Source organism: Podarcis liolepis (assembly GCF_965112155.1).
Source record: "Podarcis liolepis genome assembly, chromosome: 6".
NCBI classification, from domain to species: Eukaryota; Metazoa; Chordata; class Lepidosauria; order Squamata; family Lacertidae; genus Podarcis; species Podarcis liolepis.
Window position 1 is genome coordinate 20,814,635 of NC_139559.1, and position 288,358 is coordinate 21,102,992.

General features: G+C 44.0%; 1 protein-coding gene and 1 long non-coding RNA gene across 2 annotated transcripts; one reads left to right on the top strand and one right to left on the bottom strand.

Moving 5' to 3' along the window:
* Nucleotides 1-4,147: 4,147 nt before the first annotated feature.
* On the top strand, nucleotides 4,148-224,765 carry PREX1 (phosphatidylinositol-3,4,5-trisphosphate dependent Rac exchange factor 1). Its single transcript, XM_083507877.1, has 40 exons — nucleotides 4,148-4,639; nucleotides 99,007-99,078; nucleotides 104,223-104,345; nucleotides 109,977-110,081; nucleotides 115,469-115,570; nucleotides 128,720-128,881; nucleotides 135,652-135,785; nucleotides 139,270-139,385; nucleotides 140,524-140,673; nucleotides 144,902-145,049; nucleotides 150,888-150,988; nucleotides 152,131-152,234; nucleotides 153,166-153,215; nucleotides 155,961-156,036; nucleotides 163,563-163,635; nucleotides 168,143-168,285; nucleotides 176,418-176,510; nucleotides 185,806-185,954; nucleotides 186,508-186,593; nucleotides 188,044-188,180; nucleotides 190,831-190,996; nucleotides 194,560-194,747; nucleotides 196,137-196,298; nucleotides 197,480-197,690; nucleotides 198,504-198,780; nucleotides 199,074-199,277; nucleotides 206,502-206,590; nucleotides 207,027-207,109; nucleotides 207,953-208,043; nucleotides 208,493-208,621; nucleotides 211,516-211,557; nucleotides 212,002-212,219; nucleotides 215,751-215,850; nucleotides 216,890-217,033; nucleotides 217,587-217,701; nucleotides 218,487-218,553; nucleotides 219,791-219,978; nucleotides 221,036-221,138; nucleotides 221,734-221,801; nucleotides 223,260-224,765. Exons 1-40 carry the CDS (start codon nucleotides 4,457-4,459, stop codon nucleotides 223,300-223,302), a joined length of 4,995 nt encoding a protein of 1,664 aa, XP_083364003.1. The 5' UTR covers nucleotides 4,148-4,456; the 3' UTR covers nucleotides 223,303-224,765.
* Nucleotides 135,756-143,373, bottom strand: LOC310709156. Its single transcript, XR_014527367.1, has 3 exons — nucleotides 143,083-143,373; nucleotides 135,931-136,184; nucleotides 135,756-135,829 (listed from the first exon to the last, which is right to left on the bottom strand). It is a non-coding gene; the product is annotated as an uncharacterized lncRNA (long non-coding RNA).
* Nucleotides 224,766-288,358: the final 63,593 nt, after the last annotated feature.

Genomic DNA, 288,358 nt, shown 5'->3' on the forward strand with positions numbered 1-288,358 from the left:
CCACAGTGAGCATGACGTTTACTGACCTCGGCCCAATCAATATCTCTCAGTTTAACCCACCTCATAGGGCCTTCTCGGTAGTGGCACCCACCCTGGGGAACGCCCTCCCATCAGATGTCAAGGAAACTATCCGACTTTTAGAAGACATCTGAAGGCAGCCCTGTTTAGTGATGTTTTTAATGTTTGAAGTTTTATTCTGTTTTTAATGTTCTGTTGAAAGCCGCCTAGAGTGGCTGGGGAAACCCAGCCAGACGGATGGGGTAGAAATAAATAATAATAAGGATAAGGATAAAAGGGGGGGGCACAATGTATGTCACCCTCAGGTCTTTGGAGAAAGGATTAGAAAGAGAAAAAGGACAGTGCAAGTACTTTTCCACAGAAACTTACACTTAAGGACTTTTTTTGTTATAAGTTAATATAAATTCCAGAATGAAAGCATACTTCTGCTGACACTTGACACTTCCAGACACCGATGACAGCACTTCAGCAATATTAATGGATTCCCAAGACGAAACCACCATAGTGCCAGGACACTGCTCCTAATTCTGGAACTGAAAATCATAAAAGGCCTTTTTTTGGGAGCTACTCAGCAGCAACGTTAACAGAAAAGGTATCCACATGAAATGGTAATGTACGGGATGCTCAAGAAGCATTGACTGAGTGGCTTTATTCCTGCATCATCATTTCCTAAGTTGCATCTCTCCCCCTACCCTACTTTCATCCAGGCAAAGCTGATAAAGTAAGCTACATCTGCTTTAGAAGACACAGGTTTCTGGTTCAGTAACAGGGCGGAGGTATACTCTGGGGTGGATGGATCTAAGAAACAGAAGCCAAATCTGCAAAGGCTCTGTCTGAAATTATGCCAGAATCTCACAGCAGCTGATACCTGGCACTTGGCCCAAATAGGGGAGAAAAACAAATCTGGGTGCCTGCTTTGTTTTTTAACCCGAGGCAAAGATGAAATGAATTAATTTTGAATGCTGCAGCGTCACTGAGAATGCAACAAAAAGTTAAATGAAATCAAACGCAAAGGAAATGAACAATTACATTGAGAGCCCAATTAGACCTGTTCTTCAGGGTTTACTCATAGCCTTCTCCTACTTGCTTGGGCCTGCTGCCAAAACGCTCTCCCAAGTACCTGGCAGGTGTTTATAGTGCAGTAGTAAAGGCAAAATTAAGTGTGGAGAACGAAAAAAAACAGGCCCCATCTTTGCTATATGTATAGTCATACCTCATGTTACGTCCGCTTCAAGTTACGTTCTTTCAGATTACGTCCTATGGTGGCCCAGAGGTACCGGAAAGGGTTACTTCCGGGTTTCGCCGCTTGTGCATGCGCAGAAGCGCTGCTGCAGGTTGCGCTCTTTTCATGTTGCGAATGGGCCTCCGGAATGGATCCCGTTTGCAACCAGAGGTACCACTGTACATTTAAAGCAGTATCATACCACTTTGAACAGCCATGGCATCCCGCAAAGCATCCTGGGAATGGTAGGAGTCGAGAGGAAAGCCCTGGAAAGCTACTATTCCCAATGGAAAGAGGGATTGACTTGTTTATGTTGTTGTTGTTTAGTTGTTTAGTCGTGTCCGACTCTTCGTGACCCCATGGACCAGAGCACTCCAGGCACTTCTGTCTTCCACTGCCTCCCGGTTTAGTCAAACTCATGCTGGTAGCTTCGAGAACACTGTCCAACCATCTCGTCCTCTGTCGTCCCCTTCTCCTTGTGCCCTCCATCTTTCCCAACATCAGGGTCTTTTCCAGGGAGTCTTCTCTTCTCATGAGGTGGCCAAAGTATTGAAGCCTCAGCCTCAGGATCTGTCCTTCCAGTGAGCACTCAGGGCTGATTTCCTTAAGAATGGATAGGTTTGATCTTCATGCAGTCCATGGGACTCTCAAGAGTCTCCTCCAGCACCATAATTCAAAAGCATCAATTCTTCGGCGATCAGCCTTCTTTATGGTCCAGCTCTCACTTCCATACATCACTACTGGGAAAACCATAGCTTTAACTATACGGACCTTTGTTGGCAAGGTGATGTCTCCGCTTTTTAAGATGCTGTCTAGGTTTGTCATTGCTTTTCTCCCAAGGAGCAGGCGTCTTTTAATTTCGTGGCTGCTGTCACCAAGTGCAGTGATCATGGAGCCCAAGAAAGTAAAATCTCTCACTGCCTCCATTTCTTCCCCTTCTATTTGCCAGGAGGTGATGGGCCCAGTGGCCATGATCTTAGTTTTTTTGATGTTGAGCTTCAGCCCATATTTTGCGCTCTCCTCTTTCACCCTCATTAAAAGGTTCTTTAATTCCTCCTCACTTTCTGCCATCAAGGTTGTGTCATCTACCACTCTGGAAATTGTAGCTCTGAGAAGGGAACATGATCTGGGTAGGGGAATGGAGGCATCACCACCCAAGGATGCTCTGGAGCTCTGTCTGTTGGTGGAGGGACTGGGTACCTTGATAATGAGTGTGTGCTGCCTCTAACGTGTCTAGCCCAGATACAGAGCAAGAAGCTGGCTCATGCTTGATGGGGCCCTTAATGGGGAACCTGTGGCCTTCCAGTTCTTAAGAACCTAGGAAGAGCCTGCTGGATCCGGGCAATGGCCTACCTAGTCCAGCATCAGGTTCTCACAGTGGCCACCCAGATGCCCTACCTGCATAGGACCGGAGCACAAGAGCACTGCCCTCCTGTGGCTCCCAGCAACTGGTATTCAGAAGTGAGGCAGAGCCTCACTGTCATGGCCAGTAGCCATTGACAGCCGTATCCTTCATGAGTTTGCCCAGTCCTCTTTAAAGCCATCAAAGTTGAGGGAGAAGAGTCGGTGAAAGAAGACTGGAAGAAATTTAAGGACTATTTAAAGAAATATTGTAAAATGAATGAATGTTAGAAAGATGTTGGATAGAAACTAAGTGGTTTCCAGCTGTAATGCTTTAGGAGACATGAAAAAAGGATTATAAATGGGTAAAAGTTTAATGGTAAGGATTTGCTGAACTAACAAATTGAACTGGAATACAAAGAAGGGAAGTATGAGGAGGTCGGAGGAAATAAGGGTATGGAAGTTATGTCATTGAAAGTTAATGTGTGCTTTTAATTGTTTATTATTTTGTATGTTTATTTTTCATTTTTTTCTTATATCCAAAATTTTTTAATAAATATTTTATAAAAAAAATAAAGCCATCAAAGTTGGTGGACATCACTGCCCCCAGTGAAAGCAAGCTCCGTAGTTCAACTATGTGTGAAAGTACTTGCTGTTGGACTCCAACTGCCATCAGCCCCAACCAGCACCAGGAGCCAGGGGGTGATGGGAGTTGTAGTCCAGCACCGTCTTATGTCAATGGTGCTGGAGACTCCATCTCCAAACCCTTCTGCCAGCCATAATAAAAGATCTCTGTGGGTTGCAGGTGTGCCGAATCGCTACGCCTGACTTCGTAAAGCAACAACAAACTCCACCTGGGAGCACCTCCAGGAATATTCTTTCTGCGTAGCGAGTTTTTGGCACACACCATGGCTGGCTGGCGTACAATTCCGCGGCTTGCGCACACCCACCCGTGGGAACACCCCTGTCGGGAAGGGCTTCCCCCGCCCCACCGCGTGCAGCAGGCGAGGCAGTGTTTTCGCATCGCAAAATGGGATTCTGCCGCAGGAGCAAGCGCCGGCTGCTGGCCGCTGCTTCTCACGATGCGTGGGCAGAACCAAACAAAACCCAACCAAACAAGCGCGCACGGGCTCAATCGGGGGTGGGGTGGATGTGGGACTCTCTCCCCGACGGGTTGCATCCAGCAGCCGTTTCCCCGAGGTGGCGGAGCGGCAACAGGGCGCTTGATCACAGCCCAAGTTTGCGCGCCGCTCGCTCGCTCTTGCTGCAGGGATTTGGGAACGGGCTGGCTGCGTGCAAAGCAGCTCCGGGTGACGCGCGCAGGCCACGCTCAGGAGTCTTCCTCGCTGCCTTTGTTTCTCCCGCGCCGCCTGCCGCAGTCTCCCAAGTCCTGTTTTTGCACTTGGGCTTGTCCCGCCAAGGCGCCCCGCCCCCTGCCTCGGAGCGCCGCCCTCGCCTCGGGGGCCGGCGTCGCCTGGCCGCGCGACCCCCCGCCCCCTCCCGCTGGCTGCCCTCGCCACGCCCCCAGCCCTCGCGCTCTCCCCCCCCTCTCTCGGGCGCCGGGACTTCCCTTCCCCGCTCGCGCTCCATTCAGTGCCCCTGGCGCTGCGCTGCGCTTGTCGCCGCCGCTGCCGCTGTCTTCGGCATGTCCCTGAGCGGCGCTCCGGCTGCCAGTGGGAGCTCGTAGGCGGCGGGCTGGGGAAGCCCTCGCCTTGCCGTGCGTCTCGCGTGCCTCGGGGATGGAGGGCGCCGGAGGCGGGCGCCGAGCGTGAAGAGAGCGTGGTGCGCGGGGGAGCAGCAGCAGCAGCCGGCTCGGAAAGTCCGTCAAGTCAGTCGGCCAGGCAGGCAGGCAGGCGAGGAGGCAGCCACCCCGCCATGGAAGCGCAGCCGGCAGCGGCCCCCGCGGCAGCGGCCCCCCAGGTCGCGGCGGCCCCCGGCGCGGCGCCCTCGGAGCCTGCCAAGGATACGGACCGGCAGCTGCGCCTTCGGCTCTGCGTCCTCAACGAGATCCTGGGCACGGAGAGGGACTACGTGTGCACCCTGCGCTTCTTGCAGTCGGTGAGTGGCGCGGGCAAGGGCGGGAGGGGGGCATCGGGGGCAGAGGAAAGGTCGCGCCGAGGGGCGCGAGGACGAGGGTCAGCTGAGCGACTGCGGCGCGCCGTGGACGCGCTCGGGCCGAACCGGACGGTTAGGTCGTGGAAAGGGTCGTTTCCACCCTGCACGGCGCGGACACACTTGAGAAGAGTCTCCGTGAGGATTGGAACTTTGCAGGGTTGCGTTGCTGCCTCGCGAGTTGGAGGATCGACTCCCTCTGGGTGGGCAGAAGGGATCGGTGGCTCCCCAAGGAGTTGGGGGTGTTGAGAGTTGGCCCCATCCTGCACACCGGCGGCTTGGAGTTGGGGGTAGTGGGTTCAGGCGCGCGCGGAGGGGGGAACCCAGCTCAGGATTGGTGTTTTTTTTGGGGGGGGGGGAGGGTGCCGTGCCTTGGACAGTCACATTGCCCGAAGGCAGTACCGTATGCATGCCCCCACTGCTTTTGCGCACTGAGATGGGGTTGCATGTTCTGTTTTGAGAAGGAGCTGAGTGTTGGGAACTGTGGTGGATACCGGCATGCAACGAGAGGACGCAGCGGAGCCTTCCTGCGCTAGTGGAAAACGAGTGGATGTTTTTGCAAGCTGAGCTTGTCAAAGACAGGAGAGCGCTTCCGTCCCGCGGAACGGGAACTGAGGTGGTTGCTTGCTAGCCGTGGGGTTCCCGGTGGGTGGCTAGTGGCAACAGCCCATGCTGGGAAAACTGAGCCTTGTTGGCAGACGCTAGGTGTGGTTTTTAAATCCTCCCTTTCAATATCCAAAGGCTTTCAAGATGTTTACACAGATGATCGTTCCTGAGATAGTTCAGAAGGTGCCTGAGCTGGCAAAAGAGGGAGCCCTTTGCAAACAACAGTGACCTAGTACTAGTACGATTTTTTTTAAAAAGAACAAAGTGATAAAATTACTTCCTGTCTTAAGCTTAAGCCTAAGGGTGGCTGCTATTTTTTGAAGCTTCTATTGACATCATTCATTTGGAAGCTGTTGAATAGGATGTTGTGTGCGCTTTATACTTTGCATTTTCTGTATTCCCCCACCAAACAATAATTGGCTCTCTCAGAGACCCTTTTGCTTTTAATTTGAAAGTTATTTTTTCTTCTCACTCTTGCAACCTGGCTTCCAGCAGCCTTCCTTGCTTGAGTGTGGTTTCTCCCTGAGAACGTATATCTATTGCTTCAAAATAGTAAATATAGATATGTTATTGCCGTGGGAGGCTGTGGGGGTAATTTGTTTCCCCATGCAAATTGAAAAGTTTCAGGAAATGACTTTCCCATCTGGGTAGTTCTCATTTATTTTGCTGCCATGGCACTTGGAACTCATTAGCATTGCACCACACTTCTCCCTTTGCACAAAACACAACCCCTTTGTGGCTAACACTATCCTCCCACTGTTCCAAAGCTCTGAGAAAGAACAGTGGATTGTGAGCATTGCCTGCAAACATCCGCAGTTGTGCTAGCTTTCTAGCTTCTTTGTTAGTAGCACAGCAAGCATGCACTGGGATAGCTTTTCTGTGAGTGCATCGTGCCCATTCTGCACTGACATCATATGCTGTTCAGGCTTGAAGAGTCAGTACCCTGGTGTGTTTATGCACAATGGCTACATCTAGATAAGACAATTGTATTGTTTTCTACGTAGGGTTGCCTTCAAACACAGTTGGGAAACTTTAAAGCAGTGCAAAATTTGGCTGCCAGAATTCAACGTCAGCGAGGCTTGGCAGTTGCACTGATTTGGATCAGTTGCATTTGTTACCCGTTTGTTTCATTTTAAGTGTTAGTGCTAATTTTTGGTCTAGGGATGGAGACCCTGTGACCTTCCAGATATTGCTGGATTACAACTCCCATAATCCCTGATCTTTGTGCATCCTGGGTCTGATGGGAGTGGCACTTCAAGAACATCTGGATGCCCTGAGATTCCCCATCCTTGGGTGCCTTAGAACCCAGTGTATTTGAAGAACCACATATTGCCATATGAATTTGCCTGGGCTCTAAGTACTACTGGAGCTGATTGGTGCCAGGGAACAGGGCCTGTTCAGTAGTGGCACCACAATTCCCTCTGCTAGGAACTCTGGTTGGCACTGTTTCTTGCAACCAGATGGTAAAGATTTGTTTATTCTGCCAAGGCTTTTGTCACTTCTGTTGCTATATGTTTAATTTTTTAACTACTGTACGCGTTTTATATCCCATTGTTTTGTTTTGAATATTTTCACTGCAATTCTGTGGGATAGAAATAAAATATTCTGGGTTATATGCAACATACTCGAGGTACACCCACTGAAATCAATGGACTTAAGGAACATCAGGAAATGTGCATCTTTTAGAGGGTTATTGTTTATTGGAAGCATTTTTTACTCTGCTTTTCAGCAATAATAAAATAATAAAATTTACTAGAGGGGCATGCAAAGTCATAAGACAGTCCCTGCCCTCAGGCTGACAGTCTAAAAAGCATGACACGAAAGAAAAAGGGAGTAGGAAAGAGGAGAAAAGTAAATTCAGCCACTGGTACTTCTTTACAGAGTTCTTTAGTGATCTCTGCAGACTGTTCTTGCTTCAGGTAACACGTATAACCATTGTTCACAAGTTCTGCTTTTCACTCCTTAAAACAGAGATGGGGATCTGTGGCCGTTTAGCTGTTGTTGGACTCCAACTCCCATCAGTCCCAGCCAGCATAGCCAGTGGTCAGGGATGATGAGTGTTGTAGTCCAGCAACATCTGAAAGGCCATAGATCCCCTATCGGTGCCCTAAAATGTCACTACACACATTTACTAGCTGGTAGTCTGAAGACACCACTTCCTCACTTGTCTACCATGGATCCTGCCCTGTGACAAAACGTAGATACTACCACATCATGGTACACGTAGTGCCACCCTGCTACAGTCCATTTACTTTTCCAACATCTTTCATGTCTCTCAGTGAAACTGACATCCTGGTGGTAGGGAAAGGTATGCCAATTTTGTAAGTGCATCAGGGTGTTACTTTAAAAATTAATACAGGTACATATTAAACATAGTACCGTTCTTTCTGATACACATGCACTGCACATGCAATACACATGCAATACAGGGCCGGCCCTTTCATTTGTCAAAGTGAGGTAGCTGACTCAGGGTGGATAATAATAATACGGTAATAATAATAATAATAATAATAATAATAATAATAATAATTTATTTATACCCGCCCATCTGGCTGGGTTTCCCTAGCCACTCTGGGTGGCTTCCAGAAGAATATTTTGATTCATCAAAAATTAAAAGCTTCCCTAAACAGGGCTGCCTTCAGTTGTCTTCTAAAAGTCTGATAGTTGTTTATTTCTTTGGCATCTGGAAGACAGGACCACGTGTGTCAGCCACAGCCTGCTCTGCGCTCACTGAGCTAACCGTCACCCTTGGATGTAGCGGAGGATGCTAACCCATCCCCAACGTTCAGATAACATTCAACTGCCAGACCAGTCACCTTTTGTACAGGGAATGGTGGACATGATATCCCCTTTGCTTCAGGCTGCAAAATGTCTTGAGCTGGTCTTGGTAGGGTGGTGGAGAAAATAGCCTTGCTAGATGGCCGTGGTCATTGAAGAGAAATAAGGTCGTGACACACTGTGACGGAAATAGAAAACAAAATCGCAGGAAGGCTGAAAAGCAGTTGTAAGTCCACTTTCCTCCTTGGTAGGGGTGGGGTTGTTGGGATCCCAATTCCCATCACACCCAGCCAGCATGCAAAATGGTCAGGAATGTTGGGAGTTGTATTCCTACCAACATCTGGAGGGCCATAAGTTCCTCCTTCAGCTTTATGGCCTCAGTCAATTTAGAAATGGGGCCAGTAAATTTAAAACTGCATTAATGCCATTCACACATGCGCACTAACAGGCAAAGAGTAATACATCTGATGTTGGATGAAGTTGCCCCTTACAGTAGGTAGCCTCTTCTGTTTTCCTCAGATTGTTTGTAAGACCAGGTCTGCTACGGGTTGCTGTGCAGAAAAGGATTTTCTTCCTATCTGTCCCCACTGTCTACCACCATGAACTCACTGACATAACAGTTGATTGGAAAAGTTATAGTTGCTTTAAGGACTGACACCAACTTCAGTCCTGGTTTCTCTCTCTCTATCTATGGTTGAACACAAAGAGTATGTAATCTTCTAAACCTCCCAATTACAGAGGCTGCTGGCTTTGTGTTCTTGAAGTTCTGTTTTTGTGGAATGTGCTGCTATAAAAAGCGCATGTCGCTCAACCATCAAGACTGCTGTCCCGCCCCAGACAAACCAAACCCAAGTTTTTCTGTCCCAAGTATTGAGTGGTTTTTGTCATCCGCAGGCTAGGCTACTGGTTATTGGTTGTTTGCCAGGAATGAGCTGAGCACATTTAACTTTGACATGTCACAGTTTGATAGATACTTGTAGGATCATTCTTCTAACTGGGAGGATGCTTCTCGTGTTCATCTGTGTGTGTATGTGCATGCTAGGATGTCTCGGGAGAGAGTTGTTAAATAATCTGGATGTTTATTGGGTCAACAGTGCTGAACTAGATGGAGCAATGGTCTGATATGGTATAAAGAAAGTTCCTATGTACCTGTGTAGGTATTGTTATGGATATAGGATATATAAAAATGCCACACTTACTGCATGAGCCGGCTGATTAACATGTAGGACGACCGTGTCAGAAATCAGTGTCTTGGTTGTTGTACTGATGACTTGCTAACTCTACATGCAGAGGAACAGCTCCTGTGGCAAGTGGGGTTATGCATAATGATGTGCATGCAGAACAGTTTCACAGACAAGTACTGTTGTGCTGGTTTCTGCTCTGAACATCTCACCTTAGCTTTCATTCCTGTGAGGCTCCAACTGCAGCCCGAATGGTTCATCTTAAACCTAGGTGACGGTCATCACAATGGAATGTCTATTCACCGAAGGTTGGAGTAACTGACCTATGGGGATCCCCTTCAGGTGCTATGATTCTTTGATCTCAACTACATTGCTTGACTGTAGCTTGGTGGTGTTACAACGATTCACTTGTCCCAGTATGCAAGAAGGAGAAACACACACCGTGGAAATGGAATTAACTATGGACTAAGGCAGAGGTTTTTAAACTGTGGCTGCCAGCCTGGCACCCAGGAATTTCCATGTAGTCGCAATTGAACCCATACCAGTAGTAAACACGCCCTGCACCTGGGGGATTTCAAACTGCTCTTAGGCAGCTTGGCTTAGGAGGGATACTCTATTGCCTTAAGTGGGAAAAGTATGCTAGTTGTGAACAGCCCACAATCTCTTGTCAACTTTTGGGAATTGTAGAGTTGGAAGAGACCCTGAGGATCATCTAAGTCCAACTGCTTGCAATGCAGGAATATGCAGCTGGCCCATATGGGGATTGAACCTGCAAACTTGGCGTTATCAGCAACACGCTCTAACCAACTTGGCTAACTCCCTGGAGTGTACTAGTGCAGGAACAGGACTGGGGTGTGTGCCCCCCCCCACTACACTCTAGTCAACATCTCTGAGTGTTTTATTTACATAGGCCATGTCTTTTGGTAAGCATCTGATAGAAGAAATGTGGCGTAACACATAGAGTGGACCATTGGAAAAGGACCATTTGTAATTCAAAGCAGCTTCCGGATACCTGCATACAACTGTGCAAGAGCATCAATGAGGTCCAAATAGCTATATAGAGTGCCATACTTTGACTAGAGCTCTCTGGATTCAGACTCCACTGAGCCAGAAGTCTGTTGGGTGCCCTTAGGCCAGTTGCTGTCTCTCATTACAACCCCTACATTACAGAGTTGTTGTGTTGATAGAATGTGATAACCACACGTGTGACATTTTTGGAAGAAGGCTAGGAGACAAAGGTAATAAATAACTCTACTGAAGCCTTCACTAAGGTGGCCTTCAAATGCTGTTGGGCCACATCTCCCACCGTCCCACTGGCTGGAGCCGTGGTTTAGTGGCTTAGTGGTTTAGTGGCTGGAAGACAGCTGGTTGGGGAATGATGCTCCATCCTACATAACAACTCAGTCAGACATAAACCTTGTGAATGGCCGAATTCTTCTTTTCACTCCTATTGTACTCAGTTTAAATCTCTTAACGTCAGTGCTTTTTTCCTGGGGGGTACACAGGGGTACGCATACCCCTAAACATTTTGTGAATCTTTGTACTTTTGTCCATTTGCTGTGTTTATTTTTCCCAATTTGAACTATAAAATGGTGATTTTCTTGAGTCAACATGAGAGTACCTCTAAACATTGTTTTTAAAAAAGCACTGCTTAACTAACGTAAAGCTTATAGATGAACACAGTGCAAGGAAGCTTTTCTTTACTCGTGCAAGCCTGCCATCCTCGTGTGAACTGCAGGCTTTCCGTGTAAGTGCTGGTGATGTGTGTCTGGATTTTGTGGTTTGGGCTGGTGCCCCCTTGTTAAATATTTACCATTCAAGCTCCAGACTTCACTTAGTGCTCTCCATAAATAATGCTAAAAGGAGCAAACAGCCAAATTCAATGCGTAGTGAGGCAAGAGCTTTGCAGGGGCTTCCGGGCTTCCGTGGTAATGTAAAAGAATCCTCTTCTGTGTTTGATGCTGTAGGCTTGCTTATAAATCAGACTGTGTTACTGAGAGCATTTTTCTTTTCTTTCTTTTTTAAGGAGGGAACTTTCCTTGGAAGACTAGCATGTGGTTATGGAGCAGTTAAGGGAAAGGTTTTCTTTTGTGTGTGCCTACAGACCTTTCCCCTGTGCTTGGTGGGGGTTCTGCCCCTCACACACAGAGGCCCCGTTTTTTATTTGCTTTGTATAAAGGATTCCACAGCCTTTATTTTACTTCTGTGGGTCAAAAGGGGGGAGTGAGAGAGGAGGGGCTGGAGGAGAGAGAGCATCTTGGAAATTACAGAATAGGACATTTTTTTAACCCCCCCCCAAAGCCACAGTACTTGTCACAATGCTTTCCTGAACAGTGCAGTGAAATGCTATTAAAGCCTCTTTTGTTTTATTTACAATAAAATATTTGATAGGCTTATTTGCAGAGCGATCAACAGTTTACAGTGCTGAGAAGCAGGTCCGTGCTAGATTGTTTTGGACTGTAAAATTTTGAGTTTTGAAAGGCTGTATCGTGGTTTTAATCCTTGATGTGCTTCACTGAATGCCTGTTGCTGAATTCTCAGCAGCTGGATGGATGGCATCCAAACAGAAGGATGCATGAGTGAGAAGCAGTTCTGGGTGCTCTTGGGAAGGCAGGGGGTTACTGCTGTTCCCCACCCCAAACCCTCTCCAGTCTTCTCAGGCTGCACTGTCTGTTGCTTCAGAGGGGTCTCCTGACTCTTGGGAGTTTTTCAGCAGGTGCAAGGCTGCAGTGGAAGGAAGGGTGAGGAAAGCTCTCCATAGGGATGTAAGGACTCTGTGAATCCTAACCTGTATGTTAGAAAGGGAAATTTTGTTCTAACAAAAATATTGCCTGTTACTCAGTGCAAGCAGAACCTGCAATAAAAATGCTGCAGTGTGGAGGTGCTCCTGTTCTTGACGCCAGCCAGTCATGCTCTCTTCCTGGATACTCCATTTCTCTCTGTCTCTCTCGCTCAATGTTTTTCAATTCCATATGCCTTGAGCATGCTCAGTCCTCATCGATCTATTTTTTTGTACCCCCTTGCCCTCTTTTATTATTATTTTTAAATCTGCTAATATTGGGGTTTCCCAGCCCTTCTGTTAACCTCTCTCTTGTCCATGGATGGTTCAGTTTAGGCTATGTAAGGATATATAGTGCATAAAAATAAGTGCACAATTAGTATATAGGACTTGATAGAAATTATACTTTAAAGTTTATTTTACTGAATAGATTTTTTTTAAAAAGCACACCATTTTTTAACCCCACCCCCCACATTGTTAAAATGCTGTGCATGGCTAGGACTGCAGATTAACAGCCCCATTTTAGCCCTGTATACTTGAGAGGGGGTCTTTTTATTACAGTGGGATCTCCTTCCCAGTAGGCATGTTTAGGATCGTGACCCAAGTGTGTTTTGTGTATCCCGGGGCTCAGCATGTCAGATAGAAAGTACAGTGGGCTAGAAAGACAAGTTTTATTGTAGTAGCACATTTGGAAAAACAGAAGAGGATTTTTCTGCCACCAGTCAAGCTGGCTAAGCATTTTTGCCCTGAATGGTATATGCAGACCTCTTTGTCAGCCCCATTCCTACAAGAAGAGAGGAGATATTACATTCATGAGGATTTCAGCTAAGGCCCCTTTCCTCTATAATACAAAACATGTGTGGGAAGAACTTTATTATTAAGCCTGAGCATAGCCCTATAGGTGATGCTTCTGGTTGAAAACGTTCCATTAACACACCAAAATCTTTTATATAGTCGGTTTAAAATACTGAAGGAGAAGCAGCAGCCCCAGATGCTGACGCAGATAAAGAAATCTGTGAAACAAGGAAGAGATAAAAAAGAAAACAAGGCAAACGTCTTAATGTCAACATTAGCGGGGAAATAAGATGCTTTTCAGTTAGATGTGGGATAGTAATTATTGCAATGGAAACATCTGGTGACATCCTAAATCACAAAGCCTAGAGAATGTTACGAACCTCTTACCTTTTTTTTTTTGGTTTTCTTTGGACAATCAACCAGGATTGAGTTTTACCGCATTGTTTAAGATTAAGGTTTCTGGACGTCTCTTACATTTTACTGTGATCTTTGCAACCCTGACTTAGGATGTGCTTACCTAGGAGGGAGTCCCATTGAACTACCTTTGAGTTAGACATGTATAGGATTGTGTTGTCAGGGGCCTTGTTTTCACGTAATGCTGCCAAACTGTGACTTGCCATGAAGGAGCAAGTGTGCTGGTGCACAGGGAGAAAACTGCAGTTGGTTTGCTGACTCCCTCACCTGTTGTACCACTGGGAGCTAAGCTATGGTTTGGCTTAGCATAATGTCCAAACTCAGGCTTGTCGCTTGTTCCTCACCTCCCTGGCGACTTGCTGTATGTTGACTAGAGAATCTATATTGTGAGGCGACTAATACATATAAACAACAACAACAAATAAATAAATAAATAAATAAATAAATAATAGTATTGTTTTCTTAAAAGCTGAGTCGAACAACACAGGAAGAGAGTTTTAGTTGTAGGTGCATCCTTGTCTAATTATTATGGTGGGGCGTCTTTTTGTGGTAGAATCTGCTGTTCTTTCACTACCTATTGTGTAGCACACATGCTGCCATCAGATAAAATATACCCACATCCTTTTGGCATATATCTATCTTTCTATCTATCTATCTCCAGGCACTCTGCTAAATATTTAGCTTCTTGGTATCTGTGACAACATCTGCATGTTTGAATCTCTTTTCAGAAACTTCACCCGGGTCTGTGATTGGTTCCTGTGGCTGCTAAAAGAAATCTTTGGCCCGGCTGCTTTTGGGCGATGGTTTCCTGGGCCTTGCTCTGCCCTGTGTCTCTTTTTAGGTTCCGGAGGTGCTGATAATAAAGCTTCAGCTTGCCGGGGAAGGTTGAACCATCTGTTTTGTGTAAAAACAAGTTGTTTCTTTTCCTGCAAGGCGGAGGAAGGGAGGGAGGTGGTGAAAGAAAGAGAAGGGCAGACCTAAACGAGCCTTCCTGTTTTCGTCGCTGTTGTCGGTCAGATGCATTTGCTTGGCAATTGCCACAAGGTGTCTGTCTGAAAGGCAGCTGGGCTGGTGTATTCTCATTCTGAAAGCCGGTGCTTGTTATCTTAGTTCAAGATGTTTCCTTCTGCAACAGCATCCTCCTCCCTTCCAGCGCTCCCTTGTGTCTAGCGGCACGGGGAAAGAGACACAGCCAAAGGGAGGGAATGTCTCTAGGAAGCAGTTTAGCCATGGGAGGCCAGTCATACATTTCCCCTGCGGAAAGCAACCTGGATGTAGGAAATGAAGGGAAAAGGCAGGCAATTTACTCCTTTGAAACATCTGATTGCTATTCTTCAATCAGCCCCAAAGCTAATTCATTCCTGCACATGCAGATGATGGCCATGGCTGCATAACTCTGTGCTTGCTGAGCATTTGGATCCTATTTGGTTTTTTGAGCAGAAATCCACAAAAGACTAGGGGTGCCACACACTTATTGGGAAGCGGGTCCCCGTGAACATGATGGGGTTAACGCCCAAGTCAACGTGAATTCCAAGTAAGTGCTCATAATTAAACAATGGAATTCGATTCCACCAGAAACAGTGATGTGATGTGTAAAGCCAGCTTGGGTGGCTTTAAAAGAGGTTTAGAGAAATTCCTGGAGGATAAGGCTACTAGCTACAATTGCTGCTAGCCACAATGGCTATACCTCCACTGTCAGAGGCAGCGTGACTCTGAATACCAGTTGCTGTCAAATCATAGCTTGGGAAGGTATTGTTGTGCCCGGGTCCTATGGCCACAGTACGAACAGGATGCTGGACTAAATGGGCTCCAGCTGGACTCTTATGCTGTTTGGATTGAGCTACAGGCGAAGGTTAGGGAATCGTGCAAAAACAACCAGATGCACAGATATTTTATTTTTAAAGGAGGGTGTGAATGAGGAAGTCAAAGACAAAGCAAGTGTGAGAACTTTATAAAATCTAGCATTTCCCCCTACCCAAGGCCTACCAGCTGCAGACCACCTCTAGTTCCCAGATTGGAAATGGTTCCTTCCCCTTGATATTTTTATTCCTTTTATTTTTTGGATTCTCCCTGCTAGGGAAATCATCTTTTGCAGTTCCGAGCATGATGGCTTTAATTTTCCTTTATGCAGCAAATAGTGTCTGTGGATGTTAATAGCCCTGACCTCTCAAGCCCCACAGAGCTTGCAGAGCTCTGTGTTTTGGGGACTGATAAGGCCTCCTTAGCTTTATAGTAACCACCACAGGCCTAGTTTATGATGCTTTCCATGCTCTTCCATTCACCACATTGGCCCAAATGGGCACAGGAGTGCTTTGATCATGGAAGGATGTACAGCTTCGGACTCCTGGGTGGTGTTGCCAAGGGCCTAGGCTAGATTTCCCCCTCCCCACCTGCCAAATGGGGCAGATAATAATCCCTACCTCATGCCGTGTTACGAGCTTTTGTTAATTAAGTTTTTGTGAAAAAAAAGTCCTGCAGGTTTCTCAGATTAAAGGGGAGCTGAGTAATGACTGCTCTGTAATAAAGTCGGCTCTAACGGCCTCTCGTCTCGATGGCTATAAAAGCAAAGGCCCGCTTTCGAAAGGGAGATAATGATCAGTGTTGCTGTGTGATGTGTCCTGTGGTTTTTACGGTCGCCTGCTCAGAGCTGATATTGGGCTGTTCGGCTCGTGCCTCAGGAGACCTCTTGTGTGTACCCTCCCCAAACCACATAGAGTGCCCCCCTCCCCAGTTAAGACTGGAATGAGGGACGCTGAGCTTCAGCTTAATTGTTTTTGTGTTTAACAATGGCAACGAGGATGGGAGCCATGTAGAGAAATTCTACAACTTTCTCTTGGCGGGGCCGGTCCAGTTCAGACGTTTTATTTTGGCAAAAATGCTCACTCTCCTATCTCCCTCACCCCAATACTACAAATCAGTTTGGTCAGTTGTTTTACAAGGATTATGTTACTGTTCTAAATTTGAGTTCTTGTAAGGTTCCTTCAGGTCTACATGGAACCACGAAAAATTGATAAATATGACTAAAGCACTGAGTTTGAAATGCCATTCCTTGTCCTAGTTTTGGGGGGAAAGTATAATTTTGTCCGGAGTGTGCATTTAAGCATTCATTCCAGTATCTCAGTCTTCATGGGAAGAAAGAACCATGCTACAGTAGAACCAAGGAGGAAACCGATGTTGAGGCCTAGCATCATGACCAAAGAGAAATGAGATGCCAATATTAAAGTGGACAGCTGTGATTGGAGATAGTGGGTTGGATCCAGTGTTAGTTCTGCTCAGAGTAGAATTATTGAAATTAATGGACACGACTAACTTATGTTCGTTAATTTCAATCCTCAAGTCTTCTTTCAGTTGGATGCAGCTTAGGTAGATACAACCAAATACATTGTGTTGTGTTTTTCATTATTTATGGCCCCAGTGAAATTGGGTACAGGACAGGGGCAACCTGAGGGTCATCCTTCAATCTTTCATTTCAGGTCCTTGAGAGGGCTTGACTTAGAAGTATTCTGTATTTTGTATTCTGTATTTTGAATCCTCCTACCTCACATTGCAAGGCTTGAGCTGGTTGCTTGAATTAGACATCTAAGGTCATGTTTAATGGAGTTAAACCACTTTACAAACTTAGAAATGGAATCTCAAAGGTGCCAGTAGTTGATACAAAGCCCCTCCTTACCTTCGCTTGGCCAATAAATAAACTAACAAGAGCACAATTCATGGTGAAGTTGGACGTTGGTCATGAGCACTTGCACCAGTATAGTGTTGTCTCACTTGTCAATTTTCCTTGGTCAAGTTGCTAGACTGCAACATTTTGCTTCTGTTTGCTTCTTGCTTGTTTTGCAGCATGGCTGTTTGCTTGGCCTTTTCACTGGCTCAGGTTCAGTTTGAAACAGAGCTCCCCCAAAGACGTAATGGTAGAAAAACCTTTCTCAGTCTGGCACCCTCCCAATCTTTTGGACCACAACTCCCATCAGCCTAAGTCCAAAACACCTGGGGGTTGCCAGGTTGGGGAAGGCCATTCCAAAATTTGCCTGGGATATCAGGGCTCAGACCTGGCACAGTTGACAGGGGACACAGGTGGCGTTGTGGTCTAAACCACTGCACTCTGGTTTCCATCATGGTGTTCCATTGCACAAGTAGCTGTTTAGTCATGCTGGCCACATGACCTGGAAAGCTGTCTGTGGACAAACACTGATTCCCTCGGCCTGAAAAGCAAGATGAGTGCCGCACCCCATAGTTGCCTTTAACTCGACTTAACCGTCCAGGGGTCCTTTACCTTTTTTACCTTTACAGGTGACATACAGTGGTACCTCGGTTACGTACTTAATTCATTCTGGAGGTTCGTTCTTAACCTGAAACTGTTCTTAACCTGAAGCACCACTTTATCTAATGGGGCCTCCCGCTGCTGCTGCACCGCCGCTGCACGATTTCTGTTCTCATCCTGAAGCAAAGTTCTTAACCCGAGGTACTATTTCTGGGTTAGAGGAGTCTGTAACCTGAAGCGTATGTAACCTGAAGAGTATGTTACCCGAGGTACCACTGTATAAGAATCAAGACTATTTGTAAGCCCTCCACCCCAGTTCCTCCTCTGTATCTGATCAGGACCTCCTCCAATGCCCATTAGGAAGTCTTGCACTGCTGAGGCAACTCATTTTCAATAGCAGCCTGCCTTTTGCCATTTGTTCCTGCTGCTCCTGCAGCAGCCCGGCCACCTCTAAGTACCTCAGGAGTGCCAGTTGTCTGACCATGTGTCATCATCAGCTTTGACCCTGGCAAGGGATTGGTGGAGCAGGGTGTGAGTTTGTGTGCGGTTCTTTTGCAGGCTCTCTGGTGCCTTTGCGGCTGATCTCCTTTGCAGAAGCCTTGCAGCAGCTGGAGGGAGTGCAAAGGAAGTGCAAAGACCCACATTAAAGAACCTTTACAGAGTTAAGAGAACAAAAACAAGCAGAAACACTGAACCAATGGTGCTGCTGGCTCCTTTCCTAGGGAAATGATTTGAAAGACTCCTCTGTAGTTTTTGCACAGTTCCTGCACAGTGGCTTGACAGTTCCTGACAGTTCTCTGAAATGCAGTACTCACACACAGTCCTGAATTTAAGTAGCATTTTTAATCTGTCGTAAGCAACGATAAAACCCTCCCTATTGTTGTCACTGAGTGCACTTTGCGGAGTGCATAACTCGGTGTGTTAAATTGGTTAGCATTGCTGAGTGTGGTAAAATGTGGAGGGTAAGCCAGATTTTAATCTTCAGGCTAAAAGAACAGTGTGGAACTGTGGCCTTTCTTTTTTGCAATAAAGTATTGACTAATGTGCTCCATTTCAACAGTATTACAGCTTGGCAGACCAAGAACATTTACAGTAGTTTTAAGTGCATGGATTTCTGTGGGATTCCAAAACAGAGAGATCCAAAGGGTAGAATTTGGTACTGAGTGTGTTCATCTGAACAGAGAGACTGCCAGAGTTTTGGCTAAAAAAAAGTAAGAAACTGTGCTGCTTGTATGGTCTGTGTGTTCTTTGAGCCTTTCCCTCCATCAGCAGGTGTCACCATTCTCTTTTTCCACACTTTTCCCATGCCTTGTTTTGATTTGCATTCTGGAATCAAATTACTACAAACATAAAAGAAACTTCCAGCCAATCTCAACATTGGCAGGAAAATACACTAATACACAAACTTTCTAACACTAAAATAAGGGCCCACAGCATATAGACAAACTAAATAATTTGGGTGGTAGCCAACGTTTGCCCTACTTAGAGTAGACCCATGGAAATTAATGATGCAACTTTTTGTATCCAGAGAGCTATCCTAAGACTTCCTCCGTGTTATCTAGTACCCATCTGGTTTAATATAGAATAACAAAATCTTTATACCCTTACAGTGCACATTCTAAAAGTACTTACAGATTGGATGTAACCCTAAAAGCATTTACCTGTTCTATACAGTCTCTTTTTCTAACGCCCCCCCCTTTACACACAAATACAGAGTTTATGCTTCCATTTCATGAATGTCCTAACCCTTGGGTAGTTGTTCTTACCCACACATTCACAGCAGGTATGTTAAACGATAGGTGCCATCTATTATTTTACAATGTTAAAGGCAAATAAAAGGTTTGGGAAGCCATATGACACCTGTGTGCTTTGGGGAAGGGACCACAACTCACTGGTAGGACAGCTGTTTTGCCTGCACAAGGTTCCCAGGTTCAGTCCCTGGGATCTCCTGTTAAAGGAGTCAGGGATCAGGTGACCTTAGACTGGCAACCTGTTGCCAGTAATATGAGACCACACTGGCCTACAGGAACAGATAATCTGACCTGGTCTAAGGCATATTCTGGGTCCTTTATTAAGTAGGGTCTTCAGGTTCAGCTATCCATATGCTTTGTTTAGTCCCCTTCTTAAGAAGCTTTCAAAATATATCACCAAATATACAGCTCCCCTCCTTGTCGATTTCCTTTTATTCCCGGAGCATATTTGCAAAGCGCCATTATTTCTTGCTACGAAACCATTCACTGTCATGATGCTAAAACTCTGGCTGAGGCCGTTTCCTGCTCTCCTATTGGAGGCTTGTCAGGTTCCTCCACTGCTGCCTTTTTAGCAGTGTAGAATCCAGAGTCTTTTGTTTGGGGCTTTGGATGACAGGAAAGAATGTGCAGTTCATTAGTGCTGGTCATTTACTTCCAACCACTTTTGTATTGGGGTTGGACACTTAATCCGTGTTTGCACAGCAGTCTTTTCTGTTCTGTGCCCTGAATTGGCTGAGGATCTCTTGACGGATGTAGTCTTCTGGTTGGTACTATTTCAGGGCACACGAGAGGTTTAAAATGCTGAAATGCCACCTCAAGCTTTACACTGTTTCCTCCCCTTTGGCGGTCACGGTTCCTTCCCCCTTCTCTCCCCTTTGCAACTTCTTCCTGTGATTCACGTCTCCTCCCCATCACTTGCATTGATGTGCACGCATCTCCAAAACCTGGCTTTTGCTAGTTGAATGTAAACAAGGCGAAAGTCTGGCTTGGGCAAGCTGTGGCTGTTGCATGTCTCGTTGCTAAGAGACTTGATCACAAGGGTGGGGAACCCTTTTCTACCTAAGGGACATACTCTTTCTGGGGCAACCGTGGGTGCTACGTTCAGGGATGGGCAGGACTAGAGGCAAGAGCGGGCAGCTCTTTCCGTAGGCTGTATGTACAGTCCTCTCAGTAGGCTCTCGTTCTAGGGCTGGAGATATGAGATACAAGCTGATACTGAGCTAGACGCTGCAGTGGAGTGACTGATGCAAAAGTGAGGGGCGGGGGAACAGCGCCAGGGCTCCCTCCTCTGGGAAATGAGAAGCTTTTCTAAGTAGGAACCAATCCCTCCCACCCCACAGCTGATGGCCAGATGTCAAGATGCTGATAGCAGCTGATTGGCAGCTTTTGGGATGGCAAAGAAATAGGGGGTGGACCAATCTGGCCTTTGCACTTGTTCATGTGTGAAAATTGCATGCACCTCTGCAGCATTTACAAGCCATCTGGAAGCTCGATCCATTGGGAGGTAGTGATGGGCTCGGCTTTTAGTTTCTGTATCCCTTGAGCTTCGGAGAAAAGCAAAAGCCTTCTAGGTGTTTGGGTGGCTAAGGTGACATTGGGAATGCCAGTTCTGTGGAACGACTTGTGTTCACAGCAGCACAAGCAGAGTCCTGACTTGTAGGTGAGTGTGGGACAGGCAAAGCTGTGGCAGGTTTTGCAATCCTGACCAACAGCCAGAAGCGTGGTTAGGTTGGGGAGGGGGATTAGTCACTTGGCATGCATATGAATTTGTCTTGTTTTGAGTCTAGTCAGTGGTCCATGGTTCTTCACAGGGTCTCTGGTACAGGCCTTTCTACCCATGCTACGAGGGATCATTTAACCAAAGATGCCAAGAATAGAACCTGGGACTTTTGGGATGCGGAGCTTGCATATGCTTCAGGCAGCTGTTTGTCTGTTCTAGTGTTTATTAAGAACAGGAAGGTGCACAGGAAGAGACTTCTGTTCAACAAGGCACTCCCCCCTTCCTTGTATGACAGTGAAGTCAACTGTGCTGATTTCATGGCCAGTGCAGATGCCAGCTGATGTCATGCTTTGGCACAGAAGCTGCTAGGAACAGTCCAGCATGGACCTTTCTAGTTAAAAAGGGTCAGGTAGCAGATGATGAGTAACATCCCTGCCTGAGATCGAGGAGAGCTGCTGCCAGTCAGAGCGGATCATATTGGGCTAGATGGGCCAAAGTCGTGACCTAGAATAAGGCAGTTTCTTATGTTTCTATGTTCCAGGTTTGGGGAGCAATGCGGCAGCAGCACTGACGTGCAAGGATGCTGTAGGGTCTGGAGTGGCAATGCATTTCACAGTCTTACAGAGGCTGTGTGTGCATGCGCGTGTGTGCATGTGCAGCCGAAGTGAAGCTTAGAATCTCCAGGTAGAGAAATTCAAATGCAGATGCCTGAATTGTATTCCAACATATATCTTTCTGTAAAAAGGTAAAGGGACCCTTGACCATTAGGTCCAGTCATGGCCGACTCTGGGGTTGCGGCGCTCATCTCGCTTTATTGGCCGAGGGAGCCAGCGTACAGCTTCCGGGTCATGTGGCCAGCATGACTAAGCTGCTTCTGGCGAACCAGAGCAGTGCACAGAAACGCCTTTTACCTTCCCACCGGAGTGGTACCTATTTATCTACTTGCACTTTGACGTGCTTTCGAACTGCTAGGTTGGCAGGAGCAGGGACTGAGCAACGGGAGCTCACCCCGTCGCGGGGATTTGAACCACCGACCTTCTGATCGGCAAGTCCTAGACTCTGTGGTTTAACCCAAAGCGCCACCCGCATCCCTATCTTTCTGTAGGCAAATTTAATAAGAGCTGGTATAGCGAAATGTCTAAGGTTGGAACCCTTAGCACACTTAATTGAGTAGAGCTTATAGGAACATAGGAGTATAGGAATCTGCCTTATACTGAACCAGACCTCCTGGTCTATCTAGCTTAGTAATGTCTACACTGACTGGAAGTGGCTCTCCAGGGTTTCAGGCAGGAAGTCTCTCTCAGACCTACCTGGAGATGCCAGGGTTTGGACCTGGGACCTTCTGCATGCTGAGCAGATGTGCTACCACTGAGCTACGACCCTTCAAGGTTCTTGTAGTTCCTTCTGAGCTTAGGATTCGTTTGCATGAGTGTGAGCTATGAGCCAGGAAGTCCTGGGTCCAAACACTGATTCAGCCATGAATTTACTCATGATCTTTGACAAACCGTTCTCTTAGCTTCAGCTGCCCCATCTTTGCAATAGGGGAAATATTCTTTACAGGTTTGCCGTAAGCATTACTGAGATAACGTATATGAAACATTCAGAACACCCCTCGAAAAACTATGCAAATAGTAAGTATTGTCAACAGCACCTAATATTAAAGCTGAGATGAGGATTGTGCATGGGTTTTAAACAGAAAGGAAACGCCTGGTCCTTAGCATCCGGCCCAATAACCTTTCCCTTGAACCTTTGTCACAATTCTCTGCTTTGGCGTGCCAGCGCTTGAGCTCTGCTTGGCATCTGTCTGCTCCACCTGCTAGAGACAGTGTTTTGTGCTGTGCTCAATGAGTTCAACAGCTGTTTCACCAGGCAGCTGGAGCAGAATTAGTAGCATGACTGAGTAGTTAAGCTTTGGAGCTCCCATGCTGGAGACTGGAGTTGCTGTGGCCTCATGTCACCTCTCCACCGACTAGTTCACACAATAAACAGCACCTCCTGTGCATCTAATCTTCTTCCACCCCTAAAGCAGGGATGGGGAGCTTCTGGCCTTTCAGATGGTGTTGGGCTTCATCAGCTCCAGCCAGCATGGCTAGTGGTCAGGGATGGTGGGAGTTACGGTCCAGTGACATGTGGAGCTTCCCCACCTCTGCTTTAAAACCACGTGCAGCCATGCTTCCAGCCACTGGTGTTTTCTGTGTAAGCTGCTCTTGCAGTTTCCCTCTCATCTCAAAAACCAAGAGGCTGTGAATTCATGGAGCTTGTTTCTTCGCCACCTCTTTGGAGGCATTAATTTAAGATGTGCTTTTTTTTTTTTTTTACTTTGAGGTTCCATCTCTTTTCCTTTGAAAACAGCAATGTGAAATTGTCAGGTTTGTTAAAACGCTGCTCTTTGCCCTAAAGCTTGTGCCACAATTGATTTCTAAAAGCTCTTTTTATGTTCTTCTCTTTATCAAAAATGTCTTTTAGAAAGAATTCGGAGGACGGTGGAGAGTTAAATCCATAAATGAAATCGATAATAGTAGTGGGTAGGCAAATTGCTTTAGTGAAACTTTCCCCCAGGCTCTTTGGCTTAGTTGAGCTGCCATGGCAAAACTATAGGATAATGATCGCCTATACACAACTGCCTTTGCGAAGGAGGCCAGTCATTATTATTTGTGCAACCACTTTTCCTTTCTAACTCTGGCCAGGAAGGGAATCCAGAACCTGGGCAAGGTAGCCCCCATTAGCATCTTCTTGTCTCTAAAGGCTGGGGCAGCCTGCTGTCCCCATCTTTCCCCTAAGGCACAAGCAGGTAGCATAACTCTGAGCAGCTTGGCAGGTAGGTAGTAAAGGATTGAAGCCTAAGGTGGCAGTCATATGTATGGACAATTATCTGGTCTTACTTCTGAGTGGACGTGTGTAGGATTGTACTGAATAAAAAAATAGTCCAGTAGCACATTAGAGACCAACTATGTATGTTCTGGATATAAGCTTTCCTGTGCATGAACACGAAAGCTTATACCCAGATCATACTTAGTTGGTCTCTAAGGTGCTACTGGACAGTTTTTTTTATGTATTTCGACTGCGTCAGACCAACACAGCTACCTACCTGAATCTAGGATTGTACTGTCAAAGAAACACACTGTGCCTGCAAATTTCTCTTGGAGCTTGCCCCCACCTACCTGAACGAAAGTAGCTATTTATATTTCCATTTCCGCTTTAATTGAATACTTTGGTCCACTTCAGCTGTCATGATTGGAGTATCTTTGCCAGGCTGGAGAGATGCGTGTTCCCAAATGCCATTTGGTTCAATTGATAACCCTTATCCACAATGGTTGTCCCTTGCTCTGGACTATCACAGCACCAAAGAGCGTGATAAATGGCACTCACTATATGACAATATAGTGGAACAGTCTTCCTCGGGAGGTTGCGGACTCTCCTTCCTTGGAGGTTTTTAAGCAGCGGTTGGATGGCCATCTGCCATGGATGCTTTAGCCAAGGTTCCTGCATTGCAGGCGATTGGACTAGATAACCCCTGGGTCCCTTCCAACTCTAAGATTCTATGATTCTAAGGCACTTTGTCTTTTGTGGCACACACCACTGCGATATGCAGAACAAGGCAGCCTTAACTGCCCTCTTATCCATTTTGCAATTTCCAGACACCATTTGGGTATGTATCTCTCCTGTAAGGCATGGATATTTGTGCAATGAAATGAAGCACTTTAAAAATATTATCAGAATGTGCTCTTATTCGTTAGCGAAGCTCGGAACTGTTTGCAGCTTTTCTGAAGCTTGCATTAACTGGCATTTTTTTGTTTTTGTTTTAGGGCTTGTGCAAAGTTTCATTTAGCACCTATGCCCACCACGTTTGTTTATGTAAACCACAAATATTATAAGCAACGCTGTATACAAGAGGCAGTTTCAGTCCTAACCGCAGCTTATCTGTATCTTACTGTATGACATAGAATCTTTATTGCTTAAAGAGTAAAGAAGACGAGGACCCATCACTGATGGTTAGTCGTTGCACACTGGAAAATTGTAGCTGTCTAAAGTTTTATCATATGTGTTTCAATGGGGGTGGGACGGGACAGAAAAGTAATTTTAAAAAATGTCCTAAATGAATAATTCTGTCTGAAGCTGCTATTATGAAACCTTGAACCGTTCATGGTATCTCTTTGATGCTTGTTGCCACGCTTGCAAAGAAGTGAGCCTCGTTGACTCCAGGAAGACCTAGGCTAGCACAGAAGGTGAATGGTTGTCTCCGAAACTAACACCTCCCAGTCTCCTCTTCCTCCTGCAACAATATGTGAAGGTGATGATGACACCATGTTGTGACTTTCCACTTCTCGAGGAGAAGCAGCAGACAAAGTGAAGTGGGCGGGGAAACTCTTGGTGCATGGAGGTCACAACATAACAAGTATCTTTGCCTGGAAGTTATATGGGGAGCTGAGCAGGAGGTAGGACCTTGCTGTTTTGAGTAGAAGCCACACATCCTATGTAACATCTAATATCAGCTAAGTATCTATTGCAGTACTAGACATTCTACCCTGCATACCCTGATTGCATTGCCAAAGAGTTGGGTAGAAATGTACAATACACACACACACACACACACACACACACACACACAAAAGTATGTAGGCTCCCTAGCTCTGCAGTTGGTCTTTCCTCAGCTCAAGGGCTTCATTCTTTTCTAAACAACTTGCTGGGGGCCACAGGAGAGCCAGCGTAGTGGTAAGAGTGTTGGACTAGGACCTGGGAGAACAGGATTCAAATCCCCGTTTGGCCATGAAGCTCCTGGGGTGACCTTGGGCCATTCACTCCTCATCAGCCTAACCTGCTGCAAACGGTTCTTGTGGGGATTAAATGAGTCAGAGGAGAACCCTACATGCTGATTTGAGCTCCTTGGAGAAAAAGTAGTGTATAAATGCAATAAATAAATGACTGTGGTGGTCAAGCCAGAAGCAAATGTGGGCAGAGCAGTGAATGTTAATTTTACTGTTGTGCAGTGCACAGCATTTCCCCGCGCATATACACCCCTTTTATCCTCCATCCAGACAAGCGAGAAGTATTACTAGAGTTCAATGAGATTTTCTAGCCATGCAAAAACACCGAAGCAAAGCGGGTCTGGTGAGGAGTGTGGCTTCTGAAGGGAGTGTGGCTCAGGGAGAGTCCTGAGGTCCAGATAGAAAGGGCTGGAGGGCCAATTCAGCCCCCTGGGTGTGAGGTTTGCCATCTGTGCTCTATTGAAATCGAAGGAACTTGTTTCTGAGGAAGGATCAGTCTACAGGTTTGATTTAACGTGAAAGTATCACTGGGGAATGTTGAACCTTATAATGGTAGATCCATATCCAGGAGGCCCCCAATCAGGAAACTGAAAAAAAGAAAAGAACTGCCTCTTTAAATGTTCAGATCTTTTTCAGTGCATCTGATGCCTGGATTTCCCCTGACTTCCCCTTGCAAAGTCCTTGCTTCTGAGTAGTTATGAAAACATTGCGACTCATTGCAACTATGCCCTCCCATGTATTTCTCCACAACATCTCATCTTTTCCCAGTAGTGTTGGAGAAAAGACCTACCCCCCTGCTCATTTTCTCTTCAGCTGTGGGTCCTGAAGAATAACAGGCCTATCATGCTTCCCTCCCCACCATATCTTATCAAATTCCTTAACAATATTTCCCAATCATTCACTCCAGTGCAAGTTTTCCCTGTTTCGGTTCCAGTGAAGTCAATGGGAATGAGATAGTCATGAAGATTCTTTCTCAAGCTTCAAGCAACACATGATGTTTAGCACATCTCTTTAAGTTCCCTGAAGATTTTTGAAAGCTGAAAATAGCAGACGTGGGGAATTCCTGTCAGTATTGGGGTGGTGTGGGGTTGTGTGTGTTGCGGAGAACGTTCACTGCTTCCTCCCCATTGCGGCTGGATCCTGAAAGCTATCTGGTTGGCCGCTGGGAGAACAGAAGGCTGGACTAGATGGAGTTTTGGCCTGATCCAAAATGCTGTATTGTGTTGTATTCCTGATGGCTATTTCCCATTTGAAGCTTATATTTACAGTAGGATGCAAATAGCAATGTGTGGTCCCATGAGGACCAGGGCATGGGTGGAAGGAATAAAGCCCCATCTTTAGTCCTGATCAGCCCCCTCCCCAAGCTGTTGTTTACATTTGTAAAAGCATGCATGGAACTGAAAAGTGAGACACTTGGTGTCACGTATAGCATCAGGACTAGCAAAATGACCCAGGAAGCGGCAGCATACCAAATGAATGAGTTGAATGATACCAAGGAATACACCTTGATATATAGGAACACTCAATCAGATAGGAGATTCCTGGGCACTGAGCAGGAATTAGCAATGTTTTGTCGAAGATAAGCTGCTTCTTAGATTACTCTTATACTGGTGTTTCAGCCACCGTTCAGGATAAATACTCTCAAGGCAGCTTGTGGAAAATAGTAGTAAAATAATAAAGAATAAATAACACCACAATGCAATAATACAAAAAATAAATGTTGAAACAATGGATAAAACTGCAGTGTTGTTTTTATTATTGTTATTGTTATTGTTATTGTTATTTTATTAATCACCTTCTACACAAGTGTCTCAAGGAGATACATAATGAAACCAACACAAAACTCCCCAGATACATTTCAGAAACCAAACAATGCAAAATAGATGCTCATGACAGAGACCCATTTGTCTTGCTTTGAAAGCCTGCCACCATCTTCACATGTTAGGAAGGAAAAGTCCATTGAAGAAGAATATTGCCTGTTGATTGGCATTGACTTTCCAAAGTCTCAGTCATGGGCCTGGTTCTCATGGTACATTAAGCCAAACTGTGGCTTACTGGGACCACGTAAACATGTAAACTCCCGTAGAGGATCTCATGGCCACTCCCAGTCCTTTTTACTGCCATGCTCTGCTGAGCTAAGTCAAGGCTTAGCCTAGGGCATCATCCAAACTCAGCTCTCTCCTTGCTGACCATGAACTGTAACCAAGAACAAACCACGAACAGTGTTTCCTAGCCCTGTGCAGTGAGGTCTTGGAGATACTGGAATATTCAACCTGCATCCAAAGCTTTCGCTGTACATTTCATGATTTCTGTTAAGGTTGTCTTGCAAGCAGTACAGGGTGAAGAGTTAGAGCACAGTTTGCTTTAGCCTTCTGGGACAGAGTTGCTCTGACCTACTCTGCTTTCTTTCTCGGCCAGTTCACACATAGATGCTCATCACTTTATGACTGCAGTTTCAAGGGGTGAATGAGACACTAAAGATCAAAGACTACAGAGAGCTTTCATATCAAGCGTATAATCCCAAACACACTGAAGACAGTTCAGACATTCGGCTGAGAGCCAGCTGGTGATGATAAGTCAAGTAGTTTGTGAACCAGCTATTTGATTTGAGTCCTGAAGTATATTACACACACACAAACAGAAGCATATGAGGCAGCTCAATGGTTCCTAGGTGTCACCTGTCTGCATCTATTGCTAAACACCCATAAGTGCTGAATATGTCCTACAAAGAGGTTCAACATCTGTCTTGGTATTGCTGTCTGGATTTGGGCTTTTAGAAACTATTACTGCAGTTTTCAAAGAGTGAACTGGGGCTGTTAAGGCAGCCTTGTAAATAAGTCCACGAAAGTTACTAGCCTGCCTTTAAAAAAACAACAAAAAAAAAACTACCGGTACCTGCTAGTGGTTGGCAGAGAAAGGATTCTCCCCACAGCATCATTCTGTGCTGGGCATTCTCTGGTAGCTCACTTGGTTTCTGCACTGGGTGCAGAGAAGAGACAGAGCATTTCATTCCTCCTTTACCAGCCCATTCACAGGCCTGTATGCAATACCTTGTTAACTATGCCTGCTAGCCTAGTGTTTAAGTACAAGGCTGACTTAAGCTGGCTCAGGAAACTATGAGTACTTTTATCCTGCATCAACATGGATCTTTTGAATGGGGGAAGCATGATTTAGCCAGGATACGTAATCTGACTGTTTTACAAAGTCACTCTGATGTTTGCGTGGCGAGGCCCCGGGCCCCACAGTTCCCACAGAAATAAACACACAGACACAAATATGTTGGGTTAATGGGATAAATAAGGCCACAGCTATATTGGTTACAGATGTGAGTGGTTTGGCTTAGGTAATTGGGTGAAGCAAGACTATATCCTGACTCCGGCCCATCTGCAGGAAGTCTTGAAAGGGTCAACCACCGATAGGGGGAGCCCTATGATATCCATCAATTAAGAGCTCCCCCAGGGTCGCCGATGGGGTTGTGGCATAGCCCTAGCCCACGCCCAGGCTTCGGACAAGAACCACACCCCCGGATCCCTTTAACGGGATACCCTTAGCGTGGAGGGGCAGGTGGAGGCAACAGCCTCTCCTCCCACAACAAGGCTTACCCAATGCCTAACTTTACAAAGCTGTGATGATTGATACTAGGTAGGCGGAAACCAAACAGCTGGTGCCAATTTGCCAAGTGGAAAAATTCCAACAACCAGGCGACCGGCATTAGTCATAGCAAAGCCATAGTCAAGCAACGCAAGCAAAGAGGGTGGGCAGGCTGAGAGATCCAAAGAAGGAGGCCGCTCCTCAGCTGTTTTAACGACAAGTTGCCACGCCCCCTGGCTAACCCGATTGGTCAACCAGTGGGAGCGTGATGCGGCTGGGATTCCAGTGACATGGGCAGCATCCCTCCGCCCACTGCCAGGTCACTGGGAGGTCCCGTATCTCCTCCCGCAACGCAGCCCCCATGAGCTGTCTTCTTGCTCATGGCTCGCAGAGGCTCCTTTCCCTGCCTCTGCTTATCTCTGAGACCTGCCAGATCTGCCACCCAATTTTTACCTGGGCCAGCATTTCCCACATGAAGTGCTGGGATGCACTCACGTATATTCAGAACCACTACCGACCTGTCTATGAAGAGGTAGTCTGCTGCATCCCTGCATGATTATTTGTTCTGGTTTTGCTTTTTTCAAATGAACTCCACTGCGGCAGTGTCTGCTCCCGCCCCGCTCTGCACCAAATGTGGCATCGAATGGAGGGATGCTGGATAGTTAGGAGGATGCCATCGCATCCTTGCATAAAAAACTGGAGACATGCCCAGATCATGCAGGAAAAAGCTCTTCTGAAAGCTGGTTGTTGCTGCTTTCCTAAACTGTATAAGTAAACATTTTTTTGCGTGTAGCAGTGAAATGTGCCTCTATTTATAATTCTGGGGGGGAAATATTTATCAACTGGTATAAGCTTAACCGGATGTTGAAGAGACTTAGCAGGGAAATTTACACTTAGGTTTGCTCTGTTCCCATTTGTTTCTTCATTCTTATTTTTAAATTTAAATGGCTTATTGCGAATCTTGACCTTGCAGCAAGACTATAGAAGGCTGTTTGAATGAGATTGTCTCCTGGGCTCTGCTTCTATCCTGGAAGGAGGCTGGGTGGAGTTAATCTTTTGCTCGACAAAGAAACTTTACATCTTTCTCAAGCCATTGCACAATGAAAGCCCCAACCTTTGGTCTGCAAAGCAGGAATCAAAGCTTTACTGGATGCTGTCAGAGGAAGTGAAATTTGCAGCAAACTTGCGGAAATCTACTTGCTGCAGCAGCACTTGGAAGTCTCAGTGTCCAGGTGGGTCTGGTATGTGGACATTGAATCAGCATGTGGTGCCAGGAAGCAGTTTAATTCTGCTGGAAAACAAAACCTTGGGATTTCTTGGACTTGACATGAACTTCAGAGAGCATTACCACTTTGCAAACCACTTTGAGTGCCTTGGCAGGAAACTGGTATATAAATCTAGTGAATGAATTATATGTGCAGCTCTTCAAGCTGGAAAGGCAAAAAGTGGGTGGAATAACAGGTGTGACCTTTCCTTTGGTACAGCAGCCCACATTGGTTTTGTAAACCGTTTTGAGGTTTTGTTACAATCCAGCGGTGCATCAGTTTTGTGAAATAAAATAGATAAATAAATTCCAGCCATGCAAGAGTTGGAGGTTTGTTCACCCCCCCAATCTCTTCATCAAAGGAAAAGGCATTATCGTAGCTGAAGGACACATTCCAGGAAGGCAAAGGCATCTGAGGAGGATGCAGAGCAGGGCCGGTGAGGGAATATGGCCTGCAGGAGAGAAGCCAGGGGCCTAATTCTTCCTCTAGATTGAACCAATGGCTCAATGCCATTGGCGCTGCTCCCATTCATGGAAAACGAAACCAAGGAAATGGCATTGTATGCAGGCAAAGTCTTATTTAGCAGAAGGGGAAGTATAAAGGGTAGCTTTATACGTGTCTACTCAGAGGTAAGCCCCACTGGGTTCAACGGGACTTATTCCCATATATGTGTGTATAGGATTGCAGCCTTAATTCTGACAGCTGTTTGGCAGTCTGTGAGAAACAAATTGGTGGTCTCTGCCAAATTCCCATGGGCTATGTGTGGATATAACTGTTGGCATTAAATAACAGAGACTTGATTGCGTTTGCAGTAAAGAGGCCAACAAATGATTGGAATACACACACACACACACTTCTTGGAATGGTTTGTCCTTGTTCAGAGTTGTTAAAGCTTGCTTGGACAATAGTGTTGTGTTTCTTTCCTTCTGCCCCCTATCCGGTCTCAAGAGTTATGGTTTCCCAATTCCAACTTAGAATGTGAAATGTTGAAGAGTACCACAATGCCTGAGGTTTGCTTTCTTTTGCTGGTGTGAGCATCCATTTCCATGCCTGCCCCTGCAAATCGTGCATGCAGGTTTTGCAGAAGTTTGCTGAAGTGAGCATGTTCATTTCTCTGTTGCATTCAAAAAATATATTTACTATGTTTTAATCACACCCTTTCTCCAAGGAATTCAGATACGTGGTTCCCCTTAGCCAAGTTTATCCTCACAATGATCCTGTGAGGTAGGAGAGGCTAAAGGTGAATTCATCAAGGGGATTATTGTGTTAGTTTTCCTGGTTACAATGCATGTGAAATTTCATTCACAATGTTGGGTGTGGCAGGGACATGTCCTCCCCCTTTATGCACATGAATCACCCATGAAGAAACTGTATGCTGGAATACCGCCCCAAATTTCATCACTTGAAAACTTTCATGAGAAATTTCACAAAGATGGAACAAAGTGCTCTCTGAACCCTTTTCACAACAACCTCAGAAATGAACCTAATAGGTTCAGGAAACTTGCAGGTTTAACTAAAAGAAAACAACCGACTTACAAATGCCTCTTTGTAGCCCTCCAGTAAGAACTGAAGTGAACTTTTAAGAAAATGGATTATAGCTACTCCCAACCACCCTTTCTTTTTAATGAAGCTTTCCTTCCCTCTGGAAAAGGGTGTTGAAAGCATCTTCTTTTCCCTCCACATTTACACATCAATCAATGCCTGCAACCTTTCTGCAGCTCTTCTCTCTAATCCTGTTACTGTTCTTGATGCAATCCTTTCAATCTTCTCTGCCTCTCTGGGGGATAGGTCTGATTTTAAGAAAGGGGCCCAACTGCACAAGGTAATTGCTTAAAGTGGCGCCTAGGCACACCTAGGGGAGTTACTGTTAGTTATTAAATTTATATCCCACTCTTCCTCCCAAAGGTATCACATCTTGACTGAAGATCTTTGAGTTGGAGACTTTCCATAGCTTAGGTCCCTTCTAGGCACCCGTATTATTGCAAATCCATGATGATTTGGGCTCATGATGATACTAGTGCAATCACACACGATCCTGCTTTTAATACTGTTCGTGCCTGCAGAATTTTGGAGCAGTCAGACTGCTTCATCTCCAGTCAGTGCATATATACCCTGTAACTTCCTGATAAAATCCTGTTAAGTTTTTGTAACGCAAATGTTCTGGTTTGTTTTTGTCCTGCTTTTGTTGTGCTGTAGTCTCTCCGGACTGCAACAACATACAGTGTTGCATTAGGGAAGCATCGCAGAACACATTAAAGCCAAATAAATCCCTGTTATTGTGTCAAGAACATGTTGCAGAGTGCAACACAAGGCTGGAAGTTCTCTTAGTCAAGGATCCTGCTCTCAGCGTCAGAACACAGCTCACGAATACGTGAAATGCTCCCGCACAGTACTTTAAATGCAGGATCACATTTTTAAAAACGCACGCTGTACCTGCTTCTGTCTTATAACATATAGAGTAGCTATGCTAGTTGGTTTTTTTTTTACCAGATATATTTCACACCAAAAATTGACCTATCCTTTGCTCAGATTATCTAACATGGATGATTTTACTTTTGTTTTATTTAACCATATTCATATAACACTTTACCATCAACATCTCTTAAGTTGTTTACATAAAATATACATTAAAGCTACCAGTAATACCAGGTATAAAAAATAAATGCTAGCTTGTTCTTTCCACCAAAATTTGACATTTTTTAAAAAAAATATACATTATAAATATACATTATAAATATTGCTTCTCGGCCTTTTGGTGAAGATCGGGTGTCATACTGATACATTATAAATAAAGCTACATATTCGAATGTGCATGTCAAATGTACCTGTCTCGGTCGGCTTGCTTAAATTAAATGAAAGAGTTTTCATTGGGTGCTGAAAAAAGCAAAAGCTCCTGCCCAATATCAATGGCCATGGCGCTCCAAATTGCAGGTGCTGCTACACTGAAGGGTCAGTTCCTTAAAGTATATGTTGCCTGGGAAAACACTCCAAAACATGTGGGATTAAATAAAAGTCTGTGGTGCAGGGAGAAAGGCTAACCCTTTTCTCCCTGCATTCTGCATTCCTTTTGCTGATTGAGGGCTTCCCAGAACAGTTATTTTTAAAGAACAAGTTTTGATAGGTCATTTAGTTTTTGGTCCTTGGGCCTAGATGTAAGAAACTTACTTCCCTTGGGATTTTGGCAGGACAGATATGCCCCAAAGTCACTTTGGCTGCAACCCCGTGTGAAATTACTGGGCAGTAACTCCCACTCGGATCAGTGGGACTTACCTCCAGGAAACCACAGGTAGGATTGGGTTGCACAACTAGCTGGGGAACCATTTTGGCTGAAGGATGGGTACGTAAGACTATAAAGCAAACAATAAATCAACAAGAGCACTCAGACCCACTCCTGCGCTGATGATCTCAATATGCTTCTTTCTCTCTCCTGCTAGGATCTTGTCTGCTGCGACAAATTAGTAATGCTGCTTATTCTTACTGCTCTCCTCAGTGGAGAAATTTTCATTGGGCGAGGCCAGAATATTTATAATTGAAATAAATATTCAAACTCCTCTCTCTCTCTCTCTCTTTTAAAAAGACTGTCTCAGATTCTGATGAGAAGCACAACTTTACAGCAAGTTCTCTTGCCACATCTTTCTTTAATCAGCGCTGAAATGAGATCTTCGTTAGATGGGCATATTCCTGCATTCCAGACCTCCCAACTTAGCCAACACACTCTCAACTAGTTTGAAGCAAAACAAGTCAGGAGTGAGGAAACTGTAAAGCTGAGAAATAGCTGCTGTTTTAGGCGGGATGATTTCTTTTGGTTTTGGAAAGATACCTAACGTCATACATGTATTTTTCAACTCGCGTGATTCCAGATGCGGCAATACTCAAAGGTCAGCTCTGAGTTACAAGGCGCCTGAAGTATACCTGCATTTTCCAACAGCTGGATAATCAAACTCTGTTTCTCCCCTCCACCCCCGTATTAACAGAAGAGAGAAAGACAAACTGTTAAAAGGAAGTGTAGTAACATCCTGCTGACAAGCTCATAGTGTGTTGTTCGCTACCAGGATGAAACTAACGGAACATGGGGTCATAACAAGAGACCTGCTGGATCAGACCAAAGGTTCATCCACTCAGGGATCTTGTTTCCTACAGATGCCAACCAGATGCCACTGGAAAACTAGGACACTGCCCTTTTCCACTACTGCACCCTGGCAGATGCTGTTCAGGGACATACTAGGAAGCTGCCTTATACCAGCTTAGACCATTTGGTCCATCTGACTGGCAGCAGGTGCCCAGAATTTCAGATACGAGGTCTCTCCCAGCCGATTGTGGATTTTTGAGGGGATATTTACTGAGACCTTTTATGGAGGTACTGATGGAGATATTAACACCTGGGGGCTCCATGTTGGGGACCCCTGCAATAAGGTGTAGGGCCTAGGGAAATGATTCAAAGGCTTCCTGGGTGAGGTAGGTTTTGAGGAGGGGCATAAGTGAAGAAGGGAGCTGGTTGCATGGAGTTGCACCATGAGGCAGTTTCAGTCACAAGGGACAACAAGGGGAAATGAGAGAAGTCATTTTAGGTGGCTGTAGATTTTTGGGTATCTGTACAATGGGATGCATTACAATTTGCCTGCAGCTGGTTCCATAATATATTGCTGCCCCAGTCACTGCCTCAAGCCCGCAGTAGACCCCAGAACTGTCCTCTTATTTGAGATTTCTCAATCTGTAAACATATATTCTGTTTAAATTCCTGTTTTTTCCCCTTCTTCAACTTTATGGCTTAGGTTCTATAGGAATATCCATTACTAAGGTACTGAATTACTCGGGACTTTTGCCAGCTATTAATATTCGTCTCTGCTGGATTTACATTGTCGCCATAGCATTAGATGTATAGTCCATTGATGTGCAGCTCCAACTATGAAAGCAGAGGCCAGTTTCCTGGGCCTGGAACGAATTATGAAGGGCAACCATGCGTACTTTGTCTGGAGCTAATAATATACATGCTGCTACCACTCAGCCACTTCTTACTTACCGTATTTTTCGCTCTATAACACGCAGATTTTTTCTCCTGAAAAGGAAGGGGAAATGTCTGTGCGTGTTATGGAGCGAATGTGTGGTCCCTGGAGCCGAAAAATCAGACAAAAATCAAATCGGGCTTCACGATTGCTGAAACGGAACAAAGAGCAGGGAAAGCCCCTCCCCTCCAGGCAAGAAGAGGAAGTGGTTGCTTTCCTGCATTCTGCCTCAGGGTCTTACTGCCCACCCTCTCTGTTTCGTTGCTGTGTTTGCTGAAACGGAACAAAGAGCAGGGAAAGCCCCTCCTCTCCAGGCAAGAAGAGGAAGTGGTTGCTTTCCTCTCTGTGCTCCGGAGGGAACAATGTTTGTGAAGGGAGAGAGATTACAGGTTCAGCTTAAAATTCTGATTTGACTTCCTGCTTTTTGTTTTTGGGGACACACAGCATTCAAATATGCTTTCTTCCATTTAAAAGGATGAAATCCTTAAACAGTGTTTTGCCTGTAAATTCATGCGATCTGGAAGATTACAGTGTTGTGTACCTCTTAAGGGATGGCAAAGCTTAGGTTTCGCTGCTAAATAGTTCTTAATGCAGTTAAAATGCTTTCTTCTGTCAAGGCAATTTAAAAAAATAAATATCAGGCAGCCGGAAAACATGCAGATGGGAGGGAGGGAGAGAGAGAGAGAGAGAGAGAGTGCTGGCTGGCTTGTGTGGGTGGGTGGGGGGACTTTTACCCTCCTTTCCTCACGTTATAGCCCTCTCCTGCATTCTTAGCCTTCTGTGTTTTTCCTTCCCTCCCCACTTAAAATGTGGTTACAAAGCATGGGTCCACATGGATCCTCAGGATCTTTGCATTGGGTCACCCCAAATTCACCATCAGAGCACACAGCATGTCCATGGCTACAGCCTGCCCCCCCAAAATCACGCACCCACTGTTGCCTGGGGCTGCAATGGTGCAAAAACGTGGTTACAAAGCATGGATCCACATGGATCCTCAGGATCTTTGCATTGGGTCAGCCAAAATTCACCATCAGAGCACATAGCATGTCCATGGCTACAGCCTGCCCCCCAAAAATCACGCCTGGGGCTGCAATGGTGCAAAAAAGTGGTTACAGGGATTCTCAGGATTTTTGCATTGGGTCACCCCAAATTCACCATCAGATCACATGTCTGTGGCCACAGCATGAAGCACAAAAATGATACGTCCACTGTTTCATTCAGAATATTTTTTCCCTTGTTTTCCTCCTCTAAAAACGATGTGCGTGTTATGGTCAGGTGCGTGTTATAGAGCGAAAAATACGGTATTTTCTTAGGATCTTGCTCTGCATGTGCAGGGAAGCTTTGAATTCAATCATGTGCCCCATCCAGAGTTAAGATGTCTCTTAGTCTTGTGTGCACAGGCAAGGGAGTGTCTCGGGTGGGACATGGTCAACACAGTTGGAGAGATGTTATTGGGTAGAGTGCTGTTTTGCTGAAGCAGCTGATATCCCACCTTTCCTTCAAAGAGATCACAGTGGCTTTTATGGGTCTCCCCCTTCCCATTTTATCCTCACAGCGACCCTGTGAGGTAGGCTAGGCTAAGGGACAGTGACTGGCCCCAAGTTGTGGAGTGAGCTTTACAGCTGAGGAGGGGATCTGAGTGCTGGTCTCCCAGGTTCTAATCCGACATGGCTAACTACTATACCATTTTTGCATTTTTAAGAGACAGGCTATATAAAAATAATTCCAAGATGAGGAAAGCATATATAACAGCTATTGCATTACCACTGTCTTCATTACTAATCTATCTTCCAACAGTCTGACTTCCTGCAGATTCTCAGGAGAGCATCTCTAGCCCTCCAAGAGCCAGTGCAAGCAAAGCTGAGAGCTTTAAAAGCTCTTTTCACACCAAGTGAACCCAGCACCAAAGAGCTTTTAAGCTCTCGGTCTTACTTGGGACTTGACTTGCGCCACTTCAACCAGCCTGCCCTCAGCCACCAATGATCGATCATGAAGGTGAAGGTGAAGGACCCATGACAGTTATGTCCAGTTGCAGATGACTCTGGGGTTGTGGCACTCGCTTTATAGGCTGAGGGAGCTGGCATTTGTCCACAGACAGTTTTTCCAGGTCATGTGGCCAGCATGACTAAGCTGCTTCTGGCACAACGGAACACCGAAACCAGAGCAGCGCACGGAAACGCCGTTTACCTTCCCGCCAGAGTGGTACCTATTTATCTACTTGCACTTTGGGGTGTGCTTTCGAACTGCTAGATTGGCAGGAGCTGGGACCGAGCAACGGGAGCTCACTCCGTCGCAGGGATTCAAACTGCCGACCTTCTGATCAGCCAGCCCTAGGCTCTGCGGTTTAACCCACAGCGCCACCCGCGTCCCCATGTCAGATCATAGATTCGTGCAATTGTATTGTTGGAAGGGATGTGAAGGATCTTCTAGTCTAACCCCCTGCAATGCAGGAATATGCAGCTGCCCCATATGGGGATCGAACCTTCAACCTTGTCATTTATCAGCACCATGCTCTTACCAACTGAGCTATCAATTCCCTTTTAAGATGAGGTTACTGCATTGTCCCGATTTACAGTTGTTAGTAAAATGCCTTGACCTGTCCCACACCACTGGGGGTGGAGCAGAGTGTTTATAAGGAATTCTGGATCTTGTAGGATCTTCACTGCATTTCTCTCAGCTGTCAATTCCATATGGGGAGGCGAGGTGACAGATCTGTAGCTTCAATAGCAAACCATTATTTGTCACCCAGTGTACCGTATTTTTCGCTCTATAGGACGCACTTTTCCCCCTTCAAAAATGAAGGGGAAATGTGTGTGCGCCCTATGGCTGGAGAGGTGACGCGCGGCTTTAGAGGCTCCTGCTATAGCCGTGCGTCACCTCTCCAGCCGGGAGAGCGCGTGCAGGGCTAAAGCAGCCCCCCGCGACCCTCTCCCGGCTGGAGAGGTGACGCGTGGCTATGGCAGGAGCCTCTCCGCTGCGCCTTTCCGCTGCTCCCTGACCTGCTCTTTGGGGCTGGTGGTGGGCTTCCCCCCGCCAGCCCCAAAGAGCAGGTCGAAAGGAACCTGAAGCCTGGAGAGCGAGAGGGGTCAGTGCACACCGACCCCTCTCGCTCTCCAGGCTTCCAAGGTAGCCGCCTGAACGCACCTTAAACGGCACCTTGTTTTAGAGCGGGAAAACAAGAGGGGGAAAGTTCTCCCCCTCTCTGTGCAGCGCCTCCTGCCGCTTCACTGAAGGGGCGCTGGGCAGAGAGGGGAAAATTTTTTTTCTTCTTGTTCTCCCCCCTCTAAAACAAAGTGTGTCCTATTGTCCGGTGCGTCCTATGGAGCGAAAAATACGGTATTTCTTCCCCTTCTCCCCTCCCAGCAGTGGCTGAAGATGGGGTGTCCTGATGCATCCTGGTGTCACCCATGGACATTCTTTGGACAGGTGTTTGAGGTGTCCCACTGCTCTTTTAACTAGAGGAAAATGAGCAGACCCAAAGAGCACGCAGCAGTTTCTCAAAACAAACAGGAAAACTGTGCTGATGTTGTTGGCAAATAAACCACAAAATCCAATAATAACCTAAATCTAACCCTCTTAAGTTAACGGGACACCTGCCATGGTGTTGTTGTTTTTTAGAACAAAAACTTGTGGCATTAATAAAACTAATCACCTTGCTAACACATGTAAAACATCAGCCCTCACCAACCTGGTGCCCCCCAGATGTTTGGGATATGATTCCCATCAGCCCCATCTAGCTGCCTGTAATACGTTATTTAGTAATAAATGGTTGGCTGTGTCTGCTTCATGTGTTGCCACAAAATGCTGCCATATGCTGCTTCTTCCTGTCTTTCACCATATTAATTATGTGGCAAACCACTTTTTTTTTGCAGGCTCCCCCTCCCCACTTCCCTTAATCCTTCCATGAGGTCTATAAAGTGCACCACACGAGAGTTGTGCCTGCTCATTTATAGAATCATAGCATCATTGGAAGGGACCGCAAGGGTCATCCAGTCCCAACCCCCTGCAATGGAAGGAATCTTCCTTTGATTTGCTTGGCCCTGCAGTTTAGGGATCACTGAAAATCACAAGCCTGGCAGACTGCTTGTCTTGAGTCTCGTAGTTCAACCTGGAGTGGCTCAATCATCCCCACCCCCATTTTATAGAGAGGCCCAAGGTGAAACTACCAGTTCCTCCCATCACTTGGAAATTTCTACACAGCACTTTTGGGCCATTGCAGTGTAGCTGTACTAGAAATTGCCAGGAACAAATCCTTGCTTCCCTGCCAGTGTTTGCTTCAGAATACACCTGTGCCCCCGTTTCATCTTGAAGCCCAGTAATTTCCAGTTTCCACCTATGCTCTGATCTTTTTGGATGATGAATGGCTGCCCGATGGATCAAATGTTGAAAAAGGAGCGTGCTTGGTGAAGGTGGGAACTGAAAAACTGTGTTTCTACTAAGCATTCAGAATAGGCTTTCTGTGAGTTACATTTGCAGTTTGAAACTTAAGAATGGTTTGAAGATGTAGAACAGGGATCAGAAATTTTTTTCAGCAGGGGGCTGGTCCACTGTCCCTCAGACCTTGTGGGGGCCAGACTATATTTTTTGGGGGGAAATGAACGAATTCCTATCCCCCCCAAAAATAACCCAGAGATACATTTTAAATAAAAGTACGCATTCTACTCATGTAAAAACATGCTGATTCCCGGACCGTCCGCAGGCTGGATTTAGAAGGCGATCTGGTCCCCGGGTCTTAGTTTGTCTACCCAAGATGTAGAAGATCTGCATGTTATCGATGAATTGGTCTACACAGCAACAAGATCAGCTGTTGTAGCTCCATTCAAGCATTGTAATCCCTCACGTTATAACCAGTGAAGTTGGGAGCCTTTTCTAGTCGTCGCCAGACTCCCAGCTCCCATCAACCTTGACCAGACTGGAGATGATGGGAGTTGGAATCCATCAGCATCTGGGGACCCAAGGCTGACGATCACTTGCTAGGCTGCCTATGCTATTTTAGAATCCTGATCTTTGAGGGGTTCTAAATCAAGAGTGCAACAGGCTCCCCGCTGCAGACTCCAAGTTGTGCAGAGCTAAAAAAAATAGTGATTGGGGTGAGGACAGAGCTACTCCTCGCCCTTGCTCTTTATCATGCTGTTCTAATCACACGGGGGAATTAGAATCCCCAAATATGGCTCATCTGTCTGATAAAATCAATTTTTATTATGTTGCAAAATTGATCAGCCAAACGACACAAGGTTTTTTGGTTGTTGTTGTTTTTTTAAATTAACAACCCTGCCTTCTGTCAAGGGAATATGCCATAATTCCATTCACATAATTTTGCTCTTATACCAGTTTATATTTTTGTGTGTGTGTGCTTGTAAGATTCCTCTGACTTTGGGCCACATGACCGGAGAGATACTACAGATAGATTGAGCAGGGAGTGTGGAGGCTGATTAGTGCTGTTACGGGAAAAGAGAGAGACCCTCTTAATGTTCTTTGAAGGGAGATGTGTTGCACACACAGCTAAGTGGGTCATGCTAGCTAGCATATATTATCTATTGCCTTCTAATTGGTAGTAACAGAGGCCATTTATTTTAGGGAACTGTTGGTTAAAGACAAATACAGAAGTGCTTGTTTTCCTCCTCTGAACAGGCACTTCTGCTAATGCTGAGTTAGCAGACCATGAGTATGGGTCTACCTTCGCCCCTTGATGCATTTCTTCATATATTGATTTATTGTCCTGCTGCTGGTTCTCATGCACTTCCCATACCTATGTTCTTACCTGCCTTAATATTATGAGCTGAATTTTGGCTCAGATTAATTTGGGGAGGAGGTGATATATGGACAGCTTGTTAGATCAGATTGTTAGATAGTTTGCCAAAAATGAATTATACTTTTACAATAGCAGTATAATGGCAGGATTCTGTATTGGATTTGGGGACATCATGTAGTGACTATGCAGAGTGGAGCCCCCCTGTCCCTCCTCCAGAGTGGAGGGACAGAGTTCAGGATGAGGCCTGGGTTTCCCAGACAGTTTGTGGCATGTACTGATATATTGGAGGATATCAGCATCCTCTTAAAGGCACAGGTACGTGCTAATGTAATGTGTAGTTTGGCCTTCTGACAGAGACATCCACCATCCCATCCAAGGCTTGTCAGACGAAGATGGGGAATACTTCACCTGCTGAGAGATCATATCTTTCCCTAGATCTTTGTGACCCCTGCACCTGGTGTCCTGTAGCCACCACATTTTGAAAACTACTACATTAGAGGGAGGTTGAACACCTTGAGAATATTAGCTTACACCATGAGAACTCTCATTTTCCTGCTAGGGACATTTCTTTCTTTCTTTTTTCTTTTTCTTTTGCAGTGTTGATACCCACCAGTCCACTTATGTCAACCACAGGCATTTCCTATAAAAGACCACAACCCTATAATTGGTTGCTAACCAGTTGCAGGAGGAACATGTTCTCTTTAGAATACTGCTTCTTTTTGATTTGATTGATGGGTTATATTTTACTTTATTACACAGTCCTTCTTCACTGGCCGGTTGGCTCATGATGACAGTCTGGTAAAAATCAAATTGCAAATCAATGCATACCATAGAGTAGAAATGGGGAGCATGTGTTGACGAACTTTAAGGTTGATGGTAGTTGGAGTCAATGAACATTTGAAGGGCTGTAGGTTTCCCAGCCCTGCCATAAAGTATTATTTTATGGAAAATCAGTGTGATCTAAACATCAGGTGTAGAACTAGGCAGGTGTTGGTTCAAATCAGGCTATGGGTTTTACTGAATATTTGGAAAGATTTAAGTCTCTGTTTGGTTCCAGTTGATTGATTCAGCGTATCAGTTTTCCAAGTCTGCAGTATTATACATATTTGCTTGGGAGTATATCCCATTTAACTAATAAGTTTTAACTTTTGAGTAAGCATGCATAGGATCCCAATGCTAAATGTGGTAAGTGTCACAACAGATATTGGTGGAAGGATGAAGGAAATGTTTTAGACTCTGTTTTCTTGATTTATTAAGCATTAGTTTAGGAGATATTCTGATTGCCTCTGTAAAGAGTTGAATGGTGATTCAGATGCTGAGCCAACATATTACAAGCTAGTGAAGAGGAGGTTAGATAAAGTACTTGGTAGAATTGCTTGGAAGTGATAGTTTAATTAGGTCAGGCAAGGTGGTACAGTGGTACCCTGCAAGATGAACGCCTCGCGAGACGAAAAACTCGCAAAACGAAAGGTTTTTTCGTTTTCGAGTTGCCTCGCAAGACGAATTTCCCTATGGGCTTGCTTCGCAAAACGAAGCTTGCCCTGGGGACAGCGGGTCTTCTCTTTTGAAGCAAGGGGCGGTGGGGAGATCGCTTCTCCCCACCGCCCCTTGTTTCAAAAGAGGTCCGGGGGCAGCGGGAAGCGCTTCCCACTGCCCCCGGACCTCTTTTGAAACAAGCGGCTGCGCTTCTCTCCACAGCCGCTTGCTTCAAAAGAGGTCCCGGACCTCTTTTGAAGCAAGCGGCTGCGGGGAGATCGCTTCTCCCGGTGCTCCGAAGCGGGGTGGGGGGGTGGGAACACCTGCCCCAGCCACCCCGCTTCGGAACACTGCTCCGAAGCGGGGTGGGGGGGCGGGAACACCTGCCCCAGCCGCCGGGCTTCCTAGTGCTGCTGCGAAGCCGGGCGGGGGGCGGGAACACCTGCCCCAGCCACCCCGCTTCGGAACGCTGCTCCGAAGCGGGGTGGGGGGGCGGGAACACCTGCCCCAGCCGCCGGGCTTCGTAGCGCTGCTGCGAAGCCGGGCGGGGGGGCGGGAACACCTGCCCCAGCCGCCGGGCTTCGTAGCGCTGCTGCGAAGCCGGGCGGGGGGGGCGGGAACACCTGCCCCAGCCACCCCACTTCGGAACGCTGCTCCGAAGCGGGGTGGGGGGGGGCGGGAACACCTGCCCCAGCCGCCGGGCTTCGTAGCGCTGCTGCGAAGCCGGGCGTGGGGGCGGGAACACCTGCCCCAGCCGCCGGGCTTCGTAGCGCTGCTGCGAAGCCGGGCGGGGGGGCGGGAACACCTTCTGAAGGCGGGCGGGGGGCGAAAGTCTTTGTCCCCCCTGCCTGCCTTCCCAGGGGCTTTTAAATCGCCCCGGACAGTGGAGAAGTCCTCCGCTGTCCCGGGGCGATTTTAAAATGCCGCCCGCCAGCATTTTAAGATCGCCCGGACAGCGGAGAAGTCCTCCGCTGTCCCAGGGTTTTTTAAAATGCTGGGGGTGGGAAGAAAAGCCCTTGTCCCCCCCCCCCAGCCTTCAGAAGAGGTCCGGGGACAGACTTCCCCGGACCTGGTCTGAAGGCGGTTTCCCTAGGAACGCATTAATTGATTTTCAATGCATTCCTATGGGAAACCGTGCATCGCAGGACGAAAAAACCGCAAGACGAAGAGACTTGCGGAACGAATTAATTTCGTCTTGCGAGGCACCACTGTATAAGGGGCTTATTTTGCTTTGGTTGGTACTGATACAAAAGTATTTCTAGCTTATGGTGGGCATTTGCTCTAGGGCCATAAGGCTTTGATTTAATACTCCCGTATTTAGGCATAATTTTATATTCCATGCATTATTAAATAGCAATTAAAAATAGATGTTTTTCTTGCTGCCATATAAAGGATTTTATCATGACGCATTTCCACAATGCGGGGAAAGTAATCTGTACTGTAATACCTTGCTTTGTTTACTAGAGGCATACAGCATTCCATGTCCCATCAGCTGTTGCTGAGCCATTTGAATGCACGTGCCATTGCAGCACGAAATAGGTAGGCTGATTCTCTTTTAGTGACCCAAATACTCCTGGAGTAATATGTTGTTTACAACTTTTAAGTGGGCTCCACAGCTTCTGTGTCTGTGATCATGGTTTGCAAAGCCGTCACACTTGGCTCTGCTCCGACAGAAGACAGTCACCTCCCTTTCTCAGGGACCCACAAAGCTACTGTTATGAAGTAGGCATTCTATGCGCTTGCGAACCTCTCATATCCTCTAAAGGATGAAGTGCCATTCCCCCCCCCCCCCATGCATGCACTATAGCTGATGTGTACTGTATTTTCTGCATTAGCAAGTGCAAGTGGAACCTACAACTAAATGATGCAGTGCACCCTTGCCTCCTCGCTGGAGTGCTCCAGTCAGCTAGCAGTGTCCCTCTTTCCTCCAGGATACTATAAACCAGGGGTAGCCAATGCGGTGCTCTCCAGATGTTAGCCTGCAATACCCACCAGTCCAAGATAGTAGAGACAATGTTCAGGGATGCTGGGAGTTGTAGTTCAGCAACATCTGGAGGACACCATGTTGGCTAATCCAGCTGTGACCTGTAAGGAGCACATATAGGGTATCCCACTCCATCTTCATGACTGACCGTTCCCCCCCCCCAAACTAATGCTCAGTATTCATTGGCTTGTCCACTCCTCATTGTCTTGTTTTGGAACTTATTGCCCCCTCGGTTGCTTTGTTCATGTAAACACTTTTTAATTATGCAAGCCTCAGAGTTCACATTGTTTTTCATCCATTTCTGGAGCCACCTGAGTGCTATTTGAGTAAGGATGACACCATTATTTTTCTTTAGCAATTATTTCTTAAATATCAGTGAAAAGAGGGATGCCACCTGGTTAATGGAACCTGCTGTTCGACAAAAACTCTGCTGTACTTTTGCTTTGCCATAGGGCAGGAGGGCAGGACCTTTTTCGCGTCAAGGGCCACATTTCATCAGGAAAAATTCTCAGGGGCCATATGGCTAAAGTGAGTGGGGACAGAGCCTAGTGGCGGGCCACCTTTTCTTTCTTTCTTTCTTTCTTTCTTTCTTTCTTTCTTTCTTTCTTTCTTTCTTTCTTTCTTTCTCACCCAGAACTGTTAGGAAAGAAAGTTCTATTTGTGCAGATCAGTCTTTTCTTCTAACCTGAATTGTCACTGGGGAGTCTTAAGGGTGCGAGGGGGTGACAGCAGGGGAGGGAAAGGTTATAGGGTTACATTGCAGTAGAATAAAATTAATGAACCAACACTTTGATGTCCACCCAAAGCCTGGCTAGAAGTCCTGCGTTCTCAAACTTCCCAGAGCTGGCGGGGATGTTACCGCAACTGACTATTTAGGAGAATAAATAATAGTTCCTGCAAGTGGTCTGCTCATGTGAGCGATGTTTTGTCAGGAGAGCAAGCTCACACAATATCGCCCCTTCTACTCCACGAACAGGAAAACCACAAATTGCATCCCCCCCCCCCTGCACACTGTTTTCCCTCTGTCTGATACCCCCACCAACTTTATAAATACATCTGTAGCATTTCCATCAGCCAGCCTTCCTGGATGGGGTTGCAAAGCTGATCCAGATGGTGCTGCTTTCTACAGTCTGTTTCTGAAATCTGCTAGCATGATATGATCTGGTGCAGCAGATGCCTGGTCATTGGCTTTTGAGAGCATCTCACATTTCGGACCTGTGGGTAGTGGTACATTGTCAAATTCACACTTCTTCAGGGTAGGATCCTCCTTGTTATTCATGTTTTTATACTGTATTTTATGCTGCTTTTACAATTAAGTGTTTTAAATTTGTTGTTAGCCGCCCTGAGCCCAGTTTTAGAACCAGGAAGGGTGGGGTATAAATAAATAATAATTATTATTATATTATAATTACATCTACTTTGATTGCTTTGTTATTTTCCAGAATTCCTTTACTGATGCATTTACCCACAATAATTTTCAAGTGTTTTCAAAATGATACTCACAGGAATTATTGGAAATAGCAATGAGTAGCTATCCGTACATCTCAGAATCCTGTGATTCCAAGAAATTCCCCTGTGCAGTTGGTCAAACTGAATTTTAGTAAGCCTCTTTTTCAATGTCAGTATCTTGATATAATAAATAATAAATACAAACCTTTATTTTCACTATACCACCTGTGTGCAGTGGAATTAAATGAGCCTCCCCCAATACACTCAGTCTTGTTCGCGCTCTGTGTGCTTGTTGGAAGTCAATAGCAGAACTATTTTTTTTCCATTCAGCAGCCCAACAGCCCATGGGTAAAAACTGTTCTTTAACCTGTTGGTGAGGCTGACTGTACTTCTGTATCTCCTGCCTGAAGGTAGGAGATTAAAGAGGTGCTGGCCAGGGTGTGAGTCGTCCCTAAGAATTTTCCTCGCTAGCGATCTCCCGCGATGTCATCTAGCGAACTCCAGGGACAGCCCATGATATCATGTGCTGTATTCACCACCCTCCGTAGGGACTTCCTGTCCGTGGCTGTCAAACCAGCGTACCACGCTGTAATACATTCTGTTTCCATATAGTCACAGTGCAGCAGTCACAATAGCAATGAACCCATTTGCTGGAGGGAGAATTGCACATTCCCAGGTGCAGAATTTCGGAGCTAGGAAAACAGGACACCCCCACAGGAGGAACGCAACCCTGAGGGAAGATGGGCAGATTTTGCACAACAAATAAGAAGGCACTGTGCAGTCAATAAACCGATTGCACCAAAGGGCTTTTGCAAGCTATATAGAGAAACAAATAGAATCTCGATTTTCAGACAGTCTTGAATGTCACTTCCAAAATGAAAGTAATTTCTTTAACAATGCATGCACTGGGGCTGAATGTCATTATGTCACTCTGAGATCTCTTGCCCTGGACTCTCTGTGCCTGCTATCAGCTCACACCATATCCATTTCAGTCCCCTATGCCAACCTCTCTCCAAAGCCAACTCGGTGTCTCTTTGCCATTCTCAATATCCCATTCCAGCTCTCTTGTTTTGTTCCTGCTGTCACGCTTTTTTATTCTGGAAGAGTGCTTAGTTCACTTGGCAGCTCCTAGCCACCAGGTTTGGCTTTCCTTGATAGAAACGTAGGAAGCTGCCTTAGACTAGTGCTGACTATTTGTTGTTTTAGCCTGGTATCATCTGCTCTGACTGGCCGTGACTCTGCAAGGTCTCAGGTAGAGGGCTTCCCCATCAGATGCTGCCTAACCCTGGAGATGCCAGAGATCGAATCAGAGACTTTGGGCATACAAAGCATGTACGCTCCATAAGAGCATAAGGTCCCTTCTGTATCAAGCTAAAGGATTATCTACTAGACCAGCACCCCGTTTTTCCAAAGTGGTCAACCAGAAGCCAACAAGGCAGCAACTCATTCATTGTTGCTCCCCAGTGGGCGGCATTTAGAGGTTATGCTGCCTCTGATTCTGAGCCATGGGCCCCTTTCTTAAGCATCCTCCACCATCCTATACCAATCCTCACTGCTCTTGGGTCATTCCTTGAGCTTTTGTTTGCTTTTGAGAAAACATCTGCAGGATTGCTCAACTAAATGGTAAAGTCCTGGGCAGTGAAAAAGGATACATTTGCGAGATCTTTGGATTTACACAGAAGAAAAAGTCTTGTTTTTTTGGGGGGGGGGAGCTGCGCGCCACCAGCCAGCTCGTTGGCAGGAGTGCAACTTCCCCCGATATCGCTGCACATGGGGGGCACTTCCTGGGCCGTTTCCCATGTGCAGGGGCATCGGGGGAAGTTGTGCTTCTGCCAACCGGATGACTGACGAGAGCGCAACTTCCCCTGATGCCATTGCGCGCAGGAAACTATTTAGGGAGTGTTTCCTGCCCGCAGCTGCATGAGGGGAGAGGCTCAACAACTTTGGGCCATCTCCCCTTATTTTCTTAAAATTGAGTCCCCCAAAATGGGGTGGGGGTCTTATACATGGGGACTGAAAAGTACAGTATATTTTTAAGTTAAGTAGATTCTTCAGGGCAGTACATGCCTCTGCTATAAGTTCTTCCTGGAAGCATATTTTATCTGTATACAGATTTCAGCCATATAAATTTGGGAGCAAGGAACATGAGCCAGACAGGAACAGGGCATGCCATTTATGACTGTAGCCATATTTCTGGTGGTGTGGAGCGCTCCAGATTGACCAAGTAATTGAGGTGCCTTCCTGGGCTTTACTCCTCCTGAGACTGTCAGTTGCAAATAATGGATTTGCCAAGGAAGGATGCAGGAGAAAAGACAAATGTTACTTCTATGTTTAAAATATTGCTATGCATTATGGTTGGAGGATATATATAACCTGCCTGGTTTATTTCAGTGGGAGAAAAAGAAGAAAAAGAACCAGAGAGGATAGATGGTGTTGGAATGTATCCCAGACGTCTGCTTCCTACTATTATTGCTACAATTATGAAAATTATTACTTGCCCTATGCCAAAGCCTCTAGGTGACACACAAGAATAATTCAATTAAAATACCTGCTGTAGTCACGTATAGCTAATAAATGTATGTGCAAACCAAGCAAAACTAAAAAAGCTACAGAGTCTTCCCTCCAGCACGCAATACCCCCGACAAATTACCTTCAGGTTAATCACAAACAAGTAAATGATGTCAAATTATTTAAATTAAAGACCCTGGGGGAAAAGAAGTGCCTTCACCAGGCAACACATAGATATTGGTGGTGGTGGGGAACCAGATGAACCTCTCTGGGAGAGCATTTCACAAGCAAGAAGCCATTACAGTGGTACCTCGTGTTACATACACTTCAGGTTGCATATACTTCAGGTTACAGACTCTGCTAACCCAGAAATAGTACCTCAGGTTAAGAACTTTGCTTCAGGATGAGAACAGAAATCGCGTGGCGGCGGCACGGCAGCAGCGGGAGGCCCCATTAGCTAAAGTGGTTCTTCAGGTTAAGAACAGTTTCAGGTTAAGAACGGACCTCTGGAACGAAATAAGTACGTAACCAGAGGTACCACTGTACTGAAAAAGGTCCTCTCTTGTTTCCTCTCCCATACTTTAGAAAAAGGAACCACCTTTAAAAGGGCCTGTATGGATGATCTTAGGGTCTAGGAACATGTGTTTATTGAAGTTCTAAGCCATTTCAAGATTGGCTAAAACCAACAATTTGAATTGGGTCTGGAAATACGCTCAGAGCCAGTTCAAGAATGTTCCAGCCTGAATCCTGGTGCTGTGCTTTATGAGAGATGCTCCCATATATAGTTTTTGTTATTTATTATGATTCTTTGCTGGTAGAAGAGCTTTTGTGCACTAGAGAGCATTCAATAGCAAATGTTCCAGGAGTGAGAATTTCTGCAGAATTCCTCGTTTCTTTAGTGACACGTAAAGCGACGCCATGAAGTATCTCCTGTAATGCTCTTGGTAGGATAGTCCTACATCAGTTTCTGAAAGCGTCTTTTCATATCATGATTTCTGCACTCTGAATTCTATATAACTGTCTAGGAGATGTATTGCATGAAATATCCTCTGTTCATCCAGACCAAAGACAAATCTCATCAGTGGCATAGCACCTGCCCTGGCATCTCCAGGAAGGCCTGGGAAAGACCCTTGTCTGAGCTGCAGCCAGTCAGCACAGGCCGGCTTGCCACAATGTGGAGTCCTCCAGATATTTCGGACTGCAATTTTCAATCATGACAGTTCGGAATGCTGGCTGCAGCTGATGTGAACTGTAGCCCAAAACAGTTGGAAGGCACCAGGGTGCTGAAAGCTGGTGCAGACAATACTGAGCAAGGTGAGCTAGTGGTCTGCCTCAAGAATGGCCTATTTTCCTACATAACGATCCTTGCAATGAATTCATGGGGGTTGCCTTCAAACCAGTTGCATGTGCTGTGCTTTAGGCAGTATATCTGCATTTATTTTTCTGTATGGGTGGGAGTATCTTGCAACAGTACTCTTGAAATTGCAATATGAGATGCATCCCTTTAGAAGTTTCCCTGCCTTTTACTCTTAACTTAGCATTCCGCCAAGGCTCAAAAAGGCCTTTCCTTGATCTCTGCTCCTTTGTGGGGAATGCATTGTTGTCCAATTCACGTCTGAGCTGCCGAACCACTGAATTACTGTTTGGCACATAAGCATGCACTGGGGCAATGTTTGATAATTGCTTTGTTCCAAATCTCTGCACAGGGGGGAAGAGCATTCCAGCAGAAGCCTGGAACAAAGCTTTTTGTTCCTCTCTCTCTTTCTTTTTTTTTGAGACAAGTGGTTAATTTTCTAAGCCCCGATATGCCTTGTATAATCGACAGTTTCAGCAAATGCATCTTTTGCCTTAACAAGACAGATTAAATTAATAACGGACATTTGGAGGGGGGCAGGGAGAGAAAGAGGGACAAGGGAGGGGACGAAGAGATTGGAGAGAGAGGATGGGGGACGCTTGCCTCCATGCCCAGAGAAAGACAGGGAGTCGAAATGTGGACAGAGGAAGAGCTGTTTGACTTTCTAAGGAAAGGAAGCCTTCAAGTGAAGATTACTAAGTTCAGCTATACAGGGCAGCTAATACCCATGAACTTGCAATTAAATGCGGAAGTAGCAGACAAGAGGCGAGGTAAAAGAAGATATTGTCAAATGCTCTGTAGCTGAGGATGCAGGCAGAAACTGGGGGGGAATCTGCAGAGCCAGAGTCATGAATAAACACTCAGTTTTCCTGGGATTTACTGTTGGTGAGATTTGGGGGTGGGGTAGTCGGAGGACTCTTGTCATTCAGAAACTTGCAGCAGCCGCAGAGGCCCTTTTGTCCTTCCCTGCTGGACAGGGCCACAAAGGGAAGCTTTATTCGGTTTCCATGCTGCCAAGCCGGCCGGCCTTTTTTCTACCAGAGGGGGTTACTTCCCCAGGCCAAACTCTTGAGAGAGAGCCTCTGTGAAGTCTGATTGTTGTTTGGCTTGGAAGTGCATTGTCTGCCGCTTGAATTTTTCTTGATCTCTTGCCTAGATAGGCTCAGCTGGTTCTTTTTATTAATTTTTTAAAATTGAAAATTACGTGCACAGTGTGATGTGGGTTGTTCTCTCCCGTCCCCCCATCACCGATCCCCCCAACCCCATTCTCCCCCCACCCCTCATGTGATGGAGACACTTGGAAATAATCAGTCTTGTTTCTTAGCTGGGTTGCCACAGGCCCCCTTCAATGTTGTTGTATTTTGATTTAGGTCAGAGGGTGAAAGTTCAGGGTTTCTGCCTCCCATCGCAATTGGCTCAACACTGTATGTGTCCATAGTAACTTCTGCTGATGGGGAGTGGGGTGAAATTCTCAAGCATTTTCTTCAGGCTCTGCCTACCAGAACAGATACGTTCATTGTTTTTCCATTGGGCAAAAATGGGCACTTCTTCTTCTTCTTCTTCTTCTTCTTCTTCTTCTTCTTCTTCTTCTTCTTCTTCTTCATACAATTCATTGGGGTGAAAAGGCACTATATGCACTTCAGGCCTTTGTCAACCAAGTTCTGAATTTCCCAAAACTCCGGACAAAGAAGAATTTTAGATTTATCCTGTCTCTTGCAAAACATAATTTGTTCAAAATGGAATGAAAATGTTAAAAATCTAACATTCAGGGTTATAATTCTCTGCCAAGTTTTAAAGTACTTTTTTCTAGGAAATTTAGAAATAGATTTTTCAATTTCAGGGTAATCCTGTCTCCCCGACATTAGTATCTATGGGAACAACTATTAATACAGTGGTGCCCCGCAAGACGAATGCCTCGCAAGACGAAAAACTCGCTAGACGAAAGGGTTTTGCGGTTTTTGAGCTGCTTCGCAAGACGAATTTCCCTATGGGCTTGCTTTGCAAGACGAAAATGTCTTGCAAGTTTGTTTCCTTTTTCTTAACACCGTTAATACAGTTGCGACTTGACTTCGAGGAGCAACTCATAGAACGCGGTGTGGTAGCCTTTTTTGAGGTTTTTGGTGATTTTTGAAGCTTTTCCAAAACTTTTCCGACACCGTGCTTTGCAAGACGAAAAATTCGCTAGATGAAAAAACTCGCGGAACGAATTAATTTCGTCTTGCGAGGCACCACTGTAATATGAAAATTCACCAACATCACCTTGTGTTCTGTAGCATCCTTACAGCACAATCCTTTGCCTGTTAACTCAGAAATAAGTCCCACTGCTATCACCAAAATTGCATGAGATTTGTTGAAGAGGAGCAAAGGCACTATTTCCCTGGCTTTTATCTCTGGTTTTCATTATCCACTTTATCAGTTTTCCTGCCAAATAACCCCTCTTAACCCTACCTTGTTCCTTTTGTGGGGTGCAGCGGAGGTGGAATTTAGCAGGTGGCTTATTTTCCCTGTTTGCCTTTTGAACTGCAATAAGGAAATAGTGTTCTGCTGTTTTTGCTTTTGAGGTGGTCACTGTCCTTGTTCTAGAGAGGAGTTGCAGGAAGGAGCTACCTTATCAATAGGATTTTTGCTGTGACAGTCCCATTTAGGTTACTCATTGCTGCAAAGGAGACTCCCTGCTTAGAGTACTCATTGCTGAGAAGGAGACTCTTAGCTGCCTGTTAACAATTGTCAGTGAGTTATTTGCATAATGTAAGCTGCTGTCTGTCAGTGTTGCTAACTTGTGATGGAGCCAAAGCATGCAATCTGCAGTTAATTTTTTTTAAATAAAAAAAACTAGCTTCAATTATCAAAGCAAGCATACCAAATGGTTAGAAAATTATATTAAAGGAGATGAGAGTTTAGTTGTTGATTAAATGATGCTGGAGTGTAAAGCAAACAAACATTTAGGACTGCACCGTTGCTGGATATACATATCCCATTGTAATTTCCTACTAAGCCCTGTAAGCAATTTGGAAATTTAATGAATGCATTTTTGGGGGGAAACCCACTCAGTGGTGGATGAATGTCCAATGCTTTGAGTGTCCAAACCTTGCCAGTCTTTGGCATCGCTAGTTGAAGGAAGCACCTTGCAGGTGATGGCAAAGACCTTTGCCTGAGATCCTGGATAACCACAGCCAGTGAGAGCTGACAGTACAGTATTAGATAGTGCTTCAAAATGTAATGTAATTGCTGAAGCAAATTACAATGAAGGGTAAGAGGATGGCCGGATAAAGTTAACAATGTGTGTGTGTGTGTGTGTGTGTGTGTGTGTGTGTGTGTGTGTTTATAGTGCTAAGGCAAAAGCACTGAACAGTTCTTGTTGTTTAGTCGTTTAGTTGTGTCTGACTCTTCGTGACCCCATGGACCAGAGCACGCCAGACACTCCTGTCTTCCACTGCCTCCTGCAGTTTGGTCAAACTCATGTTAGTAGCTTCGTAAGCCTAGTAAAACAATTCATCATGTGCTTCGGGATATTGTCAGCAAGTCACACAGAACTGCATCTTGAGTTGTCCCATTGAGACGCCCGCCCTCCCACGTCACTGGTCAGTCACAGCTGAGCAAGTTGTTATGAAACCAGAGCCTGAAACTCTAGCAAAGAAGGAAGAGATAGTGGAGGAAGGAAGGTGACAGCGAATCCACTTCTTTCTCTGAAAAGTGGAAGTGAAGAGTTCCAACCACTTGGTACCAATGAATACCTGCTGCTGTTGCCTTTTGCCTTTCTTGTGGTCTTCCCAGAAGCATCTAGATGGCCGCCGCTGCTGGAGACGGTGGTCTCCAAAGTGCTATTATATCACTTCAACAGTGATGGAGAATCCGGGAACTGTAGTATGTTAACACTGCTGGGAATTGTAGCTCTAAGGCCAGCTTCCTTAAATTGTCAATGACTGTGGTATAGCAGTGGTATAAATGCAATGGTTGACCAGTATGTCAGCATAGAATTTTGATCTGTTTCACTAAGGAAGGCTGCTCTTAACGTTCTTAACTTGCATTGCTGGCCACTCAGGCACCATATCAAGGTAGGCATGGGAAAAGGCCTCCCCAGCCTTTTACTGCTGTTTTTCAAAGGCCACTTTTGTTTTGACGCTGGTGCCAAGCAGTTACGAAGCCATCACAATCGCCCCTGGTGTTTGCTGCAGTCCAGGAGATCTGCCTCGCAAGGACAGAGTATTATGCCATCCCTTACAGAGTTCTCAACAAAAATAAGCTTGTTGGTGGGAAACCTCATAGCTGAATAGTTCTAATATCTTCCACTAAATCCATATGGGAACAATGTATACAAGCCAGGGCAATATTTCAAAGCAGCCTTTTATGTTTGGTGGGTTTGCAACAGAATCCACTGTCTCCATAATCTGGTTAGCTGCATAGATCAGTGGTGGGAAACTTCTGGCTCTCCAGATGTTCAGAGTCCAGCTCCCATTAGCCCCAGTCAAAGAGGAATCATGGTCAGGGACTGTGGGTGGGAGAAATCAGTTCGCATTTAATGGCATATTATCTATTTTGCACTTTTTGAAACAACACAGTAGTACCTCGGTCTACGAACAGCCCTGTTAACGAACTATTCAGTATACGAACTCCGCAAAACCAGAAGTAGGTATTCTGGTTAGCAAACTTTACTTTGTTCTACGAACAGAAGCTGAGTAGTAGAAGGGCAACTGGCGGTGGGAGGTCTCATTAGGGAAAGCTCACCTCGGTTTAAGAATGGCTTTGGTTTAAGAACGGACTTCCGGAATGGATTAAATTCGTAAAACGAGTTACCACTGTACATGAATTGAAACACAGCCACCCTCCAAAATTTGCACCCTCCAGATTTTGCAGTTGTGTTCTCCAGCTAAGTAACCAGCAAAAAGTGCATATAGTAGGGTAAAGTATGCATAAAAATGCACATATTGGTGAAAATAACATGCAAAAATATTGGAGCAAATTGCTTTGCAGAAATGTGCATGTTAGACAAAATTTGCATAAACAACTGTACATGTTAGGAGAAAATTAAGGGTTAAGCTATATGAGATGCTAAATGCATTTTAAACCCAGTGTTTGGGATTCCCTTTTTCTTTTTTAAAATAACAGCTGCCAGAGGGACTTGATCCAAACTGAGACTGTGGGGTGGAAGATGGGGTGTTTACCCTTGTACTACTTTTCTTTAAAACCACCTCTCCAAAGCTGCTATTTGTCCCTTAATATGGCATTTGCTGCTGTTAGCAGCTTGCATATCCTGCATTGCTTCTCCATATAATTTCTTAATCCAGGTCCACATTCATCCTGGAAGTAGCCTTATCTAGCCTACGCCGGGGGCGAATTTGACCTCACTGTGCCTGGGCAGTGACAGGTGGTCGTGCATCCTCAGCAGAAGTGAGGCTATATCGTTTTACCTCCTCCGGTGGCTTATAGAAATTGATAACCGCACATTACATCGTTTGTGCGTCTGATGAATTAATGGCCCCTGTGCTTATTGGCAGATTTTGCACAATTAGGAGAGTTCTCATTATGCAGTCTTGTCACTGTAGAGAAAGCTTGATTGCAGGTTGGTGTTGGTTTTTTGTTTTTTTGTTTAAGAAGTCCTACGTTTGGCATAGCTGCTGTCACTTGAGGCTGTGACGATGCCAGTGTTACCTCCGTTGTGAAGCAAAGTAGTAATTATTTCGTATGGCTTGTCTTTGACAGACAACTGTGCAACTGCTCTCTAGGAACACATGCCCTATCCTCCTGCCCTCTCCTGATTAGGAACTATGCAAATGGTGTTACTTGAAGATCTGAACCAGTCATTCCCAAACTGTATGCTCAATAGTGTACTGTAAGATGACTGCTAGTATTCCAGGATATGCAAATCCATTAGATAAGAAGCATGTTCATTTAGTTTTGTAGTTCTGTATAAGGCACCCCCCACCCCCCAGCTTAAACACATTCCACTCTGCGTGACCGAAATCAAAGCTGTACAGATTTCTCTAGCCAGTTAGGCATATTTTGGAGACATGTTAGGAGATCCCTCACAGAGCTACCATTCCTAGCACTAATAATCAACTACAGTTCCCAGGATTCTTTGGGGGAAACCATGACTGTTAATGTAGCATGCTACGCATTGTGACCAGTTGTGACTGCTTACAGCTTTTAGCGATAAAGATTTCATTCATTCATTCATTCATTCATTCATTCATTCATTCAATGTGGTATGAGAGTATTTGAAATGTATGGCTTGGATGTGATCTGTTTGTGCACTGTGTGTTGTCTGCTCCCATCATCTATTACCTGAACACATCCCCTGGAAACACCCAAGAGTAAATGCAGTATTTGGAGGCTAGATCATGGGTAGGCAAACTTAGGCCTGGGGGCTGGATCTGGCCCAATCGCCTTCTAAATCTGGCCCGCAGATGGTCCGGGAATCGGCGTGTTTTTACATGAGTAGAATGTGTGCTTTTATTTAAAATGCACCTCTGGGTTATTTGTGGGGCATAGGGATTTGTTCATTCCCCCCCCAAAAAAATAATAGTCCGGCCCCCCACAAAGACTGAGAGACAGTGGACCGGCCCCCTGCTGAAAAAGTTTACTGACCCCTTGGCTAGATCTTTGACCACCACCCCTAAGTTGATTTCAGTGGGTGTATATCAAAGTAGGGCTCAAGTCAATGTGACATAGCAATTGGATACCCCAATATTCTTCCACCACCCCAAGATAACTGAGGAGGCTTATGTTAATTTAATCACAGCAGCAATGTTGAGGAAGCAAGAGGTTAACCTTTAGCCCTGCCTTGTTGCTCCAACTCCACCCTTCTATTAGAAGTTCCTATTAGACCTACCTGCATGATAAAGGCACTTGACCCCCTTTTAAAAAACAAAAAACTGGTTTTGCAGGAACAGAGCTGTAATTATGGAAGCCTAGAAAGCAAGCGCTAACCTTTCCTAGGTATTCTGGTCTTGGCAAGGAGGTAAAGGTGTTGCAAGGTACGGAGCAGAAGAATTTAGGAATCCAGTGGTGCTACATAAGAATAAATGAGTTAGAACATCACAGCTTTGGTTTCAAGCCTTGCAAATTCATCCCAAACGTGCCCACGAAGCAGCTAATTAAATATATACAAGGATGGATATGGAGGAAAATGACTAATGTGGAAGGATTGGGGTGGGGAAGGGTGTGTGTGAGGGAGAAGCAGAGAAGACCAAATGAGCCTTGAGTGGCTTGTGAAAGCCGTGTTATTTTTCCACCTTTCTCATTATACAGCTTAAAAAAGGGTTGCAGACTGGATATTGTTGGCACATTTTTCTTAGGAATGCAAAATTTGATTATTCAAGCCTTTCATGTAAAACCTCTGTGTAGTTCTAATGCTCTAGATTTTAGAGTGACACGCAAGTCTTGTTGAATATAGTCAGATATTTGCCCATCTGCTTTCAAATAATCTGAAAGGAGACCCCCCCCCCCCGCACACCTACACTTGCAGCCAGTGAAAATGAATAAAGTGGTACAGATCGGCAGGAGGAAGAAGCTGCTGTCTCTTTCAAGGAACCAATCAGTACCAGTCAGAATTGCTAAACTAGGTTACACAAAAGGTGTGAACATAACTTGGTTGCAAGGATGCAATGGTGGCTAGAAATTGGTGTGTGTTCTTCTGTTGCTATGCTGTATTTTACATTTTAGACAACTGCTCTGCCCATCACAGGAAAGGGGTTGATCTTTATCTGGTCCGTCTTGCTGGGGCTGTTCAGAATAAGAAGTTTTTAAAAATTGCTTCCAAGTTGCAAAGTTCTTACTGTCTAATGCAAACTTTTTCAGCAGGGACCCAGTCCACTGTCTCTCAGACCTTGTGGGGGGCCGGACTATATTTGGGGGGGGGAATGATGCAATGATGCACCATGAGCCCCAGTGACTGCTTACCTGTGTCTTGCGAGTGGCAGGGGCTGGCGGTGGTGGCGGGACAATGAACGGCGCATGAAAGGGCTCTGGAGAGGGGCTGCTTAAAATGGTGGCTGCTGCTGCTGGCACTGACAAAGCCCTGCCCCCTTCCTCCCCTAGGCAGGGCGGGGAGAAGCCAGGAGGAGGGAGGGAAGAGCCGCCACCGCCACCGTGAGAGGGAGAGGGAGAGGGGGATAACGCACACATCCATGCGGTGATTCCCGGACCATCCGTGGGCCGGATCCAGATGGCAATTGGGCCTGATCCGGCCCACTGACCTTAGTTTGCCTACCCATGGTCTAATGTAATGTAAAGAAATCTTTGCTGACCACATTTGGCATGAAACAGATGCACCAGCCATGCCAACTGAAGAGGAGCCCACTCACTAGACCCAAAATATACAAGAAGGATTTTAAAAGACAAGGTAGAAAAAGAGAACAATTCATCTTCTTTCTTGAGAAGTGGCGCAGTGTAATGGCCAAATACGCGAGGTCCCTTGTTAAAGTTTCACCCTCTGTTATGAACTCACTGAAGTACCTTTAGCACAAGCTAATTTGTTCCATCATCTACATTGCAGGGATAATGGTATCGGCCTACTTTAGGGGCTGTCGTAAGGATTACTGATATTACTTGTTTGAAGCCCTTGCTTAACCCTCAAAGGTGCTATGTAAAGAGTCTAAACTACATGTTACCAAAGCAGATCTGTATTAGAATGCACTTCATAATAGACTGTGCAATAGAATGTAAATTAGCTTTGAAGCTGAAGCAGGGAGATAATTTTGCACAGAGAAGCAGAGGGCAGGGAAGGACCAAACCCTTTTGCTGCCCTCAACAACCCCTTCCTCTGGCTGTTTACCTTGTGGCAGGGCTTATTTTCAGCAAGCCTGGAGCCAGTGCTTGGCATGGTTAGACAAATGCTATGGCTTATCCAGGCTATTGCCATTTCCTGACATCACCTTTCCCTTTGTTTTTTTGCATGTTGGGTAAAGTGTATAGCAATGTGCTGTCTGAGGCTGCAGCACAACACCCCACCCCCTCAAGGGCTTAATTTCCCCAGAATGCCCCGGTCCTGCTACATCATGATTTCGTACAGGCAACAACCATTTTACGCACATTCGGTATGTGCGCAACAGCGCACAGCCACAAACCCAGAAGTGACTAGAAAAACGGGCAAAAACGGCCCTAAAAGAGTGCAGAAAGGGCAAAGCCAGCGTGAAAACAGCGCCTAGCAATCCCACAAGCCTTTGCAAGTGCAATCTCAGGAGCCATTGCACCGACCATTGAGGCCTGGAGGGAGTGATTGCTACCATTTATGCCCATCTGGTAAGCACTGCTGGTTTTCAGAGGTTTCAGAGGTACAGAGGTTGTTTTCAGGCTTTTGAAATGGGTGTTTCCAGTATATGTGATTTCACTTAAAGATGCGGTGCCTCAGAACGTAATCCCCCGTGAGCTAGGAAAAACAGAAGGAAGGAAAGAAGAGGTACGTGTTGCCATCTCGGAAGCTTCATGGTGTGATGGGTACTTTTCTGTGGTGGCACCCAACCTATGAAATACCTTGCCTAGCATCCTGATGCTGCTTCAGGTGGTTGGTGAAGACCGCGCTCTTTAAAAAAGGCCCTAGATTAATCACCACCCCCCCCCCGGGACTGGCTAAGTCCTTTGTTACTTTTGCGCCTGTTGGATCTGTTAAACAGGCAGAAAATGGGTAATTTATCAATTTGACTGTATATTGTATATATATTTTACTGTATATATATATTTTTTAAGGTATTATGTTTGTTTTATTCTGTTTTTATTGCTTGCCTTGAGCATCCTTGCAGAAAGTGGCAGAACAGAAAACTTTAAAATTAAAGTATTTATTTGGAAATCAGTCTAAACATAATAAATGCAGCATACCACCAAGTAATGGTGCCTAGGAGGCAGGCTTACACCCAAAGTATTCTTAGAGTTGTGTGTGTTTCTAACATGCCGCAGAGGGATTCTTGATGTATGGGATGAACAGGAATAATAATGCTCTCATTTTTGTCATTTCTGCAGCTGGTATACAAGGGGCAGGGATATCCTTTAAGATCTGAACTAATAACACTGAAGCCATTTTTTACACCCAGTGTGCATGTGTGCATGTAGGAGTTGCCTGGCTCACTTTCTTAGATCAGCTCTTCCTGTCGCCCAGAGTGCTATTGCCACAGGTAGAATTTAATTGCCATTAAATTTCACAGATCTCAGAGCTGCTCGAAGGGTGGGACTGGAGCCAAGGCCCCGGGCTCTCCACCAGGACCTTTGCTCCCCTATTCCTTATGTAAGCATGCAGCACAAAGCAGAGCAGGTCTAATTGCCGAAGCAGATGTAGTGGCTTGTGCTGTCCTCAAATGTGCTTGTGCTTTGGGTACTCATGAGTATATTTAAGGCCACGTCAAAAGCTCAGTCGTAAATAGAAGGGGTTCTGGTGCCAAGAGAGCCTCTGGAGCTAACCTTAAATTAGAGGTGTGGCAGCTTCCAAAACATTGCAGAACCATTTCCAGGGGAAAGGAATGCCTTAGTAGTACTATACGGGATACCACCAGTCGTGCCTGCATAATATATGCAAACCAGAGACAACAAGGAGGTGTGCGAATGCTTTCTAATACAGTGGTACCTTGGGTTAAGTACTTAATTCGTTCCGGAGGTCCGTACTTAACCTGAAACTGTTCTTAACCTGAAGCACCACTTTAGCTAATGGGGCCTCCCACTGCTGCCACGCCACCGGAGCATGATTTCTGTTCTCATCCTGAAGCAAAGTTCTTAACCTGAAGCACTATTTCTGGGTTAGTGGAGTCTGTAACCTGAAGCGTATGTAACCTGGAGCGTCTGTAACCCGAGGTACCACTGTATAGGAAGTGCAATTTTTTAAGTAGACTGTGGATTTCACAGATTGTGGTGGTTGCTCTCTGTAAGATGCCAAGAGTGTGTCTGTACGGGGGCAATGTGTAAATTGGCACCAAGGGAACATGTCGGCAATGGCTCTGGGCATAATGTGGTTTTGCCATTTATTTCTTGCCAATTTTTCTTCCTTAGAAACTCAAGGCAACATGCATGGTTCTTCCTCTCTTTTTGTCATCACAGCCACTCTGTGAGTTAGGTTAGACTGACTCAAGATCTCCCATTGATCCAAATGGGCCAATGACTTGACCCAGTTTAAGGCAGCTTCCCTTTCTCTATCCATGCCACTGTGGTATCTCTTGGCTAACCAGAAAGGCAGTCACTCAGTTGTTAGGGTGACGGAACCAAGAAGCCACTCTGGGCGAATTTGTGTGCGCAGCACTTTAAGCACCTTTGATCCAAAGCACGATAGTTTTCACCTCCATCCTTTCTGTGGGATGGCATCTTGCCCTTCGTGGTTTCCCCAGCTTCCTCTGGAAACAAGTTCCCACGCTCAGCCTGCTGCCGCTAGCTAAACTGGAGAGAAGGTCCAGAAAAGAAATGCTTATGAAATAGATAAGTGAAACAGGAGTAAAACAAAATTATGAGATGATGCAGGCAAATGCGAGCGCTGTCTCAAGTGTTTCTACAAGGTTTTCTTAATTTTTTAGTAGCACTGGATTTTTGTTTGGGAGGCCATTTCCAAAGACTGTTGAGAATGAATGAAAACAGACTGCATGGTGAGGTGATGGAGCTAATGTGACCTCTTCGAAGTGGAGTTCACTACTGTTTACTGGGAGAGAGAGAGAGAGAGAGACAGAGAGAGGGAGAGAAGAAGGAGCAAGGTAAAAAAAAGGTAAAGGACCCCTGGACAATTAAGTCCAGTCAAAGGTGACTATGGGGTTGCGGCGCTCATCTCGTTTTCAGGCCGAGGGTACTGGTGTTTGTCCACAGACAGCTCTCTGGGTCATATGGCCAGCATGACTAAACCGCTTCTGGCGCAATGGAACACCGTGACGGAAACCAGAGCGTGTGGAAATGCCATCTACCTTCCAGCCGCAGTGGTACCTATTTATCTACTTGCACCGGTGTGCTTTCAAACTGCTAGGTTGGCAGGAACTGGGACAGAGCAATGGGAGCTCACCCCGCTGCGGGGATTCAAACCGCCGTCCTTCCGATTGGCAAGCCCAAGAGGCTCAGTGGTTTAGACCGCAGTGCCACCCGCATCCCCTCCGGAGGAGCAAAGTAGCAGGAGGTTAGCACCAAAGTGTCTTGGGTGCCATTTGAAGAAGTGGTCTGCAGTGATTTGAAATGGTGGGCCAATCTACACTTCTAAATAACAATTTATATCTATATCATACCAGTTTAATTGCCCTGGCCTTCTAGGCATCGAGAGCAAGAGATACCTAGGTCCCTTCCCCTTCTCTGAACTGTAGTTTCCTAGGAATAATAATAATAAAAATACTTCATGTCTATAGTGACATTCCCAGAACATATTCCCAGGCAAAGGAATTCAGTGGAAGAGCATCTGCTTTGCAAACGAAAGATCCCAGGTTTAATCCCTGGGATCTCCAGGAAAATTGGGAGAGACTCCTGTCTGAAATCCTGGAGAGCTTCTGCCAGTCAGACAATACTGTGCTAGATAGATCAATGGTATGGCTCAGTATAAAGCAGCTATTTGTTCCCTTTACATCCTCTTCCCCGCCACCAATGCAAGCTTCTCTACTGATGTAATTGCAGGTCGGAATAAGGATTTTTAATGGGACTACAGTAAGGGGGAAAGGGTTAAATTCTCCTTTGTCATCCCTTGCATTTTGGATACTGCTTGGACTCCCCAAAGCTGGGTTTGTTTTCTAAAAAATGTTAAAAAAACAAAAACCATGCGCCTGTTAATTGCATTAGCATGTTTAATGCCACAACTAGTTTGGTTCTTTCCCTGATTCCCTGATCATGTTGCATAAAAGAGGATGCTGTTCTCTTTACCTCTGTGCAACACCCCTCCTCCCTTCGTGTATCTTTTGGGGGACAGTTTCCTGTTCTGGAACAGGCTTGGCAACAAATCTCTGCTTCTTCTTCTTCTTTTTTAATACACGTAAGTGTTCAAGACTAACCTCATTGTTCGGCTCCGCTTGTAGCCTACTGAGACCTGTGGGCCATTGTCAAGGGCAGCTGCATTTGCTCATTACAAGAACCCCAGTCATTAGTGCATCAATTCAAAGCTCTTAATACAATCCCTAGTTCGCAATTATAAATCAATCTAAATATCTTTTCAAGTGAAACTGCAGCACCACTCGCCTGGGTGTATTCGCCCGGAGGGGATGCTGTGGCTTCCAGTCAATGAATATATTTGTAACAGCATTTTTTCTCCACCCCCCACCCTCCCCTGCTCTCAAAAAGCACTACAGTACTGTACTAGTTTTTTTCAGGCTAAACTGTGGCAAGATTGCACATCTTTCCAATTAAGGGTTTTCAGCGCTAAATAAAGCAAAACTATGAAATACATGTTTTAACCTGCTGCTTCCCGTGGAATTATTTGATTTCCTTCAGACAACCTCTTGACTGAGCAGTCATCCTCATTTGCTTGCACAAAGCTTATGCGGTGGTTAGACTGTGTCCAGTCTTTTTTGAACATTTGTTCATGGGGAGGTTATACAACAATGAGTGTTTGTCCTGTGTTCATCCTGATTTTCTGGCAGGGTGTTTATACATCTTCCTGGTAGTCACTTGTCCACTCCACACTTTCCAAACCATATAGAGTCTAATTCTTATTCTAAAGTGGATTTCTTGTGCTAGAGCAACAGCTTGCTTTAATCCCCTTTAATTGCAGAAACCTAAATTTTATGGTGTGAGTTTTAATCTCTTCTGCAAAACAGTAACCAGTCTGGAGATATTCTTAGTGAGTTTTATATGTAGAAATCTTTGCAGTTAAGTATATTTATATACTTGAGTCTGAGAGAATGAGCAACCCCAAAATTAAAGCACACCAGTACCAACTCTTTAAAGTGAAGGTTTTGTTTATTTTTAGGAACTGAAAAACTGAGCAGCAATAAATCCCCACTTTGGCCTGTCCTTGGGCTTTTCAAAGGAGCTTGATCAGCAGCTCTCCATGACATGGCCATAAACAAACATCATAATCAGCTGAAGACTGCCGATTGAGCTGCTGTTTAAGGCAGAGGAGCAGAGCCTGCTAAAAAAGTTGGCAGCAAAAAGTATCTGTCTACATGTTCATTCCACATTGTTATTAAGCCTGCACTTGTTTTTGTACTGTTCCTAAAATTATTTAGCTGTTTATAAGGATATGTTTGTAAATTACTTTGGAAGATGAGTTACAAATTAATAAATAAAACTATAATAATAAGAGCATGTCTTCCAGCTTGGTAGCTACAATATGTTACACAAAAATCTTGATGGCGCTTGGCACATGATCAATTTATGCTAAGCCGTGCTTAGAGTCAACCCAGTGTGATCAATGGAGTTATAAGTTATTGATGACTGACTGTTCTCCGTTTGATTTTAAAAGGTCTACTCTGAGCATGGCTAAGCTTGGATCCAAACCATTATTTCCAGTATTTCTGCCATACTTTTCCATTTGCAGCACAGCTAAGGAAACTTACAAACCGTAAAAACGTTAAATCAAACAGCAATGCCTTGACAATTAAAATAATCAAAACACAATTACGACACAATATTTAAAGCAGCAGTTAGCAATTAAAAGCCATTTAAGAAAAGGAATACCCTGAAAACACCCCCTGGAAATTTCAGTGATTGTCTGGGAGCAAGCAGTTGTGGGTGTTTGGGTGGCCAAATGTGAAAGAGGACAAGGTTCCTATGCATTTAATAATTCGGTAAAAGGGGAAATCTCAGCAGGGGTAGCTCACTATGCTGAAATTTCCTGTTCCACACAATTATTGAAGTTGAAGGGGCAGCTGGCACAGTGAGGTGGTGACACGACCCTCCACACAGCAGAATTGGGGCTGAACACAGGCGAACTGGCAGAGCCAATTCAGTGCCCCCATCAGTGCAGCCCTGCCCTTACCACAACAATAAGTGGCAGTAATAGTGTTGTTGGGAGGGGAGCAACGTGGCGCTGCCCATTCCTACAGGAGCCCTGTCCTCCTAGCGGCCATTACTTAGGAAGGAAATTTGACCGGTCCTCCCCATCTTTCCAGGATGTACACTCACAGATAAAACAGGTAAGAGGAAAGTTAGCGCTGGCTCTCTCTTCACCAGCCGCACTACTGTGATTTCTCTTTTAAGTGGAGTGATCCCGGGCTGATGTTTCTGGAAAAGCAAGTGTTTCAGGAACTACTCAGGGCGATGGCTTTCCTCTGGACCTTGAGGACCTGCCATCTGAAATGTTTATATCCACTCCCTGTAACATTTCATATTAATTCCAAGGATCTTTTCATTATACTAGGCTGCAGTGATTAAGCCTCTCACATGCATCTTGTCATCTCAAGTGCTGCCTCGTGCGTTTTGATTAGATTCACCGTGGTGAGCCCTGGTGACGACCTTGAAAAGAGTCGCAAGCAGAGCATTTGCTTACAAATGCAGAGAATTCAGAACTGTATTTGTAGGAGTTGATTGGTTTGGCCCTCGCTCATATGCTTGACCAGGGTATGGTCTGGAGACACATGGGGCTACCACCTTGCTGAAGCTAAGCAGGTCTGGGTCTGGTCAGAGCCTGGATGGGAGACTTCCTGGGAAAGGACCGAATACTGCCTTGAGTTCCATGATGGAAGAAAGGTGGGTTATAAAAGTGAAAAATAAAATGTAAAGATAACTAATAAAATAACTATCTTGAGCAAACGTTACTGTAGTGGTGATCTATGAGCAGTTTTGTTCACTCAGTCTCGGAAGACATATATGACAAAGCATGATAGGAGGCCAACATTAAAAGCTCTAGTTAGGTAGAAAGTGTTTGTGCTAATCCCTAGTTGTAATCTAATTGCTGTGAGTCTTCTAATCCCCCTTCCCCAGAATTCAATTTACAGCTGGCATGCGTGAGGGATGTTATCGGGCCTGAGCTGATGTGAGTGATTGATTCTCCTTTCAAGTTTGCCTCTTTTTTTTGAGATTTATAATACTCCATTCTCTGCCAATAAACAATGTACAACATGGGAAAAAATCGATTGATTGAAAATGGATCAAACCCCCTAAATCACAGTAACAGTTTAGAACAAAGCAAAAAAAAACCCAAAACAAATAAAAACCCTTTTATAGTTAAATCACTAACTATAAAATCAAAATAAAAAAATTCCTTCCAGTAGCACCTTAAAGACCAACTAAGTTAGTTCTTGGTATGAGCTTTCGTGTGCATGCACACTTCTTCAGATACACAAAATCAAGCAACTTATAATAAAAACACAGCTGCAGAAATGATAATAAAATTCAAGCAGTAAAAGATAAGCTATTTTTTAAATATTTCCCTAGCGCTACATGAGTCTGCCTAGTTTTCTAGTCCATTTACCTAGAGTGAATAAAAAGAGCCTGCCGACAACCAGACATGGAATCTCTTGAGAGAAACTGAGTGTATTGGATACTGTATTGGATGAATGGGTTCAAAGCCCACCCAGTCATTATCAGCATCGACAGATGTATTATGAAAAGAGATAGGACTGTAGTGTGAACCAGCAGACCAAAAGCTGATTTATCATTCTTGACCTTCCATGCTTGCCCATTTGGTTTCTGCTGCCATGACTGCAGGGTTGCCCACCTGGGAGAAGAGGCAGGAGAAAATGTAAGTCGAGATGGCAAGGCTCACCCACTTGTCTTCAATGTTGTCTCTGGAAAAGAAGAAGCTGCCAGCTTGTTCTCAGGGCTTTTAGCTCTTTCTTTTTATATTACATTGGTCTTCAGCCTGAGTGGCCTTTCTCAAAGTTTTTGAGCGAACATGCAGATAATAATATTTTCCAGCTTTGGGAGACTCTCTTTAGAGCTGTATGGTTACTGTTTTGCAAAAATTGATGCTTCCAGGTCACCTAAAGCTAATGTTCCTTTGGCAAAAAAGCATTTCTTTCTTTGTCAAGAGGATATGAGCTTCTGGCATTCCCCTAAGCTGGTGGATACTTTGCAGGAGTGGAGTAGTTAGGCTCATTCCTTCACCTGGCAGATCTTTTAAAAAAGCTCATAGTTGTCCTCTCCAGTGCTTCAGGAATCTGATGGTCTGGATCTCATTGGCTGCAATCCTTTCTTTGCACATTTACTTTGTAGTAAGCCCCGTTAAACCGAGTGAGACTTGTATCTGAGTAAAGATGCATAATATTTTACTGTTGGAAGTATCTGTCAGTGGTGGAATTGCCCCACTTGGAGACATGTTTGGGGAAGAGCTGTAAGCTCAGTGCACCTCAAGCATCCCCTGGTCAGCTGAGGACAGGGAAAGCAGGCCTGCGTTTTCCTGGGCTCTGTAGGAAGGAAAGCCTTCCTTGATGGTGTTTCATGTGGACACATTGGCCAATAAAACAACACCCCTTCTTTATCAATTAGTGACTCATATACAAGAGCTGTTGGTGAACCTCTTTCTCATTCCCATCTACCCTAAATAATTCAGTTACCATCAGAGAATGCCATAACGAAACACTGAGTTTGACTCAGATCATACATTGAAAGGACAGGCAGTAATGATGCAGAAGGGAGTGATAAAGTTTTAAACGTCTGTTGAACTTAAGTGATTGAGGTTTGTACAAGTGACGCCCTAGGATCAGTTGGAGGTAGAATCTGCTTTAACCCCCCCCAAAAAAAACCTGGCCCAACTCTATTAATTCAACAAGATGTATAGTCCCTACTTCTTTTATTGTTGAATCATAAAAAGACTGTGCCTCAGTCGTCTACTTTTTATATTTTTAATTGCAAACATACTACATGTTATTTTCCCTTTCACTCATTTCATTTCATTTTAAAGAACAGTTGTGTTTAAAGCTCAAAACTGTTTCAGGGATTTTTTTCTTTGGGAGGGGGGGTAGAAGGGGAGCCAATTCCATGCACCAATTCTTGGTGACAGCCAATTCCATGCACAAACTGCAGCTTTTGGTCCAAAACTGCAGAAGTGTTTTTTGGGGGGTTCTTTTTCTACAGAACTCGCCCTTGGAAAGGAGAACTCCCAGCCCCCACCCTGATGCACACATCTTGCACATTTTATAAAATAAAGGTTTGCTATGAGATTTGGTTAAAGGGCTCTGACTTTGTGTCATCGTCATCATTTTATTATTTTATCCCGTTTCAAGCATTTCTCTGTTTTGCTGGGCTAGGGAACCTCCCTTTGTAGCTCTCGCCAGTTCTTGGCTAAAGTGCAGTTGTAAGCAAAGTTTGTTTTCCTGACATGTTGGTTTCTTTTTGGCGTTATTAAAGCTACATCAGAGGTTATTTCCCCGCTCTAAGCTCATCAAAGAGATTGTACATTTTCATTTATTTCTTTTTTTAAAAGCTGTATCTTGACATTGGAGAGAAAAATTAAACTGTTTAGAAGTTATGAAATCCAACCCTTTAAACATTATGAAAGCTTTACAGTATATCTTAAAACATTTTCTTTCTTGTTAGAGAGGGGATGGACTCTATGAGGCCTGTTTGGCTTCACTACCAACTTCTTACAATTATAAGAGTTAGATTAATTGAAGCAGTGCTGTTTTAGAAGAGTAATTCTGCCTACTCTCTCTCTCACAGAATAGGGGATGCCAACTCCAAGATGGCGCCTGCAGAGATACATGCAAGCATTGCTGAAAAACAAAGAATTTCCCCCTTCTAAATTCTTTTTCAAAGTCATATTTCAGCCAATTAATTAACTGAACTAATTAATTCTGTGTACTACTACCATGAACCTAATATTGTGCAGGTTTAGAAAAACTTCTATTGTCCCATTGAAAAGGTTGCCACACAAACAGACCCAGATGCTTTTGGAAATACAGTGAGTTAAGAATTATAGACTTGAGTAATGAATATGAATTAGTGGCTTTAGTATCTTTTGTGTTCTCTGGGCCCATAAATCTTGGTTGGTTGTGATGACATTGTCTAGGGTGGGATTTTTTTTTTTGAATTGTGTTTCATCCAGGAATGCACAGAGGCCTGCCAAATCTCTGTCAGTGGTGGAGCCAGCACAGGAGCAAGGCATCAGCTCTTTTTCTTCTTCAAAATTTTAGAATATGGGACTTTACTTATTTATCTTTAAAATGTACAAGCTGCTTCTCTTTGAGAAATATCTGAATCTATGTACCAAAGATAAAAGAGATACCTACAGGACTCAAGTAGTCAACTAAAAACAATCACAAACCAAGAGCCGAAATACCACAAGAAAAACAACAACCCATCAGCACTGGAGAGGGCCCAAGACCTGAGGCAGGAAATCAAAATGGCCACCCTCCAGGTTCTGTAAATATAGAATCAACAGATTACAGTGCTGTAGCTGACTATTTGTTTTCCCCTGATGGAGTCCCCAGCTGGTGGATTGACACTGGTTTTTTCATGCTGCCTAACAGTATGACCTCCTCTGTACTGTATTTCGAAAAGCCTCCCCCTCAAAAAATAGTGTTTAGTTGGTACTGAAATGCTTAAAATGATGGCACCATTTTAATATCTAAAATGGCTGTTGCCCCAACTGAAAAGGCTCTGACCTGTTGCTTTGTAATTATCACCTCAGTAAATGAGGAAGGCCTTACATGCTAACCTGAAGGAGAGGCAGACATATCTTGTTACAGATAGGTAGCCGTGTTGGTCTGCCATAGTCAAAATAAAAAAATCCCTTCCAGTAGCACCTTAAAGACCAACTAAGTTAGTTCTTGGTATAAGCTTTCGTGTGCATGCACACTTGTGTATCTGAAGAAGTGTGCATGCACACGAAAGCTCATACCAATAACTAACTTAGTTGGTCTTTAAGGTGCTACTGGAAGGGATTTTTTTATTTAGACATATCTTGGAGAATGATAAAATAAATTCTTCATCATTGCGCTGCTTTGCCTTTCTGAAAAAGGGGACCTGTGATCTCATCATCTGGAGACTTTTTAGGGCTGACATTTTGAAATGGGACAGGATGTAGGGATGACCCTCTTGCTTGCTTTTCTCCTGGTGACAGTCATGATAGGGTCAGTTCAGCAAATACCCAGGGTATGCCACTGCCAAATCATAATGGGGTTGACGGGAATTTGGGTGATGTTTGGTTCCCAGCAATCATACAAATGAGAAAGGCAACGATAACTAGAGTTGACTGGGAGAAAACTAAAAACCACACTGTAGCGCCAAAATACAATAAAATTCTAATGTAGTCGAAAATACTCTGTCTGAACAGCCTGGGGGTATTCAAATAACTGATGAGTAATTCGTTTCAAGTGGTTTTGGCATGCGGATTTATGTACTTGGGAGAGATTGTTTCAGGAAGCAGTACGAAATAAAGAAATGGGGTCTATAAGTAAGCAATCTTGATTTGAGAATATTGGTGGGGGGGGGTTCATGAGGAGACACCAAATCCCTGACATTCTCTGTACGGTTTAGTCCCTAATTAAAGTCATTGTATACAATTAAAAACAAAAGATTGGCTGTAAATGTGAAGCTCCCTAAAGGCTGCCGATTTGCTTATTTCTTGCTTAGAGGCGTACCTAGCTGCAGGGAAGCTCTATTGGGTTAAGAGGTGTGGCAAAATAGCATTATTGAAATCTGTCCCTCTTTTGTTCTTGATTTTAAAATCCTAAAATTTGGAGTTTTGCTATTACGTTAACTTATAAGGCCTTTCAGCAGCATCAGTTGTAAGGGATCGAATAGCAAAGAGCAGCTCCCAGCCTACCTGAAATGTTCAATAATTGACTAAGTAGCGGAAGCGACACGATGAAACGCTGTGTAAATTAACACTATGATAATAAGCATCTGGCACTGTCAAAGGGGAAGGAATAGTTACCTCTGCGGTTTGAGGTCAAAGCTGTCTGAGATCTCCAGCACTGGCCTAGTTCACTCTGCAGGTTTTAAATATTGATCCAGCATTTAATTATTGGTAGAAAGAGAGAACATCCAAGCTAGTGACCAGTATTGATAGGAGGACTTCTGTGTTGGATAAACATTTGCATAGGTAACCATTGGGGAAGGCAAAAATGAATCCCATTGAGAGTAATTTCAGCATTACAAAAACAAAACTGTATTTGTTAAGAAGAGCCCAGTAATTACTTTGTATAATTGCAGCTGTGTGTAATTATATAATTGGGTGAGCATGTAACAAACGGATGGTGACAAATTAAGTGAGTTCTTTAAAACACTCTTTAAAAATGCTGAAACGTGCATATAGAGATTATATGTGAAAAGCACACATTTGGAAATGTCTGCTACAAAAATCCCTGTTTTCGATCCTGCAGCATTTGTTGCTCTCACATACTCAAACTTACTTCTGCAGCTCTTGAGAGCCAGAAACATAAAACAAAAATAGGGCTTTCAGAAGTCTAACAAGACTTAATCGACTGCTTAGAAGTACCTCTTGTTTCTAATAAGTTTTCATGCCAGATTCTGTAATTCTGAGGAATGCAGTGTTTTGGTTTCTTTTCACAGAATTATAAAATGGCAGAGTTGGAAGGGATCCTGCAGGTCATCTATTCCAATCCCTTGCAACATAAAGCCTGATGCATAATTCTGCAGAGTGCAGCATAGTCATTTTATTTCTGTTGTGATCCTACGAGTTCCGCATAGCCAATCCACACAGGCTATATAGATAGAGGAGGGCTGGGAGGGAAAAGCAAAAGTGTGCTGTCCCCACCCCCACTTTTTTCTTCTTTTTTGAAGGACTATATATACACACCAGACACAGAGAGGGATAGCATGACTTTCATTTCCTGTCTTATAGGGACCTTGTTCAATTTCACTTCTGCTATCAAAAGTAGGGAAGTAGAGTGACAAGGCTCTTTGCACACATCTGTACGGTGGAAAAAAACCTGGAGAAGCCTCTTAAATGGGGTGGGGGGGTTTTGCACAAGGGAACCCAAGGATATGTCTTTCACCTCCCACCGCCCCAATTTTGCCTTCGTACGTAAGAGAATTTAAGTAATGTGGATGGTTTCAATTTCTGCTGCAGAACTGGCTGCCATGAAAAATGGTATTCAGGGAAAATATGGAGAAGGTCTTTTCATTCTGAAACTTTTTAATAACCTGCAATTTCTTAAAAGAGAGGGGAGGGGAAGAACAAGTCATGAACTGGCAAAGGCAACAAGGGAGTTGTTGCATCTCTCATCGCTTGCCATGTTGTGTATGCGATAACTGGGGAAGTGTCCTCTTCCTTAACTGTTAAAGTAAGACACACTCAATCCTGCTTTATATCTGAACAGAGTAGCATGTGAAAATAAGCACATATTTACCACTGTCCCATCTAGCTCAGCCCTGAACATAAGGCCAGAAATAGGGAGCTGAGCATATAGCATGCAGGCTATTCTCCCTCCTATCCCAGTGTTTACTACTATATGACTCCCCAGGGTCTCAAGTAAAGGTCTTCCCCATAATCTGCAACCAGATCCTTTTAACCTGTGATGCAAGGGATAGAGCCTGGCACTGGCTGTATGAGAAACAGGTGACCTTCCACTGAGCTAATGAGCCTCCCAACAAGAGTTATAGCCAGTGCTTTTTTTTCCTGGGGGGATGAAGGGGTACGCATACCCCTAAACATTTTGTGAATCTTTGTACTTTTGTCCATTTATTTATTTCCCCCGATTTGAACTATAAAATGGTGATTTTATTGAGTCAAAATGAGAGTACCCCCAAACATTTATTTTTATTTTGGAAAAAAGCACTGGTTATAGCATACCTGCATTTTCCACCTTAACCATTGCGCTCTAGAATTACCGGGAGAGATAAGGCAATTGGAGACAGGAAGGTTTCAAAGAGGCAGAAACTGTGTTCAGGATGCTGTTATGAAACAGCTTTTGCAGAGTTCATAGGTAGAGCTTTGCAGCTAGATCAGGGAGCATCGTGTCATTGGCGCTGTACATACTCAGTCAAGGCTTCCGATAGCCTCCAGAGAAAAATGGGTCTGGCTATTGTTTTGTTTGCTTGTAAACTTTTTGTTTTCATTCTGTTTCTGCTTTGATATACACGCATACAGAACTAGGGGAAGATTAATTTTATTCCTCGACATAATTAGAGAAAGTCAGATGGAGGGTGGAGGAATTTTCAAAGGGAATATATTTTTAAAGGGGGAGAAAATAGGGTGGCCTTTTTTTTTTTGGTTCGCTTTGAAATGTTCTCCAAGTTTGAAACTTCATAACAGGGCCAGTAAGTGTGATCTTTTTTATTTTTGTTTTTCTCCCTCGGATCCCTATTTATAGCTTTCAGATGTTGGCAGGGTGGAACAAGTTATCTCCTCCAGGACGTTCGTTACAGGTCTGTAACGAGAACCAGTCAAGCCTGCACTGACCTTTAAGATTGTGTGGCATTGCATCGCCTTGCAAACTCCACTCTCTTTAATAAATAAAGAAGCACTATAGGGCTATTTGTGCATCTTGCAAAGAGGGACAAAAGGGTCTACAGTTTAAAGTACTCTTTCTGCTCCAGTTGCTGAAATTCATAAGGGTGCATGTGGTCATCTTCTGAAAGTGATCATTGCTGTGTCGTGGTTTGATTTCAGAAGCTTTATATCTGACAAAGAAAATGGCACTATGCTCCTCAGTAGAAGTACAGTGGTACCTCGGGTTACATACGCTTCAGGTTACAGACTCCGCTAACCAAGAAATAGTGCTTCAGGTTAAGAACTTTGCTTCAGGATAAGAACAGAAATCGGGCTCTGGTGGCGTGGCGGCAGCAGCAGGAGGCCCCATTAGCTAAAGTGGTGCTTCAGGTTAAGAACAGTTTCAGGTTAAGTACGGACCTCCGGAATGAATTAAGTACTTAAGCCGAGGTACCACTGTAAATGGGAAATGTTTTCTAGCAAATGATTATATATACATATTTGAGACCTTGCATCCAAAGTGTAAGTTACTTGTTTATTATCACAGTGGGTTACAACAATAGAATATAGAGTGGCAAATACAGTTAAAACCATTACAATTAGAAAACAAGTAAAACCGCTCAGAATGGATTGGGACAAGTTAAATTCAGCAAAAGAGGTGGGTTCTACAAAACAAAATGCCTTAACTGATACAAACCAGTGTGCTGAAACACACATGCACACAGAAGAAGGATACTGACAAGCTGGAATGTGTGCAGAAGAGGACAACAAAGATTATCAAGGATCTGGAAACCAAGCCTTGTGAGGAACAGTTGAAGGGGCTGGGTATGTTTAGCTTGGAAAAGAGGAGATTGAGAGGAGATATGATCGCCATCTTCAAATATCTCAAGGGGTGTCTCATGGAAAAGGGAACAAGCTTGTTTTCTCCTGCTCTGGAGTGTAGGATTCGAACCAATAGCTTCAAGTTACAAGGATGGAGATTCTGACAGTAAGAGCTGTTCGACAGTGGAATGGTCTCCTTTGGGAGGTTGTGGACTTTCCTTCCTTGGAGGTTTTAAAGCAGAGACTGGTTGACCATCTGTCTTGGAAGCTTTAGTTGAGATTCCTGCATTGCAGGGGGTTGGACTAGACAACCCTTGGGGTTCCCTTCCAACTCTACCATTCTATGATTCTGTCATATATGCCTGTAAAGGGATTTATTATATCCTGCCCTTCCTCCCCAAGGAGAAGATATACAATATGAAAGAAAAACAATGCAAAAAATTATGTAAAATATTTTTAAAACAATTACAATTAAACAAACAAACAAAAAGCAGTTACAGTTAAAAACACACTTTCATCCAATGATCTCGAGGTTGCCAGGAATGGTATTCGTCAACCACTAAACCCCTGGGTAAACAGAAATATTTTCAAATTCCTCCTGAAAGTTGAAAATGATGGAGACAGGCGCAACTCACTAGGGAAGACATTCCACAACTGGAAAACTGCCACTGAAGAGGCCTTGTGTGGGGTCAGTGTGGGGAAGCGTAGTTCCAACGGTTGAAGTGCTCCTCCTGGCCTCTTTTGACAATCTTAGGACTTGCCCTCGGCCACATCCCTCACTAGCCCTGATCTGCACCCTCCTCAAGTACTTTTGTCTGGCTGAAATGTGTCCAGCCCAGCCTCTTTACCTGCCTGGATGGGGTAAAGGCAAAGGACCCCTGGTCGCTTAAGTCCAGTCAAAGGTGACTATGGGGTTGCGGCACTCATCTCGCTTACAGGCTGAGGGAGCTGGCATTTGTCCACAGACAGCTCTCTGGGTCATATGGTCAGCATAACTAAACCGCTTCTAGTGCAATGGAACACAGTGACGGAAACCAGAGCGCACGGAAACGCCGTTTACCTTCCCACCCATTTATCTACTTGCACTGGTGTGCTTTTGAACTGCTAGGTTGGCAGGAGCTGGGACAGAGCAACGGGAGCTCACCCCGTTGCGGGGATTCGAACCACCAACCTTCTGATCGGCAAGCCCAAGAGGCTCATTGGTTTAGAACACAGCGCCACCTGCATCCCCCTGAATGAAGTATAGGGAGACAGAGAGAGGCACGCGAGAGAGGCACCCAGCTTTTGCATGGCTAGAATGTCGCCATCCATTTTATGCCTCTGGGCCTCCCAGTCTCTGGCATATAGGCTCAGAGACTTCCCACAAAGAAGGTCCTCCACCTTTGATATACGTGAACTAGCTGCTAGCTGCTGTACCTGAAATCTGCTGGAACTTATTTATCCCCCAAAATTATACACCACTTGATTGTAATAAAACCTCTAAGTAAAACCTCTAATACTTTAACCAATAGGTTCATTGAGAGTCCTCTAGAGAGGAGCATAGTCATGGGGAAACTTTCCAAAGGAGGTGAGGAAGCCACAGCAAAACAGAGCAGGTAATTCAGCTTAGGTTTTATTCTTTCCCGTCTTGCCTGTCGCGAGGCATAGAATGAAATACATGAGCTATAAAATGAGCTCTGCTCTAATTGTCCAGCCTTGGTCCTGCTTCATGCTCACTTTGGGAGGTGGGAAGGGAACCAGCTGGTGGAGAAGGGTCCCTCGAGTGCTGCAATGCGATGCCAGATGTGCATGCAGCAAGCAGGAGTTGGGGATAGCATCTTTTTGCTCATTTGTTGCAGCTTCAAAGCATTGCTTGTTTCTGCCCTGTTTCCTCTCTGCTTTGGGATGCCAATTTCCGGTGTCTGGTTTGTGGTCACTCAGTGGTAGATAACGGCAAGCTTTTGTTTGCATATTTGTGGCGTGGTATCTGTTCTGCAGAGCAAAGGCCTGAGCAAGTCTTGCTTTCCGAGATTCCCCCACCCTTTCCCCAATCTTCCGCCTGCTTCTGTTTGGCAGGGCTTCCTTCAATGCAGTGCACCTATTCAACTGAGCCTATATCATTTGTATCACTGTAGCTTATCCTAGATCAGGGGTCAGCAACCAGAGGCCCATGGGCCAGAAGCGGCCCGCAGAGGTCGTTTGACCGGCCCACAAGCCGCTCCCGAACTGAGCGGCCTGCTCGCGCGCTGTGCTAAACCAGCTCAGCGCGGCATGGGGACTCGCTTTTGTGGTGCTGGAAATCGCATCTGCATATGCGCAGATGACGAAAATCTCAGGCGCCCACGCTCACACAATCCAGCCCACGGAGGGATCTCCGTGGGACCGATCCGGCCCAGGCAAGATAAACTTGCTGACCCCTGTCCTAGATAACTATTCAGCTCATCACAGGCAGGATAAATAAGCAGAGAGTTGAAATACAACCCCCATGAAATTAGGAAGGTGCTAGCAATTTGTTATTTTAATCACCTCCCTAAGTCTTTTTAAAACTATTATTCAGCCAGGCTTTTTAAGCTTAGCATTTTTTTGTTATTCTTTATGCTGCTTTTACTGATGGATTTAATGCACTTTCACCATCTTAACCTTGTACAGTGGCACCTCAGGTTACATACGCTTCAGCTTACATACGCTTCAGGTTACAGACTCCGCTAACCCAGAAATAGCGCTTCAGGTTAAGAACTTTGCTTCAGGATGAGAATAGAAATCGGGCTCTGGCGGCGCGGCAGCAGCAGGAGGCCCCATTAGCTAAAGTGGTGCTTCAGGTTAAGAACAGTTTCAGGTTAAGTACGGACCTCCGGAACGAATTAAGTACTTAACCTGAGGTACCACTGTATTCTATTTCTTTTTTTTTTTTTTTTGTACACTGCCACAATGTTTCTGAATGGTAGATGGCTTATACATTCTTTAAATAAAGTAAACCAAACCAACTATGGTTTGAGTGTATGTGTCCTGCTGAACAAGGGGCTCCAGCAGCCAGCCTTTAGTGTGTTGTCTCTTGCACAAGAGCTCTGAGTCTTTGACCAGGCTAGGTTCTATAGGTCAGTGAGGTCCTGCCCTGTTTGACAAATAGAGGGTGCTGACTTAACTGCATGGTTGCCAAGTGTGAAGGTGATCCATAGATTTAGACTTGTAGTTAATTTACAGTAGCTAAGCTGTTCTAACAACACATGTTTAATCTTCGTTGTAATACCTTCTCTGGTAAGGCACCATTGCTAATCTATATGACAAAAGAAGGTGCTAATTGAAAGAGAAGGTCACACAAACAAGGAGTAAGTGGCTAGGGATTAATGCTATACTTGGAAAAATACTAATCAAGTGTGGAATTCTTTCAGGACTTGCACCTTCCAGTTGCAACAAAGTCTGAGGTAAATTAAACATTTGACCCTCCCAGGTGCGCTGGTGCCCTGAGTAGTGTGGAATGACCTAGTGGAAGGCGATCAGCTGACCTCACAAAACAACAAGGATGTCATACCCTATAACATCCTTTCTTGTAGGCTAGTGTGGCAGCCTCAGTGTCTAGCCTTCCCATGGTTTATCTGTCCAGTCTGGCATCTGACCACCAGCCTGTTCGTGACCAAACCTCCTGCCTCCATGACTGTTGACTTACCTGTGTCACACCTGGATGTTGTGGCAACCAGTTGCAAGCTGGTATGATGGTAGGGGAGCCTGATGTGACCAGGTGTCCTGAAAGTGCTACACAGGCTGCCAGTGAGCTACTGGGCCTGAGTTCAAGGTGTTAGCACTAGCATATAAAGCCCTAAAAGCATTTAAATATCGAAAAGAGCACCTTCCCCAGTATTAACCATCTCTGACCCTGTGATCGGCAGGTGAGGCCTTGTTGGTTGTGCTGCAGCGGGAGACTGCTTGATTGGCATTGCTTTGTGACAATGCCTTTTAAGTGGCAGTTCCTCACTTGTGGAATGCCCTCCCTTGCGGGGGGTGTCTGTCTCCTCTGTTGTTGACTTTGAGGAGGAATTTTAAAACATTCCTGTAAACCCAGTCTTTTGATGGCAGAAAGATGCAGTTCTTGCCAACCATCAAATCGTTGTTTCTATCCTTAATTAGATTGCTTTTTAAAATGTTGTAGTACTGATGTGCTTGCCACCCTAGGCTCTTTCAGGAGGAAGGGTGGTATATAAATTGAATTAATAATAGTAGTAGTAGTAGTAGTAGTAGTAAAAATGAATGAATGGGTATTGGAGTAATGGAAAGATATGGAGAAGAGAACTTCCATTTTCTCAGCTAAAATGATCAGTCATGACTCAGGTAGCTTTTAGAGGCAAACAGTTCTTCTGTGTCCACCTTAGTCACTAAGGAGATGACAATGGGAAAGCGGATGTAGACATTTCTCCACAGTTCCTGTCCTTGGCTGGTCCTTTGTGCTGCAGATAAAGTTCTGGTTTTGATCTGAGAGTGCAAATAATTGGTAGATTGCACATTGACTTGCAGTAGTTGCTCACTGATGGCAGATTTCACAAATCTGTGAGATAGCCAGTACGTTTCCAGTTTAATTGTGGGAAGTGATATTAAATCAATCTATACACTGCTCTCTGAACCTCATAGACCAGGGATGAGGAATATGTGACTCTCTGGATGCAGTTGGACTCTAGTTCACATCAGCACCAGCCAGCTTAGCCAATGGGCAGGGATGCTGGGAATTGAAGTCTAGCAACATTTTTTTAAGATCACAGGTCCCTCCACTCTATTAGCAGGGGTTTAAAAACATCCTCCTCCTTTTTATACCATAAGACTGGGTAAAAGGAATATTTAGTATGCAAAGTGTATTATATCAGAAATAATTAGGACTCCTACACCACAGTTAGAATTCAAACATTAGGATTTCCCAGTAATTACACTGATTTTTTTAAAAAGATAAATTGTCTTCCACAGACTGGAATAGATCAAACTTAAAGAACAGAAACACAAAAGCTTTCATTCAACAGAAAGCCATGTGCATTTGACCTCAAGTATTGGTGGATAGGGAATATAAAATTCCCTAAAGAATTCCACACTTGCTAAGCATTTTTCTAATTATGGCATCAATCCCCAGCCACTTACTCCTTGAATGTGTGGCCTTCCCTTTCAGTTAGCACTTTTTTTTGGCCTATAGACTAGCAACTGTGCCTTGCAGGAAATGTATTACAGTCAGATGTCTTTCCTAGAAAAAGTACTGAAAATGGGTTCTTAGAATAACTTAGATAGCTGCTGTAAATTAACTAGAAGACTAGTTCTAGCTGCAGCCGCACCTCCAGGAATTAATGCCCTGCGCTTAAATTAGAATCCTCTGTTCTGCAAATGGAGCAGAACCCCACTGACCATATGTCCTCCTTCTTTACAGTTAAGGGAGTGCAAGCCCTGCTAGAATTGGTTCCACTTGGAAGCTCCAGACCAGAGCTCTTGAGTGGAGCTGATTCCTGCAGAAAGTGGGGCTTGCAGTCGGCAGTAAGTTCAGCCCAGCTTTAAAATCGTTAAATCCCCCATGCAAACACACACACACCAAGCTCTTTGAAAACACTATTACACTCAATTGATAGCTGGCCTCTATTGCAATTAGAAGCAGTTCATTGCTTCCATCTATTCTGGAATCTTAGCAGAACTGTGATGTGTGAACCAAGCCAAAGAAAAAAAGCCGATGTGTGTGAAGGGGATATTAGTGGAAGGGAGACCTTGTTTGGGTTTAAAATATGAACATTGCAAAACATTGCATGAACATTTATAGAGGCTCTGTGATAGGATACACTCTTTTTCTACAACTTTTTATCTTCCCCCTCCTCTTCCAACTGCCTTGCAGTAAAGCATGGTAAGGAACGACTTCAGCAATTCAAGGCTGTTTAGGCACACAGGAAATAGGAAAAAGGGTTGGTCATGATGAAAGGACTCCTCTTGGGCAGCTGTACCTGCAAAATGGAAAATAAGTCTGTGTCCTTTTGAAGGGAAGCATCTAGACCATTCCTGGCTCCAGGTCTTATCTAAACTGACCTGCCAGGATTTCCTGCAATAGCACAGGCAAAAGCAGTTCCAGGCTACCAATACTGTGTTTATGTAAGAGTCATTCAGACAGCAGGGTAGATTTCTCTTCATATTGTAGGATGGCTGTGCCATTTTTTTAAAATAAAAAAAATCACCTTAGTTGTCATTTGAGCCTACTGGTTAGATCTTCAGACTAGCTGCATCGTATACAATGCATTCCTCTCCCCCTGAAAACACACTGTGATTTTATTTTTTAAAGCCATCCTTCCTTTTGACCATATGAGTCAAAAGGAAGCTTAGGATAATTGTTTAAACAGGATTATCATAAAAATAATGACGTATTGTTTTTAAAGATCATGTAGCAAAAGGCAGCGCAGAAAGCGGCTGCAGTCAAATGCAGGCATACTTTGTTTTATCACACCGCAGATATTGCACCTTACGAGGATGCGGGTAAAGATACAGGCAGCCCTGCCGCCGCCACCCCTTTTCTAGCAACGGGAGAGGAGCTGGCTAGGTCTAAAGCCGGGTTTTCCCCCTCCTGGAGCCAGGAGTGCCTGGCTTAATAGACTGCAGTATACTGCAAACATAACTTTTATATGCACTGGGAAACAAAAATATTTGTGTGACTCACTTTATTTGCAGTATTCAATTTATTGCTGTGGTCTGGAACCGAACCCACAACATCTCCAAGGTATTCCTTTAAAATACTATTAAATGCTCCCTTCCTCCCTCTCCTCCTCCACGCCTAGGTGTCAGGACTCGGAAAGGGAGTTAATTTATTTTCTACTTTTGTTGCCTGCCTTTTCTGCAAGGAGCCCACGGTATGCAGTTCTACCTCTGACTTCAGTTTATCCTCACAACCAGCCTGTTAGGCTGAGAGATAGGGACTGGCCCAAGGCCACCCAGTGAGTTTGTAACTGAGTGCAGGTGCATCCTAGCCTGGTACTCTGCCCACCACCCCACACTGTTCCATAGATGGGGCACCACCACTGAGAAGGCTGCCACTCACCTTTCCTCAAAAGGAGCACCTAGAGCAGGGGCTCAGTTCAAAATCGTAACTGTGGGAAGGCTTTCATTGAAACAGGTACTCCTTCAGATATAAGGATGAATGTCTTTTTATGACTTTATAGGTTAAAAAAGCACTTTGGATTGCACCTGGAGTGGGGGAAATATGGTACAGACAGTAGAGCACTGGCAAAATAGGATCAGTTCTAGCTGGCTCCGTTAACATGCCATTTTTGCCATTTTTCTAAGCTAGCTGAAGTTTCCATTGCAAAAATATAACTTCTGTCTTATCGGCAATCAAGTAGTAATGACATTCTCTGAAATTAAGAATCAGTAAGCAGCGTTCTCTGAAAGAGATTAATAATCTATCAACAGTTGGGACCTTTAATCAAAAGGAAGAGCAAAAGAGAGATAACTTTTCGAAGAGTTCCTTGATCCCTAGACATGTACCCACTCCCCTCCATCCTGCACAAATGCAGTTTTAAGGACCCTGCTTTGGGCTCTAGTTCTGCCTTCCCTCTGCTTCTGCTGTGCTTTGGCCCTGTTTTCAATTCAAAAAAAGGAAGCGATTGGTAAGCTCCCTAACCACCTGGAAGTGGCTGAAGAGCTCGTCTAGTGGTTGCAAAGGCAGCTACCCATTCCTCTTGCATCCTCTCAAAACAGAGACACCCTGTTCTGGAATTGTGACCTGTGTAGGTTCTGTGTGTACACTTGCTGCATGTGTGAGCCATCCAGCAGACGGCTGGGATAGCTCAGTAGTAGAGCATGGGTTCGAGCCCCACATTGGCAAAAGGGTCCTGCACTGCAGGTGATTAGACTAGATGACCCTCGTGGTCCTTTTACAACTCAAAAATTATGTGATTCTATGAAATAATAATAATAATAATAATAATAATAAATAATTTCTTGCTCAGCTGAGTTGGGGAAGGGCAGTGGCTTAGTGGTATAGAGCATCTGCTTTGCATGCAAAAGTTTCCAGGTTCAATTCCTGGCATCTCCAGGTATGGCTGGTAAGGAGAGCTGCTGCCAGTCAGTGTGGACAGTAATGAGCTAGATGGAGCAGTGGTCTATACAAGTCTATACAAAGGAGCTTCCCAGGCCCCTGTGTGAAGTTCTTTTTCAAAGTCTATCAGAGAAGCAACTATATACAGTGGTACCTTGGGTTACATACGCTTCAGGTTACATATGCTTCAGGTTACAGACTCCGCTAACCCAGAAATAGTGCTTCAGGTTAAGAACTTTGCTTCAGGATGAGAACAGAAATCGTGCTCCGGCGGTGCAGCGGCAGCAGGAGGCCCCATTAGCTAAAGTGGTGCTTCAGGTTAAGAACAGTTTCAGGTTAAGTACGGACCTCTGGAACAAATTAAGTATTTAACCCGAGGTACCACTCTACTGCCCTCCCAATTCCTGGCACCCTTCCACAACACTGGTGTCATGGAACATGTTTCCCTCGTAGTCCAGTGTCAGGTCTAACCACCTTCAAATGTGTTTCAGTCAGTTGAACAAATTAATTCAGGCATTACACTGAAAATGTCGGGACTTAATTGGAGCTGTCCACTGGGAAAGGTTCCACAGTGCTGACGGCTCAGGGGCAAACAAGCTTTATAGCATCATTCATCACTCCAAAATTCTTCTCGCTACAGAATCATTAATATCTTCGGTCCAGACTGGGGACCTGTGAAATTGCTCCAGCTTGGATTGCTGCTGCTTGTGAATTACAAATTAGCTCAGACCAAGTTGTTAGCTTTCTTTTAGAGGAATCTTATTTGATTAATCATGTGAATATTAATTAATGAGCTGATCAGTTAAAGAAATACAAATAATCCTAAGGGACAATGAATGCTTTTGTTTTTAGATGATGGAAACATTATTATTTTTTAATAGTACATTTATATCCCAAAGTTCTTCTAAGGAGTTTAAACTTCTCCCCCCCCCCCCAATTTTATTATCACAACAATCTAGTGAGGTGAGTCAAGGGGGACTGTCTCAAGGCCACCTAGTAAACTTCATGGCTGAGCAGGAATTTTAACCTCCCAGGTCCTCTAGCTGCTACCACAGACTGGCTTTCAGTAAGCAGCATCTTGAGGCCAAAGTAGATGCGACATTAATTGTGTCATTTGCTGTTTTGCAAATTTTTTTTAAAATAACAATAGTAGGCACTGGGGCGGGGGGGGGTGAGGTGGGGATCTGGGTTGGGACAACAGCAGGCTTTCCTGCCCTAACAAAAATTGCCCTCCTGAAGGTGCTGTGAGTCCCAGGGTAAATAAAACCTCTTACTTACACCAATGGGAACATCCGTCCTGGGGGGTTGTTTTCATTGGGAGGGTGGTGGGGAGGAAGGAAGAGGTTAACTCCACTCTCCCAGTACACTGTGGTTTCTATCCTCATTCCCTCCAATGCCTGCTACTTCCCAAGAACTTCAACTCAAGAACTTCAACAGGACCGTTAGGGTTTATAGCCTCAAATATAGCAAATAGCAGCACACTAACATTCCAAGTCATTAAATAACTATAAAATAATGGGTAAAAAAGGACTTTAAAAGATAGCAGCAGGAGATAGCACTTTTGGTAAAAAAAATAGCACAATAGTATCAACCAAATGTAGGCTGGAACAGCACCAACACCTATAAAGCTTTTCTAACAGCCAAGAAAGAATGGGTCATATGTATTTCCTGGGAAGAGTATTCCAGAGATGTGGAGCCACCACAAAAAAGGCCCTGTTTATGGTACTCACCTGACAGCTATGCACTAGAGAGCAGGCATCAGATGCTGACCTTGGACAGTTCCATACGGGTGCACGCAGCCCGACAAGTGATAATGTATAGAGCACATAGGGCAAAAGATTCCTGTATTGGTTGGACCAGATGGCCATTGTGGTCCCTTCCAACTCTACAATTCTATTCTGCCAGTTTCTACAGCAGGGTGGCACAACTTTTCATTCTGAGTGTGAGTTCTTCGACACAGAACCTGCAGGCTGCCCTCTGCCTTGTCACATGGGGCAGGGAGCAAGGCACAAATTAGATGAGTTCCCCATCCCTGGCCCCTGCCTGGGGAAGTGAGTTGTCAGGGTTTGGGAAGGAGGCATGAGGCTTTGGCAGGGTCCTAGAGCCCTCCCACCTCCTTCCCAAAGGCCCGGCTTTGGGAAGGCAGTGCATGGGTTGGCAGGGGTTTCAAATGTCCGTGTGGTCCTTAGGCTGCATGTTGGACCACCCTGAGTAGTCATGTAGTGTTTGGCATGTCCCCAAGAGTGTGAGAAAGGAGTGTAATGCCTCTTGGAAGTTGGCATCACAAACATGTCATGCTTTTGCATTCTTATACCAGATACAATTAGAATCCCTTCCTCCAAATCTGCTAGTTAATTAATCAAATGCAACGTATGATTAGATCAAAATATTTTTTTTTACTTGGTTTCATATAACGTAATCTGACTGTGCAGTCCTGAAACTTGCTGATGCCCAGAATGCATCTGCATCATCATCATCATCATCATCATCATCATTTTCATTACGAAACCATTTATTTAGCTGGCTAAGCTTAGTTTGATGTAGGGAATTCTGAGAGTGGTTTGGTGGCTATACCACACATCCCTGGCAATCCCAGAGTGTTGCTTTTATTAAATTCAGGGGCATTTTTCCACTCTAAATATTTCATTACAAATAAAAGCACCGCTGTGTGTGAATTTGCTGTGGCTGGCACTCGGCTGAGCTCACAGCTGCGATTAGGAGGCTTGCAAAGGCTACATTCAATCCAGTGTGCAAATCGGGGAGTGAAGTGTTAAATCAGCTATTTGCCTTGGCCTGGGAAGCTCTGGTGGGAGATCTGGGGCTGGCAAGACTATCTGGAGTTTCTTTGAGGCTGGGAGGCCAGGTGAAGAAAGGGTAGCTCAGGGGGAATGTACTGTGGGCGGCATTTGGGAGAAGATTGGGGGAAGCTGATAGCTGGAGAGGTAGTCTGAATTCTAGGAGTGTCAGCATCAAAGGGGACTCCTTGTGTTCATTTCTTGGCCAGAAAGTAGGTGCTACTTGTCAGGAGCTAATGGAAGGACAGCCAGAAAGAACACAGAATAGAAAGCTAAATGAATAGGCAGCCTAACACAGCAAGTCAGCTCAGTGCCACATTATTAGACTGCACAGTTAATGTGCTTTTTGCAGAAGGGGCTGTTCTGTATGCTGAAGTTGGAGAAGTGGGATAATAGCCTTACCTTTTAAAAATCTGTTGCTGTCAAGTAGCCTGTTTTCGTGGCAAAAGATTTCGGTTTCTAGAGACCTAAAAACAGAGAGGCCCTGAACAGCTGCTATGCTTACTGTTCAGAAAAGAGTGCCGTAGGTTTGGCAGAGCAGAAAAGTTGTCATACCGTTACAGTGGGAAGGGGAAGGAGTACTTGACTGTGCATTCCAGTCAAGGCCTAATAACTTTTTGTAAACATAGATATATTGACTCAGAATAATAATTCCAGAATCCACATTAGGGCAATATGTTTATTTGGCCTACCAAAATGTGACAAAATGGTGTGTCTTTGAGTCCCCCAGAATTGGAGAAGTGCCTAAAATGGGTGTTGGTATTTTTCGTACCCAGTTACCTATTGTAGCTTTAGAAGAACTGCTCACCCAGATTGAGTCTCTCTAATCTTCAAGGCTTCTAGTATCATTCTACTAGAATGCAGGCAGGACTTCCATGATTGCATGTTCCTAGACGCAGAGAAGATTCTCTTGATATAGAAAATTGGCATTTCAGGGACAAGGCTAGATAAGAACCTTCCCCCCCTTCTAGTTTTCATTGTGGAAATCTTTTCTTGCAGTCTGAAGTTCTACAGGCTCAACTCAGGTTTAACATTATGAAGTAGAATCTCACCCCAGCGCTTCTCCTTATGTTTATTTTGTGATGTGGAGCAATGTCTTTTTTTCACATTCATTCATATATTGCAATTGCATGGGTGAAGTGCTTGGCATCAGATAACCATAGCTCAGTGATATAGCACCTGCTTTGCATGCAGAAAGTCTCAATCCCCACCATCTCCAGGTGGTGCTGGAAGAGAGCTGGAGAGCCACTGCCTGTCCGTGTAGATAGTTGATGGACCAATGATCTGACTCAGGCATAAGGCAGCTTCCTGTGTTCCTATGAGTACAATTGTGGTTGCATTTACAGCAGTGGTGTGAAGCATGTGCTGATTCAAATGAAGCTCCGAAGAAGCGCTGGTGTATTCTGAATCAGTAATTTGCGCATGCATCCCATAGGGTGTATGAGACTTGGATTCCAGACTGGCTCCAGTGAATCACAAAGCCTGTGAAGTCACAAAAGGAACGCTGGGCTCCCTGCCAAGACATCAGAGTAAGCAACCAACAGGAGTTCCCAGAATGAGGCCAAATCTATGGGAATGCTGGAGAGGGTAGATTCTTGATTAGCATTTCATTGTAATGTACACTAGCGGGCTTCTTTCCTCTTCAACTTCCTCTTCATGTTTTAAAAAAGAATGGCCTGATTCTTTTCCCTGACCCAGAGGAAACTGGCATTTGAGGCAGCATGTGATACGATTGTGTTTTTGCAAGAGCAGGCACTCGGGGAAGAAATGAAGAGAGGGAGGATAGCTTTGCTTTAATCCCTTGAAACAAAAGCAGTGGAGGGTACCGGGAAATGATTTAAACAATTTAAACAAGGAGGAGCAATGTGGAAGCGAGAGCTAAGCTGTGCATTTGTTTGGTGACCCTTTTCCGCCAAAATTGCAATGGTTGTCCCAGCCAGTCAATGGCTTCCTACAGCCCATTTAGACTCAGAGGATCTACAGTATGGCAGTTGGCTTTGATCCTTTTCTCACCTTCTGGTTGTACTAGGGTTTCTGAATGGTACTTAGCTACCATTGTCACCAGCCAAAGATAGCAAAGCCAAGGGACCTGCAGCCTGCCATTCACGTGCCTTGCAAATTCCTGTCATACAGAATTGTCTGGCCATTGAACCAGGCATTAATTTGAAACTCAAAATGCTTGTTTTTTGAAATTTCAGTAGCATACTGTATTCTTGTCAAGCACAACAGGCTGTTAGTAAGGTTTTTGAAGATGTTTTCTCACTTGCTATTTGCTGCCTTGGTCTCCTTTGGGAGGAAGGGTGGGATATAAATATAATACATATGCTTCATACGCTTCAGGTTACGGACTCCGCTAACCCAGAAATAGTGCTTCAGGTTAAGAACTTTGCTTCAGGATGAGAACAGAAATCGTGCTCCGGTGGCGTGGCAGCAGCAGGAGGCCCCATTAGCTAAAGTGGTGCTTCAGGTTAAGAACAGTTTCAGGTTAAGTACGGACCTCCGGAACGAATTAAGTACTTAACCCGAGGTACCACTGTAGATAAATAAATAAAGTATCTGGTAAAAGAAAAAGGGCTGTAGCTCAGTGGTAGAGCATTCCAGGTTCAGTCTCCAGGAAGGGCTGGGAGAGACTGTTGTCTGCAATCCTGGTGAGTCCCTGATGGCATTGCTCAGTTGAGGGCCTGCAGATCTCAGAGTTTATACCAAGGAGCAGGTAGAATTGTCTTGATTCTGAGGACCTGAGCTATAATGCACAACAGCACAGTCAGACTTAATTGAGCCCCACAGACTCTGAAGATGTCCAGGCACCTTGTTCTCATTCATTCATTCATTCATTCATTCATTCACTCACATTACCCTTCCTTATCTCCCAGGAGCTCAAAGAAGCTCCTGAGATGTAGCTTAGGGTGAGGTGACAGGCCCAAGATCAGCCAGTGAGCTTGAAGGATGAGCAGAAATTGGAAGAGGAATCTCCTCAGTTCTGGACTGGCATTGTAGTCATTACATCACCTTGGCTAAGAGCAAAGATGTAGGCTGTAGGATCCTGACTAGGCCTAGGACTTATTCCAGCTTCAAAAGCTTGAGGCTGCTGAACAGACTCTTGGGTTGTAGGGGTGCTTGGGGGTTTTTTGGGGGGTGGTTGTTGCTGTTGTTGGTTTTTGGTCATTTTAGATCTTGTGATTTACGTGGAAATGGTTCAGCTTGGTTGTGTATTTTTTACAAAATGTTTTATTTATTGTTTGTGACTACTTTTGTCATATTGCAGTTATGTATCTTCCCACCCCCACCCCCCAGGTGTTGAATGCTGCCTTGAGCATTGCTTGAACTGTGGAAAAGCAACATACAAATAAAATTATGTATTTCTGTCTGTCTGGTTGTGTTGAAAATCCCTGAGTGTTAGTTTTTGTGCACCAAGGCTGTACCGGGTGGTGAATGTTTCTTTCTAGTGTTTATATATTTACAACAAGAAAAGCTCCTTTCCCAATGCAAGGAAATATGTATATATTACCAGTGAATGAAGAGGTTCATATAATAGCTTCTTTTGCACAGTAGCCTGGATTTGATTGCTTTCCCATTTACACTTAATGGGTCGATCTTTTAGCTTTCAGACACTCATACATAAACTGATTGCTGTTGTCTGCCAGTTTTCTGAGGTGGAAGAATCCACAGCAGGGCGATCTCAGTATGCATTTGGATTGCAGCCAAATGAACCATATTAAGGATACATTATCTAATAGAGAGAGGGGGAAAGGAATGTATCAGGTTCTAGATTTTCTCCCTTCAACCAGATAGAGGATGCTCCATAATCCCAGCATTGAGAAAATAAATCTTTGTGTCCACATTAAGAAAGTTCTCTGCTGCTTTGTGGCATATCTTTGGGAGAATAAATGGCTAAGGAGTGAACCCTACACAGATCTGGAGTGGAATCCCTAAGATGGTTGGATGGTGCCTTGTACACCGCCTTCCGGCCACTCTCGCCTCCAAGCTCCATAAAAAGGATGGCACCATTGAGAATACCCTTTGGCCAGCTTGGTTAAAATAAGATGCTGGTATTGGGAGCAAGGCTGGCTTTGGATACATTAGTGCATTTGAGGTTCATAAAATAGGGTTCTAGCTATCCTTTTCCTAACATGCAAATTTTTCGTATGAGGGGAATTTACGGGAGTTGAAAGACTTCTCAGCTAAAGGAGCTCTGCCTTGCCTCCATTCAGAAGATGTGCTACCCAGACATTGAGTTACCACTCCAGTGGTCCAGGTCACATACCACAGTGAATGAATTACTGTGAATTCCCCTTTTTTGGACTTTTTGTTTCCTTCCTACTAGTGCACAGAGGCAACAATCCACGATGCCCTGCCTTAATGCTACAGCTGTACTGGGGATTATGGTGGGTTTTTTGTTCCAACAAACCACAGTCACTAATTCAAGAACAAACGAAACCACCCTATGCGAAGCATTGATGCCGAAGCCCCATTGAAATGTATGGGATGTGCATTAGAGCAGGTCCCATTAATTTCAGCAGAGCTTGCCCAAGAGAACTAAACTTGTGGGATTGTGTTCTAAGTCAACATGTTGCTGAACAAAAGATGGTGGGCAAGCCCCTATCTGAATGTTGACCAATAAATCTTGGTGGAATATAATGGTTTCCACATAATATTGTGTGTGTGTGTGTGTGTGTGTGTGTTTGTGTGTCCGTCCGTCCGTCCGTCCGTCCATCCTCTGCTTCTGCCATCAAATTCTTAGTAATTGAGCATTTCATTTCCTTTTCAGAGGGTGGATCAGCTCTTTATAAAGATAAGCCACTATAGCTGTTCTGTGAAAGTAATATAATGCACAGGAAGCAAGGAGAGGAAAGGGTTCTCATTCTGTTTCCTGTCATAAATTACCCAGCCTTTTGCAACCTGGTGCCCTCCAGATGTTGTTGGACTCCAATTCCCATAAGCCCCAGCCAACATGGCCAGCAGTGAAGGGTGATGGGAGTTGTAGTCTAACAATATCTGGAGGGTACCAAGTTGCAAGAAGCTGGGTAATTGAGTCCACGCTGAACATATTTACAATCCTAAACATAATTTACTTGGAAGCAAGCCTGTTTTTTTTCCACAGGAACCTTGCAGATGGATTGGTGTATATAGAAATGCTTTTTAGCAGGTGTCTAAAACAGTAGCACAAGGGTGGCTGTCTAATTTTTATGTAGTATATTGTAAAATATATACTAATAATAATATCATACCAACACAGGACACTAAAAAAACAAATCAGGGCAGATATTGCTAGACTGCAGTTATGAAAGTGACAATTTTTGGACTAGTCTAGTGCCTTAACACCGCTCCCTTGAAGTGCACTGGAGATCACCCCCACCCCAAGCACTGACTTCCTCAGATGCAAATCTGTGCTGCATTGCTAATTAATTTCTTGTATCCATGAACATCTTCTTCCTCTGAGACCTGGGAGGATGTTCATTAACCCTTTCCCAGTTGAAACCGCGAATGAGAATGAGACTTAGAACAAACAGGGGCTTTAGCCGTACCTCAATCCTATCTTACTGTATAAAAATATCATATACCATTGCTTTGGGTGGGAGTTGGACAGAAATTTTCAGTTAACAGCAAACAGGGGTGTTTGGCTGCAAATACTTCTCCATACCTGATGAAAATGCTCCCAATACCTTGATTTGGTTCACCTAGATTTCAAAAGTACATTTGGTATGCATGATTCACAAATACATGGCTGCTCCCTGCAGCAAGTTAGCTGATTGTAGGTTATGTCCAGGTCAGTGGACCATTTAAGTGCTCCCCTCCCCACTCCCCCTCATGCTCTGTGTTGACCTTGATGACAGGACCTAGACAACAAAGGATGACTTTGCTGAAGACCTGAAAAGCAATGCACTTAGCATTGACCGTGAATAAACAAAGTCAGGGTTGCTTCAGATTAATCTTTCCTAATTAACTCTGTTAAGAGCAATGTTGCATTCTCTGATGATGATGTACGAAGAACTGTAGGCCCCAGTTCATATGTTCAGCTGTGGGCAGTGATGAAATACAACGGTTTCGTTTTTGTAAGTTGCTTTAGGTCCCTGTTTGTGAAAAAAGCTAATAAGAATAAGAATACAGTAAGAATAAATATATAGTGGAGGAATGTCATGAGTCCTTCCTGTCCACAACATAGACTCCAGTATGAGCTTTGTCCTTCCTCTATGTGATAGCCTGATCACACTGAGATATACAAATTATTATTATTGCTGTTGTTGTTTAGTCGTGTCCGACTCTTCGTGACCCCATGGACCAGAGCACGCCAGGCACTCCTGTCTTCCACTGCCTCCCGCATTTTGGTCAAACTCATGATTATTCTTATTATTATTATTTCAGGAAGTTTTTAATGTCTGGTGTATTACTATGTTTTTATATTTTGCTGGAAGCTGCCTAGAGTGGCTGGAGAAACCCAACCAGATGGGCATAGCATAACAACAACAACAACAACTTGGGGCTAGGGAAAGTCATATATACAAATAGTGAACTCAAGTGCATCCTAATGGCCGAATTGAGACTGAGCATGCTCGGTGACCACAGAATGTTTGTTGGGGAAGGGGATGGAAAATTGAGAGGTAGGGGGACTGGGATGTTTGGAAAGAAGGCATGGCAGCCAGCGACAACTGAACAAGACCATTCCACATTGCAATATTTTGTTGCAGGTCCTTCTTATGTCCACCTATTAGGAAGTCCCTATGCTTAGCATATCCTGCCTGGATGATGGGACGTGGCAGCTGGATTCAGAAGGGTTTAGCTATCTACTGAATACTTTCAGTCACTGTTGAGACCACCCAATGGAAAGGAGGGGTAGATGCTGTTTGGATCCTCTGGGGCTCTTCCCTCTGTGCTAGTCAGAGAACTGCCAGTTTCGCTGCCATGTGCGGCTTTCATTGTGATGTAACTGATGTTATGAAAGGGAGTGATGGCCCAATAGCTGGCAAACGCTGAAGAAGATTGACGTTTGAAAACAGCAGGAACCATCTGTGTCTGGCAGTCTCCTTAGTCTGCAAATTCACAGTTTTTATTTTATTTTAAACCCATTGTTTGATCTTGGCTGCTTTAGATTTCTTCTGTGGAGAGTAAAACAGGGTTGGTGGTATGGGTGGAAGCCTGCCATCAGTTATGTGCTGGCAAATCCCTCTGGCTTCATTGCCGCTTGCGCATTAGAGTTTCTAGGCGCAGGATTCTAGCCTTTCAGGAGAGGAGAGAAGGACCAGAATGGGGGGAGCGGGAGTCCTTTGTAGTTCCTGTGTGAATTGGCACCCCGCCGGAAAAGTTTCAAAGCAAAGTCTCAAAGCTTGTTGATGAGCACAAAACACTGTTGTGGTGCTATGCTGTCTGTTTATTGTATGGTGATGAAAGCACAGTTAATATGTAGAGGGGAAAGCAGGTTTAATACGTAAATAATATGCTACTCTACCAAGCTAATCCTATGCAAAGGGGATTGCAAGCTTTTTTAGATATGTGTGCGTGTGGTTGCAGGTTGGGGGAGCTCACCTTATTCGAACCTGCTAATACATTGCAATATGTGCAAATTTGAAATTATATTGTAGCTCAGCTACTTAAAGCAAGAAGGAAACTTTGTCCTGGAGGATTAAATCAAAGATTTTCTGTAAGCAGGCTAAATTTCAGTTCTAATGCAATACACAGGGGAGTGGAGTAGTATTTCTCAAGTGTTTTGAATTTGCTTCAACTTACATACTTTTTTTAGTTCTGTGTATGTTCCGTCATCTATTTTCTTGGTAGATGAGTGTGTATGGATATGGCTTTTCTTTGGGCCAATGCCTTGAGCAGAATGGGGGCCCCTTTCAGTGATCCCAGTGATGAGGAGATGGTGATAGTGTTCATTCTAAAATAAGTCTTTTCAGACTCTTGCACAATGGCACAAGCTCTGCGTATTGGAATCTTACCACCCCAAATTTCATTTGACATATGAATTCATTAAGTAGCTTAGGTTCAGCACAAGCACACACCCAATGTGGAAATGATCAGATTGGCCTACCTTATAAGAGTATTGTATTTATTTTTAATGATTTATTGATTGATTAAAGTATTCTGAGGCACTCAAGTTAAGAAACAGTTCCAAGATGGAGCCACAGGCCCTAAAATGAACTCTGCCAATGGAGTTGGTGTAGTTAGTTCCTTCCCATTATCTGCAACAGAAGGGAACGTGGGAAGAAAAAAAAAAGAGTAAGGGTGGAAATGGAAAATGAAAAGCTGCTCTCCTCCTGCCCTGAGCGCAGCGAGCCAGCTGTGCTTAGGCAGTGGAGATAGCTCTGCCATCGAATTCCCCCTCTCCACCACCATTGATAGGGTTGCTTTGGAAATCAAGGGCAGGTAAATACCTTCATCTTAGCACAGCTAAAAGCTTTTGAACAACTTCAAAATCATAATGACTGCTATGATGCTTGTGAAAAGCCTTAAATGCTTAGGAAATTTTAGATTCCTACTAAGTATTCTTGGTTTTTTTGCTTAAATTGACAACACTTTGCCAAGCATTGGAAAAGCTCTTTCAGTGTTTGCTTTCATTTCTCAATCAGTTATTTCTTATTTTCTCTTTGCCCTGCCCCAAAAGGCCATTACTCAAGATTTGCAGTAGTATTTTTCTTGTGCACTGTTACATATTTGACTATGTACGGTATTTTAAAAGCGCATTGCTGTGTCTCATACTGATTCCAGTACTTTCTCTCATTTCTCTCACTTTCACTCTAGTGTGCGATATTTGGTTTTTCTTTTGAGGAGCACTGTTTTATTTTATTTATTTTGGCAAGATCCTGCATTTACCGTATTTTTCTCCCCGTAGGACGCACTTTTCCCCCTCCAAAAATGAAGGGGAAATGTGTGTGCGTCCTATGGGGCGAATGCAGGCTTTTGCTGAAGCCTGGAGAGCGAGAGGGGTCGGTGTGCAACGACCCCTCTCACTCTCCAGGCTTCAGGAAGCTATCCGTAAGCCTGGGGAGACCGGCACGACTTTCCGCCAGTCTCCCCAGGCTTGCGGATAGCAGCTTGCATCCTGAAGCCTGAGGCACGCTGAACAGTGCACCCCAGGCTTCGGGCAGATATCTGCAAGCCTGTGGAGACTGGCGGGAAGTCACGTCGGTCTCCCCAGGCTTGCAGATAGCAGCCGGCTTCCCCGCCCCAGCCCTGTGCCTGGGGGGGGGGGAATAAATTTCCCCCCCTTTATTTCCCCCCCAAAAAACTAGGTGTGCCCTATGGGCCGGTGCGCCCTATGGGGCGAAAAATACGGTATTCTCTGTGTTTCACTGGTGATGTAGTTTGAAGTGCAAGAATGGTGCTCCAGCAGATAGATCCCACTCTATTCATTTTTTTTAATTGCAGAAAAATTGATTATTATGTTTTACAAAACATCGTGTTCTTGACAGCCATGTATTATGCAGGCTGCCCTTAGTCCCCGGATTTTTTGAAGACTCGTCTGAGACTTCTCAGGCATTTACACCTTGTGTAAACATGCATGACATGGGAGAGAGTTAGCTCTGTCTGTGTCAGATGGGAGACTGGCCGTACTTTGGAGCAAGTTGTAATGCACGAGTAAATATTATATTATTACAGGAGTCGGTCAGGTTTTTAAGAAAAACAAACCTCCTTGTTTGTCTTGCAACTGGGGCATACACACAAAAGTGGAGGGGTAGCCAATGTGGTCATGCCCTTCTGTATGTTGGCCGAGGCTGATGGGATTTCTCCAGATTGAGTGAGTCTTATGTATACTTTCATAGTTAACGTAAGAGGAAGACCTACTGTCTTAAGTTTAGAATCAGCCACTCACACCACCACTTTTATTAAGTAAGACTTGACTCCAGGCTTCAAGACATGTCTCACCCAAGACAGAGAACTGAGATGCATCAGCCATAGTACAGTGGTACCTTGGTTTGCAAACAGTCTGGTTTGCATACGTTTTGGATTTCAAACATGTCAAACCCGGAAGTGCGTGTCCCGGTTTGCAAACCTTTTTTGGATAACAACCCATATTTTTTTTGATTACGAACAAATTTTTTTGGAGGCCCCCATTGGTGAAAACACGCCTTGGGTTACAACCTGTTTTGGTTTACAAACGGAGCTCTGGAACAGATTATTGTTGTAAACTAAGGCACCACTGTACAGTGGTACCTCAGGTTACATACACTTCAGGTTACATATGCTTCACGTTACGGACTCCGCCAACCCAGAAATATTACCTCGGGTTAAGAACTTTGCTTCAGGATGAGAACAGAAATCATGCAGCGGCGGTGCAGCGGCAGCAGGAGGCTCCATTAGCTAAAGTGGTGCTTCAGGCTAAGAACAGTTTCAGGTTAAGAACGGACCTCCGGAACGAATTAAGTACTTAACCCGAGGTACCACTGTACTGTAATGCATTCCCCGCAGTGGATGCGATGGTGTAGGAAGAAGGCAGTGGAACACACAAATATCTATATCACAATGATTCGCAGGACCTGAATTTATATATACCTATTTGACATCTCTCCCACCTTGCAATTCAGATGGATCCCCAAGGTGGCTTTCATTAGAAACACATCAAAGGCCATTGCATGGAGCTGTCCCCTGCCATTGAGTGCTGGTTGTGGTTGCCAGAGCAAAGGCGAGTTTGTCTAGGAACAGGGGTAAGAAACAATGGTTTGGTGCTTCTGTATAGGGACAGCTTCAGAGGAGAAATGCTTACATAACTTGGCACCAGCCACCTGAATCCCCCCCCAACCCCCTGTATTTTAAAACAATTCAAATGTAATGTATGTGTGTAAAGCTTTTGATTTTCATGCTACTCTTCATCATGTCAAATGTAAAGGTAGCAAAATGTCAAGGGTATATATAGAAAGGACAACGGGATGCAAGAGGGAATAGACCCACAGGACAGGTAGTGTGAGCTCTTTGCAATCCGTAAACAAGTTCTCACGTCAAAACGCAAAAGGCTTAAATTTGATTTACTTGCTGCAAATAAAATCGCTTTTGCAATTGTTGGTTGCACCAAAAACAACTGCACCCAAAACCTTTCCCACATGGGAGTAAATAATCTCTTTTGCCCATACACAGTTCCTCTAGGGCCTGGTACAAGTTCTTTGTTTAGGAGTCAATTATACAAAGCAGTTAATGATGACAGACAGAAAAACCTGACACTCCTCCTGTTATGCCTGGATTATTTTAATTGATCCTAGCGGATTTTCTCCTTGATGGGTTTATCTGATTTCATTTTCACTTGCTATCTCTTATCTCCCTTCCCTACAGAGAGAAGAGGAGAGATGTAACATTTCATCTTCTTGGTTTTAGTCCCATAATAACTACATGCTATTTAGGGTTTAATCTTGACATTGCAAACCAGCTTCTCGAATGTCACAGCTGGTCCAATGCCTTTGGCTATTGTTTGTTTGTTCATTATTAACTATCCAGAGCCTAGAAATCTGAAGGGAGACCTAAGCATGACCCGCCTTTTACTGTGTAACAGAAAACAAGAATAGAAGAAACCAATAACCAACACTAGATTTTAAGTAAAAATATCTAAAACTAATTCTCACTGAAATAGTCTGTCACTTAATGTTCTGTCAGCTGGCAGTATTATTAATTTAGTAATGTAGTAGTTTCTGAGTATTCAAGGGGGGGGGGTTCACGGAGTATGAAAAAGCGTGTAAGTTGGTGTGAAAGGAAAATTAAGGGTAGGGGGAGAGAGGGAATTGACACAGTCCCTTAAAAACTTGTAATAAGCATCTTTTGTGGAGAAATAGGTTAACAACAACAACAACAACCACCACCACCCTTTTTTGCTTTTAGAAGGGGTGTATCTCAGTGGTGGGACATGGGTGGCGCTGTGGGTTAAACCACAGAGCCTAGGACTCGCCGATCAGAAGGTCGGTGGTTCAAATCCCGGCGACGGGGTGAGTGCCCGTTGCTCGGTCCCTGCTCCTGCCAACCTAGCAGTTTGAAAGCACGCCAAAGTGCAAGTAGATAAATAGGTACCGCTCCGGCGGGAAGGTAAACGGTGTTTCCGTGCGCTGCTCTGGTTCTCCAGAAGCGGCTTAGTCATGCTGGCCACATGACCCGGAAGCTGTACGCCGGCTCCCTTGGCCAGTAAAGCGAGATGAGCGCCGCAACCCCAGAGTCGGTCACAACTGGACCTAGTGGTCAGGGGTCCCTTTGCCTTTTTATCTCAGTGGTAGAAGGACCAAAGTTTAATCCCGGGCATCTCCAGGTACGGCTGGGAGAGAACTCATTCTGAAAATCTGGAGAGCTGCTTCCAGTCAGTGTACTGAGTTAGATGGACCAACGGTCTGACTCCGCATAACGCAGCACCTGGTATTCTTATGTATACACTGATATTTCAGCAGGAAGGTCAAGAAAAAGGGTTCTTTTTCTGCTCCAAACAATGCCATCCCCACTTCTCTATGGGGAAAGAAGTTAAGAGCCTGACTCAGACAGCCATCAGGGAGGAAATCTGCTGGGATCAATTAGAACAGTCCAGGTGTGAAAGGAAGGATCCAGGAGAGGCAGGTTTTTGTTGTTGTCATCGTTATAATTTTCTATAATTGACGCCCACAAAAAGAACTTGACCCAGGCCTTGGAGGAACTATGAACAAGCAAAGGAGAGCCCCTGTAATGTGGATGAATGACAAGGGAAGCCCGTTTCCTTCATGCTCTTCCGCTTGTGAGATTCACAGGAGCATCTGGCTGGCTGCTGCTTTTGAAAAACAGGATGCAGGACTGGATTGGACCATGGTCTAACCCAGCACTTATTGCAGTCATATGTTCAGAGTGTGTGGATGAACTCGTATTAAACAAAGGCACCATTGAAAGTGAAGTGTTTGCGGAGGAGAGACTACAATCAAGTGGCTGTTTATGGGTCACGGGTGTCACCTCTCTAACATCAGGGTAAAACCGGGCGGCAACTGCTTCTTAGCTTCAGTGTGCCTCTATTTCAGGGATGTGCCTCCTCTTTCCCACTCTTGCTTTGTTGAGCCCTTTCGCCCTTCTTCCTTGACACACATCTCTTTACATGATGAGAGCCAGGCCTCTCACTTGCCTAATCAAGTCAGAGCAGTTCCATGTCTAGAGGAAGAAATGGGAAACCTTGGAAAGAATAAACAAACAATTGTGTCCTTTGGTGTGCTGATACTAGGTATCTAAGTAAAAAGAGACACGGGCGTTGCTTCTTGCCAGTCGGAACCCGAACAACTTTAAAGAAAAGCGTCCCATTAGTGAAGCAATGCATGCTTTGATAGTTTTGAGCATGCAACGTGATCTGTCCTTTGTGCCAAGAAGCCTCATATTTGTATCTTGATGGTTAAAGATAAAGGGACCCCTGACCATTAGGTCAAGTCGTGACCGACTCTGGGGTTGTGGCGCTCATCTCGCTTTATTGGCCGAGGGAGCCGGCGTACAGCTTCTGGGTCATGTGGCCAGCATGACTAAGCCGCTTCTGGCGAACCAGAGCAGCGCACGGAAACGCCGTTTAGCTTCCCGCCGGGGGGGTACCTATTTATCTACTTGCACTTTGACGTGCTTTTGAACTGCTAGGTTGACAGGAGCAGGGACCAAATCCAAAAGATAGAAGCCATGGTTGCTGGTGCTCATTATGACAGGTACTGCAGGAATCGGGGAGGTCAAATAGTAAGTGGATTCAAAGCCAATGGCAGGTAAAGCTACCAATTTTGTCCCCATTATCCTCCCTGCTGACTTCTACAAGGGCAACGCTGAGAATAAGGGGGAGGAATTGACCACCATATCTACCCCGTGGACTGGGGTGTAAGCAGGGCTTTTTTTAAAGTCAGTACTCGCTGGAACTCGGTTCTGGCACTTTTCAGGTGGGCACCATTGCCATTCTAAGAGAACAAGGGTGAGTTCATGGTGAATTCTGGCACCTCTTTTTCTAGAAAAATAGCACTGGGTATAAGCAGGCAGGCAGGCAGGCAGGTTGGTGGGGGCTGGCTGAGGGCAGACTGAGATTGGTGGGACAGTATCCCATTCACCAGTATCTGTTTGACACTAACCCACTTTCCCCCTTTTTGTTCCCCATAGGCATTTCTCCACCGAATTAGACAGAGTGCTGTGGACAAAGCTGAAAAATACATAACTGAGGACAACATCAAGGTAAGTCTCTCAGAGTACCAATCTCTTTGTGAATGATTTAGAGTATGGCAAGAGGTTGGGTTTGCATACACCTGGTCAGTGAGTTGGTAGCCACTGCTGATGAAAGACTTCCGTGTTATGTTAAATGCACAGGCATTTTTCACCTTTGAAAGATGCAGGTAGAAAGAAACAGGTAATTTTTTTCCTAGCATGGAGACGTAGTTGTTGAAAACTGTTACGTAGTTGTTGAAAACTGGCTGGCTGGCTGGCTGATGATGATGATGATGATAATGATAATGATGATAATAATAATAATAATAATAATAATAATAATAATAATAATGTGTAGCAACCCTAGGCAAACCTTTGCTCCCAGGGACCAATGGGAAGGGCTAACTGGATGCACCTATAGTTGTCAATATTAAATTGGTAGGCAAAGTGTTGGGGTTTCTACTGATGAATGAGCCATTTCTGGATAAATTGATAAAATTACTGGCTTGATCTCAGCCAATTCAAATTGATGTTGATGCTATTGTGTTCCACGTTAAGGATGCAATGGGATCCAGTTACCCTACCACTATGAGACTCCAATCCTCACCCCCACCTCCTAGTCTGGCATTAAGAAATCGCAATAAGGCAACTTGGAAGGGAGGTCTCTCAGCCCTCCATTTCTTGGTGTGCAGCTCCACATGCCTGGGAAATACAGTCAATGAGCAGGTAGAATGGCTTTTGAAGGAATGCTAATGTGCAGGGGCTTGTGGAGAAGAGTTGAACTCATCTCTGCTTGGATTAAAAACCTGAGCTGGCGAAGAATTTGAGAGGTCATAACACTTGCTCTCCTCTTTGACCAAAAAATTAGAAGCCTGCATTTCCAAACTGGGAGATGTGAATCCTGACTACATATGTAGCGGTTTGTTTCCTTCTTTTGATCATCAATCCTGTTGTATGCCCCTTCTGACCATATGCTTCGAAGCATACATAAGCGCAGTCCTGCAGGTGCAGGACAAGAACCCATTGAGTTAAGCATGCTGTTCTCACAGTGGCCAACCTGATGCCTGTGGGAAGCCTGCAAGTCAGACATGAGTGTACCAGCACTCTTCCCACCTGCTCTTTCCAGCAACTTGCATAAGGCTTCTGATTGTGGAGGTGGAACACAGCCATCATGGCTAGCTGGTAGCCACTGCTAGCATTATTCTCCATGTATTTGTCCTCTTTTAAAGCCATCCAAGTTGGTGGCCACCATTGCCTCCTGTCGGAGTAAGTTCTATTGTGCTTTGTTTTGTTTATCTTGAATCTTCTAGCATTCAGGTTCATGAGTTCTAGTGCTACAAGAGAGGGAGGAAAACTATCCTCTTTCTCTGTGCCCTCCCCTGGAGTCCTACTCACTAGGGAGGAGAATAAAGGATCCGGGGGAAATGGAGGGGAGAACTGCAGCAAAATTCAGTGTGCATAATTTAAAGGCACACACAGACTCTCTTGGGATTTCAACCCTAGATGCTGCTATTTGCTTATGTTGCTGTTTTTCTCAGCAGCCAGTGAAGTTCATGCTTGCTTCCTCTCCTGGAGAGAGGAGCTGTGCATGCCATTGATGGCTCTTTCTCTAGGGTCAGATCTGGGTCAGGTGGGCAACATTTTTCTTGCAGGCCTCATTCAGCTGCCTGGAGAACAAGCAAAGGTTCATCAGGTGAAGCTTTTCTTCCTGGTCTGCAGATGCAGCAGATGATAAAATGCTAATGGATATTATTTCCATTGCTTTTATTCCAAATGATTTATCATCTCCAAAGGTGCTAAATATATCTGTCACCGCAATCACATATTACATCAGCTCATTTTCTGTTTGCTACTGATTGAATGCAATTTTTGCCTGAAGCTTCTTTGTGGGTGCAGAGTGATGCTTTTGGTTTATCCCTTTGCCGAAGCACAGGGAGGATTTAAGAAGCTCTTGTAAAAATAAAGGGTCTTTATCACTACTTGGTCATTGAAGCAAGAAGCTAACCTTGGCAATTCCATACAAGGTCATCAAGGCCCTCTCCCCACTCCTTTGGCCAGTGCTTCAATTGCAAAAGGTTTTGCAAGGAGGGGCAGATCTACTGGTAGGCAGAGTGAGGAACCTCCTCAGGTGACACCTGCTGGGGGCTCTTAGATACCTCTGTACTCCTAGCTAGCCTGTTGACCTCAAGTGAAGTAGAAGATGCTGTCCCTTTGCCAGTGTTGAAATAATAATCAGCTACCAGTCCAGTTGACTTCTGTATGTAGAATGGGACAGTGTTGTTTTTGTCTCAGGTGGCAAAATGTCTTGGGCTGGCCCTTTTGGCAAATGCAACTTCTCTTCTCCCAGTTGCCCTTTCCTACATCTTTTTTCCAGGTCTGTAATATCTTCTTTGAAGTGAATCAAAGTACACTGTACTCCTTAAATATCCCCGCATCATAGACTCATCAAATGGATTTATGAAGCTTGCTGTTTCAATCCCCTTTCTTCATCATATCTAACACTACATTTGGCTCCATCCCCTTGCTCTTTGGCCGATGAAAAATATTGCTATTTCTTTTTTCATTGCTGACATTTTCAGTGAGCTCTGCTTTGCGACCACAAGATTTGCTTCCCCAGTTTTCATAACCAATTTCAAAACTGTCGAAGTCAGAATTCTTTGTTCCAGTTCTTTGTTAATGACTTTGTACATATTTACCATTGAATCTGCCATTCTGTATCTAGTTTATCCTTTTGAAACATCAAGTTTAGATAGCTTTACAAGGAGACTATACTTTCCCTCTCCATTTATTTATTATGGGTGAGATTCAAGTAAGTTGTTGCATGCATAGAACGAGGTCCACTCAGGCAGCAGGACTGTCCACCTCTCTCCTCCCCTTGTGCCCCCTAAATTTGCTCTGGAGGGTTTGGGGAACAACCAGGACAGGTTTATTTCTTTATTTCATAAAATTTCTATAGTGCTTGATGGAACCCTCACTTCTCAAAGTGGTTTAAAAAGCAGTGTAGGGGATGACCAGGGAGAGAAAAGCGGGAAGTCCTGCATGAGGACTTTCATGAGTGCGTACCTGCACTTGGCACTACATTGAATTCCACACTACATTTTTAGGTCACTGCACATAGGTCCCCATTTTGTTGTCAGAAGAGTCCTCTAAGGTAGCTTTAAGGCTGTAAGATGGCTATTGGTTCAAGATCACACAGTGAACTTCACAACTGAGCAGAGATTTGAAAGTGCATCTCTCTGCTCCTCGTTCAGTTTCTAAACGCACAAGTTCTCACATTCTTGGGGGATAAGTCCATCAGTGAGTGTTACCCATGATCACTAAATGGAACCTCAGTGTTCAGAGGCAGTGTATCTCTTAATAGCAGAAATAGTGTGGGGCTGTTACTCTTGTGCCCTGCTTGTGACCTACATATGACTGTTTACTCTTTGACACAGGATGTTTGATTAGGTAGATCATTGGCCAGTAGGACTTTTATTGCGCCCTAATGCTCTTATGATTAACATGGACAGAACTGAGAGTGCTGAATGGGTTTGATGATGGAGGAACATCTCAACGTGTTGGATGTTTTCCTGCTCCCAGAGGTCTATAAATGTGGTCGCTTGCCAGACAGAACATAGCCTTTTGAAATAGGCAACCAAACACTATATTCTGTCTTCTGCCTTGGTTATTTCATAATCTGAAACTGAAACAAGCGAACAAAATGTTTAGTGCAGATCTCTGCTGCCCAGCAGTTACAATACTAATGACATAAAGGATGACAAATTAGATTTCCCTAGGGCAATCAGAACAGGTTTTAACTCCTCATTAAAACCACCCTGGTAAACACAAAGCCATCTCTGGCTTTGAGACAGCTGGCTGGATTGAGAATCACCTTCAGCAGGAAGCAAGCAGCTGAGGATAAGACAGAAGGCAGTGCGTGCCAGACAGATAATTAAGGCCCATCAGAACCCATTAACATAGCTGACCTCTGCTCTGTGGCCCAGTACATGCTGAGAAGGGGATTGCAGATATTACAAACAGTAGCATTAGAGAGGACAGTTGCTCAAATCACGCATCCTGCTAAACCATGCTTAAGGAAGCTGAATTGACAAAAGGTTGTTTGCGATCAGGTGGCAACCCCTGATTCAGATGATGGGATGAAATGGATTTGCAAGCCGTGGTTTATTGCTAACTTTAGTTTGTTGGGATGTCTGCGTTGAGAGGCAACCATGATTTCACCTCCAGAGCCGCTGTAGCATGAAGAAGGGGGTGCATTTTTGAATTTATGAATACTGTAAGGATAAATAACAAAAGCAGAAAAAAATGCTCCAAGCCATGGTTTGCCAGCTTTACATGTGGAAACTCAAAACCATGGTTTGTTTTACCAAGAAGTCTAGCTCATAGCTCTGCTTGCCTTTTAGGTTTGAAAATTGATGTCTCATTTCCTCCCATGTCTTAGTGGCTTTTTGTGGGGGGTCGGGATCAGGTCAGGAGGTCTAGATAAACTCCAGAATAGTGGACAGGAGGAGGAGAGTGGTATAGTTCTGTCTGGCAAGCTGCAATACTTGCTCAGAATGAAATGTTTGTCATAGTGTGACATTGAATTACATCCTGTGCATTTGTTTAAAAGATTTGTGTGCTACTTTTTCAGGGAAGATAAACAGCAATTTAGAAACAACAAAACACGCAAACAAACATAATAAAGCATAAGAGAACAGATGAAATATCAGGCTATGCTTTCCAAGGGCACCTGACAAAGGGCTTCTGAGTATGATCTCAGCTACTGGGCAGGTGATTATGGGGACAAGTGATTTTTCAAGTACCCTGAGTCCAGACAGTTAAGAGTTTTAAGGTCTGTGACTCCCCTCAGATGCCACACTGAACAATGAACCATAGCTATCACAAACCATGGTTTTTAGACCCGCTGCAAACTATGGTTTCTGTTTGTGGTTTGCTGAGCAATCACAATCCATAATATGTCAATTCAGCATTTGTGCTAACTCATAGTTAAATAGGTACAGTTTAGTGTGTTGCCTCAACTGGGCTTGTATATCATCACCACCACCACCACCACCATCACCATCAAATAGTAAGGATAATAAAGATAGTTTGGGATGGATAGATCAGAATAATATTTTAAGACCCTATCATGTTTCTCATTAGCTATTATTAATGGATACTCCTTTATGTTGCAGATTTTATTTTCCAACATAGAAGATATACTTGATGTTCACAAGGACTTCCTGACGGCTCTGGAATATTGTTTGCATCCAGAACCTCAGTCTCAGCATGAACTGGGAGAAGTTTTCTTAAAATTTGTGAGTATGAGCTAAAATGCTTATTTGCAAATGTATCATTTTGATAAGGTACTTTCTCATGTCGTCTTCTTCTTCTTCTTCTTCTTCTTCTTCTTCTTCTTCTTCTTCTTCTTCTTTCTCCCACACACCCACACCACACTCACAGGGGTTCAAAGCAAATGACCAAAGAGGGAAAACTCTAGTTTCTTTTAAAATTGGATCTCTCTGGCCCTAGGGGATTTAGTCTACTTTCCCCCCAGACTGTCTTTCATCCCAGAGATGCTTCTTAACCCCGAAGCACTTTGCGATAAATTCAAAGAAATCTGTTGGTAAAATCACACATTAAGAAGCAGCCCTGCCAGACAGAAACATAAATAAATTGGCAAGCATATTTCCCATTGTTCAAGACATTCTGCAGGATGCTCTTTCTGAACAATTATAAAGCACAATCCAGTTGATAAGATTGAGATTGCATTAAATATTGCATGCCCTTGATGGCCATGTATAATGCAACAGATGTGTAAATTGTGCAGGCCATTTTAAGGCACCAGGCTTGTGTGGCCACCATAGACTCCCACTGCATTGAGCTGCCCACATGTAAATAGGATTGTTGTATCCAGTCACATGTGATCCTGTAATTCCTCCAGCCTGTTTGGAAATATGGCAACATGTGAAGTGGCCCTAAATCAATGGGGGAGAATTTCCCGAATAAGAAAAATTCCGTTTTTAGATAGCTACGGTTAGTGACCATGATACACTTGGTAAGTGCAGGTTCAGATTTCCAGGGGTAGCACCTGCAATTATGTAACTGATAATTTCCTCATCCAGCGAAGGAACCTCAATGTCATCCAGAGAGGAAATTAAACACTTCAGGCACCGGGTAATTTTAAAGCATAGCTTTCATACTTGTGGCTCTTATGCATGAAGGGCAGCTGGGAAAGTCTTGATGAAAACCCTCTGGCGTGTATATAATTATTGAATACATTGAGCTGAGTTTTGCCAGGAGATGTCATGGTCTAAATTTAACCTCTAACAATGCTGCCAAAGTCACAGAGCTGCAATCACAATTGACAAATTGACATTGGGTCCTGTCGCCCCAGTGTCACCTCTTCTCAAATGGAAAGAGTTCAGTGATGCTGAAGGATGATATTTAAAAAACCAGTTTCCCGGTGCCCTACTCATAAGTATACCCGGAAGATGTGCATAGGGCAAGTGTCTGGAGTTCTGAGACTTGACTGTGCTGAGACCGGGACTTAGCAGAAGAAGAAGAAGAAGAGTTTGGATTTGATATCCCGCCTTTCACTCCCCTTCAGGAGTCTCAAAGCGGCTAACATTCTCCTTTCCCTTCCTCCCCCACAACAAACACTCTGTGAGGTGAGTGGGGCTGAGAGACTTCAAAGAAGTGTAACTGGCCCAAGATCACCCAGCAGCTGCATGTGGAGGAGCGGAGACGCGAACCCGGTTTCCCAGATTACGTGACTACCGCTCCTAACCACTACACCACACTGGCAGGTTCAGCCCCACCTAACATGGCCAATGATCAGGGATTAAGCTGTAGATTTAACAGTGCCTGCAGGTTGTGTATTGCCCACCCCTGGTCTAAAGAGTTATTTGGGGTTAACGTAAGACGAGTCCCATTGGTTCAGACCAAAGCTTTCTAGTCATGGTTCTTCTTCTTGTTCTCATAGTCACAAGAAGAGCTAGACGTTGCCCTTGAGGATGGGTCCTTAGCTAGGCTGAGATTGAACCTGCATTTGATAATGCTCATAAGGAGAGTCCTACTGGATCAGGCCACTGGCCCATCTAGTCTAGCATCCTGTTCTCACAGTGGCCACCCAGATGCCTGGGAGAAACCTGGAAGCAGGACCCAAGGACAATAGCACCCTTCCCTCCTGTGGTTTCCAGACACTAGTATCCAGAATTATACTACCTCCAACTGATGGGAGGGCATTCCACAGAGTGGGTGCCGCTACCAAGAATGCCCCTGATCCCCCTCTCCACCTATAGTTGAATATTATTCAGCAATATTTTAGGCTGCAGAAGGTCGGCGGTTCGAATCCCCACGACGGAGTGAGCTCCCGTTGCTTGGTCCCTGCTCCTGCCAACCAAGCAGATCGAAAGCAAGGTCAAAGTGCAAGTAGATAAATAGGTACCGCTCCGGCGGGAAGGTAAACGGCATTTCCGTGCGCTGCTCTGGTTCGCCAGAAGCGGCTTAGTCATTCTGGCCACATGACCCGGAAGCTGTACGCCAGCTCCCTCGGCCAATAAAGCGAGATGAGTGCCACAACCCCAGAGTCGGCCACGACTGGACCTAATGGTCAGGGGTCCCTTTACCTTTACCTTTATGCCTAGGTAAGCGTAGCTGGCATTGCAGTCTTACTCATCAGTAAAGCTGCTGACATACACTTCTTAATAAACTGCCAATTCTGTACATAGCTTTGGTCAAGGTAGCTCCCCCCCTTTTTTTTTTACTATTCTCAGAAATGAAACCTTCAGCCTCTATACATACATATATATATATATATATATATATATATATATATATATATGAGTCATTCAGCCCTCTTGCCGCTGAAATGTTGTCTCTCCCTATACTTCATGAAGTGGTATTTTAAGAACAAAAACTGTCCTGTTCTGTTGCGTCACCCCCCGCCCCAAAGCCATACAGCTTCCTGCATCTGGTCACCAGGATCCTTTGCCTTTATACTGCTGCAACCTTCTGCTCAAATTTGCCTGAAACTGAATAAGCAGCTGCAATTCCAGATGTGTAGTGTAGCAAAGGATAAGACCCGAGAGCCTGCTGCTTTCCAGCTTCTTTCCTTAATCTTTTTGTGGCTGATACTTTTATTTCCCCTGGTGGTTGTGATTGGATGGAGAAACAATGTTAAATAATGATAAATGAAGAGGCAAAAACAAATGTGTAATTAGATTATACTAAACAGAATCTTTAGGGACAACAAAAGCATCCCTTTTTAAGTGGCCTCCAGTGCTGCTTATCTGGATCCTGCCTTGTTCTTTGTAGACAGCGGATCCCTTCCATTTGGTAACAGGAAAGGAATTCACGGTTCATGGAATGTATGATCTTCTAATGAAATTGATTGGCAGTCGTTTCGGGACAGACAAAAGAAAGTACTACGTCAGGCAGCCACGTAGTTTACTTTCAGAATTTGCTGCCTCAAGGCGCAATGATGTCTGCTGCCTTTAAAGGGGATTTGACAAATTCGTGAAAGATCAGTTTGTCCGTGGCGAAATGAAGCGTCCAGATTCAGAGACGGCATACTTCTGATGGGGACTGACTGCAGCGGAAGTTGACTCCTTTTATGGGCTCCTGGGTGCCATCTGGCTGCCTTGAAACACCATGTTGCGCTAGTCCAGGGATGGGAAAGCTGTGTGGACCTTTGTATGTTGGATTCCAACTCCCATCGGCCCCAGCCAGCATGACTAATGATGATGGGAGCTGTGGGACCACATGTAGAGGGCCGCAAATTACCCATCCCTGGATTAACTGCTCAGGACTGCAATACCTCAAGGGCCGCCTCTCCCCATATAAACTCTCCCCAGGGAGGCTCACCTGGGGCCTTCATTATATATCTTTAGGCACCAGGCGGAAATGTTCCTCTTCAACCAGGCCTTTGGCTGTTGGTCTTTTAAATGTGCTTGTGGGAGGGGCGGTATTGTTTTGTTGCTTCTGCTTTAGCTATTTGCGCTTCTATCTTTTATTTTCATTGGGGGACGGGGTGGGCTGGTGTGGAGGACTCCCTGGTCCTGAATGGGGCAACTGTGCCCCTGAAGGACCAGGTGCGCAGCCTGGGAGTCATTTTGGACTCACAGCTGTCCATGGAGGCGCAGGTCAATTCTGTTTCCAGGGCGGCTGTCTACCAGCTCCATCTGGTACGCAGGCTGAGACCCTACTTGCCCGCAGACTGCCTTGCCAGAGTGGTGCCTGCTCTAGTTATCTCCTGCTTGGACTACTGCAATGCGCTCTACGGGGGGCTACCTTTGAAGGTGACCTGGAAACTGCAATTAATCCAGAATGCAGCAGCTAGACTGGTGACTGGGAGTGGCTGCTGGGACCACATAACACCGGTCCTGAGAGATCTGCATTGACTACCAGTACATTTCCAAGCACAATTCAAAGTGTTGGTGCTGACTTTTAAAGCCCTAAACGGCCTCGGTCCTGTATACCTGAAGGAGCGTCTCCACCCCCATCATTCAGCCTGGACACTGAGATCCGGTGCTGAGGGCCTTCTGGCGGTTCCCTCATTGCGAGAAGTGAGGTTACAGGGAACCAGACAGAGGGCATTCTCAGTGGTGGTGCCCACCCTGTGGAACGCCCACCCTTCAGATGTGAAGGAAATAAGCAGCTATCTTATCTTTAAAAGACATCTGAAGGCAGCCCTGTTTAGGGAAGTTTTTAATATTTAATGCTGTATTGTTTTTAACACTTGATTGGGAGCCACCCAGAGTGGCTGGGGAGGCGGTATACATAATAAATTATTATTATTATTATTATTATTATTATTATTATTATTATTATTATTATTTGAACTGCCCTGAGATCTTTGAATGAAGGGTGGTTTACTACTACTACTACTACTACTACTACTACTACTACTACTACTAGGTTTGAAGAATGTGCACACTTAGGTCCTAGGATGTGTACGGCTTGAAGTCACATGAAATTACCACCTTGCAGGTCTGGGTCTGCATAGTGCCTGGAATGGTGGCTGCCTGGGAACCATGTGTACGCTGCTGCCTTGGGCTCCATGATGGAAGAAAGGCACAATATAAATGCAATAAAATAAAACATACAAATAAAAGTCAAATGCCAGGTGACAAGGAACTAGATGGATATTCAGTACCTGGGATGACCTCTTGATTTTTCTACTGAAAGTCTCCTAGCATGATTGCTAGCTATCTTGCTCATCTCAGTCAGCCATGGAAGGGTTTGTTATTCCATGTCTGATTGATTCTGGCATGGAGACGGTTTTACTGCTTGTCTGAAAAACTTTCTGTGCCAATCTGCAGATGACTGTGTTTTGTAACGGGCTTAGCATGTCTGATCTTCATTCAGCGGGGGTGGGGTAGCCAACTTGAACTGTGACACAGAAAGTACATCATGTAACAGCGATGGCAGTCGCTTTTTGATGTTAGTATGTAGAGAGAATTTATTTCAGCCAGAAAATTGGAGTGTGTGCTTGTAAGCTGTTTATATCTCAGACATTTGTGTGTTTGCTTCTGTTTTTATTTAGCCATAGCTTGTTGTATCATTCATGCCAACAAACTGTTTCTAACATTAACTATGGTTTGGATGAAACAAGCCAACCTGCAACAATGTGCAAAATGGGTTTATTGTAACACATGGCCCTAATATTGCAGTGTCTTAAAACATACCTATCTTCACTGAGAAGTTTTTCACTGAAATGTGTAATATTTAAGAAGTCAGCCCAGAAACCTTGCTGCAGGACAACATGAACTTCAAAACGCAATAGATGACACATCCAACTATTTGCTCATATCTCATAATTTCCAGTGTGTGTCATCTGTACACATTTAAAAGGAAATTTGATTTGTACTAATTTGAAGTAAAATGCAAAAGGTAAATGGGATGCCTTTCATTTACGTGTGCTTTTTTTCTTCCTCACCTTGCAGAAAGACAAGTTCTTTGTATACGAGGAATATTGCAGCAACCATGAAAAAGCACTCAGGCTCTTGATGGAACTGAACAAGATCCCACCCGTGAGAGCATTCTTATTGGTAAGCACTGGTGGTACCCAAATGGCACATGATGCTCAGTTATAGAAAGTTTTAAAATGCTGTATGCTTACTGATAAGAACCTGTGCTTTTCACGCAGAAGGTCTCAGGTTTAATCCCTGGCATATCCAGGTAGGGCAGAGACAGACCTCTGCCTGAAACCTTGGAGAGCTGCTGCCAATCAGTGTAGTCCGTACGGAGCTAGATGGATGGCGCTGTGGTCTAAACCACTGAGCCTCTTGCGCTTGCCGATCAGAAGGTTGGCAGTTTGAATCCCTGTGATGGGTTGAGCTCCCATTGCTCTGTCCTAGCTCCTGCCAACCTAGCAGTTCAAAAGCACACCAGTGCAAGTAGATAAATAGGTACCGCTGTGGCGGGAAGGTAAATGGCATTTCTGTGCACTCTAGTTTCCGTCACAGTGCGCCAGAAGCTGTTTAGTCATGCTGGCCACATGACCTGGAAAGCTGTCTGTGGACAAACACTGGCTCCCTTGGCCTGACGTGAGATAACCCCCCCCCACCTCATAGTTGCTAATGACTGGACTCAACCGTCCAAGGGTCCTTTACCTTTACTTTTTTATCTAGATGGATCAGTGATCTGACTGTATAAAGCAGTTCCTATGCCCCCCACAAAACACACACAAAGCAAAGTATAGTCATAAGTACTACAGTCTGTAGCAGAAGACCACCAGCAGAGAAGGGGCTTCTTCATTCTTTCCCCTTTTAGTGGTTTTCTTCCTTAAAATTATTCCCAATCTTCTCTCAAGCCAAGAGGAAAACATACATTGGTTGAAACTTGTTCAAGAGCTATGATCTAAAGTGGGTTGCAAATGCACTGCCCTCCAGACACTGTTGTGCTACAGCTCCCATGATCCCTTACCAATGGTGGCTGAGGATGATGGGAATTGTGGACCACAGCATCTGAAGGACATTAGGTTAGCTCCTGTTGGTCCAAAGGCATATTGATATAGCAGCTTTGTTGAAGGTAAGCATGTTTGAGTCTTGCCAGGTCTGGGCATCCTTTCTATGCTACTTAAGAGTTAGAAGATAAATAATGAAAACAAACTAACTGATTCAGTTGTCTTTAAACTGTTTGGGGGCTTAGTAATTTATTACTAAGTTTGGTGTGCACCTTTTGTGGTATCCTCTTCTGTTTGTTTCACAGGCTGATCCCTTCTCTCCACCCTCTTTTCAGTTCCTATTTCTGAAAAGCCTTACTTCCCATTTCTGATTAATTTGATCTGCCAAAACGTGTCACTTCTTCTGGCCCTTGTGTGCGGTCTGTGATAGTATTGTGCATGGATGGAGAATTCCTTGCCGTAAATTGCTATGACATTATTGTTGGGAATCTTAGGTGAGATACCCACATAGCTGAAGTTGGCCCCAGTTCCAGTCACCACACAGAGACAGCTTAAGGTCCAAAATAGTTTACTGCTGCAGAAGATCAGGCTTCAGTAATACAGATATGGATGTTGATACATACAGCTTGTAGGCTTTGCAGATACAGATATATACAAGTAGGGAGTATTTCTGTTGCTCCAGCAGTTTCAAGACTTAACACATACTCCGACTCATGGACAGACTCACCAACTGACTAATGTGCTGGCATGCCTTAATCACTTATATAGATGGCACTGGGCCGTTGCCATAGTAACTGACTTAGCTGACCTTGCACCTGCTGGCTTTATCTCATACATGGGGTGATTTGTGCCCATGAAAGAAATTAACCCCTTCCCCCATGAAGGGGTGCTGCGCAGAGAGGGAGAGAATATATTTTTTTTCTTGTTCTCCCCCTCTAAAACTAGGTGTGTCTTATGGTCGGGTGCATCTTATAGAGCGAAAAATACGGTATCTCCAGATTGCTGGAATATCTAGACCAGGGGTCAGCAACCTTTTTCAGGCATGGGCCGGTCCACCGTCCCTCAGAACATGTGGTGGGCCAGACTGTATTTTGAAAAAAAATATGAATGAATTCCTATGCCCCACAAATAACCCAGAGATGCATTTTAAATAAAAGCACACATTCTACTCATGTATAAGCATGCTGACTCCCGGACCATCTGCGGGCCGGATTTAGAAGGCGATTGGGCCAGATCTGGCCCCCGGGCCTTAGATTGCCTACCCCTGATCTAGATAGTTAGCATACCTAAGAAGAAGGTAGTAGATTGATGCTAATGTGCCTCAGAGAACCTTCCTTGGAAGCTATCACGTAGCTAGAGAAGTTCCTCTTGTTCCATTTGCAAAGATAAGCATCTCTGTTCAATTTTTGAGAGAGAGAGAGAGAGAGAGAGAGAGAAACTTTGAGTGCAGACATTATTCTAGAATGTTCTCTGCATCAACTAATTGGACTGGCAGAAAACAAAACTCTTCAGCAACGTCACCTCATCTTTTGACTAGGCAGGAAGGTTTGTAGACAGTGGTGCTGTTTTGTTTCTGCAAAAAATGAGATTTTGTAAGACATTTGTATGTAGGGAATATGTGGAAGGCTGGTATTTCCTTATGTTAACCTCCCCCCATTTTTCACCCTGCCCCCCTTCCCCAATCCTGCCCAGCATAATAATGTCCCCATCTAATGAGGTCAAATGAGAAAATAAAAGAGTTTCTTGTGTGAGTGGAATTGGCCCTGGTGCTCTCACAGCGGCTGAAATAGAGACCTGCCTTGGAAAATGTGGGAAAACTCTGTGCTGAATTCAAAGGCCAAGACTGGAGAAAACAACAAGGGGGACAAGAATGGTTTATGATTCACACAAGAACCCTGGAAAATGGGAACGAGAGTTTTGGAAGGTAGTGGCCAGCACTGCCAGCCTGAAACAGTCTGAAAAATGTGTGCATCGAAGCCAGACTCTGTGTCTATAGAGGAAATCTAATTATTGGTGTCTGGTGAAAACATCTTCGAAGTGTGAAAATGTTCATTGTGCAAAACTCATAAGCAGTTCTGGGCAGCTGTGTCAGATGATGCTCTGGAGATCTCATGAGAACCCCAGATGGGCAAAAGCTGGCAGGCTTAGGACTTGAGAAACACCAGTTGTTACCTGACAGGTACTTACTAAGTAAGAAGAAGTCTGTGGCAGAGATGGGGGACTAGGTGCTCTCAAGAGGAACAACACCCCCATTGTTAAAACCACTCTGGGAACTGAAGCTTTGTCATGCGCCCATGAGGACATTCAGGCTGCTCTGGAATGTGCATCTGGTCTGGGTGCATTTCAGTCTGTGCTGCTGATTCACTTCTGACACTACTTCTGGCAGGAAAAGAGGGTTTGGTGACCTGTTTTGTGTTCCAAATGAACACATGATTGAAAAACTATGGTACTTGCCAAAAAGTGCAATTTTATGAAGCATGGGTTCTGGCATCACTCTGAAGTTCTGTGGAGCTTCAGGGGAAGGCTAGGATGATCACATAGAGGAGGAGGAGGATCTGAGTGATAGAGGGAATTAGGAGTTAGAAGAAATCTATTACTCAACAGGTGCTCCACCTTCCACTTAGACCACTAGCTGTCTGAAGTAGACAGCAGTTCAGGAACCTCATCTTCCTCACCAAGTCTTTTAGTGTCTCTCTGGAGAATCTGGTTTGGCAAGTGGAGCTGGAGAACTTGACCCAGATGGAATAGAGTTCAAGTAGTGAAAATAAATTGTGATTGCTGTTACGCTCCATTCCAGGGGCCTCGTACTTGCAGGAATCTTGGGTGATAGCCACTGCTACTCATACTCAAGAGTAGACCCATTGCAATGAATTATTTCAATGGGTCTATTCTGCACATGACTAGCATTGGATGTTACTCACTGTCAATACTTTTGCATATTGAACACGAGAGTTTTTAAATTGCTTCCAAAGGAACAAATTGAACTAATTAGCAAAAATCCAACCAGTTTGCGCAGAATCTTGGCTTTCTTGCAGTCTAATCCTATTCATGCATGCTCATAATAGAGTATCACTGAATCTAAAAGGGCCATTTATTAATTAATTTATTTAGATTAGGTGATTAATTGGATGTGATAGGATATCTTTGCCTTCCCATCCACCCCAGGGACACATTATAAGGATGAGTGGGTGGGTTCTGCTGTTCACATATACCAGGGGTCTGCAACCTTTAAGACAAAAAGAGCCACTTGGACCCGTTTCCGAAGAAAAAACAACAACTGGGAGCCGCAAAACCATTGCGACATTTAAAACAAATATATCTCCGGAGCCACGATCTGACAGTGGGCGGGAAGGTGACGTCGGGACGGTGCGTGACTAATGCACGCACCGCCCCCATGCAACGTCACAGCCAGTACAGCGCCCGCCACAGTGAGGAGTGTCGGGGCGCACAATGCGCCTCCTCCCCTCGCTAGTATCCGCCCCGGAGCCGCAGCAAAGATGTAAAAGAGCCACATGCGGCTCCGGAGCCGCAGGTTGCAGACCCCTGACATATACAAAGGAGCATGTGATGGAAACCAGGAAAACACCACCTTTACATCAGCTTTACCTGGTGTTGCTCCATTGCTTAGAGTAGAAGCCTGGCTTCGATACTGGAAATGAACTGGGTGAGGAGAAGAGTGTTTAAAGCAATGGAGTGCAGTGAAGTTGAGTGGGGCAGGGGAGGAGAAGGGTTGCAGTCTTTGCGGTGGTGTTCCTTTTCATGAAAAGTATAGATCCATACACGGACATTATGGTTGCATTCAGGCATCATGCTAAAGTTTAAACCATAGTTTAGCATTAGGTGAAAAGTCCCGGCAATCCTCAGGCTTGCATATTCCTTGCCCGGGCTGTGAGGAAGAGCTCAGAAGATTTCACTTCTCTTTTCCATTAACTGCAGTTTAGTGCTTTGTCTGAACCCTAAACTACGGTAGATGCTAACTATGGTTTGTTTAAACAAGCCATCATCATCATTTATTTGTATGGCACCTTTGCATAGTAAACCATGCTAAAGGCAGCTCACGTAGTCACTGTCAGTGAATTCATGGTTTGGAGTTTGCTTGTTTTAAACAAACCCATAGTAACATTAACCTCAGTGACAGTGTAGGCAGTAAGCCAGAATGGCAGCAAAAGCTGCCAAACTTCTCCTTGCATGATATATGAACTTGAGGCTTGTCCAGCCTTCTAAACAATGGTTTAGCGTGATATCATGTAGTTTAATGTGTCTGCCCAGTCACATCTAATTTTAGTTATGAATAGGATTACATTGTAGAATTTGAAATTCTTAATGCAGAAGCCATATGATGCCATGAAGCCAAGCTGGTTTAGGCTTGGTCAGTGCCTGGTTGGGAGACTTTCCTTGAAAGGAAATGAATGAATAACATATTCCTTCATTTTCTTGCATACATTGAACTGATCCTCATTTTCTGAACTCACTGAAAGTCCCTAGGAGCTTTGAGTCAAGGGTAACATTCTTTTTATTTTCTGGTTTCAGAGCTGCATGCTTTTGGGAGGCAGAAAGACCACAGACATTCCACTTGAGGGTTATCTTCTAACTCCAATCCAGAGGATTTGCAAATACCCACTGCTCCTGAAGGTAACACAAAACAAAGCATTTGTCCTGATTTGTAAGTTGCACATGTGATTCTGACTTGCGTTTGTGGAACGTTAACACTCTTGCAAGTTTGGGTGGAAGAAGACTAGTCCGTTGTGATGTGCTTGTATAATGCTTGCTTGGAGTTCTCAAGAAGACCAAAGGTGACCTTTGACCATCCAGAAGCTGCTGGACTACAATTCCTATCATTCTTGACCATTGGCGATGAGGACAGGGGCTGATGAAGTTGGAGTTCATCAACATCTGGAGAGCCACAGGTTCATTATCACTGGAACAGACAATGGATCTTACTGAGCAATCTTGACTTGTTTTATTAAATTTCACAGGCGTTGTACCCTGGGACAGAAATGATCAGTGGTGAGGTGCAGCTCCTCTCAGCATGATCACACAGGAGCCTTATTTCTGTGATTCTTCCCTTTTTCCTTTATCCATGCCCAGGGCCAAATCACATTGAAGGTTATCTGCCTCATGGAGGGAGGGACTGCTGCTCCTCTTCCCTGCTTCTAAAGCACTGCCTGCAGCTGAGTGTATGAGCTGTAGTTTGATAATTGGCCAAGCGAGGAATCATCATTTGTGCAAAGCAGCAGAGCACTTGAACTCAGCTTCTGATCTGATTGAAATTAAAGGGCCCTTAAGGGTAATTTGAGTTGGTCAGCTGACACAACAGGGCAATTTTTCCATGTAACGTCTTGTGCTTGAACCAGGACTCACTTGGTTCATTGACGTTTACTTCTGAATTGGATTTGATTGGGAAGTTATACTGTAAGTGGCCATTCTGAAAATCCCTCTCAGTTGACGTAACCCTCAGCACAAATCATTTTTGTAGCCTAAATTGCACCTCTTTTGAGGAGAGACAAAGGTTTGTACTTTAAAATGTGACAATAAAAAATGATATAGATTTTTCTTTTAGGGTCAGACATTCAAAGTATAGTTTCTCCATGTATGGTTAATTATTATTATTATTTTTTTTTAAAGAGGTCTATAAGGACCCCGCAGGAACAACACAGAAAATGTAATAAATAGGCAACAGTGACTACACATAAGAATGAATATGATTGCTTATGTGGCTTCTGGCATAGAAGGGGGAAGTTGCTATTGTTTGTTTTTGTATTTCGTGTTATGTTCAGTTTCAGTGTGACTTTCATATGTGTATCATTGAAATCCAATACAGATTATTAAAATTAGGACAATTAGTATAGGTGGTAGGAATGCGGGAGAAATTCAGTTCATTTCAAATTTAAAAGTGAGTATGTCAGATTCACGGTTCCAAAGGTGTACAGGTTTACAAAATAGGTGTACAGAAACACATCTATCCTTCAAATTTTGCACTTATCCACATTTTGTGATGCGGTTCTCCAACCAAATAATGTTTATAAAAATGAGGGGACAGTATGCCATATTCTAGGCCAAATAACATAAAAAGTGCCTTATATAAGGAATATTTGTTCGCAAAAATGTGTCCATGGGTCAAAACTCCATACAAAAATGTGTTTATTAGGAGAAATCTGCAGTAAAATTATGATGACAAGTTGGTACCTGGATAGCAGACGGTGCAGGCACATAGGGCACCAGTCACAGCCTTTCCCACTATGGTGAAATGTGATTTTTATTTAAAATGAAGCTGTTATTTCTAAATATGAGTATGTATAACTTACATGCGCTTTCTTAAAAAAATAAAGGCACAAGAACCCACCTTAAGAAGAAATGAGCTCCCTTTGACAGCCATTAGAGCAGTGTCGGCTTTCAGATGCATAACCAGTGAAAAGCTTATGAGCTAGCAATATTGCACCAGTTTGTATTATCTCAAGTAGACTGGTCCTGCATGCAGAGGCAGATTTATGGGAGTGGCGTGGAGCCTCGGGGTGAGGGGCACCAAATTTTGGCATTGCACAGGGTGCCACTGAAATTTGAGACTCCAAGGTCCGTCACTGCTGGATAAGACACACAAGGGATGTGTGCAAAATTGCCTTTTTGGATGTAGACCTGGACTTCTATGAATCTATGTTTCTTAATGTTAATGAGTAGCAATACTTGAGTCGGGATTTTGCCCTATCTGTTCTGACGTAGCTAAGTCTAGGAGTCAGGCTGTGACAAATTTAGCTTTTCTTAAAATGCCGCGTCAGCTTTCACAACAAGTATGAAATAACCCCGCTCCGTGTATTTACATTGGCTCAACGTTTGAGAGGAAGTTGAAGCCTGTCAGTCCCGTGGATTTGCATTGGGATTATGCGTGACACTTGGAGGACTTCTTAAACCTCTAGGATGGGCCAACAGAGCAGAGGAAATAGGGATTTGATAAATGTGGTTTGTATACATTCCTCTCCAAGGGCCTCTATAATGTTTATGCTTCCTTATATATCCACATTGGGTTGGGTTGCATAGTTGGCTTTCTGTTGCGTTTATGGGAGTGTCGAAACTCAAAGTTGAGCAAACAGGGGGGAAAGGAGATTCTTGGTGCTGACCACAGATGGAAGCCTGATTAGGTTGCAGAATTCTGAGGTAGGGACGTGACCTGTGTTACTTGAGATTGCAGGTATGGGGACCCCAAATCTACCACCTCAGGGGGAGAGATTCTAGGCCAGCACTGTTTCAACTATGTTACTTTTCCATTTGCAAAGAATTCTTTGGCGTGGAGGAAAGCACTGAAACGATGTGATCTCCCGTAATCTATTCTGCTACCACTTTCTGCTGTATGTGTAGACTAGGCCAGAGCTATGAGTTGGGATATTAAACCCCAAAGGATTCGATTCCTCCCATCTTGCAAAGGAAATAAAGAAGATTATTTTCAGGGCCTTATATACACAGGCAACATTTTCCTTGTTTGTTCAGCCAAGGTCATAACCACCAGTTCTGTCACAGGTAAACTCCCCCTCCAAGAGTTTTCCAAACCTGGATTCAGCTTTAGGCTAGATGCCCTTCGGGACTTAATTTGAGCAAAGGCTCAGCCTTAGAACTTATTTTCCATGCTTAGGATTCAGGGTTTTTGTTTGAGAATAAAAAGGAGTGCTCCTGAGCACAAGCAGAGTGACATTACTTATTGTTGAGTTATCATATCCGGCTTTCTCAAGGGTTTCAGGGTCAGGTGACCTAAATTTACTAAGGCCTGGTTTGTGTTCAGTGCTAAGCCATACCATGACAAAATATGGACTAACATGAGAGTGCATCAATGAAAGCCACAGCTGCTTTGCTCCAGATAAACCACAAACTGTGGGGAAGGGCCCTAGCTCAATGGTAGAGCATCTGCATTGCCTGCATCCCACTCCCAGTCCATGGCATCTCCAAGCAGGGTTGGGACTGCCCTCTGTCTCAAAGACTGAAAATCCCTATCAGTGTAGATGATAAAAAAATTCCTTCCAGTAGCACCTTAAAGACCAACTAAGTTAGTTCTTGGTATGAGCTTTCGTGTGCATGCACACGAAAGCTCATACCAAGAACTAACTTAGTTGGTCTTTAAGGTGCTACTGGAAGGAATTTTTTTATTTTGACTATGGCAGACCAACACGGCTACCTATCTACTAAGTGTAGATGATATTAAGCTAGATGGAGCAATAGTCTAACTTTGTATAGTGGTACCTCGGGTTACATACGCTTCAGGTTACATACGCTTCAGGTTACAGACTCCGCTAACCCAGAAATAGTACCTCGGATTAAGAACTTTGCTTCAGGATGAGAACAGAAATCGCGTGGCGGTGGTGCGGCAGCAGCAGGAGGCCCCATTAGCTAAAGTGGTGCTTCAGGTTAAGAACAGTTTCAGGTTAAGAACGGACCTCCGGAACGAATTAAGTACGTAACCAGAGGTACCACTGTATAAGGCATCTTGCTATGTAGTCAAGATTTCAGTAGTTTACTGGCATAAGTGTTAATCCATCCCTGGTCCCTTCTACACTGTGCTAATGCATAGTGGAAATTGAAGCCCAAGCACCAAAAGAACTGTTTCCCTTTAGAAAGGGCAACTTCCATGAGCTCAGGTGGCTGGTGGTTGTAGTGGCGCAGTGATCATGTGTTAATCATATCCTTAGGGTGGGAATTAAATGCACTTACCTCTGTTCTCTTGCCCCCTAACATTATCGGCATATGTAGGTCACAGCAGCACACCCTCAGAGTCACCTGATTGATGACTTCGTGGTGTGGGGATTATGGATGCTTGCTGTGATTTTTGACCCTTGCACCCAGGATTTTGCAGGTATCTGGCTACAGTTCAAGCCGGCATTATTTTGGTTTCCATGCCTTGCAGCAATGTGAGCCACTTGAAAGCCACATTTGATAATTATAGGCTGCATCCTTGGTTGGGAGATTCCTGTGCTTCTGAGAAAGGATAACCTGGAGGCAGGAGCTGAGTTGCCAGACTCCAAATCCACTTGAAAGGTAATGCAAAACAGCATGGTGCTTTGCAAGCCTTAATGATGGTAGGTGTCAGAAATTTGAAATGGAAAGCAGTGCCTATAAGAAGTGTGATGGAAATCTGACAAGGTGCCCTTTATTCCCCCTTCAGGATTGTTAAAAGAGGATAGTGCTAATTAGCTAGAGGTTAAGGTGCTAAAATATTTCCCAACTCAAGATTTATGGTGAAGTCTGTGTGTGAGCTCACAGCCCTATAGGAAAATTAAAACCTGCCTCTTCTTCATTCTTAAAAATCAATTTTCAGCCTAAAATAATACTGGCTTATTGTTGAAAATAGCTTAAATGGGAGAGCAATATTTTTATGCATGCAGAAGCTGACAGGTTTCATTCCTTCCTTCTTCAAGGATGAAAGCTGATGATGGGAAAGACCTCTGCTTGCAGGCCAATCTACAGAATATACCGTGGTACCTCGGGTTAAGAATTCGTTCCGGAGGTCCGTTCTTAACCTGAAACTGTTCTTAACCTGAAGCACCACTTTAGCTAATGGGGCCTCCAGCTGCCGCTGCGCAATTTCTATTCTCATCCTGAAGCAAAGTTCTTAACCCTAGGTATTATTTCTGTGTTAGCGGAGTCTGTAACCTGAAGCGTATGTAACCCTAGGTACCACTGTATTGTCCTTCCTTCCTTCCTTCCTTCCTTCCTTCCTTCCTTCCTTCCTTCCTTCCTTCCTAGTGTGCTTAAATTGGCTGCATTTACTTAGAAGCAGTTATGGGACCCTAATTTGAAACTTGTTGCCTCCCATTTTAGGAGACATGGACTGTGGTGGTACAGGGGAAGCAGGGCTTCTACTATGTCATCACATCTGAGGAGCATAATGTGACCTCTTCAGGCTAGAGACGTGCTGGCATTCTAGGCTATTGCTGTCAACCTTCACTTTTTTTTGCGGGAAATTCCCTTATTCCAGCACCGTTTCCCACTGCTTCCTGCTGCTATCTCGAATTGTTAGATCTCCCGTAGACTGTCCCTGGGATAGGTGAGGCTGCTGATTCCTTATTTTCGAGCCTACTGATCCCTTATTTTCAAATCTGAAAGTTAATAGCTATGTTCTAGGCTCCTTTGGGTGCAGGAACTGGTTTGGGGCCAGTTTAGGAATGTCAACAGCAGCACCTTTTTCCAGTTGGCTTTCAACGTCGGGCATTTCAATGCCATGCAGGGCAAAGCTGGATGAACCTGCCCAACTTGCAAAGCTCCCTGGGACATAGCTGTTCCTACAGTGAATCTTTAGGGCAGGGGTGGCTAATTTAAGCAGTCTCTATGAAGCAGGGTCTGGTGATTCAGCCTGAAAATGGGGATAAATAGTTTTCACATGATTCCAGCCGAAGGCATCATCTGGTATATCACAAGGAAACATGACCAATTAGGAGCTCACAACACCATGTACCAGTATTGTTGAAATAGTAATGAAGCAATGCAAAAGATAAATATAAAAAAAGTTATCCAAAGCATGGGAAGAAACACGAATCATATTCATTGGCTATCATGGCTCTCTGTTTATGAACATCTGAAGCTGCCTTATCTGGAGTCTTGACCATTTGTTCATCTAGCCCAGCTTGACAGGGGCTCTCTAATAGCACCTCTCACCTGTGCTACCTAATATCCTTTTAAGTGCAGAGGTTATGGAGTGAACCTCAGACTTTGTGTATGCAAAGCATGTATTTTATCACTGAATTACAGGCTCTTATCTAGGATTTGTTTGGCTATGCCCTGCTTGGATTTATTTCCAGAATCTGCATTCTGCTGCCGGACTCATTAAATTTGTTGTTAAAAAATCCCACTGCACTCATGAGGACGACAGGAAACGGGATTGATTGGCGCAATCTCTCGCCTGCTATTAGTCCTAGGTTTTCCATAAATCTGTTCTGCAAGAACAAACCGTGTTTCATCATGCAGAGTAAAAAAGTCAAGAGTTAACATTCTGTTGTATAAAGTATCTCACAGGCTTTCCTCGAAGGGAGTGTTCCGAAAATTCAAGAGGTGGAGCAAGGGAATACTTTTATGTGGATTGTTGCAATTTTCATCAGCAAAAGTATGTGTCTTGCTCCCTGTTTTAAGTATACAAACGAAGATGTTTAATCTGGTGTGGAGGATAATGAAGTGGGCGGGGGCAGGGCGGTGAGACGAAAACAAGACCAGTTTCTGTACAACAACATCCTTTCTTCAAGGAAATGCTAGAGCTGGGTTTGGTTTCAAGATGTTGTTTTGTAAAGATGCTCTGTTCTTTCCATCCTCTCTATTCTGCTGTGTGCTCATTTCTGTTCTCCTGGTATGACCAAGAAAAGGCCTCTTTGCACTTCGAATCTGCCCTGAGCATTGCTCTGTACTTGGGATAGTGCAGGTTAGGTTTGGACCTCAGTACACTTCAACCTATGTTCATTTGTGCATACTTGATTTGCATCTTAAATCCTCAGGCTAGCAGCTTGTCACTCTGGGCTTAATTCTCCATACTAGGCTTAATGTTTACACACCCACTCCTGCCCACTGGCCTGCTTTCTCATTTTGCCTTTCCCTCCTATCTTATAACCACACACCAGTTTTGCTAGGCCATCATCTCCATACCATTTTCCTTGCTCATTTCATATAATACAGACCTTGGCCTGACTAGAAAATTGGACGTTTGCAGGACTGAAATTGATTTGGGTAGAATCCATTTGAATATGCATGCATACCTATAATTTCTTAGGTTGTCTGCATCAAATGATGCAGATACTTGTTTGCAGTACCTCCTCTCTCAAGTATGTAGGTATGTGCACCCTTAGTCTCGGAGCAATGAGAGGGTTTGGACTCTTAAGCAGTCTTTTTATTGGCACAACTCAGTATGCAGGTATAAAATCACAGGATATCAAAGCCGCTTTAATCTACCCCAAGCTCACTGTTCTCCTTCCAAAGAGGTCCTGGTCACCTTCCAGTGCTGTTGTTTTTAAAAACAGCTCCTGTAAGGCACAGTTGAACAGATTACAGTGGTACCTTGGTTCTCAAACTCAATCCGTTCCAGAAGTCTGTTCCAAAACCAAAACATTCCAAAACCAAGATGAGCTTTCCCATAGAAAGCAATGCAAAATGGATTAATTTTTTTTCTTACCTGCACTGATGATAGTCATTGTTTGGATGGGGGGCTTTTATCCATTTCTGCAGTCACACAATCGATCAATCAGTAGCTGAACTGGGTTCCACCCAGTCAGAAAAACAGATTAACCAAAAAAAGCTTCAAAACCAAAAAACGCAAAATAAATAGCAAAAACAAAAGCGCCAAACTTAATCCGTTCTTGAAGACCGTTTGACTTCTGAAATGTTTGAAAACCAAGGCGCAGATTCTGATTGGCGCAGGTGACCCGGAAACAATAGCTGACAGTTGCAGTAGACGTTTGGCTTCTGAAAAATGTTCGAAAACCGGAACACTTACTTACCTGTTTTTGGCATTTGGGAACCAAGGTGTTTGAGAACCAATGTACCACTGTACAGGATTGAATCGCCAACAGAAATCCCTATCCGTGTTCAAACCTCCAAAGTTTAAATTACAAAGAAGTCAAAACTAAAGTTCGGTAGCATACCTTAGGCTTCTTCTTTCCTGGTGCTCACAGACACTTTAAAATTCTCAACCCAAAGCCATTCCAACCTTCACCCTTGGAAAACCTAAACATTTGTGTTGCAGTGAATCTTAAAACATTCCTAATCCTCCTTCAGGAAGCTATCAGGGCACCTCTAAAAAAAATAGCAAAACAGTCTCGCCTTTAGCAATACAGAGAAAACAAAAGCAATTAAAAAAACAGTGTAGAAAAAGTATCTAAATACTGTAATTCCTGAAAACCAACAAACATTTCTTAGTCTTATCATCCCTAGCAGGCAAAGAAAACAAATAATAAAACCAAAACAGTGATACAGCAAGCAATATCTTAATTTCGAACCAGATCCAGAAATTAAGCCTTTGTAATGTACTTGGGTGTTTTTCTTTTTGGTCTTTTCTTAGGCTGTGGATCAGGGCCTCCAGATTCAGGCTTCAGTTCTGTGGCAATCTCTGTGACTGCACAGAAAACTTCAATGTGCCTCTCCAAAGAGATTGAGCAAAGCTCCCGGTCATTCTGTCGCTCTGTGTTCCTGCCCTGGAACTGAGTTCTGGGCTAGTCCACTACACCCCCGACTCAAACTGCAAATCAGAGTTGCTGAACCATTCATGCTGGCAGCAAGAAATGTCCCTCTGTGCTTTAAACGGCAATTCTGGATCACAACTAGGATTGTCTTGATGGTCTCGCTCTCATTTTGAAAAGACACCTAGCCATATGCGGCAATGAATGAACGATTATACTACACTACACTACACTATACTATATTATACTATACTACACCAAAATGTTTAAATTGTCCTCTCCTACCATACTTGTGGAACGCGGGTGACGCTGTGGGTTAAGCCACAGAGCCTAGGACTTGCTGAACAGAAGGTTGGCGGTTCGAATCCCCGCAACGGGGTGAGTGCCCGTTGCTCGGTCCCTGCTCCTGCCAACCTATCAGTTCGAAAGCACATCAAAGTGAAAGTAGATAAATAGGTACCGCTCCAGCGGGTAGGTAAACGGCGTTTCTATGCACTGCTCTGGTTCACCAGAAGCGGCTTAGTCATGCTGGCCACATGACCCAGAAACTGTTCTCAGCCAATAAAGCAAGATGAGCGCTGCAACCCCAGAGTCGGTCACGACTGGACCTAATGGTCAGGGGTCCCTTTACCTTTACCTTACCATACTTGTGTGGTGCGCCACACCTTTTGATAACCACTGCTTGAAATGTGTGATTGAGCAGTAAGGCAAACTTTGCAAGATTTTAGCTGCTGGGTGAAATTTCCCCCTGAAATGGTTATCATAGAAACTAGCCGATGGGGTTGCAGCTTCCAGGAGCCTGCAGGTTTCACTTTGTAAAAATTACATTGCTGCAGAATCAGTGGATTCTGACCAGACATGATAAAAGAGGGTGCTCTTGTTCTCACTGAGGAAGCAGAGAGCATTCCTAATATCTAATCAAAAGTACCCTTAACCTTTTTAATGCAGTCCTTCGTTTGTATTTTTTTTTGTTGTTGTTTATTTCTTTCCATTATCAAAATTATAATGTGCTTATAGGAGGGGGGAAGGCATTAGGTTTTTAATTTTCCTGTTTTAAGCATTAAGAGGAAGAATATACGGTAATTAGAGGTTCAATAGACAGTGGTTGTTGTTGTGTTGTTGTTGTTTTACCACTTTGCTCACCTGGTTATGTAAGCACTTCTGGGTTACTGGCATGAACATTGGGTTTCTCAGATGAAGTAGAAGGACCCAGTGCAGGACGCATGTTGACTCAGGCCAAACAAAACATGTCATCTATGCTGTTAAGGCAGCAGGATAGTCACATGCCAAGTGTGACACATCTGTACTGTTGATGGATTGTGATACCTTTTCCATGCCCTGGCAGTCGTAGCTTGGCTTCACCCTGCATGGCCTCACAATCTGTTGCTCATTTTCTTTTTTAAAGTGCTAGCAAAATTTAGCTGCATTTTAAATGCTGGGGGTGGGGAGCTTTATCTGACTCCGGGCAGATTTTGTCAGCCCTTCCCCAGAACCTAAAAAAATGGTTCAGGCAGTTTCGCATGCCTATTTCAGGTTGTTGTTTTGCAGCCTGCAAAGGTTTAATAATAATCACGTGATACATGTTCAAGAAGAGTTTCTCTTGACCAGACAAGGAGAGCTCATTGTAAGCAACTTGCTTTGATGGTGTCTGGGAGCCAACTGAAACCTTCAGTGCCATAAGCACCAACACTGGGTGGTCCAGATCCCACTTACTGAAATACCACAGTTGTGTGTGCATGTGTCTTTTCTGCAGAGTCCACATCCCTAAAGGGTTGGGGTGCCTTTGGCTCTCCATATATTTTTGGATTCTAGCTCCCTCCAGCCCCAGCCAGCATGTGGTTAGTGGTCACTGATTATGGGAATTGCTGGCCAGCAACACCTGGAGGGCTATAGGTTCCCACCTTTGAAATAAACCTTGACACCCATCACAAAGACATGCATTTTGCTAGCAATAAGTAAAAGGGCAACACTAATGCTCTGCTTGACAAAGGTTTCTTAGAGAAGCTTATAGAATCAGAGTAGCAAAATGAAACAAGCAAAACCTGTACGTGCAGTCATCACCATGCGTTTTGTTGACAGAATTAGCCGTTTCTTGGGACAGGAGTTGATAATCGTGACTCAGAAAGAACGTAGATTCCTTTTCTCTCTCCTTCTTTTGTTTACTTATGCTCGGAAAAGACACCAGCCTGGTTGCAGATCTGGTGCTGCATTTCCAGTTGCATTGAAACTCACTCCATTTAAGCTGCCTCTCTGGAAACGTGGAAGGAGGCAGCTGTGCAGCGGTTTTGCCATTGGGTCACAGAGCTAAAAGCTATCAGAGCTAAATATAAGAAGCAAATAGGAGTATTGGAAGAATGTGAAACATTCCAGACAGGCTAAAAATGTCACATTTTAAACACCCTATTATGTACCAGGAGGAAACGAACAAGTTTAGTAAGGCTTTATTGAAAGGATCTTTTATCCAAATGGGGTTGGCTGTAAAATGTTATTGGTCTGAAAAAGATGATTAATTTTAAGTAGACACGGGCTACGCTCCTTGCCAAACCCAGGTCATTGTTGATTACCATCTGTTTCCAGAGTCTTTCCAGAGTTGCTTTTCATAGCAAACCTAACCTAGTTTCTCTGCTCTGGTCTGAACCACACAAATTGTAGTCTTATTCTGGTGTTTGGAACCATTGGGAAAATGCAGGACTAGCCACCAACACTACCACATGTGCCAGGCTTGTGATCCAGCCAGTACATGACTGATGTCAATAGTTTGACGTCACCTCTCTAGCCATATATACCTGCAGCTTAGGATAACACTTCACACACCTGATAAACTGAACTCTAGTCTATGAAAACTAATACATAATGAATGTATTGGTCTTCAAGCTGATGCAAGATTATTGTTTTTGAGAGCGAGTTTGGATGAATGGTGGGAAATAAGACTAGGGTGCAGGAACCTGATGTGTTCACTGGCAGGCCTTAAAGCAGAGTGTCCTCTTTTCCCTGGGCTTCTGAGAAAACAGTGGACCCGCCAGCAATAACTCTAGCCGCCTGAGAAACAGTTTCTATCCAAATTTGATTTTGGTTTTAAATGTAAGGAGTCTCTATGGGAGTATATTGTATTTAAAAATGGGGTATCAGAGTTTTTAGGGGACTAACCAGGTTGGGATAGCTGGCTTGTTGGTTTTTGAATGTCTTATTATTTTAATGTTGTACTTAATCTTGTTTTTAAGTTGTATTTTAATCAATTGTTTTTATACCTGGTGTTAGCTGCCCTGAGCTCGGTCTTGGCTGGGGAGGGCGGGGTATAAATAAATTTATTTTTATTTTATTTTATTATTATTATTTAGATTTTTCCATTTCTTTGTTCTGTATGGGACAATGACAGTAAAGATTATCGTATCGTATTGTAATAGTAATAGTACAGCAACAAAAGCAGTACCCAAGGCTGGTCCAAGGGCAGAGTCTAAGCCAGCAGAGTCACAAAAAAGTGTCATGCAAGAGGCACAATGGGAGCAGCCCATGGTCACCCTTGGTCAGGTTTGGCACAGGCAGGACTTCCATTCCCAAGCAGGGCAGATTGCTGGTACATAGACATTGTTCCTGTAGCTCTTCCAGCCCAGCCCTGGGGTTTTTGGTCTGGAGCTGCTGGAATCATCCTCAAACCAATGCGGACTCCTATCAGCTCCCTTTTCTACAGAGGTCTCATTGAAAAGAAGGTCTTACTCCTAAGGAGACGCTTTCATATAGTTGGACACTTCTCCTGATTGGTTGGGTTTCCATCTGGTGTTTTAAGGTGCCATCTTTCCCTTAGGCTTGGGACCTATTCAGCCTGAATGTCAGAGGCTGATCTCACTCTGGGACCTTCATCACAGGATCCTGGCTCCTTTCCCCCAGATGGAGCCTGACCTAGGGCTTGATGTAAGGCCTCCTGGTCTTCCTCTGTTGAGGACTCCCTTGGCTAAGACATGACACAGTGCTGGACCTCCACATTGCTGGTGGTCATGTTGCCTGGGGCTGAAGGGAGAGTCCAACATCTGAGAGGCCACAGGTTCCCCATCCCTGCCCTAAAGGTATCACTTCCAGGATTATAAGCATTTCAGCACTCCAAGAAGAGACATTTACAAGTTGGAGGGTCTTATCTTGCAGTGCTTTGACATCATTTGGCAGTCTTGAGCCTGATAGCTCAGTCGGTAAAGCATGAGACTCATAATCTAAGGTTTGTGGGTTCAAGCCCCACTTTGGGCAAAAGATTCCTACATTGCAGTGGGTTGGACTAGGTGACCCCCGTAGTCCCTTCTAACTCTACAGTTCTATGATTCCACAATTCTAATATCTTCCTTTGAAAGCATCAGGAGTGGGGAATCGGTGGTCCTCTAGGAATTGCTGGATTGCAGCTCCCATCATCCCTGACTAAGGGTCAGGCTGTCTGGGGCTGATGGGAGATGGAGTCCAACAGCAAATGCAGGGCTACTGATTTCCCATCCCTGAATGTGTACACAACTTTGCTTCAGCACATTCCTTGATGTTGCTTCAACACCACAGTTGCATTTCCCATCTCCATAATATTACCCTTGTGCTGTCAGAATTTCCCATCTCCATAATATTATCCTGTGCTGTCAGAAGTTGATTTCTTTCTCCCCCTCTTCTTTCTTTCCAGGAGCTCGCCAAGAGGACACCCAGTAAACATGCAGATTATCAGGCAGTGCAGAATGCATTACAGGCAATGAAAGCAGTCTGCACCAATATCAATGAGACCAAGAGGCAGATGGAGAAGCTGGAAGCCCTTGAGCAGCTGCAGTCTCACATTGAAGGATGGGAGGTACGATGGCTGGAGGAACAATGAGCCTGCAATCTCGGCCTCCAGCTGTTTTGGGACTACAACTCCCATCATCCCTAGCTAACAGGACCAGTGGTCAGGGATGATGGGAATTGTAGTCCCCAAACAGCTGGAGGGCCAAGTTTGGCCATCACTTCTTTACATGTTTGTGTGCATGAGAAAATCCCATTGAACACTATGGGACTTACATCCAAGTGCATATGCATAGTTTGGGCTGCTTAACATGGTGGCAGGTTTTTGCAAATAGTACATTCTATTTTTTTGAAATGTCATGTATGGATTTCCCCCTCATTGGTCTTAAGTAAGTATAGTAAGATTAAGTGGCTGTAAAAATTACACTAGAAAGTTTTTAAGGAGAGCTGTTTTCTTAAATAATGTTTTTCTAAAAGTACAGCATTCCATACAAATTATGAAAGGCAACAATTACCATTGCATTAAAATGTACTATTCATAAGATACTAATAAAAGTAGAAAATGAAGATTATTCATCAATTGGAAAATATTAATTCTATCTGAGTATGTAGTATTTCAGAACCATTCTAGGTAAAGAAAAAAAGGTAAAACAATTATATCAACCATTATATAATATAATGATATAACCATTATATCAATGATATAACCAATTATATCAGAACCATTATATCAAGCACCAACAGGGCAGACAAACCAAATCCCTGTAGAAAACTATATACACTATCTCTAAAATGAATTCTAAAGTTAAATTTAATAATCTTAAAATGATCTTTATTTTACATAAACATTCATTTATTTTTTGGAATATATATGTGTTATGTGTGTGTGCTTTGCTAAAATCAACTACTTTCAAATGCAGGGGAGCTTTTTTATGTGGTCAACAGAATCACCTAGGGTTCAGCGTTCAAAGAGATAAAGAACAGGCACTTAGATGATTCTTTGTACGGAAAAAGGATGAAACTGGGGTGCATGCTATTGGCCTGGGGTTCTGTTTGCACAAGGCAACCTCTGGCAACCTGGTGCCTTCCAGGTGTTTTGGACAACAACTCCCATCAGCCCCCGCTAGCACATGGTGAAAGCTGGTATAAGCAAGTGCACTGATGGGATGATAAAGGAAAATAAAGACCTTTCCAATTTGCAAAAGAATGTTCCCTGCCTGATTGCCTAGAGATGCTTCACCACAGGAGACCAAATGATTGGCTATTTATAAGCTTGACAAAGAGGGAAATTTAGCAGAGATGCCTCTTGTGATAGAAGCTAGTAATCAGGGGTGCAGCCTTTAATTGAAATTCAATTAAAAGCCTTCTTTATAAGCTCGAAAATGCATCCCTAATTAAACAGACGTGATTTTTAAAAGTGTTGCACGGCTTTTAGAAGCATTGGTAAATGCCAATTTAGGAGTGGCATTCTCTTCTTCTTTCGAGGGGGAAATTTCTCTGGTTCAAGGATGGACAACCAGATGTTGTTGGATAACAACCCCCGTCATTCCTAACTACTTGATCACGTTGTCTGGGGCTGTTTAGAGTTGAAGTCCAACAACACCTCGAGGGTCACAGATTCGCCCCCACCCCCCGCTCTCATTCTAAGACAGAGCCTGCCACAATCTATGCATGTAACATCTAAAAACAAATATTCCCCCCCCCGAAAGTGATTGCTTTAACCATATACAAATTTATGCATACGTATTTAAAAATACGATTAATGAAAATGTATTTGATCAGTAGTACAGTATTTCTTTGATCAGCCCAGCTAGTAAGGGATTCTGCAACCGCTTGGCGGATATGGAAGTTGGACATCTGTAGCAGAGGCTGTTAGTGGAAGTAGAGACTTTAGGGAGAGAAGAGTACGTCTTTTATTCTACTATATGGTGCTGTGATTGCTAAATGACTTCATGGATGTATTGGTGTTGGGAGAACAGTGGGCCTGACAGTTAAATTATCCAGCCTGATGGTTGCCAGCTGAGGATTCCTCCGCTGAAGCCATCTTTCAAGAGGTCATGTAAACTTCCTCATATTCAGACTATTGGGCGTACTCCACAATTGCCGTTGTTGTTTTGTTTTAAGGCCTGCTCATTTTCCCCTTCAAAGATGTTCTTGGCATCCAACTTGAGCCACTTGTACAGCCCAAGATAATCCAGCTGTGTATGTGTTTTTGGATAGCCAGCTCGGCAAACAAAGCTCTGAGGCCATGTTTAGTGCAGCAAGATTCCAGGCTCAGTTGTAATACCATTCTGGACTTGATATGACTTGGGGCTTTTGAGGGGGTGGTGGTAAGTTGGGCTGGAAGTCTGAAACCTCAGTTGCCATTTTGCCAGGACATCCATGGGAGGTGGTGATTTATTAAACAAAACCATGATCAGGCTTGATTTTGTAGGGTTGAAATGTCCCACAGTGAGCATTCTGGGAACGAAAACTGTTTCTGATATGTTTATTGGTGGTATTTTACAAAAAAGCGCTGTCCACCGTAATTCATTCTATTACTTGGAGAGTTCAAAAGGTAAAATCAGCATTTGTCACCATTAAACAAAACCATCAGAATGTACATATAAGTTTGCCTCTATTAGGAGCTTATCTTGGGTCGATGTAGTTTTGAAATTGTTGTAACCTGCAGGTGACCTAGGAATATATAGGCAAAGGCCTTCCAAATGTTGTGTTTGCATAATAGTCTGATTGCTTTTTAAAATACTTTAAAAGGTCTGCAAAACAAGTTCCAAAGATGTGTAGATATGTGTGTTGCCCTGGGAGTTAATCATAGTATTTAAATTGTTCCTACTCCTTTGCTTTCTCTCTAATCATCTTGTCTTTTTGCCTCACTTCAAACATGATCAGGTGCTAGCACAGCCTTCCCCAAGCTGGTGCCCTCCAGATGTTTTGGACTACAGCTCTTGTCATTCCCAGTAGGAGCTGTAGTCGAAAACAGAAAATTATTTACTGATGTGGAAAAGACCACAGAGATAGCAGCAGCCAACCTCTCTGGGAGGCAGCCACTACCAAAGAGCCCTCCTCTTTAACATTACCTTAATCATTAATATTTAGGCTTTTATCCTCCTCAGAGTAAGCCCACTGAAATAAATGGTGATGTCCATTAATTTAAATGAGTCTGTTCTGAGCAGAACTAATATTGGATACAATGCTTGATCATTAATATTAAAATGGTGATCTACAACAGGCATAGGCAAACTCCGGCCCTCCAGATGTTTTGGAACTACAATTACCATCATCCCTAGCTAACAGGGCCGGAGTTTGCCTATGCCTGATCTACAAGGATGGGAAATAGTTAGGCAGTTTGCTACAAGCAAACATGTTGGGACCCAGTGTGGCATAGTGGTTAGAGTGTTGGACTAGGACCTGGGAGATCCAAATCCCCACTCTGCTGTGAAGCTCACTGGGTGTCAAGGACCATGCTGAGGAGGGCTGGACTGAGGTGGAATGGTGGGAGCTTCCCCCTCCCACTCCCCTTGATCAGGATCCTGAATCTTCCCAGGAACAGGAGGACAGTATAGATTTGGAACAGTGGTTTGCAGAGGGACATAGTTCAGAAGGCAGAAGCTAGGAAATACTGGATGGGGAACAGCTAGGAGAAGAAGCACAGGGGGGGAGAGAGAGAGAGTTAACAGATCCACTGTCTCTGGAAAGCATTCATCCGCTGAGCCCAAGGTCAAAAAGAGCTGATAAGGTGGCAGCACAGAAAGCACCATGGTTACAAGCTCAGGTTACAACATGTGGTAGTGACGCGGGTGACCAGGGAGGAAGTGGGTGGAACCCTTAATTTGGAGCACCGTCATTCCTAGGAAATGGATTCTTTGTTCTCTCACTGTGATCCTTAAAGTTTCTAACTGGTAAGAAGACCCCTTTTCCTTTGTTCTGCTTATCTACTGCCAAAGGGGGGGCGGCGGGCGGGGAGGAAGCTGAGTCCCTGAAGCCAAACACTTGGTGTCCTTGAGCCAGTCACTGACTCTCAGCCTAACCTACTTCACAGGGTTGTCGTGGGGATCAAAGGGGGGGGCATAATAATAATGTATGTCATCTTGAGCTCCTTGGAGAAGAATATGGAATATAAATGCAATATATATATATCAGCAAGAGCACTCATGTAGAAGTTAGAGGGAGGTATTTGTGGCACAGTGGCTTTGAGGCTGAATTGTGAACTAGGAAGCTCCCAGTTTAAATCTCCTTTCTGCCATGAAGTAGTTTTAGACGAGCTACTATTTCTTAGCTAAGGGTTTTTGAGATGATGTATATGTAGCACACAGCACTCTAAAGTTCTATATAAATGATGGTTATTATTACTACTCTTATTAGATTTGTTGAATTGTCTATACTTTGTCCTCCCATTACCATTCTGCTGCTGAAAGTGTGAAACTGATGCAAATGTGGGCGCAGTGAAAATGGAAAGGAAGCTATTCTGCTGACAATGTGTGTTTCACAATCCCCCAATGGTTCTCTTTTTTTATTCTTCCCAGAAAGACATCAGTAGGTCAAATTATCTCATTCACTTCCTTAGTCTGGTATGAATAGCAGATAAGGAAGTCACTGTTAGCATCTCCCTCCCTCTCAATCACACCACAAAGCAAGAAATATACATACAAGCACACAAACAACACATTTCTCTCTTGTAAAATGTATTCGCCAGGTGATTTGCTGGGTGTTAGTCACTGCAGCTTGGAGAATTACCTGTGTGTTTCTGCCCTTCGGAAAGCATAGCAAATGTATAAAAAAACCCCAACTGTTTCATTGGATCTGGTAAAATTTTCATTCCAGTAGTTTGGAGTAGTCATGGAAACTTTGCATCCGTTTTTCACTTATGCCTTATTGACTGCATTTGCATGAAAAAGCAAACCATGGTTTACTGTTGCATTCATGAGCAACCTCAAGCTCCGGGGCTCCTGCTTCCTCTTCTCCCACACATGCAGGGAGATTTGAAGCTTCCTTTCCTTTCCTGGTTAGTGTTAAACCATAGTTTGCTTCTGGATCTAAATGTGGCAAACCATGGTTTGCAAAAGCCATAGTTTACCCAAATATTAAGATAATAATCAGGACCTTCACATTTGTGGAACTCTCTGTCCTGGGAGGTCCAACTTGCCTCCTTTTTTGTTGGTTTTCTGTTACCTTTTGAATATTTGATTTTGTTTCAGCAAGCCCTTGACCTGACAACAGTGATTAGCCACCCCCCCTGCTCCCTCAAAAAATGTATTTTGTTGTTTAAAGCAAGAGCAGCAGTATAATTTTGCTTCTGTTGTTTTTGTTGGAACTTTATAATTATTTTACTGCTATGATTTGTTTTCATATGTTAGGCTAATCACCTTGAATGCTGTGTTCTGAAGTGGAAAAGGAGGATACAAAACTCAAAATACAAAATGGCATGGTTTACAGTTGTACTGCAGTGTCTGAATTTATATGGTGTACATACTGTACAACACCTGGCTATTTAAGTGTGCAGCAAATAGCAGGTCATATCCACCCTCACACGTTACTCTCTCCCTTGGACAGAGAGAACACACACACACACACACACACACACACACACACAGAGAGAGAGAGAGAGAGAGAGAGAGAGCTTTTCCATAGGGTCATGCCCAAAGTTGGATGCAGTAGGGTCTTGTTGAATTTGCAGGATTATTTTTTTAAAAAAACTGCCATCAAGTTGAAGCTTTCATTGGTATATATTGACTTCAATGCAGAATTCCCAGATCCCATGCTTACCAGCACCATCCTTCAGCTTCTAAAGTGTGCTGACACTTCTTATCTCCTTTTCTGTTGTCGTGCCCAGATTGGAGGTGAGGGGAATCTGGGATCCAGTCAAAATTCAATGGGGAATGGAGGTATATTCAACTTCTGAGACACATTTATCGGGCAATTATTGAAGACCTTGGCACTGGTGCCAAAATACCATATTTTTCGCTCCATAAGATGCACCCGACCATAAGATGCACCTATTTTTTAGAGGGGGAATGCAAGAAAGAAAAAATTCTTTAAAGGGAGTACTGAGCAGAGCCTGTCTGCATCCCAGCGCTCCCTTTCACGAGTCACGTGAAGCTTGTGTGTGGCACTTGCAGGCTTTTCCCCGAGGAAGGAGAAGGGCAGCCCCCCTCCGTGGGGGCTTTTTCCGGGAGGTGAGGAAGGGACTGAGGGGCTAAGCCAGAAGCTAGAACAGCGAGAGGGAGCGCTGCGCAGTGATCCCTCTTGCTGTGCTAGCTTCTGGGATAGCTGCACAGCCTGCATTCACTCCATAAGACGCACACGCATTTCCCCTTACTTTTTAGGAGGGAAAAAGTGTGTCTTATAGAGCGAAAAATACGGTAGCTATCAGTGGCTACAAACCCAGATGGCCGTGCTCTGCATTCATTCTAATGGACAGTATGCTTCTGAATAGCACTTGCTGGAAATCACAGGAGGGGGGAAATGCTCTTGTGTACAAGTCCTACCTGCGCGTTTCCCATAGGCATCTGGCTGGGTGCTGTGGAAACAGGATGCTGAACTGAATGGACCACTGTTCTGATCCTGAAGGAATCTTCTTATTGGTGGGTGCACTGCCACCCATCGCTGTTGCGTTGGCAACCCTGACCAGGCTTATTAAAAAACGGGAGAATTCTTAGCTCTGACGATCGCTGAGAAACCACATAAAAAGGGGACATGTAGCATCTGTTTTACTGCAGTAATGTCACCTTGCAGCCCTTGAGAGATGGATGTGATAAGCATATATAAGAGTGCTAAGTAGAATTGTTGATTACCACTTCAATTAGGGGTGAATTGATGACACTGTGTTTTTTTCTGCTTAAGGGATCCAACTTGACAGACATCTGCACCCAGCTCTTGCTCCAAGGCACCTTGTTAAAAATCTCAGCGGGAAACATCCAGGAGAGAACCTTCTTTCTCTTTGATAGCCTCCTTGTTTACTGCAAGCGGAAATCCAGGTGAGCGCACCTGTCTGTGCTGCTTCTTAAGTTCCATGATTCTTCTGAAACACAAAGAGAGAGAGAGGACATAATTGTGCTATGCTATCTCTGGGTGAAAAAGGAGAGGGCAGCTAACACTTGTGCTTCCTTAAGGAAGACCCACCTCATATTTTGAGCACTAGGGCTGCAGACATACATGCTGATCAGAACCACAGAGCCTGCTGCCCTGGCATTCGTCATTAAAATGATGATGCATTGCAGAGTCTGCTCCGTGCTGGAGGTGAGGTTTACTGCCGCAGGCCTTCTCAGAGCAGGTGGGTTTGCAGGAGCACCGGGAAGCTGGGCACATTGCCAATGACAATTTTGAGGTTTTTCCAAGCATGGCGTGAAGGAACGCAGAGGGATTCCGGTGAATACCTTAGGCAAAGCAGATGCAGAGAGAGAGGGAGGGGGGAACAAACAGGTGCAGGGCACATAAAACAAGGAAGAGGTACAGCTATATCATTTGTGAAAGTAATGCTCTTTTTTTTTTTTGCTTTCCCTTAAAAACACCCCTCCAACCAATATAAGCTTTTGCTATCTTTTGAAAGAGTTGGGAGCTGAGATTTCAACAGCCACTTCACCAACAAAAGCTTTGCCATAGTCAGCAAGGATTGAGACTGACAAATTTCCTGATTAGTTTTTGTATTTCTGCCTTTTCTGTTTTACCATGGTGTGTCCTTTGTTTTCACATTCAGCTACTCATGTCCTCCTTTATCTTGAACTTATTTGCCCATTCCCCTAGACCACATACCACTCACTCTGTTTGCTAACCATGAGCACCTTACAATTAATTCTTCAACTCCTAACACCCTCCTGTCTGACCCTGCCTATACTCTTTCCCTTATTCTTTGAGTCTTCCTGGTTCTGTTTGTAGTCCGAGTTCATGAAACCCCTCCCTTTCTGCAGGCAGTTTTCCCGGAACACTAAGTTTTAGGAAACAAAATGTTCTGTTGCCTTTTGAGAGAATGCTCTTGTTTGTACAGCGCAGGCATCAGTGAGCAACTTTTCTATAGTTTGGCTTGGAGTCGGATAAGACGGCTCTGACACTTTCAGCTCCCCGAAGAATCTGTGTTTATATTTCCCTAATAACCATAGCAAGCACTGCCCAGTTCTCCGGAATCTGATTTTCATTAAAAGCTAGGAGAGTCTGCAGCATGTTGCCTAATAGTGAAGGATATATTTAGACATGGCAAAGCTACTTTAATTTTTTGATGGTTCATCTGTCTGGCTGCTATTTAAATTCTGATCCAGAATGGAAATAAATGTCTGCCCACTTGTAGTAGCTGTCCAGCTGCAAGCCTCAACAAGTGACACCCTAATAGGATGCAGCACTGAGAGATGGAGCTTTAACATTATGTTAATAGGATGCAGCTTTCCCCTGTTGCAGCTGTGAGCTTATGCTTTCACTTAGGCTGATTTTTAGTTATCTTGCAGCCTGTCATCCTTCAGACATCCCACTCAGAGGCCTCTTTCACAAATATCCACAGCAGTAGGCATATTCAGGCATTCACAGTGTTCAGGGGGGCAGATACTTTCTCATATGCACCCTTCCTACCTGACCACTCCTCAACCTTCCCATGTTGCACAAGGAAGCTCTTCATGGGGCTTCAAACAAACCATGGTCTTAGTCATAAATAGTAAACAAGATTCTAGGCTAGATACACTTTGATCTCAGAGTCCTCTTCTTCTTATGTGATTAGTTCGTGCTTTTAGCACCCATAGCATCCAGGACTGCTGCCTAAATCAGCATTCCTCAATGTCCTCCAGATATTTTGAACTACCAACTCCCATCAGCCCCGGTCAGCATGTCTCTATGACATCAGGCCTTCTCTTGTTGATGCTCTGTACATTTGTGTCGCAACTATTCATGTGACGTCTGCCATTCTTCCCCCTGTTATTTATACTTTCTGCTGCAACAGAAAATGTCGCAACGTAACTTAACTTGAGCAGGTTTAGGAAACTGTATAAATGCAGGTACCATGGATTAAACTTATAAACTACCCAATTCAAATCTTCTGGGGGGTGTATATTCTAAAATAATATAAATGCAATAAAGCACAGTGTAAAATTGGCAGGCAAATCATTGAAGTATGAGCCGCAGCAGATCAATAAAACCCAAAGAAACCATGCAGGGCCAATCAAAATCAGCTACATTATATGCTGGGATGCCTAGACACATAAAAAAGTCTTTGCCTGGTACAAAAGATGGGGATGTTAGAATTATTGTCTGCCAGATGAAAGTGAGAGCAGTTTACATGGCCTGAGAGTCATGGGGAATGTGACAAGCAGTTTGATGAAGAAAACATATGTGGGTTCTACACTAAAGGCCACCAAGCGATGTCTTTGCATCTAAACCACAGGAAGGTCGAAAATTTATTACAAAAGTGATAATATGGAAGCTTGTTGGGGACAGGGGCAGAGTCACTGTTGCTTACTGGAAGGGAGCAGGGTGAGGTGACGGGGAAGTTGGAGCAGTGCAAATACACCAGCAGGACCACTGGATTGGCTCTGCTGCTGTGTTTGCACCACATCAATCTCTCTGCTGCTACACCTCTCACCTCTCTCTTTTTCTAAGCAGCAGCAACTCACTTGCTGGGAAACTAGTGTAGCAGCTCTGCCCCACCAGGTGGACATCCTCTGCTTCGAGAGAGTAGCTCTGTCAATCTTGAATGACTTCCCCCTGAAGCAAAGCAAGGAGAAACTTCGGAAATTGCCTTATCCCAAACCAGACACTTTGTCCATGTAGCCCAATGCTGTCTGGTTGGCATTGGCTTTCCAAGGTCTTGGACAGATATGCCAGGGATTGAACCCAAATCCTTTTGTGCCCCAAACATGCAGCCTAATACTGTGCTATGGTTCCTCCATTCAGAGCACTAAAGCTTAGGAAGTGAAGCAGTTTCATGTTGCTTAAAACTGACAACATGGTGCAGCTTTTATTGACATGTAGCCCAACAGAGGCTCCATGCCTCGTTGCAGGAATTGATGCATTTGTTAATTGAGTTGTTGCATATCCACAAAGAGCTAAATATAACATAATTGGCATGCAGAATTTTTTGTTTAGTGGGGCAGACCTATTGTCCTGCATGTCAGCTAGATTGAAAGCAAGATATACGGTATCAGCTACTTCCCTTTATTTTTAGGTTGTACTGGCAACATTATGAATCAATCAGTTCACTTGTGCCACACTAAATTAATCTGCAAAACAAGGTTGCTTAGCATGTTTATAGACTGAAACTACAGTAAAAATGCATACAAGCATCTTTAAAATGTGCAATGAATCTTTATTCCACTTCTTGATTCTGAAAACTTGGGGATGAATGGGACATTCTCGAGGGATGATGAAGAAGTAGAATGAATGCGTATTTGTGGGAGAAGGCGCTATTAAAGATAGTTTAAAAAGCACATTTCTATTTACATAGTGAACAGACATTTTTCTTAACAACGCTTTCCCTTCCTGCAGAGTTGCTGGGAAAAAGACATCCAAACGCACCAAGTCCATCAATGGCTCCCTCTACATCTTCAGGGGCCGAATAAACACGGAAGTCATGGAGGTTGAGAATGTGGAAGATGGGACAGGTAAGGAACCAAAGAACCTTTTCTCAGAGAGAAGAGAGCACAGTTGCCTTCTTTATTGGATAAAACAAGAGTAGGCAGACTTCAAGCTTTGTGATACCTCTGTTAGTCCCCTACCCCCTGTGGTGCAGACATAGACATAATTAAAGAACAGGGTGCCTCTCAGCTCAGGGATTTATATTCAGTACCGAAATGGAGCTTAAAGTCCTTTCACACAAAAATCAATTTCTGTTTTTGTTTCAGCAGCCTAATTTGAGGGAGGGAGTAGTTGTTGCTATCATTAAAGAATTGGGAATTAGAATGCAGCGGCAGATGCTCGCCCTACCTTCTGTCCATTCCTGGAATAAGAGGCAATGGGCCTTATATCCTCACCTTGCTAGCCAAGTCTCATAACTTTGGATGCCTCCGTGTAGGAAAGGGCATTTGTGTGTCCTTTATACCTATTGCAAAGTCTGTTGACCGACTTGAAACATTTTGTAAGACTTTGTTAATCACTGGATTTGAAACAAACAAACAAACGAACTAGAGCAAACCTTTTTTGCTGTGTGAATAGAGAGCAACACCTCCCTTTCCTTCCCCACAGCATGGCATACATCTTGTTTCAACACTACTTGGCCTCAGCATGTGCTGAGTCTCACTCGTCGTTGAGAGGAAGGGAAGGGTACCGCGTCTATCTGGATGCCCTTAATCATCATTAAAAAGGCTGTAGCAGTAGATGGGAGGGGAGGCTTGCTAGAGTATATGGAAACTCCCAAGAAGGATCAGCCAACATCCCTTATCAGCAGGTAGTTTTACTGAAGGGTCACTTTGAGAATATGCCTTGAAATGTGGAGGGTGACAGTTCACAGCCTGCACTGCCATGCTTCCATTTTGGAAGCATGATAAAATCCCAGTGTTCATTGCAATTGTGGTCTTCAGTCCCTGGCTCAGTTGTCGCTAATATCACTGGAGAGTGTCCCAAAAGGAGACAGCAGCTTAGAAATTCTGATGGAGCTTTCACAGCAGATACAATTTGCTGGCTCTGACATAAAGAAAAATGTCCAGTCTTGTCTGCCAGGTGCGCATGCCAGGTGAGTTACTTTTCCATGAAGGCTCAGGACTTTCCACTCACAGTCTTGGCCGTACTCTTATGTATTTGCAGCCGATTACCACAGCAATGGTTACACGGTGACAAATGGCTGGAAGATACACAACACTGCCAAAAACAAATGGTTCGTCTGTATGGCCAAGACAGCAGAGGACAAACAGAAATGGCTGGATGCTATCATTAAGGAAAGGGAACAGAGAGAGAGTAAGTTATTGACTGGTTTATTTTATGTGCTGTGTGAATAATGAGACCGACTGTGTATGTGTCTGCGAATGCGGGGTTATCCATCTGAGAGAGGAACAATTATGGTTTCTTCAAGTGTCTGGGGTCAGGTTCTTAATGCATAACGGCAAAAGGAGGGAGAGAGTTTTTTCCACTTGCGAAGGAGCGATTTCTCAGTTCAGTCCTTGGGCACTGCAGTTGCCCACGCATCAGCATAGTTGCAGGAGTCACATTGCCAGCTCCTTTTGTGCACCAAAGTATTTTAAAGCTCTGTATTTACTAAATCGATTTGCAAGGCTCCAGTTTATAAATAGAACCCATAAGGAAAATAAGGCCTTTTCTCAAGCATTGATGTCATTTCTCTTTCTTCTGAAGAGAGAACCTGTATCGTTCTTGAATAAAATTGGCAAATGAAACATCTTATAAACATCCTGCTGGATCGTTTCCTTCCCTTTTCATTCTTAAGGTGTCAGTGGAAAAACCCTGCCATGGCAGAAGTGCTCCCCGCCACTTCCAATAATCACTGTTGTGATTAAAATTGTAATGTCAGCATAACTTAGCCTTTATGTCTGCATCTGGGGCTATATATGTGGAGCCAGAATGGGAAACTGGTGGACTGGATAAAGGGCACAAGTGAATTCTTTCTGATTCTGGGCAAGACTAAAAAATTATAATCAAAGTGTGGTAAGAAAGTTTTCTGACAGTTTCACTCCTAAGGGGAATCTGTTTTCCAGTGTTGGACTATATGACCTTTGCAACTCTACAATTCTTTGATTTTATGAATAACTGTAATGGGTATGAGTTACTCGTGCATAAACTGCCGCCTTTTTAGGCTTAATTGCCTTGGTTAAACCGTTCTGACTGCACAGCCCATCTCCGCGTGGCTGTCTCAGTCACTAGCAGAATCTGTCTGTGGGCGTTTCTTAAACCTTTTCCAGCATAGAAGCTGTCTGACTCCCAGTCGCCTCCTCCTCTCACTGCGCGGGAGTCTTCTGCGCAGGGAGGGTGTAGGTAGTGGAGGACCTGTGCTCTCCTCACTGATGTCCAGAGAAGAATCCCAGAGCTCTCCCTCCACTTCCCCCATTTGCCCCTCTTTATCCCTGGTGTTGCGTTGATTTCCTTCCTCCTCTACCGAGCTGCTTCTCCCCCTGGTGCTGGGTCCTTCGCCCGCAGAATCTGGGAGCCTCCCCTTCGCCTCTCGCTCTGATGTCAGTTCCCTGACAATAACCTATAATAATAGTTGTTCGACATGTAGTACAAGGGAGCGCATATTAAAGTGTAGCAAGTTAACATGAAATCCGAGAACGTCTTTTTTTAATATGCATTGTCATGTGTGAGGAGTTGGTTGCTAGCCAATGACAACAATGAAGGCAGCTTCAGTACGGGAAGCAGCCCTAGCATGGATGAAGGATGCTTCATAATTTCTGGCCTGATGCGTTTAAGAGAAAGAAAGTCCTGCAAGGCAGGCAAATCAAGGATTCTCAGTGTCTAGAAGCAGGGCTGAAGAATCTTCTCCAGCCCAAGACTGCATTCTCTTCTTGGCAGCCTCGCAAGGGTCACATGCCAGTCGTGACCAATGTCAGAGGCAAAAGTGGGCAGAACAATGAATGCAAATTTTACCTTTGTGCAGTAGGGTAGTTCCTACATACAGTCCTATTGCCCGTTCTGTTCTCCATCCAGACAAGCAAGAGGCATTTTCAGAGTTCAAGGTCAGTAGGTTTCTGAAGTAAAAAGGGAGGAGAGCAGCCCCTTGGGCTCACAACAAGGTGGGGTGGGCAGTAGATGAAAATGAAGCTTTCTGACACTTAGACTACAATCCTATGCCATCTTCCCTCTAATAAGCCCCACTATTGGTTCTGAGTGGACATGTGTAGGTTTTCCACTGTTAGTCAAACTATCTAGTCTATTCTCTCCTCTGACTGGCAACAGAAATCTCTCTGGTCCTTGCTATCCAAGATAAGTTAACTGGATCACTAATCCAGTTAAACAATATCATTTATCTAATATCGCTTAGCTGGAGATGTCAGGGAGTGAACTTTGGACCTTCTCCATGCAAAGCGTTTAGCGTACCACAGAGCAATGGGGATTCACGTAGTCTCCTGGAGGCAATTTTTACTCGCCAGAGAAGAGCAATCAATCAGTTAGATTTTAGAGGCAGATATTTCAGGCCTTTGTTGAAAAGCTCCTCCATCTGGATTCATGCACTTCCAGCAGCATCAAGCCGTTATCAGTGCTGAGGCAAGAAAGATTGGCTTTGTCCTAAAACCAGCTGAGTAGGGGATGCATTGTAATCTTTTGCTTACTTCAGAACTTGGGGAATGTGATGATGTAGCCACAAATGTGTCCTATTACACAGGCTGTTTTCTCTCCCAACCTGACTTTGCAAATTACCTTTGGCAGAACTTGTCAGCAAGTATATTTGACTAACATCGTGGTATGGAGGAAGATGGCAATCAGCCAGGATGTTTGCCCTGCCAAAATCTTTTCACCAGGCATCGGATCATGAAAACAAATGAGGGTTCTGCAAGGCAAAACATTGCATATTCTTATTTCTCCAGGCAGAGCATCAAACATCTGAAATCTGTGCCATAGACTGGACTGTAGTGTGGTGAAGATTATATGGTTCTAGTTTTCATTTGTCAAAGATCTTGTGAAGCAGGCAAAATAGTATGTCTGGGTATTTATTGGGTGACTCTTTTCTTTTTTGCTTCAAACCTAAAAATAAGAGGTTTTTGGCCTATTGATTATTTTTCTCTTCCCCTTTATTCCATCTAACCTCTGTAACCTTATGAATTACTTCAACATGCTTTTGGTATGCTCATCCTGAGTGACAGTCAGGGTTGACCTAAGTAGATTTCTAAGAGGATTAGCATATATATATATATATATATATATATATATATATATATATTGGGGGGGGGATATTTAGTAACCACTGATTTTTTTTTATCAGTTCTCTTTGTGGCTGCCACATAGATAAGTAGCAGAGGAGTGGGGCATGCAGTGTGCTGTGAGTGTGTCTGTGTATGTGAAAGAGAAAATGCAGTGGGTGTTAAGCAGAAATAATGCACATGTGTGTATTTTGCTTCAGCCGACTCATTTTATAAATGTGGAATATGCCTCAGATAATGGGTAATGTAGCTTTATACGAATGCAGTTTTAAAATAGTCGTTCTAGTAACACACATTCATTAAAGTCTTATGTCACAACTGGTCTCCCAAATGGCTTTTGAGCAGTTTGTGGCTGATCCACAAACAGGACCCATTGAGTATCTAGAGCAGGGGTCAGCAAACATTTTCAGCAGGGGGCCGGTCCACTGTCCCTCAGACCTTGTGAGGGGCTGGACTATATTTTGGAAAAAAAATAATGAACAAATTCCTGTGCCTCACAAATAACCCAGAGATGCATTTTAAATAAAACACACATTCTACTCATGTAGAAACATGCTGATTCCCAGACAGCCCACGGGCCAGATTTAGAAGGCGATTGGGCCAGATCCAGCCCCCAGGCCTTAGTTTGCCTACCCATGATCTAGAGTCCTGCCTGTAGACTCATTGTAACACAACATTTCCACACATCTGAGTCCAGGGGGACCCCATGAGCAGTAAACATTATGGCAGAGGGAACTGACAGTGACAATTGGACCTCAAAATAGTTTAGCCGGAAACTAGAGTTATCGTTTTGTCATTGCCCCTTTCAGCTATGACAAGTCTTTACTTTGCCACACCTGACATTGTATATGACAGGGGTACTCAAGGTGTGCATGGCCTGGCTGAAATGGCCTCTCAGACCAAATGCGGAGGCCTGGTAGACCTAATTAGGTCCGTGACCCAGAGGTCCTGCACCCCTGCCAATTCTCCCCAGTCCTATGAAGCCCATGTCAGCAACAAGGTCACTGAGGGGTCACCTTGGATAGGCATGGTGGATTCCTGCCACTAAGTGCCATTTCCCAGTATCTGTTTTCTTCCCCCGCCATTCCATGGGTTGGCAATTGGGAGAAAAAAAACCATAGATTTGGATTTCATCCAGAGGCCTCCAATTTCTGAGCTGAAGTAATAAATTAGGCAATTCCCCAAGTTTTCCCCACCACGTTTATTAAATTAGTTTCCAGCAAGGGTGGGTGGGGTGGGAACACGACTTGTTGGTCTTTGAGCAAATCCTTTCTTTCATCTGAGAAGCTTTTGAGGGAGACCCTGCTTCTGTATTCCAGGTCTGAAGTTGGGCATGGAGAGGGATGCGTACGTCATGATCGCCGAGAAAGGGGAGAAGCTGTATCACATGATGATGAACAAGAAAGTGAGCCTTATCAAAGACAGGAGAAGAAAATTAAGCACTGTTCCCAAGTGCTTTCTTGGCAAGTAAGTGGCTTTTGGGTTGAAAAGGCCTTTTCATTCCAATTAACGGAAAGGACCGTGGGTTTTCTGTGGACAGTATTGTGAAGCCAAATCAGATGTGCTTTGATGGGATTTAATTGGAAGGGTCTTTAACCTCCATTACAATTAGTTTATTAAAATTAATCATTCATTCCTGCTTAATGCCCTTGGACTACGCAATGGCAGCAAATTCCAGCGGGGGGCGGGAAGGGGAAGACGACTTGCAAACATCAATCCAAATCTGCAGGGAGGTTGAGAAATTATGTGCACGACACACGCTTGAATTATGGGTTGGAAATGTTTTTGACGATCCATGATCTTCCTTTGTTTTGCACGGAAGAAAATGCTTTAAAAGATACTCTTACAGGACTCACTTAGAATTGTCGTGGCCTCCATATCAAACCCAGATACATAAATTTAACAATGGGGTTATTGTTAAATTTACGCAGGATTTTTCCTGGACATTCGGAAGCAATTTTGAATAGGGCAGATTTCAGCCTTGGAAAGACTTTCGAGGTGGAAGGGGAAAAGAATGCAGACAGGAGGCATTTGACAAGAAGAGATTAGATAAGATATTCACACTACCAGTATGCTTCAATGCCCCACATGAACCGGAGAGTCACAGGAAGAAATCTCAGAGGACTTTTCCAGCTTGGCCGATTAATACGGAAATGTTCAGCCAGGAAGTTTGTTTTCGGAGGCATTTGTTCCATCTGTGTTAGGTTCCTCTGAACAGTTTCATGGCCATACTCTTGCTGTGTCCTTGTGCTTGATTGATGGGCAGACTTGAAGGAAGGACAAGTATTCCTAGCATGTCAGAGAAACAGCTCAAACATTGGCCTGTGTCTTAGAAGGAGAGATATTTTCAACCCTGCATTGACAGGGTTAGCACCTTGGGTCTTCACAAACATGCCAGCTCCTCCCTGGTTCTTCTAGTTTAGCATAGCAGCTAAACCATAGTTTGGCCTAGCATGTTGCTGAACCTTAGGCTTGTGGCTAAGCTCTCCTCTTTAGCCCTGAGCTGTAGCCAATAACAGACCATGGTTGCAGCTTGTGGTTAGGAAGGTGAGAGCTTAGCCATGAAATCTACACAGTGGTGGTTGATAGTCATTGGGTTGGGCAGGGCAGAAAGCACAGAGCATCAGCATTAGGTAGAGCCAGAGCCAATGACAGGCAGAGCCACCCCCTGATTGGTTGTAAGTGAGGTGATAGGCAGGTGGGGCACTGGCTGAGGGCGGACTGAGGTTGGTGGGGCAGTGCCTCATTCACCCTAGTGACTCCACTGAGATGACACATGCAGAACTGAGCTAAAAGGTCTGGTGAAGAACAAAGTGGTTGCCGTCTCTTACCCAGTAGGCCACACAAGTGCACTAAGCAGCTTGGCTTAGTATTACATGTGGACATGACCAATGTGAAGAGAAGTCTCTGTAGTGTTGTATCCTCATAACTGTGGGAGGAACAGGGTTTCTGCCATCAGTTTTGTCAGTTATAGTGGCAGACTTGCTTGTCCATCCTGCTGTTTAATCACATTGTTTTGGATATTTTATGTATTTCATCATGTATGCCGCTCGTTTTTACCAGCCCGGCCTGGCAACAGCAGTAAAGAGGTCCATCTGTGGCTGGCTAGACACATTTTTTTACCACAGCCCCAATCCAAAGCTTGCTCCTTTCCACACTCTTGTTGCACTTGTGCATCGTGAACTATCAGTGTGCTTTAAGCTTCCCCTGAAGCAAACTTGCTATTTCAGCCGTAGCTTCTTAATCCTTCTAAGCATGAAAAAGAAAGAATAAAAATCTTTGTGGATTTCAAACCATAGCAGCTCTGCTGCTATTCTGGTCCTGACCACCCAGCAGGGCTAAGCCAATGAACTTCAAAATGCACTATTGCAAACCTGTCATTTCATATCTGACCTATTCTTAGACATTCCCTCCACTTCAGACTTGAGCTGCACATTTTTTTGCTGTTTGGAACTCAAAATAGCAAAGACGTTTCTTGTCAAACATGTCAAACTGTGCTTTTCTAGTTTGTTTTACAGTTCTGTGTGTATGCAGAACTGTCGGCCTCACTCCTTTCTTCCTTGACCTTACCAACCTTTCCTCGTGGATCAACTCAAAAGTTCTTTCTCGTGTCGTATTTTGCATCCTTGTGAGCACACCTCTGCTGCGTGTCAATCAGCTCCCTATTCCTCCCTTGTTCCTTTTCATGAGTGTCGTTGTGCTGTCAGGTTAAGTTCCTAAATGAAGTGCTACTAGGCGTGAGTAGTACAACAGTATGGACTATTTGCTAAGTTTTGATTTTTTTTGTTTTTCTGACACAAATAACATTGGACAGGCAGCTTGTAAGCTTGGGATGGATCCACTTGGGATGGATCCACTTGGGAACATTATCAGTGGAACATTTCTAGGGGCAACCCTTCAAACAATTGCAAAGTCTTCCATAGAACACTGAAATAATTCCCCCCCCAACCCCTGAACAGTAATAAGCCAAACCACTTTTTCATATACAAGCATCTGGTTATTGGGAGGCTTTCTGGTGCTGCACAAAATGGGGACCCAGCATTAAGCAGGATCACTCCTTTTTCATATCAGCCAATGGGAAGGGAGAGTGATCCTGCTGAATTCAGAACTTTTTTGCACTTCTGAACTCAGCCCTAAGCAAAATCGCCTTGTCCCCCATTGGGAGAGGAGGCAATCCTGCTTACTGCAGGCCTGGTCCTTTTAACATCACTCCATCAAAGTTTAATGGAGTGGGTTGCTTCAGAGAGCAGCTTTGCAAACTGCTCTCTGAAGCACCTCCCACCTTCCATTGAACCTTGCTGGAGCAACGTGTGTGTGTGTGTGTGTGTGTGCGCGCTTGCTTGCTTTCTATGGCCTGTAAAGTTTGTTCCAGGGTGTTTCAATTATCCAACACATTAGAAACTAATGAGAGATGAATCAAATGAATGAGTAGGTTTTTCATTGGAAGCTTATTTGTTTTAATTTCTGTTCATTTCAATACTGAAATGAACGGGGCCCGTTCCTTTCATTTTTCATTTATTTTCAGAAAAACGTTTGCAGACCCCTTGTAACAGCTGAAATACCCCGTTTTACAAGCTGCTAAACAGCCTTCAAGCACCCTGGTTTCAGATGTACTCTTAAGTATTCTCTGAGAGCACCAACTTTTTCAGCTATGCTGCCTGGTGCTACAAGTGTATGCTTAAGTGTTTCAGCACACTTCTTTTTCGAATTGTAAATGAAGAAACCCTTCACTCTCACACTCTAAAAAGCAAATGTTTGATCTGTGAAAGAGTAAGGATTAGCTGTGTTCAGACAGTGGTGGAGCAAGCCAGTCGGGCGCCTGGGGCGGCGCATGTGCCCTGCACCTAGGAGCAGGGCCAGCTGCCCGGGGCAGGACACTCTGTGGGGCCTCCAAGGAGTCTGCCTGCCACTTAGCTGCCCTACAACTGGGGAGGTGGTGGGTGGACCCTTTGGGGCAACGTGGAGCCTGCGGGCGCCCAAGCCACTGCATCACTTTGAGGAAAGACGCATGGCTCAGGCGTGCTACAGGCCTGCAGTGAGTGCCGCCCGACATTTTGTCACCCCTTTAGTGGCGACACCTGGGGCGGTCCGCCCCCCCCGCCCCCTTCCTCTGCCCCTGTGTTCAGAGGACCTCTGCACTTCTGCAGGTGTTAGTGTTCTGAGTGCATCACTTGGTTGGAAAGAGGAGAGTGACTCATGCAGAGATGCACCAGTCTTCTGAGATCAGGTAATTTTGCTGTGGGATGCGGGTGGCACTGTGGGTTAAACCACTGAGCCTAGGACTTGCCGATCAGAAGGTCGGCAGTTCAAATCCCCGCGACGGGGTGAGCTCCCGTTGCTTGGTCCCTGCTCCTGCCAACCTAGCAGTTCAAAAGCACCTCAAAGTGCAAGTAGATAAATAGGTACCGCTCCAGTGGGAAGGTAAATGGCGTTTTCGTGCACTGCTCTTGTTCGCCAGAAGTGGCTTAGTCATGCTGGCCACATGACCCGGAAGCTGTACGCCGGCTCCCTCGGCCAATAAAGTGAGATGAGCGCCGCAACCCCAGAGTCGGCCACGACTGGACCTAATGGTCAGGGGTCCCTTTACCTTAATTTTGCTGTGACTTTGCATCAGCAGTGATGCAACAGGTAACTGTTATGGACAGAGCATGATTGACAGGAAGCAAGGCTAACCAGCCGTGACCAGGTAATTTGAGCTTCTATGAGCTGTTAGTTTATTGATCCATCTCACAGTGCAAAAGCAGCACTCGCATGGCACACACTTTGGGACTTACTAGTTGAAACATAGTTTGAGGTAGTGAATTTGTGTCAAGCTGTACAGCTTCACACTGTAGGTGGAGCTCAGATGATTAATTGAACTTCCTTTATTTACAAACCAAATTCTTTCATATAGAGAACTAGTATGTAAGAAAAAGGTGTTCCGGCTTTGCCATTTTGTGTGCAGGGGTTTTATTTGTATGGAGGAGCAGTCAAAGGCAAAGTCCCAGTCTAGCTAGACCTGATTGCTCATAAAGTCATCTTGGCTTGAAGCAAGCTGGTCACTCCCATCATGTGCTTTTGAATGTTTTGATTTCACAACCAGCCCCTTTGTTGGTTTACTCTTCTACTTTTAAAACACTAGCCTTGTAAGTCAGTTTTATTTCCTGTTTTGTGCTTCCCTGCCATGGAGTATTGAAATTGATTGTGAGAGCCATTAGCAACGAAACACTGGTTATATGCAAGCCCATTTGCAACAGCATAAAGCAATAAAACAGCAAAGCAGGGGTAAGCACTATTTTAAAAGGCATTTAAAAGTATTTCACAGCTTCCAGAGCAATAGCTCTCGAAAATCTGGTGAGCGGCGGTTATCATCTACACATTCCAGTGCAGAGTTATGCCAAATTTATAAAGTCTGATGTAGTTTTGTTAGGTCATACGGGTCTAAAGGTGCAGAAACTACTTTGAAAACCCTTCATTTACATTCCCCTAACCCAAGCTGAAGCAACTGTAACTTTCCCTTTTCTTCTTTTAATGAACTACCTGCAGCTTAGATGAGTCAACTCTTCCTAAATCCAGGCTGAAATAGGGCACCCGAGGCCGTGTAATTGGATGCAAGGATGCTGGTTTTGATAAGCAACAAACCTACACAAACTGGAAGAGTTACAGCTTTTTTATTGAACACAGATTTCCTCTGCATTGCTCTGCCTTTCAGAAATCCTTTTCATGTTCCGTCTGGATTTTTGCGCAGTTGTAGAATAATTGCTGCTCAAGTTGGCAAACGGCCACATCCCATCAGAGCACTGACAGTGCCTCATTCATCAAGTTTATTTCTTTCTGTAATAATATTCTCATTCTCTCTCTCTCTCTGTCTCTCCTTCCTTCATTCACTGTTGCATTCATTTGTATTCTGTCCAGATTTGAATTCTGGTTTGCATATTACAACACTGCACTGCAGCCATTCATTCAGAATTAGGGTAGAATTACACCTTATAAGAAACAAGGGGGTGCCACCCAATATGGCAATCCCATGTTGAGTTTCCATCTTCCCCCTGTAATGTGTAAATTAAAACAACTTATCTCATGGAAATCTTGTGTTATATGTCTTAATTATTGTTGCAGTTTATTGTACAATTGGTTGCGCTTTATTTACTTGTGAGTGAATGGGGTCTCCTAGGTCCTAGTCCTATACTCCAGCCACTTACACTACACTAACCCTTGTGTTGACATGCGTTGATTCACTTAGACAGTTCACATCTTGTGCGTTGATCTTCTTGACCAAAGGGAACAGAGAGTTAATTGCATTTGTTGCTCCTCTTCTCTCTACAGCGAGTTTGTATCTTGGCTCATAGAAATTGGGGAGATAAGCAAACCGGAAGAAGGGGTCAACCTGGGACAAGCTCTGCTGGAGAATGGCATCATTCATCATGGTGAGTGCTTTGCACGGCAGCAAAAGATCATATCGGGTGTAGTATTGTACTGAGAAGTAGTGATGGATTTTTATTTTAAGAGCACCAACCGCATGTTGTTCAGGCCTCAGCAACCAATATTTCAATGTCTCAACTTTGGGATTTTTCTCTTTATCTAACGGGAGGAGTTTTCTAAACATCAACACATTACAAATCAGTATTCACTCTAAATACTTCAGTGCAGGAGCAGACTCATAGGTATGTGTGGTCTGTTCAGAATTAGGGCCCTCTGCAGCTGAAGGGCCCCAAAGTTGTTAGTACAGGTGCTGACCATTTTAAGCACATCCAATTGATGTGTGAACGCTGATGTGCGGGTGTTTTGGGCCCTGAAGAGGGCGAAATGGTGGTGGGGCGCACTTAGATTGGAACCCCCATGCAAAATGGATTGCTGTTAACTGAGAGGATTCTTTTGAAACTGTGACTACAGTGAATTGCCATTGTTGAATTCTGTTGGTTGCATTGTTTCCACTCAGAGTACATACGAAAAGAAAGGGTTACTGCAGCGAGCCTGTGTGCCATATAGGTACATTACTTATTGTAATATAATTCGATTCAGCTTTCTGAGTATATATTTTGTGCAAAAACAGGGCTTGCTTCAGAGTAATGTGTGAAATGGTACCCTGTTTGTTTGTTTGTTTGTAGGGTGGCCAGATTGCAGGGTTTTTCTCTTTAAAGACGGGCTAGTTTTCTTCTTTTGCTTTTTATTACTGTTGCAGAAAGCCATACATCCTCTTGTCATTTATGCAGCAGGGATTCCTCTTCCATCCCTCAGGTGCACATGGTTGGAAAATACACTTCAAAGCACCCATATGTTTTCTACCTCAGGTCCCAAACCTTCAGTTGCCTCAGTTTCAGAGCAAATGATCTCAACCCAATTCTTAACTGGGAAGTCATTGGATTAAGCTTGTCTGATGTCTTTGATAATCTTTTTTGTATTACAATGTCAGGGGTGTTTTTCCTAACTGTGTGAAAAAGCAAGAGAAGAGTAGTTGCTGCCTTCATTTGCTTGCAAGCCATTGTCCCAAGAACAGAATACATTACTTCATAGTTGGGGGATTTTGTGGTCCTCCAGAGGTTGCTGGATTATTGTTCTGCTGCTTCAGTTTCAGATAAGCACCAGTTCAAGAACGAGCAGGTGATGTACAGGTTTCGCTATGATGATGGGACTTACAAGCCAAGGAGCGAATTGGAAGACATCATGTCCAAGGTATGTTTCTGGGTTGACCTTGTGGCATAGCCAGAGTTTGTTATAACAATGAGCTTATTTGCAATCTGCTTTGACGCACTGTTCAAATTGCTATTCTGGGCCCAGTGCAATTGCATAAGAGATCAGGGGATCTAGTGGATCCTGAGTCTGTTCAACCCTGCCCTTGGAATGCGCTTTTCAGGGCTTTCAGATGGTCCTCACAGGCAGGGATGCTTCCAGCTGGCCTCATGCCCTTGCATCTGGCAGAAGCCTGGCTGAAGTGGATAAACTGCGGAGAAAGAGCCTTCCGCCCAATCCATTGCTCTGGGTTGGATTGCTCTCTAAGAGACCAAAGAGATTCACTCCTTTCTCCATGAATATTTGACTATCTCAATCAGCAGGAAGAAGCTGCAGCAAGTTTTATGTAGCTGTACATGGAGATGTTATGTACAATCTATTCTAAAATAAGGTCATATGTTTTAGAGTGGAAGACTAGAAATATAAAACCGCATGATCAATAGCTGAATGAAAGTAGCTTACTTTAAAGTGTGCGTGTGCATGTATGCTTGTGTGTCTTTATATATAGAGTCAGCAAAACTTACATGTTTTTACATTTAGGATTGGTATGCAAAGGTCAGCAAACTGTTGCTGCATTTTAATTGTTTGTTTGTTTGTGTATGATATTTTTATCCTGCCATTTTGACCGTAAGATCCTCAAGGCTAAGTATACAAGTCAAAACAGTAATTTAATAATACACCACAAAAATCCACAAGCTTCATCAACCACCGGGTAAGAATCAATACATGTGCAGCAAATAAACAGCAATAAGGTGCCGCTAAATGCCTGGGGAGAAAAATTAGCCAGACTCACTGCTGCAGGTCCTCCGCATGTGTTTTAGATAATATTATATCTGTTTTGAAATTTCAAGCCTGCGCTCATTTCTCTCTGCAGGGTGTGAGGCTCTACTGCCGCCTCCACAGTCTTTACACTCCGGTGATAAAGTAAGTATATTATCACAATGCTTTCATGTTTTGCCTGTCTTGCTGCTGCCTACATCACATCAGTTGAAATCTCTTCCCTTCCCTTATGTAAATGTAGTAAAGCCCTTGTCTGCTTGGGATATGCAGACTGTTCTGCGTGTTACTCTGAGAGGTGCAGATCAGGGTAGCTCACATCTTTGGAGGCAGATTGCCACGTGGGACACCAAAGTCATATTCTGACCCCTGGGAATCTTATTCAAAAAACCCCCTTGGCTTTTGCCACCACGATTGCGAATTCATAAGGGCATCAGAATTGCTTTGGGGGGGGGGGAGAGAAAACCGAGATTCCTAAGAATTAGCCACTTCCTAGACCCATCAAGCAAATCTCTTCATCCTAGATTTCACTAGTCATAATGAGCAAGGATGTAGTTCCAGGTCCTCAAACTGCAACACCTGGAACTGATTCCACAGGTTGTAGCTAGATGATGCTCCAGGGACTTCCAATGGACCTGCACTAATTGTGGCATCACATTCATCATGGATGATAAATTTCTCAATTATACCACACTGGTCTGAATCCAGCTGATTTACCAGTCTATTACACCTTTGCTGTGCAGTTCACTGAGGAATATGTTGCCTTTGTCACCACCACTGCAACATAGAATCATAGAGTCAGAAGAGACCATGAGGGTCATCTAGTCCAACCCCCTGCATTGCAGGAATCTTTTGCCCAACGTGGGGCTCGAACCCACTACACTGAGATGAAAGAGTCTCATGTTCTACCAATTGAGCTATCTAATGGTAGGCTCATACCTGTGTTTGATCAAACCTCTGCTCTAGCTCAGCCTGGAATGCCTCAGAAAACCAAGGAGCCTTCTGGACTCCCCACAGCTGGGGGGTGTGGTAGCTTGCAAGTAAGTCTACATGACCCCTGGTTGCCAGTGATAGCTAGGTGCCCACAGCCCTGGGGCTTTCCCATGAGGAATGGACCATTCTGGGCAGTGTAGAGCTTTGAAGGATTCTCCTTCAAAGATAAGTTATGAGCACTTAGTGGCAAAGACCATCTCTCTTAGTCCTGTGTCCTCTACATTAACAGGAACAGGTTTAAGCTTTAGGTCTCAGTTAGCAAGAGTAGCTGTGCCAATAGGTTTTGTATTTTGCATTGTTTTAATAAACTTCATTTGGTTCCGTGGCCCTCCAGATGTTGTTAGACACTCATCAGCACAGCTAATGGCCAGGGATGCGAGGAGTTGCAGTCCAACAACACCTAAAGACCATGAATTCCCCATCCCTGTCCTAGGACATCACAGCCATATGTCGGTCATTCCTTTGTTCCTACCCTCTGAGCACAGGGTGAGATACTTGTACAACAAACTGATTTGTGTTTATGACATACACAATTATTTCCATGAATCTCCAAGCAACTCCACAGTTTGATTGGCCTCTATCTTATTTCTCACTGAGTATCCTGGCTGCCATATACCAATTGCTAGTCTTTTTAAGTACTCGGATCTCAGACACATTACCAGCTTGTATTGCTGAAATTCAGCTTACTTCTACCAAACATGTTTGGTAAGACATGTTTTCCTCCTTTTATCATAACTGTACTCCAATTCAGTCAGAAACTAAAGCAACTGATATATAATATTTATGGAATAAGTGCCAGATCATTTCATTTGGTAGAACTCCAGATATTGAGATACAATCTACTGGGTCAAAGTGAAACATTCATAGGAGGTAATCTTAGAAAATAATTCTTACTTTGGCACATTGTTTAAACATTCTTTCCTCATATGTGTAACATTATTTGTAAAACCTTCTCTGCTTATTTGAAGTATTGAAACATAATGATTCCCTGTTTTAGCTTTCAGATGGGCACTATAGCTAGCCATGCTTGAAAAAGGGATACATGGTCACATGGTCTGTTTGTTTCTTAAACCAAATGCTGCTGATCACATAAAACAAATTCTTAGGATGAGGAAAACAAGCCTTGTTGCACTGCTCGCTAAAAGGAAGAGGCCGCAACCCCCCCTCCTCCCCTTTTTTTGCAGTTGACCTCTTATTCCCCAGTTATGGAGCAGATGTGGTGTTGTGAGTGACAAATCATTGTCATGCAAATAGCACCTGGAGCACAAAGGCATTTCATGAATCGGAATTCTATTTAATTGAAGACACTGTAACCCCAGGGGAAAGTGGTGCTGGAGTGTGTTTGTGTGTGCACACTCATGCTTCCACACATGTGTATTTCATCCATTAAGCAAATGATTCATACACACTTCAAAAAATGATAATCGCTTCAGCTGAGAAAATGTTACTGACCTTGGGGCATACCATTAGGGGCTTCTTTTGAATACATCAGGTCCAACAGCATTAAGCGAACAACTTGCAAGAACAAGTATTGCTTTCTGTACTAGGAAGGTGGGTAGAAATTAGTATCCAGGGAGAACTGTAAACAAAACCCTTTATTAGCTAATAATAAATAATAATAAATGTACATACATACCAACAAATGCTATACATACCAACAGATTTAAGACTGCGTGGAATGTCCATGGGAACTGCCAAGAATTTCAGTGTGGTGATTAGTGGAACTATAAATTGCATAGTAATAATAATAATTTATTATTTGTACCCCGCCCATCTGGCTGGGTTTCCCCAGCATCTAGAAATTTCCTTTCTATAATTACTCTTTCTGCCTAAGTTACGACATTGTTCATGTTACTAACAACCACGTTGTTAATGAGCTTTCCATTTTTCTTTCTGTAGAGACCGAGACTACCACTTGAAGACCTACAAGTCAGTGATCCCAGCAAGTAAGCTGGTGGATTGGCTGATTGCTCAGGTAATGACAGCATATGCATGCTGATGTTTTGCTTCAGCTGTTGCACCTTTCACAGTTTTATTACACTGATGCATCAGCCTCACTAATGTGGTCCACATTAGTGAGAGAGCGGTTGCTGAACAGCTTGGTGGGTTTCTGGATGAAACATCGGCTCTGGATCCATTCCAGTCCGGCTTCCGCGCTGGTCATGGGACCGAGACGGCTCTGGTCGCCCTAACAGATGACCTTCGTAGACAGCTGGATCGAGGCGGGTCGGGGCTGCTGATTCTTCTAGATCTATCAGCAGCTTTCGACATGGTCGATCACGAACTTCTGGACCACCGCCTTGCCGACGTGGGGATCCAGGGCACAGTCCTTCAATGGCTGCGCTCGTTTCTCTCTGGTCGGGGACAGAGGGTGGCGCTTGGGGGGGAATTGTCATCGCGCCACTCCTTGGTGTGTGGAGTACCTCAGGGTGCGATACTCTCCCCGATGCTTTTCAACATCTTTATGCGCCCCCTCGCCCAGCTTGTTCGGAGTTTTGGGCTGGGTTGTCATCAGTATGCCGATGACACCCAACTCTATCTGTTGATGGATGGCCATCCTGACTCGGCCCCAGACACACTGACCAGATGTTTGGAAGCTGTGGCTGGATGGTTACGTGGGAGCCGGTTGAAGCTAAATCCTTCGAAGACAGAGGTCCCGTGGCTGGGACGGGGCGATATGGGATTGGGGGGCAACTCCCATCTCTTGCGGGGGCGCAATTAGTGCCAGCACCGTCCGTTAAGAGTTTGGGTGTAATCTTCGACACCTCCCTTTCCATGGAGGTGCAGATTGCAGCTATAACAAAGGCGGCATTTTTCCATCTCCGCCAAGCTAAGCAGTTGGCTCCTTACCTCTCTCGCCCTGACCTAGCCACTGTGATCCACGTGACGGTCACCTCCAGACTGGATTATTGTAACTCGCTCTACGTGGGGCTGCCCTTGAGACTGACCCAGAAACTCCAGTGGGTGCAGAATTCTGCAGCGAGACTCCTTACGAGGTCTTCGCTGCGAGATCACATTCACCCGGTGCTATACCAGCTGCACTGGCTCCCGGTGGAGTACAGGATCAGGTTAAGGTGCTGGTTTTAACCTTTAAAGCCCTATATGGCCTAGGACCCTCGTACCTACGGGACCGCCTCTCCTGGTATGCCCCACAGAGAAACCTACGGTCTTCAAATAAAAACATATTGAAGGTCCCAGGCCACAGAGAAGTTAGGCTGGCCTCAACTAGAGCCAGGGCTTTTTCGGCTGTGGCTCCGATCTGGTGGAACACTCTGTCACAAGAGACCAGGGCCCTGCGGGACTTGACATCCTTCCGCAGGGCCTGCAAGACAGAGCTGTTCCACCAGGCCTTTGGCCAGGGCACAGCCTGACTCCCTCCCTCGGCAATCTTCCCAGAGCTCTGGCCCAATGGTTGCTAGTGGCTTGAATTAATTAATTTTTATAATGAATGATTTTAGAATGTTGTTTATGTTGTACTTTTGTACTGTTTTATTGTTGTTAGCCGCCCTGAGCCCGGCTTCGGCTGGGGAGGGCGGGATATAAATAAAATTTTTTATTATTATTATTATTTATTATCCAAAGGAAAGCAGAGAAAAATGCTTGGCACCAGCTTGGCTGCAGGAGTTGCCAAAAGGAGGCAGTACAAGGTGCCACCCAACTGTCTTAAGGGCTCCACTCCGGATTTATGTAGGGTTTATAGCTTTTTCTTCTCCTGAAGATATCCCACAAGGCAGTAGAGTTTTCCTTCTCCTAGGTGGGCTACCTTCCCAGGTTGACAGGCCTCATCTGCCCCTTACTTCCCTTTGCAGCACATGCACAAACTTCTTGACTGTTGGACCCATTATTGGTCCCATCCATTCAATGCACCAGAGCCTGTCTTTGCATGTAGGGGAAGTCCTGCACTGAGGGTTTGAGACCCATTGGCTACCCTCACCTGGTTTAGCCAGCCAGCCAAAGCCATTCTCAGGGTGTGGCCACTTTCGCATGCTGACAGCTTATAGGAGCCACAGGTGAGAGCTGAGTGTAGGGTGGGGACCAAAGCTGGACAACTACCCAAGAAGGAGCATGGTGTGTCCCCCACCAGAAGTACTCTGCCTCCCCTAACACCCCATAAACCATACACACCTGTAGTGGGCTAATGCCATGGCTAACTATTAAAAATCTGCTTCTAATAGAGCCATTTTTGGATACTGAAAACTATGGAAAATACTATTATTTTGGACGCAAACTGCAGTCCTGTGCAAACTTACCTTAGAGTAAGTATCAGTGAACATAGTAAGGCTTCTGAGTAAGCCTTCGTATGAATCCAGCACAAATAAATATCTTAAGTTTTCATTTTTCAAATAAGATAGCCCTATACTCGTTTAGATTTAATTGCTTGGCAGAGTTTTGAAGAACTGTTCCTTCTGTTTGTAATTTGGGCTCAAACAGCCAAGGAGATCACTTACTAATGGAAGAGTCTGGTTTTCATTTCCACATCAATATCTAAAGATCCAGAGAAGCAGTCATGTAAGAGACACTTTCTGCCTTATTGAGTATATAATTTTTCGTCCATATTCACCCCCTCAATGAACTTGTTGATTTTTGTGTACAAGATATAGCCAGAGTTGAGAGAACTTTTGAAAGCAGCTGTGTAATGTGAGATGACAGGGGCACTTTCTCTGTGCTTAACTTCTATAAGAGCACAGAATGGGCATCAAATATCATTAAACATGTTGGCAATTGACGTTGTAATATATTACATAAACTTAGCATTATGTAATGTCCTCTTATTCAGAGGCTTAGCAGGGTTAGCTGACCCATTGGAGTGTCCTCATTACAGTTCATGTTGTCAGCCTAACACAAGAAAGCACGTTCAGCCACTGCACACCGTTGACGTGGGAGGAAAAAGAGAGAAATTTGGCATAGGGTTGTAGCAACATGCCAACATCTGACCAGGTATAGACTATCTGAGCTGCAAGACTTGGAATTTGAACAGTTGGACCATTAATGGCCAGAGCTCATTCTTGGCTCAACCATGTTCCAGTTTTTCAAGGCTGTAAAATTGGGTGAGTGTCCCAGAGTAGAAATAACTAGTTACGATGCTATTTTTTGGACCAATATATACTGTTGGCCAGTCTTGGTCAATATTGTTGACACTTAGTGACAATAGTTCTCCAAGATTTCAGGGAATCATAGAATCGTAGGGTTGGAAGGGGACCACAAGGGTCATCTAGTCCAACCACCTGCAATGCAGGAATCTCTTCGTCCAGGGTGGTACTTGAACCCACAACCCTGATATGAAGAGTCTCATGTTCTCCTGACTGAGCTATTCAGTACTGTGTAGATGGTGGACAGTGTATAGCCATTGGCCTGGCTCAAAGCAAGTGCTGAAAAGAGCATTTAAAAAAAGGTAAAGGACCCCTGACCATTAGGTCCAGTCGCAGACGACTCTGGGGTTGCAGCGCTCATCTCACTCTATAGGCCGAGGGAGCCGGCGTTTGTCCGCAGACCAGACAGCTTCTGGGTCATGTGGCCAGCATGACTTAAGTCGTTTCTGGCGAACCAGAGCAGTGCATGGAAACACTGTTTACCTTCCCACCAGAGCGGTACCTATCTACTTGCACTGCGTGGTTTCGAACTGGTAGGTTGGCAGGAGCAGGGACTGAACAAAAGGAGCTCACTCTGTCGCAGGGATTCAAACCGCTAACCTTCTGATCAGCAAGCCCTAGGCTCTGTGGTTTAGACCACAGCGCCACCCGCGTCCCTTAGAAAAGAGCATTGGTGTGCCCCAAATTACATAGATACTGGAGAAAAAATAGTCTACTAGTCAAAAGAGAAGTGTCTGACCCCTATGCTGTGGCTAGAAATGTATATGGACGTGCTGCATATGTAGCAATAAGTCCTGTAACTTCTAGAAGCAGGAAACATAACTTTCCTGGGGTTTCCTGCTGTCGTGCCTTCTGGATACTTTGGTGTTCCCACATGGCCTGTAGAGTCAGCTTTCCCCTTAAATATATGCCTCCCACTCCTATTGGAAACAAGATATGTATGTATGTATGTTCCAGGCTTCCCCCTTTCATTTTCTCACGGATTAAGTTCTAAAATGTGCTTAAACTTTAATAATAAAAAAGTGAGTAACCTGGCAGGGCGTGTATTGCTATTCCAGAACAAGATCACATACCTTTATATTACAACGGTGTTATATGGTCCTGCCTTTGACTTAGCAGGCAGATCAAGCTAATCAAGCTCATTTGGATTGTGGTGTCAGTCCTGTATGCCAAGCATTGGAGAGAAAGCAACATTTTGCCATAATTGAATAGAAGAATAAGATGCTTCTTAGATGCCTACCAGCAGAATATTCAGGCCGTAGCCCTGTCCTGTTGACATTCCCAGTAGCTAGCGATCAGTGGCATACAGACTCTGCAAATAATACAACAGCACATTTTTAATCAGAAAAAAACATTTCTAAAAATGTTTTTTGTTGTTGTTGAGGCTAAACATTTAGAGACAAGTATTAGGATGGTATGTACTGCACTCGTTCCATTACTGTAAGGATTTACCCTTGCACAACAGAATTTCCCCTCCCTCTCCTCCCCGTGCTCTTCCGAGATCGACTTTGGAGGCTTGGGAGAACTCCCAGAAGAGATTTAGGGGTTGTATGGTGGTTGTGGTGAGTTCTGTTATACAAGAAGAAATCCTTGCACCAACGGAACAAGAGGCATAGGTGCTACATTGGATACAAGCTTATTATTCAATATTATTCCAAGTATTTATATGCCACTTAATATCCAGAAATTCTAAGTGGATTTCTAAGTTACCTGCTCTCTTGCCATGTAGTCTGCAACTCCTTTGCCAATGTTCCAGCCATAGGCCCAGACTGGCTTCCAGCTGTGCTCAGATGTAAGCCATTCAAATTCTGTTATCTGAACCATTCTTAAACTTTGTTTTTGCTCTTCTTTTTCCATTTGGGAAGGCTTTGTATGGTATCTGGAGTATGCAGAGAGGATTTGCAATGTTTTATTTTTAGTCACCTCTTTGACCTGAAAGTTGCTGTTTTGCAAGAAATAATGTCCGAGTCCAAGCTGCGTTATGATGACTGCAAGCCAAGTTTGCTGGAGAAGTCATCTGCTCTAAGACTTTACGTGCAGTTGCTTGTAAGCAGATTGGATTCCCAAAGGCTTGCTTAAGAATGGTGTCAAAAACCATTTCCTCTTCGATTTAAACACAGTTTCGGGGTAGATAAAATGACATTGTGGCCCCTTGCGGATTATGAACTATTTCCCCGTTTAACTCACAGAAAGCCCTGGGGCAGGAAATTGTATGGGGAGGGGGGGAAATGTAAGTTAAGCCTAGAAATTATATTAATGTGAAAAAGTTTCATGTAGTTTGATACTACCCTCTGGTTTGCCTGTGCTACAGGAAAATTGAGAAAGAGATCTGGTCAACACTTGCAGCATTTTGTGATGTTTGCAGTAGCTTCTGTGTTTGTTGAAGCTGAAAGCAGTACTGGACTAGTCTTAGTGCATAAAGGCAAATACAGCCTAGTCTCAGTTTTCACATATTACATGCATGGCAGCTGCTACATTTATCTAAGTTTCCTTGCACTTGTTGCAGCTATTGGTTCTAACAGCTACTACAGGCACACATTACAGCTACTACCGGCACACATTGCAAACCTCTCCCCAGCAAGGAGAGAGTTGCTGTTGTCCATTCACCTTGCAAATAGTACTTCTATTTCAGCAGCTAGAAACGAAAAAGGGAATTGATGCTACCAAGTTGTTTTGTTTCTTTTTGCATTGTGGCCCAACCGCTTTCCCCTTCTCTTAGTTGCAGGGAAAAGGAAGTGCTTCAACGGAAAAAGGGGAAGCAAAGCAGTCCCAGAACTTAATTTGTGTTTCTCTCCTCTCATGAGGTGAGAAGTTTCTATAGCAGCAGTTTGCACCAATAACTAAAACAGGCAGGTTTGGTGCACAGTTGTCTCAACAAGAGACATTAGTAGATCCTCAGACTGATCAGATTGAGGTTCTCTTGTGTGAACTAGTTGCTGTCCTGAGCACACCCAGCCCAAGGAGGACAAACAGCTGGTAGTTTAAGTCTTTATTGACAAAGCGAACATTCACATTAGCCTATAGGAAGCCTTCAAGCAGGGCCTGAACACAGCATTGGGACCTGTGAGCACCATGATGGTGACCGCCTGAAATAAAGTGATTAGTCAGATTTTAGACCTAAGCAGAGGGACACGGGTGGCGCTGTGGGTTAAACCACAGAGCCTAGGACTTGCCAATCAGAAGGTCGGCGGTTCGAATCCCCGCAACAGAGTGAGCTCCCGTTGCTCGGTTCCTGCTCCTGCCAACCTAGCAGTTCGAAAGCACGTCAAAGTGCAAGTAGATAAATAGGTACCACTCCGGCGGGAAGGTAAACGCCGTTTCCGTGTGCTGCTCTGGTTTGCCAGAAGCAGCTTAGTCATGCTGGCCACATGACCCGGAAGCTGTACGCCGGCTCCCTCTGCCAATAAAGCGAGATGAGCGCCGCAACCCCAGAGTCAGTCACGACTGGACCTAATGGTCAGGGGTCCCTTTACCTTTTAGACCTAAGCAAGAAATATTTATGGATAGGTTGTAGCAATGCTGTTGACTGTTCCAGTACAAAATATGTTATGATAGGGGTTAAGTTTCCTTAGCTGTGTGACATAGCTATTGCTATCACCGCGGAAGGGGAAAGTATGTCCAGGTTTAAATGGGGATGGAGCACGAAGAAGAATCTCTTTCAATGAGGAAGGGGAGTTCACTTAATGGTTGTAAAACTGCCTGGTACACATGGGAAAAGGCTCATATCAACAGCTTCCCTCATGGAGCTATGCCGGTGTGGTTCTACTTCAGTTGACTACCCACACAAATCAGGCACCAAAGCAAACATTTTTGTCTGCTTTTCCAGGTCAGCCAGAAACACCCATTGCATCATTCCTGGAAATATTGTACACTAACATTCATTCAAATAATGTGACTGGCAGGGGTATGGGTTATTTCTTTTTAAAGCAGACGTGGTTTTCTCTGTGGGGGGCATCAGTGTCATATAGAAATTGTATTAAAACTGGCCTTTGGGAAGTCTGAATGAGGAGTCTTCACCCCCTCGTTCCATCGTGGGTTTGGCTGCCTCTTACTCTAAAGAGGTGTTTTATTGTCTGTAGCCAATGGGCAGTAAATTCAGACTATTGCAATTGCCAGCTAAAGAAGGTCTCTGCATTGAGGTAATGTGCTGTGTTTGTACTGTTAAAACAGCTGCTTTCCGGAGCTCTGGTCTTTGTGCTTCCAATTCCTGTGGGAGGCAAGAGGCACTATATATAGGAATGAATGGGATTCAGGCAAAGGGAGTCCCGTTTTAATTGCTTACTTTTGTTTCTTTGCAAAGAGTGCCGCACTAATTTGAGAGCTGGGACCCGGTCACAGACTGGGGAGGGGGGGGAGTTCTGTGAATTAGGAAGTGGTCTGAGGTGTAACATTTGTCCTCTCTTGTTACCAGGGAGACTGTCAGACGAGGGAGGAAGCTGTCGCGCTGGGCGTTGGATTCTGCAACAATGGCTTCATGCACCATGGTAATTCATCAATATCCCCTTCTACTAGCCAATTAACAGGGACCTCACATTGTCTCATTAACCAGGAAATGTAGCAGAACCTTCTGCTGCATAATGTTGCCACCAGTGCAGAGTACGAAACAGCCACCGAACCGGGCCTGCAAGATGGAAGGAGAGCCAAAAGCCTTTAACAGTCAAACCATTTTGCCATCTGCATTAAAACTAAAAGGTGTACACAAACCTGTAGGGTATCTTCTGCTTCATGCAGAAGATTATGCAGCTGCAAGAGACCAAGGGAAGGGCCTCTACCACCACCCCGCCGATCACTGTGCATAAGCAAAGGACAGTTGTGCCACAGGAAAGTGTGTCCTGAAAATAGCCTGCAAATAACTTTGGTTGACTGATGACGGTGATAGACCTGCCAGGAGTTGGGCCATGGCTCTTCTTGTAGGCTAGAGCGAAACGCTCTGAGGGGCTGCATGGCAAAGAGGGAGTCACAAAGTGGGGAAGTGGGTGTGGCTAAAGTGTAAATATGGCCACATTCAATTAAAAAAAATAAGGACACATTTTGGGTGGATTGGGGATCGTGACATCACAGCAGGGGGCCCACAGAAGCAGTCAGATCCAAAAATAAAATAGAAATATAACAATTAAATAAAAATATAGTTATTATTTAAAAGACAAATTCTTACTTTTCAAAATCACATTTTTTTGGGGGGGTAGGGAGTTCCTCATAAAAAAAGCCCTCTTGGGGGACGCGAGTGAATTTATGTGGTCTCTTTGCCTTGCTTATCCCCACCTTCTGTGATACCCCCTACCCACTGTTAGGGGGTAAAAGCAGGAAGTAAAACCTTCCAATTCATTTGGTTGAAGTCTCTGAGGGTTGGGGTGTGTGTGTTAAATCAAGGTAGAGAACTTATTTTTATTGTTCAGTTTGTTTCAATAATAATTTATAGAAAATTTACCTCAGACTTCACTTATTCTGTCTTTGCCTCTTCTGTAAAGTCTGAGGGAGATTTTGACCAGATCATCTGTCTGTGCTGGGGCATAACAGTGCTCCTCCAGTCCATTCCAAGCAACTGATAAAACATTTCTCTTCAAGCACGTAAGGGAGCAAATTAGACCGAATAGGCCTCTGCCCCCCCCCCTCTCTCTCTCTCACACACACACACACACAAATGCAATTTGCAAGCAATGCCCTATGTCCTGATTGCTTCCCATTCAGCAGTGAAGATCTGCCCCCAAATGAAAACTGATCTCCCCACATCCAGCCATTTCCCTACACCTTTCCTTTGTTCATGGTGCAGCTCTCAGACCCTGAGCCCATTGTCAGGCGGCTTTTGATTAATGTCATTCATTTCCCTCTTCTTTTTCTGTTCCCACCCCTGCTATTGTATTTTAGACACTGAAGTGGCCCCAGACATCCATTTGAGAGCTATAAAAAGAAAGCTATTTCTAAAAAGGCAAACCCCACAATTTGAACCTCCATGTGTGAAAACTTAATCATTTTTACTCTTCCAAATGTTCTCTTTGAATCAAGGGTGTGTTTGTGTCTTTGTGACTAAAACTCTACATGGCTTGCAGTATGTATGTTTTAGTAAGAAGATAAGCAGGTATTAGCTGAGATTTAGTTTTCCTACATCAGTAGTGGGTGGAGTTCATTATATATGATGTTATTGCATACTATTAGACCACTGGTTCCTTTTTGTCCCTGCTAACCTGCAGTTACCCTCCATGGTCTTAGGTAGGGGCACTTTCCATCAGTCCTGCCTAAGATCATTTACATTGAGATTCTGGCAGGACTGGCTCCAGGTTGGGCCCTCAACAAAGGCTGGCAGCTGCATTCTTGCGCCAGGCCTGTATTCTAGGTATTGAACTAAGAACTGTCTACACTCACAAGCATGCACTTTCCTTCTACTCTCTTTTTTGTTCAGTTAGACCAAATGTCACAGCAATGGAGAGGTGACCACAGGGTGTGTTCATATATAGTGCTTTTGTTCAGGACGAACAAAATTAAGGGAAGAAAACAGAGAGCAGCTTGTGGTGTATGGGGGTTTCCTCCTGATCTGGAGGGTAGGACTCAAGGCAGTGGCTTCAAGTTACAAGAAAGGAGATTCTGACTAAGCATTTGGGGAAAAAACTTTCTGACAGTAAGAGCTGTTCGGCACAGACTCCCGCGAGAGGTTGTGGACTCTCCTACCTTGGAGGTTTTTAAGCAGAGGTTGGGTGGCCATCTGTCATGGATGCTTTAGCTGAGATTCCTGCATTGTAGGAGCTAACCCTTGGGTCCCTTCCAACTTGTAAGATTCTGTGCTTCTATCAGGGTGCATGTACAGCCATGTTGGTGTAGTTTGGAGCAGCCCAGACCCCATGCCTGGATTCTGCTTAGAGTTAGCACATCAACTGCATTGAGTGGCTTAGAACCAGTCCAAGGCTAAATGTCTGGAGCATGACTCACCCATCCTCCCTTTTTCTAAGGAATGTGTGTATGCGCAAAGGCAAGGCTGCATTCTGCATCATTGGCAGGAGTGTCAGGTATTCACTGAGAAGAGGTTTTCTGCTCAGTGCAAGGGATCAGCAGAGAACCTGAAGGTTACATGCTGTATGGGTTCAATATAGTATGGTGAGCTAGCAAGATAAAGTACTAGTGGATCTCTCTGTATACTTGTATCCTTATAAGGTTTACTCCCAAGACCAGAAGAACTTTATTATAATAGATTAGTTCATGATGTACCAACATCTCTTGAAATTAATGTAGCTAGGGTGTTCATGCTTGTCCTTTACATAAGACTATAACCACTTTATACTTTGAACGGAACTGACATACCCTCCAACATTTCTCTAATGAAAATAGGGATGTCCTCTTCAACAACAACAACAACGTTATTATTCATACCCTGCCCATCTAACTGGGTTGCTGCAGCCACTTTGGGCAGCTTCTGACATATATAAAAACACAATAAAGCATTGAACATTAAAAAACTTCCCTATACAGTGGTACCTCGGGTTACAAACACTTCAGGTTACAGACTCCCCTAACCTGGAAGTAGTACCTCGGGTTAAGAACTTTACCTCAGGATGAGAACAGAAATTGCGTGCTGGCAGCCGGAGGCCCCATTAACTAAAGTGGTACCTCAGGTTAAGAACAGTTTCAGGTTAAGAACGGACCTCCAGAACGAATTAAGTTCGTAAACAGCGGTACCACTGTACAGGGCTGCCTTCAGATGTCTTCTAAAGGTTGTATAGTTACTTATCTCAGCTCGGAAGTCGCATAGTTCCATATCCTCCAACATTTCTCCAATGAAAATAGGGACATTCCAGGATTAAATCAGAAACTGGGACAACTTCTGTAAGTCCCTGTAAAATAGGGACACTTGGAGGGTCTGAACTGAGTGGGAAAGGAGTTTTCTCAACTGAGAATAGATTGGGAACTGACTACTGGAAAGCAAGAAAACTGAAGTTCTGCTGGACCTGTGCATACTCTGCTGATCACACTGGTCCAAGTGTGGTGCAGTATCAACCACAGATGGTGGCCAAAGTCTAGCAGGTTATGGGTCAACTGACTTAAGCCGTCTACAGATTTCTATTATACTTCTTCCACACATCAGCTGTTATAGCTGCAACCTGTGGCATGGCCCCAGAAGATGAAGGAGTATATTAGGACATGACCTCTCTGGTTCAATGAATTCCAGCCAAGAAAATAGTTAAACCAAAAACAAAACACTGCTGAAGGAGAAGAGACACAGCTGAGAAGTTAATGTAGTTCTATGGCCATTCTCTTATCTTTCTATGGAGTTGGCTGGCCTTTGGAAACCTCACAATGGACCTATGTTTACTAACTGGAGTTCTTCCAAGACATGGATGAAAAGCAGCCGTTGTTTCGTGTCCTCCCTTGGATATTTCAAATTCTGTGTCAGCTACACACAGCCTAGACTCATGCCCGTCTGCAGGGACAGTGTGTCAGACCTACTGCAGAGGAGAGCATGTTTGTCCTACTGGGACTAGCAGGATAGGGAAAGCGCTATCAGAGAACTCTATGGAGGTGTTAAGAGTAGAGAGATGTGATTCAGAGGGAAGGGGTCATGGCTCTTTAGCATCCATCTGGTAATCATGTTTGCCTTTTTCATATGCAAAGCAAGGTGTGATTTTTTTACAGTGATTTTTCTTTTTAAAAAGCACCCTATTTATTGCCCTTTCAGAAAGTTCCCATTGATGAGACAAAAAAAAAAAAAGCTATGTACTTCAAAATGAGTTGCAACATGTCACCTTTAAACCAAAAACAATTCCATCTATGTTGCAAGAGAAAAGTGGATATATAGAATCCTACCATGTAACTTCATGCATTGGGAGGATCAGACTAGTGGGTTCAATAGCTGTAAGAACAAAGAATATATGATTGTCTGTTGATGTTGGTGACCTGTTTGTCATTGTTGTTGTTGTTGTTTTAAATGGCAATGTTGCTTTTATATTCCTGTTGTGCTTGGCATTTACTGACATATCTACCCGCTTTCCACTTTTTGGTTTCAAGTTCTGGAGAAGAGCGAATTCAAAGACGAGTCTCAGTATTTCCGCTTTCATGCCGATGAGGAGATGGAAGGTACAAGTTCCAAGAGCAAGCCATTGCGAAATGACTTCAAGCTGATTGAAAACATCTTAGCTAAAAGCTTGTTGGTAAGGAAGAGCTTCTGATACACTTACTTCTTTTTTTAAAGCCCATCATTATGACTGTGTGTGTACAGTGGTGCCTCGCAAGACGAAATTAATTCGTTCCGCGAGTTTTTTCGTCTAGCGAATTTTTCGTCTTGCAAAGCACGGTGTCGGAAAAGTTTTGGAAAAGCTTCAAAAATCACCAAAAACCTCAAAAAAGGCTACCACACCGCGTTCTATGAGTTGCTCCTCGAAGTTATGTCACAACTGTATTAACGGTGTTAAGAAAAAGGAAACAAACTTGCAAGACGTTTTCGTCTTGCGAAGCAAGCCCATAGGGAAATTCGTCTTGCGAAGCAGCTCAAAAACCACAAAACCCTTTTGTCTAGCGAGTTTTTCGTCTTGCGAGGCATTCGTCTTGCGGGGCACCACTGTATGTCTAGATTGTAGATTGTGAAGCTCTTGGGGGAAGAAGCATGTCTTTGCCAAGAGATATATTGCAGTTTCCTCTCCCTGCAATGTTAACATGTTGTTTGTCTGATCTTATGTAATCTGTGAATTGGCTATCACGTGAACAAGGAAGAGTGCTGCTGGTCCTGTCCCAACACTGTATGTGCATCTGCCTCTGACCCTTGATATCCATGCTTTCTGCAAGGGGTGCCTGCATGTGACCCACTCAATCCATTTAGGCTTTCCCCATGAACAAGCTCCCTTTCCACATGTTTAATGACTCATTAATTGGTATCCCTTTGCAGACAACACACTGAATGGAACAGCACCGCCAGTGCAAGTTACTTTGGGAGAAGGTTCTCTCCTTCTCCAAGCAGTGGCCTTATGCATGGATAGTGGGTCCCCAGGGCTGTGCTCAGGAACATATCTGGACTGGTTAGACTCCCTAACCCCCTTGACTTCATACAGTGAGAATCAAATCTATTCATTACTCCATCCAAACTTATGTGTTTTGGTCATTCTAGAGAGTGTCGTGGAATACTGAAAACTGATAAATAGATCCACGAGCAGCTCTGTGGGATTGGGTCGTTAATGTCTCTTAAACCAGTTTCAAGTGAAAACAAGTAAGAAGAGATTACAGTGGTACCTCCAGTTGTGAATGGGATCCGTTCTGGAGCTCTGGTTGGATCATGAGGAATTCACAACTGGAGGTGCCACTGCCTGAAGGATACGTAACCTGAGGTGAACTTAAGTAGAGGTACCACTGTATTTTGGAACACAATGTGAGGGCATTTTCACTTACAGAACTGATGTTGATTGTGTGCTATTGCTTCTTAACCATGTGTGCACAAAGCACTGACTTCCTTTCCACTTGTTTTCTATTCGCATCTGTATTTCTATGTATCTCAGGTCTGTTATTCTGATTCTATAAGCTCTTGCTCCATTCTGTTGCACTTTTGAATGGATCATTTTAAAAGTCTTGATTACCCTTTTCTTTTTCTGTCTAAACAAGCTTATTTCCTGACAGTGGGCCAGAGCCTGTGCCACACTCTTTGCGGATAATAGCAAAATGGAAGAGCAGTAAAGAGTGCCTGGAAAAAGCATGGGAAAGGATCCAGAGGTCCATTAAGGAGAATAAGTGTATCCCAGTGGATGGCTTCAGCTGCCCTTACGCTGCTGCTCTGTATTTTTCTTATTGCAGCAGACATGCATATCCGCAGTGTTGTTTCTTTCCCCACTTCTTCCTTGCCTCTGCCCCTCCAGCCACACAGCTGATTGCAGCTAGCAAAGAGAGAAAATGAATTTTCAAACTTGCAGTCTGTGCACTGTATCATACTACTTACTGCCGAGTCCCTTAATACCAGGAGGTTGTTAAAAGAACAGTTCTGCAATGGCCACCCACCCTTTCCTCCCAATTTGAAAAAAATAGACATATTTCTCATTTGCTATGTATTGTCTACAGATCTGATTTATTTATATATGTTTAGAAATATTCATTGGCTGCTTTTTAAAGCCAAACCCATGCATGGTATATGTAATTAAAACCATAAAACACTAAGAATGCAATTAAAACACATATACTGCAACAGAATATAATCATCATTTAAGAGAAGGCTTTTGTAAACAAATGGATTTTTAGGGCCTACTTCAAGGTCTGCAGTGAAGCAGGGACTCTTGGGGATTTCAAATGGAACAAGAGTTTCACAAGCATGAACCTTTTCAGCTGATGCTCTGTTTTGCCAGTTAACTGCAGGTTCTTTAAATGATCTTTGGTAGTCAAATATAAGGGGAAATATTGTTGTTCCTATTAAAAGAGTTTTCTTTTGCCTTTCCAGCGAACTGAAGTTCAGGGCAGTTAATAAAACAACAACAACAACAACAATTTGAAAGGCTTTAACTGTGCCTTTCCATCTGCAATTCAGGGCAGATTAAAAGAATTAAATAACAAACAAAAAGTCCTGTTCAAATAAGCAATTCGGAGGAATTATTGACCAATTATTTTTAGCCAGGCTTTTTTTGCAAACGGGTCACAAGTCCCATTTTGTGCCACCTCACACATTACCTTTTCAGGTGTGCACCTAGGACATTCTAAGCATGTGTCCTAGAATGTAGACTGTGACAAACAGGTATTTGCAGGCAAACATGTTTGAAAACGTGCTCGTCATATATTGTAGGTACTTCACCAGAGAGCTAATTTCATCAGGGATCGCTCCCTGTTGAGTTGCATACTCTGTGGCAGATCTAGGTTGAAGGTCATCTATGCGTCTCAAGAGGTTCTTGGCAAAGTGCACTCTGGTGTGTCCTCTCCAGTGGGTCCTGAACAGTTAGAATTCTTTGGTTTCTAGGCTGGGATGCTGCCTTGCCTTGCAGGAGCATTCACCAATGTGGTGATTTCCACAGCTGTTCTGGTTGGGGCTGATGGCAATTGCAGTCCAAACATCTAGAGGGTACCAGGTTGGGAAAGGATGAATTACATCATCTGCACCTTTATCCATCACTACGTTCCTTCTGAATTTTAAACAAGATGGATTGTCTCAGTCGAGTGGCTTTTAAAATGCGCTATGTTTTTCTTTTTTGCAACAGATGCCAAATTGCATAAGGAGAAATCGACTGCCTCTCTATTCCCCCTTGTCTTTTATCCCCTGTTTTGACCTAACACTGGAAAGAACAGCTGATGTTTTCTGCCAAGTGACATGTGCAGATGCCAAAAGGCAAATTGTTCCAGTGTGAAGCAAACACTCTTCAAACAAATACTTAATTTCGTTTGCTTGTGCAATTGTTTCTGTTCATTGGCATGAAACATGAAATGCTGGAAAAACATACAAAATTCTCTACATAGTTCAGGAAAATTAAATCTTAGGCCTAATTCCAGATACTAAAAATGTACCAGTGTTAGGATATCTCTTTTGTTGTTCATAAATGATGGCTTCAGAACTGGAATGTAAAGACTCTGGGGTTGGTCTGGGAAGTTTCATCATGAAACAAATAGATCTTCTACAGAGACGGCAACTTATGTAGTATCCAGTAGCCCTGTTTATTTTTATGCGTGTGTTTATTGAAAGCACTTATGATCTACCATTTAAATTAAAATACTGTAATAATAAGCCACCATAAAACATGAAGTAAAACAGCAAGGTAAAACCACAATAGAAAAATAATAATTCAGAAACAGAGTGTATTAAAGAGTCTCACTCTTAATTATTATTAATTTTGGAAAGCATGGGCAAATACAGTGGAACCTTGGTTCCCGAACTTTATCCATTCTGGGAGTCCATTCGACTCCTGAAATGGTTTGAGAACCAAGGTGTCTTCTGATTGTCTGCAGGAAGCTCCTGCTGCCAATCAGAAACCGCAGAAGCCGCGCCCGACATTCAGCTTCCAAAAAACGTTTGCAAACCGGAACAATTACTTCTGGGTTTGTGCTGTTCGGGAGCTGATTTGTTCGGCATCTAAGCTGTTTGGGAACCAAGGTTCCACTGTAACAACAACAACATTGGCCTGGTGCCTGAAGCTGCAGTCTATAGACCATGGGTAGGCAAACTAATGCAGCCCAATCGCCTTCTAAATCCGGCCCATGGACGGCGTGTTTTTACATGAGTAGAATGTGTTCTTTTATTTAAAATGCATCTCTGGGTTCTTTGTGGGGCATAGGAATTCATTCATCCCCCTCACAAAAAAAATATAGTCCGGCCTCCCACAAGGTCTGGGGGACAGTGGACTGGCTCCCTGCTGAAAAAGTTTGCTGACCCCTGTTATAGACTTACCTTAGGAGGAGCCCTGCTGCATCAGACTAAAGGGCCATCTAATTCAGCCCACTTGCACTGTTGCACGTGAAAGTTGGTGGTTTTGGCAAAGTGCAAAATAAGGATCAGACAGACGCAGCAATGGAGAATAAGAAGGTGAAGTTTATTTCCAGGCACACCATCAGTGCTCTCAGTTTCATGCTCTCTGGTGGCTTGCAGGAAGAGGCATACAACATACAGCAATATATAGCCACCATGACTAGTAGTCACTGAGAGCTTTATCCTTCACGAATCTGCCCAATTTGCTTGTAAAGCCATCTGTGCTGGTGGCCGTCATCACATCTGGGCTCAAGTCCCATTTAAGTCAGTGGGGCTGACTTCCCAGTAGATATGAATAGGTTACGCTGTCAATCTCACAAGGGAGGTGGCTAGTGAACAGCCCCTGCAGCAGCGGCACTACATTGCAACGGAGATCAGGCCAGGCATTTTGGTCTGCTTCAAACTAATATGCAGGATGGCAATGTCCTGGGCCCTTCCTCCATAGCAGAATTCATCGTCATGCCCCAGTCCTTTACCTTAACCTTCCCCAACCTGGTGCCTTCTGAATGTTTTGAATTGCAACACCCTTCAGTCCCAGCCAACATGGCAGGCTGGGGAAATCTGCTTTAGAAAGTATCCCGACAACCTGGCAGCGATGTAACACAGAGTTTGTGCGTAAGGAGAAGACCCTTAACAGATGTATGGGTATATCATCACTGAAAAGCAGATTGATGGTTAATCAACAAAACTTTTTTTTTAAGGGCATAGGCATCTCCCAGCACCCCTACGCCTTGGCGGAGGACCTGATAAAAAAACAGCAACGTTACTCGGCCTTGTGGTGAATTGCTTTTCCCTTTTAACTTCCATTTTTAAATGTGAAGAGAGGTTAAACTGTTATTTTCATTGAAACTATTTTAAGCCACAGTAAATGACCAAGACATAGTATTGAAAGTACTTTGCTTTGTTTAGCTTGCCCAAGGGTCAAGGTTTCCTGGGGCTTTCCCCACATGAATCCAGTCAAATTGTAGAGCTAATTACAGCTCTCGCATCCCATTGCTTTGAAAAAACACTGTTGTGAGCATGCTTTTTTTCAGGCAGGCAGGCAATCCCCCTGTAGCCTCTCCAAATGAAAAATGGAAAGCTGGAGCAGATGAGTCCTCCATCCAGTTTCAATTGGCTCCAGAACTTATGGGCACAAAGGGTGGATTGTATTGGAAGATGAAACCTGGGCCACTTGTAAGGCTAGTGCTTCACCAGTGAGCGGTGAGCTCTTTGTAGTGAACAGACTTGCTCAGTGTTGTTTTGTAAGCAGGGTTTTTCTTCTTCTTCTTCACTGTCTCCCCTTAACTTCACCGGCTCCTGAATCGGCATTGTCTTGCTTGTTTTGAGCCAGCGGTAGTGTTGTCTTGTATATTTCAACTCCTGCCAGGAAGGAGGCTTAGTTTCCTTAATCTTCTGCCATAATGAACTGCTGCAACAAAAGGAAACTGGTGAGCTAATAGCACTGACCCACAAGTACATAATGACCTTTGTATCTTCTAAGCACTGCAAAAAGGAATTGTAGCAAACTCCTCTGCCTAAATCCTAACCCAACATTCTTGTGATGTTTATTACCTAGCAGATCATGTAAAGGTTTGATGCAATTTTCAAATTTAAATTTTATTTCTTATTAGAATTTTATTATCAAATTCAACCAATCCTGCTACGCAATTTAGAAGACAAAAACACATAACAAAGAACATATTATTTCATTATTTGTTTGTCAGTTTATATAACTTCTTAGTTGCTTAACACAAAATTTAAAAAATCTAAGCAACTTACAAAAAACTGAAGCAGAGTAGTCACCATGGATAAAGTCACTTCAGGTTAAGATTCAGTCCAACCCCCCAGATACTGCTGAGTAGAAACACTTGTGCTGACATTTTTATGGATCTGGACTACTAGTACTCTCCATGGAGAGCTTCATAATGTGGGGGCCACTGCTGGAAATGCCCTGCTTATCCTCACCATCAATTTCGCTTGCAGTCTTAAAGGTTAAGAGCGACACCTTAAAAAATATACAGAAATACATTGGGAGCCTTTTCCATATGAAAATATGCAGTTTGCCTCATTGTGAATAAATGGAAGTTTCCAGGTAGTTTTCAAGAGCAGCCTCACATGGGGCTGGGCAGGCAGGGAAGGGGGATTTGGTTGGAAGTTGAAACATACATAAATGAGAAATGTTGAGACTAGAGAGGATAGTGAACTTCTTCCTAGTCAAGCTTGGAAGTGGAATTTGGAGACTGAAGCATACCTCAAAATCAAAAAGAGCTTTAAAAGCGCCAAAATTTTCCTTCTGCTCAAATTTTTGATTTGAGATTGTGGAGAATCCCAATGTCATCTCCACCACCCTCCCACATCTCTCAAAGTCCACATTTCCTTCCATCCCCAAACACAAAATTACCCTTCCTTTCACTCAGATTCAGAAAAGAGCAGAGAACATTATCCCACTCCTTTGTCTTCTTCGTCTGTCCCTGTTACCTCATCATACTTCCCAATACCCTGATGAGGTTCAAGGGTCTAAAGGAGGTTCTTGCCCATAGTAACTCTGTCACCCTATTAGCAACAGTGATTGGTTGACAGGGAGGAAGAGAAAGAGAGAAAGCCTCTCCCTGCTATTGTATCCATGAACCTTCACTATTGCCCCCCACTTGGACACTGAAGAGGGGCAGAGTGGGACAACATGTTTATGAGAAGTTTTCCTGACTGTTTGCTTTTTGTGTGTGTGATCTGGCAAACCAAATGTAACCTGCTGGGTTTTTGAGCATCCTGTTTGTTTTTCCAGGCTCAGGCAGGTGAGACACAATACATGGCTAGTGGGCTGCATTGGGCTTAGCAGTCACGTTGGCTTACAAGTCAAAAGACTGAAGGCCAGAGCTAAATGGGGCAGGACCGTTATTCATGTGTGCACCCTGCTCACATGTGAAGTCTGTGCACATCTCTCTCTGTGTGTGTTAACTGTAAAAAGATTGTGGGGGAGTGCGATGCTAACCATTCTCCCTCCTGGGCCTTAGGCTCTCTGTGGTTAATTGCTCCAGATGCAATTCTCCATTCTGTGATCTAATGCTGGAAATGAGCCAGGATTGGAGGAAAGTGCTTGAGGCAATGGACTTAGGGGAGACAAGTGGCGGAAGGGCAAAAAAGTTCTACATCTTTCTCCTTTGTGCTGCTTTTGCTATTATAATAAGACCTATTCACATCCATGTTTCAGTGAAGCACCTATCTGCCACTGTTGTATCGGTTTGATCCTCAGTCCTGGGTGCCCATAGATTAATCCTGCATTTCAATACATGTTGTGTTGCAAGAACAACTGTGTTAGATCTCGTGTGTGTGTGTGTATTCATGTTAAGGATCAGGAAGAAAGAAGACACTAACTCAGTTCACATGTCACATTAAACCATAGTTTAAAAATAACAATGGTTGAATGTAAACATTCAGTGTGATGGTGCTACTGAAGTGTTCTTGCTGTGTTCCTACCCCACTACTGCATCACTGGGAAACAGACGAGAGTTTAGTTTGTCATGACATCCAAACATAGATTCGTGGTTTGTTTGCTTTCTCCAAACCAACCACAAGTGGTCCAAGGTCTGTTCTTGGCTTACTGATTATGATTTGTTTTGAGGAAACAAACCATGAGACCCTGTTTAGATATCACGACAAGCCAGCAGAAGTGGAGTGCAATGAGAACTTTACAGTAGCATGGGGCCTCTAGCTGTGCGTTCACGCTGAACCATGGTTTGTTTTAAACAATGGTTTAATGTGACATGCAAACCATGCCATTGAAACAGCAACCAACAATTACACAACTGAGGACCAAACTCATTGGTTGGTGAAACAGCTCACAGGTTTGTCAAAGTTATTTTTTCCTCTCTCCTCCTTTCCAAGGTTTTGCCAGAAGAGGATGACTATGGCTTCGACATAGAAGACAAGAACAAAGCCATTGTGGTGAAGTCTGTTCGTCGAGGGTCACACGCAGAGGTGAAACCTCCTGACATTTGTAAACATTTGCCTTTTCTGCATTAGGAGGTGCTTTGAAGTGCCCCAAAAATAACATACAGGAGGTTATTTCATTTTAGTAGCATCTAGAAGGCCACTGAGGATCTTCTGTGATTCCTGTTGCAGGAAACTGCTTTTGTGCATTGTTAGGTATTTAGTTCCTTTATATGGCATTCTTTCAGAGTAATTTAATTAAGTGATAAGGCAACAGGCTCCCCTCTGGCCCAGAGCGGCATACTGTGTTGCAAGACATGAAGCTAGCCACAGGGAAGCTGTTTTCAGATCAGCATCAAACAACAAGCACATGGCTTTTTTCCTCCTGCAGAGCTAATAACTTGGGATGGGAGTAGGGAATTTAGGTCCAGAGAACAGCATAGGATGAAATGGTTAAGCATCCCCTATCCAGGACCAAATTAACAGCCCTTCATAGCTGCTTTGAAGTGAAAAACAACAGCAACAGGAGATTCTGGTCACCAATCTCCCATGGCACAGCTCGTTGATTCCTCAAGGCAAAAGCATTTATGTCAACTGGAAATTAGTATCATCTGTATAATAGCACTAGTTTTATCTGCCTTTAACACAAGACTTCACACCAGTGATCTAGACAATAAATTAAGGAAAGCCCAACACAGTGGGCCATGTTGAGAAAGTGAGAGAGCAAAAGTGCAACACAACTTATGGGGTAGTACATTTTGGTCAATAAAGCTTGTAATTTCCCCGCTTTCAAAATCTCACCAGCAGTGGCTGCAGGAATAGATTGGTGGTTTGAATGACACCTCTAAGATAGAGCCGTGTGTGAGCATCTGTGTGATAGTGATTTTTTTGCTAGGATGCACATTTATAACAAACATGTGCAGATAATGTGGTCTTTTAAACACTGCCACCACAGTCACCGAGCAGGAGGACTATGTGCACATTGCCAAAGCACGGTGGTCTGGATTATGGAAATGAATGGGAAGAGGAGAGCTAAAACCTTCAAAGCCAGCCATGCTATCAATCTATAGTTTCCCAGGATGTGCACAATAAAGGATGTGTACTTACTGTCAAGAGTGGATTCATAAAAGTTGGGCAGATTGATCCAGACAATATATGGCTCCTTAACTCAAGAACAGCATTGTCTGCCTTTGCCACCCACATAGTGCATTGGTCTGATGTATTAAGGGAAAAAATGTACATAAGCCACCAATTGTTCCCCTATTATGTGAACACATAGAATCATAGAGTTGGAAGAGACCACAAGGGCCATCGAGTCCAACCCCCTGCCAAGCAGGAAAACACATTTAGAGGACAAATTTCATAAACACATTTAGAGGACAAATTTCATAAACCCACTCTTGTAATTTTGCTGGTAGGTGTTCACTGTTTGCAAAAGTCACCATTCATTGGGCAGATATACAAGTCTACAAAGTGCATTATATATTGGAGGTAGTCACACAGTGTAAATTGTGATGGTTGCATATATGCTCAGGAACAATTCAAAGATATTTCTAATTCTGCATGCATGCAGCACTCCCTCTTTTTGGCAAATGTTCCTGTTTTGCAGAAAGTTGCTAAATTTGCATTCCTTGTTTGAAACTCAGTATCCGAGGCTTGGCAGATTCTGAATATTTTGGGACATAAATATTACAGTATATGCAGTATATATGTACAGTATATACAGGTTCAGAATCATAGGTGTGCTAGAGATCACAAGAGAGGGGAGAAATAGGCAAATTAAGCAAAAGTGGAACACTGGAGCCATTTGCAAATACTAGCTCTATGGTTTCAAATGCACACTACAGAATTTATTTATTTTATTTTTATTTTTGTAATTACCAGTACTGACTACATTTAAATATTACACTAGGCTGTGATTTAGCAGAATACAAGCCTCTTGGTAAGCCACTGCCTAACAGATAATCCCTTCGTCATTTCCTTGGAAAGCTGCCCATAGAATATTTCAGTGTTGGGGTGGGGAGGGAAATCTCTCTGTGTTTTGAGACTATAGAAGCACACAATTTGCAAAGGAATCTTTGTCTTGACCTTTGAAGAAAAACTTGCTTTGACCATTTGCCCTTCTTTCCCATTTGGCCTTAAGATACTGCTTTAAATAGGAACCCAGTCCAAATCCTGGTGAACAGGAGAGCCGTCGGCTCAATTCGCGAAGATTTGAAACCTAGCAGTAATGCCTTTTATTGCATTCTTTGGCTCTTTAATTGCTTTTTGATACTACAAAGCTATCCGGCATATGTTTCCAGGCCAGCGCAGCAGCTGCAGACCATTTGGAAAACCCTCTGGTGGCCTGATGCTCTCCAGGGAAGGGAGGGGTGGGGAGAACAGGGTGCCCAATAGAAATACGTTTTTGGCTCTCCCCCCCCCCCCGGCAGTCTTTATAGTCAGTACTGAGCTAGATGAACCAATAGTAATAGTCTGAATGTGGTAGCACCCACATTCTTATTGCTGAGCTTTTAGATTTCATTTCATTTCACTTTTAATTTGTATACCACCTTCCTATATTACTATAACGATGATGGTTTACAGCAGGCATAGGCAAACTCGGCCTTCCAGATGTTTTGGGACTACAATTCCCATCATCCCTGACCACTTGTCCTGTTAGCTAGGGATCATGGGAGTTGTAGTCCCAAAACATGTGGAGGGCCGAGTTTGCCTATGCCTGGTTTACAGGCTGAAGACACAACAAAACAGACAGCAAAGATCACACACCTGATAAAAATCTGATCCAAAAAAGTGAAGCTAAAAGCATAACTTTAAAATAAACCACATAAACAAAATAAAGCAATATCCAGTAATCCATTAGAATATACAGTGGTACCTCGGGTTAAGTACTTAATTTGTTCCGGAGGTCCGTTTTTAACCTGAAACAGTTCTTAACCTGAAGCACCACTTTAGCTAATGGGGCCTCCCGCTGCCGCGCGATTTCTGTTCTCATCCTGAAGTAAAGTCCTTAACCTGAAGCACTATTTTTGGGTTAGCGGAGTCTGTAACCTGAAGTGTATGTAACCTGAAGTGTATGTAACCCGAGGTACCATTGTAATAGTAAACAAGGAAAGCATTATGAGCCGATTGAGTAATTCGCCTTTAATGCTGGAGTGGCTAGCCTTCTTTGGTCCGCAGGCCACATTCACCACTGGCCAACCCTCCAGGGGTCACCTGCCAGCAGTTGGTGTGGCCAAAGACATCCCATGCTCTCTCACACCAACATGCATGGAATACGCAAAGGGTGCGCATGTACAGGCACCATCCAGATCAGCTGAGGAGGGTGGTTATGGTCCCCTCTCCACTCATCAAATAATTCAAGTGCTATGCCTGCTTAATTTTTGTGGGGTTTTTGCCGCTGCGGCCAAAGTCAATGTGGTCTTGAGGGGCCAGGAAAACTTGCTTGGCAGACCAGCTGGGGTCTCCGAATTGGGAGTCAGCCATTCTCGCTTTAATCACAATATACGCGATGGAACAGAGATAAGGTTTCATGTGTGTGGAATAATTATATATGGGGACCCCTGACCGTTAGGTCCAGTCGCGAACGACTCTGGGGTTGCGGCGCTCATCTTTCTTCACTGGCCGAGGGAACCGGTGTACAGCTTCCGGGTCATGTGGCCAGCATGACTAAGCCGCTTCTGGTGAAACCAGAGCAGCGCACGGAAATGCTGTTTAACTTCCCGTCGGAGTGGTACCTATTTATCTACTTGCACTTTGACGTGCTTTTGAACTGCTAGGTTAGCAGGAGCTGGGACTGAGCAATGGGAGCTCACCCCGTCACGGGGATTCGAACCGCTGACCTTCTGATCAGCAAGCCCTAGGCTCTGTGGTTTAGACCACAGCGCCACCCGCATCCTAATAGATAGGGTAAAGGTAAAGGTAAAGGTACCCCTGCCCGTACGGGCCAGTCTTGCCAGACTCTAGGGTTGTGCGCTCATCTCACTCTATAGGCCGGGAGCCAGCGCTGTCCGCAGACACATCCGGGTCACGTGGCCAGCGTGACAAGCTGCATCTGGCGAGCCAGCGCAGCACACGGAAGGCCGTTTACCTTCCCGCTGGTAAGCGGTCCCTATTTATCTACTTGCACCCGGGGGTGCTTTCGAACTGCTAGGTTGGCAGGCGCTGGGACCGAACGACGGGAGCGCACCCCGTCGCGGGGATTCAAACCGCCGACCATGCGATCGGCAAGTCCTAGGCACTGAGGTTTTACCCACAGCGCCACCCGCGTCCCAATAGATAGGGTAGTCCGCCCTAAACTAAAACTCAGCACCCAGGCAATCTGTATGCTGTGCCTTAAGAAGTTCTGTGACCTGTGCAAATTATCCCAACTGTGCAAATCCAAATCACTTAGCATTTATCTTACTTTCTCTGAAATGGTTCCCCCTTCCCTTTATTCTTCATAATTCTGGTTTTGTTGGCAAAGGGGATGGGCAGGCACTGGAACCCCAGTTTTGACCAAGGATATTTTATTCAGTATTATTCTGGCTTTTGAAAGTTCATCAGGCATTGCTGCACATTTTCAAGCATGTCTTTACAGCCTCAAGAACTAGAAATTATTTTATTGTTTTTAAACGAAAGCTGGCATTCTTTACCTAGTACCACATTCTGCCGTTTTTCTGCAATCCCTTGGCAAACAAATTAAACACACATTCAAAGGATCTCTTTACCGTTTGCTATGTCACTCTGATTCTTCCTAATCATGCCAGGAATATTCTTCTATAATATTTTTAAGCAATGGAAGAGTGAATATGTAAAATGTTATTTCACAATGATGAGGGCTTTTCAGGAAACATCTCAGAAGTTGATTGCAAAAAGCGTTTACAGACTTTTTGAATGAAATCCATGCAGATTTTACACTCGTGACATTCTGTTTTGTGTTTTGTGTTATTCCAAATGTACTTCTTCATGGAGCAAAAATGTGACATTGGAAGTGGCGCTCAGATTGATATCAGCCAACTCTTTGTTCTCATCTTCAGTTCTAAATTTCTTAGGAACAAATCGGCTTTTATACAAATACTATTTTCCTGAAAAAACATCTGGCCACTGTTAAAGGTCTACTATGATTTAATATATGTTCAGCTTCGTTAAGTTAGTTCTGGGTAACATCTACCCGTTTCCCTTCTGAATCTGGAAGAATTCAGATATTTGTACCGTAGGCACCCCATCTTCCCAGATTCTTTGACCTCTTGATCCATTGGCAACTAAAAGCTTCTAATCTGATGGAATGACTTCTCCTCTGCCACAAACTTCCTGTTTCTGTGCTTTTCTTCACTCCTTTAAGTTGAGGTGTTTGGTCTGACCAACCACCTACTTCAGGACCAGCCCTAACATTAGGCAAAGAGAGGCAGCTGTCTAGGGCAGCAGATGGTGAGGAATATGAAGTGATCAGGATACACAAGTAAATCTTAGTGGGTAAATACAGCCAGAAAAGAGGAGGAGGAGAGAAAGCATGTATAAATCCATAGGATAGGCAAGCTCCAGATGTTTTGGTACTACAACTCCCATCATCCCTGACCACTGGTCCTGTTAGCTAGGGATGATGGAAGTTGTAGTCCCTAAACACCTGGAGGGCCGAGTTTGCCTATTTCTGGGATATACCATGCCTTCTACCATGCCTGGTCCTGTCTCGGTTCTTTGGGTTTGAGGAACTCATATGTTGAGTTGAGTCCTTTGGCAAGAAGAAGCAGGTGAGCAGTAGTGTAGATTATGTTTGGTCTACCTACCGATCTGGAACAAAATTCTTCTTTAAAGGCAATTCTGTGCTTAATCAGTAGTACTAGGAATATTGTCTGAGTTTGCGGCGCTGGTGGGCAGCATTTGCTGCTCCACCTCAGGTAGAGCTAAATAATGTCGGGCAGACCCTGAGGATGGTCCCTCCGTGCAGTTGAGCTGGATAAGACCACCACATTTGGCCATTGACTGGTGAAAGCCACTGTGTGTCTACGACCCCTTAATACAATTGTCCTGAGGTGAGATAGCCTAGCGCACTGTGCACTATTATCAGTTTGTCCGAGGGAGTGCTGGGCACTCTTCCTTATTCTTGGTGTGCACAATTTGGGAAATGAGTTCTAATAAGGTGCTGGTTGCATTGGATTATCCGCAGCACCAGTGACAGGTCTACATTGGCTATGACACATAATGAATTGAGCAGCTCTTACCTCCCTGGAGGTGGATTTTGCCACCAGTTCCTGGCATGTACCACTGACCCATTTATCAGCCCTGTCCTCGTAGCGGGCCCCTTTGTGCCCCTTAATTAACCCTGCACAAGACATTCCCCCAGCTAATTATCCACCTGCAGCCTTTCCTCCTAGGCATCTATTGCAGACTGATGATTCCATATGTGCTGGTCCATTGCTGAGTGACATCATGGTGACAGGTTCACCTGTCAGGATTTCTCAGTAGACTGGGGACCTTCTTCTTGCTACTGCAGCAGCATGTGAAGTCTGGGTATCCACCTGTGTGTGCAGCTCCTTTGTTGTTGTTTAGTCATGTCCGACTCTTTGTGACCCCATGGACCAGAGCACGCCAGGCACTCCTGTCTTCCACTGCCTCCCGCAGTTTGGTCAAACTCATGTTGGTTGCTTTGAAAACACTGTGCAACCATCTCGTCCTCTGTCGTCCCCTTCTCCTTGTGCCCTCCATCTTTCCCAACACCAGGGTCTTTTCCAGGGAGTCTTCTCTTCTCAAAGTATTGGAGCCTCAGCTTCACAATCTGTCCTTCCAATGAGCACTCAGGGCTGATTTCCTCCAGAATGGAGAGGTTTGATCTTCTTGCAGCCCATGGAACTCTCAAGAGTGTCCTCCAGCACCATAACTCAAAAGCATCAATTCTTCGGCGATCAGCTCCTTTATCGGGGTGCATTAAGCATCCCATCTCCCCCCATTGTGCCTCCCAAAGGTTTTGAGAAAGAAGACCCAGAGATGCAGTATTGTCTCCCTGTGCTGCTGTTGCTTAGCAACACTAGCCTGCTCCCATCTGCATAACCAAAGTCAACAACAGGCAGGTTCTGCAGATACAAGTGATTAATCTAAAAACTGGGACTTTGGCAGGCCTGGTGGTTATCTGGAAGCCCACAAAGAGCTTAACCAAAGCAATCCTTTTTCTTAATGTGCTAGCTTATTGTGTTGGACAGGCAGACACAATGGGTAAATGAAGTTCTCTTACATGGATCTGAATTGGAACTGTTCTGGACCATGCTTCAGGTGCCAGAGAAGATAATAACAGCATTTATGTAGCACTTAGTAGTTTTTACAGCAAACCAGTAACATAGGTATTATTATCCCTGGGTGTCTGAAGCCCATATAGAAATTCAAGAATGTGAGTGACTGCAATTCACAACTGAGCCTTTTAAGTATTCTACTTGTTCCATAGGCCATGCTGTATATATCTGATGCTTGCTGTTAAAACAGCACATGAAAATGTTTGCACATCTGTATTCATATGCACCACACATAAAGTGATGGGCATAGAGGCATAGGGCTCAATGTTCCATTATTTCCTGCATCTCTCACTCACAACTGGACCCTGCAGCTCATGTCATAGAATCATGGAATTGTAATGTTGGAAGGGACCCCAAGGGTCATCTAATCCATCCCCTGCAATGCAGGAATGTTGTGTCCTGATTCTTCCTTTGGAAAATAGGGGATATGTAAGAATTGGCCCCTTGCTGCTAATATCTCCCTTTAACCCAAACTAATCAGTCACTTCCACAAGTTGACTGTGATTTTATTCTATACCGAAAAAGATTTTTTAATCAAAGCTCTCAATCAAGAAAACCTAAATTCAGACATATGATGCAAATCAGGAAATTTTGCCTGTTTTGCAAATTTTGCCTGAAGCAGTCTGCTACTTATGGAGCTACAGTATATAGGACATTGAATTCCTGACTGTCAACTTGTTAATCTTATTCTGTTTCTCTCATTTCAAGAGACATTACCCCCAAAAAATTTCAAGCCTAGAAATAGTCCCGTTTTCAATGATAACAAAAAGAGACAATCTAATTGTGCGCATTTTCTGAATTGCAAAATGCTTATTTTTCATTTGTCCATGGATCAAGGGCTGCCAATCATTTTTAGGACCATGATCACACTCACAAACCAGACAAACTGCAGCACAACTTATTCTATTGCCCACAACAGAATGCCTGCTTAATGTCTAATTTCAGTATGGGAAATGGGGGAGGGGACCCTGTGGGCATCAGATAAGGCCATGGTGGGAAAATGTGTGCCCATGGGCACCATGTTGGTGACCTCTGCTGTAGATTGCTTTGATTCTATTTGAAATCTATCTACATCCATGGTGGGGAACCTCAGACCTGGGAGCCAAATGCGGCCCTCTAGACGTCTCTGTCTGGCCCTCACATCTGTCTCAGCCACCCTTCCCAATCCTCCATCCTCAAGTTCTCTTGCCTCTTGATTGACCAGATCAATATATAAGTGCAAGTGGGTAGAAACCTCTAACTTTGGCAAGAGTTACACCTGTTACTTCACCCAATTCTGACCCTGGCTCCACACCCCTTTGCCACGTGGGCTGAACAAGGTTCCCTACTCTCGCTGCATATGGTAGAATAATTCTGTGTTTATTGCAATGCTTCATCTCTTCATGTTTTAATTATGGAACTGATTTGTGATTGATACAACCACAACATATCAGCACAGAGCAACAACAAAAGCATTCTTCCATTGGGAGGCATGTTTACTGCCATGCTTTGAAGGAACAATTGACAAGCAGATGTCTGATAATTCGCTGAGCTGTATCCAAAAGCATTTTGGCCCTTGTCCAATCGATAGATAGCTCTTGCACAAAGCCAGCATCTCATTATCCAGATAACTGTGCTCACTTATAAAGAGTAGCAAAAGCAGAGGAAATACAGAAACCACTGTAGATCATTACTCACATTTGTTTAGGTTTTCTCTCACCCTTTGAAAGAACATTCAGTAATCCTGAATAAAAAAAGGTTCTGGTATACATTTATAGGCAGCACCTAACTTAATAAAATCATATTTTTATGGGTTAGGGTTCATGGGAACTGTAGCTCAGTGACATCTGGGGGACCAGAGGTAAATAAAAAGCCAACCTTACTCTTCTGCAGTTGACCTTGTGTGATCTAGAACACACCCAGAATGAAACACCTGACATTCTCCTGTAGGAAAACTTGATAAGCTTCCAAGGAAATCCTGGGCTGCCCAGAATTCAGCTGTAAATCCATTATCTCACATACCGTCTGCCACATGCTACTCAAATGATAAAGCATAGAATGATAACCGTGGAGTGGTTTATAACTTCCGTGTGTCATTTCAGATGGCTGGATTGCAGGTTGGGCGGAAGATTTATTCCATGAATGAGGATCTGGTGTTCCTGCGCCCATTTCAAGAGGTGGAGACCATCTTGAACCAGTCTTTCTGCTCTCGGAGACCTCTTCGGCTTCTTGTGGCAATCAAGGCAAAAGAGTAAGTCGCCAGAAAAATCCAGGTTGCTCTTGGAAGCTGATTCTGAGCAGTTAATATTATATATATTAATGCCTATCATAATGAAGGGAACGTAAACATTTTGCAATTCTACACTCTAGTGCAGTCTTGAGAGCAAACGTACACATTAAACCATGTATTATAAAATCATAACTCATACCTTTCTTTTTATAGTTAATGTTCATTGTATGCCTTATGCGTCAGAGCTAATAACTTTAGCATACAAATGATACTGAATTAAGGATAGCATGAATTTAGTAGTCATGAAAAACTCCCCAGCGTGACATCCCTGCTTCTGGGTGAAAGAGCTTTTAGAGCTGCTGGATTCCATTTTATTCTCATGTGATCTTATGATTCCCCCCCCCCCATCTGACTGCTGAGCTGTGTTTGTTTGCCTATAGTCACAGAATTCCCCTTAGAATCCAAGCCCAAGACATTACTTAATAAGTGATGAAGAATAACCACATGTGCACAGAATACCAGTGATGTAACTAAGCAGGACTGTTGTCACCCACATCCCTTTTATTTTTGACAGGATTATCAAAATCCCAGATTGCAGTGAAAAGCTGTGCTTCCAGATTCGAGGAGCAGCACCACCATATGTTCATGCTGTGGGGAGAGGTGAGAAAGGGGGGATGTGAAACGAGCTCTGAACACAGAATAGGGGAGCTGTATACAGGTAGCTGAGCTGTATCTTGGAAAACAGGAGTAACCTATAGGATGACTCATGCCCTGTGTCTGAATTATAACACTAATTGCCTTTTAAAAATGTTAACAAGGTACATTAAAACAAGATGCTATGTAGTGGATTGTGCTAAATTCAACACTTCACATCAGAGGTGGGGAACTGGGCCTGATTGGTGGGCGGGATCTACATCTGGCCCACCCTCCGTGGGCCATGTGATGGGTGGGTGGGGCTGTCCACCTGTCAGTCACTTCAAAGGAAGAACTGGGAGTGAACTGTAGGTTTGCTTCCGATGCTTTTTTTCTTTATTTGTGGCCTTGGCTTTAGTTTAATCCAGAGTTGCAAAGAAAGAGTCAGCTGTGCAGCTGTGGCTTGAATTCAAGCTGCAAAGATTCTTGCCGAAAATTGGACCTTGCATTCAACACTAAATCCAGCACCAACTGCAAGTCACATTTTAGGCAGGGATCAGCTCTACTTGGGAGCTCCTGAGTGGAACAAAATCCTACCAGGGCTTGTATTGGCACCATATTTAAAAGGCACAGAATGCAAGCCCCATTTGCTGGGTAAGCTCATGGGTGGGTAGAGGGCCACTGATGTCAACCTGGCTGAGGGCTTCATCAGATCTGGAGCTGGCCTTGTCAGGCACAGGCACCTAGAGGTCAATCCCTTCTATTCTCCAATCTCTGCAGCATCGATCCCTACTATTAGCAGGCAATACGCTGCCTCTTTATTAGTATGCCTGGAATAAATACTGGAAGCCTGCTCTGCTTTGTCTGGATAACAGAGCAGGGCCTTTTCGTTGCTCCGCTTCAGGCTCCTTATTCCAGAAAAAGCCGCTGACATTGGAAGGCCTAGATTTGGTTCCAGCTTGCCGCTCCCACCAGTCTTATGATGTGTGAAGTACTATCAGTAGGAAAGGCAAGATATAAACTTATTGAATGTAGACAATCTAAAACGAAAAGTAGTTCAGTGTGCAATCCGATGATGCATGGTCACTCAGAATGAAGTCCCATTGAGTTTCAGATAAATGAATATAGGATTAGCCTTCTAAACAGATTGTAGGATCATTTGTAAACGAACTAACCTTTCTCCCTCCCTTTTGGGGGAAAGGTCTGTAGCTCAGGGGTAGAAAAGAGAGTCCCAGGTCCAATCCATGACATATTTTGTTAGGGGTGGAAATGTTCCTTGCCTGAAACTCTGGAGAGGTCTGACTCTGTATAATACAGCTTACACTAGAAGAACCTAAGAACAGCCAATGGCCCATCTAGGGTTGCTTCAGAAAATCTGCCATATCCGCCACTCACTTGACCAGAAATAGCTTGTTTATTTATTGCTTACTCTGTAGCCGTGCTTTCTAAACCCCCTCTCCTGTCCACCTCTCTTAAGGATCAGAAGCAAGCGCTGTGGGCCTTCACCCAGGGCAGTGTGTCTTGAAAGTGAGCGGGAATAACGTGATGAATGAAAATTGCACTGAGGTTCTGGAGCACTTTGCAGCATACAGGAACAGGCAGCAGGAATATCTGGTGAGTGCATGGGCGTGAGAAACTGGTTAGGGAGGCAGTTGTTTTCTTATAATACTTCTAGAAGGTAAGAAAACACTGTATCGTGCTGTTGTGCAACTGTTCTGCTGAGTAAGTGTGCTTTGAACTTACATCCCCTCATCAATGAGGGAGGGTGCTTAGAATTCACATGAAAGCAGAACTTTGCATATTTATCTTAGCCTCAAATATTCCTGGCAAAAAGCTGCTTCTGTCTAGTTAGCAGGGACAACCCCAAGTACTAAATTAGATTTGGTTCTGAGACCTGAACACTCCACCTTATAAAATCTCTTGACTTTTGTTGTATCCTAGTTTTAAAAGCAGAGCTCTCTCCTCTAGATGCTAACATTCTTCTCACGAAATTCAGTGCACTTTATATTTCTTAGTAATTGACTCCACTCCCATCCCACTTAAACCAAAAACTGTGCTGTGGCTCTAACTGGTTAGACTAAATTTATCCAATAGGCCAGTGTTTCCCTTGGGGAATCCCAACAAAAAATGTCATTTTGGGGCTTTTCTGCACAATCCTCTCAAGCCTATCTCTATTCACTGAGGACCAAAATAGATGATATCTGAAATACTGTATGCATTTAATGCCGCTGACTTTTGTTATTTGAAGAGAAGCTACAGGGGGAAATGTTCAAGACTGGGACTGTGGCATGGGGTGGGGGATTTGTCTTGTGTGTGGTGGGGGTTTAACCCCTATTTTTCCATGCTACAGTCAAAATGAAATACATCCCCCCCCAACTGCTATTGCCCATATCAAACAGCAAACAGCAGCATTGGAGGGAGGCAGTTTTCATCAGGACCACAGGATGAAGAAAAAGCAGTCTGCAGACAGAAGACTGGAACTGATGAGTAGAGGGGAAATTCTTTGGAGTGATGGGGGATAATGCAATGCCTCTTTACTTGTCGCACTCTGGTGGACTCTGATCTGGAAGACAGGTCCCGATCCCTACTCAGGCACAGCTTTGCAGGACCACTCTAGTTCTCTGCTTCAGTTCCTCATCTGTAAAGACATAGTCCCACAGAATTACTGTAAAGATGACCAGGTTAAAACACTATACAGTAGTATCTCAGGTTACATACGCTTCAGGTTACAGATGCTTCAGGTTACAGACTCTGCTAACCCAGAAATAGTACCTCGGGTTAAGAACTTTGCTTCAGGATGGGAACAGAAATCGCATGACGGTGGCATGGCGGCAGCAGGAGGCCCCATTAGCTAGAGTGGTGCTTCAGGTTAAGAACAGTTTCAGGTTAAGAACAGACCTCCAGAACGAATTAAGTACTTAACCCGAGGTACCACTGTATTAGAAAGAAAGAAAATAAATGTATCCCAGCCTTCAGTAGTACCTTCTCAATGCTGCTGCTGCTTTAAACAAAATCAGTGTGCAGCGTCATGCTGGAAGCAGCTACACACATCTGTTCCACCTTGCGTCCACAATGAAATGAAATGGACATGTGCAGCTGTTTTAAATATAACGTAGTACATGCTTAATCTGTTACATCTGAAGCACGACGGTGAGTATTGCATGTTGTGATTGCACAATGCAAGAAGTGGCTGGAAGAAGGACTGAAGAACAGAGAGATAATTTTCAGGTTGCCAAAATGTATTTTAAGAACCACTCCCCCCCACGCCAAATATGTTTACATTATAAATAGAATGGGAGCTTTTACTTTATAACAGTAAAAGGAGCTCACAGAAGAGGGAGGAGTCAGCAAAACAGCTACTCTCCTCCATCACAAGGGTCTCTTTCCATCCACTGTATTAAAAAGGGATATCATGGCACTGTCAGGGTCAAACCAGACAATGCATTAAGCACCTCTATGCACTTAATGAGCCAGACTTGTTATTTGAATAGCAGCCATGGGTGGAAGGAGGGGCATTTAAATAGTTGCAGAGGGAAGGTGAGGTGGATCTGGACTGTGGAATGTTAGGAGTGGGGATTTAACCCTTTCCAGGCCTCCTTTTTTTGCTGCAAACTGTTGGCGCTAATAAACTGTGACTACTGCCTCTCCCTTAACAGGGAGCTAACAGAGAGGTCATGTTAGAATCTCTACACAGTTTTGGCCCAGAGTATCTTAAGGGCTTCCTTTTCCCATATGAATCTGCTCAGTTATTAAGGTCATCATCTGAGGCTTTGCTTCACATCCTGCTTCAGTATGAGGCATGGTTGGTAGTCATGTGGGACCAGGCCTTATCAGCAGTACCACCCAGCTTGTGGAACTCCCTCCCCTTGGAGGTTCATGTGGTCCCCATATTGTAAGCCTTTCACAGAGCTGTGAAGACTGTTCCTTTTCCACCGGATGTTTGATCTTGAGTAATTCTGGCTCTATGTTGGTGGGGTTGTGGTTGCTCTGTTCAGATGTTCTCTCTAACTATATGGATTTCAGATATTTTAAATGAGATTTTCTCACATTTCCTGGTCCTGTTTATCATTCTTCTCCTTTGCCTGATGTTCATCATCACCCCCATTGGCCATCCATCATTGGCCATACTCATCTCATTATTGGCCATGCTCGTCCAGAACATCTGGAGCAGACCAGGTTGCTGATACCTGTAAATCCATCCAAAAGCCAATGTGCAGTGAAACTTGGGAGAATGTCTCTCTGACATCCTTGTTTTCTTTGGAAGGGTTTTTATCAATGGGTGTACCGAACGCATGAAGACGCCGAAGAGGACAGAGCTCGGCAGTCAGCTTCCAACTCATACCTGAACGGAAGTCATTCTGAATCTTGTAAAGGAGATCTCTTTACAATCGATGAAAATAATCCCCTTAATGACAGCCAGCAAGACGAAGGTAAGACATTCCCTGCCAATGAGGGAAATGATCTAGGAAGTGATCCGTGGCTGTCCTCTGATAGGGTTGGGGTGGGGAGGGATAGCTTGGTGATGCAAAAGTCCTCCTGGCCCCCCTTCTTAGAAATGATCTCAAATAGTAGGTCTATAAAAGACTTTCCTGAGACCTTGAAAAGCCACTGCCATCTGAAGTACTGGGCTAGATAGACCTGGTTCATTATAATGCAGTTTTATATTTCAGTAGAATGGGAGCTAGATGTGCCTTTCTTCTAGGCAAGGTGACAGAGACAATAATTTATACCTGAATGTATACTGTGTATACATTCCTGAATATATTCCTGAATGTATACTGTGGATGTTTAATTTGGAACAGGGGTTCTTTTCTTGTCTTCAGCAGACAGTCTTCAAGGGTTGCCATTCAACCCTTGCCTATTACAGGGACTGGAGACTGGGCATTTCCCCGGACCATGCCAGTTTCCTGCTATGTGCTATACAAGTGTGAGTCAGTGGGTGAGGCATCTGGTAGATCACTCAGGATGCCACAAGGAGAAGCCTATGTGCAGAACTTCATTCCTGCATCTCCTCCTTTGTGGTCTCTCACACTGGTTTCGTATATACAAACTTTGTCTCCAAAACAGTACATCTGTTTTTATTGACCTCTTTAGCTGTGCACTAGAGAAAATCACTGAGCCCCTGGATGCAGTGTTATAGGGAAATTGACTTGGCAGCTGCAATGTCAAGCCACAAACCCAACATAATTGCACAGTGCCTTTGCTTGTGGTTGACATATATCACACTGGGCAATGTTTTTATTTTATATTTTACTGAATTACTTGCATCCCTTGTGCCACGTAGGATGCCAGCTCAGTCTTTCTCTCAACTTGTTACCCCAAATTGGATGTGACTGACTTCTAGCTAAACTGTGGGATTCTTAATGAGAATGTTATTGAGAAAAGGGGATTGTGGGATTCTATTTACTGACAGTGCTATATTTGGCTGAAGCTATAACACAAGGACTGACCAAGATGGCAAGAGATGAGAGTATTAAGACATCTGAGTCCCGTTTGATATCTTGCCTTTGTAGCTTCTCTTTGAAAGAAAGTATGCTTTACTTAGCTGAACTTTCCCCACTGGGTTATTGTGAAGATAAAACTGGGTATAGCGTTGAGACCTTGAGTTTCTTCAAGCAAGAGTGGGATGCAAATATAAATAATACCTTAATAGGATGTTGCATAGCACCATATTTCAGCAAAATAATGAATGAAATTAAAACGTGCTTTAAAATTGAGACTGTTTGCTCAATAGGATCCTAAGAGGCCTGAGAACCAGCCCCACCAGTTGTGCCTAGTACTACCTGTCAGTGTCACCCCCTCTCCCAAGACATCACAAGACTTTTAAAATTGCTTTTGATGGCTTATAATTGGCAGAAGCATCACTGCCAGAATTCCAAGTAGTTTTGTTGACTGAGCAGAAGCGAGGAGGGCTTTTAAAGTTCATCAGTGATAATCACGTTTTTAAAAGCTTTTGAATATTCATATTTGCATTGTGTGCTCTTGGATGACTCGCAGTGTGATGGCATGTGCTTTGGCTGAATGATTGACAGTGTAATCCTAATTGTGCCTGTTCAGAAATGGAGTTCAGTGGTACTCGCTCTCAAATAAGTGTTCATATAACAGGGGTAGCATTGTAGTCCCTGCCAAATGTTTTAAACATCCACCTCCCATACACCCCAGGTTTCATGAGGCCAGAGATTATGGGAGTTGTACTTCATATACATACACACGCCTTTACGGTGGCCTTTGACACCTGAGATGCGTAGTTTCATGACCCACCCTCTTCCTGTGACTCTAATTTGTTGTAGAGTTGGAAGGGTCAAGCCCTCCTTTGTGCTAAGTGGACACACCCATGAGATGGAGTGGTTTTTGTTTTTATTTTTAATGAACTCAGTAAGATCGCAGTGTTCATAAATGCCAAGAGGGCCTTTTAATTATGGCATGTTCTCACTCCTCCTGTGCATAATGGCTTTTTGTGCTGCTTCAGGGATCCTGATAATTTTTTTGATATGTGTTATGCATTATGCATAACAATTATGCCCACAATACAAGCCCTTGTTAAAGATGGTAGCCCGCGCTTCACTGTAAAAGGCTAGATATAGCGCTGGTTGCTAATCCTACTGCTTCTACTGCCCTTAACAAAAAGGAGCACCCGGGCTTCAACACGTGACCGCCCAGCTGGTTCCTGCTCAAACAGACCACAGAGAATTACACAGTAATACCCTCACAGCAATCCTTCACAGTAAGCTCACGGCTTCGAGGGAATCACGGGTAAGGCAGATTGCAGCCCTCCTCTAGACAAACATCTAGGAATATCTACGCAACTTCTCCCGATCCCCGCATATGTTACCGGCTCCGGGCCAGGTCCTGGAGGGCGAGGCTTGCAATTCGCGAGGCTCGGCGCTGCAGCTGCACCAAATAGCCTTACTTTCAGGATCCTTACTCTTCCCGACGCTCAGACGGAGATAAAACAAAATAAATTCTTCGTGTACTGGGGTGGCGCTTTCCGGATCTCCTTTCGCCCGGATGGTTGGAACAAGCAACCCAGCAAAATTCCCTCTATGCTGTGGCTAAAACCCTCCAAACGCGCAACCGAGCACCTCCTCCAGCCAACTGCTGCCGACCAAATTGAGCACAAAGGTGCCAGTGATTTCAGCTCTCTCCCCAGTGATTTCAGCTCTGTAGGCAGTCAGCAGCAAGCGCAAGGCAGGAGGCACGGTTGTAGAAAAAGGCCAAACAAACGAAAAGGTCCCGGTCCGAAATGAAAAAGTCCCCGTCTGAAAACCGGGCAGCTGGAACGAAGCAAAGAGGGCGGTCCCCGGGCGCCCTAGCCTTAAATAGGCTAGGCCCCACCTCCCCGATTGGCGGGCTGGGTCGTAGTCATGCTTGGGGATTCCCTCTTTCTCGCGGGGGCTAAGGGCCAGCCCCCGCGTGTGTGGGGAGGGGGTGGGCCCGCAACCCCACCTCCTCTCCAGTTCGGAATTGGCTTTATGCCTACCGTCATGGTTGCTCGAGAGCAAACAGGCAAGATTCCCACTGGTCTTTTCAAAGGCTTTATTATTGGTGCAAAAACATTTACAGTGCAGAACCTCTCAATTCCATGTCTTGCTCAGTCACTAGCAGAATCTGAGAGTGGGCGGTCCTTAAACTTTCCCAAGCAGAGTAGTCTCTTGACCCCCATCCGACGCCTCCCCTCTCTGCGCGTAAACCTACTGGGCAGGGAGGATGTGGGTAAAGGGGGAACCTGACTCTCCCCCCCCGCTTTGTTCATGCACAGTGTCTTGGCTCTCTCTTGCATCTTCCGAGCCCTGCATCTCTTCCCCACTAGAGGCGGGGCTTCCCTCCTCCGCTGAGGAAGTGGTGCTTCCCACGATCTTTGGAGGCTCCCTGTAATCCAGCTGCCTTTCCACCTCTCGCCTCTGAGCTGATGGCAGTTCCCTGACGATATGCTACAGCTTGTGCTCTTGTCTCCATCTCTGTGCTCTTCTAATGACTGAACTTTGGTTTGCAGAATTGGCCCTTCAGACTTTTGACTCCCCGTTAATCATCAGAGAAGACACTCCTCTTATTAGCCTAACGGTGGACAATGTTCACCTGGAACATGGCGTCGTATATGAATACGTCAGCACTGCTGGGATCAGGAGCTTTGTCCTGGAGAAGATCATTGAACCCAAGGGGTCCTTCAGCCTCACAGCAAAGGTTTATACCATTCGGTGTTATTCTTTAATGCATCAACCAGGCATCCACCTTTCCCTGTCCCTGAAGCTCAGTAGAGTTACAAATGTATATAGAAATGTGTTAAAATATATTGAAGTCTGTTAAAATCCAGTTGCAATGAAAAAGGACCCTCTTATGACGGGAGACAACCTAATGGGAGATGGTGTACAATGAGTTAAAGAAAATCTTTAAACTTACCTTTCCTTAGTCAAAATAAAAAAAAATCCTTCCAGTAGCACCTTAAAGACCAACTAAGTTAGTTCTTGGTATGAGCTTTCGTGTGCATGCACACTTCTTCAGATACGTATCTGAAGAAGTGTGCATGCACACGAAAGCTCATACCAAGAACTAACTTAGTTGGTCTTTAAGGTGCTACTGGAAGGAATTTTTTTTATTTTGACTATGGCAGACCAACACAGCTACCTATCTGTAACTTACCTTTCCTTAGAAACTAGAAACATTTCTTCTAGGTGTAATTGCGAATGAATTGCCTAAGAAAGCCCACAACTTATGCAACAACCAGCAGCAAGGATAGTATATGCAAGAAATTGGAAATTAAGAGAAATCTCAGGGAAAGAACAACGGATATGTAAACTAATTGAATATGCCTAGCTTGCCAGTATGACATCTGAAATGAGAAACCAAGATGACAAATTGACAATGAGTGAGTGGGAGTACCTAGGGGGATATTTATTGGACCTTAAATATGACTTCCAGGTTAGGGGGTGCTTTGTGACCAACAGTTGACATTATAAAAGATAAGAGAGTGTGGAAAATTGGGTGAAGAACTAGTGTATGTGCAGCCAAATAATATGTATAAAGAACTGTCATGAAACGCTGGGTGGGAAGTCAAATAAATTTATTGTATATAGTATGGAAAAGAAGATGTAACTGTAAAACTAAAGAAACTCAAAAACTAGTCAGACGGCTGCAGAGATGTTGAGACTCACTGGAGGCAGATTGCAGCTGGCAAAGATTTTTTTTTAAACAGTGGCGGGGACACACACCAGAGAAAAACCTGTCATCCAACACCTCATTACTACATTATGGTTAATCAACCCCCACCTCTTCCAAAACATTCTTAGAAATCTGTCTACTTTCCACAGAAACAGCAGGCTTTCCCTCTCACTTTTTGTGGAATGAGGGTTCCACAAAAACAAAGAACAAAATTTGAGTCACCACTTGTCTTACAATTTACCTTTCTAAAGTGTTCCCTTGAAATACGCCAGGAAGCATGTCTACCTGCCCAGTTGTCATTTTTGCCTTTGGAATTGTGCAATCCTGGCTGATGTATTTCCAATGTTTCATCTGCTTAGAGGTTTGTGGCCTGGTGTTCCAACCAAACAAGGTAATTGTTTTCGAATGCTTTAGATTTTGGAGGCCTTTGCTACAGATGACAGCTTCTTTGTGAGGAACTGCAGAAGGCTTATGTCCCTCAGCAATGCTGTGGTCACTATGCCGCAATATGAGTGCCGGCAGATTTGCGACACAAAGTTGGAGAACATCAGCAGAAGGGTTGCCAGCTATCAAGAGGTGAGATCATTGTACACAACGACATCATGACATTAGAGCATAAATGGCCTCGGTCCATTTATGAAGGAGCGTCTCCACCCCCATCGTTCTGCTTGGACACTGAGGTCCAGTGCTGAGGGCCTTCTGGCGGTTCCTTCGCCGTGAGAAGCCAAGTTACAGGGAACCAGGCAGAGGGCCTTCTCGGTAGTGGCACCCACCCTGTGGAACACCCTCCCACCAAATGTCAAAGAGAAAAACAACTACCAGACTTTTAGAAGACATCTGAAGGCAGCCCTGTTTAGGGAAGCTTTTAGTGTTAAATAGACTATTGTATTTTAATATTTTGTTGGAAGCCGCCCAAAGTGGTTGGGGAAACCCAGCAAGATGGGCAGGGTATAAATAATAAATTATTTATTATTATTATTATTATTATTATTATTATTATTATTATTATTATTATGCCTTTAGATTTCAAATCCCCTTTTAAGGAGGTTGGCTGGGTGTAGGTGCGCATTACGTTATGTGTTTTAAACTTTTAGATGGCTTTCTGGTTTTATTCAGATTGCAGACTAATGTCACTGTCTGATTGTGAAACACTTGCACCATATCCAGTTAAGGGCCTTCTTCACACAGAAGCAGGCTTTCCAATCCGACATCTCGGACTGGATGCACACAGCTCATTTTACAAAGCCAAGATATGATGACTGCAGATCGGACAGGAAGCAGGAGTAAGGGGATCCTATGTACCCTCCTCAACAAATAGCTGATTAGTGGGATTCTGGTTTTTTAAAAAAATGGGGAAAAAATATGAGTAGCACATATCCAGAACCCACAGCTTCATTCACAGTCTTTTGAGTCAGAGCCCCAGTTTACATTATGGGATGTAAGCATTCACCTGCTATCATGGATAGCATTTCTACATCATTTCTGGTCTCTCCTGGATTCTGTGAACATCTTGAAGCATGCAATACATAGATTTATGTAGTTATTAAGGAAATACATTTTCTGTGAATTATTGGAAAGAGGGCCACTGAGATATTTTTTCTTCTTCTGTGGGTGGAGGTGGTGATGGAAATAAGGGGAAAAAAGAGGAGCAGCTGTGGTAGGTAGTTCAATTTATTTATAAGTGCATAAACCCAGGGGCAAGTAGTTTGTGGATTAGTGTGCTAGTACAATTGAAACATTTTTCTTTCTTTCCCTAGTTCGCAGATGAGTTGAAAACCAAGGTGAGCCCACCCTTCAAACGAGCCACAACGGAACTTCACCCTCTGAGCAGCATGGATTTCTGCCCCACCAACTGCCACATTAACCTCATGGAAGTGTCGTATCCCAAAAACACTACCTCGGTGGCTAGGTCGTTCAGCATTCGCATCGGACGGAAGCCTTCTATTATCGGCCTAGATCCAGAACAAGGTGCTCACTATCTCTTAAGAGCTTTGCATACCCATTGGAGCAACACCCAGCTGTTGCTCAAGACCAAATTCAAGAAGAATGCTTCTGCTAAGATGCCTGGTCCCCTCTGAAGTTTTTATGAGAACATCTGACTCTGTCATAGGACACAGCGTAATAGTGGGAATAGGGTGGGTGGGGATGAACATAACTATCATGCTGCACATGACAGTCAAGCAGCCTTAAGCAAATTCCCCCCTTTTTCTGTATAGAAGGGATGGTTTATTGACTGGGAAAGAAACCTGAAAGACTTAACAAGAGATCCGTCACCATGCAAATATGGCTGCAAGGCTTGGCAGCTGTATGTAGGCAATTGAACAAGAATGGTCTTCCACTGGTGTCTGTGCTAAAACAATATGTTGTTTTGAGGCAATTTATGATAATACAAGGAGCAACTGAGATACTGGCAACAGGGAAAGGAAGGCCAAAGGTCTAGGACTAGCTCATGGTTGCTGTTCTTGCCCCAGTATTTACAGAATTTGACAGGCTTGAGTAGAGCTATTGGCCTGCTGATAATTCCAGATAAGTAAATAAATTTCATAAGCATAGTTCTAACCTTTAGGTAAATTTTAAAGGATTTCTCTATGATGTCTACAAAGGGTCTTTGGGGCGGGGAAATTCTTCGTAATTCCTTATTTCTTCCCATCTGTCACTTATATCTTCCCCCTTTTGGAAAACAGGTCAATAAATAACATATAAAAGAATTTGAGGTTGCTCCTTAAAAGAAGCTTTAAAGACAAGTGCTTTTTGTAACCAGAATTTTTAAATGTTTAACAGGAAGCTTAAATCCAGTCTCATATACTCAGCACTGCATAGCCAGCATGGCTGCACCATCATGGAGATGCTTGGCGCCAGAAAATGGGGACCTCAACCCACATGGACAATATGATGGTTGCTATGGCCAAGAGAATGGAGGAACTACTCAGGAGGAGAGAGGTCTCACCTTTCTGTTGAAGCAAGAAGATCGGGAAATACAGGACTCCTACTTGCAGCTCTTCAACAAACTAGATGTAGCAGTTAAAGAAATGAAACAATACGTCTTTCAGATAAATAAGTGAGTTGGTTAACGTCTTGCCTTTAGAAATCTTTGTGCTCAGTCGGGGGGGGGGAGGAGAGAATCAAAGTTATGATTGAATTATAGCTCTCAACGCCCTACTTGGCTTAGCTTTAGCATGCCTTAGAGCAGGGGTTATGCAGAGCCTCCGATTAAGGTTTTAAAAGCATGGGGAGATTCACAGAGCTTCAGCCTACAGGTGTCCCCATGTATCTATAGCAGATATTACACTTCTGGCTCCTGGAGCCCTTGGCTTGTTTTTCTTCTTACCATGATACATTCTACACCTCCAGGCTTTTGTCCACCATTACTGAACCCACGGCAGCAGGATTATGTGAGCCTCCCTCCATGGAGGAGATGCCCGCCACATCCTTGGTCTCGGAAGAGAGCGATATTGACAAAGTCGAGCATGGGATGAAGAAGGTTTGTTTCAAAGTGTCTGAGGAGGACCAGGAAGATTCGGGACACGATACAATGAGTTACAGAGACTCATACAGGTGGGTTCAGTGAGGCGCACTGCTCGGAAGCCATTTCACTTGGATACTGAGAAGATTATACATCCATGTATCATCAAATGAATCACATACTGCTGTTAAAACTTGTGGTATCAAGAATGCTTATGTTCTTCTGCTTGATGGCTTAATCTAGTAGCAGACTTGGGTAGTGGAGTACCTATCAGGAAGTGAAAAAAGAACCACCCCAAAATAAGTTTTTTGCATCCTTGGAGAACCCCCAGAAGTATATTTGTAAAATAAAAGAAAAATTATAAAGAGCGAGAGAGCAGAGACAGAGAAGAAAGCCCCTTGGCAACAAGATCCTAAGAGCATACAGAGTGAAGATGGTAGTTGAGAGAAAGAGAAATGTCTAAACTGCCTGAGCCCCTGACAAGTTATGAAAAGGGTCGTAGAAAGAGGGGTGGTTAGGGTTGCAGGTGTGTGACCCAGGGACCCCTGACAGCTTGTTATAACTATCCTTGAGAAGAGAGATTGTGAGTTGGGTGGAAGGAGATCTAAAAACTCCCCACCACCACCCACTCTATACATGGATGTTTCAGAAGGACAGCAAAGCAAAAGGATTCATTTCCCTTTTTTCGTCCTCCAGAACGGTACCCGCCCCGTATAGCTATGAAATGCTCAAAATTGGGGCCAGCAGACTGGGGGAAATCCCTGGGGAGCAGGGGAAAATTCACCCTTTTTTCTCTTTCCGACTACTGAAATTTCCCTTTCCAAAGAGATCTGAGCAGCAGTTCTCTCTGACTATGCCACAGAATTGTATTTCAGGTTCTATTTGTTAATGAATGCATTTGAGAACATGCGCTAAGCTAGAAGCAGAGGTGGTTTTAGAGTAGTCCCATCGGTTCACCCACACTGGGCGCTGGTACTGCAGGGGGCGCTGCAACAATGATGTAGAACGGAGCACGAGAGGCGGGGGGGGGGCAGATTTTAGCATCGCACAGGGCACCACTGAAATTAGAGAACCCAGAGTCCACCACTGCTAGAACTGCTTATTACATGCACGGTGATGCCTTTTTGGCTGGCGCACTTCTTTATGTCATCACAAGAAAAATGTTTGTTGCGCCCCAATCTGTGAATCCATTCCAGCAAATGTTAATGATGGCTAAATTAGGAGATTAGTCACAGCTAACCTTTATTAATATGTGTCCTTTGTTTCTTTAAATTGTGTCCTTTGTCTTATAGATATAGACACTTACCAATCTTACATTCTTATTCAAAGGGTTCTTGCACTTTGATAACAGAGCAGAATCATAACCCATATATTGCCCTTCTGTTTTGCTGGTTGTTTGTACATTACCACATTTTATTCTGGTATGACTTGCCATATGGGAGGCCACTTGTAAGATTTTTGAACAAAAGTTAAATGTTTTGTGCAGTGAGGCAGGATGAAGGGGAAAGCAATGGGGAATTGAAGTGACCCCAAATAGTCGCATTTTGACTAATGCTGTCCTCAGTGACACAGAATGTTCACAGCAACAGCTACCTACTAGCTAGCAATACCTTCTCACCATTTAGTACATCTGCATTGCAGGGTAGAAGGAATTTGTCCCTCTTCATAGGAAGGACATTCCATCACTCCAGGCAAATTCAGTTGCTTTTCTCCATGGTCTATTTCTAATCTCATTCTGCCTTAAGAAGCTAAAATCCAAATGTTTTTAAATCTTACCAATTCCTTCTCTCCTTAAAAAGCACTCTGTGCTTAAAATCTGCTAACAAATGGATCATCACTCCTTATATACTTAGGACTGTTCCCAAATGTACAGTAGAGTACATATGACGTGGGCCAGGCCCTAATCATTACTTGCACGGTATGAATTTAAGTGCATCCAGTCCAGAGTTCACAACAATTTGACATGGTGCACATGTCAGTCACCGGATCAACTTACAGCAGGGCCTCAGTGATCAGGCAGGTCAGGTGAGGTCAGAGGGAAGAATTTTCCTCTTTATCCAGTGAAGCATTGCAGCTGGGAAGAGGGAATCTTTTGTGGGTTTTTCAGGGGTAGACGCCTGTTAGCTTCAGACTGGTTCTGCAGCTGTTGTTTGCAGAACTGTTAACTTGTTGTCTTATGTGTACAAACACACAATCCACAGAAAACACAGACTAATTGGACTTTATAACGATTACATCTACAGCAGGATTTTTTTGCATTACTCAGATCAGCAGGCACCAGTCTGAGGCACATGGAAGTAGACTGAATTAACCACAGCTCTGCTGTTTGGAAGATCTCACAAGAGATTTCAAGTAATGCGCTTTTTTTTGGACTTTGTGGTTTTGTGTCCTAAGTGGAACAATTTCTGGATCATACATTAGAAGGATAGGAGAGAACAGAATATGCTGTTTTTGAAGGGGCCACCAACGAGCTAGAGGGTTTTTCACTGTCTAAATCATAGCCCTTCGATGAGGGCATTACGAGACTCATATACCCTTCCCTCCCCCAAAGGTGAAAACTGACAAGTGAAGAATAGCTTGGTCCCTGTCCACTTGTTCTAACCCGGGAATCTAAAGATGCAAGGAAGTTGCCCACTCCTCTGTATTGCTGATTGAAGGAGCAAATAAGCTAAATTCGGCTCCAGCAATATAGAGGATACAAAATGGATTTAGGCCAAGATACACAAGGTTTTCCTCCAATAGTTCCTCCTCTTGCCAGGCACACCAACAACATGAGGTAATTAATGGCGGCGGCGGCGGGGGTCATTTCATAGTAGTTAAAAAACAAACCAGTTTGAACGGGCTCTTCATCTCAATTGATTTCAATCCAATACCAGAGCTAAAATTCAAATACCCTTTATTCAGTGCTTTGTGGATCACAACAATAAGGAACTAAGGCACCTGTACTGTAGAACAGAAATTCCACCCGGCCATTCTGCAGGCAATGCTATTTTAAAGAGACCTTTTTAGCCTGATATAGGAGCATATTTATATATTCTTCAAATTGTTGTTGTTTAGTCGTGTCCGACTCTTTGTGACCCCATGGACCAGAGCACACGAAGCACTCCTGTCTTCCACTGCCTCCCGCAGTTTGGTCAAACTCATGCTGGTAGCTTCGAGAACACTATCCAACCATCTCGTCCTCTGTCGTCCCCTTCTCCGTGTGCCCTCAAACTTTCCCAGCATTAGGGTCTTTTCCAGGGATTATTCTCTTCTCATGAGGTGGCCAAAGTATTGGAGCCTCAGCTTCAGGATCTGTGCTTCCAGTGAGCACTCAGAGCTGTTCAAATATCTCCTGACTTACTCCTGTCACTATGGAAATGAGTCTAGCAAATACTCAACAACTTTACCATTAGACTGCTGTAGAAAGTCAAGACTGTTTGAAAAACAGCTTTGTGCATTTCAGTTCCTCAAATGTGGTTCTCTCACTCCCTGTCCCCACCCTCTGCCTTTGTAATATAGCACTATAAAACCACAGAAGTTTTCAGGTAGCTTGGAAGCGCTTCTAGTAGCTGCAGTTGCAGAGAAGTCTTTTCTATTCAAGTTTGTGAACATTGTGTTCCCAGAAGACTCAGAAGAGGAAAATAGTAAAAGAATAAAATTTCAGGTTCCCCACCCCCTTACCCTGCTTTCTTGTTTTTCAGTTGGTTTCGGAAAACTGAGAAAAAATATTTGTGTCTGAAAATCTTGTCTTAAGGCATAAGTGACCAGCTGCTTCTCATGGCATATATGTCACCTAGTGAAATATCAAACTGTTCAAGCTTTAAAATTTAACTATGTGGTATTTAAAATGTTTATGTACCACTTTGTGTAAATAAATCTTGAGCAGTGTATAATATAAAATTTATTTTAAAAAAACAAAGACGATGAATCAGTATAAAACCCCAAAATACTGATATTTTGACAGATCACCCTGGTTGGTGCTAGAAGGGAAGCATAAAGCCCAATCGGAAGATCTACATTTGAAATGTATTTCTGGGGAGCCAGTGTGGTGTAGTGGTTAAGAGCAGTGGACTCGTAATCTGGTGAACCGGGTTCGCGTCTCCGCTCCTCCACATGCAGCTGCTGGGTGACCTTGGGCTAGTCACACTTCTCTGAAGTCTCTCAGCCCCACTCACCTCACAGAGTGTTTGTTGTGGGGGAGGAAGGGAAAGGAGCATGTTAGCCACTTTGAGATTCCTTTGGGTAGTGATAAAGTGGGATATCAAATCCAAACTCTTCTTCTTTCCTGCTGCAGTGATTTAAGCCCTAGTCAGATGGTAGCTCTTTCTCCGATACTGGACTTTCTAATCTGGGAGGAGTAACAGGGGACCCCTTCCCCTTAAACATGCAATTTAGATGTGTTCATTTCCACATACATGTCATGCTTTAGGATTGTTATGAGCATAGTGAACCAGGTACATTGAGTATTTCTCCTGTGTTGTTAGCAAAGGAGATGGAATTTTGTGTGAACAGAGCTCTCAACATGACAACCAAACAAAGAAAGCTACTGAGCGGTAGCCAAAAACTGTCAAACGTTTGTAGAAAATCCCCAGCGTGTTTTGCAACCTGTGCATTAAAGAAAATAGGCCATGGCAATTCAATTAGAAGTGCTATTTCTAGCACTTCAAGTTTCCTAGTCACAGGAATTAGCATCATTTATTTCCTCTAAGAACCGAGCATTGAACATGTAAAAAGCACATTTTGCATGGTTTAAATCCTCAGTTTTGGTTCCATAGAAAAGCTGTTGGTGGGTGGTAGGCTAATCTTTTGCTGGCAGTGTATCTTCAGGGCTTTTCTACCTATTTACAGTGGAATTTGTTTTAATGCAATAGAATAATTTTATTCAGCTTTTCATATGACTCCTATTCCTGTGCTGGGTTTTGTTTAATGGGTTCTATAATTGAGCCTAATCTGTCCTAGATGACACAGTGAGATCAAAGGCAGCTTCCCAGTGGGGCTGTCACTTGTTTCAGAATTTAAATGAAAGATGAGAGAGTTTGTTCTGTCTTACCTCTTTTAGACTCAGACGATTAAGCATACATAACCTATATAATAGCAATTCAAGAAGGAATCAAATGTGTTTTGATTGGTTTTGGTCAGAAAATGGATATCCCGGAGCTTACAAGAATGAGTAAAGCACAGCTAAGAAGATACTTAGCTGGAATTAGTCATGGTTTGTTGCACGAGATCTGATTCGGTCAATCAGTTTACCTTTCATAGCCATTTCTCTCTTCCTAACATTCCTGAACATAGTGTAGTATATCCCTTTCAGAAATTAAGAGAAATAGATACCTTTGAGAACAACTTATATATTGATAGCAGAAATCAAGTGGAGCATTCTCCTTCACCCTTGTCATTTTGATTGAGATGAAACAGCTCTTGGATATCCTGTGCTTACTGCATTTATTGTTTGTGTTGTTGTTAAGCTATTAAGATGCAGCAACTTGCAGATCTACACAGACAAAAATATCATGTCATATTTTTCTCCTGCTCATCATTTTTCGATCCCCACAACAACCCTAAGAGGAACCCTAGGAAAGGCTGAGATGCAATGACTGGCCCAAGGTGAACCCACTGAGCTTCATGGCCAAGTGGGGATTTGAACCCTGGTTTCCCAGGTCCTAATCCAACACTCTGGGTATGTCTCTGTATCCAAAGAGCTAACAAGTTCTCATAAGGGCCCATTCCATAGAGAAGGCCCCTGTGGTAGTCCAGCGTATGGAGTTTCAGACTTGAATCCCACATATGTGAATTCAGGTATCACCAGACTCATGGACTTGTGGTTCCTTGGACCTTCATTTCCCATTTTCAACATGGGAGCAGAAGAGAGCCAGTGTGGTGTAGTGGTTAAGAGCGGTAGACTCGTAATCTGGTGAACTGGGTTCGATTCCCCGCTCCTCCACATGCAGCTGCTGGGTGACTTTGGGCTAGTCACACTTCTCTGAAGTCTCTCAGCCCCACTCACCTCACAGAGTGTTTGTTGTGGGGGAGGAATTTAAAAAAACAAAAAAAATCTTTAAAAAATGGGAGCAGAAAAGACTTCCCTTGTGGGGTAGTTTTGAGCGTATTTAAAAGATTGCAATGTTCATTTAAATAGTGTTGCATAAATTATATCCCATTCAGAGAAGGTGCCTCCAGTTGCATCTGATTGGTTTACATTCTGGCACATCAGGACCAGAGGCCAAATGCGGTCCTCCAGACCTCCTTGTCTGGTCCTTGGGATTTTCTCCAGGCCACACTCCTCAGTGGCTCTACGTCTTGGCTTCCAGAAGTGTTTTTGCCTGGCCACAATGTGACCTTCAACTCTCATAATGCCTCTTGCTCACCTTGGTGGACAATATAGAAGGGTGTGTTTTGAAACAAACTTACTGCACAGATGTCATATTTAGATTGACTCATGCATACTCTTGCTTCTTTTCACCACTGGCATGTGACCCATTTTGACTCCTATGTAAAAGAGTAAGAATGGCTAACGAAAGTTAGAAGACAGGATAGTTATGTTAGGTTGGGAAATTAGAACTCTTTACGTATTCTGCTACTGGTTCTGCAGATTATGCTCTCTAATAAAAATGTATGTTTATGTTTAAATCTGTTCTGGTCTGGATGGATTCTATGGCAAGTATATCTCACCCAACATGCTTTGTGTGGATATACTTGAGTATGATGATAAAACCAGAGTCCTACTCCTTTCTATAAGTTAGAAGGTGGCAGTGGCAGTGGCAGGTAGTTTTAAGGGAAGTCTGGACTCAGCAGAATAGCTCAGTGACTGTCCTGGTGGCCATCCAGGGATACACCTGGAAATGTCACAAAACAGGTACCGAAAACACTGTTCCATCATTGTGCATTCTAATAAAAAACTGTGTGGTTTTAAGTTAAATCTGAACTTTAGAGTCAAGCAACAGAACATTGAAGCTCAATGACGAAGTCCCTGTGCTCAAAGAATCAACTAAATTTGGGTTAGAATTTGAACTTCTAACCCTTGTCTTTAGTCACCGACATGAGCTCTGGTAGCAAAGAGTAATGCTACAGTTCTGCAATCTGTCTTCATCAGTGAAAGATGAAGTATTCTAGGACAGAGTTCAAAAGTTTGCTGTCACTAAAGGATAGTATCCTCTTACTGTGTTGAGTTAGGAGGGCCATTGTCCATTGTACACTACATTAAACCCTTGGAGACAGGCAGGATAGAAATGAAAGAATGCCCTTGGATACACCCCCCCCCAAAAAAGGTGCTAACTATGCATAGCTGGAATTCTGCATATGAAGAGTTCCTTAGTTTTTACACATTTTTCTTCCAGTGAGTGCAACAGTAACCGGGACTCTGTGCTTTCCTACACCAGCGTACGGAGTAACAGCTCTTATTTGGGCAGTGATGAGATGGGATCAGGTGAGTGAATGTTGTGCTTCTATAATGAGACCATGTATGAACCATAAGCCAATTCTCCAGTAGATGCCAGTCTATTATTCAGCTGCTCACTTGTGTTTTGTTAGTGTTCCCATAGCAACCACCCTCCTTGCAGACTTATGGATCTAAAAAAACCCATGTCATTCACTATGTCCAAGTGGAAAGAGAAACTTCAAAAATCAGTTGGGTCGTCTTGTTCATCTTGGTTCTTAGAGCACTTTCAGTTCTCCTTCTTTCCTTTTCACCCCTTCAGAAAGATAGAAGGAGGGTGGTTGATCACAGCCTAAAGTGGTTGTAATTGATATTCCTGTTGTCATTATATATTAAATTCCTAGATAGGCATTTGCTCCTGACATTCTTTCCATTGCAATATATTTGCATGAGAACAAGCCCAAAGTTTTACTGTTCTTACCATTAGGTGATGAACTCCCCAATGACATGAGGATACCTTCAGACAAACAAGACAAACTGCATGGCTGCCTTGAGCATCTATTTAACCAGGTGAGTGACACAAATGATGTAGAACAGGGAACTTCACTGCTTTTGCCATATTCTCTTAGAGTGCGTGCTCTTCCAGATGCTTAAAAAGGTAAAGGTAAAAGGACCCCTGACCATTAGGTCCAGTCGTGACTGACTCTGGGGTTGCGGCGCTCATCTCGCTTTATTGGCCGAGGGAGCCGGTGTACAGCTTCCGGGTCATGTGGCCAGCATGACTAAGCCACTTCTGGCAAACCAGAGCAGCACACGGAAATGCCGTTTACCTTCCCGCTGGAGCGGTACCTATTTATCTACTTGCACTTTGACGTGCTTTCGAACTGCTAGATTGGCAGGAGCAGGGACCAAGCAACGGGAGCTCACCCCGTCGCGGGGATTCGAACAGCCGACCTTCTGATTGGCAAGTCCTAGGCTCTGTGGTTTAACCCACAGCACCACCCACGTCCCTTCCAGATGCTTAGGAACCAGTAATGTTGATTAGCAATTGGATGCTCTTTTCTTGACATTCTCTGTGATGGGGTTCAACAAATATTCTGTTGCTCATTCAGGCCACGGCTCATCTAGTTGGCTTCATCTGGAGTGCCTGAGAGCATGACAGTTGTCTTCGGTTATTCGCCCCCAGCACTTGGTGTTCAAAAATATACTCCCTCTGGTCTTGGATGCTTCATTTAGCTATTGTGATTTGGGGAGGGCATGGGGCACACATGGGGGAAGGAGCTGTGTAAGCAGAAATTATTGCACTGATGGGATGTGTTACCACCCACGATTTCCCTTAGAAAAAAAACAAAAAACACCTCTCCAGAAACTCTTGGAGAATTTTCAAGACTCACTAAATGTACTTCTTTGCAGGTGGATGCCATCAATGCCCTTCTCAAAGGACCAGTAATAAACAAGGCTTTTGAAGAAACAAAACATTTTCCAATGGACCACAGTTTACAAGGTAAACTTGCCAGAACATCGTGTGTCCAGGATCTTGCTTTTCTCAGAACTTTACATCTGCTCAATCTCCAGCTGTTTCCCTCCTTCCTTCCTTCTGATGTGTGAATTCGCTCCTCCTTTCTTGAGAGCAGGGATAGGAAAACCTGGAATGTGATTGACATCACATCATGTTACAGGGGAGATATAGAAGGAAAAGACACTGTGCTGCTACTCTCAGTGGTAGCAATTAATTCCTCATAAGATCCAGTTTCCAGCCCTATTGTAATTTTATTATTTGTATTCCACCCATATGACAGGGTTTTCCCAGCCAATCTGGGCAGCTTTATTTTTTCATCAGAGCCAACTTTTCAGAGGTCTTGGTTGGGATTAGCACAGTATGCAGTCAGGTGCTGTTTTGAACTACTCTGGCATTGCTCAATTGCCCGGCCTAAACTCTCTCTTCTTCTGCAGAATTTAAGCAGAAAGAAGAAACCACAATTCGGAGCAGGAACAAGATTCAAATCAGCATCCAAGAAGATCCCTGGAACCTTCCGCTCCGCATCAAGAACCTTGTGGAGACCATACAGAAATATGTGGAAGGTCTGTGAAAAGGGATGCTGGGGGGAAAGCTCTTCGGTTTATTCTAGTATTATGAAAAGGGTAGTAGAGTGACCGGAGATTTATCTGGGCTACTTTTATTGCAAATCTGGGTTTCTACCCATTGGGCTGGATCAGTTTTGGGTGGGTTCTGAGCGTGCACCCTTTGTACTGACATGAGCTGAAAACATTTCTGATGAGACATAATTGGCCTGTGTTTAGCAGATGGATATTTCTAACAGATGAGAATTGTTCCCTATAGGCAATCCAAGTAGAGATATTTGATGTCCCTCAGGAGGTTGTGAACTCTCCTTCCTTGGAGGTTTTTAAGCAGAGGTTGGATGGGCATCTGTCATGAATGCCTTAGCTGAGATTCCTGCATTGCAGGGGATTGGACCAGATGACCCTTGGGGTCCCTTCCAACTTATACAATTCTATGATTCTATGTACAGTGGTGCCCCGCAAGACGAATGCCTCGCAAGACGGAAAACTCGCTAGACGAAAGAGTTTTCCGTTTTGGAGGTGCTTCGCAAAACGAATCTCCTATGGGCTTGCTTCGCAAGACGAAAATGTCTTGCGAGTTCCTGCGGTTTCCCCCCCTCCCCCCCTTTTCTAAGCCACTTATCCGCTTATCTGCTAAGCCGCTAAAAGCAGCTAATAGCGCTAATCCGCTAATCCGTCAATGGTCTTGCTTCGCAAGACGAAAAAACCGCTAGACGAAGAGACTCACAGAACGGATTCTTTTCGTCTTGCGAGGCACCACTGTATATCTGAAACTGACACACCTCATAAGTCAGGCTCACAATAATTCCTTTGTTAGATTCCATCTAATTTTTCATTGGAATACGCTGCTCAAACTTGACTATGTGAATTTCCCCAGCAAAATCCTCCATCAGAAGAGGAAGTGCAAGGGCAGTTCTGGACAAGCACCCTGGCTGCCGAATAATGTCATAATCCCTTGACTACATTCGTTTTTTGCTCATTGTGAAGTAAACTTGGGGAGTTCCCATGTTGAGCCATTTCCCTGACATTGAAATGGTCTGTGTTTTAGTCTGAATAAGGAGAGTAGTTCTGATCTGCTTTCATTAAGAAACACAAAGTTTTCTTCAAGCTGAAGAGTTTGTTGAGTCTAGAACCCCCTTGAGGCACCCAAATGAATGTGTTGACGGCATGAACTGTTATTGGGGGCTGGGTATGCAGACATGTCTTGCCCCCAGCATCCTGCCTTCAACACTTTGTGGGCAAGAACTAGGTAAGAGACATAAATCAGAATACAGAGTAGCTTCAGGTGTGTTTGATTCCAAAATATTAGTGCAAACTGTACTTATGATGGGATGTTTAACCTTTGGACTACCAAATGTTGTTGAAGTCCAGGTCTTATCACACCCAACTTGCATGGCCAATGGTCAGGGGTATTGGGAGTTGCAGTTCAATGTCTGGAGGACCAAAGATAGGCTCCACTGACTTACTTCCCCAAGTTTCTTAAATCTCCTCAAACATTGGAGTAAATAAAGGTAAAGGGACCCCTGACCATTAGGTCCAGTCATGGCCAACTCTGGGGTTGTCGTGCTCATCTCGCTTTATTGGCCGAGGGAGCTGGCATACAGCTTCCGGGTCATGTGGCCAGCATGACTAAGCCACTTCTGGCAAACCAGAGCAGCACACGGAAATGCCGTTTACCTTCCCGCCGGAGTGGTACCTATTTATCTACTTGCACTTTGACGTGCTTTCGAACTGTTAGGTGGGCAGGAGCAGGGACCGAGCAATGGGAGCTCACCCTGTCGTGGGCTCTGTGGTTCAATCCACAGCACCACCTGCGTCCCTTATGAGGATAAGGGCTTAAACAGGGGAGGGGTCTGGGGTGTACACATGCCCTGGGCCCAGTGTCCTGGTCAGAGGCAGAGGCAGCGTGGAGCCTGCATGTACTCAAGCCACTGCGTCTCTCCCGGGAGAGATGTGTGGCTTGGGCACTCTGCAGGCCCTGCAATAAGTGCTGCCTGGCCTTTTGTCACTGCCTTCAGTGGTGACAACCGGGGTGGCCCGCACCCACCTCACCCCCTTCCTCCGCCCCTGGTCCTGGTACGCTGATTCCACTTCACACATTGAGCTGAACATGCTTACAGGAACTTGTAATGCACAAAGATATAAAGTGCCACCAGCATGCATAGGGACATTGAGGGTGGGCCTCATGGGTACAGTTTGCTACAGTATTTTAGATTTAATTAAGCACACTTGGAGCTGCCCATGATGTCTGACTTTTGCCTCCTTCCTAGTTTGTGCACGTGAACAATTGTTTTCTTGGGGCTAGGATTTGTCAGGGCTCCAACCTGGAACTTGTTTTTGGTGCAGTTGCTGAATGCTGGAAACTTATGAAGTGATTTCAAAGAGTATGTGCAGAGCAACTTCTCCTTCCCATTAAGTAACCATATCTAGCCCATGCATAGCTGAGAAAAAGGAGCAAGGCCTTCTAGATCAGTGTCCCCAGACTTTCACCCTCAGCCTTGAAAATTGCTGGGAGTTTTGATGGACCACATAAAAGTTTTTTTTCCTGCCTGCTGTAGCAATTGCAATGTGCTGTGCTAAATTGCTGCATGATTTTTAATTGCATTTTCGTTGCTTCTTTAATTTAGTACGTTGTATTTTATCGTATTACAGTTGGAATATATGGAATTCAACAGAATTCAGTTTATAAGTGCTCTTCACTGACGAGCTGCAGACCAACTAAATGAAGCTTATGGACCTCAGTTTGGGAACTCCTGTTCTAGGCTAAGGGGTGCCATTCCCAAGTCTGCTTGTATTTCAACATCACTTACTGGGACTCAGCACTTAGCTAAGTGGAATGTGATTATGCTCGTTTTTAAAAAAATAAATAATGTGTTTTTTTCTTTCCTTTCTAGATGGCAAGAACCAGCTGCTTTTGGCATTGCTGAAGTGTACAGGTAAAGCAGCTCCTTGATTTGCTACTGTTTGCAAATGACCCCTTAGGTGCTATAGGGACAGGTGTGCAATTACCAGAACCTTTTCCTTCTGTTTCAGAGAAAAAGGCATTAAACGTTAAACACTGTAAATTTGATAGTGCTGTGGTGTTGGCAGAACAACAGTTATTATCCTTGCATATCACGTCAGTGATAACTGGACACCCTTTTATAGGCCAACAGTCCTTCCGTTCCCATGTGCTCTGTGTTGTTGTGGGAAACTGAGAATTCCTTTGGGGGGAAAACATGGATGTAGATTGGAAGCTTTCGCTGCTTGGGTTACTATGGTGCACCTTACACAGTGCACATGAAGAGAAGAGGAAATATGGAACCTTTGTTGGGCATTGGGCTCATGACATGAAGCAAATGATAACTCCTGATTCCTGTGTGTTCTCCTCTCTCTCCCAGACACTGAGCTGCAGCTGAGACGAGACGCAATTTTCTGCCAGGCTCTGGTGGCTGCCATTTGCACGTTCTCCGAGCAGTTACTGGGGGCTCTCAACTACAGATACAATAACAACGGGGAGTATGAAGAGAGCAGCAGGGAAGCCAGCAAGAAGTGGTTGGAGCAGATAGCGGCTACGGGGGTGTTGCTCAACTACCAGTCTTTGCTCTCCCCCTCTGTGGTAAGGGAGGACTACAGTTTGCCAGCTAAATAAATAAGGAACTTTACAGTCTTCTTCTTACTCATCTTCTGACCAGGTTGTTCTGCCTGCCCTGGTTACATTTTATAAAATTTTTATTTGGTTTTCTGCTTTTATAAAGACAAAACATACACAAAGAAGACAAAAGACAAAAACATGTATAAAATCAGCAAATCCCCATTTCATAACCTTGTTCCTTGACTTCCCCCCACCTCCCCTCGTGCATCCCAGTTTCAAGATTATATCAGCAAGTTGGTGTTTCTCCTCTTAACAATCTTATTCATCTTATTACCTTTTTTATAGTAAAAATTGATTTTCATAAGTTGGACTTAAGCTCTCTTCCATCGATTTTCATTTTATCTTAATTAAGAGTCATCTTAACCAAGCCTAGAAGTCTTAAGAGTTTATAAGAGTCTCTTCTTCCCTCCCTCCCATCCCCGGTTTTTGTCCCTTCCCAATAAAAATCCAAATTCGAGATTCTCAGCCTGGGTTCCTCACGTCCGAGGCTTTCAAATCTCTTTCAGTCCCTCTTCGCCTGTCCTGTTGGTAGTCCTTTATGTCAGTCGTCAAGTCTGGGAAAAGTTCTTTCACCATCAAAGTGTATCCTCTTCCCACAAGAAGATTCCAAAGTGACTGCTGAAGAATTTCCACAAAGTCTATCCCTTCAAAGTCTAAGTCCAAACGGAGGCCCCAATCATATTTCTTTATTTTAAATTCCTGTATTCCATTTTGTCTTGGGACCTCCTCCTTCTTCTTCTGTGTCTTTCGCAGACTTGTGGTAGATATGTTCCCAGCGTCTCCTTGCTTGTATTCCGCAGATGTCAACTTTTGGTTGTTGCTTCCCAGGATTACTTCTTCTTTTTCTTGTTGTTTAGTCTCTTCCAGCTCTGTAAATATTGTTTCCCAATCAGCTGTGGATTCTTTCTCATTAAGGTCCTCAATACAAAGAGCAGAGTTGCCTGTTCCCAAGGTCATAGTCTCAAGTTGTTTATTCATGGCCAAGCTCTGCTCTTGTAAGATTCCCACCAGTTGAAACATCCTTTCGATTTCCACTAGTAACTTTCCTTCCACAGCCATTGTATCCATTGTAGTTTCACAGAATTCCCCCTAGGGGGAATCTGGTTACTTATTTGCCTTTTCACCAACAATCCTTTAACTGATTATTGTTACTTTGTTTCCAACAGTTTTGTCTCAATTATAACTCGTCTTAGTCCAGAGGGATCTTAAATGGCATTTTCTCACTTTAAACCGCCCGTTTGGCAGCTTTGACAGCTGTCAAACTCCGCAGCTCTTACGCAGGCAGAAAAGCAGGACGTTCCCGAGCCCGGGAGGGGGGGTTGTTTAAAACAAAAGGAGGGTTTCCAAAACTCCGCTCTCCAGCCCAAAATTTCCTTTAATTAAATCTTGGAAGTTAATGTCCTTTTTCACTCACCCCGCCAAGGGTAGGCTCTCCAGCTTAGCTCTTGTGTCGTTGCTTAGATCGTCTGCAAGGGGGGGGGGTGCGGACTTCCTTTTAGCACACCCCCTGGTCGTCTCTAATTCAGGGTAAAAAATTTTAAAGTCCCAATCCGTCTTACTCACGGGTAATTCTTTCAGTCCAGATTTTCAAGGAAGGAAGTCGGCGCTCTCTGGTTATGGCTCGCGGCTTCGCTCCACCGAGGTAGCGATCGACTCTCAGTGCCACGCCACCCCCGTATCCCCTCCGCAGCCTTTAAAAAGGCTCTTTGCGAATCAGGGGGGGCGCTTAAGGCACCCGCCGAGTCTTCAGTCCGTAGGCTTCCGCGCCTGCGGTTTTTAAGGGTCCCCGCGTCGCCGGCGCGGCAAAGACCCATCCTCAGTGGAGCCGATTCCCTCCGGAGCTCGGAGGAAATCCGCCATTTCCAGATCGCGTCAACCCGGAAGTCTCTGCCCTGGTTACATTTTAAGGCTGTGAGAAATTTGAACTGCCTTTAATTTGCTGTATATTATCGTTTCCTTTAAACATAAATGAGCCCTGGAAATGTTCTCTTATGCTACTGTGAAGGAGGCCCGGGCCAACTTTCGGTTCAAAATCTGTGCCAACTTGCTTTAGTGCTCCTAAGATGTGAGAAATATAATGGGCATGTACACGTCCTGTGAATTTGTTTTGACGGGTTGCATGTTGCTTATTCACGTGGTTCTTCAGAACCCACGTGCATTCCAATCTGAGGTGGGTGGTATTGCGACAGTTTTATTTGTCCAGGGTTTGTCTGAGAGATAACCAGCTGCAAAGCAGAACAGAGTTAACTTTTATTTTTTAAACCAAAAAGAAAAAGAAAAATTGCAAACATCAAATTCAAAATTCATATTTGTTTTCTAACATAAGCCTATTACATAGTTATCTAAATTAAAATATACCTAATTACTCTAGACTTTTCTTTGCTATATATAAATACAACACAATTGGAAATTTTATATTATAAATTTTATATTATAAATAATATTATCAATTCCCCTATACCCCCCACTCCCCTTCACCCTTGTGTGATCTCAATTTTTTACTTCTTCCGTCTTATTGTGTTGTTATAGTTTCATAATTGTTCAATTGATTCTTTTATTATTTCCTTGCTTACCCCTGCACGTTTTACACAGATAACTTTTAATAGTTAAGAGGGAATTTTAGTAAATGCAGATCAGTGGAAGAGTGTGTGCTTTGCATGCAGAATGTTCCAGATTCAATACCTGAACATTTTGAGGCAAGTCTGGAAGTCCTCTGTTTGAAATCTATGAGCGCCACCAGTCACATGGACCAATAATGGTCTGATTAAGAATATGTCAGTTCTTACATTCCAAACCTTTTTAAAACATAAACAACCCCCCCCCTGCATTACATACTTCCATAATTCCCTATTCCATGAAACTATTAAAAGTACAGGAGGCCTGTCTCGTCTGGCTTTGGGTCACTTCTGGGACAAAAGTAAGATAGATGCACTTGTGCGGTTAGACTAAAAGTGGACCCCATGTTGCAGGTAGTACTAAAAGGTGGGCTCTGCATCTGAAAAGGGTGAATACTGGTGCTGCGTAGAGAGCACTGCAGGAAAGGCAATGACGGGTGGCAAATTGTGTGGTGTCTTCTGTCCTCTGCTGGCGAGAAGCTGTATCTTGCGTTGCATCAAATGTGTGTGCAAGGGAGAAGTTAGGCTATATAGATGGGATATATGGAAATGGAATACCTTGAAAAATAATGCTAAAATTATGGCTGGAAGGATAGTCATCATGTTTTTAGCATAGAAATTGGTACTTCCTTGTTTGCTGGAATATTTTTCATTTTCAAAGAACAGTGATGTAGGGAAATTAAATATGCAATGTAAAAGATGGGATGAGATGCAGCCTTAACCAAAATCATGTGGCAGAAAACACCCTTTGGCTGATACTTGTGTTGCTTAAGTTTTAGGGGGGAAATCTTTCTTCTCACGATTCCTTGGGGAAAGGGGTATGTGTGTTCTTATTTGCAGTCCGTCTAACTTTCCCTATTTATTTATTTTTCTTAATCAGAAAGAGGAACGAACCATGCTGGAAGATATTCAAGCCACTTTGTCAGAGCTGGACAAAGTTGCTTTTTATTTCAGACAACTGGATGAGTGTTTCGTTGCAAGTGAGTTCATGCCTTTTATTTGTCCCTTATTTCCCCCACATCTTTGTTTTTTTTTCCCTGCAGTGCACTGACATGTCTCCTGTGTGTCTCATTGACTTAGTCCACAAAGACTGTGGACTTGCACTAAAAACTGCAAAAGTTGCAATTTTGGCTGAAACCCAGCAAGAGCGTTGCTAATCTTTTAAATGTATTTATTATTATTATTATTAAATTTTATTAAATACAGAAAAAGAAAAGAATATCAAATAAGAAAAGAAATAGAGAAACAAATTTCATACATATACACATGAACATAATTATTTTTACATCTGTAAAGCAATATTCAAAAAAGAAGGGGAAAAAGAGAATAAAAGAAGAAAGAAAAGTTAAAAATAGAAATTTAGAGAATAGAAAAGTGTTCACCATAAACAACAATTTCAGATCTATACTTGCATACAATTTTATATTTCCATCTTGCAAAATATCAGTCTTAATTAAAATGTTTTAAAAGACTTCCACCGTTTACGCCGCACGTCTTTTATACGTCACCATAACCTCTGTTCTTCATATCCTTCCTGCCAGTTTTCCTTAATTTCTCACTTTACATTCTTTATACTCCTCACAAGATTAGTCCAAACACAACCAAATTTTGGTAGTTGAGCCCTGGTTTTGTAAGTATTCATTTAGACAATCCCACTGTTTCTTGACCATGTTCTTGGGTTTTCTCTTTATTAAATCCATCAGTTTAGCTAACTCCAGATAATCTTTTAAATGTAATTTAATTCAACTCTTTGCTTTGTTTTGTTGCTGGTTGTTTTATAATGTTGGTACTATAGTAATGAAGTAGAGCGTGAACAGGGCATGTTTTTTTCACCAGTAACCACGCCTCTCATATGAGCTGGATTAGGAGGCAAGAGTGATAAGACAGAGGGTGGAACTTTCTGGAGAGCTTAGGCCACAGTACCTCTTATTGCACAGTGACAACTGGTTGTTAAAAAAGAACAACAATTCTCTCTAAAAGCTCATTCAGTCTCCAACACCTGTCTTTTTGTTCCCCCAGATACCCATGTCTTCTACCATGTTGAAGGCAACAGGCAGGTTTTGAAGGTTTTCTTTTACTTAGACAGCTACTACTTCTCCAAACTGCCTTCCCGGTTTCAGAACGGAGGGAGCCTGAAGCTGCATGCTGTGCTCTTCACAAAAGGTACAGGCGAAATTCTGTTTGTTCGGTTTTTTCCCTTTAAGCCACTGACTATAATGTAATTGGGGTGGATGATGCTCGTAATTGAGCCTTATGTGATAAAGATGAATGTTGCCCTCAGCTCTTGGCTCTTTGGCAGCTTATTAAATCTGCAAGGCAAAGTCTGAGACAGTGTAAATTAAATTTAAGGAAGCTTAAACCTAATCTGAAGCAGGTAAATATGCCAGTTAGAAAACCGTTTCACAATGCTGACAGGATGAGGGTAAGCATAGGGTCAGGCACATTGAGCTTATTTTGTAATCTGCACATATTCATGAGCCTTCCATGTTATTGGACTCTCAGTCTCGGCACACCATCTGTGAAATGGGTGCAATGGCAATGGGTGCCTCATGGGGCCATGGTGAGGGAGAATAAAGATCAGGATTGTAAACCACTTAGCATTCTAAGAAGTCTAGTGTACTTTCACATTGTATAATAGTGGTGGTGACAGAAGAAATAACAGAAACGGGTGAGCTTTATAATGAATACATGATGTTTTTCATGAAAATCATTTCAGCCCTTGAAAATCTGGAAGGCCAGTCCCAGCCAAATGGTTCCTCTCTAGAAGAGCTCCAGCAGCAAATTAATTCCACCTCTCTTGAGAAGGTGCAGCAGTATTATCGCAAACTCAGGTATTGTGGCATAAAAAGAATGTTTGTACTCAACATTATTATTGTTATTAAGATTTTATCAGTCTGGGTGGTTCTTTACATGGTAGCATACATGAAGGCCGGTCCCTGCCCCGGGGTGCTTGCCATCTGAGCCTGTTCATTTGAGAGAAAATCCATACATTTGAACTGAGATTTTCTTAATTCAAGTTTTGTTTGGGTGTTAAATAAAAGAAAGAGAACCTTTTAAATGTACATAGTACAAAAAGAAAGAAAGCAATTGGAGACGGGACGCAAATGTTCTAGTAACTGATTCTGGTTTTATATGCTGGTTTGTAAACAGCACTTTAAACCATCATTTCTGAATTTGGATGGCATGCCATAGTATGGATTAACAAGGCCAGGATATAAGCATGAAAGCCAGAAGGCGGAAGGGAGAATGAAAAGTGAGGGCAAAGCTCATTCTCAGGCCGATAAAACATGATTTATTGGTCCCAAGATTGTAATGTGCGAATGGGGTCATAGTTGTTTACCTGACATTTTGTGTGGGGAAACCCTACACCATGAACCCTTTAAAAGAGTAGGAGAAGCCAGTAACAGCTTCTGACTATGAGCCGGACCATGTTTAATGGAAGTAAAGAGTCTTCTAATTCTGGCACCATTCCTTGGGCCACAGAAACATATTTGATAGGCTACATCTAGCCTTCCGTTGACTTGTTCCTCAGCCATGCCCCTTAGGAAGAAACATCTTATAGGAGTGCTTGAAACTAGATGACCACAGCCTAATACAGCTTGCTTCTTACTTTCAGGACATTTTACCTTGAGAGATCCAATCTGCCTACAGATTCCAACACCACAGCTGTGAAGATTGATCAGGTACAGAAACCACACTTCTTGGCATATCTGCAGTAAGTGCAAACTTCCAAACCGAGCTGAGGTCAGGAGCAACCAGTGCTCCTTATTTCTAGGAGAAGCTGGCTGTGCACAGCACTGGTTGGCTGGCCCATCTGGCAGTCACAAAGCCACTTCTCTCTTGGCTGCCTATCCTTCTGTGTAGAGTTGGGGTGAGCAGGCTGCAGGAGTATGGGATCGGCTAGGTTTTTTACTAGAACCGTGAGATCCATTATGCTTGCCTGGAGCATGGAGAAGGGTCATAGGAATCCACATTGGAGTCAGAGCCTGGAATATATATGATGGTAGAGGAGCAAGGACAGAGGGAAGCAGACTTCCCATGGCAAAAGCCACACCTGGCGGAGATCCATCTGCCTTAGGCAGCCCTAAATCTAATATGAACCCCATTAGTTCATATCTGCAGTTTCTCAAACGTCCTCTGGACCTCCTCACACATTTAAGTGCTTCAAGTGTACATTTAAAAAGGTAAAAGGTAAATTTGACAAACGAACAGTAGCCACAGATCCCTATTGAGTGTAGACTCAATTGCCAGTCTAGGTTTGTTGCAGTGCCTGTGTAGAATGCCGCCCCGGGTCCCCATTAACCTATTTATAAGGACCAAACTATATTTACTTAAGGCTGCCATGTTTGGACCTCCCCACATAAGTTTCTTTTTTGTGAAAGAACCTACAAGGCCGCCTGATTTGGACTGGGGCAGAGGCTTAACCCTTGCTGCAGCCCCAATCTAGATTTCCCCCTGAAGCTTCTAATAGCTATAAAGCTTACAGGCTTAACATTGTAAGCTTGTAATTTTTCCCTTATATCTCTAATAATGTAACCACGGGGTGTAATGGTTTTTTAAAAAAATAGTTTTGATAAAAGTATTTTTTTGACACAAAATGAACAAATAAACAAGGAAAAGTATATATAGCGTCTGATGTTGCACAAGGAAAGATTTAGACACCATCCCCAACTCACCCCCATGCTCTGGCCCTGATATAGTTGCTTTTGCAAAAAAGAAAACTATTCTGGGAGTGCCAGTGTAATGTATAGTTTGGCCTTAAACCCCCTGTGGCAAACAACAATTTCGACTTGCCATTTTGGAAGCTGCTCTGTTGAATGCTTGTTGGCATAAGCATTTAGACTGGGTATAACTGAGGGCAGGGGAGCCTGTAGGTACAGATGCTTCACTGTTGCATTCTTCCTTTGTATTCTTTTGTAGCTTATCCGTCCCATCAATGCAATGGATGAGCTTTGCAGACTAATGAAATCTTTTGTCAGCACAAAAGGCAGCCAGTCAGGATATTCCAGTAGTTACGTGGCAGGGGCTGGACTGCTGCCTATATCCTCTGAACTCTGTTATCGCCTCGGAGCCTGCCAGATTGTAATGTGCGGCACTGGAATGCAAAGGTGAGAGCTTTTAAATCAAAACAAATGTTGTGCTTCTCTGGAATGAACATTTTTTGAAAGTGACCTACTGGTAGATCCCTGGGCTCTGCCATTGCAAGTGGGGATTTACATGACTGAATGCTTCGTCATTCAAAAATAGAAACAGTCCCTCTACTTATAAAACTTGGATGTCAGGGAGAATATAGCATCCCGTTTTCTGTGTTGTTTGCGCATGGAGAAATCATGTGAGTCACCATCTACAGACACATGTTTCAGCACTGGACCTAAGTTATTTAGGTTCATTTTCTGCTTGTCAGAGGAGGTTACTCTGGAATAAATTAGTTTATACCTTCACCTTTGGCTTGCTTGAACTTTGAATGCATGGAGTACCTTTAACATACTTACATGATTATTTGTTTCCACTACTTTACCTTTCGCTTGACTTGTCCAGAGTTCCACATTTTTGTTTCTGTTTTGCAAGCAAAGTTAAAACGCTCACCATGAAAACTATCATGAAAACAATATAAAGCAGGATTAAAAACAGTAATGATAAACTGTAAAGATTTGCCATTTAAAATAGAAATAAACCAATGCAGTTTTCAACTGGAACTCATAGAAAGCAGGACCTTTGAAATGAAAGGATGGTTTTGAAAATTGGTTTTGCTGGTGGGTGGGTGGAACCAACAACCTCAGATGGAACAATCCAAAGGGACAGGGAGGAATGAGGTGCAGCCAGTTGTCCTTTGAAAACAAACTGCACCAGCTACAGGGCTTGCATAGCTTTTCTCCCACACTCAGGAAGAACAGGGAGCTGTTGAAACCTGCAGATCCACAGCCCATCCTGACAGGCTTCCTTTTTGTTCTATCAGAGTGGAGAGTGGAGATGTTCTGGATGTAGAAGAGGGTTTGTAGGTAGGAGCCTTGCAAGGTCCAGTCTCCCTGTCTGAGAGTGGACCTTTCTATCCACCCTCAGATAGGGGGATCCAAAAGTCCTGTGGCCCAGGGACCATAGGATCGCCACTTTATACGAATAGGCATTTGACTCCTGGAAGTGACATTCTTTATGTTCTGTTTTTAGGAGTACGCTGAGCGTGTCCTTGGAACAAGCAGCTATACTGGCTCGAAGTCACGGACTCCTGCCTAAGTGTATCATGCAGGCAACAGACATCATGAGAAAACAAGTAAGCCTTTATGAAGGGTTGAATGCAAAAAAAGAAAACAGGAGCTGCAAATATTTCAAACGGGGCATAGGGGCAAAGGACGTAGATTGTGCTCAAGTCCTAAACCCTTAGACTGTCACATGCAGAATGTCAGTATGTTCCATTATATTAATGGTATCCAAAAACAGGCATAATAGAAAAATAAGCCCATTGCAAATATTTATGCTTAAAGGGGCAGTGGTCCATACCACATTTGTACTCAACGTCCTGTGCATGGTGTCCATATTCTTGTTTTCATTCTGTTTAATAATACTAATAATAAAAAAAGAAATAAAAATAAAAATAAATACCCTGCCACTCTGGGCGGCTTACAGCATATATATTGTGATAATCTTACAGTGTTGGGCTGGAGCAGTTGCAGAGTGCTTTGGGAATCCTTTCATCCTAAGTAAACACAGATGACTAATGGACTACCTTGGTGCTTTCCAAAGCTAGTAGCTGAAGCTAAAGTGCTTTCAAAGAAAAGTAATATATTTGTCTTTCAGGGTTTTTCTCCAGGGCTGCACTCTTTCGCTCGTACTGCCAACACACCACCTAATGTTTTGTGTTTCTTTAGGGACCAAGAGTTGAAATCTCTGCAAAAAATCTGAAAGTGATGGATCAGATGCCACAGTCTGCACCCCGGTAGGTGACTCTATACAGCAAGGATTTCACCTGAAGAAATGCATCTTCAGATTTTTGTGTATATACACACATGTGATTCTGTGATATTAGGGAAAGGGGAAACGTTCATTCAGTTCCCTTTTTACGGCAGGCGAACCCCAACAAATACTCCCAGACTTGGCTGCGGATCAAAATACAAATCCCAGTTGGATTCCTCTTCCATATTTTGCTGTGTAGTTTCAGTGCAGAAAAAAAAAGTATTTTTCATTAGGAAGCACACAAAATGTGTGCTTTACAAATGAATGCATTGAAAAATGTGCTTCTTACATAGAGATATGTACAAAATGCATGTAGCTTAAATGAAGGGCTTTGTACTTTAAAAGGAAAGAAAGAAAGAAAGAAAGAAAGAAAGAAAGAAAGAAAGAAAGAAAGAAAGAAAGAAAGAAAGAAAACTGCAGAAACCAGGAAGGAATGGATCTCTGAGTTGACCACAAGTGACATGGAATGTGGCAACTCAGTCCATCCCTAATATTACATAGGCATTTAACACTGCTCCAATCTAGTGTATACTGTGCTTTACAGATTGCAGCAGGGTTTTTATAGCTGTACTTCAAGTCATCTTACACTCCTCCTAGCCCTTTTGGGTAGTTCCAGGGCTTGTTTTCAGCCAGAACTCAGTTCTGGCCCCTCTGTTTCTAGAAAAATAGCAACGGGTAGCTCCATTTTGTATAAAATAAATTTGTGATGGTAATCTTGCGGCTGTCAGGGCATTGTCAGCTGCCTGAGGAATGGCGAGATGCTGCAGCAGCAGAACTGACAACTGATGAGCAAAGATAATTCATAAGCTAATGCTTTGGCTATGGGCTACAGCAAGTGTTTTAAAAAGCAGTCTGATCATTAAAATGATTTATGTCAAAATGTGTTTTAAGAAGTAAGAAGCACATGGATTTTGGACTTAGAGATGTTTAAGCGCTGAAGGAAGGTTACCCAAAACAATATCAGAGGACTGAAAAATGGTTTATCCAAAGCCACCACTCCTGGCTTACAAACCCAGGGGATCTGGAGTGGAGAGGCTTGCCTGTCATACTCTTCCTGTCGCCAGTCCCTCCCTCCTCTTTGTGTTGGCAGTGTCACTGTTGCCCTTAGATGGAAATCACTTGAAATTATTTTAACTAGTTTTGCTGCACAGTCGTACCTTGGATCCCAAACGCCTTGGTACTCGGACGTTTTGGCTCCCGAATTCCACAAACCCAGAAGTTTGCAAACATTATTTGGAAGCCGAACATCCAACGGAGCTTCTGCGGCCTTCTGATTGGCTACAGGAGCTTCCTGCAGCCAATCAGAAGCCGCGCTTAGGTTTCCGAAGTCGAATGGACTTGCGGAACTGATTCCGTTCGACTTCCAAGGCATGACTGTATTCCATTGGCCATTAGCGTCCCTTTTGTAACATCAACTTTTTTTTATGTCACTCCTTTACAGAATCTACAAGTTGTGTCAACCCCCTGCAGATGGAGATTTATAGAAGTGAAGGAAACTCCCATGTCCCGGAATCGCAGAAGCGTTCAGCAGAGAGCGATGCTTCCTGAGCACTGATCCTACCTTTTGCCCATGGTGCTGAGTCCAGAAGAGAGAGGAGGGTTGTGGGTTCTGTGCTTCTAGGCAGTCTGGTGCACTAAAACTGGCTTTCCACGCATCTCCTGCCTTTTTATATAGGCAGGCCCAGTTGCCCTGTTTTGTGGTTGGTTGCTGCAGGAGTTCTGAAACTGAGGAATGACTTCTGCCCAGTACCAGGAAGGATATCACAGGAGGACAAAACCCTGCGATAAGGAATTGATTACGGTGCTGACTGGACATTGTGGACTTAGCAAATCTAAGTGAAGCACATCATCTACCTGTCATGCCGTTTTGGACTCTCATCCAGTTTCCTGCACAGTGTTGGCTAGTGGCCTTGAACAAGAGCCTCACAAACACTCTTTTTAAAAAGAAAAACACACCAACTTGCACTTTGAAATTGTGAATAGCACACATCTCTGGTTTGTTCAAAGGAGCCATTTTCCACTTCAGCCCAGTATGAACCAGACTCTACTCCGCAGAGTGCACATTCCATAGGACTTTCTACGAGAATTTCCTTTTAACTTTTACTGTAAAGTTCAGGGTTTGCAATTAACACTTTTTACTAATGGTCCATTATGTATTCTGGAAATACAACAATATTTTACAAGGGAGATTTAGCAATGAAGGATTCTTTCTGAAATGGAAAGATATGATGAAAGGGGAAGCAACCACAGCTCTGTTTTCCAGTAATTTGAACAGCTGAGCATTTTTGAAGCAAGGACAAAACTATACTTATTTATGTGGAATGGAGTATCTGTTTTGGAACTTTTTCCTTATATACAAGGTTTAAATTTAAGAAGTATTTGTTTCAAATGGGGCCAATAATGCTGGCAGATACGTAGTAGATCTCAGTTCACTGAAAATATTGTTACGTTATTTAAAACCTTGCAGTATTTAAGTAGTCTTTAATACATTTTTTTAAAGAAAAGAAAAGAAAATAGATTACAGTGGGTTGTAAGTTAAAATGAAATCATGGTTGTATATATAATGTACTTTATTTTTCCCTGTTTTAGAATTGTTTTCTGTTTGATCAGTATTATCATCAGCAAAGTAATTTGCTTCCAAATTACTTGCCACAATGTAATGAAAAATATCAGCAATCTCAGGCCAGAAGTAACATTATTTTGGAGTGAGTGCCTTAAATGAATCATCCATGTTGACCCAGATACAAAAAAATTAAGGGGCTTAAAGACAAAACTAACATTCTTCTATATCATAATAGACTAAAAAGCCATAGTCTCCTCTGAAATGCTTTTCGTTGGGCATGCATGGAAGTTCCTTAGAGTGGCTTTTGTATCTAGCACACAGAAGAGGGATATTTTGATTTTGGCTTAAAATAGGGCATTTAATAAACTCCAATGTTTCCTAACAGTCCAATCCTTCATTTATTGTGTTACAGTCATACCTCGGGTTAAATTTGCTTCAAGTTGAGCGTGTTCGAGTTGCGCTCCGCGGCAACCCGGAAGTAACGGAGCGCGTTACTTCCAGGTTTCGCCGCATGCGCAGACGCTCAAAATGACGTCACGCGCATGCGCAGAAGCGGCAAAAAGCGACTTCGCAATATGCCGTCGCTAGATACGTTTACCTCTAGATGCGGACGGGGCTCTAGAACAGATCCCGTTCGTATCTAGAGGTACCACTGTACACTGAAAACTGTATGTTCCTACTCTGGTTGAGGGAGGGATTTGCAACAGCAGCAGCCTTGACTTTTAAATGATGGAGAATGGTTACTGGGAAAAATGAACATTCAACAATAAATGAGCCTGAGACCCTGGCTTATTCCGGCAATCTTGTTGATTCCAAATAGTACAGTACATCAAAAATAAAATAAAAAGGACTGGAGTGGAGTCAGCATCCACCAGGTGGCAGCCATAGGCTTGCCAGTGGAAATTTCTGCACAACTCTCCTGAATTAACGAATATATTTAGCAACCTACTGTTTGAGGACCAGCTAAAACTAGTAGAATTATATGCTGCATTCCCCCAGCAAATGTACCCATCCTGCTTGTCGCATCTTGGACGCTACAGCTTAAAAACTGTGGTTTAAAATAGCTTCGGTAGCAGGAGAACAAATGTAATAGAGAAGATTTCACAAGGAGCGTGTATTTAGGTGCAAAGCAGAGATGGAGGCTGCTGTGAATCCTGGGATGGGAAGAAGCATGATCTGAATTAGAGATTTTCATCCATCTTCAATATTGCTTTGTTGTTGTTGTTTAGTCATTTAGTCATGTCCGACTCTTTGTGACCCCATGGACCAGAGCACGCCAGGCACTCCTGTCTTCCACTGCCTCCTGCAGTTTGGTCAAACTCATGCTGGTAGCTTCGAGAACACTGTCCAACCATCTCGTCCTCTTTCGTCCCCTTCTCCTTGTGCCCTCCATCTTTCCTAACATCAGGGTCTTTTCCAGGGAGTCTTCTCTTTTCATGAGGTGGCCAAAGTATTGGAGCCTCAGCTTCAGGATCTGTCCTTCCAGTGAGCACCATTAATTGACCTCAGCTCTTTCCATTTCATTTAGACCTCTGTGAAGACTTGAGTCATATGTTTAAGTTCAGGATCTTGTTTTCAATCCATGGTGATGGTTTGTCACGTCAAGCATAGTTTGTCATGTTTCTCAGCGACTAGACCCATTTCTGATGCTCTTTGTTACGATTAAAAGCAAATAATCCAAGATGGGCTCCTAGATGCAGCACTGCTGTTGCATCTCCCAAGAAAACAAGCTCTGCCTCTCCTTAACCCTATGCAATCATTCTTTGATCCATTGCCAGTTCAAGACAACTCCTAGGGGCTGTGCGGGCTTTGGCCCCCACAATAAAATATTTGTAAAGCTGATGGGCATTCCCATTCAATTGAGGTGTGTGCACTGCATCATGTGATCGATTATGAGGAGCAGGGCTTACCTGGGTCCCCGCAATATTTTATTGTCACCACTGGTTCAAGGTGTGTTTTTCTTTTTGTGTGTGTGTGTGGGGGGAGTCCTCTTGGACAAAACGTCCATTGGACCCCACCCTTGACGCCAATGTTGCTGCCTGTCTATTTGCTAATAAGCGCCACATCTTGGAGAGTGAGGACAAGGTATGTAAAAGGGCCACACTCATCTTTGTTCCTTTCAGTGTTTGTTTACTCAGGGTGCAGGTGAACTGGCAGCAAGAGTGAAGCACGGAGGAAGCTGCTTTATTGAATCATGCTTAGCAATGTCTGCACTAACTAGCAGTGACTCTCCAGAATTTCAGTCAGGGATCTCTTCCAGCCCTACCTAGAAATGACACGGATGAAGCCTGTTATTCCAGTGAGAAGGAGGAGCAGAGAGGGTCAGAGAAGCTCCAGGGATTGGCACTGAGTCCCTAACTGGTCTTGACAGAGCCCCAACTATGCCAACTCCTGACACCAACCTTACTTTGGCCCCTCAAGAATTACAGAAATAATGGAAGACTTCACACGCAGCCAATCTCACAATAAGCTACATGGGAAATGGATGAAACCCTTTTCTTTACATCTCAAGCCAGGTGTTCCTCTTCTATCAAAAAGCAGTTCCCATATAATAATCCACTTTAGGATTGCTGGCCTTTTCACATTTTCACTCCCTTATTCTTCTATGAGCATGATGAGAGAACAAAAACTAGTCCTGCCAAAACCTCTGTTTGGAAAAGAATGATATGCTGGAGGCAAAAAAAATCACATTAGGAAAAGAATTGCCAACCCAACAGAAAAGTTATCAGTGATTGAATGCAGATTGGGTGCATTAAAAATCAGCTCTGCTTCAGCAGCTCAATGGGCCTTCAACATCTCACTGTGTGAGATCTGGCATTTGGTTCAGAAGCTGTATTACTGAGATTTAAGCTTTATTTTGAAAAGCCCTTCTCACCAGATCTGCAAGTATCCTTATCACTCACTGCAGGAGAGCTACATTGAAAATCTACAGCTATTTGCCTAGATCAGGGGGCTGTGTGCAATTACATACACACCTTGTACATTATTCTTGCACATTATGTCATCCCCATTCAGCTCAATGGAGAGACCTGCAGTGGCACAGGGCTACTTAAAAGTGAGTCCCATTGAGCTTAGTGGTAAGTAAGTATAGGATTGCAGCTGTAAGCATAAATGTACAGTAAGTTTCAACCCCCAATTTAAGCAAAACTTACCCATCTATTAAAATGTATTAATTTAATAATTAAATGCTAATGGCATCACCGAGCCAAGGCGAATTAAACATCTGATTTAAAGAAGAAAACACAATTTCCGTTCTCAGAAATGTAGTTCTACACCAGGCATTTAATTCTATGCTTGGTTTGGATATTTCCATCATTGTTGTAATAAGCAGAGCTGAGGAGAACATTTTTTGACCATTAAACAACATTCTGCATCCTCTTGCCAGGTTGTTGTTTGTTTGTTGCCTACCTGCCCTTCACCCTCAGGTCTCAGGATGGGTTACAACATCAAAACACAATATTAAAAAGTTCAAAACTATTTTCAATCACAAAAATAAGGTGGGTCCTAAAAAATGTACTCCTCAGGTGTCAAAAGACACTGCAGTTCACTCAGGACAGTTGCTTCCCACCTGTGCAGAGGTATTTGAAATGAAGAAATATGTGCAGATCCCTATAAATGTTTGATTTTCAGAAAAATAAGTGTGTAAGTCAATGCTTGGATGATTTCTGGACGCCACTTAAAACAGAGCTTGCTTTAGATGCACTCTGAGGCCTTTGAGCAGAGGGAATCAGAATTATTTCATTAGTTTCAAATTACTTACATGACATCTCCAGTAATTGCTATTTTGATAGTTAAAAAAACCCAACAGTTTGATGTGGCCATATATCACTTGCCAGATGTAGATATTAAAACAGTATGTACAGGGTACGTTAATTTACTTCAGCTGCGAGAAGCTCTCCCAGCCTGATTCCTGTTGGGAAACAAACACAGTTTGTGGCAGAGGGTGGCTTCTGTCTGTGTGGGAACCTCTGAGCTGTCACAAGCCATTTGCTTGTGAAGGGTTGGCACCCCCACAACATCTTCCTTCCATCACCAAACCAGATGTGTGGGGCATTGTAGCTTTAAAGAGCTGTTGCTTGGCCCCAAAACATGGTGTTGCAGAAGCAGAATGGGGACTGTGGGAAGGGTAACTCACTCTGTTTTCCATTAGTTATCCTCACACCCTGTTTTCCGTTACTTAACCGCAACTTTTTAAAGGGTGTGCGAAGAGAAAGAAAGATGCCCTCGTTGTCATAATGGGGATGTTGTCCCCAAATTCATGAAGGCTAAGGCTGTCGGTGTCTACTATAATGATGATGATGGTGATGATGATTGATAAAGATAACAATACAGTCATACCTCGGGTTACAGCAGCTTCAGGTTGCGTTTTTTTGGGTTACGCACCCGCCGAAACCCGGAAGTACCGGAACGGGTTACTTCCAGGTTTCGGCAGTCATGCTAAATTGCACTTTGCGCATGAGCAGAAGTGCCAAATCACAACCCGTGCATGCGCATATGCGCTGCTGCGGGTTGCGAACGCGCATCCCACACGGATCACGTTCGCAACCCGAGCGTCCACTGTAATTTATTATTTATACCCCACCCATCTGGCTGGGTTTCCCCAGCTACTCTGGGCGGCTCCCAACAGAATATTAAGAACACGATAAAACATCAGTCATTAAAAACCTCCCTAAACAGGGTTGCCTTCAGATGTCTTCTAAAAGTCAGATAGTTGTTTGTTTCCTTGACATCTGATGGGAGGGGGTTCCACAGGGAGGGTGCCACTACCAAGAAGGCCCTGGCCACAATGGCTACACTCTGCCTCTGGTCAGAGGCAGCAATGCTTCTAAATACCATTTGCTGGACTCTGAAGGAGGGGATGGTGCTCTGGGCTTGGCTCCTACCTTAGAGGTTTCCATTGGCGTCTGCTTGGCAGTTTTGAGCACAGGCCATGGGCCATGGGCCTGATCCATCAAGGTCTTCTTATCCTCTTATTGCACTGTGGGATACAGTGTTTGGATTTCATGGTTTCCTTAGCACCCCACAGGTATTATTGCCCCAAGCAACCCCTTGGGTTCCTCATCCAGCTTTTTCACTCAAGGAAGTGTTACATTGTTTAAGCAAAGATGGAAGGACAGTGTGTGGGTCTCTTCCTGGAAAGGTCTCTCAGACATTATGCACAAATACCCCGTGTTAAGATGCTTTTTTGAAAAGCCTAACCATGATAGATTCACATATGAGTAACTCAATACTAATTTCAATACCTACTTCCAGTGCTTTTCCCCCCTAAAAAATGTTTAGGGATACTCTCATTTTGACTCAAGAAAATCACCATTTTATAGTTCAAATGGGGGAAAAAATACAGTAAATGGACAAAAGTACAAAGATTCACAAAATGTTTGCAGTCGTCAACAGGTTTTCCATACCCATTGAGTCAATCACCCATCTCCTGAGAAAAACTCCACCCCACCATCCCACTATATATAAGGATCTGGTGACTTCTGTTTCAGTGTATCTGAAGAAGTGTGCTTGCACACGAAAGCTTGTACCCAGAACAAACTTAATTGGTCTCTAAGGTGCTATTGGCCTTTTTATTTATTTATTTTGACTGCGTCAGAACAACACAGCTACCTACCTGAATTTAAAATGTTTAGGGGTATGCGTACCCCTGCATCCTCCCAGAAAAAGGCACTGCCTACTTCCTTCCATGTTAAAACTCAGATGATACAGCGCTTAGGAGGCTATTGCATTCCTCTCCTCCACTTTTGCTGAATCGTTCCTTTGAGAAGAATATAATACCGTACGTCATCAGAAAGGTGACAGGTGCCCTTCCACTTCCAAGTCCTGCCCCTTTCCCTAGATGTTCAACCTTTTAATATAAATTTTATATGGCTTGCTATCAAATCAATATAAATGTGATATCAATTTTATGTTGTTGTTTTGAAAAAGTTTATTTTAGGATATTATGTGACTGTCTTATTACTGTTAATGTGGTGCGGCGAGTTTCAAAGTCACCCCAGTCTAAGGTATGGGTGCTACTCCTAAATGTTTGGGGTTGTCTCCCTGTATGTGAATGTATGGAGAGCCCTTCTGTAGATTTAGCCTCTTTGACATCCAGGCTAGTGTTCAAAATTTATTTGGTTTTTCCTATTGCGCCCACCCCCCTTCCCCTTGCACCTGTAGCTTTTTCAGCAACATAAAGTAGTATTACAGTCTTCTAATCTAGGCCTCAAGATTAATCAGAGGTGCTGAGATGGCGTTTCTTCTGATGTCCTATCACAGTGAAATACAATTTTATTCAATTTATTATTATTATTATTATTTGTGTATTGAATGTACATCCTGCCCTAAGTCTCAAAGACACCCAGAGCAACAAACAACAAGTGATAAAGCTTTAAAACAGTAAACATGTCTTGAAAGGATCTGGGGGGGGGGGGAATGATTCCATTACAGATGTAGACCAGAAAATATATCAACCTAAAATGGCAAAAGAAGAAGGTCTCCACTAGATGCCGAAAAGGCAACAGAGATGGCACCTGTCTGGTGTTCAAAGAGAGGGAATTCGAAAGAGAAGGCGCCATGACACTGAATTCCTACATTGTGCTGAATTGATTTCCTGATTAGATGGTATCTGTAGGAGGCTCTCACCTGGACAGCGCAGTGATTGATGAAATACATAAGGGGTGAGATGATCTTACTCAATTACTTAAGGAGACATAAATGTCAATTAGCTAGAAATGACTCCCCTTTTCCAGTCCTACATCTCTGTGTAAGAGAATGAAAGTTGCAATTCAGTGTACAGTTACACATGATGAAGCCCATCTAAAAGCAATCTGACTTGTGTATGTGGTTCTGTGCTGGATTGTGGCCAATGGCTTTGCTAATGGAACTCGATACCAGCAAACATTAGCCATGTAATGCCTTTTCCATTCACTCCCGTTGGCAGCAACGGTTTTGGGAATTATCTTATTATACATTAATTGATTCGCCTTTCAATAGACTTCAACTGCTTTCCAAGTTTTTCACATTAATTTTGCCTCCTGGGGCGGCCTATAAAGTCACTATTCTGGATAAAAGGCTCCTTCATGGTTTATCACACAGTAAATCTAACCACACAACACATTCTCCCCGCCCCCTGTTGGCATCACTAACACCTCATCAAACCTCGCAATAACAACTTTAGCCTGTGAAACGTCTCACTAAGGCATGAGTTTAATGCAACATGATTATGTCCTGATGCTGTTGTGTATTCACCCCCACACCGCCGACATAGCAGAAGAGATTCTATGGGCTCACACAAAAACCTTAGAATAGCGCTCTCTGTACAAAAGCAGTTCTAATTGTTTCGTCAAAGTTATCATTTCTTCCTTGTCTAATTTCTATTCAAGAAATATGAGTAGGTAAGGTGACAAAGATCCTTGCAGTGCTCTAGAGGATGGTTCTCTCTTTGAAAGGCATCCTTGTTTGAAGGGCTGTCTGGTCCAAGTCTGGTTTAAAGATAGAGCCGTATGAAGAGAGAGTAGGGGGAAGCCTTGAAGTTGCCCATCATCTGGACAGCAGACTGAGCAGGCAGACCAACAGGTGACCCCACCTGCATGAGATGTATTAGATTTCCAATTTCTATTGCAACATGCATGTAATCTTGCAGTCATTATAGTGCAGCAATTTTTCCCCTGCATTCGCATCTATACGTATACCTTACCCTATGCTTATTATATACAAATCCCATGTCATTTTCCGTCCTCTGTTTCGGTGATAACATTCTCCACATTTTCTTTTGACAGTACATAACTGTCCACTTTCAATTTCAATTTTTAATTTTTTAATGTTTTTAATTTGTTGTTAGCTGCCCTGAGCACAGTTTTCTGAACCGGGAAGGGCGGGGTATAAATAAAAATTTATTATTATTATTATTTCAGCACTACTGCTGAGCAGGGCGGGTGGAATTTGACATGTTCCATCCAACTTTAAGCACTATTATGATCCCACAATAATTATAATTCACCATCAATTGTAATCACTCCTTGGTTATCTTTCTCAACCCCCCCTCCCCGCCCCAAGCAGTCAATATCTATGTGGTTATTTTCAGCCTGCAGAGGTACAGAAACACTGAAGCTAAATATCTCAAAATGGCCAAAGGTTACAGGGTGGAATCAAGCGTCTTTCAAAAATGCACACATTGAGTATATAAAAGGCACAGTTACAACATATGCCAAAATTCCGGATTTTTGAAAAATTATCCTGATGGTTGGAGTGGCCATTTCTAAACATTCCATATTTGAGTCTCCCCACGTATAAATGATAAATGAAAAGCCCAAATTCAGTGGGCCTATGACTTAGAATCATGTGTTTTGTTAAGCACCCTAGGAGGCATGCACATATTTTAACTAAATTAGTAACAAATATAATGCACCAGCCAGGGTGGACACTCAGGCAAAGGGGCTTTTTACCCCTTTTCCGGCAAGATATTTCTTAAAGATTTGGAGAGGATGTGATAACATTTTTCTCCCAGAATGGCCAGAAGATGGTGCTAATCACCTGTGTATATCAAAGTTTCCCAAACTAGCACACAGCCCCTGGAATTTGGCATTCTGCAGCACATGGACAAAATCCAGCCTTTTTTTCCCACTCAGTTAAAGGAATATGGGGAGATGGGGAATAATTTTGTTCTTCTGGCTATTTCTGTAAGAATTGCTTTACAAATCAGAGAGTAGAACTGACAGGCACAGAGCATAAGAGGGTTCCAGTACTTTCAACATGTACAAGGGGGAAATTGCACCAGCTACGGCTTCTCTCATCACACGACACCCCCTTGAAGCAATGACACTAATAATATGAAGGGTCCTTGCACAATGATTAGGAGACTGTAAAGTCCTCTCTCCTTCCAGGCTTACAATTGCAACTAGAGAACACCACAGTGTAGTACAATGGTACCTCTGGATTCGAACAGGATCCGTTCCGGAGCCCCGTTCGCATCCTGAAGCGAACGCAACCCACGTCAGCACGTGCGCAGGTTGCCGCTTCTGCACATGACGCCTTTTTGAGCGCATGCGTGAGCATCGAAACCCGGAAGTAACACGCTACATTACTTCCGGGTCGCTGCAGCTTGCAACCTGAAAATACTTATCCCGAAGCTACTTCAACCCGAGGTAAGACTGTACAGAATACTGTAGTGGCTAAAAGATGGGGCTAAAAGAAATGGGGGTACAAGGAGGACCCTCCTTGTTCGGATCAAAGGTCCATTTAGTTCAGCATCCTGCTCCTCACTTCAGCCACAGTCAAGCACTACACAGGGCTATTTTCCACCGTTGTTTTGAGGATTGCTTAGACAATGCCGCATTAAATAATGCTGGTGATCTAAGGATGTATTCTGTGCACACAGAAATCAAGCCATCTAGTCATAGGGCTACAAAGCCTAGATAGCAGTCCAAACTAGACTGAACTCTGCTGGTAACCTCCACCTCATCCATGGATTTACCTGGCTAAAAACAACAACAATGGGCTGTCTTCTTCCCAAGATTAAAGGTAAAGGTAAAGGTACCCCTGACCATTAGGTCCAGTCACAGACAACTCTGGGGTTGCGTGCTCATCTCGCTCTATAGGCTGAGGGAGCCAGTGTTTGTCCGCAGACAGCTTCCAGGTCATGTGGCCAGCATGACCAAGATTACCACGGACACAAATAGTCACATGGAGAAGTCTTGAGATGCATGTGGGCTGGGCCAGCCTTAGGCATTTTGCTGCCTGAAGTCAACCAGAAAATGGTGCTCCCCCAGGAACTGTCGTTTGTTAAGGGCACTGGGTTGGAGCACGGATAGGGAGTATCAGGCTCAGGAACCAAATGCAGCCTTCCAGCCCTTGGGGCTCAGGACACCTTGTCTTCCATTTTTGCTTTGCACTATCCTTATGTGTTTTTGATTGGCTGAAATGTATATGGATAGGAGAGAGCACTTGGTGGTGGGAGAGCACTCACCTCACCCTTCCCCAAAACAAGCCTCCTTTTCCAGATCCTCCACCTGACTTCTCTTTGGCCTCTGCATAATGGCTTCCTAGGTGGAAGCTGAAGTCGCTGTCTTACAATGCTGGGATCCTGCCTGTCAGGAGGCAGCGGCACACGCAGTGCAGTACTTGAGCAGCACTTTGGGAGTTAGTGGTTTGATAACGCTGCTGAAAGGGAGGGAAAGTAAGATGCTGTGATGAAGCAAGGAGGATGAAATGGAGAAGGAAAACCAAGGGCAGGGTGTGTGGGTGTGTGGAGGGCAGCAGGGAAACCAGGGGTGGATAAATGCAGAACATAAAATCTAAATGGAGTGAAATGTGTGTAGATGGAGGCTTCTTTTTTCCAGGGAGATTATAATCTCATTATATCAGAATATGGAGAAGAAAGGTCTGCATGGATATTTGCCTGCCCAGTGCCCCAGTGAATGAATGTGTATAATACTGGTTTTCATTCTTTTAAAATTTTCATTCCATAAAAGTGTGCCTCTTTTCAAAGGACTTTCTTTCAAAACGTCTTCTCCATTTGCTGTGTATACACTTAATACTGCTCCTTTCTTAGTTATTGATTCCCAGCAGGCTTTTGTTGTCAAGTTGTGGCAATTTAATTTTGTTGACACGAATATAGTAATTTTTCTCCTCAGTTTATTTTCTCACCTTTAAAGTGTTCTTTATCCTTGTTGATTCCGGGAAAATTTTATTTGTCTCTATTTTTTAAGGGCACAAGAGTTCACAGAAGCAGTAGGTGGAGATGAAATACTAAAGAGCTGAAAATGTGGTTTCAAAATATGGTTTATTGAAATTTGACTGAGGATTGTGTTTCCATTCTTTTGCTGTGGCACTCTACCCATAAAAACTGCATTAATTTCTCCCTTTCAAGGCTGGAAGGAATAATAGCAATAATAATGCACCTTAAATTGCTAGCTGCTGCACAAAAATTAAAAATAAAACAGGCCCTGCCCACAGGCTTATAATGCAAAGCCTTACGATTTAAAGAATCATTTCAAAAGGAGTTTGTCTCTCAAAGTTAAATCAACTGTTCCTTCAAGCAAGTCTTAATTTGAACCAAGGTTTGTGTACTTTGCAATCTTCTGTACATTATGTTAGCTTGGGGAGGCGGGACTGTATGAAAGTTTTTTATGTGATTTTTTAAAAAGTGCCTTCATTCCTGAACCTATTTTGGAATACCCAGTAATGGTTAAAAACAGAGTGACTGAACATGTGCAGAGTGCCATGCACTTAACCTTGGAGAATCATCTGGGACAGATGTTTAGCTAAGCAGCCTGCAATTTACCATAGACCCTGATCTGTTTTCTTCCTTTAACAGTGGGATGGCCTCCTTCAGAAAGTGGTGGGCTCGCCTTAATTGGAGGTTTCTAAGCAGAGACATCAACTTGCCAACAAAGGTCCGTATAGTTCAAGCTATGGTTTGCCCAGTAGTGATGTATGGAAGTGAGAGCTGGACCATAAAGAAGGCTGATCGCCGAAGAATTGATGCTTTTGAATTCTGGTGCTGGAGGAGACTCTTAGAGTCCCATGGACTGCAAGAAGATCAAACGTATCCATTCTGAAGGAAATCATCCCTGAGTGCTCACTGGAAGGACAGATCCTGAAGCTGAGGCTCCAGTACTTTGGCCACCTCATGAGAAAAGAAGACTCCCTGGAAAAGACCCTGATGCTGGGAAAGATGGAGGGCACAAGGAGAAGGGGACGACAGAGGACAAGATGGTTGGACAGTGTTCTCGAAGTTACCAACATGAGTTTGACCAAACTGCGGGAGGCAGTGAAAGACAGGAGTGCCTGGCGTGCTCTGGTCCATGGGGTCACGAAGAGTCGGACATGACTAAACGACTAAACAACAAAGCAGAGGTTGGGCGGTCATCTGTCATGGATGCTTCCGGTGGTGAACCTTGGGGTCTCAAACTTCAGCAGTGCCCTGTGAGATGCCAAAATCTGGCACCCCTGCCTCTCACCTTCCATTCTACATCATAGTTGTGGTCCCCCCCCCAGCTCTGTGTCCCATGTGACTGAACTGGTTTTGCTCCCCGAAATCTGCCTCTGGTGCTTAGTTGAGATTCTTGCATTGCAAGAGGTTGGACTAGAAGATAATAATAATAATAATAATAATAATAATAATAATAAATTTTATTATTTTTATTATTTTTATTATTTTTTATTATTTTTTATTATTTTTAATAAATTTTATTATTTTTATGTCTTCCAGCTCTGCAATTCTACGATTCCAGAAGCCCTGTGCTCTGGCAACTGTATGCTTTGTCCCTCATGCGCCAAGGTCAGCTGATGAAGTCTGCAGACCTGTTCACTGTCTATATTAGATCCTTAAAAATAAACACCCCTCGTTCCTCTGCCACAGGCTGTTGAAAGAAGTTGCCGATAAATATAGCCTTTGCTATATAAGCCCGTCTATAATTCTCGTCCCAGTCAACATGAGGAGATTGCAGTGTCCTATGATCAATGCTCCAGTCCTCCAGCAGAATAGATATTTCCCCTGTTTTTTCCCCGCCTCACCTTGCCCTAGGAGATCAGTAATTGCTTTGTTATCGTTGTTTTCCCATTTTTGTTTTTTTGCCTGGAGTACAAGGTACCCGTCCCTTAACTACCCTCTGTGAATGTCAACATTCCTCTTTGTTTATAACTTTATGTAGAATCTGTAGGGAAACACAGTGTGGGCAGAGCTCTGGAAATGAACGTCAAAAATTGCCACTATGGATAGTTTTAAATACAATTATTGTAAATAAACAAAACAAAAAGCAATAAAAGAATGAATGAATGAAAAAATACAAAGGTATAGAATCATAGAATCATAGAATCATAGAGTTGGAAGAGACCACAAGGGCCATCGAGTCCAACCCCCTGCCAAGCAGGAAACACCATCAGAGCACTCCTGACATATGGTTGTCAAGCCTCTGCTTAAAGCCTCCAAAGTAGGAGACTCCACCACACTCCTTGGCAGCAAATTCCACTGTCGAACAGCTCTTACTGTCAGGAAGTTCTTCCTAATGTTTAGGTGGAATCTTCTTTCTTGTAGTTTGGATCCATTGCTCCGTGTCCGCTTCTCTGGAGCAGCAGAAAACAACCTTTCTCCCTCCTCTATGTGACATCCTTTTATATATTTGAACATGGCTATCATATCACCCCTTAACCTCCTCTTCTCCAGGCTAAACATGCCCAGCTCCCTTAGCCGTTCCTCATAAGGCATCGTTTCCAGGCCTTTGACCATTTTGGTTGCCCTCCTCTGGACACATTCCAGTTTGTCAGTGTCCTTCTTGAACTGTGGTGCCCAGAACTGGACACAGTACTCCAGGTGAGGTCTGACCAGAGCAGAATACAGTGGCACTATTACTTCCCTTGATCTAGATGCTATACTCCTATTGATGCAGCCCAGAATTGCATTGGCTTTTTTAGCTGCCGCGTCACACTGTATAAATAACCATGCTTTCACCATTATCTATTGGATAATGCTTTCTGGAAACACATTACAAATCTTTCATAGTAGTGAGTCCTAATACGTAGTTAATGGGGAATTTCAGGTATCCGGATATCTACTGGAAATCTAGATCTGCTAAGAATGGAACATCCAGCTAATTATTGACCTTTCCTTGCTGGCAACTGCATCAAGAGGGAGGAAGGAACACGAGGACCTGATATCCTTGACTTTACTCAGTTGAACTGAGCAGAACTTATTGATAAAGTGAAAATGGTGGGAAACATGGGAGAAAGTGACCATGCTCCAACCCATGTGAGTGTTTTTCTTCTTCTTCTTCCTGATATTGCTGCTACGGTATTTCCTGCTTGCTCACAAGGCACATGGCACATGCCCCAAACCGCAGTATTTCTTCCACACCTGACCCTTTTATTCTGTGAATTTACGATGGTGATGACTTTTAAAAATATTGTCTCTTTCTCTTGCCACATCCCTCCTAACTCTCTTGGAGGCAGAAGGGAAGAGAGGGGGCAGGCGTGGGGAGCTTGGTGTGGTGTTTGATGGGGGGAACATTGGGTTGTCACACACTTCAACCATGTCAAGCTTCCCATGCCTCAGCCCTCTCTTGCTATGTACCAGTGGCCTCCTGTCTTGGAAAGCCAGGAGAGCAACTGTGCCCAACCTGTGCCACCTCACTGCTCACTACTGCAGTGGCACCTCGGGTTAAGAACGTAATTCAGTCTGGAGGTCCGTTCTTAACCTGAAACTGTTCTTAACCTGAGGTACCACTTTAGCTAATGGGGCCTCCCTCTGCTATCGCACGATTTCTGTTCTCATTCTGAGGTAAAGTTCTTAACCGAAGGTACTATTTCTGGGTTAGCGGAGTCTGTAACCTGAAGTGTCTGTAACCTGAAGTGTCTGTAACCCAAGGTACCGCCGTACATTGACATCATACATTTAGGGCACATATAAAGCACATGACTCCCCCCCCCCCGGAATCCTGGGTATTGTAGTTCACCCATTGCAGAGCTGCAATTCCCAGCATCCTTGACAAACTACAGAATAGCAATGTCAATGCAGATGCTACCTTATTCTCTAGGCATAAGGGAGAGCAGGAAACCAGAATCTGTCACTGTAAGCAGAGAGGTTACAGGTTACAGAGGCTTGCTAGAGAGGTTAAAAGCAACAAAAAAGGCTTTTATGGGTATGTTCGTAGCAAAAGGAAGAACAAAGAAACAGTGGGGTCACTCAGAGGAGAAGATGGTGAAATGCAAACAGGGGACACAGAAAGGGCTGAACTCCTCAATGCCTTCTTTGCCTCAGTCTTCTCCGATAAAGAAAACAATGCCCGACCTGAAGAATTTGGAGCAAATGATTCAGCAAAGGAAACACAGCCCAGAATAACTAAGGAGATAGTACAAGAATATTTGGCTAGATTAGATGTATTCAAGTCTCCAGGGCCAGATGAACTGCATCCAAGAGTATTAAAAGAACTGGCAGATGTGATCTCAGAACCACTGGCAGTCATCTTTGAGAATTCCTGGAGAACAGGCGAAGTCCCGGCAGACTGGAGGAGGGCAAATGTTGTCCCTATTTTCAAAAAGGGGAAAAGAGAGGACCCAAATAATTACCGCCCAGTCAGTCTGACATCAATAGCAGGGAAGATTCTGGAACAGATCATTAAGCAAACAGTCTGTGAGCACCTAGAAAGGAATGCTGTGATCACCAATAGTCAGCATGGATTTCTGAAAAATAAGTCATGTCAGACTAACCTGATCTCGTTTTTTGACAGAATTACAAGCCTGGTAGATGAAGGGAACGCAGTGGATGTAGCCTACCTTGATTTCAGCAAGGCATTTGACAAGGTGCCCCATGATATTCTTGTAAAGAAGCTGGTAAAATGCGGTCTTGACTATGCTACCACTCAGTGGATTTGTAACTGGCTGACTGACCGAACCCAAAGGGTGCTCATCAATGGTTCCTCTTCATCCTGGAGAAGAGTGACTAGTGGGGTGCCACAGGGTTCTGTCTTGGGCCCGGTCTTATTCAACATCTTTATCAACGACTTGGATGATGGACTCAAGGGCATCCTGGTCAAATTTGCAGATGACACCAAACTGGGAGGGGTGGCTAACACCCCAGAGGACAGGATCACACTTCAAAACGACCTTGACAGATTAGAGAACTGGGCAAAAGCAAACAAGATGAATTTTAACAGGGAGAAATGTAAAGTATTGCACTTGGGCAAAAAAAATGAGAGGCACAAATACAAGATGGGTGACACCTGGCTTGAGAGCAGTACATGTGAAAAGGATCTAGGAGTCTTGGTTGACCACAAACTTGACATGAGCCAACAGTGTGACGCGGCAGCTAAAAAAGCCAATGCAATTCTGGGCTGCATCAATAGGAGTATAGCATCTAGATCAAGGGAAGTAATAGTGCCACTGTATTCTGCTCTGGTCAGACCACACCTGGAGTACTGTGTCCAGTTCTGGGCACCACAATTCAAGAAGGACACTGACAAACTGGAACGTGTCCAGAGGAGGGCAACCAAAATGGTCAAAGGCCTGGAAACGATGCCTTATGAGGAACGGCTAAGGGAGCTGGGCATGTTTAGCCTGGAGAAGAGGAGGTTAAGGGGTGATATGATAGCCATGTTCAAATATATAAAAGGATGTCACATAGAGGAGGGAGAAAGGTTGTTTTCTGCTGCTCCAGAGAAGCGGACACGGAGCAATGGATCCAAACTACAAGAAAGAAGATTCCACCTAAACATTAGGAAGAACTTCCTGACAGTAAGAGCTGTTCGACAGTGGAATTTGCTGCCAAGGAGTGTGGTGGAGTCTCCTACTTTGGAGGTCTTTAAGCAGAGGCTTGACAACCATATGTCAGGAGTGCTCTGATGGTGTTTCCTGCTTGGCAGGGGGTTGGACTCGATGGCCCTTGTGGTCTCTTCCAACTCTATGATTCTATGATTCTATGATTCTATGATTCTATACAGTTCCCAGGCTTCCTTGGGGAGAAGCCATGAGCTTTGATCTCGCTGAAGCCTATGGGGTTACCCGGGCCCAAGTGGTTCTCAGCTGCTGATTAACATCAAACATATTTCTAGAGAGAAGACGCTGCTTCTGATTAGTGAATGTATCAAGTACGTTCAGTGCCATATGGCCCTGATAATATGCCTGTCACATCTGAGAAACTAATTGCTTCAGCTTTGGCACAGGGAACCTACAATATTTGCGGTTTCTTTGCATGAACTCGGAACGTTATAGAGAAAGTGATCGGCAACCCTGTGCAGGGAGGGAGCCTAAGAGCCGCACGGACTGCAGTTCAATTCCAGAGAGAGAAAGAAAGAAAGAAAGAAAGATGAGATACAGGAGCAAGCTATAAAACAGGAGCCACGACTACCTCACTAAGTGCCTTAAATGTCATATCTCATTTACCCTAACAAAATTTTTGCAAGGTTGATTTTGACAGGCTTATTCTGAACTCTGTGACTGAGCGGAATTTGAGCCTCAGCCATCCCTATTTAAACCTGAAATGCTTACAGTGACAGATTCTGGTTTCCTGCTCTCCCTTATGCCTAGAGAATAAGGTAGCATCTGCATTGACATTGCTATTCTGTTTGGAAGCGAGAAGCACATGGAAAAATGAAGTCCTTGTATAGCTTGCATGTGTAAGGCTGGATAATTCAGCATGCCATTTGCACATAAAAGGCACCACCTGGGCATCTCTCAAAATATTATTTGACCTGTTCTGTGCCTCTTAAGGATTGTCCCTAGCTCTGACTGCCTCCACAGCAAAGGTTCTTTGTTCCAGCTTGAAGAGGTAAAGTGCAGGAAAGGAGAGCCTTGCTTCCTACACCACTGTACCTTGACCGCTGTATGATCTGATCAGGGGCTGCACCGGGTTGGTGTCAGACTTGCTCCTGTGCCAGTCTTCATTACGTAATGTCATTTCACTTGCTTGCCAAATCACAATTGCCCTCTGCAACCTAAACTTCTGATACAACGTTTAGAAAAAAACTGTCTTAAAAAGGCCAAGCTTTAGCTGAGTGTGTGCACCATACACTGAAAGCACATTTAAAGTGCTCTCCCCAAGAGTTCTGGGAACTGTAGTTTGTTAAGAGTGCTGGGAATGATCAACCCCTGAGGGCTAAACTACAGTTCCCAGGATTCTTTGGGGCAGGAGAGGATGTGCTTTAAATGTGTGGTGTGTACACAGCTTGAGTAGCTTCAAATAAGCAATTAGTCAGTTATAAACATTTAATTGTATCATGCAGCATGTATTAATATATTTTCAGTTTCAGCCTGAGGTCCCCTAGATGTCACTGGACTCCAGCTCCCCTCAGCTAATGTTGCAAGTTGTCAGGGATGATGGGATCTGCAGCCAATGGACCCTTGAGGGTCAAAGGGCCTGCACCCCTGCTGTAGAGGGAAGAGATCTTTCTCTATACTCTGATAACTGAGCCCAGAATATCAGCTGGCTGTGTAGCTCGATGGACAAGTACATTTTCTTTATGATGCCACTTGAGTCATTGCCGGCGAGGCTAAAAAGACAGCTCACTGGATATTTTGGAGATGACAATCAGTTAATTTCACGAGCAAGGAAATCTGGTGCAGCCATGTGCATGAATCATGCATCGATCACCATGTATCATTTATCAGAAGACACCATGGACAGAATCATTTTGTTCTGTGACAGTGAAGAAGACGGTGAACATGGTGAATGTATCACCCATCACCCATCAAAGATACAGGCCCTTTGAATTCACTATTTGTGCACCCATTTTTTAAGGCTGATATGGAAGCCAAGGGTACTGAATAAGATCGGTGCATAAGCTGGGTGCAAACTACAGGCACCACTTTGGCTCATGGGTTAGGGTCAGAATACACCATACACCATACAAAGCATGTGATTTCCTCAAGAATCCCAGAAACTGTACTTTACCCCCTCAAAGAGCTACAGTTCTCAGCACCCTTAATGACCTACAGTCCTCCTCTTCTTAACTCCCTCCTGAAGCACAAACAGTCCGTAGCTACAGCCCAGCCCAACAGCCACTATATAAAATATGAGGTCCATGTACACCTCTGTTGTACTCGTCCTATCCCTCTTTTGCCTTGTAAGTTATTTTTGCCTGAGCAGCATACCCAAGTCAGCTCAAAATGCTTGCCTCATTTTGCCCTGATTGCTGGACATGAGTCACTAAGGTGTTCTTTTGCCCTTCCTTGCCCCCCTGAAGCTCCAAATCTTTCCTTCCCAGTGATGAGAAGCACCTTGCTCAAAGCTCAGCTGAGAAGGCAGCTTCCTGCAGGAGAATGTGCTCCCTCAATAGGATATTGTATCTACCTAGTAACATGAACCTCTCTGGCAATTAGTCAGAGGATGTTCTTTGATTGTTCAATTATGGTTTGGAGGTTTTTCTTACACATCTTATGAAAATGGAGAGGTGCATAAAGTCCCTTTGCAATAGCACCGCAAATTGCTGCTTAATGCTTCCAGGATAGGAAGGGGAGATTATTACCAGAATCAATACAAAGAATGCGGTGGACTCTGCAGATCTGGCAGATGTCACCACTGCATAGGCTTGTTGCTTTATGAAACACCCTTTGCAGTAAAGTTGAGTCCAAGGACTCAGTTGTTCTTTTCAGAAAAATGAGTGAGAGAAAAAAGCATATTTATTTCCAATGGATTATTTTCTGCTTGCTTAAACCAAAAAATAGCTCTGACTTAGTACAATCATTCAGCAAAGAATAGCTCTTAAATGGTCAACACAGCCCTGACTTGGTACCATCATTCAGTGATAGTCCTCCTGGCTTTGTCCATTCATTCATCAACAAGCAGCTTTTATATTCAACACGTCCAGCCAAATGTTCTATCAACGTAATAGGCACTGCCAAACATAATAGATACTGCCGAAAAGAAACCTTTCAAACCCCTGCCCTTCTTGGATGCCCAAGTGTACAGAGGAGATGCCCTGCAAAATTTCATTTTTATTTGCTAACCAGGTGATGGCAGCAGTTGATTAATGATCATAGGATTTACTCGAGAAATAGGTTCGTTTTCCTGATGGAGAAAGAGTGGAGTTGAAAGGAAAGCTCCAAATCCATTTCATCATGGCATTGCAGCCTTTCCTGGGAAATTGCTCTTTAACGCCATCAGTGCAGATACAGAGCTGCCTTAATGTAGACAAATTAATTTGAGGCCACAAAAGCAAGTATGACAATACTCTGCTCCGGATCCAAATGCCTGAGTGTGCTCTAATCAAACAAGATGTTGCACTCCGGTAAAATGTGTTTACATTGTACTGCATGTTTAAATAACAGCAACTTATAAATATTTCTGTTGTTAGTTGTTTTATAAGTAAAGGTAATGGTCTGTAGGCAATTCACAACGATTTCAAAAGCATGCAAAATTTTAAAATGCGAAACATCATTATAACAGTAAGGAAAATAATATTATCAGCAGCTCATATCTGCAATAATTAAGATATATCAACCAGCATATCACACGCTGTCAAATGCCTGGGAGAAGAGGATAGTTTTAACCTGGTGCCAAAAGGATATTAATGTTGGCGCCAGGTGGACTTCATAGCACACCTTCCAGATTCCACACACCCCTCCCTTGCCTTGGGCCCCCTCTGTCTTTCCTTAGACTATCAGAAGCCTAGTTTTGGGTTTTTATTAAAGGGAGGCTACTGGGAGGCTGCATGCAACCCTGTTAAATAAGTTCATTTGATATCAACACTCGGAACCCAATAAATCAGAAATGGGGAACCATCTTCAGCCCAAGGACCTCATTCCCTCCTTGGCAATTTTCTGGGGGCCCTGTGCGAGTGGCAGGTGGAGCCAGAGACAAAAGTGGGCAAGGCAACAAAGGTGAATTTTACCTTTGTATTTTAGGCTAGTCCCTTTCTATTCTCCATCTAGGCAAGGAAGGAGTGTTATAGATACAGTGGTACCTCAGGTTACAGATGCTTCAGGTTACAGACTCCACTGACCCAGAAATAGTACCTCAGGTTAAGAACTTTGCTTAAGGATGAGAACAGAAATCACGTGGTGGTGGCATGGCGGAAGCAGGAGGCCCCATTAGCTAAATTGGTGCTTCAGGTTAAGAACAGTTTCAGGTTAAGAACGGACCTCTGGAATGAATTAAGTTCTTAAACCAAGGTCTCTCTCTCTCTCTCTCTCTCTCTCTCTCTCTGTGTGTGTGTGTGTGTGTGTGTGTTTATTCTTGGGTTACAAAAATACATTGTCTCTATTTTCAGGCCGTAGAATCTTTTCTACAAATAAGTTACGTTTGATGTGAGGCATTAATGTTGTACACAGCATGAGCGTAGCCAGGATTTTTGTGGGGGGTGGTGGGGGTGGTAAACTTGCATTCTTTTACTTAGTGTATGTGTGGGTTTTTTTCTGTCAGTGTCACTTTGGTAAGTTCTATTTCTATTCATTTATTATATTTCCTTGGTAGTGAGAGAGGTTGGGGGGGGTAGGGCATGGTTGGTTGTTTTTAGTTGGCGGCAGTGATATTTGTTTGCATGTGTGAGAGGGGAGATTGTTGGGTCAACTTAGCCATATTGATTTGAATGCTGTCAGTGGTTTCTTGTTGTTGTCTTGTTGGGCTGTGTATGTAATAAAGGGGAGACATACTGGGGTGAAGGCGTCCTCTTTTATTTGACCCCGTTTCAGTTTCAGACTGCCAGTTAGCTTTTCTAGTAAGGCTGTTTCCCATATGATTTGGTACCAGCGGTCCATGTTCACTCATGACAGGTCTCTCCAGTGTCCGGCTACAATGCTGAAAGAATCATTTTTGAAGATCAAGGGTGTTATGTACTGAAGTTCTCACCCTGGGCCAGCAGGGGGATACTGTAGATAGTTCAGGTCCAGATATGCAAATAAGGGATCGAAAGTGACATTCAGTGATTGGATAGTTACAGAAAATGGTTACTGTTGCATTCTAGTGGAGCTCTATATAAGCAGGCTGGCTGAACCCTTCAGTTCAGTTCTGTTCTGTAAATAAACAAGAGCTGTTCGAAGAATCGCTGTGTCGTCTGATATGTTCACCCACAACTTAACAAAGGGCATATTCCAGCCAGGCAAAAACCCTCAAGGAGGATGTCAAGCAAAACTGGTGAGGGGTGAGGCCTGGGGCGAGGGGGGCATGGCTGGGGAGTAGCTCAACAGACAGACAGAAAGCTTTGGAGGGCCACACCTGGTCTCTGGTCCTGAGGTTTCCTGTCCCTGTCAAGAGACTACCTCTTGTTCTGACACATATTGCAATCACGACTCTCTCACACACAAGCCAACCCCACTTCTTGCTCAATGGATATTTTGACATTTCTCCAGGATATGGTTGCCTGCAATCTCAGCAACTGATAAAATATAACAATGCAAGCCACTGTGTCAAAGAAATTGACCTGGGCGAGGTTTTGCCGCAGTTCCACCCTGCAAGAAAAGGATAAGAAAAGGAAAGTTCCCTTACTCTCTCATACATCCTACGTACTCGCTTGGCAACTCTGCAGCCACACAGCTCCCAAGAAATTATTGTGGTGTTCCCGCCCACTGAGAAATTATTCCTCTTTGAGCTCCTTCTGCCCTAATTTGAATTCTGTTTTGTGCAGACACCCTCCATGTAACTTCTGTTTTCAAAGAGCTTCACGAACAGTGCACTAATGAAAGAGAATTTATAGTGTTTATAGGGCTACAGTATAAATGGAATTTAATAGCCAAATGTCGGCAGGGAACTATCTAACCTTTATCAAGCACTCATTAGCGGCCAAGGATTTCTGGTGGAATAATGAGCTCCTGTCTGGCTTCTTTCCAGTTTTTTGACAGTGGCACCCATGTAAATCTGCTAACAGCTAGAGGAATACACGCATTAACTCAACTGCAGCTAATTAGTGGCATTTTTCTAACTGAGGAAGTTTGTGTCTTTGAAATGGGCAAAAACATCCAAATCAAGAATGACCACAGGCATTCAGGGAGTACCCAGAGCTTCACTGTGCTAATAAATTGAGGTGGGGGACACACACACTCGACTAAAAAGTGAGACCACCTGGCCTGAATTTCAGTATGTTAGATTAAGGGTAGCCAATGTGGTCGTCCCCCTCCTCCCGGTGTTGCTGGACTGAAATTCTCACCATCCCTGACCATTGGCCATGCAAACTTGGACTGAAGTTCAACAGATCTGGAGGGCATCATGTTTTCTACCCCGACTTAGATTTTTGGTATAGTGCCATCCTGTGAATGAGAGAAGCTTGTTCCTGTTCTATATTTGCAAAATGGCTCCTATAATTTTCGGTGTCTCCCAAAATATAGTCATTTTCTTTGAGTTAGGGTCTCATCTAGCCGTGGCCGAACCTTCCATTGGAAAAGCTGAGCATTTGTCCTGGGTTCTGAAATTAGGAATCTGGTATGCCACAAATGTGGCACTTCACAGTGAAGCAACTGTCTTAGCAACTGAATTACTATTGTGTTTGCTTTAATGGAACTGACATGGTGATTGCAAAAGTCAGCAAGAATGGCATAGGCATGAGTCAGATAGCCTAGGGTGATAGCCTATGGACCGGGGAAGATGGAGATGGTGCACTGGGGGTAATGGGAACCAAGGCTGACTCCAAAGGATGGAAATGGTTGGGTGGATATTTTCCAGGCCCCCAAGATCAGCAGAGAGTCTATTGCCCTCACAGTCCTACAATTTCCACTTGGCACAGAGTATCCAAGAAGACCAGATGCAGCCTAAGAGAATTCTCAGTTTACATTACCCACCTCTTCCTGCTGTGCCCAAGGCCCCCCAAATCTTTTTTTTTTTTATAAAATTTTTATTGGTTTTACAAAATTTTAAAAAGACAAACAAACACTAAAAGAGACAAACAAACACGCATAGTTTCAAACATATTTTCATGTAAACCTCTTTTCTTGGACCTCCCCATACCCCCCCTCTCTGCATCCCAATGTCCATACTTCAACTAGCAACTCCCAATTGTTGCTTTCAAATCTCTGTCATCTTAGTCCTTTTTTTTATATTCTAACCTTATATCCCTGTACCCCTTTGTTTCTGAAAACCACAACATTTTTAACATTCATTAAGTTTATAGTGGTCCTTAAGGTAACTTTTAAATTTTCTCCAGTCTTCTTCCACCGTCTCTTTTCGTTGATCACGGATTCTGCCTGTCATCTCGGCCAATGTCATATATTTGGCGATATTGGAACCAATTTTCTACTTTATGCTTCAATTTCTCCTGACTTTGTAGTTTGAACTTATCTCCATCCTGTTCTAAGATTTCCCAATACTTCGGCCATCCGACCTCCATATTGAGTTTCTTCACTGCTTTAGCCTCCACTGGTGACACCCATCTAGGGGTTTTATTTTCCAATAGATCTTTGTATTCACATTCTTAGATGTTAAGTAAACCCCTAGGTATTTCACCTTCTTTACCACAGTCAAACCTGTTTCCTCTTGAAATTTCTCCTTTTCCATATCTGTTAAGTTTTTCCCTAAAACTTTAGTTTTTTGCTTGTTCAACTTAAATCCAGCTACCTGGCCAAACTGTTGTATTATTTCTAAAACCCTTTTCGTACTAGTGTTTGGCTCTTGCAAAGTCAATACTAAGTCATCTGCAAACGCTCTTAACTTATAGAGCAAAATTCCAAATACAAAAACAAGGGGAATTGTCCAGGATATAAAACAAGAGATTTACACAGTCAAAGTCAGTATTGCTAGAAACTTGTTACTTTAAACTGCCACAGTTGTCCAATTTATACTATTTCTTCTTGTATTACACAGTAACCAGGCACTGTGGAAACTTTGTATCAGAGTATCGCTTCACAGGGAAAAGTCAGTTCAGTGTGCTAAAAAGGCAGACCGTTTCATACTTTCAGATGGGTGAGACGGCAGAGGTTTTTTTACTTCCAATATTTCATGCAGTTATTAATCTAATTCACCTCCCCTCTGCCCTGCTAGCTAGAGGGGAGATCAAAGGTCCAAATGTCCGGTTTAGCTGATTAAAGAGCGGGTTTAAACGGATGCAAGTTTAGAGCTCCGTTGCTTTCGCTTTCATGCAGTCGGGGGGAGGCAGACTTCCTTTGTTTAGATCTCCCCCGTTTTTAGTCCAATTTTTAAAATTTAAAGGGTCCCGATTATTTTTCAGCTCTTACTCACGGGAATTCAGTCCCAATTTTCTTTTCAGGAAGGAATCGGCGCTCTCCGCTTATGGCGACGCGGCTTCACTTCGCAGGCTGGGTAGCGACTCTCAGCACCGCGCTCTCTCCCGATGTCGATCCGTAGCCTTTAAAAAGGCTCTTTCACGGTACCGGGGGGCGCAAAGGTGCCCACCGAGTCTCCTTGTTCTCAGGCTTCAGCGCCTGGGATTTTAGGGGTCCCCCGCTTGCCGTAGCGGGTAAGACCCGAACTTGCGAAGCAGTCCTTCTCCGGAGCTCGGAGCTAGGACCGCCATTAAGCGCTGGCACCGACCGGAAGTCCCAAGGCCCCCCAAATCTTAGAGACAGGGCTGCCAGCATTAGTAGGTACCGTCAGACAACCTTGACAATACCTGCAATTTCCCTAATAGGGAGGAATTTGGAGACTGCACTAGCTGCTTTCTTGAGAAGCATGCCTCTCTCTCTCCCCATATTGACAGCCACCTTCTGGAGTTTTATTCAGTAGGCATCTTTCTTGCACCAGTTCTTGCAATCATTGTCATTACGATGGTAGAAATCCTAGTTCATTTCTTCTGTCCATAACACCAGCCAAGAAAATGATTCTGGGCTTCCTGCATTTCTTTTCCTTTGCAGAGCAGTGTGATGGGAGACTCTTTTGAAGCTAGATCGAAAATAACCAATTATTTCTATGCCCTGAAATATATTCTTCCAAGGTTCACAGTGGAATTTAGCTCTCATAAATGCAGATCCCCTGAAACCCAAGCTTGAGTTCAGAAGGCGCCCGCATAAATTCATCCTCTTCTTTTTTTTTTAACCGTTTAGTCATATACAACGTGTGCTCCAGGCACACATGAATATACATTGGTCATGCTGCACATATCTAACAAATTATTTTGAATGAGTTGATTTATGCATGAGTTCAGTTGGCAAGGTGCGCAGCTCTGAGTTGTCTCACTTTCTCTGTGTGTTTTTAAAAGTATTATCTGATTAGTGTTCCTCTGGCTACTCAGAATTTTAGAATATGAATGTGTGTGTGTGTGTGTGTGTGTGTGTGTTTGTGTGTGTGTGTGTGTATAAGAGAGAGAGATAAGGGACTTAACATAAAATATAACTGACTATGACTTTTTTAAAGAGCCAAAATGTGATCAAACCATCCTTTATTAGCTTAACAAAATGTCCACCATTACTGTGTGAGAGATTTGGGGGGGGGGAGGAATAGAGAAAGAGAGAAAGAGAGAAAGAGAGAAAGAGAGAAAGAGAGAAAGAGAGAAAGAGAGAAAGAGAGAGAGAGAGAGAGAGAGAGAGAAAGAAAGAAAGAAAGAAAGAAAGAAAGAAAGAAAGAAAGAAAGAAAGAGAGAGAGAGAGATGATTGCAAGGGCCCAAGCTCATGGACAAAGAGTATATTTCTCTCTACTTTTCACTCGTGTTTCTGGAGAACTTTGCTAGGCTCAGGCCCTGATGGGCTTGATTGTAACCAAAGGTTCACAATCTGAGCCGCAGAAGAATTTCTGACTCACTCTTCCGTTGAAGTGCTGCCCATGGGGAAACTGGATCTGGGTGCAAATGCTGACCCTCTCATCCCACAGGCTGTGCTTAAAGTGGTGGCCTTTTCCACCACGGTTTTCCTGGGGTGGAGAAACATCTCTCTTGTCCTCCCTGAGGAGATGCTTGTGATTCTAATTGGCTTGGCAATTAACTGAGTGATTTCCTGACTTTGCGGGGGGGCAGTGAGAATAGTCTGGTGGGGTCCATTTCCAAGGTGGCCTTGGAGGTGCTCACTCAACAGAGAGATGCACACACTCTGCTTGTGCCCTACAGGAACACCACCAATGAGAGCCAGGCCATCCAGCACACACAAATGCAGTCCTTTATTTTTCCCTATAAAAGTGAACAGAAATCACTCTTTTTGTGGGAGGAAGCAAAAAGAAAGACAAGAGGACATAAACAGGATGGAGGCCCCTGAATGAATGAAGCTTTCCTTCCTCTGTGCGGTTCCGTCCTGAGTTGTGTTGCTTCATTATGCTGTTATGTGATGAAAAGTTGGGAGCTGGATTTATTTATTTTTCTCCTTCCTAGATGCACCTGTTTAAGTTCAGCCTAGGCATTTGCATGGTGTGATAGGGAGCACTGTGCAGTTTATGGATGTGCTAGGCAAAAATCCATTAGGCGTGTATGCAGCAAGTGTTTGGCACTGCCGTATCTGCTGAGTTTCTGCCTCCATATGCCCTCCCCTCCCCACTAAATGATGAACTGCAAAATGAAGGCAAAATGTGAGTGCAAGGAGTCTAATTTGTAAGTAGTGTTATATGTGAACCTGTCAAAAGTCTTTATGATGTGGAGGTGTCTTAACTTACACTCCTTGTTTTCTGAAGCATGAGTGAAATTAAAAGCACCTTAATTCCTTTATGATATTGAAGGTTTTAAAATAATAGAATACATTTAGAATTCTCCTTTTTGCATTCTGAATAATTTACTCTGATGGTCTGGCTGGGCAGTTCAAACATCGGTACTATGGCAATGCTGTTATTTTAATAACCTTGGTTGCTACTGAGTGGGCTGGCCTGCTCACTTGAGGTCACAAGGGTGATTCAGAATCTTTCTGCATTTTTGGGGATGTCTGATCCACCCAGTGTTTTTTCCCCAGGAACAAAGCAGCACAGCTGCAGACAAGAACTAAGTCCTCTTATTAAGAAAAGGAAGGAGGGTATTAAGGAAGGAGGAAAGAATGGATGGGACAGTATTCAGTTGCATTTGAAGGTTCCTGCCACAATGAGTCACTTTGGGCTGATCCAAACAATCTGAATTCAGCCCTAACCCTAAGACAAATTCCAAGCATGTTACAGCTGGGGCAGGGATGAGCAATTCAGTACATTTTTCTTTCTCTTAGTTTCCCATTTTCCAGGTTTTTTTTTTCCTTTTTAAGTCCTCTTGAAAATCCATCAGCATCTTTGAGCAAATTTCTCTTGACATACACATTTCTCTATGCAATGTTGCATAATATTTGCATTTTTATACACATGTCTAGGCTGCCAAACTGCATTGCAAAATTTGAAAAAGTGTAAACTTCAAAGGGTGGTTATGCTTCATTTTGTGTATTGTTTTGGAAAGGGCAAATTGGGTAAAAAAAGGTAAAGGGACCCCTGACCATTAGGTCCAGTTGTGGCTGACTCTGGGGTTGCGGGGCTCATCTCGCTTTATTGGCCGAGGGAGCTGGCGTTTGTCCTCAGACAGCTTCCGGGTTCACCTGTAAATGTGAATCAAATTTCTCCTGCATCTCTAAGCTGGACACAAGCAAAACAAGCAATAGGTTATCTGATCATCTTGTAGATTCACTGTGCGGTGTGCAGTCTTGTCCTCCAAGTATTGGTCTACTCTTCTTTTAAAGCCATCCACGTTGGTGGACATCATTGCCTTCTGTGGGAGAGAATTCCATAGCTTAACTACAAGCTGTGTGGAAAAGTACTTTTAAAAACCTATATTTCCAACATTCAGCTTCATTGGACCTCCACAAGTTCTAGTGCTATGTGAGAGGGAGAAAAGAGGCCAATACTCTCAGCAAAAAACAGTTCCCAGCATTCTCCATGACTGTTAAAGTGGTATAAGGGTGCTTTAAATGTGTGGCATTGATGTGATCTCTAAATGGGCCTATCTTCTAGGCCTCTGCTACTCTCCCTTCCTAGAGTCATTTATCTTTAAATGGAACTTGGAGCAGACACTCCTTCAAACAGAGGACTGGTGTCTGTAAAAGAGGACACAAGGCCACCCTATTTGCTGTACATAGTAAAACACTTCTGTTTCGCCCAAGCTACAGGGTGTGAGGGCCTGTTGGTGTCTGAAACAGTTTGATTGCCAATGACATCTGCTCCTTGGCACAGTCTTTTCATTGGCAACCAACGTTGGTCATGAGCCATGGCGTACCTAACTTGCTCTGCAAGGAGTTTGAAGGCTCTTCGCCAACCTGAGTCATACCTTTGGGTATACCTTACACCTAATCAAACCAACTCAATGCATTCATGGCAAGGTTGCTTTCCATCAGTGCTGAGTGAAAGCTACGTGCCAAGAACATGGAAAAACATGTGTAATACAGTGGAGCAACAGAGATGTTTCAAACTGGACTTTTTGGTAATGGAACATTGGAAGCCAACTGTGTTACTCATGCCACTAGGAACACTTTGGTGTTGTCCAAATTAAGGAGTTTCTGGCGGCAACTGGAGTGGTGTTTCTCTTTATGGCACCTCTTAGAGCTTCTGCGAGACTCCAGATCACCTGTTGATTGCCAGACCTTCTTGCTGTCGGACGACCTGCTGGTCCATTCCTGACTTTTCACCCTCCCACTTCTTCTTTGGTGCCCACTTAGTTCTCAGGCCACGACGATGCTAATTGCGCATTTCATTTCTGATTCACTAGCTGCATTTCCTTGTCTATACAATTTTCCCCTTATTCAGCAGGAATTTATTCTTAGTGTGGCACCAGGAGCCCATAGAGCATCTTGTGCTCATTGATTATTTGACATGAGAAGGATTTCAGTCAATTGCATGCCAGGGGTGAGTTGTGGTGGCCATAGCAGAGCTGAAGAACTTCATTAGCATTTGGCTGGTAGCATTATTATAAATTCTTCTTTTCTACTCTTTTCTTTTTGGAGCCGTCACTGGGATGAATGCAACTTGTTTTCTGTGGTCACAGGGTGGCTAGATGGCAGCTCATATTAGAAACTGGGAGGTGGAGTTCTGACAAAAGTAGGTGCCACCCCTCTTCTCTTCTCTCCTCTCCTCTCTGCTCCCATCTATACTATACATTTAAAGCAGCACCGTTCCATTTTAAAGAGCCATGGCTTCCCTCAAAGAATTCTGGGAACTGTGGTTTGTTGAAAATGCTGAGAGTTATTAGGAGACTGCTGTTCTCTCCCCACACCTGTATTTCTGAGAGAAACTCTGAGAAGAGGGTTTAACAGTTGAGCCACTGTGAGAATTGTACCAGATCCTCAGGGTCCCTTCCAACTCTGCAATTTTAGGATTCTGTGAGGGGAATAGGCCATGAATGACTATGTTGGCTGGGGCTGAAGGGAGTTGGAATCCTCAACATCTGTAGCAACAGCTTCAGGAGATTCTGGCTAAACATCAGGAAAATGTTCTGATAGTAAGAGCTCATTTGACAGTGGAATGGTCTCCCTTGGGAGGTTGTGGACTCTCCTTCCGCGGAGGATATATAACGGATATGTATAATGAAGGTGCCAGGATGGTCTTGCTGGGGAGAGCATTCCATAAATAGGGAGACACCACAGAAAAGGCCTGTTCTTGTGTTGACATGCATGTATAACACCCTCAGTTGAATCCATAGCCTCTCCAGTTAAAGGTGATTGGATAGTTGCAGGGTTTGGCACAACATCTGGCTCTGGATAGGGAACCTGTGGACCTCCAGAGTTTGTTGGACTCCAACTCCCATCAGCTCCAGTCAGTATGGCCAATGATCAGACTTATTGGTAAAACCTATTTGGTGTTTCACAACTTTCTGACTAGTTGCAGAACCTTAGCCAGACCTAGCAGAGTAAACGCAGAATCCACGGAAGCAATTGGCGACTTGGCTGCAGACAGGATAGACGAAGCAGGAACCAGGAACTTGTAGTTAGGTGTTTATTATATACAGTGGACTATTTACAGGAACAGAACACAGATCTTTTGCTAGCTCTCTCTGACACGACACACAACTCTTACACTGAAACACAGAACTCTGAACCTCTGAAATACTGAACTAACACATTCCAGTTAGTAGGCCATTAATTATCACTTCCTTGAGAGAGCTTGACCAATCAGGGAGCTGTCTCCATGCCTCTGTTATCACTAGGCAGACTTACTCCTTCAGATTGCCTTCTGGCTGTCTGCCAAACATTAATTGACTCTGTGTGAGTAGCTGCATGTACACAGTTTCCCAACAAGACTTTGCCAACAGTGTTGAGCTCAAAGCAGCCTGATGGGAGTTGTAGTCCAGCAGCTTCTGAACATCCACTGGCTGCCCCACCCCACTCTGCTCTGCAGAGTCCTAAATGAAAAACCAAGGGCCAGAAAGACAAATGGTGTGATTCCAAATAAGGCAACTTTATATTTTCGTTCCTCCATGCAAAGAGTTCCACAGATACATGAGGGGGCATAAAACCCAAATTTGTTTGCCTCCCTCCCCCCTTCCACTCTTATTAAGCAATGAGACACTTAGCATCTTGTCCTGTACAGCCAAGTGCATTCCTGTCTTTCTTCCTTTATTTGATTAATGCAAATGAGTTGCCTGGAGCAATCAGACTCTGTTTGCCAAGATAGTCATTATACGGTGACAGAGATTAGTGTGGTACCTAATCAAAAGAAGCAGTGATTGATACTCTGTCAGCTTTGGTCTTTAATCAGGGAAGCTTTCTTCCAATCATCAGCTATTAAAGAGCCTCATTTATCTGATTACTTTTGGGGCACCGCGCATGGGAAAGGGTGGTAAATTAAAATATTCTGAAACACGTTCTGCAGTGACTAATATTATATTTTACTATGCTGTTTGTTGGGAAGTCCTTGTGTACGTGTACAGGTGTGTACACAAGTGTGTGAAAGAGGGAGGGGAAAAGAGAGTCCTTCTTGCTGACACACCCAGTCTTCCACTGCCATCCTTCCAGTGGAAAGGAGCTGAATGGGGTTCGGAGTCCTTGTCACGGGAAATTCTCCTCCCACCCCTGAGATGTTACAAACCATTGCCCAAATTCTTTCGCAGCCTCAAGAGTAATAAAGTGGCTGATCTGTCAAATGGAAGCCACAAGAAAACCGAATTCCGTGACCAGTGTAAATTTCTGCACTTTCACAGTGAAATATGAAAAGCCCTAAAAGTGTCATTCATTACTTTATCAAGGCACCTGAGCATCCCAAGTCTGTTAAGGAAAAGACAGCTTGGAGCCCACATTGCTGAACAGTATATATATATATATATATATATATATATATATATATATATATATATGTGGTGACAGTGTTGTCTGTTCAAGACTCTTATGGTGCAGACCTCTACCAGACCCTCCAAGTGTCCCTTTTTTCCAGGGTTGTCCCTGATTTAGAGAAGCCGTCCCAGTTTCTGATTTGATCCCAGAATGTGCCGCTTTTCCTTAAAGGTAAAGGGTCCCTCGCATTAGGTCCAGTCGCGGCCGACTCTGGGGTTGCGGCGCTCATCGCACTTTATTGGCCGAGGGTCATGTGGCTAGCATGACTAAGCTGCTTCTGGCGAACCAGAGCAGTGCACGGAAACGCCGTTTACCTTCCCGCCAGAGTGGTACCTATTTATCTACTTGCACTAGGTTGGCAGGAGCAGGGACCGAGCAACGGGAGCTCACCCCGTCGCGGGGATTTGAACCGCCGACCTTCTGATCGGCAAGTCCTAGGCTCTGTGGTTTAACCCACAGCACCACCTGCGTCCCGCCGCTTTTCCTTAGGATTTTCATTGGAGAAATGCTGGAGGGTATGGAGTTATCCAACCCTGGAGCTGTCTGAAGGTGATCCTCTATAGCATGGGTCAGTAAAATTTTTGTGGCTTGGGCCAGGTCACGGTGGGCTGGAGTGCTTGTGCAAACGCTATTTCCGGCACACCTTCTAGCTCAGAGGAGGCGTGCACAGCTTCCCATTGGCTGCAGGAGGGATCTCTGCTGGAGTGAACCGGCCCAGGCGAGGTAAACCTTGCCAACCCCTGGGCTAAAATGTTTTAAAATGTTTCAAACAGTTCTAATTTTGGTTCCTTTCTTTCATTTTTTGTCAGGTTGGTGTTGGTTAAATGTTTAGTTGGGGTTGGCGGTTACTTGAATTTGGATATAACTGTAAACTGTTTATTATTGTTATTGTTATTATTATTATTGGTTTTTATTGATTTATTGGTTTGTTTGTTGCTTGTATAGGATATCTTGTTTTTTAATGTTTGATGTTTTGTTGTGTTTTTTTTATGTTGTAAGCAGTTGGGCAGTATATAAATTACAAATAATAATAATAATAATAATAATAATAATAATAATAATAATTAATAATAATAATAATAATGTTTTTATATGGAAATTTGCTCGGAGTTCCCATAGTTTGCAAAGGATTGTGAATGTAGAGATGATAAGAGAACAGATTCCCATTCAAATGCTTTGTTTGTTTCCTTGCCTGTGAGACCAGTTCATTTCACAGACACAATGGAGATGGCCTTCCCAGTAGTGATCCCACAACTCTGGGACTCTGTTTATGCAATGATGCATCAGGCTCCATCACACTTGTACGAATCTGGCAATGCAGTTCTCCAACCTAAAGTGTTAGAGTACATGCAACAAAGCACATATAGTAAAGTCTTCACTAAAAGCACACATTATTGAAAATAACATACAGTACACAAATTGTTTGGGGAAATTTCTTTTTGAAAAATGTGCGTATCTTTTTGAAAAATGTGCGTATTAGTCAAAGTTGCATAAAAATGTGTATATTAGGAGATTAGTGTGCTAAAAAAACAAACCTGATGAATTTCCATGAGCATATTTTTTATTGCAAACTGATGTGGAAATGTTGATAACTAAACTTAAGACTGAAAAAACTGAGAAATGGAGAGAAACCAAACCTGAAAGATTCAGTCATCCTTAGCTGATTCCTGATCATTAGTAAAAATAAAAAGCACCTGTTTTATTTCTAGTCCTTTGAGGCAATTATACTCTGGAACATCCTTTCCTACTAATATTCTTCTCGATTTCTTGATGCTGTTGTAGAAAAGCCTAGGAACAAAACCTTTACTCTGTTAGAGGCCACTAACTAAATCTGCAAATTCACCACAAGCAGAATAAATTATGCAAATGACACACATTATGGAAATCCTATTTGGTTATGTGTTCTAATAGAACCAGTCAAATCTGATTTAAAACACACACAAACTCCAATCAGTGTATGGTCACAGCACGCTCAAGGTTGTGGAAAGGAGTTTGCGGTTGAAGCAGGGAGGGCTAGGTTTCAAGATAGACAGATGAACAGGAGGCAGCAGAAACTGGCAAGTCTGGGTCTGGGATCCGTGAGTGATTCAAAGACTGGCTTGAAATGCAGATATCTTGCTACCTGAAAGTCACCAAGGGAGTCTCTAGCCTGTTTTCAGCACCTTATGCTTTTTTTACCACCAGTACTCTGGTTCCTCAGGAGATGGTGCAACCATGAATGTGCCCCAGAGGACGCTGGACCTGTAGTCACAAACACCCTCCTTTTATGGCAATGGTGGCATGCACCCATTGGGCAAGTGGGGAAGAAGGCATGGAAAGTAGCCATTGGTGGAGCCACAGCCAATGATAGGCAGGGTCAACCAATTCTAGTTTTGTCCCCCATCTCACCTTCCCAACAAGGGCAACACTGAGACTGAAGAGGAGGAAGCTCACAGCCAGTGCACTGGTTGTAAGCAGGAAAACAGGCAGGTGAGGGATAGCTAAGGGCAGACTGAGGTTGGTTTGGGCAGAGTCCTGTTTGCCCTAAACACAGAATCATAGAATTTTAGATGGAGCCACCTGCACTGTTTTAAGGTCTTATCAACCTTTGCTTTTCTTATCTCCTGATGGTTTCCAATAGGATACAGTCTAGAGGAATAAGGGCCAGTGCAAAAATTGTGGTTTTGTGTTTGTTCCTGAATGAGCTTTGATGAATTACCGCATCACGCTGGTCTAAATTAGATTGTCAGGCAAGGGAGAATAATTACATAGAAGAGCCTAATGCTCGATCTGAAGCACTGAAACTGGTTAAGAAGAAGAAGAAGTAGGAAGTAATTCTGCAAAGGGTCAAGTGACTGGAGAGGGCAGAAAAAGAACCAGAAGCAAATAAGCTAAAGAGCAGAGTCTCTGCTCTTTCTCTTGCTTTTCATACTTGCTTTTCTGTTTCACATACCTGCACATAGGGACACTCTTGTGCACTTGCAATGCACCTATTCTAACACCAAGGATATTGAACCTCTAACACATTATTACCCACTGCACAAACCAGTGGAGGCTGGTATCTATTGGGACTGGTGGAGTGGAAGGCAGGGAGACCAACAGAACGTGCAACTAGAGCCAAATAATTCTAGCTTTGTCCCTGTCATCCTCCCTGCTGAGTTCTACAAGGGTCTTATCCTATGGTTACCAGATGTTCCTGTTTCCCAGGGACAAATATAGTTTTTTAGGTTTCAGCCCGGCTGGCTAGAACCCTGAATACAACCACTCTACACTGTAGGTCTCCTTTGTACGCACCATATACACTTGACAGGGGAATGACAACAGATGCATGGGAGGAAGAGGCTGGTGAGAGTCAACAGAGGAACAGCGTGACTTCAGTTATGTTATACATGCCTGGCCTTCAGCAGCAGATGAGAATTAAGGCTTTTTGCCAAAAGCTTTGGTCTCCATTCATGTAGAACAGAGGAAGCTGCTTTAAACTGATTAGGATCATTGCTCCATTTAGCTCAGCAATTTATATACTGATTTGACAGTGGCTCACCAAAGTTTCGGGCAGGTAATTTCTCCAGCCCTACACCAACAGACCAGAGACTTTTCTAGACAGGTTGTTCACAGTAAACTAAGATAAGTTAGAAAGTCTGGTTTAACAATCTATGGGCTGTTAAACTGTACCTGTGATGGTGTTGTTTTTGTTTTATTTTGTTATTATGTTATGCAGTGCTTTTTTCTGGGGGTACGCATACCCCTAAACATTTTGTGAATCTAAGTTTGGCCTCATTGAGGGGCAGTATTTTTTAAGAAAAAAAAACACTGATGTTATGTATTTTTGTGTTTTTATATTGTAAACCACCCTGTGAACCTTGGAAGAAGGGCAGTACAGTGGTACCTCGGGTTACAAACACTTTGGGTTATGAACTCCGCTAACCTGGAAGTACTGGTAGTACCTCGGGTTGAGAACTTTGCCCCAGGATGAGAACAGAAATTGTGCGCTGGCGGTGCAGCAGTGGGAGGCCCCATTAGCGAAAGCGCACCTCAGGTTAAGAACGGTTTCGGATTAAGAAAGGACCTCCGGAATGAATTACAGTGGTACCTCTGGTTAAGAACTTAATTCGTTCCGTACCCGAAACTGTTCTTAACCTGAGGTACCACTTTAGCTAATGGGGCCTCCTGCTGCCACCACACTGCCAGAGCACGATTTCTTGAAGCAAAGTTCTTAACCCGAGGTACTATTTCTGGGTTAGCGGAGTCTGTAACCTGAAGAATTTGTAACCTGAAGTGTCTGTAACCTGAGGTACCACTGTAAGTTCGTAACCCGAGGTACCACTGTATAGAATTTTAGCAAATAAATACAAGTGAATACAAACTTGATGTTCTTGGATGGCTTTAAAAGAGGATTGGGAAAATTAATGGAAGATACAGCTATCAATGGCTACTAGCCATGATGCCTATATTGAATCTCCACAATCAGAGGCTATAATGCTTCTGAACACCAGTTGCTGGAAGCCACAGACAGAGAGGCTCCTCTTGTGCTCTGGTCCCGCTTGCTGGTTCCCCACAGGGATCTGATTGGCTATGGTGAGATCAGGATGTCAGACTAGATGGGATGTTGGCCCAATCAAACAAGTTCTTCTTATGTTCTACCAATGAGCTGTGGCCCTTATCCTTGCTGTGTGACTTCTCTATTCTGTCACAACAATTTGAGGCCACCCACCATGTTCCTGTTGCGGAAAAGGTACCTTACTCTGGGGCTATTTCTTGGCCAAGCTCCTGCACTGGAAAATGTGGCAAACAATTCTGAGACAGGTGAAACATTTCAGTTCTACAAAGGAGGGAGGGAGGAAGGGAGGAAGGGAGAGAGAGAAGACTTGATGGCTGACAGGTCGAAATGAGACAATCAGAGCCAATAATTTTGAGTTGATGTATTATAGATAGCAGAATTTATTCACACCAATTATAGTCCCACGGTTGGGATAAAAAGGTGATTCTATTTGGAGGGGAAAACATGATGGTCCCATCATTACAGTCCCTCCAAGACAATGAATATAAATTGCCTTGAAGAAACCCGCAATATTTTTCCTAACTCGATCAGAAAAAATAATACAGGGCTATGTGAGTTTCCCTCGGCCCTGTCATATGGAATTAAGCAGAGCCACAACGAAGACTGAAAGGAGCTCTGATGAATGGTTATGGAGAAGGAGGCACAGAGACTGGTAGTTTGCTGTGCAAAAAAACCCTAAAAACCACCCCAGCCTGAAGGGAAGAATGACTAATGTCTGTTTCCGCTTAACGCCTGAAAGAAAGCATTGCTGGGAATGAGTTCAGGGGAAGCCTGCAGCAATGGAGAAAATTCTGCATTAAGAATCAGCCTCATGCTGTATTATAAGATATTCAACATAAAATATTTTGCTATTAATTTCCTTAGCAAATCTAAACCAACCAGCAGAATTGGCTTACTGTACCAGCATTAGTGTGAAAGGTGCTCTTCTCTCTTTTCCTGTCTTTTCCCAAGGAGCCTAGGATAACATACATGAAAATTATCCGATTTCACCCTTAGGAAACCTGAGAGATCTATCTTGAGTATTACAGAAACTTAGGAAGGTGCCTCACATGGGTTCCACGTAGCTCAGAATAATATACAATGGCTGGCAGAAGATCACCAGAATTTCAGGCAGGGAATTTCTTCCAGACTTCTCTGGATATGCCAGAGACTGCAGCTGGGACCTAGAAAGCAGGTGCTCTAACACTTGTTGTTGTTTAGTCGTTTAGTCATGTCCGTCTCTTCGTGACCCCATGGACCAGAGCACGCCAGGCACTCCTGTCTTCCACTGCCTCCCACAGTTTGGTCAAAGTCATGCTGGTAGCTTCGAGAGCTCTGCCCAACCATCTCGTCCTCTGTCGTCCCCTTCTCCTTGTGCCCCCTTCATGGATCACTGCCTTGCCGTGGCGAAGGGGCTTGAATAACTCAGAGAAGCTATGCACTATGCCGTGCAGGGCCACCCAAGATGGACAGGTCATAGTGGAGAGTTTTGACCAAACGTGATCCACCTGGAGCAGGAACCGGCAAGCCACTCCAGTATCCCTGCCAGGAAAACTCCATGGACAAAGACAACAGGCTCTACCACTAACTACAGCCAATCTATGAATCGATCAAATGTGCATATATGCATCATTTGAAAACAGCTTGATGACTTTCTTTTCTTTTCTTTTAAAAATGTTTTTATTAATAACTTTTAACAAATCAATTTATAAATCAATATAACCAATTACTTTTCCCCCACCCTCCCTCTCCCACCCTTCTGAGACTTCCCACAGCTCCTCTCTCTGATTTGTTTATACATATTTTTCTCTGCATGTTGTAAAATTGTACATATCATTGCCTTATCTATCATATGTTCTACTAATAAATTTGTGGATGTTTATTCAAAACTTGTCAAGGAGTCCAAATCATTTTGTTGTCTTTTTAGATGGCTTGTAAATAGTCCCCATTCTTCCTTGAAATCACGATTGTCCTTCTCACGCAATTTATATGTCAACTTTGCCAACTCCGCATAGCTCATCATTTTTTCTTGCCATTGTTCTTTCAATGGGATTTCCTCATTCTTCCATCCTTGTGCTAACAAGACTCTTGCCGCTGTTGTAGCATACATAAATAAGTTCTTTATTTTCTTTGGCAGGTCTTGTCCTAAAATCTCTAGCAAAAATGTTTTTTTGTTTTTTTTTCCAATTCATTATATATCATCTCCCATTTTTTTTTACTTCTCTACATTCCCACCACATATGATACAAAGTACAGTGGTGCCCCGCAAGACGAATGCCTCGCAAGACGGAAAACCCGCTAGACGAAAGGATTTTCTGTTTTTGAGCTGCTTCGCAAGACGAATTTCCCTATGGGCTTGCTTTGCAAGACGAAAACGTCTTGCAAGTGTTCCAATTTTTTTTCGCTCCCACCCTTTTTCTAATCCGCTAAGCCGTTAATAGCCCTTTAGCTGCTAATCCGCTAAGCCTTTAATAGCCGCTAAGCCTTTAATAGCCGCTAAACCGCTAATAGCGCTAATCCGCTAAGCCGCTAATAGGGTTGCTTCGCAAGACGAAAAAACCACTAGACGAAGAGACTTGCGGAACGGATTAATTTCGTCTTGCGAGGCACCACTGTACCTTCTTTTTCTTTACATTTCCAACATGTATTTGACCCGGATTTATACATTTTTGCCATTTTTACTGGTGTAATGTACCATCTATACATCATTTTCATATAATTTTCTTTCAAAAGAGAACAGTTTGTAAATTTCAAATCTACCTTCCACAATTTTCCCCAGTCCTCAAATTGTATATTATGTCCTATATCTTGTGCCCATTTGATCATAACTGATTTGACCTCCTCATCTTTCGTTTCCCATTCTAGCAGAATACTATATGCTTTCTTCAGCAGCTTTGCTTCTTCTTCTACAACCTCCTTTTGAAAACTTGAGGTTGTATAACTAAACCCTTTTTTGTTGTCTTCCTTGTACATCTCATATAACTGTCTATAATGCAACCAACTCTGGACATGATCTTTGATTTCCTCGTAATCTTTTAATTTCCATTTTCCTTCTTGATCCCTCAGTAAATCTCTATATTTACACCTTGATGACTTTCAGTGTGTGAACAGTTTCCTTTGAAAACTGTTGCATTTGACGAACTTGGGATGAAAGCTCTTGTCTGTGGCAGCTGTTTTGTGGCAGCTGTTTCACACATGCAAATCATCACCTGTGTATTTAAAAAGAATCCCAGAATCATGTGGTTTGTACCACTTCTGCAGTCAAAGTGCACATGCTATCAAAGTGCCAAATAATTGGTTAGGTGGTATGGTAAACTGAGGTGAGACTTGAATTTTGGACTTATATTTCCAGACTTTATTTGGACTGCATTTGATGATGATGATGACTGACTCATATATTATTTGTATAGGTTCCTTAGTTCACCTTCCCTGTTCTACCTCCCCTGTCAGAGGCAGTATGCTTCTGAATACCAGTTGCTGGAAATCTCAGGAAAGGAAAGTGTTGTTGTGCTCAGGTCCTAGTTACAATTTTTGTGAGGGTATGAGCTATGCCAGTAAGTAAATCTAACTGTATTCAACAGGGCTTCCTCCAAGGTAACTGTACATAGGATTGTGCTTTGCTTCCTTTCGCTCACAACATTGGTCCCCATTCACAAAGGAAAAATGGAGGATGAGAAAAGCTGGAACTTCCAAGGCAAGGTAGACAATAGATGACTCACTAATTTCATTTTCAACAATACTCTTACTAAGGCAGCCAACCTCTGTGTACTCAGAATTAAGCCCCATTGAATTTGATGCGACTTACTCTGCTGGTAAGCAGGGTTACAATTGCAGCCTAAGTCTGGATTCAAGCCTTTGTCTCCTGAACGAGAGTGGCTCTTCTGATACACTTGAAACACAGATATATCTTTATAAAAAACGACCTTGATGAAACAAAGGTTCCAACAAATCATATGAATAATAAATTTTAAAAGTTTTTTTACATTTAAAAATGAATACTTTGCCTTTGTGTAAAGCCAAGGCACATAAACATAAAACAGAGTCTCTAAGAAGAAGGGGACGACAGAGGACGAGATGGTTGGACAGTGTTCTCGAAGCTACAAACATGAGCCTGACCAAACTGCGGGAGGCAGTGGAAGACAGAAGTGCCTGGCGTGCTCTGGTCCATGGGGTCACGAAGAGTCGGACACGACTAAACGACTAAACAACAACAACAACAACAAAAAGAAGAAGAGTTTGGATTTGATATCCCGCTTTATCACTACCCGAAGGAGTCTCAAAGCGGCTAACATTCTCCTTTCCCTTCCTCCCCCACAACAAACACTTTGTGAGGTAAGTGGGCTGAGAGACTTCAAAGAAGTGTGACTGGCCCAAGGTCACCCAGCAGCTGCTTGCGGAGGAGCAGGGAATCGAACCCGGTTCACCAGATTACGAGTCTACCACTCTTAAGCACTACACCACACTGACTCTCTAACATCTTTGATCCTACATAATAATAGTCACAGTGTTGGTTGAGAACAGTAGAGACTGCATCCATTTGGGCGAATGGTGATCTGCCTCACCAACCTCAGTCTGCCCTCCTTGCTTGTCAGCTTCCTCTTCCTTGGTCTTGGTGTTGCCCTTGTAGAAGTCAGCAGGGGAAAGAGTGGGAATTAAGCTAGAATGAGTTGGCTCCACCTACCATTAGGATCCCTGCATTCAGCCTCTACCAAACGTATTGGGGACCTGGTCCTTGCAAGTGATGAATGCCGAGAGAAACTGAGCAAAAACAGAGGCAGCAAGAAACAAAGTTATCAGCATGCTCTGGGAAACCTCAAGGTAAGGGTGCAACCCCCAACATGCCCACTAGCCACTGAATGCTATGTGTTAGTTGGAAAAGGAAATTGCAGGTAATAGAATGACCAGTTGGAGGATGGAGGATGTCAGGCGTTCAGGAGCTATTCCATTAGGAAGTGAGAAAGCTCATATTATTGGCACAAAAATGGAAGCAAGAAGAATTACCGACGAAAGAAGAGTGGCGGATGAAATTGATGGACTATGCAGAATCGGATAAATTAACAGGAAGGATTCGAAACCTGCGGGACCAGAGATTCTTAGAAGACTGGAGTAAATATATGAACTATTTGAAAAGCAATTGTAATGAACAGATTATGCTAGTAGGACTACAATAAGTTCTGTGAGGAGGACTATTTGAAATATTGCAAGAAAGACTATGAGGAGAATTATTAGTTAATGATAATTAGGAGTAATAGAGAAATTAAGAAATGCAGAATAAGTGATAAAGAACGAAAAATCATCAGAGGTGTTGACGGAAGTCTAAAACATTGTATAAGATAAGAAGTTATGTTGGAAATGATGTGTTAAAAACGCCCAATAAAAATGTATATAAAAAAAAGGACGTGAGAAAGCTCTGTGACATCTTGTTGCATGTCTCATTTGTCTCTATGTAAAAGGCACCTTCCCTTGCCGTCCCGTCCCAGCAAGTGAAAATGACATTGCTGTTTGGAAGGTGGTGGCCCCACCCAGCCAGACCTCCTGGCAATATGTCTCTGAATGCAGTGCAACAGAGATGCACTGCTCTCCACTGGTCCTCGATGACCTTCCATTCACACCTGGCCTTTCCTAATGACAGCATTTTGTTAGTTGTGTATAAGAAAGGTTGTGTCTTAATTAAGGAGTGGATCAGAAATTATGGTTTGGTTCTTACACTCCAGTAGTTGCCAGAGGTTCCTGTAAGATAAGGGTATATATCTGAGCGATCTTCACACCCTGAAGATTCACTGCATACGTGGCTATTAGTTACCATGTGAGTAGGATTTACGGATCATCAGTAATGTGCCATTTGCAATGCTGCACAAAAAAGAAGAAGGATTTTGCCTAGGTGAGGCTCCTTCTCATTCATGAATTCAAGACCATGCTCAGAGCCTAACACCTCAATATGTGCCAGTCTGAAGAAGTACAGCCTCAGCATATTTCTTCAGGCATTAAATATAAGGAACTCCAGGAGAAAAATCAGTTGCTCAGAATCTCTGCAAAGCAGATAAATTATAACAGGATGGGAGAAATTGTAACTTAAAGGAAAAGGGGGGAAAATACAGAACTCTTTGTGACATGCACTGAGCAGACAAGAGTGTCTGTCATATTTAAGCAAATAAAAATGTACATGCAAGCTCAAGCAGGCAAGCATGAGAGATGCAATAACGTGTCTAAAACATGGATATACAGAAGCATCGTGCAATGCATTAATCAACCATAGTTTCTTGTTACATCCAAACCAGGAAACTAATCTTATTAATATCCGCACAAGTAAGTATTTTATTTAGCCTTTGAAAAGTTGAAAAAAATCACCCCATATTCCATGCCATCTAGAGATATAAATAAAATAATAATAATAATACTAATAATAATAATTTAAAACTATACTTTTTCATCATTGTGTAAAGCAGTCTACAAAATGTCCATTGCTATAATTCAGTGGGTGATTTCATGAATCACCTCACGGGGGCACCAAGGCAAGGATGTTGCATGAGACATATTGTACCCGAAGGGGCTCCCATTACCACGCAACATAGAGAGCAAGTACGTCTTCCTCCCACAAGGTGCGTCCCTTCACATTTCCACAGATGGGATAAATGGCAGGTCGAATGGACTGAAGAAAGAGCAGGTAAGGGAATGGGGCCGTCTTCTTTACACAGCCAGACCTAAGGACAGGGGTAGGTAAACCTGTTTCAGCCCAAGAAGTGCATACATTCCATTCTGGGCAACCTTCTGAGACCCACATGGAAGTAGGACCAGAGGTGAAAGTGGGCAGAGCAACAAATGTGGATTTTACCAGTGTACAATAAACTAGTTTCGACACATTCTCTTCTCTGTCTTCCATCTAGGCATGCCATAGGCATGATTGGAATTCAAGGACACACACCTCCCAGCCAGGGAAAAACACTTCAGGAAGTTGCAAAGCAGGGTTGGTGAGGGGATTTGTCATTTGCCCAAGCAGGGGATGTTGTCAACCAGTTGATTGATTTCCAATTCTTTGAAGCTTTCATCTGCACATATGCTACCACATGCATGTGCCTGAATGGCATTCCCACCTCCATGAGGAGGTGAGCAGCAGCAGAAGAAAGCGACTTGGAAATACGGCAAAGCAAAATGACCTTGCACAGTTTCAAGCCGCTATTGTGAACATAACCCAAGTTTCACCTCCTTTTATCCCGCCTTTTCCCTTGTTTTGGAGATGGTGAGCCTGCACACAGGCACTGTTTTCACATTCAGTGCCTATTGTATGCAGAGCAATTTTAATAAACGGTGGTGGTGGTGAAAGGTGATGGAATTAATTAATTTCCCCCCAGAGTTTTGTTTCCCACAAATGCATTCCTTAAGTGCACACTCCCTTGTTATGAACAATAGCGGGCATGGAAGAATCAAGGTTACGTGAGAGGCTTTTGGCATGAATGAAATGTCAAAAAGTGGTGTGTGTGTGTGTGTGTGTGTGTGTGTGTGTGTGTGTGTGGAAAGGCGAGGCGACCTAATGGATTAAAACTGTGTAAACATGATAGAAGAGGCTAATACTGAGAAGGGAAGGAAGCCAGTGTATTCACACACAGATGTGAACTCTTTGGCATTTGTCAAGGGTGTTAAGAATGAAATGTCAGCGAAGGGAGAGGGAACACTTAAGAGCAGGTAATTTATTGGCACAACAGGAAGATACTTAAAAAAATAATGTGTGGCTGCAATCCTGTCCAGAGTTACACATTATTCACAGGAGGGGTGCAGAATGCCAAAGGCCAGGGGTCTGAATGTGGCTTCTCTGTCTGGCCCTAGGGAGTCTATCCAGGCAAACACCTCCTCCCCATGGGCCACACCCCCTCATGCCCTGCTTCAGACATCTGTGCATTTTTCCCTTGCTGGAATGTGCCCTTGAAGTCTGATAATGCCTTCTGTTTGTCTGGATGGAGGGTAGAGAGGTGTGTCTAAATAAAACTAGCTGAATGTTCACTTGGGACGCAGGTGGCGCTGTGGGTTAAACCACAGAGCCTAGGACTTGCCGATCAGAAGGTTGGTGGTTCAAATCCCAGCAACGGGGTGAGCTCCCGTTGCTCGTTCCCTGCTCCTGCCAACCTAGCAGTTTGAAAGCACGTCAAAGTGCAAGTAGATAAATAGGTACCGTTCCAGCGGGAAGGTAAACGGCATTTCCATGCGCTGCTCTGGTTTGCCAGAAGCGGGTTAGTCATGCTGGTCACATGACCCGGAAGCTGTATGCCGGCTCCCTCGGCCAATAAAGCAAGATGAACGCTGCAACCCCAGAGTCGGCCACGACTGGACCAAATGGTCAGGGGTCCCTTTACCTTTAATGTTCACTTAGGTAAAGTTTACACTTGTTGCCCCACCCATTTTTGTTTCTGGCCCCACCCACCACTTGCATGTGTCACTCAGATGGGCACATATTTACACGACTGCTGGTGTCTGTTTTGTACTGCTGTAAAAGCTGCCCCGTCGCGCTATCTCCAGTTACACCACAGTGAAGGAAAATAAAGAAATGCTAATTCTGTGTTGTTACAAGAGGCGCTAGATAAACTATGATGGCTGCAATCAGAATGACAAGAGGATATTATATTTGGCTGGGGCTTCTTCCCCTCCCGTTACCACCCAAACACTTTGCACCACTTAATCTGCAGGAAGATAGCTGTTACTTATCAGGTTGGGCTTTCAAGACTTGTCATACTCTCCTTTGTTGTTTCCCCACCCCCAGGATGTAAATAAATGCAGTATTTTCCCATCAACCTGCTGCTTTCTGCCCCACTGACTAGTGGATTGTAAAAGCTTTATTCTTCTGCCCTCCTCACCTTCTCCGTTATTGAAAAACCTATATAGGATGCCTGGAAAACAGGACACTCCTCTTCATTAGAAAGCACAACGTTCGGAGTGAATGGGAAAGTCAGCAAGCAAAGGCTGTCCCCTCTGGCAAGGAGAACTCCTCAAATGCATCTCAGTAGGGAATGGAACATCTTTGACCTTCAACTGTCCAGGGCTGCTTTGATGAGAACTCTGGCTCTGCCAAATGATCAAAAGATGACAATTAATGCAAGGAGCTGAATGGGCTGCCTCTTTATTAATAGATCGTTCACTTCATTGATATCCTAGTCAGGTGAATGCACACAGAATCAAGATAAGAGAATGTGTCTCTTGACTCTGAAACTCTGTTTTACGGAAAACACACTATGCCAATTTTATGCTACAATTATGTTTTAAATTCTATTCCTCTTATACCTCTAGACCAGCAGTGGGGAACTTGCGGCCCTCCATGTATTGTTGAGGTACCACTCTCATAATCCCTGACCCTGTGGAATGCCCTCTCATCACATGATAAATAATTATACAACAATTAGAAGACATCTGAAGGCAGCCCTGGACAGGGAGGTTTTTAATGTTTGATGTTTTATTATGATTTATATCTGTTGGAAGTCACTCAGAGTGGCTGGGGCAATCCAGTCAGATGGGTGGGGTACAAATAATAAAATTGTTATTATTCTTGGCCATGCTGGCTGGGGCTGATGGGAGTTGGAGTCCAATAGCAACTAGAAGGTCACAGATTTCCTTTCCCTACTCTAGATCTTACTTGAGCATGCTAAAAATAGTTCATACTTGGTCCACTAACTGGATATATTAGTTTGTATTTGCAAAAATTGACACCCGTAGCTAGCAATGTCAGGGCTTTGCACTTAATTTTTTTTACAAAGTTGAAGGGGGGAGAAAAATTTAGACCCATTCCTAGTGTGTTTAAAAGCATGTTTTAAGACAAAACAGTGTTGTCTCTTCTATTGCAAAGTTAATCTATTTGAATGGAACTTGTCAAGGCTTTGAATGAGGAAAAGATAATTGACCAATTCAGATAATCAGAGATCCTGAATTGGAATTACTTTGCTGTCCATTTAACCATTATAAATAACTCTCCCTTTAATACTTAATTAATAAGTGCATCCAGTGTGGTATATTGATCTTTCCCTTTCTGTTTTACCAGAGTTACTTTTCGCCTTTCGCAAACTGAAGAGGGAGGCCAGCTTGATATGTGAGCCTTTCTCCAGGGTAGCTCCAAGGCAGTACATCTTTTTCACCTTGCCAAAATGAACTGAGGAAAGTCTGTAAATCCAGCATGCTCTTAGGTTACAGGGACAATGATACAGATGAATCTCACGGGGCTGAATGTTTCGCCCACCATAGTGCCTAGAGCTTCTGCGTAGGTGATATGTGGAAACACTGATGGGAAATGGAGGACCATATTTCTCCAGGGAGAAGTCTAGCTAATCATCTCATTTTACCTACCCAGCGAGATTATTATTCAGTACCAGTAGCAAACTAGGTGTTGAAAAGAACATAGAGGAAATGCTATCACTACCCAGAGAGGTTATGTTGTATTTAATACAGACAGGCAAAATAGGGACAACATGATTTGCAAATAGGTGCACTATCAAGCAGTGAATGTCTCTCTCTTTCTTTGGGTATAAGAGAGAGACAGAACAATCTGTTCACACAATGTTTCTCAATACCTCAATGGTGAGCAATGAAGTGAAGCTGGCTAGGTTTGGAGGTGCAAGTAGCATCCTAGAATTGTAACGCTGGAAGGGATCACGAGGGTCATCTCTAGTGATGTCTGGTTACATCATCATGCTGAACACTAGAACTTGGTGTTATCCCATAGAGCTGAATGGTGGGAGACAGACACTTTTTCACACAGGGCGTAGTGAAATACAGAACCAGCTTCCACAAGATGTGGCAGTGGCCCCCAACAGAAATGGCTTTCTAAGGGGATTATCATGAACACCTTCATGACCAAAATATGGGGCTACCTTCCTGTTTGTTACAACTCTTTGTTTTGAGATTTGAGATAATACCTTTTAGATTTCATTTTGGAAATGAAGCATGAAACTGTTTCTCGCAACTTCCTGGACAACTGATATCATGAGCCAGGTAGCACAGGAGGCTCTCACCATTACACTTTTTTCCCCTTCCCATTTTAAAATAAATATTCCATTCCACTTTAACTGATTATCATTAATAGCCCCTTCATTTACGCATGGCCCACATATGCCTGCTTTGAATAAGAACACGGTACTGAAATGTTGGCTTCCCCTAAATATTGGAGGGGTGTTTTTGTTTTTTAAGATAATGACTTGAGTTGCCAGTGTCTTGAATAATTAGACAGTGTCAGCCGGCAGTGGAGAAGCAGGCAAGGCAAGGTGAATGTGTCTCACAAAAGGCTTCACCATAGAAGTGGGTTTGAAGAAGGACTCACAAGGGGGAAGGAAATAGTTACAAGAACCCGCTGATGAATTTACAAGTGGAAATGTCTATTATCAAAACCACTATAGCACCACTATGTGTGATATACAATATGTGCAACCACAGAGCCTAGGACTTGCCAATCAGAAGGTCAGCAGTTTGAATCCCCACAACGGGGTGAGCTCCCATTGTTCGGTCCCAGCAGCTGCCAAACTAGCAGTTCGAAAGCATGTCAAAGTGCAAGTAGATAAATAGGTACCGCTCCAGTGGGAAGGTAAACGGCATTTCCGTGCGCTGCTCTGGTTCACCAGAAGCGGCTTAGTTATGCTAACCAGAAGCTGTACACCGGGTCCCTTGGCCAATAAAGCGAGATGAGTGCCGCAACCCCAGAGTCGGTCACGACTGGACCTAATGGTCAGGGGTCCCTTTACCTTTACTTTATTTGCTTAACATTGGTGTAAATGAGTGAAGAAATAAATCGACTGGGTGATATCCAGCTAAGTCATACTCAGAGTAGACTCAGTGGATTTAAGCCCATTGATTTCAATGAGTCTACTTTGACTTCAAGCTGGATATCATTCACAGAGACTATTAGCAGGTGAAAGTACACTCTGGTGCCCAGGTCATAATTTTATCATAATTAAGTCATCTTAAGAGGGTACTTTCACCAGAATGTATTTGTTTCATGAGTCTGTAATTGCACCTGATGCATAGGGTAGTTCTCTCTGGGGGGTCTACTTGCAACACCCTCCCCCACCCCTGGTAAAGGCACTAGAATACTCAATGATGCATGTATGCAAACATTAGAAAGCTTAACTGTAGTGCAATTTAGAAGTGGATGGAGCTTTGGCTTGGGCGAATGAGAAATCTGGAGAGCTGGTGCATGCAAGCAAGGAAAGGCGTGTGTGCGTGTGTGTGTGTGTGTGTGTGTGTGCGTGTGTGCGTGCGTGCGTGCGTGCGTGCATGCACATGCTAGACAGCAGTGGTTCCTGAATACTGTTCCACAAAACAAAGGCTTAAAAGTCTCATGCATACAACTGCAAGCCTCAGATCTCCAATGGACTTTGCACACTGAAAAGAGTGGTTGCAATCCTACAGTATTATTTTTGGTCCTTTTTAGTATATCCATCCATCGTCAGTTCCTAAACTGCTTAGCTGGCCTGTGTTGGGAAAGGGAGGTTAATGGTCTATGACCTCTGCCTGCGAGAAGCATCTCAAATATATCTCTTCTCACAGAGGAGAAAACCATAACAAATCTACGTAGGCAAGCTTGAAATACCTTTGTGATAACTGCAGCCCGTATACAATCCCTTCTCCCCTTTCCAGCTCCTTGTATGTTTACTAGTCCCATCAATAATTGACAAGCACCTACAGTGCACAACGTGATGCTACGTTGAAAGTTTGCCTAGCAACTGACTGCCCCCCACTTCTTAGAAGAAATTACTGTGTGCTGTGGCCTTTGGCCAATTCTGCATCAGCACAGAAATTATGTGCCCTGAACTGCTGACATTCGGATAACAAACACATTGAAACCAAAAAAGTGATTGCCAGTCAATGAGGCAAAGAAATCAGAGAGAGAGAAACAGGAAAACAAACATATCTCCTAAGAGGGGTATGAGGAAGGGTCAGCTGAGGGTGGGGAAACTGAATCCTGCTGAGTATTCAGTAACCACTGCTCTCTATGCCATGTTTCTTTTTTTTGAAATCATTTTTGTTTGATTTTACAAATATGAACTTATAGCAATCCAAATGCCTATCCATATATAGAGATTACTCTGAATCTTGCGGCTTCCCCCCGCCCCCATGGGTCTTATTATCAACATTGACAACTGCATATTATTCCATACTCTATATTTTATATCAATCCAAATCATCCATGGTATGTGTTACATTACAAGTCGGATTAAAATCCTGCTAATGTTTCCATCTGCTTGCAGTGGTCTCCTAGATAAGTTATAATTCCCTCCCCCCATTCTTTTTTTAAAGTTTTTGTTCTCTTGGTTCCTGAGTTTTCCAGTCAGCTTTGCCATTTCAGCATGCTCCATCAGCTTAGCTTGCCATTCCTCTCTTGTGTTGGAATATTGCCGAAATGGCAAAACTGACCAGAAACTCAGGAACCAAGAAAACAACTTCAAGAAAGAATGGGAAAAAATTATAATTTATTTAGGAGACCTCTGTAAGCAGATGAAAACATTAGCAGGATTTTAACATCACTTGTAATGTAACAAATACAATGGATAACATGGAAAGATATAAGATATGGATAATAGGTACGTGAAAATGCTGACAACAGGACCCATGAAGGGGATATTGGGAAGTCAAGGGATTCAGAGAAATCCCTACATATGGTTATGTATTTGGTAATGTGATAACTTTTTTTACTTGTAAAATGAAATAAAAAACATTTTTTTTTTAAAAAAAAAGACATGTAAAACCCAACAGGCTTTGGCCCCGATTGTGCAGGTAATATTCTGGGTAAAATTCAGGAATACAGGGCATGCTAGGAAGCTAGGTGTTGCAGATTTTACCTGCACAAAGAACATGGGAAGTTTCCTTATCCCAAAGCAGTTCCCAACCAGTCAGTACTATTTATTGCAGTGGTGGGTCCAAATTAAGCCTAGCAGGAGTCTTGATGCAGCCCACAAGTCCAAGTTTCTCAGATGTCCACCTGCTCTGCCCCCACACCTAACAGCATGTGTGAAGTCAGGTGTGGGGCAGGTAAATATGAGGGTGCAAAGGAACAGTCAGGAGCCTCGGGACACACTTCAGATTGTTGCTTGGCAAGTGATACTTCCTATCAGCACCAAGCAGGAACTCTGCATTGCAGCTGATACTTGCCTAAAGCAGGGCTTGCTCTCAGTGCGGATCCGTCAACCTTTGAAGGTCCAAAATATATCCATATTCATATGTATGTTTATGTCTTTCTAAAATATATGCATCCATTCCCAATGTATGGCCGGAAGCAAATGTTGTTTATCAGGATGGTATGGAAAGGTGGCAATGTTTGCAAGCACATTGAAGCACAACACTTATCTTTGGGGGCTGGGGTTAATATCTGGGGGCAAGGTATGTTGCTTATTATTCTTGTTTCTCTCATTCCATTTGTCATTTGAAAGAAACCGGGGTGGGCAAGGAAGATCAACTCACTACCATTCAGCTCAGTGGAGTCTCTGGCCTTGTAGATAAAGAAAAAAACAAATAATTCTGTAGTATCAATATCTCAAATGTATACCCATTACTAAGGGGAAGCTTAGGCAGTATTTTGAGCCCTAATATTTTGGATTCATGTATATGATATTTTGAAACCATACAAACAGCCAATATCAGCTAATATTGTTTCATGGCATATTACCGTATTTTGCGCCCCATAGGACGCTCCGGCCCATAGGACGCACCTAGTTTTTTGGGGGGGAAATAAAGAAAAAAAAAATTCCCCCCCAGGTGCGGGGCTGGAAGAACCAGGTCGGGGAACAGTGGGAAGGCACGCTCTGCCTCCCCGCTGTCCCCCGAGCTTGTGGGGCTGGCGATGGGGAGAAGTGCGCTGATCCCGGGACTGCAGGCAGCTCTGCGCCGCCATATGGAGCGGGGCGAGACTTAGCGCCCCGCTCCCGGTGGCCGCGCAGAGCTGTGCTGATCCCGGGACTGCAGGCAGCTCTGCGCCGCCACCCGGAGCGGGGTGGGACTTTGCTCCCCGCTCCCGGTGGCCACGCAGAGCTGCGCTGATCCCAGGACTACAGGTAGCTCTGCATGGCCATTGGGAGCGGGGCGGGGCTTCGCCCCCGGCTCCCGGTGGCCGCGCAGAGCTGCGCTGATCCCGGGACGGCAGGCAGCTCTGCGCGGCCATTGGGAGCGGGGCGGGGCTTCGCCCCCGGCTCCCGGTGGCCGCGCAGAGCTGCGCTGATCCCGGGATGGCAGGCAGCTCTGCGCCGCCATCCGGAGTGGGGCGGGACTTCGCGCCCCGCTCCCGATGGCCGCGCAGAGCTGCGCTGATCCCGGGACGGCAGGCAGCTCTGCGCCGCCATCTGGAGCGGGGCGGGACTTAGCGCCCCGCTCCCGATGGCCGCGCAGAGCTGTGCTGAGCCGGGGACTGCAGGCAGCTCTGCGCAACCCTTGGAGCCGGTCTCCCGAGGGTTGCGCAGAGCTTCCTGAAGCCTGGAGAGCGAGAGGGGTCGGTGCGCACCGACCCCTCTTGCTCTCCAGGCTTCAGCGAAAGCCTGCATTCACCCCATAGGACGCACGCACATTTCCCCTTCATTTTTGGAGGGGAAAAAGTGTGTCCTATTGGGCAAAAAATACGGTAGTATTGGCCTATTAAGTGACAAGAGTGTTATATATAATATCTACATTGCTGTTTTCTTCAAACATTTATCGTTAGCTCAGTTACTTGAGGGAGGCGTTACTTGATAGTTTGAAATGAACAAACCACCCATGTCCTTGCTTCCAGCTTCATCTGCAAAGAGTAATGAGATCCTAGCAAGGTGACCATCACTTCAGTCACATCCACCCCAAGTACATTTGTAGCAGTTTAAACAGCCATGCTTTCCCTCAAAGAATCCTGGGAACTCTAGTTTACCTCTAACAGAGCTACAATTCCCAGCACACTTAACAAACTACAGATCCCATGTTATCATTTTGGGCTGTATGTATTGGTGTGTAAATGCCAGAGAGTTCAGTGCAACACTGGGAGTGGACAGTGACGGTGACGCTAGCCTAGAGCTCAAAAACAATGTTAGAACGTCTTTCAATGAAAATGTGATTCTCTCCAAGTAATTTTATTTTATTTACAAAAACATTCTGTCCCATGGCACAGCCTATTTAGGACATCAGTTTTAAGCCACGGAGTCAAGAACTACAGCTGGGCAATGGGCACACTGAAAACTTTGCATTTTTTCTTAGCAAGTAGCTGAACTTGTATAGAAATACAGTACCGGCCTTAGTTACCATGTAAGGATTTTTCCTCATGATGCAGTATTTCAAAATGAAGGGATTAACATCCAGGAAAAACACCTAATAAATCAACAGTGTTATGAAAAGAGGGGGAGGGAAATTCCTCTCCTTTTTACTATACTGTGCTTTGTACACTAATAACATTAATTTATTAGAGTTGAACGTCAGAATGTGTTTTTGCAAAGAATTGACACATACAGTCTATATTGCACTCAGGAGATGAAGTTTTCATTACTTGAGCTCCCATTTTCCCCCCTTATAACAGCAGGCTTGAAAGACTAGCGCCGGAGTTCTGAAGTTGCAGCAAGCCGGCGAATGAATGAGGTAACTCCTTTAAAGTTTTAGCACACTGGAGCAATCCAAAGGGATTTAAACGTCAGCCGTATACTTATGGCGCTGGCAGTCGTAAACCTCTGGAATGAGATCTGAGGTTCACAGAGAGAGGCAGGCGGTGGGAAAATTTTATAGTGTACAAATCCCACGAAGGTATTGTTGGGAAGGAAGGCCCCCAAAGATACAGAGTTTCGGCAGGCCCCATCCAGTGAGTGGCAGCTCCAAAGAGCTGCGCATCAGATCAATGTGCATCGTTCTGGTTCTGTTGAAATGGATATACCTTGGGGTGTCAATTTCCGTTCCTCTGTGTTTCTCATTTTTCAAGTCTTAAGTTTAGTTCCTCTGATTTATGCAGTGTGATTTTTAAAAATATATATAAAAAGTATGCATTTTCATGTGCATGTCTCTTAATATGTATTATTACTGGCCACCCCAATCTCTGAGGTGCATGAGATTCCAAAGGGACTTGGCAATCAACTAGGGTTTGCGTTCTTCTGGGGAAAAGGAGGTATGGCAGATTCTGCTGTGCCTTTGAAATATAATTTATTTACCCTGGAAGATTTCAGTGGAGAGAGATTTCACAGCATTTGCATCTCAGGATCAGCCTATCCTTCACAGCTGTTTGACGTGGAACATACTCCCTCGAGAGGTGGTGGGCTCTCCTTCCTTGGAGGTTTTTAAGCAGAGGTTGGATGGCCATCTGTCATGGGTGCTTAACTGAGATTCCTGCATTGCAGGGGGTTGGACTAGATGATCCTCAAGATATCTTCCAACTCTACATTTCCATGATTCTAAGTAGACAAGATGGTTGGACAGTGTTCACAAAGCTACTAACATGAGTCTGACCAAGCTGCGGGAGGCAGTGGAAGACAGGAGTGCCTGGTGTGCTCTGGTCCATGGGGTCACGAAGAGTCGGACACGACTAAATGACTAAACAACAACAACAACAACAACAAAGTAGCTTAGGGCAGGACAACTCTGCTGTAACTAGTAAGGTCTTCTCTAGTGATAGCTACAGTCTTAGATTGTAGGTCTGATTCATAAGACTAGGCTGGATCCATTAGAACCAATTGAAATAACATGTTTTGCATACTAACCAATGTACTGGTTCACAATGAGGGGCACTAGGGTTCCAGTCAATGTCTAGGCAGCCCCGTGTAAAGGAGAAGTCATTGTTAGACTCAGTTTATAAAATCCACATTTCCAAGCAACATTCATGCATCTATGCAACTGGAATTTTATTATTATTGTTTTAAGGACAAAGTAGTATTTTGTTTTTTGTAGCATGCATTGCAATAATCCAGTCTGGAAGTTACTCCAGCATGAAGTGCATTGGCCAAGTCATCCCTATCCCAAAGGGACTGTAGTTGGTAAACTGGGTGACCTACATCGACCAATGACCTACCTGGGCATAAGGTTCTAACTTGGTATAAGGCAACTTCCAATTTCCATATCCATTCTGAAGGCACGTCAATGTTTCATCAAGAAAGGTCATAGTGTGATAGATTGCTGTGCTATAAAATACTTGCGCCATTAATAAAGAAATATAACTCTGCTTTGTGTGCTGGAAAAGAGAAATAATTCCCCTTGCCTCTCACCAGTACATTCAGCCACATCTGCAGAATTAATTGCAGCTTAATACAGATACAAAAATCAGAAAGGAGCTTTCATAGCTCCAAGCTGGCTTTCTGTTAAATCCATACAGAAATAATATCAGATATTGTTGGATACAATTTCACTGGCTTCCCAAAGTCTAATGGTCCTCAGACTGATCATCAAAGAAGGAACACCAGCTGCCGTGCTATTAATAGTGCTCTAATATCTGCTGAAGTCATGCACAATTGTTATCAATGCACTTGTCTAAGGCTGCATGCGCACCATACACTGAATGCACATCTCCCCAGAAAAGATTCATGGAAACTGTAGTTTATTAAGGGTGCTGGAAATTGTACACTGTGGGGTGTAAACTATAGTTCTCAGGATTCGTTGGGCACGTGTGCTTTAAATACTGTACTTTTCCATCTATTAGACGCCCCCATGTATAAGACCCCCCCCTCTATTTTGGGGGACTCAATTTTAAGAAAATGAGGGGAAATGGCCCAAAATTGTTGAGCCTTTCCTCCCACGCAGCTGCAGGCAGGAAACACTCCCTAGATAATTTCCTGCGTGCAAGTAGGGAGTGTTTCCCTCTTGCAGCAGCCTCTAGGGAAGTTGCGCTCCAGCCAGCCAGCTGGTTGGCTGGAGGGCACCTTTCCCCATGCCGCCGTGCGCAGGAATTATCCAGGGATTGCTTCCTGTGTGCAGTGGCACCGGGAGAAGCTGCGCACCACTAGCCAGCAACCCCAGATCACTCCCTGCACGCAGTGGCATCCTCCCCCCATGCCACTATCCATGTATTGGACGACCCCAGTTTTATGACATGATCTTTGTGTCAAAAAGCCTCATTCAATACATGGGAAATTATGGTACAGTGGTACCTCAGGTTAAGTACTTAATTCGTTCCGGAGGTCCGTTCTTAACCTGAAACTGTTCTTAACCTGAAGCACCACTTTACCTAATGGGGCCTCCTGCTGCCGCTGCGCCGCCGGAGCACGATTTCTGTTCTCATCCTGAAGCAAAGTACTTAACCCGAGGTAATATTTCTGGGTTACCGGAGTCTGTAGCCTGAAGCGTATGTAACCTAAAGTGTATGTAACCTGAGGTACCACTGTATATAGCGTGTAAGGAAGCCTAACTGTGCTACAAGCAGGTTTAAAAGGTAATGCAAACTTTACATTTTTTGAATAGTGGTGGCAATAGGGAGATAAGAAGATCAAGCAGAACAGCCTGGACTGTCCCAAGATACAGGACCACCTGATGCAGACAAGCAAATGCTGCCTAGCTGCTGCCACCTCCTCTTCCACCTGCACAGTGGTCTCTACTGCTTGCTGCTTCTATCCCCACCCCAGCTTTAATGGCACAGCTATCCTACAGCACAATGGCTTGCAATCATCCTTCCTCACAGCAGGGCAACTGGACAAGATCAGACCCTCCAAGTGTCCCTATTTTCCAGAGACATCCCTGATTTAGAGATTTGATCCCAGAATGTCCTACTTTTCCTTAGGACGGCCCTATTTTCATTGGAGGAATGTTGGAGAGTATGGAGTTATCCAACCCCAGAGGTGTCTGAAGGCAATCCTGTATTTTTTATGTTTATTTTTTTATTATGTTTTCATATATGTTGGAAGCTGCCCAGAGTGGCTGGGGCAACCCAGTAAGATGTGTGGGGTATAAATAGTAAAATTATCATTGTAGAATGGAACATCCCTATTTTCATAGGAGAAATGTTGGAGGGTATGCAAGATGCCCCTATTTTTGCTGCTGTGGCATCTCACCCCACTACTGTTGGAGTGTTGTGGTTATCTAGCAGTTAACTTTGTGTATTAGGTGGAAATGCTGACTCATGAAGTATGAGTCAGCAACATGAGTGGTTGGGAGTTGGCTAATTAGTATGTAGCCAGTTATGATTGACTCCCTTCCCGCTGTCTTCTCCCCTGTATGTGATCTCTCCTGTGTACTGTATGCTGGTATTGTAAGAAGACTGCCATATGTACCAAGACTGCAATAAAGCTCTTCTTAGAACAAGTTTTTACTCCTGAGAGCTTCATGGGGGTACTTTCCAGCATTCACAGTCTCCAACAATTATGCCTAGCTCCAAAGAAGGAATCCATGTGGCATGGGGTGGGGGTGGGGAACAGTGAGTTGCCTTGGAGAGCTTTCAAGGAGCACCACGGGCCACTGCTAAACTTTAAACAGTTTTATTACTGCATCAAAGAGAAAGCAGTACAGATACTCTTCATTGTCACCTCACCCACAATGCCTCACTCTGGTCACGACTCACTTGTTGTTGTTTAGTCGTTTAGTCGTGTCCGACTCTTCATGACCCCATGGACCAGAGCACGCCAGGCACTCCTGTCTTCCACTGCCTCCCGCAGTTTGGTCAAACTCATGCTGGTAGCTTCGAGAACACTATCCAACCAACTTGTCCTCTGTCATCCCCTTCTCCTTGTGCCCTCCATCTTTCCCAACATCAGGGTCTTTTCCAGGGAGTCTTCTCTTCTCATGAGGTGGCCAAAGTATTGGAGTCTCAGCTTCACGATCTGTCCTTCCAGTGAGCACTCAGGGCTGATTTCCTTCAGAATGGATGCGTTTGATCTTCTTGCAGTCCATGGGACTCTCAAGAGTCTCCTCCAGCCCCATAATTCAAAAGCATCAATTCTTCGGCGATCAGCCTTCTTTATGGTCCAGCTTTCACTTCCATACATCACTACTGGGAAACACGACTCACTAGTTCCCACGCATTTGTACTCTTTCTGCATTTGCTTTTCATTTCATTGAAGAAGAAGAGTTCCCAGCTGATTATGCCCTAGATTCTTTGGTGCTAGTGCTTCTGACAATCTCTGCAGTTATACTGTGTAGGCAGTGTGAATGTCTGGGAACATGGGAAGTGTGCTGTTGTGGCCAAGCCTTCTTTTCTGCCTCTTGTGAGTCATTTTCTTTCCTTTGGAGCCATTTCCCTTATCCTCACTAATAATCAGGACTACACCCCTGTCATTAGGACTGCTGAGCAGGGATTCTCCTTTCATATCTGCAATATTTCCAGAAGTGCTCTCAATTTGTTGCCATCTGATAAAGGGGAAATTAACAAGCAGTTCTATAATGCTGTTGTTAGGCGTCTTTTCATCTTTGGTGCCCATGGAAATGTTTTCCCACCTGAGGGAACCTGAATCACGCCCTCCGTCAAAGGATTAAAACAACCTCACGATAATAGCACTCTGGTGCCAAGCAGATTGAATCCTACCCTACCTGCAAACAGCAATTAAACCAGAATAGCATTTTTACCTAGCAATTTCCTTCTCACTCAGACAAAGGGGATAGTGGGGAAATACTTTGCCACGAGACAGGCTTGGACATCTTTGGAATTAGCAGATATGGTGCTACACACTCCCCTCCCCACTTCCAGGCACTCAGACAATAGCTAACTTTCATCACAATGAAACATTTGTATATTACATGTAGGACAATGCATAATCTTCACCGCTCAGCAAATGAAGCTGAATAGTAGGAGGTTTTGGAGTCACAGCACATATTTACAGCTATGGAATTTGATCCCACAAGATGTGGTACTGGCCACCCACTTAGAATGCTCTTAGAGGGGATTAGACAAATCCATGGAAAAGAAGGCTGCACGAAACTATCATCATGCTAGCTTCAGGATACGAAAGACGGTCACTCTGAATATCAGATGCTGGAAAGGGCTGTTGTACTCATAGTTGTCCTTGTGGGCTTCCCTAGGGATCTGGCTGGCCACTGTGGAAAACAGGATGCTGGAATAGACAGAGCTTGGCTCCAGGGGAGAGGGTGCTCTGGTACTGTCAACAGCTTGCCCGCCCCGGGCACTGGCAAACCACGCTATGCCACTGAGTGGGAGGACTTGCACCACCTTCTGTTAATCAAATCTACCCCATTGTTTCTAATTTAAGAAACAGTGTCCTACAAAGGCTAAAGGTTGCAGCTCACTTAGTGGCAAGGAGCAGCAGTTCCTGGGATTAAAAATCGAATTCCGTATTTGCTTCTGTGGCAGAGAGGAGTCGTGTGGAGTTCAGCAAGCACAACTTTTGCTATTTGCAGTTGAGGGCAACAACAGACCTCACTGTATATTTGCAGGAAAACTTGGCTATGTACTATCTAAGGGACATAATGAGATCCAGGAAGACTGATCAATAGACCAGGTAAATTTAGGCATGTCCTAGGAGCACCATCTGGGATGATTTACCTGTGTCTAGGGTTAGCAGAACAGGCAAGCGAAAGACAATACATGTCTGCAATGATTTGCTAGTATCTGGGGACCAGCAGCAAGCAATTGCTTCATGCAGCCTGGCCCATTAGAAAGAGTTACTCTGGTCTATATATGCACGGATATAACAGAAGGGTATATTATGACTACTACTGCTACTACTACACTACTTGTTACACAAAGGTATCCAAGTGACTTACAGCAGACGTTAAAAAATAAACACAAATGCATTATAGTATTAATTCATATAAAAAGGCATGCAATTCATAAAAAATGTTTTTAATACAGATTTATTTTTTTCTTTGATTGCTAGGCTCTTGTTGGAAAAACAAAGCTCTGAACAACTTGGGCCCAGCATATATTAAAGACCACCTGAGCCCTTATATCCCAGCCTGGAAAGCCTCTCCCAGCAGAGATTTGGCAGGCGTCCTCACTTTTGACTACCACTTTTGGCTCTTGAAGACTTTCTTTGCGCTGACAGGCCTGTGCTTGTCCCTTGAGCAGCCAGTCATTGTAATGATTGCTTTGTGCTGCTTTTAAATGTCTTTATGATGTTGCACACTGCCCTGACATTTTGCGAGAGGGCAAGGTTTAAGATTCCAGTAGGATTAAAACTTTTTTTAAGAGCTTGTAATGAATAGCTTTGCTAAAATGTTGAGCATCTTGCACTGGCGGAGGAACAGGAGTGCGGAGGGAGCGGACTGCCCCCAGCACCACTATTCCGGTAGGTTACCATTGCGGCGGGCCCCCCGGACACGCGCTGTGCACCCCCTGCATGCTGGGTGCAACGCCCCTGCGGGCAACGTGCCACGCCCCACGATGCGCATCACACCCCTAAGTGCATATCACGCCCCCCCCTGGGGGCACCAGCCACGCCCCCACTTGCTCTCTGCCCCCGGTAGTGGAGCATGCAGCTTCTCCACCGGCATCTTGTACTGTTTGGAAAATCTTGCCTCCTTCACATGATGTCCAGTTGATCATATTATTTAAAAAAATGTTTTGTGTTGAGTAGTTGCAGCTCAGCTTGCTAGTGCCAGAAGCTTTATCTGTAGATAAAGGGCAGTCGGAAATGAAACATTTCGACTGCAACTTGAGGAGCTTCAGAGGACCTTAAGAACCTGCAGCTGCACCATCAAGCCAGGGGTTCATTCTGGTCTAGCATTCTGCCTCCAGAGCTAACCAGCCAGATACCTTTGGGAAGGACAAACAGGAAGGAATGTGGGTACCAGGGAATGTTTGTACCATGCAGGTCCGTAGAACCAAAATTGTCTGCTTTTCTCTCTCCTTTAGGAAGATAGAAAGCTGCCTTATATTGAGTAAGACAAGCTTAGTATTGTCTACAGTGACTCACCAGAGTTTCAGACTAGGGACATTCCACGCCCTACCTGGAGATGCCGTGAATTGAACCTTGGACCTTGTGTGTTCAGATCAGATGCTCCACCACTGAGCTATGGTCTGGCATTGATTGTGCACTTGGTGGCAACCCCAGGTGTGCTGCTGGGTACTAATGTGTGAAATGTTTGCTTTTAGTGACCATGATTAAGCTGATACTGGCAACGGAGGCATGGTGGTGATAAGGCACGCAGGGATTAGAAGGGAATTTAATTTTGTTAGCATTATTGATTCACCCTTTTCTCCCGCTCTCTATATAATTGCATGGCTAAGCAATGGCTGAATAATAAATCTCCTTAAACAACATACAATGCAGCAGCAAATCCTACCAAGGTAGAATTGTTGAAGCTGTAAGCACCTATGAAGAAAGGACGAAATCCTCCAACATTATGACAGTATCCCCTTGAAATCCCTAATGAAATGTGTGAGGAAACTTAAAGGCGAACCATTGAAGTAGAAATCCTTCATGAGAAGTGTTTTGCATATCTGCCAAATGAGCTTTGCAGGGTTAGACTGCTCCAGGCTTCCCTCTGTTCCCAGCAATTTCACTTGCACAAAAATCAGAATACAGGCATGTCATGCTGAAAGACGCACCAGAGAGCAAGGCTACTGTCCTCAGAACTTGTTGCTCTGTCATGTTGCATTGCTGGGGAGAAAAATAGGCCAGGGCCCGGTGACAGCTATTCAGCTGTGAGGCAGAGGTTTCAAGGTCTTGCCAATGGGATTGCAAATATTTGCTTTTTTATTGCAAATATGTTTCCTGATGTTGCAGAACTGACCATTGAACTGACCTGCGTCACTGAGCACAGAGTCTTGCTTCCCTTCTCCTCTGTATTCCATCTCTTAGCTGATGGGTGCTGTAAGAAACTCTGTTCCAAAGGACTTCTGCTTGTAGACTGGAGTCTGTGGAGATATTTCAATCTGCTGTGATGACCTGCAGGCAGCTGAGAGTCAGAACCACGGAGAGCACCCTGTGGAGCAGGCTTTAGGATCAGGTGGAAGTCTAGAACAGCCTTCTTCAACTTGGTGCACTTCAGACATTTTGGTCCACAGATCCCATCGTCTCTGACCATTGGTTGTGCTGACTGGGGTTGATGGGAGCTGCAGTGCAGAATATCTGCACGCGAGAAGCATGGAGCATTGGTCTTGCAATGTATGGTTTTCCCAGTAGTGATGTATGGAAGTGAGAGCTGGACCATAAAGAAGGCTGATCGCCGAAGAACTGATGCTTTTGAATTATGGTGCTGGAGGAGACTCTTGAGAGTCCCATGGACTGCAAGAAAGTCAAACCTCTCCATTCTTAAGGAAATCAGCCCTGAGTGCTCACTGGAAGGACAGATCCTGAAGCTGAGGCTCCAATACTTTGGCCACCTCATGAGAAGAGAAGGCTCCCTGGAAAAGACCCTGATGTTGGGAAAGATGGAGGGCACAAGGAGAAGGGGACGACAGAGGATAAGATGGTTGGACAGTGTTCTCGAAGTTACCAACATGAGTTTGACCAAACTGTGGGAGGCAGTGGAAGACAGGAGTGCTTGGCGTGCTCTGGTCCATGGGGGTCACGAAGAGTCGGACATGACTAAACGACTAAACAACAACAACATAATGCATGAATGCAGGGCTAGCCTCTTATAAGAACATAAGAACCAGGGGCCTATGGGAAGCTCACAAACATCATCTGAGTACAAAATTACTCTCCTAATTCAAATCTGTATTGACTTTGCCCTCTAGCCAATTATGCCCAGTTCACTAGCTGGTTGGCAGATGCAGGGAACAACAGTGAAGAACATCTACTCTTCAGAATCTTGACTAGAAATGTAGACAGTCTTGGTCTTGATAGGGGGAAATGCGTTTGATTTCTACATAGGGTCCCAGATCCAAATCCCTGCTCAGCCATCTCATTATACCCTTGCTTACCTTGCCTTTCAAAGGAAGTGAGATGACAAATGAGCAAGGACCCTGCACTTTCCCCATAAACATGATTAGTAATATTTCACATCTGCTGCTCTAATGTCAATCTTTCATCCTATCAGGCCAGTGCTTCAACTATTTCCTTTCTGTCAGTTGGAATTAAATTTACAGTCTCTTCCAGTCAGCTGTCTTGCTTGTTCCTCCATAATGGAAATAGAAATTTCAAGACATTAGTTTTTTAGTTCAAAGATGGTGTCAGGTGGCGTTAGGTGACCCTCCCGCATTTTGCTGCTAGATATTTCTGCCTATATTTTTCCGGCATTGCTGGATTGGAGACTGTGACTCTCCATGAGTATTTATTCCACACAGAGTCCTTGTTAGTAGCTCACATGCTGTTTAATTTAGGGCAGGGGTTCTTAACCTGTGTTCCCCTAGGGGGTCCATGGATGGTCTTCAGGGAGTCTGTGGAACAGGTGCACTTTGGCCCAATGCAATTAAATAAATTGTATGGAAAGTTTTGTTTGTATGTGTTAATATATTTTTTTCTGGGAAGAGGGTTAATAGCTTTCATTAGCTTCTCAAAGGGGTATTTGCCCTCCAAAAGGTGAATAATCATTGACTACGGGGCACAGCAGCTATGTCTTTTGGAGAGTTTTAACTCCAGTAACTTGTGCTTTTATCTATAAATAAAATTGCTTGCATCCACCAAGAACTTGACTCTGCTGTTATAGCAGATGAATATCATGGGGTGTCCAAAGCACAGTCTAGTCCTGTTGTGTTGGATGAGTTTCAGTTGGTAAGGCTCAAGGATGTGGACAAGGTGCTTGGATCTGTTCAGGGTGACCACTTGCACTCTAGGCCTGTGCCCCTCTTGGTTGATAAAATCCAGCAGGGAGGGAACAGCTGGCTGGGCCAGGAAGGTGATCAGTGCCTCTTTACGAGAGGGGGTGGTCCCTGCCTGTTTGAAGGAGGCAGTGGTAAAATCACTCCTTATAAAACCTTCTCTGGATTCAGAAAACCTAACAAACTACTGGCCAGTTGCTAAACTCCCTTTCTTGGGCAAGGTTCTGGAGCAAGTGGTTGCAGACCAGATCCAGGAGCTCTTGGAAGAAGCTGATTTTCTGGATCCATTTCAATTGGGGTTTAGGCCTGGTTTTGGCACAGAAACTGCCTTGATCGCCCTGTATGATGACCACTGTTGAGAGAGAGACAAGGGAAACATGTCCCTGTTAATTCTTCTCAACCTCTCAGCAGCTTTCGATACCTTGGATGAGAGCTAACAAACTGAAGCTTGGTTAGTGGGTGGTTCCTCAGACCAGATGGCTGGGAGGTTGCCTGTTCTTTATGGGGTTACGCTGCCCCTGAAGGAGCAGGTTTGTAGTTTGGGGGTACTCCTGGATCCTTTGCTGTCGCTTGAGGCTCAGGTGGCCTCAGTGGCCTGGAGTGCCTTCCGTCAGCTTTGGTTATCCGGACAGGGATAGCCCAACTACTGTTGTTTATGCTCTGGTAACCTCCAGGTTAGATTACTGCAATGCGTTATACGCAGGGCTGCCTCTGAAAACAGTTCGGGAACTTCAGCTAGTGCAGAATTTGGTGGCCAGGTTGCTCACCGGAGCAAGATGGTTTGAGCATATTACACTGATCCTGGTCCAACTGCACTGGTTACCAATTAGTTTCCTGGCCCAATTCAAAGTGCTGGTTTTGACCTATAAAGCCTTAAACGGCTGAGGACCACAATACCCCAAGGACCGCCTCTTCCCATATGAACCTACCCGGACCTTGAGATCATTTTCTGAGGCCCTCCATCGTGTGCCTCCTTTTCGATGGGTCAGGAGGGTGGCAACATGAGAACGGGGCCTTCTCTGCAGTGGCTCCCCATCTGTGGAATGCTGTCCTCAGGGGAGTTTGCCTGGTGCCTTCACTATACACCATTAGGCGCCAGGCAAAAACGTTCCTTTTTAACCAGGCCTTTGCCTGACCTGATCCTATACCCTTTTAAAAATGCTGGCTCTTTTTAGGGTTTTTTATTGGGTTGTTGTTTGTATTTTGATTTTATGTCTGTGATCCTTTATGTGAACCGCCCTGAGACCTTTGGGTATAGGGCGGTATAGAAATAAAATAAATAATAATAAGAAGAAATGAAGTTCTTGCCATTACTTCTTCCATAGATATTTAGGTTCTTAAACTATGCTATGAATATTCAGGATGCTGTTGATGATCCTGATCTG

Excerpts from the sequence above, each read along its gene's own strand:
- PREX1 (XM_083507877.1), top strand. The coding sequence starts at position 4,457 with ATGGAAGCGCAGCCGGCAGCGGCCCCCGCGGCAGCGGCCCCCCAGGTC. Across the intron at positions 115,571-128,719 it reads AATACCCACTGCTCCTGAAG|GAGCTCGCCAAGAGGACACC; the intron begins GTAACACAAAAC and ends CTTTCTTTCCAG. Across the intron at positions 211,558-212,001 it reads GGCATTGCTGAAGTGTACAG|ACACTGAGCTGCAGCTGAGA; the intron begins GTAAAGCAGCTC and ends TCTCTCTCCCAG.